This window comes from Macaca mulatta, chromosome 15, assembly GCF_049350105.2.
Source record: "Macaca mulatta isolate MMU2019108-1 chromosome 15, T2T-MMU8v2.0, whole genome shotgun sequence".
Taxonomy (NCBI): Eukaryota; Metazoa; Chordata; class Mammalia; order Primates; family Cercopithecidae; genus Macaca; species Macaca mulatta.
In genome coordinates, this window is record NC_133420.1 from 127,352,945 (window position 1) to 127,641,302 (window position 288,358).

Genomic DNA, 288,358 nt, shown 5'->3' on the forward strand with positions numbered 1-288,358 from the left:
TCATCGTGTTAGCCAGGATGGTCTCGATCTCCTGACCTTGTGATCCTCCCGCCTCGGCCTCCCATAGTGCTGGGATTACAGGCACGAGCCACCACGCCTGGCCACCACAAATGATAATTTTTACAAATCAAAGCCATGCAAGTCCCACAGAGACATATTAGAACATGTTTTCTTAGATTTGTAAGCCACAGGATCACAATTATGTGGCATCTGAGGGAGAGTCCGGTAGGTTACTAACTAAGGGGTGCTCTCTGTTGCCACAGAATAGGTAGAAAAGGAAGGGGTAAGGAAAGCCAGGGTGGCGAGCCTGAGAAGGAAATTGGCTGGGAAGACTCTGCGCCTTCCAGCCGTGCTCAAATGCTAGCGATAAATACACACAGACAACATACAGTCAAGTACACACATACAGAGTCTCACACACCTTACACACCATTCATGCTCTTGGACGTCTAGAGCACTCATTTCACTGTCAGGTTGCCTTTTCTTTGGACGTCATTTTTCCTTGTGTGGATGTTGCCCATTCCCCTAAGTAGCACAGCAGAGGCTGGCAGTGGCTCATGCCTATAATCCTAGCACTTTGGGAAGCTGAGGCGGGAGGATCACTTGAGCCTGGGAAGTTGAAGATGCAGTCAGCTGTGATTGCATCACTGTACTCTTGCCTGGGCAATGGAGTGAAGCCCTGTCTCCAAAAACAACAAACACACAAAAAACCCAAAAAACAAAATAACAGAAAAGAAGTACAGCAGATATGGAGCAGAAGTGCGAATGTTCTTCTAAATAGTCACTCTGGGGGCATCCTCTCCTCTCTTCTCCTCCTGTTTTGTTTTTCTTATACTTTTTCTTGCAGTCCAACATCCTTAGCAGTGCAAAATGAGTCAGAGGTTCCTCAAACCTTTGAGTGCTCAGCATCATGTAATCATCACTTTCTTTTTTTTTTTTTTTTTTTTTTTTTGAGACGGAGTCTCACTCTGTCGCCCAGGCTGGAGTGCAGTGGCGCGATCTCGGCTCACTGCAAGCTCCGCCTCCCGGGTTCCCGCCATTCTCCTGCCTCAGCCTCCCGAGTAGCTGGGACTACCGGCGCCTGCCACCACGCCCAGCTAGTTTTTCGTATTTTTTTTAGTAGAGACGGGGTTTCACTGTATTAGCCAGGATAGTCTCGATCTCCTGACCTCGTGATCCGCCTGTCTCAGCCTCCCAAAGTGCTGGGATTACAGGCTTGAGCCACCGCGCCCGGCTAATTTTTTTTTTTATATTTTTAGTAGAGACGGGGTTTCACTGTGGTCTCGATCTCCTGACCTTGTGATCCGCCCGCCTCGGCCTCCCAAAGTGCTGGGATTACAGGCTTGAGCCACCGCGCCCGGCCGTAATCATCACTTTCAAGTAGCATTCGGAGATGTCTTTAAGAGGCAACAGCTATTGTTAGTTGTTTAAGAAACTCCATCACTGCCTTCGATCGGAAACTTTCTCCTCGCCATTATGGGCGTCAGTGCAGGCACTCTTACATTTCACTGGGTCTTGGGGTTAGTCATATTGTAGAGAGACACAGAGATGTGAGAAATAAATTGAAAAAAGGTCTGTAGCAACAGATTTTACACCATAAAAGAGTAAATTATTAGGTGTTAGGAAAAATATAAAGGTTGCAAACAGTGTGTTTTATATACTGTTGCCAAGAATAAAAATACGCCAAATATGGGGGGAAAAGGTGTTGGTTAATCAGACTTCTGGCTGGCCCCCACCCTGCAGCTCTTAGCACTGCTGGGCTGTTTTATAGGGCAGTAACCCAGTCACCAAAGCAAAGAGGATTCGAATGGGGCCTTGGAAGATAATGCCAGCTCGGGGACTAACTACTGCCTTGTTAAACAGTGAGATGGGGTTCTTGTACATTTTTGGGTATGGCAGTTAAAATATATTTTTAAAAATAAGTTTTTAGAAACCAAGAATTCCCCAAATTCAAGAAGTAACTGATAAAGTAGTTGCGATCTCCCCATAGAACCAGATTGTGCAACAAAAAAGGAAAAGGAACGATGTTAAATGGGAAACAGAATCGGGTGACCCTTCCCGATGGCTTCCTGGAAACTCCTTTCCAGCCGCCCACCAGACAATGCAACCAAATGGTCCCTGTATTTGTTTTTTTTTTTTTTCTGAGACGGAGTCTCGCTGTGTCTCCCAGGCTGGAGTGCAGTGGCCGGATCTCAGCTCACTGCAAGCTCCGCCTCCCGGGTTCCCGCCATTCTCCTGCCTCAGCCTCCCGAGTAGCTGGGATTACAGGCGCCGCCACCACGCCTGGCTAATTTTTTTTGTATTTTTAGTAGAGACGGGGTTTCACCGTGTTAGCCAGGATGGTCTCGATCTCCTGACCTCGTGATCCGCCCGTCTCAGCCTCCCAAAGTGCTGGGATCACAGGCTTGAGCCACCGCCCCCGGCCTCCTGTATTTGTTTTTTAGGGCTGCCATAACAAAGTGTGGCAAGCTGGGTGGCTCACAACAATGAAAATCTATCATTTGACAGTTCTGGAGGCCACAAGTGTGAAATCAAGATGTCAGCAGTGCCGTGCTGTCTGTGGTGTCTCTCGGGGAGAACTTTTCTTTGTCTCTCCCAGTTTCTGGCGGTTTCCAGCAATCTGTGGCTTCCTTGGCTTGTCGCCGCATCATTCCAGTCTCGGTCATCACGTGGACTCCTCACCGTGTGTCTGCCTGTGTTTACATTTTCTTCTTCTCATAAGGGCAGCAGTGATTAGATTAGGCCTGCCAGGGTATCTTCTTCCCTTGATGACATCTGCAGACTCTGCTTCCAAATAAGGCCTCGTTCATGGGTACTGGGGTTAGGACTTCAACACCTCATTTCTAGTCTCCTATATCACCATGAATAAAGCTGTGCTAGAAAGCTATGTCCTTGTTACTTATAAAAAATGGTATTGATAATAGCTACCTACTCAAAACTACTCAGAGTAAGATCAGTTTCCAGCATGACAGTATGAGGAGCCCCCTGACCCACCCCTCCAGGGAAACTGGTAAAAACAGCCATTTAAGGCTTCTGGAAAGAGTCCCAAGGGAAAACAGCAAAGGAAGAAACCCGTATTCAAGAAAATGTACTGATTTGGTAGGAGAGGTGAATCTGTGGGATTCGAACCTAGACCACTTCTTTCCTCCCCGCTCCCGGCTCAGCAGGTGGCGAGTCTACGGCCAAAACACAGGTCTCCTTCCTCCCAGCACAGACGGCCTCTTTCCAGGGAGGAGTAGGGTGGCAGCCTTCTTCATCCTGCCCCCAGCTCCCTGCTGCTGAGGCTGTCTCAGATGAAGGCAGTTGAGAGGTGGCGGATGCCGCCCCTACCCCCTACTCATGGAGGGAGGCTGTACCTTGGGTGTGACGTGCTGAGAAGACTGTGGCCCTGGTCACTTTTGCCCTGGCTCCTGAGGTGGTGTTTCCATGCCAGAAGGCTCAAGTTAAGAAGACCACTGGCTACCCCCAACTCCTCCACCAAGCACCCGGCCCCTAGACGGGGGCAGGGGGAGGGGCGGGAGGGGGTGTCACTCAGAGAAAAGCTCACCATTGTTTCCACTCCCAGCCCCGGAGCTCTGGTTCAGATTTTTTGTTGTGAGGTAGGGGAGAAGCAGCAGTTCAGAAAAAAAGATAATTCTTAATCTCTTCCCAAAGGAACTGACGTCGTGTTTAACGGAGCTTGGAGAAAATGAAGCCTAAGGACACTCTCAAAGCACAGTGGAGGTTGCGGTGAAGGGACGTTGGGAGAAGCTAGTTTGCAGGAGAGAGCCCAGAATAAACCACTGGGAAGGAACCCTTCTGGGGTCAGAACAAATATCAAACACTGACCTCAGAAACTATTCTTTCAAAGGAGCCACAATTTAATGGGATTAGTTTGTGGAACACTTTATGCCCCAGGATATTGTTGAAAACAATAGAGCAATCGGCCACCAATTAAGGGAGCTTAACAGCTGGATGTGGTTAGGGAAGTGCCAGAGAGCCCTAGCAAAACCACCGCCATCCCAGTGCGACTGTGGGCACATCCAAAACTGAGCCTCTTTAGGGTACAATATGAGAGGCTTAACACTCTGGGAGGGAAAATACACACCTGACCCTTGGACAACACAGGTTTGAACTGCGTGAGTCGTCCTACACATGAATGTTCTTCCACCACTGCCAACCTTGAGGCAAGACTGACCCCTATTCTTCCCCCTCCTCTGCAGCACACTCCACGTGCAGACGATAGGGATAAAGATCTTTATGATGATCTACTTCCACCTAATGAATAGTAAATGTGTTTGTCATTCCTTAGGATTTTCTTAATAATATGCTCTTCTCTTTAACTTATTTTATTGTAAGAGTACAGTATATAATACATATAACAGACAACATACATGTTAATTGACTAGCTATGTTATCAGTAAGGCTTCTTCTGGTCAACAGTAGGCTATTAGTAAAGTTTTAGGGCATCAAAAGTGATACACAATTTTTTTTACTGCATAGGCAGTCAATGCCCATAATCCCTACTTTGTTCAAGTGTCAACTTTACTTCACAGTTTACTTGTGCTTGGTGGAGGAGTCGGGGGTGGCCAGTGATCTTCTTAACTTGAGCCTTCTGGCATGCAAACACCACTTCAAGAGCCAGGGCAAAAGTGACCAGGGCCACAGTAAAGTAAACTGTGAAAATAAACCAGCCAGTCACTAAAAAAAAAATCAATAAGCAAATAACAATAACAAGTCCCGAAGGAGGGGAGACCGATACCCAGAGTCGGTAGAATACATTATCTAAAATGTCCAGTTCCTCACAAAAAATTACAAGGCAGGCAAACAAGAAAGTATAATATGATCCATACACCTGAAAAAAAGCAGAGAAAGAAACTACCATTAAGAACGATAAGACACGGCTGAGTGTGCCTGTAATCTCAGCACTTTGGGGGGTTGAGGTGGGAGGATTGCTTGAGCCCAGGAGATTAAGGCTAGGCATCTGTCACACCACTGTGCTCCAGCCTGAGTGACAAAGTGAGACCTGTAAAAACAAACAAACAAACAAACAAACAAACAGAAAACCTCAAAAAACCTGTTATAAGCATGTTCACAGAGCTAAAAAAAAAAAGGGATGATGACCATGTTGCATCAAATAGAGAATATTGATAGATAGATAGAGTAATCAAATGGAAATTCTGAAATTGAAAAGTGCAATAATTGAAATGAAATATTCACTAAAGGGGCTCAAAAGTAGGTTTGAACTGGCAGAAGAAAGAATATGTGAACTTGAAGATAGATCAGTAGAGATTATGCAAGCTGAAGAACAGAGAGAAAACAGAATAATGAGAAGTGAAGAGCACTTCAGAAAATGTGAGACACCATTAAGTGCACCAACATACATGTAATGGAAGTATCAGAAGGAAAGGAGAGAAAGGAGCAGAAAAATCTTGAAGAGTAAGTGGGAGGATCACTTGAGCTCAGGAGTTTGAGACCAGTCTGGGCAACCTAATGAGACCTTGTCTCTGTAAAAAAAAAAAAATTAGCTGGGCATGGTGATGTGCACCTGTAGTCCCAGCTACTCAGGAGGCTGAGGCGGAAGGTTTTCTTCGGCCCGGGAGATCTGCACTACAGTAAGCTATGGTTGTGCCACTGCACTCCAGCCTGGGTGAAAGAGTGACACCCTGTCTCAATTTTTTTTTTTTTTTTCTGAAGAACTAGTGTTTGGAAGTTCCCCAAATTTATTGATAGATATTGGTCTGTAGTTTTCTTTTCTTGTAATGTCTTTTTCTGCTTTTGGTACTAGGATAATGCTAGCGTCATCAAATGAGTTAGAAAGTATTCCCTCTTCATCTATCTTCTGAAAGAGCTTATAAGGGAATTGGTATAATTTCTTCCTGAAGTGTTGGTGGAATTCACCAATGAACCCATCTGGGCCTGGTGTTTTCTGTTGTGGAAGGTTATTAATTATTTATTCAATTTCTTTAATAAATATAAGCCTATTCAGATTATCTATTTCTTCTTGTGTGAGTTTTGCTAGATTGCGTCCTTCAAAATATTGGTCTATTTCATCTAAGTTATCAAATTTGTGGGCATAGAATTGTTCATAGTATTCCCAAGTTTATTGAAAGACAATAGCCTACACATCCAGGAAGCTCAACAAACTTCAAGTAGGATAAATAAATACAAAGAGATACTAAACAGACACGTCATAATACAAATGCTGAATTAAAGATACAGAGAAAATCTTGAAAGGAGCAAGATAAAAATGACTCTTAAAAAAAACCTATAAGCCAAGAATTCTACATCCAGCAAAGCTTTCTTTTAAAAATGAAGGCAAAATACAGATTTCCCTAGATAAACAAAATGTGAGAGAATTCGCTACTAGCAGACCTACCTTACAAAAAATAGTAAAAGAAATTTTTCAGGCTGAGAAAAAATGTAATCTGAATTCACATGCAACAAACAAATACCACAGGTAACTATATAATTATAAAAGATAGTTTAAATGCAAATTTTTCTCCCTTCTCTTAACTGATTTTAAAAGTTAGTATAATATAATATGTATATATTTTGGGGTCTATATGTATAAATATGTAGGATATACATAATATATTTGCCAGTAATGCATAAAAGAGGTGGGAGAAAGCAAAGCTCTATTGAACTGAGAAAGTGAAGATAGATGGTAAAATAATAATTATAAAAATGTATTGTTGAGTTTGTAACATTAATAGATCTAATATGTACAATAATGATTCTGCAACAAAGATGGGGGAAAAGGGACTATAGCTATGTAAGCATAATATTTCTACATATCTTTGGAATTAAGCTACTAATAATATAAATCAGAAGTTGATTCTGATAAGATGCATAGGGTAATCTCAGAGCAACCATTAAAAACTAAAAGAATATAGTGAAAAAAATCAGTAAAGAAGATAAAATGCTACATTCAAAGATATTCACTTAATACAAAAGAACAGAAAAAGGAGAATAGAGGAACAAAAAAGATATGAGACATATAGAACATAAAAAGCAAAATGTCAGACATAAATTTAATTATATCAATAATAACATTAAAATGTGAATGAACAATCCAATCAAAATACAGGAATTGTCAGACTAGAATAAAAAAGACATGATCCAACTATATGCTGTCTCCAGGAGACACACATTAGATTCAAAGATACAAACAGACTGAACATAAAAGCAAGGAAAAAAGATGTATCATGCAAACAACCACTACATAAAAGCTAGAGTGGCTATACTGATATCAGATATCAGACAAAATAGACTCTAAAACAAAAACTGTTATTAGAGATAAAGAAGGATATTTTATAATTATAAAAAGTCAACTAATCAGGAAGCTATAACAATTATGAACATAAACCACTTAATAATGTACTAAAATTCATGAAGGAGAAACAGAAAGAAATGAAGGGAGAAATAGCCAGTTTGACAATATTAATTGTAGACTTTAATATCCCAATTTCAGTAAGGGATAGAACAACTAGACAAATGATCAACAAAGAAATAAAGGACCTAAACAACATTATAGACGAATGATACCTAACAGACATCTGTAGAACACTCCGTCCAACAACGACAGAATCTGCATTCTTCTCAAGTGCACATGGCACGGTTTCCATGATAGCCCATGTGCTAGGCCATAAAACAAACGAGTAAATTTAGAAGACAGAAATAATACAAAAGTGTGTTCTGTGACTGCAATGAAATGAAAGTAGAAATCAAAGTGGAGAGGCGAAAGAATTTGTGAAACTCGTAGATAAGTGGAAATTAAACAACACGCTCCCAAATAACCAGCAGGTCAAAGAAGAAGCCAAAAGGGAAATCTGAAAAGAGTCTGGGATGAATGAAAATGAAGACACAATATACTGTAACTTTCAGTATTCAGCGAAAGCAGTGCTTAGAGGGAACTTTATAGCTGTAATGCCTATATTAAGAAAGAAGGCCAAGCACAGTGGCTCACACCTGTAATCTCAGCACTTTGGGAGGCTGAGGAGGGAGGATTGCTTGAGCCAAGGTTGAGGCTACAGTGAGCTATGATCGTGCCACTGCACTCCAGTCTGGGTGACACAGTGAGACCCTGTATCCAAAAAAGAAAAGAAAAGGAAAGACAAAGCAAGGCTGGGTGCAGTGGTGTATGCCTCATGCCTATAATTTCATCACTTTGGGAAGCCAAGGTAGGAGGATCGCCTGACACTGGGATTTCAAGATCAGCCTGGGCAGCATAGTGAGACCTTGTTTTTACTAAATAAATAAATAATTTAATGTAAAGAAAAAAGAAGAAATATTTTAAACCAATAACCTAAACTTCCATCTTATGACCTTAGAGAAAGAAGAGCTAAACCTAAAAGAAGCAGAAAAAGAAAATAATAAAGATTAGAGGCTGGTCCGATGTTAGTGGGTTATCAGAACTTATTAACATTAGTGTCACTGAAGCTGGTATATAATCCCCCACTGCTAAATCTGACTGGCTTTACAATTTTGTAGATTAATGGCTGCCTAGAGGTGGGGACTGGGAGTGCTGGAGGTCATGGTTAAAGAGTTCTTTTTGAGGTGATTACGATGTTCTGAAATTGACTGTGATGATATCTGCATCTGTTTACAGATACACATATCTGTGAATATACTTAAGTCCCCTGAATTGTACACTTGAAATGAGTGAATTGTGCCATATGTGGGCATTGGAGGGCATCCATAGTTTGGATGTCCCCTCCAAATCTCATGCTGAAATGTGATCTCCAACGTTGCAGGTGGGGCCTGGTGGGAGGTGACTGGCTCATGGGGTGGACCCCTTACAAATGGCTTAGTGGCATCCCCTTCTTGATGAGTGAGTTCTCACTTAGTTCACCTGAGATCTGGTTGGCTGAAAGAGTCTGGGTCCCCTCGTTCTCTCTCTCTCTCTTTTTTTTTTTTTTGAGATGAAGTCTCGCTCTGTAGCCCAGGCTGGAGTGTAGTGGCACGATCTTGGCTCACCGCAACCTCCACCTCCTGGGTTTAAGTGATTTTCTTGCCTCAACCTCCAGAGCAGCTGGGATTACAGGTGTGCACCACTGCACCTGGCTAATTTTTTATATTTTTAGTAGAGACGAGACAGGGTTTCACCATGTTGGCCAGGCTGGTCTTGAACTCCCGACCTCAGGTAATCCGCCCGCCTCGGCCTCCCAAAGTGCTAGGATTACAGGCGTGAGTCACCATGCCTGGCCTCCTCCTTCTCCTTCTGTCTTGCTCCCACTTCTGCCTGCTTCCCCTTGGCCTTCCGTCGTGATTGGAAGCTTCCTGAACCCCTCACCAGAAGCAGATGCTGGTGCCATGCTTCTTGTACAGCCTGAAGAACCATGAGCCAAACAAACCTCTTATAAGTTTCCCAGCCTCAGGTATTCCTTTACAGCAACACAAGAATGGAACTATATCTTCACTGATGTACTATATCTTACCTATATTTCAATTAAACTGTTAGAAAAGCCAACGACAAACTACCCAGAGAGAAAACACAGCTCCGCGCCAGGACTCCAGCCGTTTAAGGCACCTTCTCACAATAGGGCTGTTACTGGAAAGGGGTCCTGATCCGGATCCCAAGAGAGGGTTCTTGGATCTCTCGCAAGAAAGAATTTGGGGCGAGTCCATAGGGTAAAGTGAAAGCAAGTTTATTAAGAAAGTAAAGGAATAAAAGAGTGGCTACTCCATAGGCAGAGCAGCCCCGAGGGTTGCTGGTTGCCCATTTTTATGGTTATTTCTTGATTATATGCTAAACAAGGGGTGGATTATTCATGCCTCCCCTTTTTAGACGGTACAGGGTAACTTCTGGATGTTGCCATGGCATTTGTAAATTGTTATGGCGCTGCTGGGAGTGTAGCAGCGAGGACTACCAGAGTCACTCTCATCACCATCTTGATTTTGGTGGGGTTTGGCCGACTTCTTTAACCCAGAGCACACTCTTGAAACTGCTTCTGCCTTCTAAAGCAGTAACTTCCCAACCCAATTCATTACAAACTTGTGAGACCACCTTGGAGAATCCTATAACTAAAAAGCCATGTTCTGCAAAAGGACAGTCCTGAGTTGTGCCTAATTTCATGTGGGATTTTGTTGTTTTCATGACACCAGTGCAATAAAAGGGCCCATCTCTTAATAATATAAAGATCAGTGATGGCAATGTTCATAGCAGGGTTTCATGCTAGATGGCAATGAAATCCTCAGCACATCTGCAACTCCCTGCTTTTCTGTCCCTGGAATCTCCAGTGTTTATTTTATATGAAGGAGGAATCAACACGGAACTTCTTGAACCCGTTATGTGGCTGAAATTGGGCCTTCTCTTCTATTAGGTAGTGTGTGTCTATATCACGTTCTTGTTCCTATGCCAGAAAAGCTTGACATGTCTTATTTTCATGGCATTACCTTGCTGTTTGAACTCGGAAGTTCTTTGCCCGGAAACTCAAGTGTAAGGAAATAGCAGGAAAATGTTCCAGCTTTTGGTGGTGAAGACTTCAGGTGAAAGAAATGGAGAAAAGCAAGGTGGAAGAGTACAGACCGTGGGTCCTAGGAAGGAAGCCCTTTTCTGTTTTCAGCAGAAATGCTGCTGTGCCATGTGGTGAAAGAGGAGGCCTCCGTGAGGCCCAGGGCGTGACACCTGGCAGGGAGCCCTGGTTCTTTTCTTCTCTCAAAACTCCCAACTTTTACAAATTAGCGTCTGGGCTTACAAGGCCATGGCCTTTGAGTTTCAAGAGTCTATTCAGAACTGAAAATGCAAGAATTTGATTTTTTGGTCTCTGTCTTTGGGTCTGTTCACCCAGCCATGAGTGACCAAGGGGAGGGAGGGCCACACAGCAGCTTCTGTGTGAGGATATAAAATTCTCTATCTCAGAAAGTTGTACCAGCATCCTGGGCTATGAATACTGGGCAGTTACAGACATGTGAAAATTCTAATGGTGGTCACATTTTCCGACCCAGAAATGACACTGTTCTCTTCCTTACGGTGTGAGCACACTGAAAAGTCCAATTTACAGTTTGTCACTGTATTAGTCCATTCTCAAGCTGCTAGAAAGAACTGCCCAAGACTGAGCAATTTATAAAGGAAAGAGGTTCAATTGACTCTCAGTTCTGCAGGGCTGGGGAAGCCTCAGGAAACTTACAATCATGATGGAAGGGGAAACAAACACGTCTTTCTTCACATGGTGGCAGGAAGGAGAAGTGCTGAGCACCGGGGGAAATATCCCTTATACAATCATCTGATCTCGTGAGAACTCACTCATTACCATGAGAACAGCAGCATGGCGGTAACTGCCCGTGTGATTCAGTTGCTTCCACCTGGTCCCACCCTTGACACGTGGGGATTATTATAATTCAAGGTGAGATTTGGGTGGGGAGACAGCCAAACCATACTGGGGGAGCCAAACCATACCAATCACATATCAACTTCTGAGGAAGAACGGGAGGAAGAGGAGGCATATGATGATGATGAGACTTTTTTTTTTGTCCCATTTGGAGATATAACAAGTGTGTCTAGTGAAGAAGAAGAGGAGGAGGAGGGGGAGATGGAAGCAGGGAAAGAAGGAGGAGGAGGAGAGAGATGATGGTCACTGGTGTGGGGGGAGGTGCCATGTCCCTTGCGAGGAATGACACCAGGGCCTTGCTGACGGCAGGGAACGTGGGACTCTGGCCCTGAACACTTCCCTGGAGGAGCTGGGCATTTGTGCTACGTGGAGGGTGAGGTTGGGTGGCTTCAATCCCAGGGAGACGCAACCTCAGCCTGCATTTATACAATCACACTTCTCGGGCTTCTCAGAGGAGCCACCTCTACTCGCCAACATCCTCATGCCCTAAAAGGCTCAGCTAGACCTTTCCAGGGTCCAGGTGAACACCCAGCAGTGATGGCAGGACTGGCAGCGTGGGTCAGGGGGTGCAACAGTGAGCAGTGCCTCCTGCACCCCCCCATTTGGAAATGTGAGGGGACACGTTCAGTCATCACAGTGTGGGCTACAGCTGAGAAGCGTCCCATGAATCAGTGCTGAGGGCAGACGGTCGTAGTGCGCACGTGCACAAGCTCCTTCCTACGCAGAATGCCATTTGGAAAACTTCCTCTGTGGAAAGAAATGGGGAGAGCGTGGATGGAGCTCGCGGCGTATGGACGTCATGCACCCCAGCTTCCCAGTGTTCCCGGTTGTGGGATGAAACCAGCAGTGCCCGACTCACAAGCAGAAGGCAGAGGTCAAAAGGGGCTGCAAATGGTCTCACACTTTCAAAGGTGGTGAGCACTCACTTTGAATCCTGAGTTAAATGGATGTCCTGCAATTCGGTAAAATGACCAAGTGACTTCTGCAGGGGGACACGAGGGGGTGATGAGTGTGCTCCCCCTGCCTCCGGACCCAGGCTGCCTCCCCTTCTTGTGAGCGTGGCTGAGGTGAGTGACTTTTAATTCCTCTGTGCCTCAGTTTCCTCTCCCGTGTGTTATGAAAGTATTTCCTCCTACAAGGTGAGACTCCCTAGGAAGTTACTGCTTTCCTATTGCACCCCCCAGAAATGGAGCTCACCACTTTATTACCACTCAGGAAGCTGGTACAGCCTAGAGATAAGAGTGTGTGTTGGGGGGAGGGGAGCGGGGCCTTCGTTTTCTCATCTATGAAAGGAGATGGCTAATAGCCCTTCTCTCACAAGTGAGCTGGGAACCAGTGAGCTGAGACATGAAAAGTGGCTCCAAGATATTACCTGACGCTCTGGGGCCTCGAGGAAATCCAAAGCCACAGGCTGTAGCAGGCAGCAGAGATTTCATTCTAGATTTCTTGGAGACAAGAGAATGTGGTTAAGTCATATGCCACAAGACAGTCTCCTCATTAGCCGTGTCTGTCCCTCTCCTCAACATTTCCCTTAAGCTGCCCTCCGTGGGAACCTCCCCTCCACCATGTTTGCCTGTCTTGAATATTACTGTTACTATTATGGAGATTTTACCTTGGGATAATAGTGGAAAGTCTTAGCAACAGCATTTTAACAGGAGGCAGGGCTTGTTTAAAAGCAATCTAGCAGCACTTTATTATTATTATTATTATTATTATTTTCACTCTGCAACCTCCATCTCCTGGGTTCAAGCGATTCTCCTGCCTCAGCCTCCCGAGTAGCTGGGACTACAGGCACCGCCACCAGTTTTGTATTTTTAGTAGAGACGTGGTGCTGCCGTGTTGGCCCAGTTGGCCTCCATCTCCTGAGCTCAAGTGATCCGCCTGCCTCAGCCTCCCAAAGTGCTGGGATTACGGGCATGAGCCACCGTGCCTGGCCAGGCCGCACTTAGGAACACACGAAGCCTGCCTGCAGCAATTCTGGCTACCTGCTCACGGGCCGTGGGGGTTATGTCCCCCTCAACTGTGTGCTTCATTGCAGCACAGTCCGGAGGAGGGGGGACTGCCATGTGAGAGGTGCCTGAGGCAGAGCAGTCTGAGGTACTTTTATTGTGCCAATAAAAGACACATTTGATGCTGTAGTGATTCCTCTCACCCGAAACCCTTAGAGGGCAGGCCACCTTCCTCCTGATGGATTCATTCCCAGCTGTTCTAATGCTCCTCCCTCTCTCTTCTGTCCAGAACTTTCAATTACCCTGCACAAGTACAGTGAACCCTTCTAGGAGACAGGAGTTTCCAAATGCTAGCCCCAGAGCCTCTGCACTGGAGGCAAAGTTTTCATGGTCCTTGGCAAAACATTAAAAAGCTCAGCATTACTGATCATTAGAGAAATGCAAATCAAAACCACAACGAGATACCATCTAACAACAGTCAGAATGGCTATGATTAAAAAGTCAAAAAATAACAGAAGAAGGCAAGGTTGTGGAGAAAAAGGAACACTTATACTCTGTTGTTGGGGTGTAAATTAGTTCAGCCATTGTGGAAGACAGTGTGGTGATTACTCAAACACCCAGAGACAGAAATACCATTCGACCCAGCAATCCCATTACTGAAGGAATATAAATCATTCTATTATAAAGATACACGCATGTATCGTGTTCTTTGAGCACTAGTCACAATAGAAAAGACATGGAATCAACCGAATGCCCATCAATGATAGAGTAGATAAAGAAAACGTGGTACCTATAGACCCTGGAATACTATGCAGCCATAAAAAAGAATGAGATCATGTCCTTTGCAGGAACTCAGATGGAGCTGGAGGCCATTATTCTTAGCAAACTAACACAGGAACTGAAAACCAAATACTGCACGTTCTCACTTGTAAGTGGGAGCTAAATGATGAGAACACATGGACACATAGAGGAGAACAACACACACTAGGCCTTTTCAAAGGGTGGAGGGTGAGAGGAGGGAGAGGATCAGGAGAAATAACTAATAGGTACTAGGCTTAATACCTGAGTGATGAAAGAATCTGTACAACAAACCCCCAAGACACATGTTTATCTATGTAACAAACCTGTACCCCTGAACTTAAAGTAAAAGTTAAAAATAAAATAAAATAAAAATAAAGGCAATGATGTGCATTTTCCCCACCAAGCCAAATGTACTCAACTGAAAAAATTGTCATTGATTCTGAGATTGTTTTTCTTTTTTTGTGTTAAAATATCATTCTAACATGATTTGGTGTGAAAATGATAGGGCCCACAGATGCTGGGTTTCTTTCTTTCTTTTTTTTTTTCCTTAATGTGTTTACTTGGAAAAATTACAAGCTGGTCACCTAATATAGGTCCCCCAGTTCTTTTATTTTAAAATTTTGATTGGCCTGTGAAATTTCACAGCCTGGAAATCACTGCTGAATGTTCTATGGCTTACTTTCCCAAGGCCTGAGGCATGCCTTCAGGAAACAATGACAAACACACACTAGAAGCTTTATCCAAGAGCCTGATGAAGAAGAACATGGGCTGAGTGTCTCTGACTTAGGAATGCGCCTCTCCAGAGCTTCGGCAAGGGCATCTGTAGCTGGCGCCAGCAAGAGCGACAGAGCTCCATGGGCAGCCACCCCACCAAAGCTTGGGGGGCGCCTGCTGTGTCCTGCTGCTCTGGGGCAGTCTTTCCCCGAATCCTTAGTTAAAACTAACAGAAGGTAACCTTAGAATGGCCACTAGGGGTGATTCGAGCCACACTTTGTTCAACAGGTATAGTGCCCATTGATGAGGGCTTGGTGGGAGGGCTCAAGGCACCTATGGTAATTTATAGAGTTGTTTCTGAGGAAAAATGCATTCTGAGTACGAGGTTGCTAAATTAAAATTAAAGTCTTGACGTGTCTCATACATTCTTGGATGGGCTGGAACCCATCCAAGAGGTTCAGCTGAATCCAGTAACAACAATTGCACTTCCATAGTGGGTCTTGTGCATTACAGTCCTGGTGATCCCCATGGAAGAGGATTGAAAGAGCTGGGTTCTAGAACTTCCAGGTCCTTTGTGTAGCCACCAGCCTCATGTGGCCATCAAGCACTTGAAATGTGGCTGGTCCAAGTGGTGATGGGCACTAAGTGTAAAATACACACTGGCTTTCAAATACATACAAAAAAAGAAAAAAAGAATGTAAAATATTGATTACATTTTGAAATATTTAGGGTATATTGTGTTTATAAATATGTATTAATTTCACTTATTTTTACTTTTAAGATGTGGCTAGAAAATGTTAAGTTAAATATGTGACTTACATTTGTGGCTTGCATTGTTTCTACTGGACAGCACTCCGTTAGACCACATATAGGAAAACTATAGCCCCCAGGTGAAATCTAGCTGATCTGGGCATATTGTAAATAAAGTTTTATCAGAACACAGCACACCAGTTTGTTTACATTTTGTCTCTGGCTGCTTTTGAACTACAAGAGCAGAGCTGAGGAGTTGTCACAGAGACTGTATGGCCCACAAAGCCTAAAATATCCACCATCTGACTTTTTATTGAAAAAGTTTGTCCACATTTGGTCTAGACTATCAAGGTTCAAATCCTGGTTTCCCACCAAAGCAAGGGCCTTTCTCTGTATGTGCCTCCACTCCTCATATGTTAAATGGGGATAATGATAAAGCAGACCTTCTCCCAGGGGTTCTCGTGAGGAATGAATGAAAGAGTACATATCAGCCATGGAGTAAATGTTCATGAAATGCATCATCATCATCATATCATCATCATCATCATCATCATTATCTCATCATCAAATCTCATTGTCATCATCATATCATCATCGTCATCATTGTCATCATCTCATCATCAAATCTCATCATATCATCATCATCATCATCATCTCGTCATCAAATCTCATTGTCATCATATCATCATCGTCATCGTTGTCATCATCTCATCATCAAATCTCATATCATCTTCATCATCATCATCTTATCATCTCATCATCATCATCGTCATAATCATCGTCATCATCATCATTGTCATCATCATCATTACCATCATCACTGATTCAGAGTATATGACTGGGCTCAGAGAGATATCTGTGGTCTCTGGCCACAGTCACGTGGTTAGTAGGCAAAGAAAGTGAGGTTTCAAATTCTTGTGTTCTATCTCATATTTTGTTATTTCATCCTAAAGCCCTTTTAAAACAAAACCAAACAAAACAAAATGCCTTGAAAGAAAAAGACTGTCCAATGCTGGAAGAGTGATGCATGTCTGGCATGCCACCTCTCTGCCTTCCCAGATGTGGCCTCAGCATCATTCTCAACAAACTTCTCCAGGCGGTACACACAACTGGACTTGGCACTTGAGTTGAAACTTCTTTGTTATTTCTGGTCCAAAGAAATGGACTTCAAGGTCAGTTGGATAAATAAATTCCAATGTAAATAGCTCTTAGCATATAAAATGTAAATATTAATATATTATGCTTTGGGGTCCCAAAGAGTTATGGAGATTTCTTTGTAGGTATTAAAAAATTCTTGGGCACATTATATGAATAGCAATACTTAGCATTTGTAGTCCTTTGTAATTAATAAAATGTATTCAGTTATATAATTCTCCTTGAGTCCTACAATATTCATAGAAGATTAACTGAGCAGATACCGTTATTCCATTTTCACAGATGGGAAAATGGAAGGCCAGAGAATTGATGACTGTTTGCCATTAGGAGGCTGTGGTCTGTGGCTCCAGAGTTCTTGTATCAATGATCATGTTCCTTCAGAGCCAGAGCCCGCAGATGAAATCTTTAGAGGTTTACTGGTATGAATTTCTGAAGCAAGCTGAGTATTTATGTACAAATTCAGCTGTAGGAGTCTTTGGTCTCAAAAATGTTTACTTTCTTTCATTTTTCTTCACATATGTAGCCTTCTGACCTGTCTTTTTTTCTTCCCAAACCTTGATAAAGATAAGGTGTTAGCTACTGCTGCCAGACAAACCGCTCAAAAACTTAGTGGCATGAAGCAACAGCAGCCATTTGTGATCTCTTACCATTCGTGATCTCTTACTATTTGTGATCACCTCTTACCATTTTGCAGGTTGGCAGGGCTCTGCTGGGTGTTTCTTCTGCTCCAGATGGTGTCAGTTAGGGTTGTCTTCTGGAGGCCTGACCACTGGTAGTGTCCAGGATGGCTCACCTACATGGTTGACAACTGGGCTGGCTGTTGGCTGGGAGCTCAACTGGAATTGTAGAATGAAGAGCTCCAGTTCTTTCCAGGTAGCCTAAGTGGCTCAGCCTTCTCACAGTGTGATGGCTGGGCTCTAAGAAGTTGTGTTCCAAGTAGGTGGGAGTAGAGACTGTGGTTCTTAAGGTCCAGTTTCAGAAGTTATCCAGCATCACTGCTACATTCTGTTGGTCAAAGCAAATTTCAGGCCAGCCCTGATTCAAGAGGAGGTGGAACTGACTTCACCTCTCAATGGGAGAAGTGACAAAGAATTTGCAGCTGTTTTCAATTCACAACATATGGATGCAGAGCAATATGTCTCTGGTATAAGAAAACAACAGAGCAAATACAATCATAAACAGCAACTGATACTCAGCCTTTGGTATCAGAGAGCCAGAGGAAGGGGAGGGCCTGCCCAGGCATTTGTTGCCAGGCGGGAATGGAAGCCCACCATCTCCAGACGACCTTCCAGTTTCCAAAAGCAGGCTGAAGTATAAATTTCCATGTGAAATCTGCTTTTCCCAGTGTAAGCCCAACCTTTAAAATCATATTGCATGGGACAAACTGACCCGTGAGCTTCTAGATTTCAACACCCGCTTCACACTATTCCTGGGATGGCTCATCTTTTATGTGAAACACCTGTTGGCAAGATAGTCATGGGCAACTCATTCATCAGAGAACGGCACTGCTTCACGGTTGGTAAGAGAGGGAGGAAAGAAGAACAAGTTAATTATCGTGGGGCTGGGGAGTTGCCAGGGGAAAAGGCATTTCTGTCATTTATTTACTAGTATTTACTCATAGAGCAATAAATCAAAGTCACTGGTCCGCCAGGAGCAGCGGGAGTGGCGGCAGCTGTGCCAGTCAGAACGCTCTTTCTTAGGTGATGTGCACCTGGGGAGGGCAGCCTTCCAATGATCTCATGCGGTTCTTATCAGATTCCAGAGAAGAGAAGACAAAAGGAGGGGAGGACAGCCACGGTTGCCTGAGAGATACACGGCTATCTGGAACCGGATGGAAGGAACAGGGCGGGTGAGGGAAGCCTCTGCAGGAGGAGCCCCCAGAGTCAGCCCACCTGAGGGCTGATCCATCCACCTGGGCAGGAGGCTGTTCCACCCCTGCCCAGCCCAACTCCCAAGGCCAAGGCCTTTTCTCACCATGGGAACAAAACAGCATTCAGTTCAGCAATGGTAAAAAAAAAACCAAAAATCCTTCCTGTGGTATAATGAAGAGATACGTGGCAGAGCTCCAGAAACAGACCTTGGCTGTGGTGGGTGATGGAGCGAGCGTGTTGAAGTCTGCACCTCGGCCACACACACACCCAGCGATTCCCCTAGTGTGAGGCCCCGGGGGACTGCTGCCTTCTGATGGGAGCCTCAAGGGGTCAAAAGCTGTCCTGGGAACCACACCCCTCCAAGGCTCTGCTCAGGACACTCCGGGGGGTCATTAGGAGCCGGGGTCTCCCCTTGCCTGCCATGCCCCCTTCCTCAGAGTATCTGTGTGTGCCTGCGCCGGGGACAGGTGTTGAGTTTGCTTGTTCCTTCATTCAGCAAATGCTTCTTGAGCGCCTTAAGAAACCAGGGCTCTCCCAGGCTGGGGGCACACAGCGCTGCCTTGGAGATGTGCTTGGGCTCTCCTCCCAGGACTTTAGACCTCACGGCTGAGGCAGACGGGCGGTAGGTCAGGGAGACACCCAGCTCCTCTGTGACTGCTGGGGAGGTGACGGACAGGGCTTTCCATCTCAGTGTCCTCAAATTTCCAAATGCCAAAAAGAGTTAAATTTTAGGAACACATTTTTTTCTCATCTCCGCTCCCAGGTAAAAGAGGCAGCCCAGGAGACACAGTTTCGGTAATGAAAATGGTATTTTCCAAATAATTTTGATGGTTCATGAGGACTGCTGGTTAGGGTATTGGAAATTAGGACTCCATAGCACATTCCATGTGGGGTAAAATACACATGGGATGAACATTAGAAACATGGAAATACGAAGGCGTGGGAATTGTAACTCTGGGGATAGAATGCTTATTTCTGAGATGTGTGTAGCGGTAAAAAGGAGGATATTCATTGCTGGATGGGAAGATGCATTTATTTTGCATATGAGCATTAGTAGAAGTAATTAACAACTAATAATAGCTAACATTTTCGAGTTCTTACTCTGTGTCAGACAGTATCTTTTTTTTGAACCGGAGTCTTGCTCTGTTGCCCAGGCTGGAGTGCAGTGGTGCGATCTCAGCTCACTGCAACCTCCGCCTCACGGGTTCAAGTGATTCTCCCGCCTCAGCCTCCCCAGTAACTGGGATTACAGGCACCCGCCACCATGCCTGGCTAATTTTTTGTATTTTTAGTAGAGACAGGGTTTCACTGTGTTAGCCAGGATGGTTTTGATCTCCTGACCTCGTGATCTGCCTAACTTTGCACATATTATCTCACTTAATTTCTTCCAATAATCATCTGAAATGGGCACCCTTATAGATCCCACAGGTGACACTTGCAGGCAAAGCCTCCCGGTTCCAAAGTGTCGGAAGCTGCCTCTGGGACGATTGCTTCCTGTGCACTCTAGGTTGAATGTGTGGGAACAGATGCTAAGTGACAGCTCCTCATGATGAAAAGCCTTGATGCAGAAAAGCCTCCTGTGAGCCCCATGTTACCACTTGTTGATTGGGTGGCCCTGACGAGTCGCTTCCTGGCTCTGCTGCCCAGGTTCCCTTCACTGGTTCACTCTGCCTCCCTCCTGCTTGGATGAAAGCCACGGGCCAGTGGCACGTACTGAGCACTTCTAGGGGAGACAAAGATGCGTGCAGTAAGGCTGTCTGCGGCCCTGAAAGCGTGCCTCGAGGGAGGACACAGAGCAGGGAGCACAGGACTGCAGCTCTGTGTGACAGCAGATGACAGCCGAGCATGCACAGGGACGCACCAGCGACCAGGAGTGAGCTGCATCTGGAGGGAGGATCATGACCCCAGACGGGCGCGGCTGGACGCGGAGGGGCAGGTGTGGCTGGACGCGGAGGGGCAGGCGCGGCTGGACGCGGAGGGGCAGGTGCGGCTGGACGCGGAGGGGCAGGTGCGGCCGCATGCCAGTGAGAGTGTGGTCACTCCCAGCACAAGTCCCGAGGCCGGAGGCCTTGAATGTGAGGTGAGGACTGTGGCCTGAGTGGCTGTCAGTGATGAGCTGGTGGCAACAGGATGGGACGTACAGGAGCCATGCTATCCGCCTTCCCATGTGTAATTAAGGTTAACTCCGGTGGCACAGGAGGGGCGGCAGCCATGGAAAGGGGTGGGAGGAATGGAAAGGGCGGAAAGTGGAGGCAGGTGCCCCTCTGAGTTTGTTTCCAACTGGCCTCATCTAAATCCACCTCTAGGTGGGTTTGTATTTTTAGTAGAGACGGGGTTTCACTCTGTTAGCCAGGCTGGTCTTGAACTCCTGATCTCGTGATCCGCCCACCTCGGCCTCCCAAAGTGCTGGGATACAGGCGTGAACCACTGCGCCCAGCCGTGGCCACATCTTTTAATGTATATCGCATAACACAATCATTTTCCTGCATCTTTGTCTGGGTTCTCTCTACCCTACCCCATTAACCTATATCAATGCAATTTAAATTACCCTCTCCAGTCCATTCCATTTTAGCACAATAAAAGCTAAAGGAACTTAATGGCCAGCAATTGAGGGGTCTGGTGAAATTTTCATCTGGAAAAAGATGTAGAAGATAAAGCTTTTGATCAGCTTTGAGAGCATTCTTGCCTGCAGGCTGACCACAGTGGTCTGGACTTCCTCTGTGTTTATGGAGGGAGCGCTCCTGTCCTGGTCTTCCACCGCAAAGCCACAGTCACATCCGCAAGGCCTCCACTTTTAGTGCCTGCAACTGAAGGGCTCAAAACGTTACATTTGTTCCCCGTAGCCCTCCCCTCATTTTAGTTTAGTATTTTTTTTTTACATTCCCATCCCCATAGGGAAAACCTTGGCTATTTTTGCCTAGATAAATGGTTCATCATCTATTGCAGTTGACTTCCTTTTATGATCAATTAGTTTGAGGTTGTCAGTGCTGCTTCAAAGCTGCTATGTATCTTTCACACCCCTCTACCCTGTAATTTATAAGCACTATGGGTTTCAAAAAAAGAAGAAAAAGAGAGAGAGGGAGAAAAAAAGAAACCCTACAGTACTTTTATTAGCTGCTGAAATGCATTAGGGCGCATACACTTTGAACTGCACAGGGGAAGATAACCGTGCCTGTAATTGGAATAACTCGCATCCGTCCCCTCTCGGCTCCCTTTAATAACCTCTGCATTGTTTTATCCTCAGGATTTATTGATGACCCGCAATGGCCCTCCCCTGGGCCCCCGCCCACTGGGGTGTTTGCGGGGGAAAGGGCAATGCACGTGGCCCTCTCCCTGACCTGCGCCTCTCCATAAATCAGAGCCTGCCTTCGCCGTGATGGGGAGCCAGATGGCAGCTGTTGTTGGAGGAGCTCAACAGGAATCCGGGCCTGTGATCTTTCCTGTTGCTAACAGGCCTGATTTTTTATGGCTGTCAGCATGCTTGGAACGGCCAAGGCAGGCACGAAGGGAGGCCGGGAGGGCAGGGCCCGGTGGCCCTGGATCTGCGCTTTCTTCTCCCAAGGGGGCCAGCCACAAAGGTCTCTCCCTCTTCCTCCCTAACTGGGGGACTTGGCCTTATATGCTGTTTCTGAAGACGTTTCCTAGGGTGTGCGAGTGACGAAGCTAAATGTAACCAAACACCTTCTAGAAAGGAAAATGGCGGCCAGCTTCCCTTTGCCGGTGGTTCATGGACCCTTAGCGTCGTGGTCCTGTCTGAAAGGTGACAGCTGCCCCTTTCCACTGGGGTGATGTCTAAAACAGTCTGGTCCTAAATACCTTTGATGCTGAAGTGAAAACCATTTCTTAAAACTACTCGGTGAGTCAGTCGGGCGCGGTGGCTCACGCCTGTAATCCCAGCACTTTGGGAGGCTGAGGTGGGTGGATCACGAAGTCAGGAGATCAAGACCATCCTGGCCAACATGGTGAAACCCCGTTTCTGCTAAAGTACAAAAAATTAGCCGGGCGTGGTGGCGCGTGCCTGTAGTCCCAGCTACTAGGGAGGCTGAGGCAGGGGAATCGCTTGAACTCGGGAGGCGGAGATTGCAGTGAGCAGAGATTTCATCACTGCACACCAGCCTGGGTGACAGAGCAAGACTGTCTCAAAAAACAGACACACACAAACTACTTGGTGGGTCCAATGTTTGGGTGTTTTGCTTTTTCAGAGTATGGGCAGAAACTGCAAGGAAGATGAGAAGGTAGGACGTAGGGGAAAAGGATGAAAGGCAAAGAGCTTTCCAGACACAGAGAGAAACCCCAACCAGTTCTGAGGTGCCTGCCTGGGGGTATTCGCTGCAGAGATCAGTTCTACAGGTGCAGCAGTGCCACGATGGGTGCATGGGCCTGGGTACCAGTGGGCGCAACAAGATGATGGGCAGTCCCTGTGTGGTCCGCAGTGTGCCTCCAACAGGCTCGGCCTCCAGCAACAGAGCCAGCCACAGGGCAGGGCTGTGTGGCCAGCACCGTACAGCCTGCAGAAGTCTGGAGGAGACAGGCGTAGAATCCCAGAAGCAGCCCAGCGCTTTTATAGGGCAGAGAGCGAGTCTATTCATGACAGCTTGAAGCCAGTCTCAGACTCTAGGGATGCTAAGCTTACACGGAAAGTAGACATACCCAAGATACCACATCCAGAATATTCCAGGGGACAATCCAGGTTCTTAGAGACATTAGGTGCTGGCTGGAAAAAAGTCATCCAGATGTTTCCCAGGAAGGGTGGATGCACACTTCTCTGCAGTCCAGTCGACAGGAGCAATGGGAGCAGAGGTTGCAGTGATGTGAATGTGGCTGGAAGGGGCCACAAGCCAAGGAGTGCAGCAACCTCTAGAGCTGGGAAACAAGGATATGGGTTCTCCCCGGAGCCTCCAAGATGCGTGCAGTCCTGCAGGCACCTTGATGCTAGCCCACCACGGCCCATGTTGGACTCCTAACTTCCAGATCTATAAGAAATAACTTTGTGTTGCTTTAAGCCTCTAAGTTTTTGGTACCTGTTACAGCAGTCGGCCTCTGTATTTGCGGGCTCTGCCTCCACTCATTCAACTAACCATGGGTAGGAAATATATAAAAGAAAACAATAAAAAATAACAGTACAACAATAAAAATAATAGAAATTAAAAAGAATACAGTACAGGAACTATTTACCTAGTGTTTACATTGTCTTCGGTATTGTAAGTCATCTGGAGATGATTTAAAGCATTGGGAGGATGTGTGTGGGTTATGTGCAAACACAACCCCAGTTTACATCAGCAACCTGCACACCCTTGGAGGTCCTGGCACTGATCTCCCACAGATTCCAAGGGACATAACATCTTCACGCAATGGCTTTTCCCTGTGTTAATTTCACTTTTTAAAAAAAACATTTTTCCCCTCATACAAACTCTCAGTCTCACTGTGACTGAACATCGCCAATGATGTTCTGAATAACTCAGATGAAAAGTGAAGGATTGAGGTGGAATGCGTTGTTTGAGAACAGATCTAACAGCCAGAACAAGTAAGTCTTGCATAGGAGAGCCAAGTTGGGAGCCAGCGAGGAAGGATAAGGGGCAGGGACTCAAAGCAGGTGATCCACTTTCCCTTTGGGGGTAATTTCACTGGCATGGGGTGCTTTGTACAGGGCCTTCCGGCCATCTCTGTCTTATAGGTCTGGACCAGTGTTTGAGAGAGAAATGACTGAATTTTCTTTTTCTAACTGATAAATCCAATTTAAGGAAGCAAATAAGCACACACAAGTACAGGCATGCAAAAGCCCCACATATGATTTGATCCCTGCTGATGTCATTTCACACCTGAAGTGTTGAGGTTGGCTTTCACACAAGCTGTTGCACAGGAACGCAGCCGCTGACAGTGGGTTAAACATGGGTGTGGGGTCCGAGAACTGGGGTGAATCAATGGCCTCTCTTCTTATTAGCTAGGTGACCTTGAGTAGTTCATGACTCTCTCAATCTCCATTTCCACGATGTGGTCCCACCTTGCAGCATTGCTGAAAATATTAAATGCCACTGATGCCCGCTGTGCCCTTATCACAGTGCTGGGCACATAGGCACTCAGGCACACAGGCATGCTGCACGACTGTGAGTTTATGTTAATAATTATTTGTTATGTTAATAACATTATGATGATTATTATTGCATTTTATTATTATATAATATATTTGATTATTATATTGTTATATTATAACATAATAATATTATGTTAATAACATTTGGCAGAACTAAATGCACGGTTTAATTATTCTTTTAACTCAGGTCATAATCTAACCCACAGATGATGAAGGTGGTAATGATAAAAACAGCCAGCATTTATTAATCACGTGTCATGTGCCTGCCAGACACTCTTTCAAACCCTTTACATATGGAGTAATGAAAGCCGAGGGTGTTTGAGTAGCTTGCCGGGTCACCTTGCTAGGCAGTGGCAGCACTTGGATTCGATCCCAAGTGGTCTGAACCCAGAGCCTGACTGGCCTCTTGGTCATGCCACCATTCCAGGGAGACCTGTCCCGTGGCCTGACTAGGCACAGAAGGGCCAGCAGATCCACTTCTGCTTCTGATTTCCTCATGATCAGTGAGGTGCCCCGGACATTCTCCTTGGGATTAAATGACACTGACTAATATCTTGGAGATGCCAGCCAAGAAAAGTCTTGGCTTTCGATGGAATCTGGGAGGAGAGGTGGAGGAGGCAAGTTGATTCTTTAGCCGGGTGAGTTCTGGGCATTTCTCCAGCATCGTGGTTGGGGCAATCCCTGCGACTTCTAGTGATTGCTTAGAACGATTCACCTTGGCACTGCCTTCCGGACACAGGGTGGGTACCAGGGTGCTCACCTTTACTGAGTAAGTCATGGCCGTGATTGGAACAGGAACTACCGTGCTTTCCAGGATGTGGGAAAATGCGGACGCCGAGCTCAGAGCAAGCCACCTTAAGGAAGAGGGTGACAATTTGGGGAGCTGACATTTGAAAAAGTACAGGACAAGTAGGAATTAGGGAAAATAGGTAATACCGAATATCCTGGACATCAGAGAACAAAGTTATCACGAACACCCAGGAAAGACTAAATCCTGGAAGAGGTTAAAAATCCACTTCCAAAAACTAGAAAGAGAAGTGAACACCATGATTAAAACTCCAGATCTGTGAGGAGACCGGAAGCGGGAAGACTCAAGGATGAAGTGGGTAGCTGGGCTCCGTAAGCTCACATCGCCTTCCCCGCTTAGGTTCTCTGATTCCCTCAGCACTTCACATCACATAAGCTGTTGGGATTTCCCTTGCTCCATATAGCAGCTGCTCCATTTGACCCGAAGGAAAAATATTTCAGAACAGTTTCCAAACCAACTGCATCCTGCCTGCCCCCCAGTCCTATTGTTTGAGGAATTCTTTCATTTCTCTTATTCAACCAACTCCTCTCTGCCTCTTTTTCTCTTATCTCCCTTCCTTTTCCTACTCCCTCCTTCCTCCTCTCCTTCTTCTTCCTCTTCCTCCCTCTTCCCACTTTCCTTCTACATTCTCTGCTTAAACTTCTGACTACTAGAATAATTTAATTTCCAATAGGATAGAAAGAAAATGACCTGGCTTAGGAGATTTCCATGCCGTCTGATATCACCTTCACACTGCATAGTTGGCAGTGCCCAGGGAACTGAAGTAAAGACATGAGTCTTCTGTTGAACGAAAGGATAAATAAAAAAAATTTTTTTGGCTGTCATACTTTCAGTTTAAAGCTCGCAGTTTTATTTTCATAAAATAAAAAAAGTGAATTGCTTATGCATTGCAGGGTGATTAGGCTGTCCTTGAGGTTTGAGAAAAACAGAGTATAATTTAGTTCAAGCTCATGTTTTGATTCCATAGTGGGAAGGCTGCAGATTTCCACTGCACAATAATAACATTTCAGCCGTGGCTTCTGAACCTGGGGGCGCTGTTGCTATAAATATTATTTCCATTGGATTATGTTGTGTTGAGGCCTGGATTATGTTAATATTTTAAAAGTCTTATCTCAGCGCTTACATGTTTTACATACCAGGAAGAGTGTAATGGGGAAGCCAAGGTTATGTAGACTAAATGAACTGCATTAAAATGAGCTGTGCTTTCTCCCTGGCTGGTTACAGTGTAGATTGGGAGAGTCAGCAACTCTTGTCTCAGAAGCAACCACACAGAGTCAGCAGGAGCCTGCGGGAAAGGGAGAAAACGTAAGCAGACAATGGAAACTCAGGAGGAGCAGAACTCACAGAGGCCGAGGACAGAGCGAAATAAATGAGTGGCAGAAGAAATAGGGCAAAGTTGATTTTCTACCCTCTTAATCCCTTCTTACATAGCCCAAATATCCTATTCAGTACTTCATTCATTCATTCATGCCACCCCCATCCTATTGTCAGGAGAGATTTAGAGACAATGGAACCTCAAAAACAAAAGCAACAGCGTGAATGAAATGAATGTGGGGAACATGCAGAATGCAACCGAAGGCATGAAGCCAATAGGAAGCTGGACAGTGGGATGTCGGTGGAGGGTTTTTTTTTCAGTTTGACGCAATCAAATTTCCTGTTTTGTGAACTTTGGTTCTTGTTGGCCTAAATGCATTTTTGATGCTTGCTAAAAAAAATAGGATAAATCCAACCACTTTGTTTATTTTCATATTCCTCGTTTCAATGGTAATAATGGTGGGATTAGGGAATGTAGAGAGAGGCAGCTCTGCAGGTGTGACGATGAAGAGAGTTCACGGGGGATGGAAATCCGATGGGAAATGCAACAGAAGATGGATCCGGGAAAGCGGAAAAGGAGAAGAGGAAGCACCAGAGACAGCCATGGGGTGCCGTGTTGGGGAGGACCCCTGACCTGGGCTTCCCCAGCGTCCTGGGTGATGGGCAGCAGAAGCTTCCAGACTCCACCAGAGGCTCTGTGTAGCTTCTGTCGCCTCAAGAGCCTATCAGTTTCTCCCTAAGTTCCCAACACGTAGTAGATGTTCCATAAATGCTTGTTAGACTCAGCTAAACTAAACCACTCAGGTCTAAAAGCGATGAGTAGAAGACCCGCAAGGACAAAAACCATACATTGTGTGAAATAGATAATAAAAAGTAATCGTAAGAGACAAATCGTAAAGGACGAAAAGAAGGGTGCTTTCAGATGGTGCATGGGTCTTTCCTTCCAGAGTGGAGAAAGCACATGCGTCCTGGGCTTCCACGGCACCGTGTCCTATCTCCACAGTTCACAGAAACCTGGGTTGTAAGTAAAGCTGCCGGGTCATCCTCCTTCCGACTGGACTTGGAACTTTGAGCAGATGGCGAGTGTGTCTGTTTCGCTCACTGCTGTACAGTGAGTCTAGCGCGAGGCCTGGCTGATCTTAGTTGCTCCATATATGTTATGTTGAACGAATGAGAAAACGAGGCTGATTTAGAAGGGGCTCGTGAAGAAATAGGGGGAATTAAAAAAAACTCCTAAGGGTGGCAAAAGATGTTGAGACAGTTTGAATGAAGGAATTTAACTTGAAAAAAAAATTTTTTTAAAGCTCTGTAGTAAAAAAAGGAAAGAACGTTATCAATAATAACAAAAATTAATAAAGACGTGTGTATAATCTCCTGGCATTTTCATTGCTTTATCTGTAAAATGGACTTAATAGTATCAACCTAAGAGGTTTTTTTGGTGAGGATTAAATGAGACTATGTGTAAAATGTTCAGCATTTGTTGGCCTTTACAATTAATTAACATTGTTAAGTTGAAAATGATAAAAGCCAGTTTGAATTTATGGAAAAAGAAAAAAAAAGCAGGGGGTTCCTTTACCTACAGTGTAGACAAGCCAAGAGGAGGGCAGGGTGGGTGTGGGAGCTGGGAGGGCCTACCGGTCCCCTGGGTGTGTTGGCTTCATCCTAGCCATCCACAAACCTGCCACCGTGGTCCCAGCCGCTCCAGACCCGCGTCTCGACAGCTTCACAGGTAGAGAGGAACGGACGTCTCTTAATTCAGCAGACCCCGAGGTCTTTGAGGAGCCTCATCTGAAATGCGTGCTCACCTCTCTGCTCCGCGCTGCGGCCGGAGACGGGATGCACCATGGCTACTTTTAGCTGGGTCACATGCCCACCTTTCAAACAGAGAGGCGTTGAGGAAATCCCTGTAGACCAGGCAGTTGCCCCAATTTGTGTCTAGGATCTTCAATCCGTGAAAGCTATGAATGGTGTTAGCGAGAGTAAAATGCAGCGGAAAAGGCAACGGGAAGGAAATGTGTAGCTTTTCCTCACGACTTCCACTCTGTACCCAGTTAGTAAGCAGGAGCCCGCCACTGGCTTTGCATCTTGACCGCCTGTCTCTGCTAAAACTTCAAAAATTAGCCGGGTGCAGTGGCACACGCCTATAATCCCAGCTACTTGGGAGGCTGAGGCAGGAGAATCGCTTGAACCCGGGAGGCAGAGGTTGCAGTGAGCCAAGATCGAGCCATTGCACTCTAGCCTGGGTGACAGAGCGACTCCCTCTCAACAACAACAACAACAACAGCAACAACAACAACAACAATTCCACAGAGGCAGGCATCACAGCTTCTATTTCCCCTTGTGTACCTCACATTAGACAGAGTGCCATGTTCCCGTGTTTACTGAGTGCTTTTTAATAACAAATAGATAAACAGATCAGTAACATCATCCAACATCAACCAGTTTGCAAAAATGAAACCATCGTGTCAAACTGGTTTCTGTGAAAGTAACTCACTGAAAATAGCGGAAAGTTTTGCCTCAGAAAATACATCTCTTGACCTAGTTTAAAGTCCTATTTGGATGCCACGGATGTTCAGCTCTACCAGTGTCGAAGCTTCCTGAGGACACAGGAGACTTGGCCTCAGAGAAGGTTCCAATTAAATGACTTCTTTATTGTTTTAAAGTAAGCTATTCTAATATTTCTCAGCGAAAGATTAATTTATCCCCTTGTATGTCAACCCTGAGCTCTTTTTGCTATTCCTAAGCAAAATCTAGTCTGAAAAGGCAGCATAAAGATCCAAAGAATGCACTGACAAAGGATCTCACCCGCAAGACCGCAGTAACACAGTCCCTGGAACAGCTCCGCTCGAGGCCACCCCGGTGGAGTGAGCGGATTCATGCGGTCCTGAAACGGCTCCTGAATACAAGGTGAGCTTTGAATCATATTTTAAAGAAAATCGGGGCCAGTCACAGTGACTCACGACTGTAATCCTAGCACTTTGGGAGGCCGAGGCAGGTGAATCACAAGGTCAAGAGATCGAGACCATCCTGGCCAACATGGTGAAACCCAATCTCTACTAAAAGATCAAGATCAGCCTGGCCAACATAGTGAAACCCTGTCTCTACTAAAAATACAAAAAAATTAGGCAGGCGTGGTGGTGGGTGCCTGTAGTCCCAGCTACTCTGGAGGCTGAGGTGGGAGGATTGCTTGAACCCAGGAGGCAGAGGTTGCAGCGAGCCGAGATCGTGCCACTGCACTCCAGCCTCAGCCTCAGCAACAGCGCGAGACTTCATCTCACAAAAAAAAAAAAAAAAAAAAAAAAAAAAAGTTAGAGCCACGCATTGAAGTCAAGAATAGGGCAGGAAACTGGAAAAAGAAATTATCTACTCACAAGCATGACTTTTAAAGCAAGACAGCTCTCTTCTTCTCTGCCTTTGGAACAATACATTCTTCTGAGATTAATGAAGGAAAGGGAGGGAACCTGTGAGATCGGATGGGGAATGGCTGGGAAGTTGCTCCAGTGATCTGCCTCCTCTCTTTGGGCTGTGCCCAGAAGCAGGATTGGCATGAGAGGTCGGCACCCAGAGAGGGGCTTGGGAAGCCAGGGCCAGAGGAGCCGAGGTGTGAACACTTGGAGGATGCGGACAAGCTGTGGAAACTTGAGATCTCTCAGAGTAGCAGAGACAATTCCAGGGGTGGCTGGAGAGAGATAGGGGGGTAACTGGAAGAGGCCACCAAACATGTGTGAGGCACTTTGAAAGCAGCATCCAAGGGTCAGTCTGGATTTACCAAGGTGATTAGAGTGAAAAAGCAGTGAGAGGGGAGGGAGGGAGAAAAACAGCAGGAGACTGAGGGAAGGAGAGAGGAGGGAGGGTACGGCTTGGTCAGGACAGCCTAGGTAATGCTTTAGTAACAAATAAATCCTGCACCTCTGTGGTTAAACAGCCTAGGTTTGCTTTTTGCTCCCTTGCACGTCAGCCTCCCAGTCACTCAGAGGCCCAGCTGAGGGCGTGCCATCTTGAGATATGTTATCACCATTGAAAAAGCAGGACAAGAACTGGCAGTTCTGGTTTTCAAACACGCACTGGTCCTCAAAACTTCCTCCAGGAAATGGTGCACATCTTTCCCACTCACATTTCATTACAAGAACAAATCACATGTGCAACGATTTCAAAGGGATGGAGAAGGTCAAGCCTATCATGTTCTGGAAGATACGGGACCAGACACTTTGTGAACAGCCCCACGGCTGACACAGGGAGGAATGGCGACTGCACAGTCCCGGGACAGCTGCTGTGACGACCTGGTGCCTGCAGAGAGCTCGCCCTGAAAAGGATGCTCTGCCATCATGACCTTGGGACAGTTTCTGACCCTCTCGTCTCAATAAGATGTATTTCATATTTCAAATTCTCAAGCTTAACACCCTACAGTTTTCAACGTAAAATTAATCTTCATCTGCGCAAATGTTAAAATCTGTGCCTAAAGAAACGGTAATCAGTGAAGGAGGCCTGGGGTGAGTCATCTCTGCTGAATGAAGGGCTGTGTGACAATAGAACATTCTTCGGGAGGTGGAGGCGTCAGATTGAGAGGCTGCCACAGTTTAGTGAAGACTTGCCACGGGGACCCCCAAAGAGAGGCACCGTTGCATTGCGTTCTGTGGGAGCTGGTCCACAGTCAGGGCGCGGCAGAGCCGCGGGGGCCAGCAGCCCCCAGCGTGGGCAGAGAGAGTGCCCGGGGAGTGGGCTGGGGGCTGATCAGATGTGTGCCTCTCTCGGGCTCTGTGTTTTGGTGGTAAAAGGCAATTGGGACAGTGATCTGTCCCCTGCCTGATAATCAGCACCAAAATCAAGGAAGTCACACGTCCTTCAGGGATTAAAACATGAGATTGAAACACAGTGGTGTGGAGCGGTCATATGCAGTGGGTGCTTGAAGGAGACAGGGTGACCCTCAAGCCACCAAGACCTGTATGTCCCTTAGTCATCTATCAAAAGCTTATTGGGCACCTTCTATGGACCGAGGATGTTGTGGACACTTGAGGCGTAGTGATGGGCAAGATAGACATGCTGGATGCTCTGATGTGCCCCCAGATAAAGGACACTGCTGGGGATGTTGCTGGCAGGGAGTCCCCAGCTGTCAGCCCTTTTTGGGGACTGCCTGAGCTACAGGGAGCTGCTTCCCTCAAGATCACAGCTCCAACGAGGAGCACAAAGCCCAGCGGTGTGTGTGCTGACCTGGGACAAGGCCGCAGGGCTAGCCCACCCTCAGAATTCGCTGCGGGACTGGCTGATGTTTCTGATGAACTGGCTGTGGTGTGTTTTCCTCCTGCCCAGTCCTATTCCCTTCCCTTCTCTTCCCTTCCCAAGATGGGGGTTCCTGAGAGTACACCCTGGTCACTCTCCATCCTTGTCTCTGACAGTCTGCTTCTCTGGGAGTCCAACCTGTCCCAGACACAGCCTGTCCTCACGGAGTCTACACACTAACGAGGAAGGCAAGTACCAAACAAGTAAACAAACAAGCAAATGTCAGATGGCGATACGTGTTATGAGGAAAATAAAACGGTGTAACAGGGTGGTTACAGAAAAGGCAATGCTGGGTGTAGCCGTCTGGGAGGGTTTGGTGGAGACATGATATTGAGCAGAAACCCGATTAATGGAAATCTAGAGGACAGCATCCCAGACAGAGAGAAGGACAAACATAAGGGCCCTAGGACCGACAGGTCTGATACCTGTGAGAAAGGAAGAGAAGTGCCTTATGGCTAGGGTGATGTGCACAAGGGGCAGTCACCATGGGCTCAGTGAGGTAGGTGGGGGCAGGCCACTTTGGATTTTACTTAAGGGCAAGGGGAGAAAGGGGGATCCTAGTCCATACAGGGGCTTTCTGTGATTTAGAAAAAGGAATTCCTTTCTTAAGTAAAAAAATAATAATAATAATTCCATGAATGACTAGTTCAGTGCATGACTTGAGTAGCCATTCACAATGTCCCTGTGCGGGATAGTGGGAACTGCGAAAGGCTGAGCCCTCAGCAGAGAATGTAAGCAGGAGAGGAGAGGGGAGTGAGGAGATGGAAGAGTGTCAGCTCTGGGGTTCAGTCAGCAGTGTCCGGCCTAGTTTGCCCAAACAATCATTCCATAATCCAAACTGCTGTTTAAATCGATGGCCAGACACACGCATCCTATTAGGAATTAGGCAAAGCTGCTTCTGGGAGGAGGCACTCCTTGACTCAGCCTGGCTTTCTCAGCCTGCTCACTGGTCGCCCCTCAGCATGGGGTACACATGCCTCAAGAGTGTGCCTGTGCCTCCCACAGACCCCCCAACCTGTACATGCCCCAAGTTGTCTAGCACAGCTGGGAGGCCTGTGTTTCTTTGGATGGTTAGCTCCATATCTCTAAATAATAAGCTCCATGTCTTATATCAGGTAGAAATTACATTCAGCTGCCAGCACAGAGAGCCAGCAAAAGTTGCCTAAACAAGATAAAGATTTGTTTCTCTCTCACGTAAGAGAATCCGTAGGTAAGGAGCAGAAAGATGGAAGGAAATCGGATCCAAATGATTATGGATCTGCCGTAGCAACCCTGAAGTCCCCACGTCTGGCAAGAAAGAGGCAGGAGAAAGGAAAAGGGGGGTGTCCCAAGTGTTTTTTGACTTTTTAAGGAGCATGTTCATAAGTCTCACCAACAACTTCGGTGCAGACTTTATTGGCCCTAACTTAGTTACCTGTGTCCTTGCCATCTCTCTCCTGATACAGGTGTATCACTATTGTCATTAAATTAAGAATGAAAATTTCTATATATATGTATTTTTTAGATGGAGTCTCACTCTGTCATGATCTCAGCTCACTGCAACCTCCAACTCCCAGTTCAAGCGATTCTCCTGCCTAAGCCTCCAGAGCAGCTGGGATTACAGGCACCTGCCACTGCGTGTAGCTAATTTTTTGTATTTTTAGTAGAGAGAGGGTTTCACCATGTTGGCCAGGCTGGTCTTGAACTCCTGACCTCGTGATTCACCCACCTTGGCCTCTCAAAGTGCTGGGACAGGCGTGAGCCACCGTGCCTGGTTCTCAAAATTTCTATTTTTATGACTATGTGGGTATTGTTTGCTCTAGTTCCATGAAATGAATCATTTCTTATAAAGTTTTTTGTTTTTCCTAGAGTTGTGAATAGGCTTTGTTTTTGTACTGTCTGCCTCATCACAGCGTCAGCCTCCCTGCCCTCCTGTCTCTGCAGTCCCCGTCATATCAGGTATTCTCTCTTTCTTCCTCACAAAGGCCTCCTCCTCTGTGGCCGAGAGCAGGGTCCGCAGCACAGCCGTTATTCCTGGACTTGCTGTTACCACTCATGTAGGCACTATTTCCTGGTTTCCATGTCTTTTTCCTTCATTTACTGGGACTTCTTTTTGCTGGAACTTTCCTGCTTGATTACTCCTAGACTAACAACCCAAGAGGTGCTGGTCCAGGCCCCAGACATACGGAGAAGAATGAAGCATCATCCCTGCCCTGAAGGGTTTCACAGCCTGCTGGTGGGGAAGACGTGTGGAAAGATACATAATAACAGGTAAGTGCGCTTACCTGCTCTGTGAGCAGGACAATGACATCTATTCGTGGGATCAGGCAAGGCTTCAGAGCAAAGGTGACGCCAGGTTTCGCAAGAAGACTGAGTGTTTGCTCACTGGAGATGTGGAGGAAGGCAATTCCAGGCAGAGGTCACCGCATAGGCAAATACACGAAGGCATGACAGAGACAGCTAGCAGAACGGTGAGCTCAGTGACGCTGAAGCATAGAATACGTTGCGTAGGTCAGGGCTCAAGCATAAAGAACCAAGCATGTTTCCAAAGTTGCACACAACCCATTTATAAACTGCTGAGCATGTCTTATTTGCAAGTTGTGAGTGACCTAAGCAGGTCTGTAAAAGTGGACGGGGCATTTAAAAACCCGAACATTTCTGCCCAGAAAATCAGGTCTCTTCAATTCTGATTGCCAGCCTTTCAGTCCCAATTCAGACAGAGGAAGCAGAAGGGTTTCCATCAGACCTACACAGCACTCAAGGACAAATTGCTTGAGTTTTCTCAAGAGATAAAGACTTTTTATTACAATGTAACAAAGCATAATTGGTTTAGTTGATCTAGTATGCAAAATCTTGGGTGTTCTTGTGCTATGAAATGTTACGATTCAAAATAATTCAGGCTCTCTCTAGCACTGCAAACCTCCCCTGCCTGCAAGTGCTAAAATGTTTCTTACTAGACTCACACTTCGCTTTTCCTTCAAAACACAGAGCTTGCCCAAGTCACCGAGGGTAAAGACCTCCCTACCCCTTTCCCACCTTTTTGGATTATTGGTTTTTTTCTATATTTGTCACATTTCTAAGTGCTTCAAAGGGGGCTGGGGCAGACATAACCTCACCTCATAGACTCCTCTGGCTCCACATCACAAGTCTCCTGGGTATTTTTACATTATTATTGGTTGAAACATTTTAAAAATATCTTTCCTCTATAAATGTGTGTGTGTGTACAGCTTCCCTGTCTCCCTGAAATGCCCATTTATAGGTAGGAAGTAGCCAGTTGCCCAACTGTTTTATGAGAGGCTCACACCTCAGAAAAACTACGTCGCACCCCTTCCTAGGAGAACCCAGTAAAGGTTCTTTGTCCTCGCTGTCTTTTCAAATCGTTGTTGCCGTTATAGATCAAGGTGTTCCAGTGATTTTGTCAGGATAGCTCTTTAGAAAAGAAGAATCAGGGAGGAAAAGAGCCAGTTAAACGGGTTGAAGGAACTGTGGGAAGGTGTGTACGTGAGTGGGGAGGGGGGAGGGGGCCTCACACGAATAATATTTGAAATTTACCTCTAAACTTGAAACCTGGTTGACAAATGTTGTTACAGAAATTCAAAAGTATTGGGTTTCATTTGTTTGTTTCTAGCGGATATCACAGGAGCACCGGTCAGATGCTGGGTGTTTGCCGGACAAGCGAGCCAGAGGAACACGAAGGCCCTGCCATCAAGGAGCGTGCCAGACCTTGGGGCCCCTAGACCAGGAGTCCTTCAGAGGGGCCTGCCACGCTCCTCACGTTTCAAAATGATTTTCCACCCTGAACATTACACTGTCTGTCAAGTTCAAAGAGCCTTCGTGTTTTGTTTGAAACAGGGTCTCGCTGTGTCACCCAGGCTGGAGCGCAGTGGCACGACCTCGGCTCATTGCAGCCTTGACCTCCTGGCGTCAAGGGATCCTCCCACCTCAGCCCCCCGAGTATCTGGGACTACAGATATGTCCCACCACACCTGGCTAATTTTTGTATTTTTTGTAGAGATGGGGATCTGCCATGTTGCCCAGCCAGGTTGGTCTTGCACACCTGAGCTCAAGCAATCCTCCTGCCTCAGCCTCCCAAAGTGTTGTGATTACAGGTGTGAGCCACTGTGTCTGGCTGCAGAAGATTTTCTTTAATTCAGCCCATCTCACTACGGTTTTCTTTCTATAAAAACCCCAGCATTCCCACTAAGGATGCTTGTTGCTTCTGGAAAGGAGTATTAAAGTATCAGTCTTCCTTTCCAAAGTTCAAACCCAAGCCAATGTCCTTCTGGAATCATTTCTAGATGTGTGTGTATGTGTGTACAGACATATATATGTATATAAGTATTTACATATTATGTGTATATATTAAAATGTATATATTTACTCACATACATGCATGTATACATATATAGTACAAGCATATGCATATCTATGTATATGTATTTACATTTCTGTTTGTGCCTCATTTTTTCTTCATACTAGAAAAATGTAATATTGACAAAATCAAAAATAAATTGGTTTGTGGTTCTAGATGCCACAGCAGTGACCGCAGGCATTTAGGCATTTCGTAATGTTCACTGGTCATCTCTCTAGGCCTGCCACTGTTTGGAAGTGAGTAATATTATACAGCTCCAGTTACAAAGCCATGCACTTGACTGAATCCTCATGTGGCAGAGAGAAGCCCTCTGCCAGGGGGAGAAACCCAGTCCCGTGATCAAACCCCTACTGGGCTGATCAGTTATTGGCAAGTCCCCCTGCATGCTAGCTGGGGTGCTGTGGGGTGTCCTCCGGGACAAGTTCTCAACTGCAGCGGCACCTTGGAGTCGTGGAGAGCTTCCAAACATCCTCCTGTTGGGGTCCTTCCTTTATGGGGTCCCCTCTGATGGGAGTGGGTGGGGCCTGGCTCAGGGATTTTGAAATGTGACTCCTGTGTTGAGCCCAAACTGGGAACCCCGGCAGCAGGGTCATTGGTATTTGAGGACACAAAGCAAGAAGGCAGCCTGTCTTCTCTTTTCCCAGAGGTGGAAGGCGGTGGGGAGGAGCAGGAGGGCGTGCGCGGTACCCCTGGAGGCCACCTGCCTGGGCTTGCTCGGGGCCAGCAGCCTCGGAGGCTGTGTGGAGGCCGCGGCCGCACATCTGGCCCTAAGCACTGCACAGACTGTGGAAATCCTGTAAGATAAGCTCCCAGGAATGAAAAGAAGGCGGTCTACACTTTCTGGGTCCCAGCGCCAAAGCAGGAGGTCCCAAAACCGCAGGGTGGGGGCGGGATCATTTGCGGACACCAAAAGCCAAAGGCCAAGAGGACTCTGTTTTAGCAGATTAATTTATAAGAAAAATATCAGAAGCAAAGGCACACATGGGAATATTGTTATTGGAAAGAACATTTTGCAAAGGAATTTTTATAAATGGAAACTGCTTCAAGTTCAAGCCATATTTTAAAACACAACCACATGGGTGGCAGGAAAGAGGGTACCAGCTGTGTTCAAATATTTTCCTAAAGGGATGGACACCCAGCCCCCCTCAGCTGTCCCCAAAGGGCGCAGGAGGTCTGTGGATCCTGCTTACTTTGGGGGCCCCGGACTTGGCCCCTGGAGGCCTTAGTGACCCGATGAGGATAGTAAAACATGGTAGCTGTTCCGGGAACGCCTTCTCCAGAGATAAAGACTGTTCTTCACCAAAGATGATTCCAGGAAAGTTAATTTTGGAAATGGAGAGGAGAAAAGTATGTATGAATCGCACCTGAGTGCAGATTTAAGTCCATGGTATTTGCCCAAAGAATCCCTCAGGAAATCTTTCCCTTCCTTTGACCTACAGCAGAATAAAGGAGATTAATTTTGGGTGGATGGTTGGTGGCAGAACTCGAGGGAATTTCGGAAAACTGAAGAAAATAACTACTTGAATAGACCAGAAGTGAAGGTTTGCTGTGGTGTGCAGCCCAAAATCTAGTTCAGGCCATCTCCTGTGACATTTTTAAAAATTGCTGTGTTTGACACAACCTTAGGCCTGAGAAAACTTTACTTTCCTAGAAAAGCACATTTACGTGGAAACCCGGCATACTCCCCGGCACTCAGCTGCAGGAAGTCGGCCTTGGTTCCCCATGGCATCTGCAGAGCAGTGGCTGGCATGGGGCAGCCTTTTATACATCTGTGCATAAAAGAGGGGAACGCCTCTCCTGTGAACACCAGGGGAGCAGTTCTGAGGTAGACAAAAGACCCTTAATACACATTTTCCCCCAAATTAATCATCTCGGTTCCAGGAAAAAAAACAGACTTTTTTGGACTTCTATATATTGCATCATAGCATATCAATGTAATCAGTAGAATCAACACCGTTCCTCTTATTACTAACGATTAACACATCGTGGGCACACACGATGGACTCAGGCGTTGCTGGAGAAGATTTGATTCACATATTATTTTAAGTCTGTTTTCTATTGCTTGTAGTAGAATACCTGAAACTGGGTAATTTATAAAGAAAAGGAATTTATTTCTGACATTCCTGGAGGCTGCGAAGTCCAAGTGCATCTGGTGAGGGCGCGCTTGCTGGCGGGGGCTCTGCAGGGTCCCAGGGTGGTACAAGGCATCCCATGACGAGGGGGCTGAGTTCACCCGCTCAGGTCTCTCTTCCTCTTCTTATAAAGCCACCTGTTTCCCTCCCTAATAATCCACCAGTCCATTGACCCAGTAATCCATTCATCCATGAATGAATTAACCCATTCAGGAGGGCAGAGTGCTTATGACCCAGTCACCTCTCAATGCTGCCACACTGGGGATTCAATTTCAAAAGGAGTTTGGGAGGGGACAGATATCAAGACCGTAACACATATATGAACGCATTGTTATCCTCCAAACTGTGTAAGAACTCCTATGCCCATTTCAGAGATGGGGAAATGGAGGCACAGAGGATTTAGTAACGACACTCAGCTAATGAGTGGTGAAATGGAGACCCCAGCACAGGCAGCCTGACCCTGGGCTTTGTCCCTCTAGCCACTCCTGCCTGTCCACTCCGAGGCTGTTGAGTGGATGCCCATGGATTTGCCTGCTCACGCCTTCCCTCCGGATGCCCTGCCATGCTCCACCAACATGGTTCCATGACAGCTTCGATAGTATCACCTGGCCCTGCCCCTGCCCCTGCCCCTGGCCATGGTTCACTGCTCTACAGACAAGCCCTGAACCCATTGTTAATGAATTCTTTCCCCAATATATTTCAACTTGAAACTACACAGGAGACAGGGTCTATTTCTCGCCGATAGTTGTAAAATCTGGAGCTGTTGGGAACTGTATTTGCCGCCACAGGGAGGAACGCACTCGATAGTTGTAAAATCTGGAGCTGTTGGGAACTGTATTTGCCACACAGGGAGGAACGCACTCGATAGTTGTAAAATCTGGAGCTGTTGGGAACTGTATTTGCCACACAGGGAGGAACGCACTCGATAGTTGTAAAATCTGGAGCTGTTGGGAACTGTATTTGCCGCCACAGGGAGGAACGCACTTGATAGTTGTAAAATCTGGAGCTGTTGGGAACTGTATTTGCCACCACAGGGAGGAATGCGCTCCACAGCCAGAGAGAAGGAAGCCAGAGCTCCAGAGAAACAGGAAGCAGAGGCGAGGAGAGTCCTGGGGCATGGAGCCTCTGCTTCCTGCAGTGCACAAGGCTGCCGCCTTCCTGCCACTGGGATCCACAATCACGGTAGTTTCTCCTTTTGGCTGAAGCTAGTTTGAATGGGGTTTCCGTCACTTGCAACCTAGATAGTTCTAACTAGTTAGAGGCAGAAACTCCATTCTGAGCCCCAAACCAAAGATGTCAGAGTCCTTTTGTCCTTTTCTTTTTCCTGCAAAGAAGGCCTTTGTCCAGAGAGCGATGCTGGCCTCTCCTGCAGGGTCTTCCCCATAAAGCCAGGAGTAGTCAGGAGGACTTCACGCCTGCGTTGCTACTCCAACCACTTCCAAAGATGGCTACATCAATTTAGCCCATGATTCCTTGTGATGTGACTTTGCCACGACTTCCATCAGGAAGTGGAATCTGTTTCCCCTCCTCTTAAATTTGGGCATGACATGTGACTTGCTTTGACCAACAGGCTGCATCAGAAGTGGGGTTATGTGATCTCCAAGGCTCGATCTCCAAGGTCCAAGTTGACCTTGGACCTTTCAGCCCAGCTGACCCTCCAGCTGAATGCAGCCATGTCAGTGAGCCCAGGTGAACCAGTGGAGAAACCAACCTTCGGAATCAAGAGTGATAACTGATTGTCGTCATCGTAAGTCTCTAGGTGTTAAGGTGGTTTCTCTCATAGCAGTAGACAAGTGATACACCTGTAGTCACTCCGGCCTGGGAGAACGGGCATGTCAGTTGCACAACATGACTCTAACTGGCTAAAGCCCTGGGTGTCATGAGTGCTGGTGCAGCAAAGCTCCTTGCTGGAAGGAGGGTTCTGGGTGAGCTCTGGGTTTTTGCACAGTGAGCCCAGAACCACACGGCTCTGCATTCACTCTTCCCGGCCCACTAGTGCTCTTGCTTGTGGTGAAACAGATCCAGGTTTAATTATTAGAAGTAGCCAAAAACACAGGCTATGTTATACTCCCAAATCTGGAGTTTCTTGCATACAGCCAGGTGTTTAGAATTGTCACAGACTTTATACCTTTTTTCCCGGTTACACCAGTTAGTCCAAGGAAGGCCTTTCTAATACTTTGCTGTTCCTCCCCCTAGTTATTGTTGGGGAGTCACGGGAGTTCAGAGCTGCAAGGCAGTAAGACACAATAGAGTAAAACTCGTTTTACAAGAGAGAGGGAGTGTCTTGGATGACTTGAGACTCGGAGTTGGTGGGATGTGGAGTTGGGTGTTGGTTCCCAGGGGGGCCTCTGTGTGCTCTGGGCAGACAAAACCATCTTAATTGTGACTAAGTTCTCAGGGTCACATAAACTGGAGTCCAGTTGTCTGTCCTGAATTTCCTAGGACTCCACTGAAAAGAACTTAAGCCACAAGTGAGATTCAAAAATGTCCGAAGGACTTGGGACCCTCTGGGAAATGGGAGTGCAAAGCATCCCCTGAGTAGGAACCTTCCCCAGGTGAGGGAGGCCCTCAGCACACTGAGGGGGTGGGACACAGGTGTGCCATGAGAAGGGAGTGGCACATCCAGGCTCAGGTATCTCCTTTACAGCTCCCTGAAGACATCAAGCCTTCCTCACCAGAGAGCGTCACTCCCATGGGGGCTGGGAGACAGAACGGGATGAAATACAGCATCTGGGCTCCAAGCACAGGGCCATGGGAAGGGGTGTGTTCCCGGCCATGGGGAGATAGGCAGGGATGGCAGGTAGAGACGGAACCGGCTCTCCTGGGGGTCAGGGGAGTCAGGGGCTGAGGGCAGGTGGCTGAGGCATGGAGGTCACTGTGAGTGGGACCTGCATGGAGAAACTGGGCCGTGACACTGAACCGCCTGTGTAGAGCTTGAGCAGTGGGGCCCTGACGTCAGTGTAGACTAGTGGGGGAAACACAGAGAGGTGGGTGGGCGGATGAGGAGGCCATGCAGAGCAGAGGGATTATGGGATTATTTACTTATATATGTGCACACACACAGATGTGTATACTGTATTCACACACACACACACACAGTCACACACACACTCAGGACTCCAGGAGACACAGTAAGAGCGGGCTGATGCGCCACCTCAGGGTGGGTGGGGATTCCAATCGCATTGTTCCAATGACTCTGCTTGGGACCTGCGAACTGAAAGGCCACAGGAGATATTTGGAGAACTCAGATGAAGACACGAGGACTCAGAGAGGTGAAGTGACTTATCAACAAGAGGTTTCCAGGCCATAGGAGGTCGAGGCTGCAGCCGGCTGTGATGACACCATTGCACGCCAGCCTGGGTGACAAAGCAAGACCCTGTCTCAAAAAAGAAAGAAAGAGTCCAGGCGCGGTGGCTCAAGCCTGTAATCCCAGCACTTTGGGAGGCCGAGATGGGTGGATCACGAGGTCAGGAGATCGAGACCATCCTGGCTAACACAGTGAAACCCCATCTCTACTAAAAATACAAAAAATTAGCCGGGCGTGGTGGCAGGCGCCTGTAGTCCCAGCTACTCGGGAGGCTGAGGCAGGAGAATGGCGTGAACCCGGGAGGTGGAGCTTGCAGCGAGCCGAGATAGTGCCACTGCACTCCAGCCTGGGCGACAGAGCAAGACTCTGCCTCAAAAAAAAAAAAAAAGAAAGAAAGAAAGAAAGAAGGAAAGAAAGAAGGAAAGAAAGAAAGAAAGAGAGAAAGAAAGAAAGAGAAAGAGAAAGAAAGAGAAAGAGAGAGAAAGAAAGAAAGAAAGAAAAGAAAGAAGGAAAGAAAGAAAGAAAGAAAGAAAGAAAGAAAGAAAGAAAGAAAGAAAGAAAGAAAGAAAAAAGAAAGAAAGAGGCTTGCAGGCCAAAGTGGCCACTGCCTGTTTTGTAGGGAAAGTTACAGTGGGAGGCAGCCGCACCGTTGGTCATAACAGCATTGTCAGGAGAAGGGTAGCACCTGGCTCCATTGTGACCTTTGTTCCTGAGGTAGAGTGTTCCTTGCCCCTTCTACCAGGAGCACAGAATAAGGGTGAGGGTGAAGCCCAGTGATGGTTTTGAGTAGATGTCATCAAAATAAGGGAGACTTGGAGCAAAGGGTTTTAGAGACTGTGTACCTTATGGCACCCAGGGCCGAGGACTTCACGAGGGCAGCCTTAGGCTCCCACACTGAAACAATGGCTTGGCATGGAGTCAGTACAAAAGCACGGCCTCTGTGGGTTCCCTAAACAAGCATGTTTTAAGTTAACTCATTTCCAGTAATAACGTGCAACAACTTCAACTTTTGCTGATGCAAGCGTTTCTGGCGGAGAGAACGGGACATGACATAATGAACATGAGAAACTTACGAAAAGCTTCTGGAGAAGATGTGATCCTATCTTTGGCAACACTGATTGGATCCAGAGCTTTGTAAAACCAAAAGCACCGAAATCTCTCTACCTCCATCCATCACAAATATGCAAGGCAGGGGAGCAAGAAAGATTTAAAGAGAGGAGAGGAGGAGGGAAAACAATGAAACAAACCAAATGGCTTCATAATCTTGCAGCAGCTGCTTCAGAATCTCTAGGAGTTGACAGTCCCCAGGAATCCAGTGACCAGTCTCCCAAGCGCATCCTGGAAGGCAGGGATGGCCCAGGAGCACATGGAGGCGGAAATGCTGAGCTAGGCAATTGCATCTGCACCCAGGAGGCTAGTGGCCACGCTGCAGCTACACACAGGGCTCCGTCTGCTTCCCTGAGGCTGCCACAGAATGAGATGTGGCTGGCTGTGCTGATTTGCAAAGCCAACGCAGCTATGCTGTTCCTTCACTAGCCACCAGCAGCCTCACAGGGACTGGGGTCCAGTCTCCCTCCCTCTCTTCCTTCCTTTCTTCTTCATCCTCCAAGAAAGCAAATGATGAGTCACAGGAAAGGACTCTGTAACTTCAGAGAGAGCATTTCAGTGGGCATCAGCCCGTCTGAGAGAAGTGTGGGTGCGAATAAGGAACTTCCAAACTTTTCTTTTAAACCAACCAATGCCACTTTTCAAATGAAATATTCATCCAGGCAAAGTGGAAACATTGTGGTTGAGGGACCAGGAGGGGGAGCAAGGAGCCTACTCGGGTGGCTGTGACAAAGCACCACAAACAACAGAAGTTCTCTGTCTCCCAGTCTGGAGGCGAGAGCCACAGGATCCAGCATCATCAGGGCTGTTCCTCGTGAGGCCATGAGGGAAGATCTCTCCCCTTGACTTGTAGATGGCCGTCTTCTCCCTTCACACGGCCTTCCTTGTAAGCATATCTCTGTGTCCACCTTTCCCCTTTTCATAAGGACACTGGTCACGCTGGACGAGGGCCCACTCTAGTGACCTCACCTTCACTTGATGACCTCTGTAAAGCCTCTATCCCCAAAGATGGTCACATTCCGAGTTCCTCAGGGTGAGGACTTCATATGAGGAGCACAATTCAACCCACAACAGAGCCTTTCCTGCTCGGATCCATCCCCTCTGAGGGGGGCTTGTAGGACAACACCATGGAAATGTTCCTGAGCTGTGAAACGGCCAACAGAAAGTCGGCAGAGAGGCTGGAAAGGATGAGAAACACAGAGATACAGCCACAGGTTGATGCCCAGGGAAGAAGCACCTTTAAAAGGCACCACATCCTTAGGGGCAAGGGCAGGGCCTGGGCTGGGGACTGACTGCGGCAGTTTGTTTGTTGGGGGAATAAGTGAGACTAAAGGTACCATCTTCAAGCAAGAGTAATCAAACAGTGTGTCCCTACCACAAAGATAAACTTATAAATCAGCGAAATAGCATTGAGAGGTCAGAAACACACCCTGTGTTCTCTCTCTTAGATAGACAGACAGACAGACAGACAGATAGATAGATAGATGACAGATACATAGATGATATAGATAGATACACAGATAGATAGATAGATAGATAGATAGATAGATAGATGACAGATACATAGATGATAGGTATAGATAGATAGACAGATAGATAGATAGAGAGATGACAGATACATAGATGATATAGATAGATAGATAGATAGATAGACAGATAGATAGAGAGATGACAGATACATAGATGATATAGATAGATAGATAGATAGATAGATAGATAGATAGAGAGATGACAGATACATAGATAATACAGATAGATGCTAGAAAGATGACAGATACATAGACGATATAGATAGATAGATAGATAGATAGATAGATAGATAGATAGATGCTAGAAAGATGACAGATACAGGCGGGGCGCAGTGGCTCACGCCTGTAATCCCAGCACTTTGGGAGGCTGAGGCAGGTAGATCACGAGGTCAGGAGACTGAGACCATCCTGGCTAACACGGTGAAACCCCGTCTCTACTAAAAACACAAAAAAATCAGCCAGGTGTGATGGCACATGCCTGTAATCCCAGCTACTCGGGAGGCTGAGGCAGGAGAATCACTTGAACCTGGGAGGCAGAGGTTGCAGTGAGCTAAGATCCCGCCATAGAACTCCAACCTGGGTGACAGAGCAAGACCCCATCTCAAAAAAAAAAAAAAAAAAAAAAGAAAGATGACAGATACATAGATTTTATATATATATATATATATATATATATATATATATATAGAGAGAGAGAGAGAGAGAGAGAGAGAGAATAGAGAGAGTGATCTAGCAAATGCTGCAAAATGCTAACAATGGGTGAACCCGGGTGAAGGTCATATCGGTGTTCTTTGTATTAAAACTATTCCTGCACCTTTTCTGTAATTTCTGTACATTTGAGCTTTTTTAAAAAAAGAAGCATGCGGTCTAATATTACTTATCAGCCTGGGTACGAGGCTGACCTCACCCACAAATCCAGACCTGGGGACTCAGGCTGGGGAGCTGGCGTGTGTCCTCACTCAACAGGGCACTATTCAAGCAGCTTCTGTGTCCTCACTCAAGAAGGGCCAGTGTGTCATTTAATATTGAGACCTCAGCGCTAGAGAAAACAGCCTGTGGGTGGAGCCTTTTGTTTTTAAGTTTTCATCTGTTTTTCTCTTTGGAACAGCCTTGATTGAATACCATACAATTCACATATTTAAAGTGCACAATTCAATGGTTTTTAATACATGCACAGAGTTGTGCACTCCTCACCGCAATCAACTTCAGAACACTCACCACCCTAAAAAGAAATGCTGTACCCTCTAGCTCTCACCCCTCGCATCCCACTCTGCGCCCAGCTCTGGCAGCCACTGATTTCCTGTCTGCTCTGTAGATTTGCCGGCCTCATCTACACGTTTGGTGGAAATCACATTGTATACGGTCTTTTGTGTCTGGCTTCTTTCACTTAGCACAGTTTGCTTGCGGTCACCCGTTGTAGCACACACCAGCACTTCATTCTTATACACACGAGCCAAAGGTGGCTTCTGAGTGGTGGCTCCTAGGTTATTTATCTCTTCACTGAAGGCTGAGACCTCTAAGCTCAAAACCCCACTGGCATCAAACTCAGAAATGTACATATCCAGTTGTTTTGAGAATTGCAGAAACAAGCAGACTTTTAGCCACTTAGGGCCTGCCTGTTTTGCATTCCTCAGGAGACCTCACTCACTACCTGCTGGACACTGATAAGATTGAGCCTCGTGGTTGTAAGAACAGTCCCAAGGTGCTACTACCTTCCAAGGCTCTCGGACCCAGAGACTCCCCGCCATGCTGCCAAGCAGCAGCTCCTAGGCACAGAAGCCTCCTTTTTGGCTCCCTTCCCATTTCCCTTGCCTCTTCCCCTTCTGGAAGGTGCATCCCCCTACGCCCCCGCCATAAGCCGCTTGAAAGTCTCATGCAGCAAGGGAGTTCCCTACTCATGCAATGGTGTCCCCTACTCATGCAATGGTGTCCCAGCACCGCAAGGTGAAGCTTGCGTGTGTCACTACCTCTCACGGTCACCACTTTTTCCTTGATGAGCCCCCAAATCTCTCAAGCCCTCTACAATTCCTTTTTACTTCTGAATAGCATTCCATTGCATGGATATACCCTATTTGTGTATCCATTCATCCACTGATGGACATTTAGTTATGTGCACCTTTTGGCTATTATGGACAATGCTACTCTGAACATTTGTGCTATTTTTGATGGAACACCTGTTTTCATTTCTCTGGGGTATAGACATAATGGTAGAATTGCTGGTCATATGGCAACTCTGTTTAATCCTTTCAGGAGCTGCCAGCCTGTTTTCCAAACTGGCTTCACCATTTGCATTCCCATCAGCAAAGTGTATGAGGGCTCCGAAGATTCCGCCTCCTGGCTAACACTTGCTATTGTCTGACTTTTCTATTCTAGCCATCCTAGTGTGTGTGAGGTGGTTTCGATTTCACTTCTCTGATGACTAATGATGTGAAGCATCTTTTCATGTGCCATTTGTATACACCTTCCTTGGAGAATTATCTATTCAGACTTTGTGCTCATTTTTCAATTGAGTTACTTGGCTTTTTATCATGGAGTTGCAACAATTTTTTATATATTCTCAATGCAAGTCCCTTATTGGATATATGATTTGCAAATATTTTTCCCTTTCTTTGGGTTATTTTTTTTACTTTGTTGATGGTGTCTTTTGAAGCACAAAAAAGTTCTAATTTCAATTTATCTATTGTTTTCATTTGTTGCTTATGCTTTTACTGTTATATCTAAGATACAGACTGTATCTTCATTGCCAAATCCAAGGTCATGAAGATTTACTCCTAGGTTTTCCACTAAGATTTTTATGGTTTTAGATCTTACATTTAGGTCTTCGATCCATTTTGAGTTAATTTTTTGTATATGGTGTTTGTTCTTTTGTGTGTGGCTATCCACTTGTCTCAGCACCATTTGTTGAAAGACAATTCTTTCCCTGTCAACTAGCAACCTTGTCCACAATCAATTAAACATACACATACAGGTATGTTTCCAGACTCTATTCTACTTTGTTGATTTAAGAGTTTATCCTCGGCCGGGCGTGGTGGCTCAAGCCTGTAATCCCAGCACTTTGGGAGGCCGAGACGGGCGGATCACGAGGTCAGGAGATCGAGACCATCCTGGCTAACACGGTGAAATCCCGTCTCTACTAAAAAATACAAAAAACTAGCCGGGCGAGGTGGCGGGTGCCTGTAGTCCCAGCTACTCGGGAGGCTGAGGCAGGAGAATGGTCTAAACCCGGGAGGCGGAGCTTGCAGTGAGCTGAGATCCGGCCACTGCACCCCAGCCTGGGCGACAGAGCAAGACTCTGTCTCAAAAAAAAAAAAAAAAAAAAAAAAAAAAAGAGTTTATCCTCATGGCAGAACCACAGTGTGTTAGTCCATTCTTTGTTGCCATAAAGGAATACCTGAGGCTGAGTAATTTATAAAGAAAAGAGGTTTATTTGGCTCATGGTTCTGCAGGCTGTATAGGAAGCATAGCACTGGCAACTACTTCTGGTGAGGCCTCAGGAAGCTTCCAATCATGGTGGAAGGCTAAGGGGAGCCGGTGCATCACATGGCAAGAGAGGGAGCAAGAGAGAAAGAGAAGAGCTGCCAGGCTCTTTTAAACAACCAGATCTCTTGTGAAGTCACAAAGTGAGTGAGGACAGCCCCAAGCCATTCATGAGGGATCCACCTCCACGATCTCCCACTAGGCCCCACCTCCAGCCCTAGAGGGCACATTTCAGCATGAGATTTGCAGGGCACAAAACACCCAAACCATTTCACATGCTGTCTTCCATATTGTTGCTCAGGGGTGGAGCCTTTCACGTGACTCATTCCCCCTGCTGATGAGCTCCCAGTTAGGGCCCAGCCAGGTCCTGCCCCTGCCCCTGTGAGGGTGGGGCCTTCTAAAGGTGCAGCTGCTCTGGGTGTTAGCACCTGACTATGTCTCTGGCCACATCCTGTGTTTGTTCTCCCTTCCCACCCTTCTCTTGGTCTTCACAGCTCAGGAGGATCTCTGTCAGCCCATGGGCATGGCTTCTGAACACCTGGAGCAGTGTGAGTTTTGGTGTGAGGCAGGGATCACCCTCACAGCCTGTGGGAGGCAGGGGCTTCCACCACACTTCCTGATCCCCACCAACACAGGCCTTTGGGGCTGGCTGTACTTGTTCCGCTCTGGTGCAAGAATATCAAAGTTGAAAGACAGAGAAGGTATTCCAATGAGATAAGTTATACCTGAAAGAAAAAAAGTATGGTCCAATCCCTCGTAACACTTAGACCACTAGCTGTCAAATATCCCCAGCCTTCCATCCTTTCAAAGGGAGGTCAGAAAAAGATGCTGAGAAGCAAATCCATTTGTCCTAGGGAGGATCATGGCTTTAAGAGCCTTCCTCAATCTGAAACATTTCTTCAAAGAGAATGTTTACAAACTCACTAGAGAACACAATGGAATCTAAAACTGGAAGGACATCTGAAAAGGGGAGAAGATTGTTATCTTCAGGAGAGAAGTACCATGGAAAATAGACTTCCCAAAAGAGTGCTTTTCATACTAGTGAGGGACAGGCAGAGAGCTTGGATTGTATGTTGGAATTGTATACATTTCCACTTAAACTTCGTGATATGGTTTGGCTCTGCACCCCCACCCAAACCTCATCTTGAATTGTACTTCCATAATTCCCACGTGTTGTGGGAGGGATCCAGTGGGAGATGATTGAATAATGGGGGAGGTTTCCCCCATATTGTTCTCGTGGTAGTGAATACATCTCACAAAATCTGATGGTTTTATCAGGGGGTTCCGCTTTTGTGTCTTCCTCATTCTCTCTTTGCCTGCTGTTGTCCATGTAAGACATGACCTGCTCCTCCTTGCCTTCCGCCATGATTGTGAGGCTTCCCCAGCCATGTGGAACTGTAAGTCCAACTAAACCTCTTTCTTTTGTAAATTGCCCAGTCTTAGGTGTATCTTCATCAGCACTTTGAAAATGGACTAATACACTTGGAAATGGCTAAATTACCTTTTTAAATTGGTGCTCAATTTTCCCTGCTGTTAATACTTTAAAGTTCTCCCAAGAAGTTAAGGCTGGGTGAACATTTAAACCTTCTAGGAGAACCTGCTAAAGGGTCGTCCACGTGCAGGGAGTCCTTGTGTGCTGCTTCCATCACCCCCAAACCCACTCTCCACCTGCCAGCCCCTCCTGCCTGTGTGGCTGCATGGACTGCACTCTACAACTCCTGGGCCCTCTGGCTTCTGGGTGAGTTTGGCCAGAGGTCAGGGGGAGCCCCAGCAGGAGTTCAAGGGGAGAGAGGAAAGTGAGACTTCTCATTGCTCTGCATCCCCCGACTCTGTAAACTCACCTCTGGAGGGGGCGTCCTCCTCACAACTTTCTCCTTCCATGTTTCGGTTCTTATAACCTCTCCCTCCCCTAACCCACTGGATCTGGTGCCAGCCACAGCTCAGCTGCTATGGCCTGGGGTTCCTACAGGGCTCCACTGCACCTGCCCACACCTGATATGTAGTCCGTTTATAGAGAAACTCTCCTCTATGATGCTAATTTGAGTGTGCCTTCTGCTTCCTGTTGGGACCCTGTCTGATAAGGCTGGAGAGTTTAGAAATCCTTTGATAGGAGAATGTGCCTTCCCTCAATTTACCAGCAGCTTGAGGGCTTGAAGCCAGCAGAAGCTTTGCTACTTCTCACAAAGTGTCTGCAGAGTTAGGGATAAGGGCACATGAAAGAGGGTAAAGGGTCAGGCATCGAGGATCTGGGTGCTCATGGAGAACCATCATCAGGGGAAGAGCACAGTGGGTAGATATGTAAGTTTTGGTTCCGAGATGCCTGCATTCAAATATGGTGCATCACTTACTGTGGCACACAGACTCAAAGATGGCCTCCAGCTATCTTGGCCTCCTGGTGTTTTGTCTGTGTTCAGTCTCTCCACTTTTGAGTGTGCAAGGGATTAGAGATCACTTGTAACCAATAGAATATGGCAAAAATGATGAGATGTCCCTTTTGTGGTGATGTTCCCTAAGTCTGTAACTTCTGTGCCAGCAGGCTCCCACTTTTGAGTGTGCAAGGGATTAGAGATCACTTGTAACCAATAGAATATGGCAAAAATGATGAGATGTCCCTTTTGTGGTGATGTTCCCTAAGTCTGTAACTTCTGTGCCAGCAGGCTCCCTCTCCAGCTGGCTTTGAGCATGCAAGCTACCATGTGTAAGCAGCCATACAGAAAGGCTGAGGAAGCAAGGAACTCTGGCTGCCTCTGGCCAATATCAGCAAGCAACTGAGGTGCTGGCTCCAACGGTGCTCAAGAACAGCCACTTGCCAAGAGCCACCGGGCTTGGCACTGGATCCTTCCCCAGTCAAGCCACCAGATGAAACCCCAGCCCTGGGTGACACCTGGACTGCAGCCTCATGAGAAGCCTTGAGCCCGATCACTCAGTTCAGCTGTGCACAATTCCTGACCCACAAAATCTGGAGAACACTAGATGTACTTTGCTTTAAACTGCTGGTAATTCATGAGGCAACAATAGATACTAATAAACTTACTATCTGTGTAACCTCGAGCAAGTCACTAAATCAATTCTTGCCTCAGTTTCCTCATTTATCAAATAGGAATTAAGATAATAATCATACAAATCTACTTTACAGAGCTAAGGTGAGGATGTCATGAGTTGAGATATGCTTAAAGCAGTGCCTGCCACAGAGGTGGTTTGTCACACATAAATGTGGGCTAAGATTTTTGCAGCATCAACAGACTCTGTGGCCCCTTCAAGGATACACCACTGGGTTAGTCTGTTTTGCACTGTTATAAAGAAATACCCGAGACTGGGTAATTTATAAAGAAACGAGGTGTATTTGGCTCCTGTTTCTGCAGGTTGTACAGCATGGCACCCAACTTTGCTTGGCTCCTGGTGAGACCTTAGGAAGCTTTTGCTCGTGGCGGGAGGTGAAGGGGGAGCTGGCTCATCACACGGTAAGAGAGGGAGCAAGAGAGGGAAGCCAAGCTCTTTAAAGCAATCAGATCTTACAGTAACTAACAGAGAGCTCACTCCTTATTATGAGGACAGCACCCAGGCTTTCAATGAGGGATCTGCCCCCATGACCCAAACACCTCCCACCACACCCCACCTCCAACACTGGGGGTCACATTTCAACATGAGATTTGGAGGGACAAACCTCCAAACCATGTCAACCACCTTCCCTGCTTCAGAAGATTTGGTTGGCCCCTCTTCCCCTGTTCGTCCCCCTGGGGTGCCCCAACGGTCCCCCTATCTGTGTATTCGGTAAGTCTGGCAGGGAATGCGAGGACTTCGCAGGGCAGAAGGCACATTGCTGGGAAGCGCCGTGGCCCCCTCTGTCACCCACCGTACGGGTGCTCTCTCAGCCCCTGAGAAAATCAGCTGGAAACCTCGCTTGGCTGATGTGCGGGGAGTCCAGGCGCAGAGCACAAATCTGGAAGCCTGCTGGTTGGCGTTTATCACAAGGCATCCCTGCCGGGCTGGCAGAGCATCAGCAGCTCCATGAGGCAGCTGGAGAAAACCAGCTTCCTGCTCTGCAGACCCCAAAACACAGCGTGCAGCTCCCGAAGCGTCATTCCACTGCTCTGCAGACCCCAAAACACAGCGTGCAGCTCCCAAAGCGCCATTCCACTGCTCTGCCAGACCTCAGATCCCTCTGTACTCCTGGGGTTTGGTAAACTTCAGATGTCAAAGATCCTTTCCTGTCCATCTTCTTTACTCATACCTTCTCCTACAGAAACTCCAAACTTCCCCATCCATCTTTTCACCAGAGTGAGGCCAGGGCCTCTGAATGTCTTCCTCTCATTTCCTGTACCCACCCACCTTCCTTTTTCCTCACAGCCGCTCACAACCCAGACAATTTCTACTCTCTCATCTGGCAAGAAAATTCACTTCTACCTCCTGATCCCACCTTGATTTGGTGGACACGGCTGTTTTCCGTTATCCCCAAAAGTCATATGTCTTTTTTTACCCATGGGTGTATGCCAGAGAGAGACCGCTGCTCAGGCCACTCAAATCCTCTTCCAATGTGAGTTGTCCCGCAGGCTGTGCAGAGGAAACAGACCGAAAGAGGAAGAGGACCTGAATGAGCTGCCTGCTAGTTGTAACCCTAGGAATAAGATCCAGGTGCCCTGACCCAAACTGGAGACTGCTGGACAACAGAACCGGCCCGTTGCCTGCGTGCAGTCAGTCACGCGGGAGTGATGGTTACTTTTCCGCACTGCCGACAGGATCAGCTCCCAGTGAGCTGCACCTGATGAAGTAAGGGGCAACCTCCTATTGACCTTCGCTACAGAGCCTTGGCTGTAGGAGATACCCAGGAGATATGGGTATGGGTTGACTTGAATTCATCATTGATTTCAAAGCAGAGGGCCGAGGAGCTGGAAGAAGTCAGAGCTAGTTTGCAGACACAGAAAGCCTCACTTTCTGGTGGATTCTTTCTGGGAAGTGCCTTTCACAATGGCTGTTTTACCTCTTAATGCCCTGGCAGCTTCCACAGGGCCTTACTGCACATGTTCTGAGTACCAGGAAAAATGATTTATTTCACTACCAACCATGGCTTTTAATATGTGAGCATGTGGCTCTGCTGCTGCTTTTCAATCTCCCTCCACTAGTGCTGAGCTACGGCCCTGGGGAGGAAACCAGAAAGGCAGAGTGCGTTTGCCTGATTTGTCCAAGGGTGTATTTTAGTATTGACAGCAGAATTCCCTCCCCTCCCCTTTCCTCCCTCCCTTCCTCCCTCCTTCTTTCCTTCCCTCCTTCCCTCCTTCTTCTTCTCTCCCTCTTTCTTCTTTCCCTTGGGAGACATTGCAGTCATGTGGTGGGTGGGCGGACAAGTGGGTGGATAGTCAGATGGAAGAGGGAGTTTCCTTCTTGGGATTCTCATAATTGGTGTGTGATTGACATTCCATTCATCTGGAGGACGGTGATATTAATCGGAAACAGCTTGAGCTAAAACCGCCTCTAGTGTCACAAACATGCTGAACTCAGGCAGGGTCTCCTGTCTCCCTTCTACTGATCAACTCCTTCTCTGTTTTAAACAACACTCCCTCCAAGTGTCCTTTGCCTCGGGTAACCAGCACATGCAGTTTTTCTCATTTAAACTAAAAAAAAAAAAAAACAACCCTAAACCGTACAGTGGAATGTGCAGTGAAATTCCAGGCGCCTCTCCGCACGGGAAACTTTTAATTGTTGTACACTGGCAGAAAAAGTTCACTCCTAAACCAGCAAAGATGATGTGCTCCCTACTTACATAAAAGAAGTTTTTCTATACCCACAACTCCGGCCCTTGCTGATTTCACCTGCTTCATATTAGAGATCACTGCAAACCAGCACAAGGCCATTCCAGTGCACTCCTGATTGTGGCTGTATTGTATTCCATGGCATGGCTCTATTTAATTTGTTCAGCCAGTTTTCTACTAATGATCTCAGTCAGTTAGGGCTGCACTAACAAATACCACAGACTGGGTGGCTTGAAAAACAGAAATGTATTTCTCACTGCTCGGAGCCTGGGAAGTCGGAGATTAAGGCACCAGGAGACCTGGTGTCTGGGGACGATCCTCTCCTGTTTTGCAGACAGATGCCTTTTTGCTGGTGGAGAAAGAGAATCTCTCCTCTCTCTTCGCATAAGGGTGACAGGTAAGGCCAGCTGGACTTCTGGGTCCAGTGGGGACTTAGAGAACTTTCCTGTCTTATGAGAGGATTGTAAAATGCACCAATCAGCTCTCTGTAAAACGCACCAATCAGCAGAATTCTAAAAGTAGCCAATCACAGGGAGGATTGAAAAAAGGACACTCTGATAGGACAGAAAGGGAACATGGGCGGGGACAATAAGGGAATAAAAGCTGGCCACCCCCCAGCGAGCCTCGGCAACCTGCTGGGGTTCTCACCCAGGCTGTGAAATCTTTGTCATTTTGATCTTCCTAAAAAACGTTGCTATGGCTCATTGTTTGGGTCCGTGCTATCTTTAAGAGCTGTAACACTCACCGAGAAGTTCCAGCGGCCGGACCAGGAATCCACGGGCAGGAACCAACTCTGGACACAAGGGCATTATTAACCCTGTCACCCCGCTATTCCCCTCCTAGGGGTTCGCCTCCAAACACCATCACAGTGGTGGGTAGGGCTTCAATATATGAGTTTGGGGGACACAGATACTCTGTCTACAGCATGTCGCTGGGGTGCTTTGCAGTTTCTCACGGAGCCTGATTCACACGGGAGCTGCAGGGGTGAAGAGTTCTCCCCGGAATGTGGGGCCCGGCCGTCCCTGGCAGAAGTCTGCCCTGATGTCACCCTGGTTCCGGAGTCCACAGCCAGGGGCTGAGCCCACAGACCCCTGGAGATGTCCCGGCTGGCAGAGAGGCCGCGCCCGTGGGGAGAGAACAGGGCCCAGGGTTTGAATGCAAAGGAGCCAGATAAGGTGCTTGGGTCGCTGGGTTCCCAAGTGGGGATAACATCAGACAGGATCCTCCGGAGTGTGGGGAGAATCCGCTTCTGAAAGCCTGAAGACACAGGCTCTAGTCCTGCCTCTATGGACGAGTGAAAAATGCCGGGCTCCGGTGACACACTCCCTGCGCTCCAGCTCTGTGTCTCGGGCCACACCTGTCATGCCTTTGCTCCTCCCCAGCAGCCGCACCCCGGGGAGGGAAGCGCCTGTGCTGAGCCCTGCCATGGCCCAGCAGCGTTCACACTGAGGTGCTTCTCTGAGAAATCCTAGCTTGAGATTCTCTCCCTCTCACACCCTCTCTCCTTCCCTCCAGCCACACCTTCCAATGGTTTCTGCGTTCTTCCTTCAGAATCGAAGGGAGGTCAGCACCTCCTGACTGAGCACACCGCCCTGTGCAGCACCCTGCTTTTCCCTTTGCCTGCAGGCTTCCAAGCTAGGGGCGACGGCAGTTGTCTAAGATTCCAAGGTCCACGGTCTCCCCTTGGGCCACAGGGCCAAGAAGTCCGCTTCCAGTGGCCTCCGAGGACGGCCCATGGGGGACCATGGGGGCTGGACGCAGCAGCGCAATCACAAGACTCCCCTTCTGACCTGAAGGGTGGCCTGCTGGAGGGATGATGGGCCGGGAGTCAGGCGTGTTCTGTGTGCCTTGGCTGCCTCCTGCCATCCCGCGACTCTGTGATGAGCCTGGGGTCCACGTGGACGCAGCTCTCAGTGGGAGGCATCATGCTGCCCAGGTTAGGGTCGCAGGAGGCTTGAAGCGGGGAGCTTAGAGAACTCTGTGGAATTAGCTGGGGAGACCCAACCAGGAGGTCGTATGGGGGGAGAGGGGTAGGGAATGTCAGGTGGTCCCCACCACCCACCTCACCAGTCCCCGGGGCTATGGGTGTCCCCAGGCCTCCAGCCTGAGGTTGTCTGCAAACTGCTCCAAAGTTTGAGTCGCAGTAACAACGGTCCCCATTCACTGAGGCGTCCCCAAGGCCAGGCACTATCTAAGTCAGGCCCTTTTCTAAACCCCTCAGTGAGATGTCAATGCACATATTTTATAGACGGGCAAACAGGAGCTGGGCTGGAAACTGCTCCGGGAGCACAGAGCAGCCCGGGAGCCCGCCCCAGAGGAAGCCTGGGTAGCAGCCTGGGGTGGCAGGAGGGGGTCCTGGCCGGGTGGGGCGGTCGCCTTAGCAAAGCCCTTCAGGCCCTGTCCTCCTTGAATGGGGCTATTTGTCAGTGAACCCACAATATCGGAGCAGACTGAACTTCCTGGCAAACTTCTTGGCAGGCTTTCCCTAATGGAATCTCCAGAGAGAAGAAGTCCCCTGTCCTCCTGGCGTCACTCGTAACCTCCGGCCTGCTCCGCTCCAGGTTGTGCCCAGGGCTCCCTGCCCAGGGAGCTTGTTTGTTCTGGCAGACAGGGAGCCCATTCAGGCCCTCGGTGGCACCCGGTGAGTCTGGCCCGGAGGCCTGGCTGGGCTCCGGCTGGCTCAGGGGGACCTGGCGGGGCCTCCAGAAGCCTCCTTTGGCTCGGGTGAGGCGGGGGCGCTGACTTGACTCTGGCCCACGAGAACGACTGGCTTTACAGCTCCGTCTTGCTCCACAAACCAGAAAGCCACTTCCAGCTGGTGGCATGAAGTCTGGTGGGCGGGTGTCTGGTGCCATCCTGTCCGGGCAGGGAGGGGTCCAGCCTGTGGTCTGTCGCAGGCCGATTTTACAGGCCGCCAGTCACCCGGAGCGGGAGCCCTGGCCATGTCCACAGGGATAATATTTGTTGTACCTGCTCCCGACCTGGGACGCCCGCAGCTTCCCAGCTTAGCATTTTAATGACGCTGCCATCAGAGCGCTTTCTTTTTCTACGAGGAGGGGGTGCCTAGACGTTTATTTTTCAAAGGGTGGAAAACACTAGGTTAAGCTTAAACCACATCTGATTATGAAGAGGCTGTGAGTGATTCCACAGCCAGCCGCCACCCAGACTGCCCTGGGTGAGGGCGGCAGAGGGGGCTCTGGCCCGGAGCTCCCCCAGGTCCTCAGTTCCAGCTCTGAGGCAGCGAGAGGAGGGGGGACAGCAGGCCCACCTGCGGGAACACGGGCAGCTTCGCCGCGCGCCTGACTTCTTGCCTTGTTGGCTGCGCGGTTCACCAATAGCTGAAGGCTGGGATGTTTAAATATTAAAAATGCTTAGCTAAATAAGCTGGCCTGTTTGGTTTTGCTGATAGTCACAGTCTACCCACAGAGCCCTTTCAAACTGCATCAGTGTTTTGGAAAGTGGATAAGGGACTCATTCAGTGACGCTCAGGTTTACCCTGAGCCAGGAATGAAGCATGTATTTCATGAAATAAGGACTAGCCTGAGACCACACACAGAGGCGGCTGAACTCCAGCGGCCTCCCTCTCCTCCTTCCCCTCTCCCCCGCAGCCCCCTCCTCCCTCTCTTCCTCCCCTTCCCCCTTTCTCTCTCTCTCTCCCTCGCGCTGACAAACCGGCCATGACTGACACCAGGAAACCCGTAATCGGCGTCAGAGGGGGGTTTCCAGGGCTTAGGGGGCCCTTTGTGAGCCTGGAGCTGATGAAAAAATGGATTACGACAGTGTGTGCAGCCCATACTAAAGACAGCTCACAAAACAGCCAGGGCCACCTCAACACGGCTGCTCAGAGAAGAAAACGTTGCAGCCAAATGGAATTGTTGAAATCACCTTTGTGTGGGAGAAAAAGCAAAAAAACAAAAAACAAAAAAAACAAAACAAAAAAAAACAGCTCACACATTTTCCCCAACAATAAGGCTGGTTTTGTCACAACTTGCCCCTAGTTCAGCGGGTCCGGCAGGTACCCCCACCAACCGGCCCCGTGTCCCCAGCACAGCCTGAGGAGCCTGGTCGGCCTGGCTGCATGGAGCAGTTGCTTATGTCAAATCCGTCACTGTGGGACACGGGGGAAACCGGAGGTGATTAGGAGGAGGGTTCTTCGAGGACACACTGGGGCCGTGTCACTTGCCCTCTCCTCGCCATCGCCCTCCCTGACCACAGACTTCAAGCCCAGCGAACTGCCTCTGACCGTTTGAAGTTTGGGACATGTGAGGCTTTCTTCTTTTCCTTCTGAACTTTTATTTCAAAGTAGGCTCCCGTCTCTTCAGGGAGAATGAGGCACTTAAATTCAAGAACTATTTATGGTGCTTCCTAGGTACAATGAACCAGGGTAAATTTGGGGCGGGGGGAGGGTGAGGACGGGGACTGGGCAGGGTGATGGGGGCACAGCCTAGCCCCTGCAGCCCCCAGGGCCTATTGAAATGCTGTAGGGCGCTCCTTATTAAATGGACATTACCCCAAATCTGCAGCCCACGCCGCCATCGGCATTGCATCTGGCTGGCAAAGCTGGCAACGCGGTGTCCTGGCTCCTGTTTTCCTTGCCATCCTGTGGGGTTGGGATTGGAGTCCCTTCCGAAGGCCCCAGGGTGCTTCAAGGAGAGTGACCGGAGCGGCTTGGTGTCTTCTTTCTTCTTACACGCGTGCTGTTTGAAATAAGATGTTTTTGCCAAGGACAAGTAAAAAGTGGGGCGCACTCCGGGGCTCTGGTTTGGTTTGAAATGAAGAACGCACCCAGCTCCAGGGTGTCTCAACCGGGCACACAGATCTCTGACCTCAAGCAGGGCCGCCGATCAGGAGGAAGAGTTCTTTCCGGGGGGTTTCCCGAAGCCCCCTCAGAGTCTGTGACCGCCCCGGCTTCTCCAGCCCACAGCAGGAACCACAAAGAAGGAACAAGGGACGACGCAAACGGTTTCCCTCCACCCATCCCCTTTTTGGGCTGAGAGGCCGCCTGCTGCCTCTGCCGCTGGCACCACCACCCACCCTCAGCTCAGTCCTCTTCCAACCCCAGAGCTGCTCCTTAATCCTCCTTGAGGTAAAAACAAACCGTTTTTCTTTTGCTCTCACCCCGAGAAACTGACACAGATGACTTCTGTGACCAGCAAGCAGCTAATTCTGCAGCACGGTGGGGTGTCCTTTAACTCAATTCAATTCCAACACTATCTACCTAGAGACAGCGGCGGATCCCACAGGTCGAGGACTCGCTCCCACAAAGCTGCCCTCATTTCTGAGGAGGATCGTAAGCCCCCGCTTGTCTACTCTGTCTTTCTGACCAGCCACCTATAAATCGAGGTTCCCACCACGTCCTCCATGGGTTTGATTATTTTGCTAGAGAAGATGACAGAACTCAGGAAGACACCTAAATTTACCATTCCTGATAAACATATTACTAGGATACAAATGGAGAGACGCATAGGACAAGGTATGGGGAAGAGGTGTGGAGCTGCCATGCCCTCCCCTGGTGCAGCCATCCTCCAGGAACCCCTGCGTGTTCAGCTGTCCAGAGGCTCTCCAAACGCTGTCCTTTTGGATTTTTATGGAAGCTTCATTCTGTAGACAGGATTGATTAAACCATTGGCCATTGGTGGTCAGCTTAACCTTCAGCCCCTCTACCCTCCCTCGAATCCTGCTTTGGTCTTTCACCAGCTCCATCCTGAAGCTACCTAGGGGCTGCCACCCATCAGGCCGTTCATTAGCACAGAAAAGACAGCACTTCGGAGAGTCTAAGGATGTTGGGAGTTGTGTGCCAGGGAACCTGGCTGAAGATCATGTATATATTTTATCATAGCAAAGTCCACCTCAAGTCTTCGAACACAGATTCCCTTCAGTTGAAAGGACAAACAACTCAGACGCTGCCATATCAGTGGGACCCAATCCAGTCCATCAGATTGTACGAGTGTCTGCCAGGGCAAGGCCACTCACGTCTGCTGGTTTCCAGTCCGTCTCGTCAGGTTCCGAAAGCGAGTGGTCTCGGCACACACATGGCTTCGCCCTTTCAGGCATCTGGGATCACTGAGCTAAGAGACAGTACAGTATCTTGCTCTGAGCCTCTTTCAAGGTGTTCGTGTAATATTGGATTTCCCTCGATCTATAAGTCATTGATTCATTTCTTTACTCCCAGCTACTATTCCTTCTCTCTCCATTTATACCCAAACTTTTCCACCTTTGCAATGGACATTAGGATCGGCCATTGTGCTAGTGTAGATTGCAGATAGCAATACCAGTACCTCCTCCTCAGTCCTCTTTCACCCAGATAGAATAAGGTGACATAAGTACTACAGAACTACCCACGTGTAGCCCCTAGCCGCCCCATCAGTCTCACTTGCCAGCTGTGTTCAGGGCCTTCCCGCCAGGGAGCCTATCCCGGAGCCATCGGCAGTCTCTGTCTGTCTTGCGGGCAGACAGAACACTCCTTACTGGCATTTTGTGCCTGAGAGGGTGCAAGAGGAACGTGTCTAAACTCAGCCCATCTCTGCACTGCTGTAGTTCCCATAGCCACTCATTTCACGGACCCAGGTGGCCACCCTAAGTAAGAATGGCAAACGGATATCTGCCAATTCCAGGCACCTTTCCAACCTGGAAGGGAAATTTTCTGATGGGCATTCGATGTGTTACTTTCATGCACCCTTCAGATTTCCACAGGGCCGGGCCTCATACGGGCATCCCTTTAACAGGCCAGGTTCCCATGGCCCCTCTGCCTGACCCTGTGGCCAGGCCATTGGCCACTGCCCAGGAGTCAGTGAAGAGCAGACACAGAGGCTTTGCCACGCCCAGTCACTGCTAGGAAAGCAGCGTGCAGGTCGGCCACCGAGCTGATTTGCTTCTGGCTTCCTTGGTCAGAGTGGCAGCTTCCAGACAGAATGTTGTCCCCTTGCCTGGAACTGCCGTCCACAAACCAAGCAGTGCTTTGCTGGTCAGTTGAGAGCTGGTTATAGGGCATGGTCCAGCTGTCAGTAGGATGCAGTTGCTCCCACAGCTCCTTACTCTAGTTCCAGAGTTAGGCTTAGGGGAAAAGAGGCTCCTTGCTTGGGGTGTCTCCTTGCATTCGTTCCCCAGGTAGCAGAATCCAGTAGAAACCTTTTCCATTTCATTATGGAACGTTCCTGGGCACTATTCCCATTAGAGTGTTTCTCCAACATCACCCAAGACATCGTGGGTATTTTTCGGGTTTCAAGACCATTTTATGTCCTTCTGTCATAGAGGTAGCTTCAATCACTGTCCAATAGCAAGGCAGTAATACCCCTCAAGTCGAAATTCTCTGGTCCAAAGTCTCAGCAGTTGTCGGTGGGAGGCACTCACCGGCTTTCGCCATAAGCTCCAGTTGTCATCCGGAGAGGACTTCGAAATAGGCCATCTGTCCCTCCCAGCACTCCAGCTTCTACTCCTCACTGTGTGGGTTCAGGCAGTCTTACTGTTCCCACAAGCATGTCCAATTCATATTGCTCGAGGGGTCGATTTGCCTGCCTTCCATTTTACAGTACAAGGCAGGGAGAACGTTCCCCAGGCAGATACAAAGTCCATCCCCACAATACAATCAGATGAAAGAGACGCAACCACTTCCCATGAAGCCTGTTCAGATACACCACCTCTCCCCTGCAGGTTGACCTGAATTCCATCCACCCTGACTTCCTCAACTGTAGCCTCCACTCAGACTTTATCAACATGTACTGGTTTTACAATCCTGGGTAGGAAAAGCGTTCCCCAACCAGATACAATATCCATTCCTATGAAACATTCAGGTAAAGGAGGCAGAACTTCTTTGTTTAGAGATGGAGTCTCACTCTGTCGCCCAGGCTGGGGTGCAGTGGTACCATCTCAGCACACTGCTACCTCCGTCTCCCGGGTTCAGGTGATTCTCCTGCCTCAGCCTCCTGAGTAGCTGGGATTACAGGTGTGTGCCACCACGCCCGGATGATTTTTGTATTTTTAGTAGAGACTGGGTTTCACTATGTTGGTCAGGAGGCTGGTCTTGAACTCCTGACCTCGTGATCCGCCCGCCTCGCCCTCCCAAAAGTGCTGGGATTACAGGCATGAGCCACCGCGCCCGGCCAGAACCTCTTTAAATAAAACCTGTTTAAACATTCCCACTGCCGTAACCCTACCGGCCCTGACATGCGTATATTCTGTCAGTCTGTGGATTTCAGTACCTGTGGATTTCAGTACCATAGTGTGTGGAGTTCTCATTTCAAGGGGATCCAGGAATTTCGCTTCACCACTCCCTGGCCATTTTACCCACTTGTGCAGCTAAGTGGGTCCCTAGCAGGGAGTTGAGTCAAGGGACCCTTGCTTAGTTCTGTCAATCTTTATCTTGATGAATTTGCAGAATTGTCCAGACAATTTCAGAACAGATTTCTCACGGTCATCTTTGCCTTCTGACTTCTTAAATTTCTCCAAACTGGGGGAAATAACAGCAAACTTCAATTTGCTAAACAAGTGGTCTTAATTGAACAAAAACTGACATTGGTTGAATAACAAAAGACTTTTCGGAATTTTTTGATCGTCAAAAAAAATCTACCCTCCTTCAATATTTGTAGATGTTCAGCAATATCCACTTCGTCTCTGCTAGTATTTTCCATTTTTCCTCTCTAGAAACTTCTGGAATCTGCTAGTACTCTCTATAGTATGAGTCTAAAAGAACACAGCATTGGCCAGGCACCATGGCTCACACCTGTAATCCCAGCACTTTGGGAGGCCGAGGCAGGTGGATCATGAGGTCAGGAGTTCGAGACCAGCCTGGCCAATATGGTGAAGCCCCATCTCTACTAAAAATAAAAAAATTAGCTGGGTGTGGTGGCACATGCCTATAGTCCCAGCTGCTCAGGAGGCTGAGGCATGAGAATTGCCTGAACTCGGGAGGCAGAGGTTGCAGTGAGCTGAGATTGCACCACTACACTCCAGCCTGGGCAATAGAGCAAGACTCTGTCTCAAAACAAAAAGAAAGAAAAAGAAAAAAAAGAACACAGCATGTAGAACCACATTGAAATTCATCCATGGCCACAGGTGTTTGGACGATGAGGACAGGAAAAGAGAGGCCTGTTCTGGTCTCTCTGTCTGTAGGCATTTGCTTCCTGACCGCTGTGATGGCGTGGCGGCTGGGGCTCAGCCTGCGTCTCACCTACCTTCTGGCTTATCTCCCTGATACTCAGGGGCTGGGATGCTCAGCAACTTCACCAAACATTCTTGTACTTGAGCTTTTGCGTGTGAGTTGGAGTTAGCCACTCAGTTGTATCTGTCACAGATTTAGAAGGTGAGAGCGGAGTGGTGTCAGTGTCTGCAGTTTTTTGGCAAGTTCATGGACATCTGTCTAGAAGGCACGGGGGCCTCTGTTTAGCTGGGTCATGTGATTTCTGGAGCCTGCAGCAGCCGCGACTGTTTCTGGATTACAGAAGAGATTGCTGCGTCTTGGTGGCTTGCTTCTACTGAATGGGTTTGGGAATCATCCCTGAAAGCTCAACCTCAAGTTGGTTTTTTTAGCCCTCCCATCAATTCTATCAGTCATTTTGCCTAATTAAGCCCAACTCATGTAAACTACCAGGAGTGAATTCTGTTCTCTGCAACTGAGCCCGCACTGACCCAGCTATTCTATTAGGTCTATTTTGAATGTCTGCTATGAGTTCGCATCATACTAGACAAGAAGGGGCCATCAAAGAAGCACAACAATCACTTGCAATGTGCCACACTAAAGTGAATTCCATCCTCTCCATAGGCATATGAGCTAAGTACTATTATTACTCCTATCATGCAGAAGAGGAAACTGAGTCACAAGTGGATTAAATGACTTGCCTGAGGTCTCACTCAAACAGAAAGAGGCAAAGCCACGCTCGTCCCTACCCCGTGTGGCTCCAGGTCCTACAGTCTTTACTGTCACCCTTGGCGACCCTCCCAATTGGCCTAATAGCTCGATTATTTTGCACAGAATTAGTCCAAACACCATACAGTTCACAGTTATGAAGTGATATCGAATGCTCTGATTATGAAACTACTATTTGTTCAGCTCAGTTAGAGGGTTTATAAATCACATCTGAGAAACTTCCAGAGCTCTGACAGTCTCAAACAAGGGTCATCAGAGACCTCACTCTGATTAGGTTTCTCCTCACGGAACATTCCCCAGCACCGCCCCTCATGAGAATGGTCCTCATAAGCAGCCCATTTGCTCTTAGGAATGGGTTTCCCATGTTCTGCACCTGAAGCCTGGAATCGCAACCAAATAGTTGCTATTGCAAAGCTATTTTCAGTGTGCTTCTGCCCAGGGACAGGAATGTGCGTCTTACACCCTGACCAGTTTTTGCTTTCTTTGCAGAGGAGATTAGCGGTGGAGGCGGGGGCCATGGCTTTTCCCCTCAGTCCTCCATGGAGACCATTTATCACTATTTGAAGAGTTGTATGTTTCTGTGGTTGCTCGGTCCTCAGTTTGGAGTTGCAACAGACACTCAGACGTCTGCAAAATTCTATTTATTTTCCACATGGAATGCAATTCAACACTGATGGCTTCCATAGAGCTAAGTCACAGCCCTATTAGTAATAGAATCCTTGGAGCCCACCGGCACCTGCAGCCTTGCCATCGCGGGCATCGAGAGCTCAGGTCTGTGATGTCATTTCCGTGTCTGAGCTCCTGCCCCGGACCCATGTCCTGCTCCATCCGGTACAGAAGGAAGCCATGCTAACTTGACAGAACTATAAAGCGCCAAAACCGTGCAAAAGAATGCGGCCCAGCCCGGGGCGCAGCGCTCATCGGCTACACGTGAGATCCTTTCCCTGAGCGAGGCCTCTAAAAACAAGGTCAGTGGGAAAGCCGACGCTACCTTAGCCAGGGAGGGGCCGACGGCGCCGTGACAAACTCGCCAGCGGTTACCTCAGACAATGTAAATACAAACCTGGGGCTCATGTTTATTTAAAGTTATTGGCATCGGGCTCGCTCCTGGTAGACAAAGATGATCTTGTTTACGGCGGCATCCAGATGATGGACAAGACTCTGTATAATATAAATCCAGCTCTGCAGAGGGGGCCATTAGCATAAACGACTTCCCTCAAGCCAAACAAACCCTGCCAAGGCTCAAGCTGGAATTCATTTATTATACAGCTTCAAGTCGACTTGTCTCAACATTAAACAACTGCAGAATCAAAGGGGTAAAACTGATGGCCCAGGGCACGCCTTGCGTCTCCTTTCACTTCCAGCGTGGTTTGCAGAAGGCGTTTCTTGCTGGCTTTGTCATGCAGTAGTGTTCATTCTCTGCAGATGCCGTGGCTCCGGTCACCTCCCCATGAGGTGTGGCCGTGGCCCATGCACACGGACACGAGAGCCATGGGGGGCAGGGACCACCCAGGTGTCACCATTGTCTTTGTGAAAGCCCTTGGCCTTGTGGGTAGGTCTGGACTTAGGAACCTTAGTGGGGTTAAATACATAGGGACAGATCCCAGGATTTCCGGGGAGATACACAGAGCTCCAAGGGCACCTGCGCCTGGCCGTGAGCTCTACCACCTCAGATTCAGACTTGCCTGGAATCGGAGGCCAGGCCTTCATGAGAATTGGTTCACGAGGAACCGAAGGCCTCCCGGGAAAACTCACCCAAGGGCAGAGAGGATCTAGCCGACAAGCCAGGCCCAGAGAGGGCAGTGACTCCAGGTCACGTCTCATGACCACAGCAGCAGACACTTCCACTGGAAGAGTCGTGCCCAGGGAGGACGTGACGCCCAGAAAAAGGGCATGAGGACACGAGCAGGAAGAGCGCAGAGGCTGGCGGCCATTGCAGCTAGGAGGCCCCCAGGGAATAAAGAGCTATTGTTGGGGGGCTGAGGGAGGGCAGGACTGTGTTTCTTGGAGACACAGTTTCTCTGAGGGCTTTACTGCCTTTGCTGCCTGTTTCTCCTCTGGATAAGGTCTTTTTTTTATTTTTTATTTTTTAATTAGAGATGGGTCTTGCTATATTGCCCAGGCTGGTCTTGAACTCCTGGCCTCAGATGATCCTCCTGCCTCGGCCTCCCAAAGTGCTGGGATTACAGGTGTGAGCCACCATGCCCAGCCTGGACCACATCTTTTTCTGGTGTCCCTGGCGTCCTGCAGATAGTAGATTCAACACTGTGGAGTGACTCAGCACCAGTCCTGCTGCTTGCCTGTCCACTGTGGCCTGCTCTCTCTTGGCCACACCATCCTCTGTGCAGCCCTGGGGACAGAGACTCTTCTCACTCCCTGTCGTCTGCAGCCAGAAGGGGTGGAGCTGGCCTTCGGAGTCTTCTCTTGGGTGTTTACAGGCAGCTATGCCTCCTCTTTTTGGGAAAACCTCCCTGCAGGGTCAAGCCACCCCGAGAGGCCCCCTTTACCAGCTGTAATCTCTAGTCCCCACCACTCCCCCGTAGGTTAAGGCCTTAGGAACTGGAAGGTGGGTCTTTCTCCCCAAGCCAAGTCCCACTGCTACCCTGGCTACCCTGGCTGGCTTCACTGTCCAGGGGTCATGACTCTACTGTCCCTCTCCCTCCCTAAACTCTGCCACACCTTGAGCTGCATCCACCCAGAAACGTTCTCTCAAACAGGAAACTCCACTCTCTTCTCTACGCCTCAGTCCACATCTTTACTTCCATGGGGACCTCTGGTGCTGTGATTCCTCCATTTCCTCTGGCCCCACTTCAATCTTTTCTTCTCAAGCCACTAATCGCTCCACCACACGGCCCCATGTACCTCTGCCAGGGCTCACCTGCCCAACCTTCATTGGGACCCGCCCCATGCTCCACCTTCTTTGCCCTCACACTTAGGCAGTGCAGGAGTTATCCAGTGCTGCTAACGAATCACCCCAAAGCCCTAACAGCTTAAGCCGACAAGCACATCATCTCACACCACATCTGTGGGCTCCGCTGGGAAGTTGTGGCTTGGGGTCTCTCGTGAAGTTGCAGTGAAGATATCAGGCAGGACTGTGATCATCTGTGTGTTGGGGCTGGGGGAACTGCCTCCAAGGTGGTTCATCTCCACGACTGTGGGCAGGAGGTCTCTGTCCCTTCCCATGTGGGCTCTCCATATGGCTGCTTGAGCTTCCTTATGACATGGCTGCTGGCTTCCTCCAGAACAAGTTTGAGAAGGAGGTTTATGATCTGGAATCAGAAGTCACACATTGTTACTGCTGCTACATTTTGTTCATTTAAAGCAAATCGTGAAGTCCAGCCCCCATTCAGTGTGAGGGGAATTAGACTCCACCTTTTGAAAAGAGGAAGATCAAGGAATCTGTGGACACGTTTCAAAACCACCACAGTTCACTTCATTCTTCTCCCACATGACAGCAGTCACCCTTCTTTCCTGCCCCCTTGACTGTAGCCAGAGCTGCCTTGTGAAGCCTTCACTCGAGCAAGCTCGCCGTCCACACCTCTGCTTCTGCCCCGGGCAGGGTAGCTAAGTCTTGATGGAGGCCAACCCCAGATGGCCACGTGGCTGTGCGGATTCGTGCTTTCTGGCCCCACTGGGCTCCTTCTGCTTCTGGCCTTCTTCGGGCCCAGGTGGCACCCACTGCTGTTCCCGGTGGCACATCCACAGCCTGCTTCTCTCCCAGTGCCCAGACACCACTCTCTGCCCTGCTCAGTGGCAATGTGCTTCCTCACACACGACCCTGCAGTGTAGACGGTCCTCCCGCATGCACGACCCTGCAGTGTAGACGGTCCTCCCGCACCCATGACCCTGCAGTGTAGACGGTCCTCCCACACCCACGACCCTGCAGTGCAGACGGTCTTCCCGCACATGCGACCCCGCAGTGTAGACGGTCCTCCCGCACCCACGACCCCGTAGTGCAGACGGTCTTCCTGCACATGCGATCCTGTAGTGTAGACGGTCCTCCCACACGCACGACCCTGTAGTGTAGACTGTCTCCCGCACACACGACCCTGTAGTGCAGACGGTCTTCCCGCACATGCGACCCCGCAGTGTAGATGGTCCTCCCACACGCACGACCCTGTAGTGTAGACTGTATCCCGCACACACGACCCCGTAGTGCAGACGGTCTTCCCGCACATGCGACCCCGCAGTGTAGACGGTCCTCCCACACGCACGACCCTGTAGTGTAGACTGTCTCCCGCACACACGACCCCGTAGTGCAGACGGTCTTCCCGCACATGCGACCCCGCAGTGTAGACGGTCCTCCCACACGCACGACCCTGTAGTGTAGACTGTCTCCCGCACACACGACCCCGTAGTGCAGACGGTCTTCCCGCACATGCGACCCCGCAGTGTAGACGGTCCTCCCACACGCACGACCCTGTAGTGTAGACTGTCTCCTGCACACACGACCCCGTAGTGCAGACGGTCTTCCCGCACATGCGACCCCGCAGTGTAGACGGTCCTCCCACACGCACGACCCTGTAGTGTAGACTGTCTCCCGCACACACGACCCTGTAGTGCAGACGGTCTTCCCGCACATGCGACCCTGCAGTGTAGACGGTCCTCCCACACGCACGACCCTGTAGTGTAGACTGTCTTCCTGCACACACGACCCCGCAGTGTAGACCGTCCTCCCGCATGCACGACCCTGCAGTGTAGACGGTCCTCCCACACACACGACCCTGTAGTGTAGACTGTCTTCCCGCACGCACGACCCCGTAGTGCAGACGGTCTTCCCGCACATGCGACCCCGCAGTGTAGACGGTCCTCCCGCACCCACGACCCCGTAGTGCAGACGGTCTTCCCGCACATGCGACCCCGCAGTGTAGACGGTCCTCCCACACCCACGACCCTGTAGTGTAGACTGTCTTCCCGCACGCATGACCCTGTAGTGTAGACAGTCCTCCCGCGCGTGCGACCCCGCAGTGTAGACGGTCCTCCCACACGCACGACCCTGTAGTGTAGACTGTCTCCTGCACACACGACCCTGTAGTGTAGACTGTCTTCCCGCACGCATGACCCTGTAGTGTAGACAGTCCTCCCGCGCGTGCGACCCCGCAGTGTAGACGGTCCTCCCACACGCACGACCCTGTAGTGTAGACGGTCCTCCCACACACACGACCCTGTAGTGTAGACTGTCTCCCGCACCCACGACCCCGTAGTGCAGACGGTCTTCCCGCACATGCGACCCTGCAGTGTAGACGGTCCTCCCACACCCACGACCCTGTAGTGTAGACTGTCTTCCCGCACGCATGACCCTGTAGTGTAGACAGTCCTCCCGCGCGTGCGACCCCGCAGTGTAGACGGTCCTCCCACACGCACGACCCTGTAGTGTAGACGGTCCTCCCACACACACGACCCTGTAGTGTAGACTGTCTTCCCGCACGCATGACCCTGTAGTGTAGACAGTCCTCCCGCGCGTGCGACCCTGCAGTGTAGACGGTCCTCCCACACGCACGACCCTGTAGTGTAGACGGTCCTCCCACACACACGACCCTGTAGTGTAGACTGTCTTCCCGCACGCATGACCCTGTAGTGTAGACGGTCCTCCCGCGCGTGCGACCCTGCAGTGTAGACGGTCCTCCCACACGCACGACCCTGTAGTGTAGACGGTCCTCCCACACACACGACCCTGTAGTGTAGACTGTCTCCCGCACACACGACCCTGTAGTGTAGATGGTCTTCCCGCACACCTTGGGGAAGACGGGCTTCTCTCCTTTTATTCGGGCTTGATCCTCCCACATCCTTCCAGCAGTCGTCACTGATCGCTCCCAGTCTTTCACCTTTCCACTGGCTCTGCCTTCCTGCCTCCCCTGCCTGATACAAACAAATTCAACTTTGCTCCAGGTATTTTTTTTTTTAAAGATAAAACAAAATAATAATCCATCATTGGCCCAACATCCCTCTTCCACACCAGAACCTCACACCCACCCTTCAGGGACTGCCCTGTCTCCTGGGAGCTTCTAGAAAGAGTGGTCTGCACTCTTCCCCCCTTCCCACCACCACCCACCTACCCACGCATGCCAGCCTAGCCTCCACCTTCCTGGCTTCTATGATACCAGCTGCTCTGCCCTCATTCCAGCCGTCAAGGGCCACCACATGGACAAATCCATAGATACTAGATTACCTGTGCTTTGTGGCCCCTGTGTCACCCTGGACACCTGTTGATATCTCTTTCCTTGTGGTACTTTCTCTCTCTCCATCTCTTCCCATCTCCTCTGGCTCCTCCTTCTCCCCGCCACCTCATTCCTCTGCTTCTTTCTAGAATGTTATGATCTATCTGTGGGATCTCACCAAACTCATCCTTTATCCTTGCCCCAGCGTTCCTCACCAGCTCTTCTGGCCCAGTCCTCGTTCAGGTGCTCAGAAGCTATTGCCCGACTGCCCTGGCCCTGCTCCCACCTGGACATCACTTGAACTTCCACCTTGACGTGGGCCTGGCTCCGTGCCCTCCCCGACCGTGTTTCCTGCTTTGGTGGATGGCATCTCTCTCCACCTGGTGACTCAGGCCGGAACCTGGGGGCCTTCTGTCTTCCCCCAAATATGACCAATCAGTTAATTTATCTTGGAAAATAAAACAAGACAGTAATGTCAAAAATAGGCAGAGGCTGTACGGGGCATTCACTGTCGCCTCCATCACCCTCTTCCCTGCTGACTCAGGCAAGGCCCCCGGCCTCTTTGGACCACTGTTTCCTCGTATGTTGGCTGGAGATCATACCAAAGGTACCTCCTGGGGCTGCTGTGTTGATCACACGGTCAATGCGTGCAGGTGACAATAGCAGCTCCGGCTGCTCTTCCTCTCCACCTACAGGGATGGGCACTGCCAGGCCAGGCTACCTCAGGGCTGGCCAGCTCCGGAAGTGTTTGATGTCGGTCTGCAGTGAGGTAAGTGTAGAAGGTGAGAGTAAGCATTTTAAACTACTACAGAAATTTGACAGGGTAACTTCATACCTTTTGAGTCTAATAACTAAAAAAAAAATGGGGCTTCACCTCATACCCATTAGGATGGCTACTGGGAAAAAGACATCAACTAATCCGCATATTGGCAAGGATGTGAGAAATTGGAACCCTTGTGCACTGTCAGTGGAAATGTAAAATGGTGCAGCCTCCGTGGAGAACAGTATAGTGATTCGAGAAATGAAAACTAGAGTTACCACGTGATCCAGCAATTCCACTTCTGGGTATGTGGCCAAGGCATGGCAAGCAGGTGCTTGAAGAGATATTGACACCCAAATTCAGAGCAGCACGAACACTCATGATGTGGACAACCCAAGTGTCCATCGTGGATGAATGGAGAAATAAAATGTGGAATATTATGCAGCCTTAAAAAGGAAGGAATTTCCAAAACATGCTACAACATGGATGAATCTTGAGGACATTATGCTAAGTGTAACAAGCCAGACACAAAGGGACAAACACTGTGTACTTCCAATTATGTTCGATACTTAGAGTTGTCAGATTCATAGGGACAGAAAGTAGAAGGGTGGTTGCCGGGGGCTGGGGGCGGGAAGTGGGAGGCTGCTGTTAAATGGGTAGTTTCGGTTTTGCCAAAAAGGAAAGCGTTCTGGAGACTAGCAGTGCGGCAGTGTGAGTGCATATAACTGGAATGTGCACTTAAATAAGTTTGGGATGATAAATGTATGTTATCTTACCCCCATTAAAACAAAAATTTTTTTTTAAAAAATGGGACTTGTATTTTGTATGTCTTTTAAAGTTGTATTTGTCTGGTAATTTATTTTCCAAAAGCTTCAGTCTGAGAAGGATCAGAAACAAAAGGAGTCCTTCACTGCACATCACAGATGCTTCCAGACTCACTGCCCTGGCTCAGCTTCTCCTGGGTTCCTCACTGGTTTGCTCTTCCACTCTTCCACCTCCTCAACCCATCTCCTAACCTCTGGCCACAGTGATCTTTCTAGAGCAAGCTTAACCTGTTGCCTATCTTGTCCAGTGTTCCTACATCCAGGAAGAACGAGGAAACTGAGGTATGCAGACAAGTGAAGGGTGAAGATGATGCAAAGGAGTTTATTGAGTGTTAGAACAGCTCAGAGGAGACCCACAGTGGATAGCTCCCCTCTGAAGGCAGGCAGGTCATTCTGTCGAGTGTTCAGCTCTCAGCAGAGAGGAGTCCCTGGAGAGGGCAGCTCCTCTTTGCCCAGCAGGTTGCCCCACCCTCTCTGCAGATCTCTGAAGCTATCAGTGGAGAGGGTAGCTCCTCTCTTTGACTGACCATCCCAACTTCTCTCTGCCATCTTCTGTCTCTGGCCATCGTTTACCCTGGCTGAGCACCAGGCTTTTATGGCCCTCAGAGGGGAGGAAGTGCCTGCTAATTGGTCCATGAGCAGCCAGGGGCAGGCTCAGAAGAGGCACCATGAATCTCCATTCTGGTCATCAGGACTAGTGGCCCAGCCCCTAGCCTTCAGGCCCTCCCTGGCCTGAAGGAGGGGTCTTACTGGGACCCACCCCCTTCTGCCCAGGAATCTGTCCGCCTCCTGCTGCAATTCATGGCCCTGGGCTCAGCACCAATCCTGCTTGGAGATCTGAGCAGGTGTTGGGAGAGGAGAGAGGACAGGCAGTGGGATCAGACACCCCTGAGCCTGCAGGGATGGGGGCGTGGTGGGGGAGATGGGGGAGTCCTTCCCAGGCCCCCAAGGGTGCAGGCTACAGAGATGCCCAGGTCCTGTGCCTGGGAGGGCAGTGGCAACTGTACCCAGGGAGCTCTCCCCTCACCATCTCAGAAGGGGCAGGGCTCCCACTTGTCCCTGGCTCCTGCCTGCTCCATGGTGCGAGTGGCCCAGGTCTGCAGCAATGGGTCACATGGTTGCAGCTTCATGCAGGAGGGCAGATCCTGCCTGCTCCTGGCTCCTTCCAAGAGCACAGAGAGGCTCGGGTCCACAGCCACAGTTTGGGTGGTTGTAGCCCCATGTAGGAGGGTGGGGCCCCTGTCCACAGCTGCAGCTTGGGCAGCTGCAGTGGTACCTGGGAAACTCCCACCCAAACTCAGAAGGGGCAGGGCTCCCACCAGCTTCATGGAGTGTGCAGCCCCAGCTGCTGCTTGTGGGGAGCCAGCTGCAGCCCGAAGCCTCTACATCTCACTCGCTACCCTTTTGCTCATAATGCTCTTGCTTGTTTGTCAAAGACCACCTCCCCCAGGAAGCCTTCCCTGAATGTCTAAGCATCACTATCACAGATCATCCCACACCAGCTTCCTTTGCAGATTTAAGAAGCTGTAAAAGCAAGAGTTCTGGCACTTTGATGGGCACTGAGAGGGAAGCTTTAGGCAAGTGGGCCCCCTGGCTCTTCTCACGGGAGGCCTGGAGGGCCCTCCAGTCACTTGCAATGTGTTTGTGTCTTCCGCCTACACTTACAGCTTTCTCCAACATCCACGTTTGCAAACCAGAGCAATACAGGTGTCCTTCAAAGCCTGCACAGGTGCCGGTGGCATCAGACAAGAGGGTCCACGGTGAACACTATGGCGAACGTCAGCCGGACCCCCTCCTGTCCTACCCTGAGTGCGTGCAGCACTGAGATGGGAACACAGAACGCTTGCCTTCGTGCCTGAGAAGATGAATGTACCTTCTTTCAGCCTGGGAGAATGGCAGCATCTTCCCAGGCCAGGCTTCTGATGGGTTTCCCAGCGACCGGAGAGCAGCGGGGCTCAGAGCTGGCAGCCACCCGGAGCACCTTGGCTGCTCACTCACATAAATCCTGGTGTAGACAATGAGCCCTTCATTTGCAGGTGATGTCCCTGCACCAGGCCGGTGATGGTCCTCCTGGCCTCCTGAGCCCCGGTTTGCTTTCCTCCATTCTGCAGTGAAATCTCCTCCGCCTGTGACCAGGCTCAGTCCAGATCCTGCACTGGGCGTCTGGATTTGAATCGAGTGCGGAATCCCCCAAATAAGTTGTTTCTCAAAAAGCTGCCAGAGGACAACTGCAAACAGCAAGGAGCATCTATCTCCTTTTATTTCACGGATAGAAACGAAGGGATAGTGTTCTTCCAAGACGTAGCTCTTCCTTCCTGGCCACCCAGATCCCAGCCTCCTGGGGGCGATGACTTTGGGTTTTACTTTTTGTTTTGTAAACAGCAAAAAACCTTCATTATACGTAGACCTATTGCAGAACTTAAGAATCATTTATGGCCAGACATGGTGGTTCCCGCCTGTAATTCCAGTACTTTGGGAGGCCAAGGCAGGCGGATCACCTGATGTCAGGAGTCCGAGACCAGCCTGGCCAACATGGTGAAAACCCATCTCTACTGAAAATGCAAAAAATTAGCTGGGCGTGGTGGCGTGTGCCTGTCATCTCAACTACTGGGAGGCTGAAGCATGAGAATCTCTTGAACCTGAGAGGCGGAGGTTGCAGTGAGCCGAGACCACACCAGTGCACTCCAGCCTGGGCAATAAGTATAAAACTCCATCTCAAAACAAACAAACAAACAAACAAAAGAATCATTTATGGTTTCCTGTAATCCTCTCAGGTATAATATGTCAGATTCAAACTGGAAACAATGACTGGGCCTAAATCCTAATGGAAAGTTTCTTGTGGTTCATATTTTTGACTGGTGACTGGCAGGTTTACACAAATAAATGAATATTATAATTCGGTAGATAAGCAACTACATTACATTTATAGGATTTAAGCACTTTCCATGAAAGCTTTGCTCCAAGGAGATGCCTCTGGTACAGGCTGCTAATTCACCAACACACGAGCCTGGAGGCCTGGGTTTGACATTAAACGAGTCTGGGCCGTGCCTCTGTGGGGGTTCCTGCTTCAGTGGGGAAATAGAAAATGCTTGGTAAGTAGAAAGAGTCATTGTTGACATTTTTAAGCCAGCTGGGAGCCTTGAGAATTTGAAATTTGACCTACATACAAGGGAATGGACCTTTCACAGAGTATGAAGTGCTAGGTAGGGTTTGTAGAGGACAATGGCATGTCGGAGATGGCCAGCGTTGCATCTGGGCCCACATAATCCCTCCCCAGCTTTGCCGGCTCCAGGCTCCTGGTGAGGTGCCAACTGGTTCTCAGTTGCCGCAGGTGTGAGGGGTGGCTTCAAGTTTTTGTGGCTCTGGAGTGTGACATTCCTGGTAGATGAAAGGGCTCCTGGAGGACACCCACCAAAGCGGAGGCTGCGTCTGAATGAACACCCAAGAAGCAGGTGCGCCAGGGAGGTGTGCGGTGGGAGGCAAACTCTGGATCAAGGCAAAGGTAAATGAGTCAGCGGCGGCCCTCCAGCCAGCTCATGCCGGGTTCCTAGGAGATGCTCCTTGAGGCTCTGTCACTGACATAGACGGTGAGGCTTAAGGAGGCTGCGGAAGAGGATGCGGAGGAAGGCGCTGAGGGTGGTTTCCATTGGTAGAGCTGATTCTGCCTGGCCCAGTGGCAGTTGCCCCACATGAATGGAGCTGCTCTTTCCTGGGGGTTTCCAGTGGAAGGCATGGGAGTGGCTTTTCAGATCTGGAGTCCCTGGCCTTTCCCTGATGAAGGGAGGTGTGTGGGGTGCTGGCCTTGGGGCTCAGGGTAAATGTGGAAGGTTCCAGTGCGGAAGGTGAAGCGGCCGGGCCAGGGATACCCAGCCACAACCTGGAAGCTTTGAGGAAGGGAGATGTGGAAGCACTTTCCGTTCCCTGCCTGATGGGCTTAGAGACTGACCCATGCCATGCCAGTGACTCATGACATGCCACCCACAGGTTGAGGGCTTGTGATTTAAATTGTTCTACTTTTCTTGTCTGCAATGTTGTCCAAAGTCAGAGGGATCTAAATTTTTTAAAGAAGGGGTGGGAATGTCTGTGTGCTGTTCACACGGATGCAAGACGGTCACTCAGGATGTGCCCAGCAAGCAGGAGGGCTTCCCAGACCAGGCCTGTGGTGGTAGGGTCAAGTCTGCAGGGCCTAGGGTCAAGCTTGAGTTCCTGCTAAGCTGAACTAGGCAGCGGGTCCCCAGGGATGGTGGGAAGTGATGAGGGCTCAGGGATCTGCCCACTTACTCTTTATTTGCAAACAGTATGTAAACACACATGCGAGCTGTCACTGCCCTCAGGGCGCTGGCACGCTGCCACCCCAGCGCCTGGATCCTGGTGCTTGGGCGCCTCGACTTTATAGCATTTGGAAAGCAACTTGATTGGAGCAGGCTGTGGACTCTGCTGATGCCGGGAAATGATTTTCTCTTGGATGGAAGCCCTACTTTGCTTGTTGGGAAAGGGACAGGGTTTGTTCTGGCTGAGCACCAGTGGCAGACACATCATGTTGGTTACTTTGGATGCCTGGAGGCCCCGAGCACAGACCTCTGGGTGCCCTTGGCATACGAGGAACAATTCGGACTGTGGCTCAAGCGTCACCTCCTTCGGGAGACCTTCCCTGACCACTGTTCCTTAAAAAACAACCCCCCCCCGCCGGCTGGGCGCGGTGGCTCAAGCCTGTAATCCCAGCACTTTGGGAGGTCAAGGCGGGCGGATCACGAGGTCAGGAGATCGAGACCATCCTGGGTAACATGGTGAAACCCCGTCTCTACTAAAAATACAAGAAAATTAGCCGGGCGTGGTGGCGGCGCCTGTAGTCCCAGGTACTCGGGAGGCTGAGGCAGGAGAATGGTGTGAACCCGGGAGGTGGAGCTTGCAGTGAGCCGAGATCGCGCCACTCACTCCAGCCTGGGCGACAGAGCGAGACTCCGTCTCAGAAAAAACAAAAAACAAAACAAAACCCAAGCCCAAAGAAACAAAACAAAACAACCCACCCTGGTCCATTGTATTCGCACCACTTCACTCTATTTGGAAATCTTTTCGCTGAATCTCTCTCTCCATCAGACAGCGGCTCCTAGAGCACAGCGCCTTGTTTGCATGGACGCGGCTCCAGCCCAACCCCGAAAACAGTGCACGACACACAGCAGGTGCTTTGGAAACTGTGACATGAATGCAGGCTTTAAAATGTGTCCGGGACTTGTTATTTAATCAGGTATGGCAGACGCGGGGACACCGAGATGACTGTCCTGAAGGAAGATGCTTTTATACTCGCAGATCCCTGGAAGCAGGGGCGCGGCCAGCACCAGGGCCTGTCCGGACGCACCAGGGAGGGCGGCAAGGGCTTCACTGCGGTTTGGTTTCCCGGAAGGAATGAAGGCTCAGAGGGTTGAGGATCGGATGGCTTGAATGCATGAGGTGTGCCCTGGGCTGTCCTGTGGGCCCGAGCTGCCCCGGTTTGCCCGGAGTTTGTTCCTTCCTGGGGGGTCTGTGGTCTCGCTAGAGCTGCGGACCTTCGCGGTGTGTTACGGCTTTTTTTTTTTTTTTTTTTTTTTTTTTTTAGGCGGAGTCTCGCTCTGTCGCCCAGGCTGGAGTGCGGGGGCGCCATCTCTGCTCACTGCAAGCTCCGCCTTCCGGGTTCACGCCATTCTCTTGCCTCAGCCTCCCGAGTAGCTGGGACCACAGGCGCCGCCACCTCGCCCAGATAATTTTTTTTTTGTATTTTTTTCAGTAGAGACGGGGTGTCACCGTGTTAGCCAGGATAGTCCCAATCGCCTGACATCATCCGCGCGCTTCGGCCTCCCAAAGTGCTGGGATTACAGGAGTGAAAGAATGACAGCTCTTAAAGATGGCACGGCCCAAAGCCTGAGCAACACCACGATTTACTGTGAAGAGCCAAAGAACACAGCTCGTGCAGCACAGAGAGGAACCCGAATGGCTCCGCTGCCGGCTGAGTGGAGGGGCCAGCTTTTATCCCCTTATTTGCCCCGCCCATATCCTGCTGATTGGTCCATTTTACAGAGTGCTGATTGGTCCATATTGGAGGGTGCTGATTGGTGCATTTTACAAACTTTTAGCTAGCTACAGAGCGCTGATTGGTGTGTTTTTACAGAGCAGTGATTGGCACATTTTACAAACCTCTAGCTACCCATGGAGTGCTGACTGGTGCGTTTTACAATCCTCTTGTAAGACAGAAAATTTCTCCAAGTCCGCACGGGACCCAGGAAGTCCAGCTGGCTTTACCTCTCACTGGGATTGGGGCAGAGGAAGGCTGCCTTCTGGAAGTGTAAAAGACAAATAGAGGAGGTGGCTGGTGTCTGGGCTCTGGACTGGTCAGCTTGCAAAGCAATGGCACGCCCAACAGCCAGTCGTTTGCTCTCCGGAGGACTCAGCTAACTCTGGAAGGGGCAGTTCCTTCCTAAGTCCACAAGGCCCCAAGGATGAAGCAGCATAAAATCAGTAGAAAAAAACAAAACTAAAAAACCCATGATCAATACAGAATGACTCTTTGACATGTGCGGCAATGTAAAGATCGTGCGTGCAGATGTATAGATAAATGTGAGAACCAAGCAGACGTGAAGTAAGCTAAGACGACTTGGTGTATCATTCGATTTCTGTTGGTCCTGAAATCAACACGTTTCCTTTGGGTGGTTTTGCAAAAGGAATCCCTCAGTGGGGAAACAATCTCTTCTGACACCCACCTCCGAAACTTTTTGTTGGAGTACAACATACATTCAGAAAATCACATCTATCCTAAGGTTATAGCTCATGACTGTTCACAAACTGGACACATCCAGGAAACCAGCACGCAGACCAGAGTGGTAAGGGCAGCTGGAAGCCTTCTTGTATTCCCTCTTTTTCATCTGTATAACTGTATCCTAACTTCTTATCTTAACTAACTTGTCCTAACTGTACCATCCGTTTTTTTTTTTTTTGTTGTTGTTTTTTTTTTTTTTGAGATGGAGTCTTGCTCTTTCACCCAGGCGGGAGTGCAGTGGCGCGATCTCAGCTCACTGCAACCTCTGCCTCCTGGGTTCAAGCAATTCTCCTGTCTCAGCCTCCCAAGTGGCTGGGATTACAGTCGCGTGCCACCATGCCCAGCTAATTGTTTGTATTTTTAGTAGAGACGGGGTTTCACCATGTTAGCCAGGATGGTCTCAATCTCCTGACCTCGTGATCCACCCACCTGGGCCTCCCAAAGTGCTGGGATTACAGGCGTGAACCACTGCGCCCGGCCCCCCATCCTAACTTCTAACAACATAGGTTAGTTTTGCTGGCTTTTCCCTTCTTATAAATGAATTCAAATTGGGTCTAGCTCATTGTGTTTTCACAAACTGTATTTGTGAAATTCACCCATATCATTGCCTAAGGTTGAAGATAGTTTATTCCTGTTGCTGTGCAGTATGTGTGAATACATCACACAATGTATATGACCTATACTCACCCATTCCAATGCTAAGGTGAATGTGGGAAATTTCTAGTTTGGAATGGTAATTCCTTCACTGACTTTTTGTCTGCCGGTCTGTGTCAGTCTTTTAGTTGCAAGAAAGAGAACTTGCTTTGGACAACCTGACTCAGAAAGGTGGGTTTACCGGAACCATTCTGCACAGCTCATAGAATAGAAGGAAAAGGGGAACAGCCAGGCTTTGGAAGGAAGAGGATCAGGGATGCCCTTACTAGGGGATCCTGGTGGCAAGAACTCAAGGACCACCTTTCTGAGACGGAATGGCAAGTGGCTCGACTTGCCTAGAGCAGGGTTCCTACCTCTGTTGCGTGGGACCCTAGTGGTCCCCAGGAATTTTAGAGAGTGCCATGGAGGAGAACAAGACCTGTGGCTCAGTCAGTTGGAAAACTGGTTTAAAAAGGTTACGCCTCTCAGGACCTTTCACAGGAGAGGGCACAGTCTAACCTCGAGGAAGGGATATTCCTGAACTTGACTTTTCTCATGGGGCATCTACTGACATCTCAAGGGCACTCGTGCTCCAAGAAGCACAGCTTGGGAAAATGCTAAGCCAAAGCCCAGTGAACAGAGGGGAGAGGTGGAAAATACGTTTTGGCCTGCATTTTTAATGCACAGATAGGGATTTTTTTTTTTTTTTTTCCTAGAAAATAGGAAACTCTGAAAGCAGATACTCAGTGTGACCCTTGAGGCAGAGCCGTCTGGCAAGTGAGAGTGTTACAGTTTGCAGGGTGCCTTCGGGTCCATTGTCGCATCCGTTCCCAGGGGCGGGTGGTACGGGTGGGAGAGCCCAGATGACGGAACTGACCGCCGATGCCACGCGCTCCTAGAAAGCGTAAGATCCAGGGCACAGTTAGAGTCAGACCTAGGCTCTCGCGGAGAACTGCATCGCGCTCCCAGCTCTGCCGCCTCGGTGCGGGGACCGGGCTCTGCATGAGGACTGGGAAAGTGAGTCCGGGCCTGGACGGCGCCCTGGGAGCCAGCCTGGAGGAGAACGGCTTGGAGGGTCCTGGCAAGGCCGCGCGGATGGAGAGGAAGCCGCGAGGGATGCTGAGAAAGGGCGGCGGGGGCCTCGGAGGGAAGCTGGGGAAACGCCGCGGGGGCAGCCGAGGCCGCCGGCGCCCCGGGAGAAGGTGCAAGTGGAGCGGCGCTGGGGGCGCGGGCGGGCGCTGGGCCGCGGTGGGGCCGGCCTGGGGGTGCGCCCTGGGCTCCTTCTGGACCCGCCCGGCCGCGCAGGGGCTGCGGCCTCCACGCGGGCGCCCTCGGTTCCGCCTCAGCTCCCAGCCGGGCCGCCTTCCCCCAGGGCACGCGCAGCCTCCCGCGCCGGGTCTTGCCCCCTCGCCGTCCCTGCCCTCTCCTTTCCCGCCGCCCACGGGGCCTGGGCCCTCCCCGCCCGCTCCTCCTGCGTCCACTTTGGCGTTCCCGGTTCCGCAGGCGGCCTGTCCTGCCGGCCCCTCCGCCCCTCCGTCTCCCACCTGCTTTGTGGGGAACTAGAGCACACACCACACACCGGCGGCGGGAGGGGGGCGCGGGAGGTGGGTGTTGGGGGCGGGGCTGTGGTGTGGTGTGTAGTGTGGGGTGTGTGTGTGGGGTGTGTGTGTGGTGTGTTTGTGTGTAATGTAGTGTGTGTGGGGTGTGTAGTGTGGCATGTGTGGGGGTGGTGTGGGGTATGTGTGTGGTGTGTGTAGTGTGGTGTGTGTAGTGTGGTTTGTGTTTGTGTGTTTGTGTGCATGTGGTGTGTTCGGTGCATGTGGTGTGTTTGTGTGGTGTGTGTGCGTGTGGTGTGTTCGGTGCGTGTGGTGTATTTGGTATAGCGTGTGTTGTTTGTGTGGTGTTTGTGTGTGTGGTGTGGTGTGTTTGTAGGGTGTGTGGGCTGTGTGGTGTGTGTGTGGGGTGAGTGTGCCGTTTGTGTGTAGTGTGGTGTGTGTGGTGTGCTGTGTGGTGTTTGTGTGTGTGGTGTGTACAGTGTGGTGTGGTGTGTATAGTGTGGTGTGTGTGGTGTGTATAGTGTGTGTGTGGTGTGGTGTGTGCGGTGTGTTTGTAGGGTGTGTGGGCTGTGTGTGGTGTGTGTGTGCTGTGGTGTGTGTGGGGTGTGTGTGTGCTATTTGTGTGTGTGGTGTGTACAGTGTGGTGTGGTGTGTATAGTGTGGTGTGTGTGGTGTACTGTGTGGTGTTTGTGTATGTGGTGTGTACAGTGTGGTGTGGTGTGTATAGTGTGGTGTGTGTGTGGTGTGGTGTGTGCGGTGTGTTTGTAGGGTGTGTGTGCTGTGGTGTGTGTGTGGGGTGTGTGTGGTGTGTGCGCGGTGTGTTTGCGTGGTGTGGTGCATACAGTGTGGTGTGGTGTGTATAGTGTGGTGTGTGTGGTGTGTATAGTGTGGTGTGTTTGTGTGTGGTATGTGTGCGGTGTGTTTGTAGGGTGTGTGGGCTGTGTGGTGTGTGTGGGCTGTGGTGTGTGGTGTGTTTGTGTGTGGTGTGTTTGTGTGTGTAGTGTGTACAGTGTGGTGTGGTGTGTGTGGTGTGTACAGTGTGGTGTGGTGTGTATAGTGTGGTGTGTGTGGTGTGTATAGTGTGGTGTGTGTGGTGTGGTGTGGTGTGTGCGGTGTGTTTGTAGGGTGTGTGTGCTGTGGTGTGTGTGTGGGGTGTGTGTGGTGTGTGCGCGGTGTGTTTGCGTGGTGTGGTGCATACAGTGTGGTGTGGTGTGTATAGTGTGGTGTGTGTGGTGTGTATAGTGTGGTGTGTTTGTGTGTGGTATGTGTGCGGTGTGTTTGTAGGGTGTGTGGGCTGTGTGGTGTGTGTGGGCTGTGGTGTGTGGTGTGTTTGTGTGTGGTGTGTTTGTGTGTGTAGTGTGTACAGTGTGGTGTGGTGTGTGTGGTGTGTACAGTGTGGTGTGTGTGGTGCGGTGTGCATGCAGTGGGGCGTGTGCAGAAACTACAAGCCCCTCTCCCAGTGGGGTGTGGAGCAGATGCCGCGGAGGCCACCTGGCCCGTGGGCGTTGGCACTGGGGACGCGCTGGCCCAGAGACCCCGTGCTCTCCCGCGTTTCTCCCCGCCCCGCCCCACACTGAGGGCGCTCCGGCCCCACACTGAGTTCCGAATCCACCTGCTGGGCTCCTCGCCCTGGCTGCCAGGCCCTGAGCCTTCTGCGGGCAGCGAGCTCCCGCCAGGTTCTGCCAACAGCGGCCCCGGAGGGCGGCGTGGCGGCCGCAGGTCCCAGGACGGGAGCCTGTTCCGGTCAGCAGAGCCCCAGCAGCCCCCGGGACTCCCCGCGGTGGCCGGTCGTGTCCAGTTTTCCAGTTTGCTTCCTGCGCTCCCCGGACCTGCCTGCCCGCGTGCCGCCCAGGGCCGGCTGATGCATCTCAGGGATTTGAGTCCAGCTCTCCGGGAGGCCCCAGGGCCAGGCGAGTGCAGAGGTCGGTTCCACTCCCCAGGACCCCCTCTCCAGCTTCCAGGACCTTGGTTCTCAGAACCCCTCATGACTTCTCTTTGCCCTTTAGAGACCTTCACTGCTTCTATCAGTCACCATATCTGAATCCTGGCTTGGGCTTGCCGCTCCATCCTCCAGTATCGACCAACAACAGGAGATTCTATCTGAGGGTGGAGGTGTGTTTCCCTGACTAGACTCTAAATACAAATCCTCCACCTCTCCATCTGTCTCTCCAGTCATCTCAGAGGCATGGTCTTAACAACACTGTGCACAGTGCCTTGCAAGTTGAGGAGTAGATCCAAATGATCAGTTCTAAAATTCATTCTTATTGAAGATGACTGGTGGAAATATCAATGCAAACAAAATGAAAAAGTTCAACAATGATTAATGCTGCTTTTCAACAGAAGAATCAAATCATCTTGACAAAATTTCAATTGGCAGAATTTGCCTTGGGGAACTTTATGCAGGGGAATCTGTGGGTCTGATGTGTGATGGGCTTTGGATGTGTTGTGTAGCTCAGTGTCCCTTCCTGCTACACCTAGTCATCTCCAGAAACTCAGACCACCCATCTACTAAAGGTGGGTGGATGAGCAAGGGGGGCCTCGGTGGCATTCTGGATCACACCGAACCTGAGCTCTACTGCCTGACCCACTTGGTGTCGCTGTTAACAGAAACTCACTGCCATCCGGCCTCAGGCCTGCCTCCTTCCTGTAGAACTTGACACTGGAAGCACCAGGTGAGCTGGACCTGCTGCTGCTACTGCACTCCCATGATGCAGCCTGAGAATGAAGCCCACCAGAGTGAGAGGAGAGCAGACCTGAGTGGTGAGCTGGAGACACAGGGTGTGGGTGGTGTCCCTTGAGCTTCGACACCATGCCACACCTGAAACCAGCCTGATATCCATGATTTTGCTTTTTGCTTAAGCCAGTCTGTGTCATTTTCAACAAAAGAGTTCTACTAGATATGACAGATTTCTCTAGAACACCTAAGAAGTGAAAGACCCGAAGCTATTGCAATGGTTCAGGAACTAGGACACTGGTAGGAAACTGGAAAGAAGGCATCAGAGTTAAGGAAATATTTATGAGGTCAACTCGAAGTCTCGGTTACTGAGTGAATACAGTGGCTGAGAGGAATGGAAGCATCCAACCAAATAAAAAAAGATGGTGCTGAGATTTGGGTTACCAGGTCAATGACGGATGCAATGCCATTAACTAAGTTAGGAGTCTCAAATACAGAAGGATGAGTGCAGAGTTGAGGATGAAAAATTCTGCTTTGGACACAATGAGTGTGAGGTGCCCAAGGATAACCCAACGGGATGCAGTCACACCAAAGCAACAGGGTGTGCACCTGAAACTCAGAAGGGTGATCGGGCTGTGGTGAAGATTCGTGATCACCCATAAACGAATTCATTAAAAGCATGAGAGTGGAGGGGCCCCTAGAATATGGTGGGTGTATGAGACTAACCCTAGATTGGGGATAGCTCCCTGGGAAATCCAAGGGACAAGGTGAGGAGCAGGAGCCCACCAAGGAAACCAGAAGAGGTCCAAGGACAGCAAGGAGCACAGCCTTCAAGTCTGGGAGCCAACTATCCAAGAAGGGAGTGGTTTGCCGTGGATGCCATGGGCCACCGCGTCCCATCTAGGAAAGCAAGTTGAGTTCTCTCTTGAATACATTGGGATTGATTACCCAGACTTCAAAGAATCTGTCCCCGACATCCCTTCATTCACTCTGCTCTTTACCTTCTCCTCTTCCCTGGTCACCAGCACCTCTGCTAAAGGGTGGAGAAAGGAACTTCTGATCAGTTACAGAAAAGCTTTGGGGTTACGTGGCGCAAGCTGCTCTGCCTCTGTTTGTGAAGAAATTAGACTATGGCCAGCCATGGGAGTGGGATCATTTTGGTTTCTGGAGCAATAATTAGTAGCAACTTTTAGAGGTGATCATTTCGGTTCACTTCTGGGAAGCAATTCGTGTTTAAGAAAAATAGATGCAAAGTTACTAAGTACACCTGATATTTAAACAATCTCCAGCAGATAAATGCTGATACTGACACTCTTACTAGAAAAGGAGAAATATCCATCTTGAGGAAGAGAAACGACTTTTGTTGAGTTATGCTCCCGGGTCCCTTTTCACTGGAGGGATATCTCAGCTTGCTGAGCCCCTGGTTACTGCACTCCTCGGTTCCAGAACCCAGCAATTCCTATCATCACGATTGTTTCAAGTCTCATCCAAGCCCTGTATATTTCAGGTCATCCTTAATTTCTTGTTCTGTACCCAGAGGAGATGAGGAAAACCTTTAAGTCTCTATGTGAGGCAAATACATCCTCCTCACTGCCCCAGCCCCATGTGATTGATGAGGCAACTAAGGAAGAGAAGTAGGTGCTTCTGGGATGGGAGGAGCGCAGTGCTGAGGAACTCCGGGCTCCATTTGGAAATAGCACTGATTTCTTAGTATATTCTTTTTGGTGTTAATATAGAAAATATAAAAAACACAGTTAAAAGAATGAAGCATGTCTACACACATGTGGCCAGAAAGCCTGACCAGAAGCTGGTAGCAGTGAGGGATGACTGTGCTTGCCCCTGGGTTGAACAGTGGAAGAAGAGTTAGGGGAGAAACTGCTCTTTGAGACCCTTTCAATTTCATGTTATGGATTTATAGAGATAGATGAATTAAACATTATATAAAAAAGGAATAAAACCACTGGTAGGATCTGTATTCCAGGAAGAAAAAAGCAAAAGCATATTACATAATAGGTCAATCAATGCACAGAAATAAACAAAAGAATTTAACTAGAGCCGATGCTAATCATAAATCCCTTCCCTGTCCCAGAGTCCTGTTGTCTCTGGGGTCTTGGTCCATCTTATCTAGGCCGTGGAGTGCTGGGGTGGGATGCTGCTAATTCCTAGGCAGGAAGCAAGGGCCAGTTACCCTTGTGGTGTCATTTCTGGGTCCTGGAAAGGAGACCACTGCTGACCCCTGACTCACCAACCGCTAATTACTGATGGAAATCCCACCGGCCTCCCTGGACAAAGGCAGCCTAGACCTGTACTCATTCACATGCAAAGGAAGTGGCCAGAAGAGCCTGCTGTTGGCAGGGGTGAGGGATGGGAGAGCACGCTAAGTGGCCTGTCTGTGGAGGAGGGAGAGGGTGGAGCAGCACAAGCCGGCCTGAGGTCAGGAGCCTGCGGTGTCTCCAGGAAAGCAGAGGCGGCTGTGGGGGGCGCCGGGGCTGAAGAGCCAAGTGTAGAGGCGGCTTCCTCTTGTCCATCTCCAGAAACTCAGACCACCCATCCCCTAAAGGCAGGTGGATGAGCGAGGGGGCCTCGGAGGCATTCCAGATCACACTGAACCTGAGCCCCACGGCCTGACCCACTCAGCATCGCTGTTAACAGACGCTCGCTGCTGTCTGGCCCGGACCCCGCTGGCGCTGCGGGTCCTTCCACCCCAGTTAGGAAGGGTCATGGTTCCCGCGGAAACCCCTGCCAGGGTGAATAAACTCGGCGTGGGGCTGACTGGCTTTGGATTACTCCGTTGCTTACAAGCCGAGTTCCCGTCCGTGCCTCAGTTTCTCCCTCTGTAAAACAATACGATTACCGGCCCAGAAGCATTGTTGGACATTAAACGAGAAAATCCACTGGAAGTGTTTAACAAATGACGCACAGTAAGGGCTTCACACCTGCTAGCCGATGTCCCCTGCAGCCTTTATTCTTCCCCACCCAGTCCCCCTTGGCCTGCTATGTGGAGACACAGGCGGCTTGCCCCCGCCGCGGTCCCGGTGTGCGTTAACGGGCTCCCGGGGAAGCGGTGTGGAAAATGGATGAGGGAGGGAGGAGGCCAGAGCCTCGGAAGCCAGGGAGAGGTCTGCAGGCATCCAGATGGGAGCTGGAGGGGCGGGACAGGGCCCTTGGCAGGGGGATCCAGGACATATTTTGGAGAAGTTCTCTCTAGGACTTGGTAACAGGTTGAGAGCGGCCACTTGGCCGGGGGCTCCGGCTTCGGAGGCGGGAGGGAGGTGGAGGAAGGGGAGAATGCTGCAGGGCCGACCTGCGGGGTGGGAGTGGGGGGTGGCTGGGGGCGAGAGGCCGGGGGCTCGGGGCCGCAGGGGTTCGGCCTGGAGGAGCGTCGTGGGCGCGCCGGGGCCGCGATTCCCACTGGGCGGGTCGGCTCCGCAGCCGCTGCGCTCGGAACCCCCCAGGCGCCCCGCAGTACCCGGCGTCCTTCCTGCCTCCTCCGAGCCCCTGTCCTCCGTCCGAGCCCCAGTCCCGCCGACCCTGCCGGCGCCTCCGCCCTCCCGCCCTCGGCCTTCCACGACCTCGGCGCGACGCGCGCGGGACCCAGTGGAGGCTGCTTTCCCGCAGGCCGCCGTCCAGGGCGGGGAAGGGAGCGGACCCTCCCGGCTGCAGGTGCCTGGGCCCCCGGCGGCCTCGCCCCACACCGCCAGCCCACTGGCCTCGCCTTCGCGCGGGGGCACAGGAGGCACTCGGCCCATCGTCCCCGCTAACCGAGTTCCCCTCCACCCCGCCCGTCGCCAGCCCGGGTGCCCTTCCCGCCCGTCGCTACCCGAGAATGCGCCCCGTGGCCCGCAGGCCGCGGGGTCTGGAGGATGGAGGGGTGGACCCCGCAGAGGGTCGCGCCGCCCTCCCTCCCCTCCCCTCCCCGCGGGAGCAGCCCCCGGGACCGCCCCTCGCTCCTGCCGGGGTGGGGGGGACTGAGCTTCCCCGAGGTGTGCGGCTCCGGAGAGCTCGTGCCCTCCAGCTGGACCTCGCTGCCCGTTTCCAGCCGGCCAAGCCATCAGCTAGTTCGTTCGCTTTCTCTTTCCCGCACAGGGAAAAGCAGCCCGAGTCGGAGGAGCGGACGGCTCCGGGGGTCCCGGCGCGCGTTGTGGGCCCCGCCGCGGGGGCTTCGGGAACGCGCGGACCCAGGCGAGGCCGCCTCTGCCCGGACGCAGCCCGACACTTGCCCGCGGGGCTCCCCGGGACGCCTGAGTAACGGGCGCGAGGGGGAAAGCCGAACGGCTCCTGTGCCCGCAGGCGGTGCCCCCGGGGTGGGTTCGCCGCGGCTGCGCTGCCAGCCCCCGACACGCAGGACTTTCGGTCCCACAGCCCGACGGGCCCGGCGCGCCGCCCTCCGCCCGCTCCCGCTCCCCGTCCCCGGCCCGCGCGTCCTGGACGGCGGGTGAACTGTCGGACGCGCTCCCCGCCTGGCCAAGCCGCACCAGGAACCTGCGCACCCAATGGCCCACGCGCCTGCTGCTCCGGGGTTTTCACGGCCGCGGGAGACTGGAGGGGGCTGTTCTGCCTTCCCCTTCGTTTAGGCCCGGCCACTCCCCATCCCCACAGTTTGGAAGTGGCCTTTTCTGAGGACTCCAGCGCCAAGCGTGTGTCTCCTTTTGAGCTGCGGAAGCCATTGGGGGGGCATTCCATCATCCGCGGCTGCCTTCCTCCGTGGGTCTTGTCCCTCGGCGCCCACCTAGGGGACCTTCTAAGCTTCCTGAGACCTGCTTGTCCACCCCAACACGTCCCAGCATTTGGCGGTGCCCTAAGGGGTCTTTGAGGGCATTTTAGGAGGTGAGCGGCGCCCCTACCTGGGCTCCCCAGCGCCAGTTGGGTTTGCCCTTTGCTGGCATGTCAGTGAATTAACTGCTGTCCTTGGGATGACCTGCCTGATGATTTTGCCTCTGGAACATCCTGGCTGTGCATTTCAGAACTCCTCCCATCTTATCTTATCCACCTGCCGAAGGCCTGTCCCCCTGATACGGTTTGGCTCTGTGTCCCCACCCAAATCTCACCTTGAATTTTAATAATCCCCACGTGCCACGGGCGGGACAAGGTAGAGGTAACTGAATCATGGAGGTGGTTTCCCCGAACGCTGGTCTCGCGACAGTGAGTTTTCACGAGATTTTTTTTTTTGACGGAGTGTCTGTCACTCAGGCTGGAGTGCAGTGGCGCGATCTCGGCTCACTGCAACCTCTGCCTCAGCCTCCCGAGTAGCTGGGACTACAGGCGCGCGCCATCACATCCGGCTAATTTTTTTTGGTATTTTTAGTAAAGACGGGGTTTCACCATGTTGGTTAGGCTGGTCTCGAACTCCTGACCTCGTGATCTGCCTGCCTCGGCCTCCCAAAGTGCTGGGATTACAGGCGTGAGGCGATCTGGTGGTTTTATAAGGGCTTCCCCCACCCCCTTCCTCTCTCTCCTGCCACCCTGTGAGGAAGGTGCCCTTCTTCCCCCTTCAGGCGAACTGCCTCCCTGATTGTAAGCTTCCTGAGGCCGCCCCAGCTATGCGGAACTGTGAGCCAATTAAACTGCTTTATAAATTAATCCTGGTATTTCTCGGGTATTTCTTCATAGCAGCGTGAGAACGGACTGAAACACCCACCATGTGGAGTAGGGGAAGCTGAGGGGGCTAGGAGGTCCCAGCAGGGTGAAGGTGTGATGGCGTCTTGGGGCAGTGGGAGTGCTGCCTGAGGGAATGGTGGGCAGGTCATTGAGGCTCCATGGTGAGCAGGAAGCTGAGAGAGGGAGGTGTCAATTCCGGAGTCAGGCGTGATGTGGAAGGAACCTGGGGCTTTGCCAGGCATAGGTGAAGGAAGGTCACTTAGGTACCGGCAGTGGGAAGAGAGGGCAGTGAGTGGTGGACGGAGAGGAAGAGAAAGCTGAACACTGGAGCACAATGAGGGTGCTGGGAGGCAAGCAGAGGGGGCTGGGGGATTCTCATATGGTGCATTCTGGCATTTATATTTTGAAAAATAATTGTTTTGTTCCTATTAATGCTTTTATAATAGTTTTAGGAAAGAAGAAAAAATATGAATGAGCTATTACGAGGCTTCTTTTGAAGTTTCTTTCAGTTCAGAAACATGTCCCACTTTACAAAAAAATTAAGAAAATCCGAAAGTATGGAGGTCGATAATTGGTATTTTAATCTGACAAGACAACTCACTGGGGTTTCCTTAGAGATGTGTTAGGAATTCAGAGCTGCATGCATTTCCCCGCCAGATCAACTGAAACAATATAAAGTGAGTTTTAGTTATTTCTTTCAATGAGACTGCGAGGCCTATTTAGCTAACAAAAAAGGTATCTGTAGAAAGAAGCATTCTTGATTCTTATCTACAAAACAGAGCAGTAAAAAACCAAGAATATCAGATGAGTATTATCTCTGTCCATGACAGGTATCATATTGGTATGATTAAGATTGGTCTTAATGGAAACTTAGGCAATAAATATAACCATCATAGTTTCACCTGCAGCAAAGCAAACAAAATACATTAAGTATAATAGAAAAACAATGCAGGCAAAGGCAGGCAGACTGCTTGAGCCCGGAAGTTCGAGACCAGCCTGGGCAATGTGGCGAAACCCTGTCTCTACAAAAAAAATGCAAAAATTAGCCGGGCAGGGTGGTGCATGTCTGTGATCCCAGCTACTTGGGAGGCTGAGGTAGGAGGATCCCTTGAGCCCGGGAGGTCCAGGCTGCAGTGAGCTATGATTGCGCCACTGCACGCCAGCCTAGGTGACAAAGTGAGACCCTGTCTTACAAAAAAAGAAAATGCTATGTGTGAATTTTCTTCCCAATCTTTTAATAAGGAAAATGTTTTTTCAAAATAATGGCTTATATGTAGTGTCAATGTAAAAACCATATTAATTTCAAATTTATAAGTAAAATATAGTCAGCGATCTCACATATGTCAAAATTTGGCATATAACACATTTTGGAGAGGTGTTGCTTTTGGTTATACTTTTTTTCTATTTTTAAAATTGTGGTAAAATACATATAAAATTTAGCATTTTAATGACTTTTAAGTGTATACTTCAGTGTCATTAAATTCACATTGCTGTGCAACCATCACGACCATCCATCTTCAGGCCACTTTTCATCCAGTAAAACACAAACTCTATACCCATTAATAACTCCCTTCTCCCCTCCCCCCAGTGTCTGGCAACCACCGTTCTACTTTGTCTCTAAGAATCTGACTCATCTAGGTACTTCATGTAAGTGGAATCATACAGTATTTGTCCTTCTGTGTCTGGTTTATTTCTCTTTGCACACCATCCTCAAGATTCATCGATGTTGTAGCATGTGTCTGAATTTCCTTTCAAGGCTGAATAATATTCCCGTGTGTGTATAACATTTTGCTTATTCATTGATAGGCACTTGGAATGCTTTCTTCATGTTTTAGCTATTGTGAATAATGCCACTGTGAACACAGATGTTCAGATATGTGTGGGCATTTTGATACGAATGTAACAACACAAAGCACACGGTGTGCTCCATCATGAGCTCAGCTGTATGTGGACATGGAGGGCGCTGGAAGTCGTGGTGGGGCAACTGAAGCGCCTCTCTGGAAATACTGCGTCCCGTGAGACAGAAGGTCAGGCAGATGAGTCCTGCCCAGGGGCAAACCTCAGACAATCACTGGCACATCAGAATTCCTGTGAAAGCGCAAAAACAAAAAGGGTGCCTGTGCTGAGCCCCAGACCCCTTGATTTAGAGTCTCTTGACGAGGACCCTGGACACTTGCATGCTTACAAGCCCCTCCGGAGGTGCTGCCTTGCTACCTTGGGGCTGGGAACCACACAGCCTGGGCCTCGGGAAGGAAGGGCCAATCTGTCTTTCCTCCTAGGGGCAGAGAGTAACTACCAGAGGCACCGTTTTCCTAGCGAAACCCTGCAAGACCCTACGAGGCAAAACAGCCCTCCTGGGGGGGCCTTTAGCCAGGGAAAAGTGAGATGTTCTTCCCGCCTGCAACAAACACCAAGTGGAGCCAGCCGTACACGCCACAGTGTACAGGGGTACCACCCACAGCAAGGTGGCTTATGAACCATCCCAGTCAGGCTTCCCAGAAGCAGTGGGCAGAAGGAAGATGGTTTGCAGTCTCTGGTGGAGGTGAAACCAGAAACAAGTCTGCATTGAGCCCAGACAGTGATGGGCACTCTTGCCCTCTGAAGGTGCGGGCCTGTCACTGGGGCTGGCAGGTTCAGCAACATCCTTGGTGAGGCCTGGATCCTAGACCCACTGTTAGCTGGATTTGTGACATAAAAATCCTCCACGTGCCAAAAACACAAAAAACAAAAAACCGTTAAGGCGGGCAGTGATCCCCATTCCTTTGGATTTTATAGACCAGTAAGTGTCAAATAAAACTTCTGGGACCGACGTGACTGCCAACTTTTAGTCTTGGCAGGGACAATGAAAAAGACTAAAAGCTATGATCTATCATCATTTCATAAAAGAGGGTTATTTTGATATCATAAAGGAAGGATAACTTCAGAATTTAAAAAGTTTACACACTGAATTTTAATTAGAAAATAAGCATGTATTTCCTGTGGCGTTCTCAATTTCTGTGGACGAATGAAAAGTTCATCATCATCTCTGCAAACTTAGGCTTCTTTGCCTTGAATACTTAGGGGCAGCTGCACCATTTGCAGATGTTGTTTATTTCCCTGAAGGGGTGTCTTCAGGGCTTTAAGGGACCACTGCTCTAAAGAAGAGCACACTTGGCCGATCAGTCCCTTGAGAAGACTTTGGTTTTTGATTTTTTGTTCACTTCTGAGCAATGACTCCACATCCTGGGTACACGGAAGCCCTCTCTCCTCAACTCGGTAGCAGTGCTCTCTAGCACAGCCAGTTCCCGGCCCAGGCCGTTTTCTGGATGGGTGTGTCCTCCTCTTGCAGCCCTGTGAACTGACTGAAGGACAGCTGCAGCGGAGCATCTGAACCTGCAGCGGAGGCAGTGCAGGTCCTGCCTACAGCGTGCACACAAGATACCCGGGGCTTTCCACCATGATTTTTCACCGACATGATTTCCTTTCATTCACCTGTAGCTCTGCCTTACCTGTACACAAGATACCCGGGGCTTTCCACCATGATTTTTCACCGACATGATTTCCTTTCATTCACCTGTAGCTCTGCCTTACCTGTACACAAGATACCCGGGGCTTTCCACCATGATTTTTCACCGACATGATTTCCTTTCATTCACCTGTAGCTCTGCCTTACCTGTACAGCTCAAGCCCCTAGCACAGAACGCAGGGGCCGAGGAAAGGCTTCTAAATACATATGAATTCAACAACGAGCGCATTCATTTTGTTGTAAACCATATAAATTACACTCAAAATGTAATAGTTTCTAACAAAATAAAAAGTTGACTCATTTCTTCATACTTAACTTCAAAAATACTATACAAACCTTTATTTACATTGATTAAATCACAACAGGTACATAAAAAGTTGAGGCACTGGTGTCTGTGGCTAATGTTAGTAATCACAGCTCACATAGCAAAGTAACATTAACCTTTTAACTTTGAGCTGTTGCAAAATTACCATTTTAATATCATATATACCATATATTCAGTACTAGTTATGACTTTTTTCTAAAGTAATAATAGAACATGATACCCAGGGAAAAAGAAAATACTTAATAACTTTCCCAAGTGCTAGTAAAAAAGAAACACATTGGTGTACACCTGATTTGAGGGGCGGACATGATTCAGACTATGAGCCATCAGGAGAGCAAAGCAAAGCTTTTTTAAACTGGAAGGACACTCATGCTGTTTTGGTTCAGACCCTTCATCTTTCATACTGGGAAACAATGCTCACAGGGCAAGTGTCACATCATTATGTAATACAGTAAGAAAGATGTCCCAGTTCTCCTACTAACAAACCTAGAATCTTTTCTAATTCATAACAGAGGTTTATACTACAAATACAATCATATTCTTGAAAGATCAAATCAAATATCAAGAAAAACAGATCCATGATAATACTTCAGACTTTAAAAAATCCTAAAGCAATAATTTAATAAAAATGTATGTCAACAACTGTGTTCAAGATAATAGAATCAGTGTGGAATCCAGTGCCGTAAACAGTGATGGCAGCAGTTCACTGGTGCAGTAATTCATTTATATACTTCTGTAGTACTCTGTGTATTGGTTGTGTTTTCATCTGTACTACTTGAATTAAATTTCTTCCATAAAAATTTCTCATTTGATTTCCAAAGAGGAGTTGCTGGCTCTTCTCTCCTTTTGGAGGGCGCTGCTAGAGGTGCTTTTTCACACAGAGTCTCTATTACTGCCAAGTCTGTGAGTTTGTTAAGACTCTCATCGTTCTGCTCATTCAAAATGTCCCAGAAATCTTTTGGTCTCTGTTTTGCTTTTTCCACGGGCCCTGAAAGAACTTGCTTTGGCAGTTGTGTGGGACTGTTCCCATGACTTCTAAAAAGGTCGTCAAGAATAGAGGTATCACCAAGTAAGCTTATCACAGAAGAATTTTCCAGCACTGGATTTTCTATCTTTTTGTTTTCCAATTTCAGAAGGGGTTCTTTTCTTGAAATGCCCATTCTTGTGAGGTCCTGTTTGTCTTTCATGGTATTTTCTAACCTTCTCTCATGTGTTTCAGACTCACTGTTCTGAGAACGGGATGTCACAGTATCTTTCGATGCTTGGCTATTTTTCCCACTGTCAGTCTTTTGAGTAGAACTAACAGGTGATTTCTTAGTTTCTGCATCATTAGAATACACCTCTTCTCTACAGGAACTATGATTTTGAAACTTAATTGATTTTCTTTTATATGTTTTTAGGCTGCAAACTTGAGAAATTTTGTTGGTAGAATCTTTAAACGACAAGGTTTCAGAATCTGACAGCCTTGCTTTTATAAGAGAGTCTCTTTTTTCAGATTTCTTCCTGGTGCACTCTCCTTTCTCAAAGGAAGAAGTGTTGAATTCTGATGCAGAATCCATAAAAAGTTCTTTTACCTCTGGATATTGAGAAGCATAAAAGTCTCTTAGCATTTTCTGTCGTTCTTCTGATGTGGCACTGGTTATATGTTCAGCAAATTCGTTTACAGAAGACGAGTTAAAATAAGAGGCCATTTCTTCAAATTGTTTTCTAAAGATTAAATGAACAAAACTAGTGGTTATTTTCATTACATTTTATTTTGAAATAACTCATCACCAGTAACAGGAAATGTAGAGGCCAAGGAAGGTAATCTTGTTCCTTTAGCATGTCTGCTGAATTCCATAATGAAAATGCATTTTATCCTAGTAGAATGAGGCCTCTTCCCTGATGCTACTGAGAAAAGTATTTTAGCTCACAAAATCATCACTTTGTAAGTTATTTTGATTTATGCTATTGTATTAGGTATTTCTGGGGAATTATGGAGGCCCAGCATGCTACTCCTCCAGTGAGCCAGTGATTTATGACTGACATGAGGATCATGATTTACAGAATCTGTACTTGAAAATCCATATTGTATTCAAGTCCCATGAAATAAAGTTGTCAAAGAAGAATTTTAATGAAAAGAGCAAATTCTGAAAAATTAAGACAGACATTTGTTTTTTTCCCTTCCCTCTCCTTTTCCCCTTCTTCTACAAATACAATATTGAAATCGCATAAGACTTTTTGATGAGCCCAAAGGGAAGTTCTAAACTGATACCCAGATTATTTTTCCCCAGCTGGTATGGACACCTAAGCTAAGAAGTGAGATGCTATTAGAAGTGTGTTGTATTCTTAGTATAAGATACTAATAAAAGCGGTGGTATACATGTATGAGGAAACGGGCCTTCAAGAACCTTGGTAAGATAGAGGCAGAAAGACTTAGGGACCTGGGCATTGAGCCCTGCTCCTTTCCCTAAACGAGGGTGCTATGGACTGAACTGTGCCCCTCCCCCAAATCCTGCTGAAGCCCCCTAACCCAGGACGTAACAGTATTTGGAGTTAGCGCCTTTAGGAGGTAATTAAGGTTAAATGAGGTCATAAGGGTGGGACCCTGATCCAACAGGATTAGTGTCCTTAGAAGAGATGACAGAGAACCCGCACAGTTTCTTTCTCTTCGCCTCTTCCTCTCTGCCACGTGAGGACACAGGGAGATGGTGGCCACCGGCCAGCCAGGAAGAGGGCCCTCACCAGAAACTGAATCAGCTAACTTCTTATTGTTGGCCATCCAGCCTCCAGAACTGTGGAAATGAATTTCTGCTGTTTGAGCCACCCAGTCTATAGTATTTTGTTATTACAATCCAAGCAGACTAAGACAGTGGGTATTGCTTTGCTGATGAAGAGTTTGGGCCAAGAGATAGAACAGCTCAATGTTTATAAATACTCCTTTGAACAAAAGTCATAGAGAGTGAGTGGAGCAGCCCATGATTAAAAGTCCTAAAGTTTTAGAAATTATATTTTATACCATAGTTCCTTAAAACATTCCTTTATTCACTCAACAAATATTTATAGAGTCTGTTATGTGCTAAGCACTATAGCAGGAACTATATAACAGCAAATAAGACTCCGGTTTCTATCTTCAAGGAGTTTACAGTTTACTTGGGGTAGACAAATGCATGAAAATCAAACTAGACTAGAGTGATAAACCCATAATGTAAATTTACCATGAGGTAAATATGGGGCGCTACTGGCATTCATAGAAAGGGAACCTAGGTCAGTGACTGGTGGTAGGCAAGGTGGGTAGAAAAGGCATCTCCTCCTGATAAGTCGGTCAGGTAATGATGAGTGAGAAGTCTCCTGGGGGAGAGAGCGCATGTACAGTCTCAGGTCCAAGATGACCTGGTTCAAAGAGTGGCAGGAGAAACTGCAAGGAAGAGGCTAAAAATCATAGGGGGTCTGTAGGCCAAGTTCAGAAGTTTGAATTTTATCTTATGCACAACAGAATCCTTAGCATAAAAAAAATTACTTTTAATGTATGTAAGTAGGAGCTTCAATGCCACTTTTATTTTTGCCACGCAGACCAGGTTATATAGTTTGTGTTTCCTTTGCTGTTAGTGGTAGACCATAAAGCACACTCACAACTTTCGTTTGTGGCTTCAGATGGGCCCATGGCTTCTAGTCCTCACTACACTATCTTGTTAACTTCCCCAAATCCAGATACTATCCACGCTTTATCAACAGCCACTTTCATCTCCAACAGAATATTTAATAACACATATACATGACTCCAAATTTCTGTCCTGGAAATTGCCAATGTTCTTGTTGGAAAGTAACAAGCATATTCTTAAGAGGTGCCAGTTTTCACTTCACATGAAATAATGAGATATTATTCTGTTTATTAATCATCTTCAAATCCATTTTCATGGCCCTTCTAATAAATATTTGTGCTTGTAAAGATTCAGTGATTGGCCAGGTTACAAGCATGCCTTTTGTTTATCTAAGGCTTGGTGGTGTCAGCAACTGCCAAAGTAACTTCACCTCTGCTGTGCTGGAACCGCGGCCTCAGCGGCGACACTGCGAGCTCTGGGAGGAGAGCTGCTTCTAACCTCGTTTTCTCTGAGTAGTCTGCAAGTACACTAAGCCACGTGGTTGCTGCTTACAGGATAAGCTATAATTCAGTACTTCTTTTTTTTTTTTTTGAGACGGAGTCTGGCTCTGTTGCCCAGGCTGGAGTGCAGTGGCCAGATCTCAGCTCACTGCAAGCTCCGCCTCCCGGGTTTACGCCATTCTCCTGCCTCAGCCTCCCAAGTAGCTGGAACTACAGGCGCCCCCACCACGCCCGGCTAGTTTTTCGTATTTTTTAGTAGAGACGGGGTTTCACCGTGTTAGTCAGGATGGTCTCGATCTCCTGACCTCGTGATCCACCTGTCTCGGCCTCCCAAAGTGCTGGGATTATACAGGCTTGAGCCACCGCACCTGGCCAGGATAAGCTATAATTATCATTCATTTTAGTTTTGCCTTCTAACTGGCTTTCCTAACTCTGGGCCTTCAGAATTTTCTCTAAGAACGTAAGGAACTGTAGGGTACAACCAGGTGGCATAAGCCAGCCACTTTGTGAAGAAAAATTAGTTAACTAGAGTAGACTTCCATAACCCATTTAGTGAAAGGGGGAAAAAAGAAACCAAAGATATGTCTCTTTCAGCAAGTGTATCAAAAGCAGTTATGTATCACGGATACAATTCAAAATTCTCCCTTCCTGGAGGAAGGGAGGTGGAACACAGCTGAATTCATCTTCTGTCTGCCTACGCTTCCGGAAGGAGAGGTAGGACTGAACACTTCATTCAGATGATCATGTGACTGCAGTGGAGGAAGGTGCAGTCTTGATTCTATTGACTAGGACAGTTAATGGAAAATAGGGTGGTAAAATGTACATGGTTGGACGGTTTTAATTCTACATCCCTAATTGGTAACCAAAGCCAATAAGGCACGTAGTGACTGAAACACTTGAACGTGCCACTAGAACTCAACGAAGCTGATGAGTCTGTCATTGCTCTGCCCACAGCTCCGGATGCGTATGCAGCGTGCCGTACGGCATCGTGTCCATTCCAAAAGCAAACTCCCCACACAGCAGGTGCTGTATCAGTCACTTTCACAATGCTGATGACAATGTTTGATCTGGTGCTGGAGCTGAAGGATTTCATCAGGCCGGACAGATCAATTGCTGGAGAGAAAGGCAAAATAAAAATAGCACCATGGTGCATGCCTGACTGGAAAACCATGGGTAATTTACCACCAAGTGCAAGGTTGTGAAGGCTGCCTTCTTGCTCATCTATCATGCTGTGTGCAAGCCCAGCTGTAACCCGATGCAGCAGATAAGCAAAAGACTCAGTGCCCTCCTCTCAGCCGTCAAGCCAGGAGGCACCACAACCTCCGTCGAACTCAACCCAGCAGTGACTTCAACAAAGCCACAGCATGACTAGCTAGCACGGGCCCTGACATCAAGCTGACACGATCACTCTTTCAACCTGGTGCCAATCCTAACCTTGGGGTCACTGACTGAGCCTTCATAAGTCAGTGTAAGCTCATCGCAACCTTTTCTGAAATGACCTCATATGTCACAATGTGAAGTTTCACTGAGGAAGGATTCAATCGTGCCTCACTGCTCCCTGGTGCAGGTTGTGACATAATGAAATTCATGAGCATTGAAGGACGACTCACTGAGAAACATGAGGAAGAACTCTTTCTATTTCCTAGTCTTCCTTCTGACTCAGAGGGCACAAAGAATTAGCACCTGCAAAGTTCCCTGCTCTCTGTAAGGTTGCAAATGCATGGAAAAGAAAGCTAGATACTTCCTTCAGAGACTGCCAGTCAACAAAGGAGTTCCCTCCAAACTTATTCATCATGATGTTGAAGAGGCAGTTTCCAAACCACTTCTTAAGAAGGCACTGATGAGCAAAGAAGATGAAGGAGGACTATAAGCAGCATACAATATATCTAGGGAAGAGATTCAAGTTGCAGCTACGTTGAAGCCCGGAACAGAACAAACCGTGTCCTAACATGGCTCTTGGAGGCAATCGAGAACAGAGAACGCATGCAAACTTGGGGGGAAAAAGGTATATGGTCAGCCTCCTGGCAAAATATTTGCCCAAAGTGAAAAGGCACACTCCGCAAAAATCCTGGTTGCGGGTCCGTCTGTGGGAGGCACGCTGTGTGGCAGTGTGGGGGGTGTTCACCTTTCCGTGCAACCACAGACAGCTGAGAGCCATACTCCAACAAGCCACGCTAGCACTCCAAAGAGCTAGGGGACAAGCTCTTCCCCGGGCAGCTGAGGAACTGGCTGCCTGGGAGTCGCCAAACCCCTGCAGGAAGTATTTTGAACTCACAGAGCCAGAGACATTTCCCACTGCCCCCAGAAGCCAGCAGGGCCAGCCCGACCACGCCCCCCATGCCTGTTCACTGCCGTCATCCATCACCACTGGCCTCTCATCTCCTCCTACTGTACATCTTGATCTAATCCAATCCCTCACCCTTCCAAGCCATCCCTCGGTGCCCCCGGAACCAACAGTCCCCCGAGTCTTCTACTTCTATGCTGAATGGTCCTGTGCTCTGATGATACTGCCTCTTCCCATGCAGCCCTTGCAAGGCAAGGATCTTGCATCTCATGGCTCTCCAACCTCAGGGTTAGTGCTTCTAGACACTGCTGCTTCCAGACCATTCTTTTCTTAGAAAACTCCTTCCCCTCTTTAACATTTATGCCATCCAGCTAAACTGTTCTCTCCTTAATCTTAAGTGACCCCTTCGTTGCTTCCTGCTAGCAGCTAAACTCTCAAGATTCTGGATTAATCTTGCTTCCCACCCCATCTCTTGCCATCATTCTTGGTAACATCAATATCCATGTGGATGTCCCGCCCAATCAATACCTGGCCCACCACTTTCTTTAGCTCACCTCCAAACTCATCTCAACTCCATGTTAGCCCCCTACTCCCAAGTTTATAAATTGCCATTGTCATTACCATCAACAGCTCAACCTCCAGTCCCTGACTCAGTCATCTCAGGCTCCCGCTCAGCTGCTTGATGATCGCCCACAACAGCAATGCCGGGGGATATGCTGGTAACTCAAGTCCTCAAATTCACGGACTCTTGTGCTTTTGCACGATCCATCAGCCTCCCTTGTCCAGCTTAGGTTTAACTTTATAATCACTCCTTTACAAACATTCTATAGCTTCCTTGCTTCTCTCTCCCTTCATTCTAACCCCTGGGCAGACCCAGCCATCTCTCTACTTGTGTCTGCAACAGAGCAACTGAAGCTTGCTGAATAAAATATGCAAACTGGACAGATGATTTTCCTGAAATTATTCTCAAATGGGAACTTAACGCCATCCAGAAATTCTAGTCCCATTAAGCCTACTTTCCTACTTTATAAATGATTTGTTTCCTAACTTCTCTCTCCCTAAATCTTTCTCTTTCTGAACTTAGGGCTTCAGTTCTCAATTCACTGAGAAAATGTCACATCTGTGCCTGTGTTTGTCCCTTCTCTTTCAATGCCTCTCAAAGGCCAGACCATGGCCTGTGGTTTGGGTACCGCCCTCCACTGCTTCCAGGCCCTCCCTCTTTCTGTTTTCACCTCTCTGACATGATCTCCTTTTTTCCTACAAGTCTTTTCCCTCAACACACAACGGGTTCTGCTATCTCAACTCTAAGACCCGCAATGCCCTCTGGCTGCTGCTACTTTTTACATTCAAACTTATAGCTCTGGCCACCTCCCACCAGCAGGCACCTGCCCACTGCTTCCATCCAAACTTACAGCACCTGCCACCTCCCGCCAGGGCCTGTGCACTGCTTCCCAGGCTGCTCCTGCCAAGGTGCCTGCTGAGTGCTCTGCTACTACCTCCAGTGGGCAGTTTCCCACGTCATCTGCTTCTGGTTCTCAGCAGTATTTGATAAAGTTAAGAACTCCTTCCCTTTAAGACCCTCTCACTACTCCTGGACTTCAGGACCTGACACTGTGCCTCTTACACCTCCCTCCAGGAGGAGCTGCTGCCTCCAGTCTGTGTCCTGGGGCTTCTCTCCTCCTCTCTGTGCTCTGTTCCTAGGCTGCAAACATAGTCTCACAGTTCTGAAGACCATTTATAAACTCTATGCTGATGACTCCCAAATTTAAATCATTAATTGAATCCCCAAACCAGAAGTAGCTCATACATACACTGCCTATTGAACCTTTCCACAGAATGTCACATTTCATATGAGCAAAAGGGAACTCTTGATTTTTTTCCTCTCTGAACTTGTTTCTCTCTGGTTTTCCCCATTCAGTACCTCCACTCTGTTGCTCAAGACAGAAAGAAGTAATCTTCTTCTCTCTCTTTCCCGAACCAGTCCATCACCAAATTGAATTCATCCACTTGGCTCTATCCTCATGGCAACCACTCTGGTGCAAACCCCCATCACTGAGTTCCTTCTCATCTACCCTTGTTCATTCTGCCCTCCTCCACAGGGAAGCTGGAACTGTCTTTCAAAAAGATACATCAGATCGTGCCATTCTTCAACAGTTTTCCACTGCACTTGGAACAAAATCCAAAGTCTTTCTGTAGCCTCCAAGGGTTGGCACGCTCCAGCCCCGCCTGCGTCTCTACCCTCCATCTCATGCTACTCTCTGCTTGGTTTATTCTGCACTAAGGTCACCAGTCTTCTCTCAGCTCCTTGACCACACCAAACCTGTTCCCTCCTTGGAGATGCTCCTACTTTGGTTCTTTGCATGGTTATCCTTCAGCTCTTAACACAAATGCTACCTGTGTAGACAGTCTTCCCTGACTTCCCAAAAGAAAGGTGGTTCCACATCCCCTCCCCATTCTATTATTCTCTTTCTCTTTTTTCTTATAACACACCATTTTATAATTATTTGTAGGTTTACTTTTTAAAACTTTATGGTTTGATGCCAACCTCATTCCTCTGTAGTGCAGGCTCTACATCTGTCCTTTTTTCACACTGTATATTCAAGACTCAGCACAACGCCTGGGCATATATTAGGTGCTCAAAATATATTCATTGACTGAATGAATAAAATGTACTTAAGTATTTCATTTCTTTGTATAACATGATTTCCCTTTTTATGGTAATCAATTCAGGGATTAGCCTTCTAACAACATCTAAAACATTTGCAATTTATTTTTGAAATTCAGATTTTTCTGAAATATTCAGATGTCAGTTATGGTTATAATCCAAATATTTGTATATTTTACTACCAAGCTACATTTCTCTTCAGAATTATTCTCCAAGTCTAGTGTTGTCAGAGACGATGTACCTGCGGATTCCTTTTGGTGTTTCTCCAATTATGAAGGTGGTCTGGTTTGTACGGTAGACTTTTTTCTTCTTTTGGCTCACAGGGTGTGAAATGTAAAGAGGAAGTGAAATGCTGCCTTCGCTCGGTTGCTGGCCTTTCTTTGTGTGTGGCAATGTATTTGCATTCACCTTTTCTTTATATGTCTGAAAAAAAGAAAGGAAACAAAAGCTATGTCTGAAAACATAGTCACTGTTGGTCAAATAACGAGAATGTCACACTCTTTATAATGAAGTAAATCACATTCCCCAACTGACATCAACGTCAGAAGATGTTAACCTAGGTCTTTAAGAAAATGACACAGGAAAAAATTATTTTATACCTTTAAGATATAAAAGTATTGGCAATAACATGTTATTTCCGTTGTCAAGACTCGGGCATACTGATACATATGTTGATATCTACTATACCAAAGGATAAAAATTAATGATTATATACACTATGGCATAAACATGGGATATCTAAAATTTTCTAATTTAATAATTGCAAAATTATTAAGCAGTCTTTCAGTTGTCTAATTTCATATAATGCATAAATGTAAAAAATAGCAATCTTTATGTAATAAATAAATAAGAAACCATAAATCTTACATTTATTTCAACCTCTGCTGGGTTGCAAGAATATTTAGTGATTTTGAGATGCTAACTACAGTTGGCTGAATTATAGATGGAATCATAATCGTTTTACAGAGACCATGAATTGCCTGTCTAACAAATTTTACTGACAGTGAGTCAAGAAAAATAAACTTTATATATAGTCCCAGTTTTCCCGACAAGATGATACAGTATGAATAGGTAGAGAGTCCTCATCCTATTCCAAAAAGAGAAATACTAAATACAATTTAACAGTAACAACAACAAAATTACACTGGAGCTCAAAAGTAAGCAAGCAGAATGTCTAGGTGCCCCGAACAAGGAAGTCCCACAGTGGTGAGCAGGAGCTGAAGCTCAGCAGCCCTAGTAGGGTCGGTCCTTAAGTTATAGTCTACAGCACTCATGTGGAGAGCGGAGATGGAAACGCGGTTTAACTCCCTGCACTAAACAACAAAGAAACACAAAACAGGAATGAGGAGTCAAATTTGCAAATTAAAGCCAGGAAAGCCAAACCTGGGACACAGGCTAGGAGCAGACCACTTTCTTACTCTAGATAGAAAGAATCACTGGTGACGAACAGGAATGCCCAGCCAGTGCCACGTGTGGAATGTGATTTTGTACCACCTGGTGGTATGGGAACTCTAAGCTCAAAATCAACATAATTTGTCCAGAACTAGTGAAAACCACAGATCTCAATCAGGGGTGAATAAAAAATATACCATGGGAAGACTGCCATAAGCCAGAGAATGCTTTTGATTCCAATGAAAACAGGAGGAGTTCAGACAAAAATTATCAAGAACATATAAAACCTACCATCATGAAGTTGAGCATATGTAACAAATATAAGAACTGAAATCTGAGGAATTACCTATAATAAAGCAATCTGAAAAGATATTCATTTATGAATAAATAAACACATGACAGAATCTCACTCTGTCACCCAGGCTGGAGTGCAGTGCCATGATCACAGCTCACTGCAGTTGATAAATTGGAAGGATAAAATTACTCAGAATGAAGTGCAGAGACTAAAAAAAATAGGGAAGTTAAGAGACGGAAGACATAGCAAAGTTTCTAAGATGCCAGGAGAGAATGGAGAAAATGGAAGAGATAATGCCAGAGACCTGTAAAAGAAAGGAATCCTCAAACTGAAAAAGGAGAAAGAATCCCTAGTAGGAAAAATGAAAATAAATCTGTATTTTGTTATATCACAGATAAAGGGCATACCTTAAAAACTACCAGAGAAAGAGGATAAGACATCCTACAAAGAAATGCCAAATTACTCCAGGCACGGTGGCTCACACTTGTAATCCCAGTACTTTGGGAGGCTGAGGCGGACAGATTGCTTTAAGCCCAGGATTTCAAGGCCAGCCTGGGCAATGTGGCAAAACCTTTTCTCTACAAAAAAAATACAAAAACTAGCTTGCTGTGGTGGCATGCCCCTGTAGTCCCAGCTACTCTGGAGACTGAGGTGGCAGGATGGCTTGAGCCCAGGAGGCAGAAGTTGCAGTGAGCCAAGTTCGTGCCACTGCATTCCAGCCTGGGTGACAGAGCCAGACCATGTCTCAGGAAAACAACCAACCAACCAACCAACAAAAGCCAAACTAACATCAGGCTTCTCATTAACATCACAATCCTATCCACCAAAAGAAAATGGGGTATCTTCAACATGCAGAGAAAAAAAAAAAAACCTGTCAACCTAGAATTCTATACCCAGTTAAACTATCATGTAAGAACTTTTCAGACATACAAAGACTACTAGAATTCATTAGATTCTTGCTATTGATATACTTTTTTTTTTTTTTTTTTTTTTTGAGATAGGGTCTTATTCTTTTGTGCAGGCTGGAGTGCAGTGGTGTAACCATAGCTCACTGCAGTCTCAAACTCCTGGGCTCAAGTGATCCTCCCACCTCAGCCTCCCGAGTAGTGGGGACTGCAGGCATGAGTCCACAGGCCGAGCTAATTTTTGTATCATTTTATAGACACAGGGTCTTGCTATGTTGCCCAGATTGGCATGGGTAACATAGCAAGACCCTGGGTTCAAAAGCAATCCTTCTGCCTCAACCTCCCAAAAGTGTTGGGATTATAGAGTGAGCCACTGTGCCTGGTCTTTTTTTTTCTTTTTAATAGAAGTTCAATGGGATTTAAGCAGTGATACATTCAATGAATGTGGGCAAGGAATGGCTTTTAATTCCACAAATATTTACTAAGCACCTATTACATTCCTGCCAACATGCTATGCATTTGAGATACAAAGATATTTATATATACAAAGATTATTCCCCCTACCCTTAAGGGATTTAAAAGTAACAAGCCATTTAAAAAATACGATATGTTTATCTTTTTTCTTTTTTGTATAAGACATTTTCCTCTATAACTTATATTCCGGTTCATTTCATTGAAACTGACAAAAACAAGTATATGTTCTTTAGTAACGAACCATTTCTAAGGAAAATTGACATCTTCAAAAGCTACTTGGTTCAGATGGACAAACACAAAATGCCAGGTGGTCAGGCTGAACCAGGGCTTTATATCAGTAATGTTAAAAATACTTTCCTTAAAAATATATTTTAAAAAATTGTAACTGGGCCAGGTGCAGTGGCTCATGCCTGTAATCCTAGCACTTTGGGAGGCCAAGGCGGGCGGATCATGAGGTCAGGAGATCGAGACCATCCTGGCCAACATGGTGAAACCCCATCTCTACCAAAAATACAAAAATTGGCTGGGAGTGGTGGTGAGTGCCTGTAATCCCAGCTACTCGGGAGGCTGAGGCAGGAGAATAACTTGAGCCAGGGAGTCGGAGGTTGCAGTGAGCCAAGATCACGTCACTGCACTCCAGCCTGGCAACAGAGTGAGACACCGTCTCAAAAAAAAAAAAAAAAAATTGTATCTTAAAACATTAATGGAAAGAAAAATGTTGTTAAAGTTTGAAAGATATTTGATGCATTTATTTTCCATCACAAAACAAAATGAACACTAAAAGTTCCTAATACAAAGACTCATCATCCTAGCATACCCCCAAGAAATAATCATTCATTACTATGAGATGAGATGATATTGCTTACATGAAGGTAAAGGGAGTAAGCAGAAAGAGAAGGAACTGGGCCAACCAAGAAAATTCCATTCTCATATTTTGCAACTTCTGAAGCCATAGAGAAATCATGCCAAGGGAATGGCAATTGTCAATTATTTACTTGTTTACTCTGGGTCTTTATGACCCTGGTAGCATTGCAAAGCTCACATGTATACAGATACAGTTTTCTTAAATCAGTTTCATAACTTCTTTAGGAAAATTCAGCTTTTGCAACCATAGTTATTAGACATGTGGATCTTTAATTTTTTGCCAAACATTCCACATTTTAAAATCTGATTCTTTTAGGCAATAATAAATTTCTTTTTTTTTGGAGATGGAGTTTCACTCTGTCTCCTGATCTCAGCTCACTGTAAGCTCCGCCTCCTGGGTTCACGCCATTCTCCTGCCTCAGCCTCCTGAGTAGCTGGGACTACAGGCGCCCGCCACGACGCCCAGCTAATTTTTTTGTATTTTTAGTAGAGACCGGGTTTCACCATGTTAGCCAGGATGGTCTCAATCTCCTGACCTTGTGATCTGCCTGCCTCAGCCTCCCAAAGTGCTGGGATTACAGGTGTGAGCCACCGTGCCTGGCCAGGAAAATCATTCTTATTTAACATGGGCTCAACAGCTATCTTTTATTTTTAAAAATCTAGTTTCATATTTTCATTTTAGCAGGAAACTTTTAACATTTTACTGAAACAAGGCTGTGAAACAAAAGAGTTACATTAAAAATAGATTTTAGGAATCAATGTGCCATTTAGGCTTATTCTGAATGAAAGCTCTAAAGGTTACATGTATAAACTATGTATGGGTTGGGGGCAGTGTACTGGATTAGTTTCCTATTGCTGCCGTAACAGTATCACAACATTAGTGGCTTAAAACAATATAAATTCATTATCTTATACTTCTGTAGGTCAGAAGCTTGACATGGGTCTCACTAAGCTAAAGTCGAGATGTTGGCAGGGCTGCATCCCTTTTTGAAGGCTCTGGGATAATGAATTTCTTTGCTTTTCCAGCTCCTGGTGGCTGCCCACAATCCTTGTCTTGTGGTCCCCTTCAAAAGCTAGCAACCCTTCCTCTCTGTTCTTCAGAGTCACATCACCCTCTCGCCACAGCCGGGAAAGGTGCTCTGCTTTTAATAACTAACGTGATTAGATTGGGCCCATCCAGATAATCCAGGATCAAAGCGGGTTAATTAACATCCTTAACTGCATACATCCAACTGACCCATCTCAAGGTCAGCTGACTCAACCTAAATTGCATCTACAACCTTAATTCCTTTTCCTGTTTGCTGGGTAATGTAATGTATTCATAGGTTCCAGAAATGAGTCAACAGACATCTTTGAGGGGGCCATTAATTGTTTTTCACTGGCAGGGAGAGTGGGGGTCTTAACCTGGGTCCACTGACCCTCCAAATGTTCAGCAGATGGGTTTCAGGGACTTCAGAAAGCGTTATCGATGAATCCCCTGAAGCTGTATTTACACATTTGAGCATGAACACATTTTTTCAAAAAAAGAGCCCATGGCTTTAATCATGTTCTTAAAGGTGTATGTGGCCAGAAAGAGTTGAAAAACCGCTGTTTTAAGCAGCAGTGCCATTGGTATAGTTTTCAAATATTCTTGTTTTTTGAAAAACCATATCTACTTTATAAACATTTTAGTGCTCGTTAGAAAAGTTTGTTTCATTAAAATAGTAGTCAATCTTTCACAATAAATGGTACAAGATAAATAATGCTGCAGTGCAGTTGCTATTGTAGTGACAATTATAACTTACTATAGTAGATTTGGTTCTGGACCACCACCACAAATTTTTTGGTTTCTTAGTACATATAAAAATTATGGTTACACTATATTGTAGTCTATTAGGTGTGCATACATTATGCCACTGCTTTATCAACTAAGTTTATGTAACATTCTAAATTCTTTGTTGCTATTGCAACAATGCTCACAGCATCTTCACTAGGATAGAGTCCATTTTAAGAAACCACTTTCTTTGCTCATCCGTAAGAAGCAATTCCTTACCTATTAAAGTTTTATCACGAGATTGCAGCAGTTCAGTTCCATCTTCAGGCTCCCATTTCTAATTCTTGTTCTCTTGCTGTTTCCACCACATCTGCAGTTAGTTCCCCCACTAAAGTCTTGAATCTCTCAAAGTCATCCATGAGAGGTGGAATCAACTTCTTCCAAACTTCTGTTAATGTAGATATTCTGACACGCTCCCATGAATCAAAGATGTTTTAAATGGCATCTAAAATGGTGACTCCTTTCCAGAAGCTTAACAACTGACTATGCCCAGGTCCACCAGAGAAATCATTATTGATGCCATTTATAGTCTTACGAAACTTATTTTCTTTCTTTTCAAATTTAATTTTTAGAGATGGGGTCTCACCAAGTGGACCAGGCTGGTCTTGAACTCCTGGTTTCAAGTGATTCTCCCAGGTCAGCCTCCTGAGTAGCTAGAACTACAGGCATGTGCCACTGTGCCTGGCTCTGTATTTCTTAAATAAGAAAGCCAAAATTACTCCTTGATCCATGGTGTTAGCAGGCATGAAAACAACATTCATTTCCTTGTACATCTCCACCTATCTCTTGGGTGACTAGATGCACTGTCAATGAGCAGCAATATTTTGAAAAGAATCTTCTTTTCTGAGTAGCACGTCTCAATAGTGGGCATGAAATATTCAGTAAGCCATGCTGTAAATAGACAGGCTGTCATCCAGGCTTTGTTGGTCCATTTATAGAGCACAAGTGGAATAGATTTGGCATAATCCTTATGGACCCTAGGATTTTCCAAATGGTAAATTATCACTGGCTTCTACGTAAAGTCCCCAGCTGCACTAGTCCCTAACAAGAGAGTCAGCCTGTCCTTTGAAGCCAGGCACTGACTTCTCCTCTCTAGCTATGAAAATCCTAGATGACATCTTCCAACAGAAGGCTGTTTTGTCTGCATTGAAAAATCTATTGTTTAGTGTGGCCACCTTCATCAGCGATCCTGGCTACGTCTTCTGGATAACGCGCTGCAGCTCCCACGTCGGCACTCGCTGCTTCACCTTCGCAATTTTATGCCATGGAGACAGCTTCTTAGCTTAAATGTCATGAACTAACTTCTGTTGGCTTCAAATGTTTTCTTCTACGGCTTTCACACCTTCCTCAGCTTTCACAGAACTGAAGTGCGTTAGAGCCTTGCTCTGGATCCGGCTGTGGCTTAAGGGAATATTATGGCTGGTGTGAGCTTTGACCCAGACCACTACAGCTTTCTCCACGTCAGGCATAAGGCTGTTTCACTTTCTTACCGTCTGTGACCGTCTGTGTGTTCACTGAAGTAGCACTTTTAATCTCCTTCCAGAACTTTCCTTTGCATTCACAACCTGGCTGTTAGGCACAGGTGCCCAGTTTTCAGCCTATTCTGGCTTTGAGATGCCTTTTCTAACGAAGCTTCATCATTTCTAGCTTTTGATGTGAGAGATGTAAGGCTCTTCCTTTAAAGTTGAACAATGAAAGGCCATTGCAGGATTATTAATTGGCCTAACTTCAATACTGTTGCATTTCAGGGAAGGGGGAGGTCTAAGGAGAGGGAGAGAGGGAAAATGGCTGGCTGGTGGAGCAGTCGGAGCACACACATTTATTAAGTTTGCCATCTTGAATGGGTGCAGCTGGTGCCCAAGACAATTACAACAGGAACATCGAAGATCATGCATGTGATCTGTGGATCACCGTAACACATATAATAATAAGGAAAATCTTCAAAATATTGTGAGAATTACCAAAGTGTGACTCAGAGACACACAGTGAACACATGCTGTTGGAAAAATGATGCCAACAGCCTTGTGTGAAGCAGGGTTGTCACAAAACTTTGTAAAAAAGGCATTATCTACAAAGTGCAATCAAACGAAGTACACTAAAACAAGGAATGCCTATAGATTAGGATTATAATAAACAAGAAGGCACTTTTGTAGGGAAAAGTTTCTTCTTCAGAGTAGCCAGAATGAGTCCACCCTGGATCTACTAACTATCCATCATCCTCTATAACTGACTTCTTACGATCACTGGCTTCTTACGGTCAAGTTTTAGGGTTATACTGGTTAACAGCAGAAAAGTTCCTCATCTTCACTTAGACCGACAGTATGAAACATCCAAATGAACTTTGATAATACTCTTTTTCTTCTGAACCAAAAGTGTATTCTGTGTATTTCAAGGCATTAGATCTGAACCAAGTTGCATTATTTTCATTGAAATGATATTTATTGAAAGGCTCAACTAAAAAAGTTTAGATTTTTGATATGAAAGGGTAAGTAAAACAAAATCAACTCTTAACAACTTTGCAGACAGCTATCTGTGATGTCAGTATACTTAAAAACATAAGGAAGATTCCTCCCTACCTCACGGGCACATGATTAAATCAGCAGTTTTCTATTTACTCAGCTACATATGGAATAAATCTTTATATAGTAGAAGACTGTACTAGACTTGTTCAGAGAATGTTTAAGAAAAAAGAAACCCTCTATTAATATTCTCCCAGTAAAAAGTAATTTTGGAGGTAAGTTATTAAAGAACGGTAGAGGGCACCTAGGTAGGAATAGCAAAGGAGTGAAAAAAAGTTGATAGGGAGGAATCGTTCCCATACCCATACACTGTAACAAACGACGCAAAAAAGTTACAATCCAGGAGAGTGAGTTTCAAATGCAATCAAGAACAGCCTCTAGTTCCCACTTCCGCAGGAGAAGTATTCAGTAATCTCTGCATCTTTCTAAATCTCTGGGTGAATTCCTGGAGACACAGCTATAGCTGACAATCTGCAGAGAGAATCTGATTCATTCTCCCCTGCTCATCTGTATACTCCAAGTTGCAGAGAAAGCTTGGGAGGATGGTGCACAGGGAAGCGGAACAGCCTGACCGCTGTCCACAGGAGGCTACGTGGAAGCAGTGAAATCTTTTATTAAGCAAGTGTGGAACGGATCTATCTACTGGGCTGGCTTCTCCAGAATATACCTCATGGAGCAAACAGAACACAGAGCAGTGCATGCTGAACAGCTACACCAACTCTTCCATAACCAGACAACTAGGCTTGATGAGTCAATGAGAAAACTGGAAACAAGGAGGAGATCTTCAAAGCCACTGGAAGGTTCTGATGGCTCTGACCCACTGAGAAGCTAGAGTGGAAGGCTTAATTAAAAACTCTGATTCTAAGGCCAAAAAGGATCTGCCCATCCCAGGACAGCTCTTTGTACACCTTGTTCCTGAGCTTCACAAGACACTCTAAGGTCATCACACAAGGGCACACCGTGTGGCCACAAGCCCTCATATCCACCTGATCATGCCAACTCTGCCACAAAGCGACAAAACAACAAAAAATGTCAGGATTTTTGCTTAAGTATGAAAATACTCAAAATCACTCAAGGTTTGTGCCTGGAGATAGAAAACATTACTGTAAACGCAGTTTTCCAATACTCAAAAAGAACCTAAGGCAACTATGAGCTATCCCTGAATTGTCTTAACCATCTGCAGAAAAGCCATTTGGTCAGAGGACCCACCACAAAAGAAGAGTCAAATTTTCTGCCTATGTTTAAAAATGATGTTCAAATCTCAAAAAAACAACAGCATTTGCATTCAAATCCAAAACCTTTTCTGGGGAGAGAGGGAGATGGAAGTTTTTAGCCATGGGTCTGCTCTCCTCCTGGAAGGAGTAATACTTATTATATAATCCAGCTAAACTCTTTTTCAATAGTGCTTTGCTTTCTGAGTCAGCCACAAAGGGACAACTTTATACTGGCTGTCCTGGGCTGTTATTTTTATTTTTATTTTTAATTTTTTTTTTTAAAGAATAATGGAAGTATCTCTTCAAATAAGCACTTATCAAATTAAATCTGATAGAAGCTGCTTGTGGAAATTCAGCATCACTCACAGGGGTGACTCACTGTCCAGGAAACCCATCTATCTAAAACGATGCGAAGTGGCAGCATTGAGGGGAGCAGGTGAATGCCATGTGCTACAGACAGACACACAGGGACTCCGTCTCCCTGGGGGCTGCTGATCTGATGGCTCTGCGGGAAACGGCCAAGCGAGACCATAGCAATTACCTTCACCAAAGCTTGCAGATGTGCAGTGGAAAATTTCGCTGATACCCTCAGTCCTCCATGGGAGTGCAGCCCAGGAGTAAATTCCCATTAATTCCTCCTACAGACAAAGGCTAGAGAGGGATCGAAGCCTTTCCAGAGAGCCGTCTGAGCACTGGGCTCAGCACCATGGCCCTGGCATCCAGGCCCTACTTTGCCACTTACTCTTTCCATTTGGGGAGATTCTGTACCTTTCTGAGGATCATCTTGGGGATAATGAAAGATCTGGAGAATGGGATCTAGGAGATGGGAGATTTGGATCTGGGACTCCTACCAGTCTCTTTCGTATTTAAAATTCACAATTCTACTAGTCTTTGTAGGATCTCCACTAAGTACTAATGGATAGGTCCATCACATCTTGTGGCCTTGACCTCAATTTCAAATCTCTCTAGGTACTAAGTTTTATTTGTATTATCATATTTTATATAAAGACTACCTGAAGACCTCATATGAAATAATACTTGTTATATGTGACCTCATATGAAACAATACCTGTTATATTTTGTATCGCTGGCAACAAAGATCGCAGAAGAATGGTGCTGGTGAAAAAAAGTTAACCAAAGAAAGCCTTTCCTGGCAGGCACTCACTGCTGCCTGTGTTTTCCAGTGGCTAGCTGAGGCTCCTCACGTCCCTCCGCCCAGGCCTCCAGCTGGGCCACTTAGGCTGATTTGATTAGAAAGCCACCAAATGGCTCTCCAGTGTCTGGGGAAGAAGATTTCAAGCACGTACCACAAATGACACTGAGACATTACAACTAGTTGTGAGATTTGATGTAATTATTTATTATTAATAATAAAGTGCTAAAATATGTTAAAGATTCCGCTTTTTTAGTATTAGAGTTAATTCCCTATAATCACATCATCTTTACTCTCTTCTATTCTGATATGCTTTCTTTGGTTATGATTAGAGAAAGTAACATTTTCACACACAGAAAGGCCAAATGGAAGCATATCCTGCAGAAGTGAATTTAATGATAAGGCAACTGTTTTCATATGGGTCTAAGACAGTAGTTCTGAAGCTTTTTGGTCTTAAAACCCCTTTATACTTTAAAATTGAGAATCTCAAAGAGTTTTTGTCTGTGTGGGTTACATCTACTGAAAATTTAAAGTCTTTATTAACTAATTAAAATAAAAGCCCATTACATGTTAACATAAGGAACTTTTTAAGACAAAAGTAACTGTACTTTCCAAAGCAAAAAACCAAAAAGTTAGTGAGAAGCGTGGCTATGTTTTACATCTTTACAAATGTCTTTAATATTTGGCTTAATAAAAGACAGCTGAATTCTCCTGTTTCTACATTCAATCTGTTGTGACACGTTGTTTTGGATGAAGCTTATGAAGAAAATTGGTCTCATACAGACGTGCAGTTAGAAAAGGGAAAAATATTTTAATAGTCTTTTCAGATAATTATGGATTTTCTTTTTTGACACGATACCAAAACTCAAGGTTAATTTCATTAAAAATCTGAAACCTTTCAGTAAAATGTTTACATTGTTAAAATTCATTGGTGTATCTTGAACTTTGGTAAATCTTTTCCCTATGTGTGATTTTTAATATCATTCACTGGTCATTCAGAAAATACTGATTAATAGAGTTATGCAGATCTTCAAAACATGGACATATTTAATTGTACCACGTTAGAAAATCACTTTTGTTATTATCAGAAAAAACAAGTATTGGGAAGATGTCAATGCTATGGTAGTAGACACAAGCTTTGCAGTATTTTAACTTTCACTTGAAAGCTTGAATTTTATCACTGGCAACAAGTACTGCCCATTATTTTCCTTGAAGTGACATGGTCAATAAGTTCATTTTTTTGAGGAAGTGCCAAATACCCACGTCTGAATAACCCGTCTGTCAGTCATTCTTCCAAATGGTGTTCCATAAAAAAGCAGCCAGTTCAATGTGCAACTCAAACAATCATTCAAGTGCTTTATGCATACTTCCCATTTCATCATACAGAATACAAAAAAGATGGGCTTGTAAAGGGTTGAGATTTGCTAAAATTAATTTTGCTGCTTCTTCGAAGATATTCATAACAGAAAGTAGTTTTCTTTTCCTACAACAATGTGGTGGTAAAAAATCCATTAACTACTAGTGATACAGAAGGACTGGGCTCCCATCTAAACTCCACCCTTAAGCCCAGCCTGGATCTGTGGCCCTACATGGAAACAGCTGACCCCGTTTTTCTATCCAAACGTTGCCTTTTTGGCTTGCCCCTGCCCCTATCCTGAGCCCATAAAAGACTTAGCTGGCAGAGCAACACTAGCAGCTGAGCGGCAAGCAGGGAAGCAACTGGGCATCGGAGACTACGGACAGATGCAGCTAACTTCAGCCGGTGCAGCTTGGAGCTTGGAGAGGGGCCTGGTCGGAGATAGCCAGGCTTCAGGAGAAAGATCACCTTCCCATCCCCTTTCCAGCCTCCCTCTCTGCTGAGAGCCGCTCAGTGCTCAACAAAGTCTTCCGCAGGCATCACCTTTCAAACAGTTCATATGACCTGATTCTTCCTGGACACCAGTCAAGAACCCAAGTGCCAAGAGGGCAGGGGCTGCCACCCTGACCCTCCACTGAGCTGGGTGGCACTTAGCTGTCCCCAGATGGCAGAGCTTAAAGACCGCTGGTTCTTTAATATGCTTGGATGCTGCTGCAGGGCCTGCACAGAGCCTGCTCCCACCAGAGAGGAGCGACTCGTAGGTTGCAGCGTTTGTTCGCTCCTATTCCCATACCTGCTTGCTCACCTGTACACTCCCTCCTACAAGGAGTGGCCAGCGGCGGGCTGAGTGAAATGAGCCACTCCAGTTCCCGCCCGTGAAGGGGGTCAAGGGAGCTATCTTGTCTCACTACTACAATTAAGGGCCACTGCCTGTTCATACTAATCTGCCAGCAGGCTCCCCAACATTGCTTTTGAATCATTAGTACAAATGTCAACAAGTGAAAAGGTGGACCCCCCTGGGTCTTGGGGCTATCTTAGGGTCCACGGACCACACTTTGACAACTGTCAGTCTCTAATAAACTGGAAAGTCTTCATTCAACACATACTTGATACCTCCATGTTGGCAAGTTTGATCATGATAATCATGAGTAGGTCTGGGCTTCACCCAGCTTTATATCAACACACATGAAATGGTCCCCCACCTGTTCAGTGAAAATAGAATAGTCTTTGTCTAGAATAATCATTACATCAACCTGCTCCAGCCTGGCTCCTGGCCTTCTTCACTGTGGAATGATTAGGTATTTGGCATATCTTGAAAATTAACCTGTCAGAGTATAAAGCCCAACATCTCAGTCTGTTCAGATCAGTTTAACATTTATTGATTATTGCCCTAAATGAAAGGCTCTTCATGACTTTTTCTTAACCCCCTATGTACCTTACTGCTCTCTGTGGTCCAATGTAAGTCTGCCTGGTCAGTCCAGTCTTCTCACTAGCTGCCAAACACATCATCACATTTCTGGCTCCAGATTTCCTCAGAACCTAGTTCCTTGCCCAACACTGTCCTACCTATGCTCGAAGGTACAGCTTCACAAGACTTCCCTTGCATACTCTTTTCTTGCATTATTGCTTTGATTTCTCATTTGGCAGCTTTATTATAAAATGGAATGTACCTTGATTTAAGATTTTATGTCATCTCATACAACATACCAAACCAAATAATGCTGCACATAGGCCAAAGATCCTCATTTCACCCATCAGAGAAATACAATGAAATCTAGGGGATCTCTTTGAATAGGTAGGGCCCCCTGTACTGTTTGAAATTATTTTGATTGTTTAGGTCTTATCTATTTAACTAGATCACACTCCTGTAATCCAGAGAGCAACCATGTATTTTTATTGTACTAAGTCCTGAGTCATGCCCTATAGGCTCTCAATAAATGCTTGCTGGATGACTATAAACTTACACAAATATGACTGTGATATTGTGAAACAGACATTTGGTCTCTGTCCCGGTTTCCTGGCATACAGCTGCTAAAATCCTTGAAATACAGTGATGTGCTTTTCTATGCTAATGAGTTGGCTGGTGGCTGGCAGCCCCCTAGGGAGCTTCAGGATGGGGCTGGTCACCTGAAAGATCAAGGCAGGGTCAGAGGGTTGGGACTGTCAGCCCCACCCCCAACCTCCAGAGAAGGAACAGGGGCTGACGGTTAAGCTGATCACCAGTGGCTTAACCATCATAACCATTACATAGGTACGACTGATTGAATCAACCATACCTATGTAACGAAGCCTCCATAAAAACCCCAAAGTACTGGATTTTGAGAACATCTGGATAGCTGAGAAGGTGGACATTCTCAGAGGGCGGAGAACTCAGGACTGAGTGTGGAAGCTCTGCACCTCTTCCCATACCTCACCCTACGCAGCTCTTCATCTCTATCCTAATAAAATGGTAACCCTAAGTATTTCCTTGAGTTCTGTGAGCTGCTCTGGCAAATTAAACAAGCCCCGGGAGCGGACTGTGGGAACCCTGATTTATAGCTGCTTGGTTAGAAGCACAGGTAAAACAAACTGGGTCTTTTGAGTGACAAGCTGCGGGCAGTCTGTGGGACTGAGTGTTCAACCTGTTGGATCTGATACTGTATCCAGGCAGATAGTACTGGAACGGAATCGGAGGATACCCAGCTGGCATCTGCTACAGAATTGACTGCTCGCTGGTGTAAGGGAGAATCCCCCACAGAGCTGGTCACAGAAATCTTGTGTGTTGATTGTTGTGAGGTGAGAACAGAGGAGCAACAGGGTTATTTTTCCCCCAACTCAACGACAAAGAAAACTTAATTTCTGGAGGACGTTTGCCAAACAAGTTTTCTAAACAAGATAAAAAGTCCTTGCTGTTAAGGCATTCAATTATTTCACCTGCAACAAAATAGCCTTACATAGCAAATGAAATAGTGGGATATGGTTTTCCAATCCACTTTGAAGCAGGTAATGCTAGTCATGAGACTTGTTTATAGATTAACTGAAATTTGACTGATACTAAGTAATGTGGCTAACCAGATGGCTGACATCTCTAAAATAAAACACCAACTTACCATCTTGCTGTAAAAACTGTGAGAGCAGATCCTAGTTATATTAAAGGTGTATTATCTTCATCAGATAATTTGCAAAATATCACTAATTCCAGTTCAGACATATTTGTCTTATCTAATGCCAACTCACCACAAAAGAGTTATGCTCATACTAACAAATTAGAATAATTATTCACATTTTCATTTATAGAACCTCTTTGAGAAGGAAAATGTCTCCAGGGCACATCAAAGACCTTTGCGGCAGCCCCTCCCATCACAGGCCCTGAGGCCCAGGAAGAAAAAAATGGTTTCATAGAAAAATGGTAGAGGCTTGGTATCCTGTGTCCTAGCCTCTCTAGCCACAGCTAAAAGGGGCCAAGGTACAGCTTGTGCCATGGCTTCAGAGGGTGCAAGTCCCAAGCCTTGGCAGCTTCCATGTGGTGTTGAGCCTACGGGTGCAAAGAAGAATGGAGGTTTGGGAACCTCCACCTAGATTTTAGAGGATGGATGGAAACCCTTGGATGTCCAGGCAGACATTTGCTGCAGGGGTGGGGCTCTCATGGAGAACCTCTGCTAGGGCAGTGCAGAAGGGAAATGTGGGGTTGGAGCCCCCACACAGAGTTCCCAATAGGGCACTGCCTAGTGGAGGTGTGAGAAGAGGGCCACCATCCTCCAGGCCCCAGAATGGTAGATCCACTGACAGCATCCATTGTGCACCTGGAAAAGCCACAGCCACTCAATGCCAGCCCATGGAAGCAGTCATGAGAGAGGCTGTACCCTGCAAAACCACAGGGGCAGAGCTGCTCAAGACGATGGGAACCCACCTCTTGTATCAGTGTGACCTGGATGTTGAGACATGGAGTCCTGGGAGATCATTTTGGAGCTTTAAGATTTGACTGCCCCACTGGATTCTGGACTTGCATGGGGCCTTTAGCACCTTCGTTTTGGCCAACTTTCTCCCATTTGGAATGCGTGTATTTATCCAATTCCTGACCATCCATTGTATCTAGAAACTAACTAACTTGCTTTTCATTTTACAGGCTCATAGGCAGAAAGGACTTGCCTTGTCTCCAATGAGTCTTTGGACTGTGGACATCTGAGTTAATGCTGGAATGAGTTAAGACTTTGGAGGACTGTTGGGAAGGCATGATTGGTTTTCAAATGTGAGAACATGGGATTTGGGAGGGGCCAGAGGCAGAATGATAGGGTTTGGCTGTGTCCCCACCCAAATCTCATCTTGAATTGTAGCTCCCATAATTCTCCTGTGTTGTGGGAAGGACCCAGTGGGAGATAATAGAATCATAGGGGTGGTTTCTCTCATACTGTTCTCATGGTAGTGAGTAAGTCTCACGAGATGTGATGGTTTAATAAGGGGTTGTCCCTTCCTCTTGGCTCTCATTTTTCTTTTTGCCTGCTGCCATGTAAGGCATGACTTTCACCTTCCACCGTGATTGTGAGGCCTCCCAGCCATGTGAAACTGTGAGTCCATTAAATCTTTTTCTTTATAAATTACCCAGTCTCTGGTATGTCTTTATCAGCAATGTGAAAATGGACTAATACACCCGACAAAAGGAGAGAGATAAGGCTGGGCATGGTGGCTTATGCCTGTAATCCCAGCACTTTGGGAGGCCGAGGTGGGTGGATCACCTGAGTCGGGAGTTTGAGACCAGTCTCAGCAATATGGCAAAACCCCTTCTCTACTAAAAATACAAAAATCAGCCAGTTGTGCTGATATGTGCCTGTAGTCCCAGCTACTCAGGAGGCTGAGGCAGGAGAATCACTAGAATTTGGGAGGCAGAGGTTGCAGTGAGCAGAGATTGCATCACTGCACACCGGCCTGGGTGACAGCAAGACTCTTGTCTCAAAATAAATAAATAAATAAATACAATAGGAGAGAGAGATATATGAAGACAATTACACTTCCCTATCCTCAGAATAGATTTGTTTGAGGAAATGAGTTCTTGAGTTGCAATAGTCATCTGGCAACATGAGGCAAAAGACCTAAGGACTGAAAGTTAATTTACTAAAGATAGCGGGGCAGAAAATGAAAGAGCCTGAATCCCTGTGGTGTCATGGGGCTGTCACACTGGAAAACGCCTCCTTCCAGACCTGCTGTTATTTGAATTAGTTTAGTGACACTATAGTGTCATGGGGCTGTCACACCTGAAAATGCCTCCTTCCAGACCTGCTGTTATTTGAATTAGTTTAGTGACTTACTATATAGCCCAATGTTTGATGGTTATTCTATTTCCTGCACTCAAAAGCATCTTGTACATATTCATCTAGTATTGCATAATACAATGAGATAACTGCTATAGCAGATAAACACACACAAGTAAAGAGAAGAATGAGGAAAAATTTATATTGCTTTGGAGAAGAGTTGGGGGAGAGCTGTCACAGGTGATACAAGGGGTAGGAGTTCAATCAGCAGACACAAGTGACAAAGAATTTTAAACAAGGAACCAGAGAAGCAAATAGCAGGTTATTGTAGAGACTTATTTACACATCACCCCATTGGTAAGCAATAATCATAATTACAATAATAAAAAATTACATTTTTTGAATAATTTCAATGCCTTTCTTGCAAGGTGTTGAATGTGTTTTGCACACATCAGCTCATCAGTTACATTAGTCCATGAATCCTGGTATCATCATTGTGCGGAAAGATGCTACAGCTTCTTGTAGCCTCCAGCTAGCAGGGGAATAGGTCTCTATGTTTATAGTTTAAAAACTAGATTCTCCTTCCTCTAAGTAGCAGGTATTTTCTATTCAAATGACATATTATCTTCCGAATCAGAAAGCTATCTACAACCAATCCTACTTCTAGGTGTAGAAACACAAAAGCCTTTTTCATGTCAATACCAGTCACATAATTTCATACACACACACACACACACACACACACACACATTTTAAAATCTTGATTTCTACTAAAATTATTTGAAAGGGTAACTTTCTGATACAAATGCCATAAAATTAATGTCTAGCTACAAAAAGAGAAACGATTAAGACCATGAACTATCCCACCCAGTAAGAGTTACATGCTGAAACCGTAAACCTTGCTTACTGGACTACTTTGTAAACCAGCCATTTGTGAACAATTACTTTAAATCATCATGCCATTCATTATCCTGAAAAACAGGATAATGGAATGCTCTATCTCCCCAAAGTCTGCTCACTGTAAACAGTCCATCTCTCCTAGCTGACTCCAAAAGCTGTATAAACATACTGCAATCAAACCCACCGTAGCTCACAGAAATCCTTTCTTTAAGTAATCTACAGAATGCCAATCTAATACAAATACAAGAAAGAGAAGTTCTTACTAACACAATATTTTGTATTTACAGTATTCTGAACAGTGCTTAAACCTGCACTGGTTATATAAAAGACACTTCCCCACGCTACCTCCCGCCCCGGGCTGACAGCACGCTTAGTTCTCTCATTTACACCACACTGCAATAACATAAAGAGGGGCTTACTATTAATCCAGGTTTTACTACAAAGCGACCCGTTATTTCTCTGTCAAACACTCACAAGAGTGCCAAGTGTCTGTCATCCAATTCAAGGGATTAAGTCTTCTTTTATAGTCTGATACTTGTACCAATTTATAAAAATACAGATATAGTTTCTTAGAGTTGGTCACAGTCGATATTTTGGCTTGGATTCAGGCAGCAGAGGTTGACTATGACAGCTGGCAGGAAACTGAGGGGAGAATACATCCTCCCCCTTCAGTCACCACATCTCAGTTGCCATAGTGATTAATCCTTAATTGAAGGCTGTCTTTGTACATTTCTTTTCAGAAAATTTTATGCAAACTTAAGTTGAAAACGTGCAGTTGACTGAGAAAAGGGGGCATCACATCACAAACAGGTACAGTTCAGCTCCGCGACATACTTCCATACAGCAAAATAACAGACGAACTCTAGAGTACATTCTACTCCTTTTTAAGATCCATGGTGGAATTTGAAGAGTAGATTCACAGTTTTTGTCATTTTGGTTATTAATAATTACTGTACATCAAATAATTACTATACATGAAAAACTCTGAAAGACCATAGGATCTTATCTAGCATTACGGTGTTTATTACTTCTCTTTTAGAAGTTTTCATTTTAGTATATTCCCTTGCAATCTAGTTAAAGGTTCTGATTCAGACTCTACGGTACTCTTTTGAAGTTGGAATACTGGTATACTGTGGCAACTGTTACTTGTGTACTGATTTCATAAAACAAATAGGATATATTTTCTTACTGAGACAACATGTCTGCAACTGGCTACAGACACACATGCATGCACACACAATCTTTTCAAACACAAGTAAAGTTCTTTAATAAAACTTTGATGACAGACATGAAGCACTCAGAGGAATTACCAGTCACCGAAAAGATTCTAGACTGAGCCCCAGATGAAAGATACTGTACTATCGCTGGGAGGTCTGAGCTTTTTGGAGACTTCAGGATCAAGAAGTTTGCAGGTATTTTCTAACACTATGATTGAGTCTCTTTTGTTCTTGCTTCATTTCCCTTTCCCTTTGTTTATTCTCTTTTCTTCTCGTAGCTTTTTTTTTCAAAACTGTAAATTCACTATTGCCACCCACTGCCACACCAGCTGCAAAACCTCTGAGTAACGTACGTCTCTCTAGCCAAAGATGATGAGTGTGTTTCAATGATTTCCTCATTAAAGGTGTTGAAGTAATAATGACGCGATATGATGAAATCAGTGATTGGGAACTTTTCTTCTCAGAAATTCTGTGAGACAGCTTTGAAATGTTAGAATGAAATTTTGCTGTATCAATTACTGACTGAAGTCAGCCACTGAAATGAGTGTTTCTGTAGACTGTGCTTGGGCTGCTAGCAAGGGCGCCATGGGAATGGACCTCCCATTAAGTGGCTTTAAAACTTCACCACAATGTAGTCATTAAACAACTAATTTCTTTATCTTCTCTGAAAAGGTTTACTAAGTTGGTGTATGTGTGATGAGGGAGATAGACAGCCTCCAAGGGTATATTATAACACCCAGGGAGTAGGTATTCCAATTCGTTTCCTAGCAAGAGATGCCCCTCCCTCTGAAAATCACTGTAAAGAGACAAGGTTTCTAACGAGATTGTGTTGTCCGCCTCAAAAATATTTGGACTGTAAGAGCTCACAGGCAAACTGTGTTTCCAGCATTTTATTTTTATAACTTTGCTTAAGAAGCAGGTTGCTTCTTAGGTCAATTGTTGGAGAAATTATATGCTTGTAAATTTCTTCTCTAATAAATATTTAGATAAGCTAATGACCAGTATCCAGTTATTTCATTAACATCCACTACAGCGGTTTGCCAAATTATCTGACATTTCACATTAAAATTTGTTTGTATGTAGAAGAAGGTTTTAAAAAAGGGCACAGTTAAAAAAAAATCCTAATAAAAAATTAGCTATCTGTTTAAAAGATTCTGACATACTCTTTATCCTAACAAAGCAAGTTTCTGGAAAACCCAACATAATTCGGCCTGCCTTTTTCAGACGGCACATACAAGGCAATCAAACTGTAGAAATGCTGTTTAAAGTGTTGGTTGAGAGATGGTACATTCCTGGATCAAATGAGAAGACGAGTATAAAAAGCAGCATATTTGGGTCATGAAAGAATGCTTTCACAAGTTGTAGTTTGGCATTGGGCCTATGGACTACATTGAAAAAGGCTAGAAAGGATAGCCTTTCAAAGTCCGTTATTAGATTTATTCTAGGGCTATTATAAGACAACTGGCTGTTTACTATATCGTTCTGTGGTCCCCAAAAAACCCCAAGTGACAAATTTCCTTCAAAGTGAGTGCTAGGAAAAGCTTTGCTTCTCCTAGAACCACTGCTTTTTTGTTTTTTGTTTTTTTTCTTCCTTAAGGACAAACATTTCACTCAGCCTTTCTCAGCAGGGTGTTGTGGCATTTTGGGCAGAACAATTCTTTGCATGTGGGAGTGTCTCCCCATTGCCCCCTCAACCCAGTCCTCTGTCCAGGAGAGCCATTTGGAATCCCTGGCTTCCAGACATTAATGCCAGTCAGACACTCAGTCATTGTGACCACCCAAACTGCCCACACACATTTCCACATGCACTAGTTGAGGTATCACTAAATAGACAGCTTACCTCCTTTGTTTTTTCTACCAGAAAACTCAATCAAATTAGCAATATCTTTTTTAACTTTATACAATATCTGGGTAGAACATGTTATGTCCTATGCATTTGTATTCTAACTTTCTCCCCATCTTAAACTTCCAGTTTAATTTATATTTTCTCTGGTCCTGAATTTCATTTTGTACTCTGGTTTTATTGTTAAGCTAATTTGATTCCTTTGTCAAACCAGTGAGGTACAAATAAATTAATTCCCTTGATAGTTCAGAGGAATTCTACCCCCACCTTCATTCTTAAAAGTAAAATAGCACTAGGTTGAAGCAAAATATTGGTATTATATACAGTACGCATTCTGAACTCCTGCCCATAAAGTGACAGTAAAATTACTCCTGAGGCACTTAGCTCTTAGAAAATAATAAGCCAAACAGAAGAAAATATTTTGTAAAAACCTTTGAAGAAAGTGACTATGTATAAACAAAAATATCACAACAGCAATTTGAAGTGGGAAGAGCCCATAGGAAGTATTTATGACTTTTAACAGTATAAAAATCCTTTTGCTAAAAATATAAATTCTATATGAAACGAGTTATCTGTGTGTGTCTTCATTTTAGGTGAAAAATTGCGGAGCAATCTAATCACATACTTTCCTTTTTCCATATGAGCAGAAATGGTTTTGGTTCTGATTGAACTACATGATTCCCTCACATTCCTTTTCATTTTGGGGGTACTGGCCAATTTTTATTGAGGAAAACTATTAAGCAACTCAACATTACTAGGTATTTGGGTGTAAATTTGTTGTTTAATCTAAAGCATCTTCAATGACTACAGCTCCCAAATGTTTTGATTTTTACACTTATTTGTATGTCCCTTACAGTTTTTGTAGCTATTTTTGAGGGAATACTTAGAGAAAATACTATTGAGTAACTTCTGTGAAAAATGAGGTAACTAAAGATGATACTATCCTATATCTTTCTTACCTTAGAACTGCAAACAGCTATGTTAGCAGGCAGCTGGGAAAACTGCTTCAACTCAAATACATCATGTGCTGCCCATCGGCTCATGTGATTTTCAGCTTTGCTCGATCCAATCACATTCTGATTTGAGTGAATATAAGCCACTTCCTGAACGCCATCTAGGAGGTAATTGATATTTTTTAAGTGATGTATCAGTATACAGCAGTATGGTTCCACAAAAACACATTCTTATTTTTAATACTCAAGAGAAACATCAACACCACAATACTCTTTAGGAAAAATATTGAAAAGAGAGAGAGTTCAAATATGTTAGTATAGGTTACCTTGGAAATGCCTTTTCCTTCTCATCAATGTGAGATGAGAACTACTGATAGTAGGTAACAATCTTTAAACTTGAAATGGAGGTTTTGGCCAAGAGAAAAGTCATGGTTGAGGAAGGTCCTCTCTATGAATTTTATTGTTAATTAAAAAAAAAAGTTGTTCACTAATTTAAAGAATGAAACCAACCTTCTCTGTTCCCTTAAACATGTACTTGATTACACTGATGGAATGGGAGCATGGGGTTTATGACTAGGGAGTTTCGTTTGATTGGCTTTGCTCAGTTTTATTGTTTGTATTTTGTCTTTTTTGTACATATGCCCAGAGAATGTCAAGATGAGAGCTTTTTAGGAAATGAAAAAAATTAACTCATGGCTTTTATCTGAAAGAGGTTTAAAAAATAGCTACGATTTTTATTGCTTTGCTTCTAGGCACCTATAATTCATTTTTGAATTGTGATCATAAAAGAGAAGGCCAGAACCAAGGCCTATAAATGCTCCCTCCAACAGCTCTGGCAATGAACCTCAGGTATGACCTTCAACACTTGTGCTGTTTCAGTACTGAACCTCTCCAACCAGAAATTGCCAATCATGCAAACATAAAACGTTGTTAAATAATATGATGAGACAGTAACTAGCGTAACATTCTCCTTAAACTTCAAAATACCAGGTACTATATATGGCACATAATTTCAAAACCTTCACAGCAGAAAATTTACTCAGATGTTTCTTAATTTTGATGACACATGTTATCCATTGTTCAAAATAGCATTAGTTCTAAACTAACTACTGACACCTTTTGCACAGTAAAAAACAAACAAACAAACAAAAAACTGAGCTGATTATTTAAAAAACAGTTTATGCAATAATTCCTCAAACCTAAAATCTAACTGTAGCACACAAACCAAAGGATAATTCAGTACTTATTTACAATGATACCAAAATATATATAATAATGAACTCTTAAATGAGAATGCTAATAGCCACAAAGAAGGCCTGATTTGTACATAAATCAAATACAACAATTAAGATTTCTATAGCAAAATATCCTTGCTTGTATCTCAGCTTCTTTCACATAATTTTTGGGGGAATAAGTCAGACATTTGTGAAGGCAACGCCTTAAAATCACCATACTGGCCGGGCGCGGTGGCTCAAGCCTGTAATCCCAGCACTTTGGGAGGCCGAGACGGGCGGATCACGAGGTCAGGAGATCGAGACCATCCTGGCTAACACGGTGAAACCCCGTCTCTACTAAAAAAAAAAATACAAAAAACTAGCCAGGCGCGGTGGCGGGCGCCTGTAGTCCCAACTACTCGGGAGGCTGAGGCAGGAGAATGGCGGGAATCCGGGAGGCGGAGCTTGCAGTGAGCTGAGATCCGGCCACTGCACTCCAGCCTGGGCGGCAGAGCGAGACTCCGTCTCAAAAAAAAAAAAATCACCATACAGATTCTGGGCAGAGGGTGGTAACAAGAGAAGCAGGAGAATCTCTGAATCTGTACACAGAAACAGACAGCAACCAGACAGCAAAACCAAAAGCCCACGGACATTTACATCAAAATTAGGTAACAAGATACCCTCATGACACCTAAAGTACAAGCAGGTGGGAAAAATCTCCACTAGCTATGAACTTTGCACGGTTTCAGTATCTGTGTGAAAGGAGGAGGAAGCAACAGGGCGCCCGACAGACCTAAAAACAGGAGACCCCAGAACTGCCAACAGGTATTCACCGGAAAGCACAAGGGGCCAGCTGGGGAACAGCAGCTGAATCTGGAAGGTTTCCTGCTCTCCAATGCTGAGAGGGTGCAGGGGGGACACAGTAAGAAGGCCTGGAGGGGCTAAAGCAGGCCAACTGCTAGAACTCCCAAAAGTGACCCACTAGGGCCCCCACCCAGGTCAGGGCCCAACAAAGAGGAAAAACTGCTGGGGGAGAATCAAAATAAGTAGGATAGGAAGAACAAGGATGAGGGAAAGAAAAGATCTAGTGTAAAGCAAGGGAGAGCCAGAGGAAGGTCCAACACAGTGCAGCACTCTACATGGAAATAACATATGGGTCTCTGTGAAGTGAGAAAAGATTTTCTAAGCTCTGCTTCATTTGTAAAATTTAGAGTAAGTAATTTCATATAAAAATGACCAAGGGAAAAGCAGCACGGTCAAATCTCATAAAAATTACTGTGAGAAAAAAGAGAACAAGCAGAATAATATCCCTCCAATGAAAACGTGCTAGAAAGATGTGCTCACAAAACAGAAAAAGACATGAATCAACAACGTAAATCAGAATTAGAGGAACCCAGCAATGAGTGATAAGAACTTAGGAAAGACTTAAATTTTTTTTTTTTAATTTCAAAAATGAAGACTAAACTAGAAGGAACATAAGTGGGAATAAACACAACAGATAAGCCTTAAGAGAAACAAACAACATTTTAAAAAAGCAAAACGAAATGAACAGATCAAAAAGATGAGAGAATGTGACAAAAACTGAAGATAGGCAAAGAAGACTGAACATCTGAATAATAGGAGTCCCTAAAGAAGAAAGCCAAAGCAAAGGAATAGAAAAAGTAACCAAAAACACTAGTACAAGCAAGTCTTTCCCAAAATAAAATTTAAGTGAAAACAACACTGTGTATATGAGAATATGGACCCAGGATAACCAACATCAAAACACAATCTAGTAAAATTATTGGACAATAATGAAAAGAAAAAAAATCCCCTGGGCACCTACGGAGAAGGAAAAAAAAAGAACACATAATACCACACTTTATGCCAAAAGAAAACAAAGCTACATATTTAAGACGCTCAAGAAAAGACAATGTGAGCCAAGTATTTTACATCCAGCAAAACTGACTTTCAGGTATAAGGGCACAAAACTGTTATTGCAAGAATCTCAGGGAATATTATTCTCACGAACACTTCTTGAGGAATTACCAGACAGTCAGATTCAGACAACCAGAATGACGTAAGGAGCACTGACATTAAGGACTGATGGGGAGCATGAAATGTGTAGTTACCTGTGGACCAAGTGAAGTCTAAGAGAAGGGTAGTATATAATGCAATGTCTATATCTTTGACAAGAAAGACATAGTATATTCATTTTAAAAATGGAAGAAAAGGGAGAGTAGAGGCAAAAACAGATAAACCCTAAATGTTGTCAGTAATCAAACTGTGGTAGTACTGCTATTTTATTCTTTGTGTAATACGGGATAAAGCAAATGAGCAACAATGGGGCATTAAAAGTAAATCATTCCCTATATGCTTGAGAACCAGAATTATCAATATTGTAGAACTGGTATTCAAACATAATAAAGAGGCCAAATGAGAGCTCTATCGCTCAAATTAAGTATCAATACAAAAAAGTGTAAATATAAACTCGAGGTATTTTATCATCATCACAAATATGTGTACATAAATACATATATAAAAATATATCACAAATATATGTATACATACACATATCTTTTATATATATATATATATATAGAGAGAGAGAGAGAGAGAGAGAGAGAGAGAGATATACAATCTGGCCACTGAAAAGGCCCAGAAATAATAACCAAGTCCACAGTAGCAATGATCATTACTAGCACCATACTGTGGTCTGGAAACACACTTTCTCTCTAACAGAAAACCAAGACTTCTTGGAATAATGACTGATTGTAGGTCTGGGACAGAAAATGGATGAGATGATCCTGGAACATCTTGTTAAGACTAGACAACAAAGAGGCTTCCAAAATGACTAGCAGCATGCCAAAAGGCTTCAGGAACCAAAATATTCATTTCAGAGTCTCCCTTCTATCCACAGATAGGACAATGGAGCCTTAATAATATTATTAATTGCAATGAATTGAGACCCATTAAATGTGTTTGAATCAATTACTAAGAAAAGAATGGGTCATTCTTATGGCATATAGACATATTTAGTTTTTACTATACTATAAACTGGTAAATAAAGCAAGCAATTAGCATTTTTCCTGTCTCTCATATATGGATGGGCCACTGGGTAAGCAATAGTAGATGAGGGGAAGTAGTGAAGTACCTCTTTACAAAAGCATTCTAAATAATTAAACGAAAATGAAAGGAGATAAACAGAAAATATTTTGCTACTCTGAATGAATGAATAAATAAGTATAGGTATTAAGCATCAATGGCTGCTAGGATCATAAAGAGAGAATAAACATTTTGTGCCTACTATAGTCTTGTTAAACACTAACTTTTATCTTGCCAAACGAACTGAACCTGAGTCTGATCCAGTCTCAGGAACCAACTGCTCTTTTGCAGGCAATATAGAAGACAGAAGAACATGTTTAACTGCATGGAGAGGATGCAATTAGCGAAATACAAACTGAGGGAAACTCTGTAAGACATGGTCCAGGTACTTCCATAGTTACATTGTAAGGCAATGAAAGGGATGAGGATTCCTGTAGATTAAAAAAGACTGCCTAACATTTTTAAAAAATGTATGAGACTGGACCATAATACCTAGTGATATGGTTTGGCTGTGTCTCCACTCAAATCTCATCTTGAATTGTAGCTCCCACAATCCCCATGTGTCATGGGAGGGACCTGGTGGGAGGTAACTGAATCATGGGGACAGGTCTTTCCCATGCTGTTCTCGTGACAGTAAGTCTCATGAGATCTGATGGTTTTATAAAGAGGAGTTCCCCTGTACAAGCTCTCTCTCTCTCTTTTCCTGCCACCAACCATTGTAAGACATGACTTGCTCCTCCTTGTCTTCCGCCATGATTGTGAGGCCTCCCTAGCCATGTGGAACTATGAATCCATTAAACCCCCTTTTCTTCTCAGTCTCAAGTATGTCTTTATCAGCAGTGTGAAAACAGATTAATTCACCTAGAGATGCACATTTGGTGATAAAACCATATAAATGTAAATAAGTAATTATTATAGAAGCTAGAATAATTGGTATTTATGGGGGCAGAGGAGTTATGATTTAGAGGGGCACATGGAGGGGGTCCTGGGGTAGATGGCAACATTATCTTGACCTACATGTGGTCTCCCATTTATCCTGCTACCCAACCCTTCCTTATTTGTGCCTCAATGCAGCATCTTGATTTCAGGGCTATTTTACAAGTTAATTCAAAGTATCTCACAGACTACTTGATAAAACAAATATACTTTTTAAAGTTTTCAGAATGTCTTTAGTTACCTAAAAATTTATCCATTGATTCATATGACTGCTCTTGATTGACAGCTTTCTCATTTGAACATTTCATTGGTTTTCTTGGCATGACAGTGCTACTTTTCTTATTATGGCTAGGCAATTTTGAAGAAAAACTGGTTCTGTCTTTTACAGTTCTTGTTCTATGGCTCTGTTTAGAGAAACTGAAGTGGCTGACGGATAAACTCTCATCTGAGGATGAATAATCATCAATAAACTGAGAGTTATGATCCTCATTTGTTGCATATACTTGGTTTGTTTTGTTCACTGTTTTGGGAGAATTGTGAAGTTCTTTTTTGGTTTCCTTTATTCTCTTAAACCTCAATGAACTCTTCCTTACTCTTGACTTGGAAGAAATTTCAATGTCATCAGATTCATCACTGATATCGCTGGTGCCTTTTCTTTTCACAATACATTTCAGGGTTGTGTTCTCAGGACTTAACTTTTCTGAAATTATTCCATTTCTTTGGTCATCAGTCTTTCGACCATTATCATTATTCCTTGTTTTTACAGAGTGTTCTGTTTCAGAATCCTCAGAACCCTCCAAGGGTGGCTTAAACCTTATACTATTGTCGGGGAATCTCTCAGTTGTATGTTGTGTAGGACAGATGACATCACTATCTTCTGATTCTGTGTCATTCTGTAAAATGCAATGTTTATCTGTATTTTTAAATTTTTTCTCATCAGACTTAGAAGAAATACTCTGTTCTAAAGTCTTCTCACTTTTATAAAAAATATGCTTTTCTTTTGGATTTAGGATGTTACCTAATTTCTGATATTTTGAAGTACAAAGAGAGTCCTGATTTTTCTCACAACCAGCATCTTTGGCTTCTGTTGAAAGGCATGTGGGCTGCTCATCAGAACTTTCATCATCAGAGGCAGTATTTCCATCACTGTCCTCAACTGCTTTATATTTTGTTTCAAACAATTTTGAGAAACCACACTGGAGTAAGGTAAGCTGTCCTGGAGAGCTGGAAGCTTTATTTGAATCGGGTGCTCTGTTTTTGGCAGTCTTTACTCCTGCGGCTCCCACTGGCTCTTCATCACTGAAGTCGCTGCAGGGATCACACACTTCCTTTGCCAGTGGCTCTGCAGCTTGTTCTGGACCTCTGCATTCCTGACAGTCAGGCTCTCCAGGCTACAGAAGAAACAATGACAAAAACATCAGAAAACCTCAAGATATAATATGGAATCAAGTGAAAAGGAATCAACTTTGGGCAGGTAATTTAGGTACAAGTGTATCACTTACTGTTTTCTAAAAGTACAACATTTAATAAACATTTAGTAAAGGGTTTAATATCATAGTCTAGTAGTCTTTTCTCTTTCCATGTTGAATATTGTTCCAAAATAAAACAGTTTAAACTCGAATACCATATCATCAAAGTATTTTGAAAAAAAACACAAAGTGGAGTGTTTGGCTTCTAAGATGCAAGGACACGTAATTCTGGCCTCGAAAGTGAAAAGCATACAACTTACTGCTTAAGAATTACTGGAGTTTACTGTCATCTAGCAGATACTTCTAATCATGCTTTAAGAATAAGACAGATTACAGGAGTTAACAAGGTAAAGAATTCACGACTGGAAAATTGTTCTAATTGATTAAAAAGGCCAATAGGCTCTTGATCACCAGAAATAAAGAATTTTGAAGTAAAATTTGCTACAAATTTAAATTCAATATGTAACTTTTTCACATTAGTCAGAGTTAAATATACCCTAGTTTTCTAAAACTGAGCCTCTAATAGTAAAATATTGCGGGAAAGTATTATCTGCTAATACTTTTGCCAATATTTGATATTCATATATTTCTTTAAATTTATAAAAATTTCATCCCCAATTTAAAGTCATTGGACTGGTATAAACTGACAGTTAAGACTCTAAAAACAAACAAGAAAAAACCAGAAACAATAACAAAAAACCTTCCACACATGCTTTTTACCTTTAAGATGGCCTTAGGATGAAATAAAGATTTGGTGGTACATGAGATGGCAAACTACTAAAAAGATCACAAAATTAAGGAATCAAATAAAATATCTGCTTTCAGTTAGAGAATAACTTTAATATTTGGCTTCAATAATTTTAATACACATTGGTGGTGATTTTTCCATTTAACTTACCATTTAGTCAAAAATTATTTATTTGGGATGGGTTTAGTTATCTAGATGGTACTGGATTTACAGTTTGGGGTAGTTAAAATTCAGTTTAGCTGTAAATGGCTGAATTGCTCCTGAATTTGTTATATGAATGTTAAATCAGCCTTAATTATTAATTTTACCCATAGTCCTCTGACTTTGTGTCCTTGACTCTTAATTTTTTTTTTTACAGGCTATAAAATGAAGGAAAAAGGAAAAGAAACAAAATTGTCACAGTGCATGTTTTCTAGGTGTTGTAGGCTACAAGCTGAAACATTACATACCATTTCCAGTTTGTGTGCTGGAGGTCCCTCTTTCAACCACGTTGTGGCTGTCATGATCCCTGCTTCCACTTGGCCTTCTCTCTATAATGTCAGTAAGAAAGAATGCAGATAGCCATGCAACACAGGGGGTAGCCACAACCAGATAAGCAATAGCAAGGCATGCTGTTCTTGAAGTTAAGAAAGAAACATTGCATGCAGCTTGCTTTAGCATTCTTAAAGTTATTTTTCAACTTGCTAATTAAGAAACTCATATATAAACATTTATAAAACATTTAAAAAATACTCTTAATTCTTGTCTTAAAGTTTACTTTTACAGACACAGAAAACTAACACTTTCCAGCCAACTTCATTAAAAGTACTAGTGGGGAGAGGGAGAGTGAAGAAATGTTATATATTTACCCAGTATGATATCCGTAACAACCATTCCCATATAATAATTATGGTAAGGACATGTTAACATTTCAAACACCACAATGTTGAATATTGGGAACTTGATATTCTAGCCTATATTGTTACTATATTTATTGTTCATATTCATTTGAAAATATCCCTTAGGTATAGGAGGCATCAAAACAAAAAGGTCCATCCTACTATGAAATGAAAAACAATATTCCAGTTATATAACAGGCTTGCTACATCTTTGGGAAAGTATTTGGACTTTAAAGCTTCTGGTGTATCATTTAGCAGAAGTTCTAATGGCCTAGATTCTAGAATATTAAATTCTCCTCAAAAGGAAATCAATTCACTTTTTAAGGCTGTATGTGTTGCTAGAGCAAGAAGAAATAATACTATCATCACTACAGTTACAAATGCCCAACTGAAGAATACACAGACATACTAATGGCATGGTTCCAGCCACTTGGTATCCAGGGCAATGAGTGAGACTCTCCCCTATGGAACTCTAGGGAATGACAAATGGTTTCTGAATTGCTGCAAGTCCTTTACTCTCCATGCCTGGAGGCTATTACAGCAATGGGATGGGAAGCCTCACTCCCAGGCTACCATTTATCTCTGTAACAGAAGCTAAATGGCTACAACAGGTGAAAGTGGCAGTACTAGAAATCTTAAAGCTGCTGAAACTCCCTTATTATAGATAAATGGCCGTTCCAGTCTTAAGCTGCTCAGGCCAAACACCTTGGAGCCATCCTTAACTTCTCTCTTTTTCTCATACCTTGTATCTGACCCATCAGCGAATCCTGTCAATGCCAGCTGGATAATATATACACCATCAAGCCACTTCTCACGCCACCCGCCACCATCACCCTGGCTCAAGCCAACATCATCTCTCAGCTGGATTACTGTAGTATCCTCCTAACTGGCTTCTTGCTTATGTCCTTGTACTTCTATAGTCTAGTTTTCAATAGTAAGTCAAGCTAATATAAATCAGACTATGTCATCTTTCTGTTCAGAACCCTCTAACTGCTTTTTGTCTCATTCAAGTAAAAGTCAAAGTTCCTGCATGGTCTGGCTCTCTGTCATCTCTCTGGCTCCATCTCTTGCTCTCTTGCTTACCCCACTCTAACCAGTCTGGCCTCCCTGACATTGTGAGATCACATGGGGCATGTTCCTCCTTCAGGACCTCTGCATTTGTTTCCCCTGTCTAAAACACACCTTCCTGCCTCACCTCTTTGAATACTCAAATGCAGCCCTCAGAGCGAGGACTTCCTTGGCTACCCCATCTAAAACTGCAATGCCCCTTCCCTGACAGTCTCCATTTCCCTTCCCCGTTCTATTTTCTATCCTTAGAATCTACCTATCATAATACATTCTGTATTTTACTTATTTATTCTGTTTCTCATTTGTCTTCCCATATAGAATGTAGACTTCTGGTAGACAGCATCATTTTGTCTATTTTGTTCTTTTATGTATGTACCAGCTCTATGAACAGTACCTGACATTTCGCAGATGCTCAACAAATATTTGTAAAATGAACTCTCAATGTCTATCTTTGAAGAGAAACCATAATATAGATAATGGAAAGTCAATGCAAAACAGAATGAAACTGCCCAGAAATCATAAGATTGTAAGTGTAAAGATTCAAATTTTTACTTCTTAAAACATTTTAAAACAGAGTTTATACAACCTTTAAAAATTAAAAATGTCTCACATGAAGTGAAATACTTCTTTTACTTTATGATATGTGCTCCCATTATATGGGGCTAATAATAATATTTAGAAGCACCTTTGGACCAAAGCAGCATGAATCTAACCAACCCTGAATAAGTTTACATTCTAAATGATGACAAATGAGTAATTTTAATTCAAAATTTAACTTAATAATCAAGTGCCAATGATATGCCTAGCCAGACAAATGTAGGACATGGATGGCCTTGTCACCCCTTATTAATATCAATTAGAAAATAGGTTAATATCCTTAGTATTCTGGTATATTAAATAACTTAAAGATATTTTTAAAAAAGAAAATGTAAGACATGGATGGTCCTGTCATCAATAAACACTTCTGAAGGTGAAACAAGACATTCTTAGAATAACCAGTGAACAAGAGACTTTTTTTTTGAGTCGGAGTCTTGCGCTGTTACCCAGGTTGGAGTGCAGCGGCACAATGAACAAGAGAGCTTTTTCTACTTAATAACCTGTCATCCTGATACGTCTCACATAACACTTGTTTAACAAAGAAATAGGTGGTTATTCTGATAAACACAGATAACTATGTCATAATATATGACAGAAAACAGGATAAATAATGTAATGCTAATACTATAATGACTTTAACGTGAATATAAGCATGTCAAGTAGTACTCTGAGATGGAGGTAGCAGCTGGGTTTGGGAGCTGGAGGGCAAACAAAGTTATTGACATGAAAAGAGAAACTGGAAAGAACAAATTCATAAAAGAAACAGCGTATTTAAAAAGCAAGGGGAAAAGAACCCAAAAAGCAGGACTCAAATGGGTCACTGAATTCAGAATCAAATGTAATTACTATAAAATAGAAACTCAGCAGTCTACATCAGAAGTTGTACAATAGTAATAATACTTATAGGATTCAAATAATATATACTTTCCTCCCCCCGGCCATCCATGGTGTACTGCTGAACTTGTTCAGCGTGCGATTCCTGACATTACGTGGTTATTATGTAAACGTTCTCTTCCATCCGGAGAAGATGGTTCAAGTTCCTCAAGGACAAGAACCAACTGCTCCTTGGACTGTCTTTATGGTACTTACTGAATAAATTAAGTACATTAAGATTTTACTACAAAGTCATGGAAATCACGAGAAATAGCCTGAAGTTCTCTAAGACTCAGTTTCCTCATCTATCCCATGAGGAGGTTGAAAAAGATAATATTCCAGGATTTTATGATACCTATAGGAATATCAATTAGAAAATAGTTAATACCTTTAGTATTCTGCTATATAAAAGAACTTAAAGGAGTTTTTTAAAAAAGGATATAAAATATTTGTTTGAAGAATAAGAAACATCTGTATGTTGAGGATGAACACAACAGGGAGAGTTTAAAACACTGGTGTGGAATTTTTATTGGGAACAGAAAACAAAAAATCTCCGTGAGACATGAGAGGACATCTCAGGGAGTATTTGGTAACTTTCAATCAAAACACGTTTTTGTTTTTGTTTATGTAGGAAAACCTCTTTTCTTAGTTCCTGACTTCAGCAGCTGTTTCCAAACAATAAGCTTCTCTCTGCCTATCTTAAAACGGCCTTGGAGTTCACACCGCCCTGTGTATCCGTTCACGTGTGTGCGTTCTGTGTAACTGTGCACGGGAAAACCTTAGTTTAGAGGTATATTCTCTCTGCCTATCTTAAAACGGCCTTGGAGTTCACACCGCCCTGTGTATCCGTTCACGTGTGTGCGTTCTGTGTAACTGTGCACGGGAAAACCTTAGTTTAGAGGTATATTCCCTCTGCCTATCTTAAAACGGCCTTGGAGTTCACACCGCCCTGTGTATCCGTTCACGTGTGTGCGTTCTGTGTAACTGTGCACGGGAAAACCTTAGTTTAGAGGTATATTCTCTCTGCCTATCTTAAAACGGCCTTGGAGTTCACACCGCCCTGTGTATCCGTTCACGTGTGTGCGTTCTGTGTAACTGTGCACGGGAAAACCTTAGTTTAGAGGTATATTCTCTCTGCCTATCTTAAAACGGCCTTGGAGTTCACACCGCCCTGTGTATCCGTTCACGTGTGTGCGTTCTGTGTAACTGTGCACGGGAAAACCTTAGTTTAGAGGTATATTCCCTCTGCCTATCTTAAAACGGCCTTGGAGTTCACACCGCCCTGTGTATCCGTTCACGTGTGTGCGTTCTGTGTAACTGTGCACGGGAAAACCTTAGTTTAGAGGTATATTCCCTCTGCCTATCTTAAAACGGCCTTGGAGTTCACACCGCCCTGTGTATCCGTTCACGTGTGTGCGTTCTGTGTAACTGTGCACGGGAAAACCTTAAAACGGCCTTGGAGTTCACACCGCCCTGTGTATCCGTTCACGTGTGTGCGTTCTGTGTAACTGTGCACGGGAAAACCTTAGTTTAGAGGTATATTCCCTCTGCCTATCTTAAAACGGCCTTGGAGTTCACACCGCCCTGTGTATCCGTTCACGTGTGTGCGTTCTGTGTAACTGTGCACGGGAAAACCTTAGTTTAGAGGTATATTCCCTCTGCCTATCTTAAAACGGCCTTGGAGTTCACACCGCCCTGTGTATCCGTTCACGTGTGTGCGTTCTGTGTAACTGTGCACGGGAAAACCTTAAAACGGCCTTGGAGTTCACACCGCCCTGTGTATCCGTTCACGTGTGTGCGTTCTGTGTAACTGTGCACGGGAAAACCTTAAAACGGCCTTGGAGTTCACACTGCCCTGTGTATCCGTTCACGTGTGTGCGTTCTGTGTAACTGTGCACGGGAAAACCTTAGTTTAGAGGTATATTCCCTCTGCCTATCTTGAAACGGCCTTGGAGTTCACACCGCCCTGTGTATCCGTTCACGTGTGTGCGTTCTGTGTAACTGTGCACGGGAAAACCTTAGTTTAGAGGTATATTCCCTCTGCCTATCTTGAAACGGCCTTGGAGTTCACACCGCCCTGTGTATCCGTTCACGTGTGTGCGTTCTGTGTAACTGTGCACGGGAAAACCTTAGTTTAGAGGTATATTCCCTCTGCCTATCTTGAAATGGCCTTGGAGTTCACACCGCCCTGTGTATCCGTTCACGTGTGTGCGTTCTGTGTAACTGTGCACGGGAAAACCTTAGTTTAGAGGTATATTCCCTCTGCCTATCTTAAAACGGCCTTGGAGTTCACACCGCCCTGTGTACCCGTTCACGTGTGTGCGTTCTGTGTAACTGTGCACGGGAAAACCTTAGTTTAGAGGTATATTCCCTCTGCCTATCTTGAAACGGCCTTGGAGTTCACACCGCCCTGTGTATCCGTTCACGTGTGTGCGTTCTGTGTAACTGTGCACGGGAAAACCTTAGTTTAGAGGTATATTCCCTCTGCCTATCTTGAAACGGCCTTGGAGTTCACACCGCCCTGTGTATCCGTTCACGTGTGTGCGTTCTGTGTAACTGTGCACGGGAAAACCTTAGTTTAGAGGTATATTCCCTCTGCCTATCTTAAAACGGCCTTGGAGTTCACACCGCCCTGTGTATCCGTTCACATGTGTGCGTTCTGTGTAATTGTGCACGGGAAAACCTTAGTTTAGAGGTATATTCCCTCTGCCTATCTTAAAACGGCCTTGGAGTTCACACCGCCCTGTGTATCCGTTCACGTGTGTGCGTTCTGTGTAACTGTGCACGGGAAAACCTTAAAACGGCCTTGGAGTTCACACCGCCCTGTGTATCCGTTCACGTGTGTGCGTTCTGTGTAACTGTGCACGGGAAAACCTTAAAACGGCCTTGGAGTTCACACCGCCCTGTGTATCCGTTCACGTGTGTGCGTTCTGTGTAATTGTGCACGGGAAAACCTTAGTTTAGAGGTATATTCCCTCTGCCTATCTTGAAACGGCCTTGGAGTTCACACCGCCCTGTGTATCCGTTCACGTGTGTGCGTTCTGTGTAATTGTGCACGGGAAAACCTTAGTTTAGAGGTATATTCCCTCTGCCTATCTTGAAACGGCCTTGGAGTTCACACCGCCCTGTGTATCCGTTCACGTGTGTGCGTTCTGTGTAATTGTGCACGGGAAAACCTTAGTTTAGAGGTATATTCTCTCTGCCTATCTTAAAACGGCCTTGGAGTTCACACTGCCCTGTGTATCCGTTCACGTGTGTGCATTCTGTGTAATTGTGCACGGGAAAACCTTAGTTTAGAGGTATAATAATTCATCTCTTATTCTCTACAAGTAAAAATTCCAAGGCATTTTTGATAAAGAAAACCAAAAGTTTCTCTGAAAAGGCAACAGCAATTGTATTTCAAATTTCCTGAGGAAGAAAAACTGTATTTAAGATATTATTGAGAAGGTTAGAGAAGATGATCACACCTCCAGAATGTCCCTTGTAAGACAAGACCCTTGGGACCTCAGTTTGAAGAGGTTATGGATCCCAAAAAGCTCTCCTTGATGCTCTTTAGATCCTTGAACTGCTTCAAAATATCGTTTGGCATTTTCACTTCCAACCACCACGCAGTGAAGTTGCTAAAACAGAAAAAACACAAGATATTTTGAAGTGTTTGCTCCAACAATATGTCAGAATTTCCTGGCATTCCCTGTATATACACAGCTTTAGTTGGAGCAGGCAGAATCTCCTGAGGGAGGAAATTTTGTTTTAATTTCCCTGGCAGATGTTGCCATTATGGTGAAATAATAATAATCTGGCCAGTATTATTGAAACAGAGATCTTGTATTTCCTATTTTATCTGTTTTCTAACAACTGAGTCAAGATTACATCTCTATAGAATATAGAACCTGACATAAATGTTTAATAATAAAAGCATACATTTGAATTCACTTTTCTCCATTTAAAACTCTTATTATAACAGGAACTACTAAACTGGCAGAAGTAATTACTATATCACTAAAGTTAAATTACAATCTAAAGTAATGATATGATAACCACCTTGGTGTCAAACTAATTGTGGCTTGACTACATTGTCTACTAACAGCAAAAGCCCTATCACTGTTTTAAGAAACACTGCATCTTTGACATAATTTTGAATACAGAAAGAACACTGACATGGAACATTTAAAAACACCACTTCAGTATCAACATTAATATGCACTCTCTAATTGCTGGATATTTTACTAAATGTAATATAAATATATAAAATTAAAATACAATCTGATTAACCCCAGGAGTATTTTAAAATTTCTTGAAAGAAAAAAAGAATGCACAGAATGTAAAATAACTAGAGTCCATTGATGGAGAAATTAGTAAAAAAAGATGCTTAAGGGCCGGGTGCAATGGCTCAAGCCAGTAATCCCAGCACTTTGGAAGGTGGAGGTGGAGGCAGGCAGAACACTTGATTTCAGGAGTTAGAGCCCAACCTGGCCAACTTGGTGAAACCCCTTCTCTACTAAAATACAAAAACTAGCTGGGCATGGTGGTAGGCATCTGTAATCCCAGCTACTCGGGAGGCTGAAGCAGGAGAATCGCTTGAACCTGGTGGAGTCCGCAGTGACCCAAGGTGGCCATTGTACTCCAGTTTGGGTGACAAAGACTCCGTCTCAAAAAAAAAAAAAAAAGAGAAATGCTTAACTATTGAGATTATCATCAGAGTTCATTTGCACTGTAATAAGTGATTCTAGGCAACTAAAATTTTTGTTTATAACAGCTGCCATTTATTGAATATTTATTACACGTGTAGCATTTTATTTCCATACTCTTACTTAATCCTTACAACTTTATGTCATCTCAATTTTAGAAATAAAATAACTAAAATTTCTCTATTTTAAAAATAAAGTAACTTAAGTTTAGAGAAATTAAGTGACTTGCTCACAGCTGCCAGCTAAGTGTCATTCCTAGAATTTGTACCTTGGTTTGGCTGAATCTAAAATTTATACTATTAACTAATTTCTCACTTTCAAGACACCTCTCTTAAAACAAAACCCTCGGGACCTTCACTTAAAGAAGTTATGGATCAATATACCAACTTGATCAGTTTGACACCAAATGTCCAGAAACATGGGCTGTAATCTTGGGAGCACAAAATTACAATAACAATTGATGCAAGTGACAGCCCAGGGACCTACCGATTTTCCCCTTGTTACTGAACTACCTTAAACACCGATAATGTCAGACTGTAGGACCTGTAACTATAATCACCAAGGTAATTTGTAAGCCTCAATTTGAGTCTTTATAAGCTTCCTAGCAAAGTTTTATCACAAAATTTATAAAAAGCACATTAGTTTGCACTAAAGTGGCTCCAGTAAAAGTGGAAACCAGGTGCTTCCATCTGTAGGCTAACTATAAAAAAAAATCATGTTAAAATTCAAAAGGGTAGGGGAAAAATTAGTAATTAGAAAATGTAGCTTAGTTTCTAGCTTATGAAAAATCCATACAAGGGAGAAAATGCTTGGATCTCATCATAACAACAGACAAAGAAGTAAAAAGAAAAGAACATTTATGATGTTAAGAAGTTCATGGCCATTCTTCCAACTTCAAGGCCAGCAGTGTGGCATCTTCGTATTTTTCTCTCTGACTCTTTGCTTCCTTACCATGGGTTATTAGGCAGTAGGGTCAGAGAAAGCAGAGATGAAGATGTGCACATCTGACCCTTATAAAAAAAACCCTTGTGATTACACTGGCCCATCTGGATAACCCAGGTGGTTTGGGGGATTATGATGTAAGCAATCTTTGGGAGACTATTATTCAGCCTACCACAGTAAAGAAGTGCAAAAAGAAGGATGGGAGCAAGTCGAAATGACACACAAGCCACCCTAATGGGTGCCCACTGGCCAAATATAAGACAGTGTCAACATTAAATAGTGATATTCAATGTGTTGTAATCTGTTACTAAAATGGGAAGCCATGAGACCACACAAATTAAACAGAAGGGAAAGCTCTTTTTTTAATGGTAGAGTTCCAAAGAACAACCAAGAAGGATAATGGAAAAAGAAAGTCACCACCTGACAACCATTACAGTGGTAGCTGATTCAGGCGGGAATCACAAATGAACACTAAGGGTTATGGGTGCAGGTTTGATGAGAAACTGGCAGTCTCAGAGGATCTCCTCATAAATTACACATCAATTACAAAGAAAAAAATAGTAACTTTGCAGTGGAGAAACTCAGCAGACACAAACTTGACCTGTGATCAAGGTTAGTAGGGCAAGTCACCCTCATGTGCCTTCTGACTGATGCAACGAGAAGAGCACAGTATCGTGTCTGTGGTATTCCTGCCAATACTGCTTGGCCTCAGTCTGGACATGAGGAAATATCAAATGGGCCTAGACTGAAGGACATCCTACACAAAGGCCTTATTCTTCAAAATTGTCAAGGTCTTGAAAGACAAAGCCTGGGTAATATTCTAGGTTGAAAAAAACTGAAGAGACACCAGTAAATGGAGCCATGATCCTTGATGAAATCCTGGACCAGGAAGGAAAAAGGAGACACTGCTGGGAGAGCTGGGGAAATTGAATGGGTCCTGTGGATTATAGCATGATGTTTTATCAATGTTAATTTCTTGATGTGAATAACTGCATTTTGGAGAGGAATGTGGGGAGTGAGGAAAGCGAGTTGTAGAACTGTATATACAACTGAGTGTTTAGAATGCATAAAACTGTTTTTTATGTATATTTAAGTAGGAGTGGGGAATACATACTAGAAATACACGTATACATTATTTGGGGAAATACATACTGGAAAATTTAGAGTGTTGCTTCTTTGGGGAAATACATGCTGATGAGAAGTCTAACTCTCTCTCAAATGACTCAGAAAAAGAATAAAGACAATAGCTAAGACAAAGAGAAAGCAGGTGTGTAAAATGTCAGCAAATAGGGAACTTGAGTGAAGCTAATTGGGGGTTCTTTCTGCTATTCTTGCAATTCTTCTGCAAACACTTCTAAATAACATTTACACACACACACACACACACACACACACACACACACACACACACACACACACGAGATGACTTTCTGAATGCCAAACTTTAGATTGCTTAAATGCTCCAAACCTGAAGGAGCACAGCTGCTGTATAAGTGATGTTTATATTTTTAAAATGTATAAAATATCTGATTGCATCATCACAACAGATGCAACAAAAGATATCAAAATAAAAGTCCCTCATGAACAATACAGGTCACTCCTTATTAGTCTAACCAGTGCTGTAATGTTTAGGTGCATCCTCCTAGATATCTTTCAATGAAGTTAAAGCTATTTATACATACAGATGCTCCTTAATTGATGATGGGACTATAACTAGATAAACCCATTGTAAGTTGAACACACCATTAGGTCTAAAGTAGGTTTTGGACTCACGATAGGCTTATCTGGATGTGGCCCCATCGTAAGTAGACGAACATACTTCATACATAAATAGGTATCATTTTAGCACCATCATAAAACTGAAAAAACATTAAGTTGAACCATGTCATAAAACAGTCTGTCACACAGCAACAGCTTTATTTGTAAACACATTGAAACACTGTAGATATTGTTCTATATATTGCTTTTTTGATTCACTTAAAAGTGTCTTCAGACATCTTGCCACATCAGTACATTTGATCTGACTACAATTTTTTTAAATTTTGCTGTCACGAAGTAATATAGGTATCAGAATTTATTCTGTTACTGTCGGACATTTAGGTTGTTTCCTTTGTTTTTTAAACAAATGAGAGCAATGCTAAGTAAAAACCCTTATCACCCTTCACTGTGCATATGTGAGAGGATTTCTGTCAGTTAGGTATGGAGCCTCGACAATACCTACACCAGCTGTACTCTCAACAATAGTGTATGAGCATCTCTCAAACGCCCCAACCAAAAATGAACAGCACCAATCTCCCCAACCCCACAAAAAACACCTCGATATGCATTTTTTTAAAAAAGCTTTCACAGAATATACAATGCAAATGGTCTCATTTTCTATCTCTAGATTATGAGTGTGGTTAGAAAGATCTTTTCACATATGTGTTAACCACTTGCATTTTTTTCTTCAGTGAAATGCCTATTATTCTTTTTATTGGTTTGTAGGTCACACAGTTTGGCTGTGTCCCCACCCAAATCTCATCTTGAACTGCAGCTCCCATAATTCCCATGTGTTGTGGGAGGGACCCAGTGGGAGATAACTGAATCATGTGGGCGGCTTCCCCCCTACTGTTCTCGTGGTAGTAAGTCTCATGAGATCTGATGGTTTTATAAGGGGAAACCTCCTTCGTTTGATTCTCATTCTCTTTGCCTGCCTCCATGTAAGATGTGCCTTTTGCCTTCTGCCATGATTGTGAGGTCTCCCCAGCCATGCAGAACTGTGAGTCCATTAAACCTCTTCTTCTTTATAACCCAATCTCTGGTATGTCTTTATCAGCAGCATGAAAACAGATGAATACAGTGGGAGTTCTTTATATTTTGCAGCTGCTGCTCTTTTATTACATGTATGGCAAACATTTGCTCCTAGACTCTCTTTGAATTTGGTTTGCAGTTCCTTTGTCATACAGAAGTTTCATACAAAAATATAGTCAAATTTACTTGGTATTTGCCTTAGAGGCTATACTAGTTTCCCAATTCTGCTGTAACAAAGTACTACAAATTGGATGTCTTAAAACAATAGAAATTTATTTTCTCATAGTTGTGGAGGCTAAATCTGAAATCAAGGTGTCCACAGAGCCATGCTCTGTCTGCAGATTCTAGGGAATGATCCTTCCTTGCCTCTTTCTAGCTTCTGGTAGCTTCTGGCAGTTGCTGGTAATCCATAGCATTCTTTGGCTTGTGGTGGCATCACTCCAATCTCTGCCTCCATTGTCACATGGTGTTCTTCCTCTGTGGCTGTCTGTATACAAATTTCCCCCTTCTTATAAGGTATCAGTCAATGGATGACAGCCCATTCTCATCCAGTGTGACCTCATCTTAACCTCATCTGTAAAGACCCTACTTACAAATAAGATCACATTCACAGGTACCAGGGCTTAGGACTTCAACCTATCTTTTGAGAGGAAAGGACGCAATTGACTCAAAACAGATGCTTGGTAAAAGATTTTCATATTTATGTTCATGAGAGATATTCATCTGTTATTTTCTCTTCTTGCAATGTCTTTGTCAAGTCTGGTATCAGGATTCTTCCGTCTTTGTGAAATAAGTTGGAAGTGTTCCCTCTTCCTCTGTTTTCAAAAACAATATTAAGTGTTTGACAGAATTTACCACTGAAGTCATCCGGGCTGGAATCTATCTTTGTGGGAGAGTTCTGAATTAACAATTTAGTTTCAACCAGTCTGGGCAACATAGTGAAACTGTCTCTACAAAAAATAAAAATAAAAAATTAACTTGGTGTGTTGGCACACACCTATAGTGCCAGCTACTCGTGATGCTGAGGTGGGAGGATCATTTGAGCCTCTCACAGTTTTGGGAGCCAGAAATCTGCAATCGGTATCACTGAACTGAAATCAAGGTGTTGACAGGACCATACTCCTTCTGGAGGCTCTAGGAAAGAATCTATTTCTTGCCTCTTCCAGCTTGCGGTGGCTACCAGCATTCCTTAGCTTCTGGCACACCACTCCGATCAATGCCTCTGTGGTTACATTGTCTTCTCCTCTTCTGTGTCAAACTGTCCTCCAGCTCTTTCTTATAAGGACACTTGTGGTTAATCCAAGATAATCCCCGAATCTCAAGACCCATAATTTAATCACACATGCAAAGATTCCTTTTCCATATAAAGTACCATTTACAATTTCCAGGGATTAGAAATTGATATTTTTGAGGGCCAGTATTCAGCCCACTATACTGCCTTTTTCAAAGTGTTTACTTTCCTAAACTGTTGGGTAATTATTTCTGGCTGGGATATTCATCTGCTTTTAAATACTTCACACGCTTATCTCTGTCTACTGCAGTGCTTATCTGAAAAATAGTGGAGGGTGCAAGTAATTAGGCTTCTGGGCAACAGGAGGGACTTTCTCCAAATATTTGGAGCTCTGTCTTGCTTCTTTGCTTCCAGTACTTCTACTTACTGTTCTCACTTGAGAGTAGACACCTCTGCTGGCTGTAATTTGGTCCAAACGGGATAAGATTATAAGGGATAAACTGTCTTGTTACACCATCAGTGATACCCCAAGGCTTCCTTCTTTTTTAGTAGCTGCTGACTCTAAGCTTGGAATATCCAGAGGCTGCACCTACCTTTTCAGTAGTTTTCTTCTAAGTTTAGGTTGGCTTCTTCCTTCAATCAGATCCCAACTTCCTTGTCTTTTAGGACTCCTTACAATTTTGGGGCCACCAAGAAAACTCTTCTTGCTTTCTAACATTTTTACAGGTTTTTTCTTTTTTTTAAAGAACATAATTTTTTTTTTTTTTTGTCCCCGCAAAAGATTGAAGGCCAACCTGGGAGGCTAGAAGGTATGCTCCATTGGTTTAAATTCCAAACTATCTTTAAACCATATTTAGTGCCTTTTCCTTACATGATTGCCATTTTCTCTTTATTTGTGTCATATAAAGTTCTTAAATTACCTCATCTTCTGAAGCCTCTTTTATTATATACTACTGTGTAATGTATATTTTATAACAAGACATTTCATTTCATTAAATGAGTCAGATGAATAGGTAAAAAAGAAATGTATACAGTAATGGACCGAAAAAAATTACTACATAATTGAGGAAAGACTCTTACTTGAGAGAAGTCTAAGACAGTACTCAAAAGAACAGCTCCTAAGATGAGTAACTTCCCACTTTTTCCCAAGGTTGGTTAAATAGGTTAGAAAAAAATAATTTTCAAGTAGTTGTGCTATACCAAAAAAAAAAAAAAAAGATCAACTGTTTATTATAGAGCTAAAAGCTTTAAGAAAAACAGAAACTGCTGTGTACGACTCTATTTTTAGAATGAAGAAAATAGCATAAATTTAAGATTGGATCACCACTCTTAGGTTAACTACCAACACATGTGGCAGATGTTTGCTCTTAAATAGATGCCAACTGAACATATAGGAAGCAATTCAAATGCAATATTTACGATTACACTTGAACCTTATTCCAGATTGTCTCAAGTATCCAGTTGTAAACTAAATAAATATTGTTTGTTTAGAGGCATAAATGAAGTAGTAATTGATAAGCCAAGCATATTTAAGAGTTAATGCAATTTTAGACAAATACTAAAAGTACCAGGAAAGTAGTTAGCACACTTAAGTTCTGTTCCTATAATTTCATTTACTGGCACATCTCTGGGGTCCTAGTTTCATCATGTACAGTATGTACCTCTAAGGCAGTGCTCCCTAATCTTCATGTGATGGCACCTATAGAGAATGGTAACATATGAATATCTACCTGGTGTAAAAAGAAGAGGTTAGTCAAGGCTGGCAGCTAGCTGATATGGTTTTGCTGTGTCCCCACCCTAATTTTATCTTGAATTACAGTTCCCATAATCCCCACGTGCTGTGAGAGGGATCTGGTGGGTAAGTGAATCATGGGGCAGTTATACCCATGCTGCTGCTTCCATTACAATGAGCTCTCAAGAGATCCGAAAGTTTTATAAGTGGCTTTTCTCTCTTTGCTCAGAACTTCTCCTTCCTGTCATCATGTGAAGAAGGGCACATCTGCTTCCCCTTCCACCATGATGGTAAGTTTCCTGAGGCCTCCCCCACCATGTGGAACTGTGAGTCAATTAAACCTCTTTCCTTTATAAACTACCCAGTCTTGGGCAGTTCTTTATGGCAGCATGAGAATGAACTAACACACAGGCTTAGGTACTCTTGCTGTCCAGAAAGCTGTGGGACCAACATCTCAGTGCACCTGTAGCCCATTTGTGGTAAACCATTATATCTTGGCCTGTAGTTTGGGGAGCTGTGACCTTGCTACTCAAACTGTGGGCTGCTGATTAGTTTTACTAGGACTCTTGGGAGCCAGTTAAATATTCCACATCATGAGCTCTACCTCAGACCTACTAAATCAGAATCAGTATTTTGACAAGATCCCTAGGTAATTTGCATGTACACTAAAGTTTAAGAGGCAATACTCTAGAAAACTTTCAGCTCAAAAATTCAATGAACCCCAAAATTAATCTGTTTCATAGAAGTGTATTCAAGGGTATTTTTTATGACCTTATTAAATTCTACATGATACAGTAAAATTTAAAACTTTCATATTACACAAGTTTTTCCTAATTTTTAAAAACATAAATGTTGACCTCTGAAACAGAAGGGAAACATATTTACCTGCTTGTATACCTGTCGTAAATACATGATTTCCTCCACAGTTCCCAAGGATATCAGCCTAAGCACTTTGACGTCTCTACACTGTCCAATCCTGTATGCTCTGTAAAAAGATTAAAAATACAAACAAAAATCAAGTGAAACAACTTTGGGTTCAAGAGGTAGCTCGGGAACATAAAAATGGAAAATTATTAAAATTTTAATTAATTTAAAAATAAACATTTTATGTTTATGCTATGTTATTTAGTAATAATTAAAAAATTCAAATTCATATAAAAAGATGTTATTAAGGAGAAAAGCATTATAGAAAACCTACGAATATCAACTTCATTTCTGTTATAAACATCACCTTCCACTGTTTAAAAACTTTTCCTAAATTTAGGTTTTTCTTTTATAGCAGCTTTAAGCTTACAGATTATTCCCCAAAGCTTTCATTTATATAAAAATCCCCAAAATGCCAACTAATCCATAGAGCCAGAAAGTAGACTAGTGGTTGCTTGCGGATAAGGGGATGGGGAAGAATGGGAGGGATGGGTCACAAAGGGGCAGAAGGAAAATTCTGGGTGATGGGTATGTTCATTATGTTAATTGTGGTGATGGTCTCACAGGTACATAAGTCAAAACTTATCAATTGTATACTTTAAGTATGTACAGTTTATTGCATGTCAATTATACTTTATTAAAACTATTAAAAAGTAAAAAAACCCCACAACTTAGCAAAAAGTAGTTAATCAACTGGAAAGTCTATGGAAGTGCTGGTTTACAGTCCTCATCTGTAGAGATTTCAATTCAGTAGATCTGACTGAATCACTCAGTTGACTGGCATCCAAGGTGTTTCCATACAGCCCATGGATGGTTTTAATTAGTGCTAATTAAAATTCTAAACTGATTCATCACAGTGGTTTAGCTGTGGGTCTATTCCCCACAGCTTCTCTCATATGGAGGCTTTATACGATGCTCTGTATGAGCACCCAATGCCTGTTACAGTTGCTGAGGGGAACCGGGGCAAGGCCATACTGCCTATATGCTTGAAAACGTTACAATTCGGGGGAAATTTATCTTTGAACTTGTAAGGTCGGCCATATGTTATATTTGATGTTCTCTCTGCCTCCTTTACCCACCCCTCCTCACAAAGGACTTTTACTAGAGGACATCTCTGGATCGTGCAAATCTTACATCTCCAGCAGGAAATGGTGGCTCCTGCGACGCAGCACCGCCAGGGGTAAGGTACTGCATTCTCACTTCCATTCTGTAACCTGGAGGCAGAGGAGAGGGGCTCAGCATCCCTTTCTCTCCTACAATGTACAATGCGTTTGGGTTCTAAAGAAAATCAGAAATGGATCTAAGAAAATGTTCTTCGGATGTATGCTTAAGCCAGTTGTTTGGTGAATGGGAGAGATTCCATTAGGATGCATATCCTTCAATCTTTACAGACAAAAATTTTAGACACGTGTTACTGTGTGCCTAAGCTTCATCATTTCTTGATCCATAAAGCAAGGATTTGTAAGTGATGACTCTCTCACCATGTGGAGACAAGTGCTGAGGAACTGTTATACAATAGGTAGGTCATTAGCTGTGGAGACAAGTGCTGAGGAACTGTTATACAATAGGTAGGTCATTAGCTTTATTTCTGTTCTTAGTTCCTGCTGTCAGAGTCAGTGGAAGGAGAGGGAGAGGAAAAGGAATGCTAGTTATTCAGTTTTATTGTGAACTAACTTTCAGTGAATACCAAAGCACAGTACACTGTGCTTTGAAGAATACTGGGATAATTAATATGTCTCGATGACCTAAAGAAAAAGTACAAAATACAACAAATGTCATAAGACCAAAAAAAGGGGCATAGGGAGGTTTTTCTGTGGTTTTCACTTTGACCAATTTCCTTGACAGCTGTCTGTGGAGAGAGGTTGATAAAAAGTGCTGGCTTTGCAGTAAGACCGTATGGATTCAGATCCTGACCCTGCGACTTACTGGTTGTGACCCTGAGCAAGTTACCTAAAGTGCACTGTGCCTTAGCTTTCTCCTAAGTAAAATGGGTATAACAGTGCCCATCACAAAGGATATTCTGAGTATTAAATGAGATAATCCATGGAAAGCACCAAGAATGACAGTTCCTACCTTACCATAAACACTCAGTAAGTGTAGCCATTATTCCTTTGTCCTTATTTTTCCAAATGTATTTGAATAAAATTGTACACAAAGTATTATTATAAATAAATATTGTTATTGGTTAGATGGCCTTTCTGCTTCTTAAGCGTTTCTATGTATTTGCCTTTTTCCCTCAGATTAGACTTTTCAAAAGTGTCTCTATTTTACTCTTTTCAATGAATTAGTTAATATTTATATTATGTTCGTTTTTATCTTAATAATGTAATAACGCATATAATTCTATTGTCTTTACTTTGTTCCTTTTCTAGTTTTCTAAATTATTCTTTTACTTTCCGTCTTTCTTAATAAATGAATTTAAAAATTGAAATTAGCATCAGAATTTAAATATTGATCCACAGTAATTTCACTGTTATTTCTAAACAGCAAGTTTTTCTCTCTTGATTTCCTCTTATGGTGGCAAAATATACATAATAAAACTCATTTTAAGCAATTTTAAGTGTACAGTTAAGTGGCATTAGGTATATCCACACTGTAATGCAACTATAACACCTATATAGCTACAGACACTTTCCAAACTGAAACTCTGTACTCATTCAACAGTAACTCCCCATTCCCCAGTCCCCCAGCTACTAGCAACTACCATTCTCTTTTCTGTCTCTGTGAATTTGATGACTAGGTACAACATGAAATCATACAATCTTTGTCCTTTTCTAGCAAAAACAGGTATCCATTCTTTGTAGCTGATATTAGAGGAAAAGCAATTCAATCATGATACCACTGAGGATGATGTTAGCTCTGGGTTTTTCACAAATGACCTTACGTTGAAGTAGTTTCCCTTTTTTTTTAAAAATTGAGATGGAGACACTCTGTCGCCCAGGCTGGAGTGCAGTGTTGCAATCTCAGCTCACTGCAACCTCCATTTTCCAGGCTTAAGTGATTCTCGTGCCTTGGCCACCCAGGCAAGCAGCTGGGACTACAGGAGCACACCACCATGCCTGGCTAATTTTTATATTTTTTTGTAGAGATGGGGTTTCATCATGTTGGTCAGGCGGCCCTTGAACTCCTGACCTCAAGAGGCGCAAGCCACCGTGCCCGGCTTGTTTCCTTTTATTTTTAATGTGTTGTTTTTGTCATCTTTAAAATGATGTTGAATTTTGTCAAATATTTTTCCACATCAATGAAATGATTGTGTGTCTTTATTCCTTTATTCATTACTGTGGCGTATTACACTGATTTTTGAAGGATGTTGAACTATTTTTGAATTCCAGGAATAAATCCTGCTTTGTGTATCATCCTTTCAATATGCTGCTGAACTCAGTTTGCTAGCATTTTACGGAGTATTTTTGCATTAACATTCATAAGGATTATTGGTCTGTAGTTTTCTTTCTTGCAGTCTTTGATTTTGGTATTGGAGTAATGCTGGCTTTAGAGAATTAATTGGAACGTGTTTCTTCCTCTTCAGTTTTTTGGAAGTGTTTGAGAAGCACTGGTGCAAATTCTTCTTTTTTTTTTTGAAACGGAGTCTCACTCTGTTGCCAGGCTGGAGTGCAACAGCTCAATCTTGGCTCACTGCAACCTCCGACTCCCTGGTTCAAGTTATTCTCCTGCCTCAGTCTCCCGAGTAGCTGTGATTACAGGCATGTGCCACCATGCCCAGCTACTTTTTGTATTTTTAGTAGAGACGGGGTTTCACCGTGTTGGCCAGGATGGTCTCGAACTCCTGAACTCGTGATCTGCCCACCTCAGCCTCCTAAAATGCTGGGATTACAGGCATGAGCCACCGTGCCCGGTTGGATTGGTGCAGATTCTTTAAATGCTTGGTAGAATTCACCAGTAAAGTCTTAAGGTCCTGAGCTTTACTTTGTTCCGAGGTTTCTGATTACTGATTCAATTTCCTTAAATAGTTATACGTATATTCAGGTTTTCTACGTCTTCATGACATTCTTCCTAGATGTATATTTCTAGCAATTCATCCATTTCATGTAGACTATTCAATCTGTTGGTATGCAAATGTTCACAGTACTCTCTTATACTCCTTTTTATTTCTGTAAAATCAGTAGCAATGTCCCCTCTTTTTTTTGATGTTAATTATTTGAGTCTTCTTTCTTTTCTCTTAGTCAATCTAGCTAAATATTTATCCACCATTTTCTTGATCTTTTCAAAGAACCAACTCTTGGTTTCACTGACTGCCTCTGTTGTTTTTCTGTTCTTTGTTTTACTTACCTCTGTTCTAATATTTGTTGTTTCCTCTGGTTAGCTCTGGGGGGGTTTTCCTTTTCCTAGTTCCTTAAGGTGAAAAGTTAATTGTTGATTTAGACCTTTCTTCTTTTCTAATGTAAGCATTTACAGCTATAAATTTCCCTCTTAGCGTTACTTTTGCTGCGTCCTGTAAGTTTTGGTGTGTGTTTTCATTTACTTCAAGCTATTTTCTAACGTCCCTTGTGAATTATTCTTCAACCCTTTCGTTAAGCATGTATTGTTTAACTTCCACATATTTGTGAATTTTTCAATTTTTCTTCTGCTGTTGATTTCTAGTTTCACTGTATTGTCATTGGAAAAAAATGAATGATTTCAATCTTTTAAAATGTATTTAAAAGCTTGTTTTGGGGCCTAACACATGATTTATCCTGGAGTGTTCATTGTGTACTTGAGAAAAATATGTATTGTGCTGTTGTTGGAAGGAAAATTCTATATATCTCTGTTAAGTGTTGTTCAAATCCTCTCATTACTTACTGATCTTCTGTCTGAATGTTTTACCCATTATGAAAGTCGGCTATTGAAGTCGCCCACTATTATTGCAGAGCTGTTTTTCCCTTCAATTCTGTCAATGTTTGCTTCATACACTTTGGGGCTCTATTGTTTGTTGAATTTATGTATATAATTTTTAAACCTCCTTGGTGAATCCACTTTTTACCATCAGATAATGCCTTTCTTCTCTTCTAACAGTTGTTGACTTGAAGTCTATTCTGTCTAATATTAACACAACCACCCCTGCTCTCTTTTGGTTACTATTTGCATGAAATATCCTTTTCCATGCTTTTATTTTCAACCTGTGTAATTCTTGGATCTAAAGTGAGTCTCTTACGGATAAGATATAGTTGGACACTGTTTTTTAAATCTGTTCTGCCAATCTACATCTTTTAATTAGGGAATTTGATCCATTTACATTTGAAATAATTAAGAATAGGGAAGAACTCACTTTTGCCACTTTATTTATTTTCTGTATGTCCTATTAACTATTTTGCCCCTAAATTCCTCCATTATTGCCTTCCTTTGTGTTTAATTGATGTTTTTAGTGGCATATTTTTATTCCTTTCTCATTTCCTTTTACATATACTTTAGATGCTTTTGTTGTGGTTACTGTAAGGATTATACATAATATCCTAAGTTATAACAACCTTAAATCAATTCATCTTACATTGATATCAATGTACTTATCGACATAGATTTATAATTATTTTATGTATGTATCTTTTAAATCCTGTAGAAAATGAAAAAGCAGAATTATAAGCCAAAATTACGATATGAGTATTTATATTTGTCCATGTACTTACCTTAACCGGAGATCTTTATCTTTTTGTATGACTTTGAGTTACTGTCTAGTGTCCTTTCATTTCATCTTGAAGGTCTCCCTTTAGGATTTTTTTTCTTTTTTTTTTTTGAGACTGAATTCCGCTCTGTCGCCCAGGCTGGAGTGGGGTGCAGTGGCACAATCTCAGCTCACTGCAAGTTCCGCCTCCTAGGTTCAAGCAATTCTTTGCCTCAGCCTCCCAAGTAGCTGGGATTACAGGCACCTGCCACCATGCCTGGCTAATTTTTGTATTTTTAGTAGAGACAGGGTTTCAACATCTTGACCAGGCTGGTCTTGAACTCCTGACCTCATGATCCACCCATCTCGGCCTCCCAAAGTGCTGGGATTACAGGCGTGAGCCACCACACCAGGGCTAGGATTTCTTACAGGGCTGGTCTACTGATAATGAACTCCCTCAAGTTTTCGTCTGTCTGCAAATATCTCAACCCTCATTTGTGAAGGGCAGTTTTGCCCACTATAAAATTCTCGGTAAACACTTTTTCTTTGTTGCTCAGTTGACAGTTTTTTTGTTTTGTTTTGTTTTCCCAACACATTAAATATATCATCCCACTGCCTTCTGGATTGCAAAGTTTCTGCTGACAAATCCACTGATAATCTTAACGGAAATTCCTTGTACATGACATGTTGCTTTTCTCTTGCTGCTTTCAAGATGCCGTCTTTGTGGACAGTTGATTATAATGTGCAACAGTGTCGATCTCACTGGGTTTATACTATCTAGACTCGGTTCATCTTCTTGTATTTGTATATCCCTATTTTCCCTCAAATTTGGAGAGCTTTTCATTATTTCTTAATCTACCCTTTTGTCCTTTCCCCTTTCTTCTGAGCCTCCATAATGTACATATTGGTCCATTTGATAGTGTCCCATATGTTCACTTTCTCTTTTTGTTTTGCTTCTCAAATTAAATAATTTCAAATAACCTATCTTCAGGTTTGCAGATTCTTTCTCCCTATTTGGTCTGCTGTGGAACCCCTCTAGTGAATTTTTCAATTCCAAAATTGAATTTCATGTCCAGAATTTGTTTGGTTCTCTCTCTTTTTTTAAATTTCTATCTCTTTGTTGATATTCTCATCTTGCTGATATATCCTTTTCCTCACTAGTTCTTTCTCTGTGTTTTACTTTCACTCTTGAAGTATTTAAGACACTTGTTGTAAAGTCTTTGTCTAGTGGCTCCAATGAGTGTTTTGCTTCAGGGACAGTTAGTTTCTGGAGATTTATTTTGTTACTCTGAATAAGCCGTATTTTCTTCCTTTCCTTTCCCTTCCTTTCCGTTTTTTTTTTTTTTTTTTTTTTATGTCTTGTGGTCTTTTCATGAAAACTACCATTTGGAAAGACAGCCAACTCCCCCAGTCTTTGCAAATTGGTATGGAAGACCTTCACTAATTAGCAGGGTGTGTCTTAAGCCTTGGGGACAGCATAGGGTAAAGGCTAAAAGTCTTCTTAGGACATTTCTGGGTATACATCCTGCCTGGGTATGGTGCTATCTCGGCTCACTGCAGCCCCTACCTCCCGGGTTCAAACGATTCTCAGCCTCCTGAGTAGCTGGGACCACAGGCACACACCACCACACCTGACTAATTTTAGTAGAGATGGGGTTTGACCGTGTTGGCCAGGCTGGTCTTGATCTCCTGACCTCAAGTTATCCACCCGCCCTGGCCTCCCAAAATGTTGGGATTACAGGAATAAGCCACTGTGCCCGATGTCATTAAAGTTTTATCATGAGATTGCAACAATTTAGTCACATCATCAGGCTTTGTTTCTAATTCTAGTTCTCTATTTCCACCACATCTGGAATTACTTCCTCTACTAAAAGTCGAACTCCTCAAAGTCATCCATGAGGGTTGGAATCAATTTCTTCCAAACTCCTGTTTGATATTTTGACCTCTTCTCATGAATCACAAATATTCTTAAATGGTATATAGAATAGTGAATCCTTTCCAGAAGGTTTTCAATAGACTTTGACCAGATCCATCAGAGGAATCACTATATATGACCGCTATAGCCTTACAAATTGTATTTCTTAATAAGAGTTGAAAGTCAAAAGCACAACTTGATTCATGGGCTGCAGAATGGATGTTGTGTTATTGTATAAACAACATTACTCTCCTTGTATATCTCCATCAGAACACTTGGGTGACTAGGGGCATTGTCAATAACCAGTAATATTTGGAAAGAAATCATTTTTTTTCTGAGCAGTAGGTCTCAACAGTGGGATTAAAATATTCAGTAAACCATCCTGTAAAGAGATACGCTGTTATCCAGGCTTTGCTGTTCCATTTATAAAGCCCAGGCAGAGTAGAGTTAGCATAACTTTTAAAGCCCCTAAGATTTTCAGAATGATAAATGAGCACTGGCTTCGATTTAAAGTCACCAGCTGCATTAGTCTCTAACAAGAGAGTCAGCCTGTCTTTTGAAGCCAGGTATTGACTTCTCCTCTTTAGTGACTACAGTCCTCAATGACATCTTCTTCAAATATAAGATTGTTTTGTTCTCATTGAAAGTCTGTTTAACGTAGGTGCCTTAATTTGCTGCAGTTTTTCTACATCAGCACTTGCTGCTTCACCTTGCACTTTTTTGTTATAGAGGTGGCTGCTTTCCTTAAACATCATGAACCAATCCCTGCAGCTTCAAACTTTTCTTCTGCTACTTCCTTGCGTCTCTCAGCCTTCAAAGAACTGAGGTGTTTTAGAGCCTTGCTCTGGATTAGGTTGTGGTTTAATGGAATGCTGTGGTTCGTTTGATCTTTGATCCAGACCACTATAACTTTCTTTGTATCAGCAATGAGGCTGTTTGGTGCTCTTGTCATTCATGTATTCACTGGAGTAGCACTTTTAATTTCCTTCAAGAACTTTTTCTTTGCATTCACAACTTGGCCAACTGTTAGGTACAAGAAGCCTAGCTTTTGGTCCATCTTGGCTTTTAGCATGTCCTCCTCACTAAACTTAATCATTTTTAGCTTTTGATGTAAAGTGACAGACATGCAACTCTTCCTTTCACTTGACCACTTAAAGGCCATTGCAGAGTTATTAATTGGCCTAATTTAAATACTGTGTCTTAGGGAAGAGGGAGGCCTAAGGGAGGGGATGAGACAGAGGAATGGCCAGTAAGCGGAGCAGTCAGAACACACACAACATCTACCAATTAAGTTCATCGTCTTATGGGGGCATGGTTCATGGTACTCCAAAACAAATACAGTAGCAACTTCAAAGATCAGTAATCACAGATCACCATCACAGATGTGATAATGAAAAACTTACATTCTCACAGAGATACAAGTGGCATAGAGACACAAGTGAGCATATGCCATTGGAAAAATGGTGCTGGAAGACTTGCTTGACTCAGGATCTCTACAAACCTTCCATTTGTAAATAAGGCAATTATCTGCGAAGCCCAATAAAGTGAAGCGCAGTAAAATGAGATGTGTCTGTATACAGTTATTAAATTATGGTAGATAGCTTTTATTTAAGTAATTTATACACTTATTTAGCCTAGTGGATTTATTATTATTTATTATTCTTTTTGAGATGGAGTCTCACTCTGTCGCCCAGGCTGGAGTGCAGTGGCGCGATCTCGGGTCACTGCAAGCTCCGCCTCCCGGATTCACGCCATTCTCCTGCCTCAGCCTCCCGAGTAGCTGGGACTGCAGGCGCCCGCCACCACGCCCGGCTAATTTTTTGTATTTTTAGTAGAGATGGGGTTTCACCGTGTTAGCCAGGATTGTTACCATCTCCCTGCTTTGAATTTTTAATCTTATTTTCAACTTTCTGTGTCTTTTATATTTACATACATGTTTCATAATAAGCATAAACCTGAGTCTAATTTTTTCTTTCTGCCAGCTCCACTTTCTTCCTTCTTTCTAAAAAGAGTCTCAACATATTAATATTTATGTTTGGATTTACTTCTGACACTTCATTGGTCATGCTTTCTGAGTTTCCCCCATCTTCCCAACACAACGATGTATTTCCTATCAGGTACTAAAATAATTACATTTTCTTGGTAATCTTGTTTCTTGTGCAAGCTTTACACCTAATATTCAGTGTTTTTCAAAGTGGAGTTGAGAACCAATTGTATCATAATCACCTTGGGTGGTTTTTAAAATTAATTGTGGCAAAAAACACATCACATGATTTACCATTTTAGCTATTTTTAAGAATACAGTTCAACGGTATTAAATTTGGTTTTCTAGCCATCGCCACTATCCATTGCTACAACTTTTTTATTATCCTAAACTGAAATTCCATACCCATTACACAATACTTCCCCATTCCTCCCTATTCTTATCCCCTAATAAGCACTGTTCCACTTTCTATCTCTATGGATTTGACTATTCCAGGTATTTCGCAAAAGTAGAATCATACAATATTTGTCCTTTCAGAGCTGGCTTATTTCATGTAGCATAACATCTTCAAGGTTTGTCTATGTTGTAGCAATGATCAGAATTTCATTTCTTTTTAAGGCTGAATAGTATTCCATTTTATGTGTATATCATATTTTGTTTATCCATTCATCCATCGATGGACACCTGAGTTGCTTCCACGTTTTAGCTATTGTGAATATAGGTGCTATGAACATGAGTGTACAAATATCTCTTCAAGTCTCTGCTTTCAATTCCTTTTGGTATATACCCAGAGTGGAAGTGTAATTGCTGGATCCTGTGGTAATTTTATGTTTAATTTTCTGAGGAACCACCATGCTGTTTTCCACAGCAGCTGTGCCACTTGATATTTCCATTCACAATGCACAAGGGTTCTAATTTCTCCATATCCTCAACTAGGACTTGTTGTTTTCTGTTGTTGCTTTTATTTTTACAATAGTCATCCCAAAGTGTGTGAAGTTGTATCTCATTATAGTTCTGATATGCATTTCCCTAATGATTAGTGATGCTGAGCATCTTTTCATGTGCTTAATGGCCACTTACATATCTTGTATACCTTTTTTGGAGAAATGTCCTATTCATTGTTAGATTGAGTTGTGTTTTTTGTTGTTGTTGAGTTTTAGGAGTTCTTTTTATATTCTAGATATTAACACTTTATCAGATATGTGATTTGCAGATATTTTCTCCCATTCGGTAGACTGCTTTCTTTCTCTGTTGATAAGTGTCCTTTGATCCACAACCTGGGTGTTTTTTAAAATATAGGATGTTGACTCCCATTCTACATCTACATAATCAGAATGCCTGCAGGATGGAGTCTGAGTATTTGTGTTTTTGAAAATTGTACCAGATAATTATTGTAACTCACTCTTTTAGTTGTTGCCCCTAAATTTTTTGCTAGCATTTAAAAACATTTTTTGGCATACAATTTGAGAACTGACCAGGGTATCCTGGTCCTTTCCTGAGGACAATTCTAAGACAATTTTACCCCTCCTCTACCTGTATTCTGACATTTTATCAAACTTATATAACATTTAGTTCTTGATTGTTACTAATTTTTTCATACCATCCCTTCATATTTTGGGGAATTCCTTTTTTTTTTTTTTTTTTTTTTTTTTTGAGACGGAGTCTCGCTGTCGCCCAGGCTGGAGTGCAGTGGCTGGATCTCGGCTCACTGCAAGCTCGGCCTCCCGGGTTTATGCCATTCTCCTGCCTCAGCCTCCTGAGTAGCTGGGACTACAGGCGCCCGCCACCTTGCCTGGCTAGTTTTTTTGTATTTTTTTAGTAGAGACGGGGTTTCACTGTGTTAGCCAGGATGGTCTTGATCTCCTGACCTCGTGATCCGCCCGTCTCGGCCTCCCAAAGCGCTGGGATTACAGGCTTGAGCCACTGTGCCCGGCCATTTTGGGGAATTCTTTCTTTATAACTGCATGAAGCCTCTCAGACACGCTCCCAGTGATTTTTCAGACTTAAACTTTTAGCCACAAATTGTAAATACAAGTCAAAATAATTTTCTTTCACATATAGCCATATAAATTTTTTCATTTTGACAACTCTGTTGTCATCTAGAATCCTATAATGCTGATGAAATGTATGTTCTTCAAAGTCTGATCTGCTAAATTGAGTCTGATTCTCATTTCTTTGTTGATAATGTGTCTTTTCCTTTTTGTTGCAGTTTTTATAAATCATCCTCTCCCTGTTTCTCACTCTGGAACCTTTTAGCTCTTCTATCTTTGAAACTTAGAAATATTACTAACATGTATGTTTTCTCTCTCTCTGTCATTATTTCTACTTCATACTAAATGCCCCTTCAAAATTAATAACATTTTTCTCCAATCATGTCATCAATTATCTCCCCTGCCTCCAGCCTCTCTGTTCATTATTTCTGGAATAGACAGATGATGATTCCTGGGATTTTTCCTCAATTTCTTTTTACTCATATTTCACACTATTTGTTACTTGACTTTATGTTTAAAAATATTCATTCCTTTTATCTTCCATATCAATTGCTAACTTTAGCCCTCTCCATTTTTTTCAGACCTTCTACTGAGTTACTTTATTTTGGCAAGAGTTTTAACTTCTAAGAACTAATTTGGTTTTTTATGTACTTTTTCCCTTGGCATCCTATTCTTATTTTATTCCCTTCAATGTCTGTTTTCACTTTTGTCCTTTGCTTTCTTGCTAGGCTAGCTTTATTAAAATGTTTCATAATTCTTCATTTCCCATTCATAATTAAAATGATGACTAGGTGAATCACTGGAAAGCCGGTCTGTGTCTCCACACAGGTAACACGTGTATTTCCCCTTTTCATGTCCTGGGGAGATCTGGAAGTACTACAGGCTTCGCTCTGGCTTTATGATCTGGTTCCAACACCCATTCTAGGAAGCTTTCTACAGTCAGATTCCCCATTTATTTATAAAATGTGTAAAATTATTCTTTCAGCTTTAATCAAAGAGTACCTGTTACAGCCAAACTCTCTGTAAAGTAGGGTGTGGGAGGGGAATTTGTATTAGAGTCAGGACATTATCAATTTCCCAGAAGATGCACTCTGTCTACTCCCACATACTGTAGTTGCAACCCCATGCTTAAAATTTCTGTACTCTTTCCTGCAGACTTTGTAGTATTTCTCTGCTGATATCCTGATCACAGATTCTACTTGCTTTTTATCTTCCAGGAGTTTCTCAAAACTTTGGATCTACTAGTATAGAACTATCCTATTTTCCTGCAGTATTAGGAATTTATTCTTTCTTTTTAAGTCACTTCTGTCATATTAACAGGATTCTGAGATGGATGAAAAATAAATGGCTATTTTTGGACTGTTACTTGGCTTGAGAAGGTCAGGATTATCTTAAATGTACGTTTTTACAAGTTTCCCCCTTTCTTCTAATCATAGTCATAGTATAAGCAATCTTAAAAGTTCAAGAGTATTTTTAGATTAAAAGTGTTTGCAGATCACTTTAAATTTTGTATTATACCTGTCAATGGCTTGAAGATCATTGGCTGGATTCCAAGTAGGATCAAATAATACAACAACATTGGCACCGACAAAATTGAGGCCTAGTCCACCAGCCCTGGAGGAAAGAGAAAAAAAAAAAGCACATTAGAACAGCAAAAAGTAATTGTGCTATAACTCAACTGTGCCAGGTTTCTATAGCCAAACAGTACAATATTTCATTAATTTCATCAAAGTAAGGTGGTGATTAAAATACAAATATGCCACAAATAAAATATTTAAGGCACATTTCTACCACTCTAGAAAATCCCTTAAAAACTGGCCATTAGAGCCCATGTAAATAGGTTATGCTGGTTTTTACTTTTTTTTGATACTCAAATACTGTTTCTGCAAGATTTTCCTAACATAATTTTTAAAAACTGTTAGTACATTCTAGCTAAATAAAGTAATATATACATTTAAAAACTCAATTCAGGAATAGATGCACATCTTCTTCTTCCACTAAGTGCAGCTAAAACTCTGGATATTACACAGAAAATAAACAAAATTCTGAAAGGTACAGAGAAGATAGGCAGGCTAGGGACTACAAGGCCTAAGGAACGGCATGACAGTGAACGCTTAGCTTTCCTTTTTGCTTAAGATACCACAGGCTGGGTTCTTAACATATCCCAAGCTGTTGGAAATGCCAAAAGTCACAGACTAAAAAAAAGAAAAGAAAATCCCAAGAAGAGCCTTTTCCCTTTAGCCAAAGAACCAGGAAAGGTATAGCCTTGAAAGGCAGAAAAATGTGAGACAATAACCGCTCTACTCCTGCCAAACACCAAGGAACAGTCTGTGGCGCCGTCCCTACCTCAGTCACCAAAGGACAGTCTACGGCGCCGTTCCTACCTCAGTCACCAAAGGACAGTCTGCGGCGCCGTCCCTACCTCAGTCACCAAAGGACAGTCTGCGGCGCCGTCCCTACCTCAGTCACCAAAGGACAGTCTGCGGCGCCGTCCCTACCTCAGTCACCAAAGGACAGTCTGCGGCGCCGTCCCTACCTCAGTCACCAAAGGACAGTCTGCGGCGCCGTCCCTACCTCAGTCACCAAAGGACAGTCTGCGGCGCCGTCCCTACCTCAGTCACCAAAGGACAGTCTGCGGCGCCGTCCCTACCTCAGTCACCAAAGGACAGTCTGCGGCGCCGTCCCTACCTCAGTCACCAAAGGACAGTCTGTGGTGCCGTCCCTACCTCAGTCACCAAAGGACAGTCTGTGGCACCGTCCCTGCCGTCCCTACCTCAGTCACCAAAGAACAGTCTGCGGCGCCGTCCCTACCTCAGTCACCAAACGACAGTCTGCGGCGCCGTCCCTACCTCAGTCACCAAACGACAGTCTGTGGCGCCGTCCCTACCTCAGTCACTAAAGGATGAATGAGGATGCTCGACTTCCACTCTTGCCTGGCTGTAATGAGACACTACCACTGATTCCTGCTAGGGTGGTGTCACGGAAGCATGAGTGAGGAGCCAGAGCTTTCATTTTCTGCCCAATGAGAACAGGGTCTCCCTTCATGGTGTCAGGGGATGCCAGGTGGGAGCAGTAGTAAAGCACTTCCCTCTCAGGCTATCAGCAGAGACCAAATACGGAACCTAGCTTTCCACCCCTACTTGGCTGCCATGGTGTCAGAGGAGGTATACTAAAATGGAAGATTTAAATCAGATGCAGAGTCTCATAACACAATACTCAAAATGTCCAAGACACAACGATACAATAAAAAGAATCACTTATACCAAGAACCAGGAAAATTACAGCTTGAATAAGACTGAGATGAATCAGATGTTAGAATTACCTGACAAGAATTTTAACAGAGTCATCAAAAAAAAGTTTCAACAATTACAAACATGCTTGAAGCAAAAAATTGAGTCTCAGCAAAAAAAAAAAAAAAAAAAAAAGGATATAAAGAGCAAAATACAAATTTTGGAATGGAAAAATAGCTGAAATACAAAACTTGCCAAATGGGCTCAATAGTACAGTGGAAAAGACAAAAGACAGAATCAAGAACCAGTATCATTTACGAAATGTGAATAACAGAGAGAAACATCAGAAACCATGGAGATCAGAAGAAAGTGGCGTATCTTTCAAGTGCTGAAAGAAAGGAGCTGTCAACCCAGAATTCTATACTCGGTGAAAATATCCTTCAGAACGGGAAGGGAGATATGACATTCTCAGACTAAGGAAAACTAAGAGCACCTGTTACCAGCAGACTTAACCTCAAAGACTGGGGGCGAGAAAGTTCATACGGAAGAGAAAAAAAGATAGCAGAAGGCGGCTTGGAACTACAGAAAGGAAAGAGGAAGATCAGACTAGGTTAAAATAGGGGTGACTATAAATACTATTTTATTTCTCATGAGTTTCATAAATCACTTTCATGGTTAAAGGAAAACTGCAACACAATCTGATATGCTGCTTAATGTATGTAGAGGAAATATCTAAGACAATGATATCTTAAAAGTGGAGTAGGAAAAGAAGCTTAAATGTAAGTAAAATTTCTGTATGTCATTCAAACTAGTAAACCTGTTTATCAGTAGGCTGTGAGAAGTTACTATGTACAATGTAATACCCAGAGCAACTACCAGGAAGCTACACAAAACAATATACTAAAAAACACAGACAAAACAAATACATAAACAAATACAGAATCCTAAGAAAATGTCTAAATAAGAGAAACAGTGGAACTAGAAATAGGAGATAAAAAGATAAAAGTTAAATAAAAAATATAAATAATTACCCTCAATATAATGGCCTAAATATACCATTTAAAATCATAAGATTGGCAAGGTAGATTGAAAAAACAATATGCTCGCCACAAAAAAAAACAAAAAAAAAAACAAAAAAAAAAAACACTTTAAATATGATGACATAGCTAGGTTGAGAGTGAAAGGATGATAAAAGATAAACCAGGCAATTATTAAAGAAAAAAGCAAAACTGGCTATATTAATATTAGTCCAAGTATATGTCAGAGCAAAGAAAGTTACTAGTGAAAACAGGGACAATGCATGAGGACAAAAAGATCAATCTGCCAAAACACCAAACAGCACCAAAACAGCAGAGCTGAAAAATACACGAAGTCAAATTAATCAAGCTGAAAAGAGAAACAGACAAATGCACAAATGTGGGATGTTGAGGATTATTCAACTGGTAGAACTCCTAGAGAGAAAATTGGCAAGAATATGAGAGAACAAAATGGCCCACGAACACGATCTAAGTGACAGATACAGAAAACTCCACCTAGAACAGCACAATACACACACTTTTTTTTCCTGGTTCCTATAGAACATTCACCAAGATAGACCAAATCCTGGGCCATAAAACAAACCTCAACAAACTTAAAAGAACTGCAATTACACGGCTATATACTGAGTATAACGGTATTATACTGAGTATGTTCTCTAACAGTAATGGAATCAAACTAGCAACACATTTCAGGAGGATGACAAAAAAAAAATTCCAAACACTTAGAAATTGAACAACATACATCTAAACAGCTCATGAGTCAAACAAAATCTGAAATCCCAAAAAATTGTGAAAAAAAATACAAGGAGAAATAAATAATAATGTAACACAAATGAAAACACAACATTTGAAAATATGTAGGAAGCAGCTAAGCAGGGCTTAGGAAAATTTATAACACTAAACGCTTATATTAGAAAAAAGCTAAAGGTCTCAAACCAATCATCTGAAGTCCTCCCTCTAAGAAATCAGAAAAAGCAGCAAAAAAAAAAGCAAGCAGAGGAAAGCAAATAATAAAAAAGCACAATCAATAAAGTTGAACACAGAAAAATAATAGAGAAAAATCAATGAAAAAAAGCTGATTTGTTGCTAAACTAGCAATGACAAAGATAAAAGAAAATACACAAATTACCAATAGTAGGAACGAAGTAAGGGGTATCACTACAGATCCTACTGCTATTAAAAGGATAAATGAATGCTATAAAAAATTTTATGGTCATAAATTCAACAAGCTAGAAAAAAAACAATTCCTCAAAAACCACAAACCACTGAACTCAACTAAATGAAACAGACAACCTGAATAGTCCTATAACCATTAAAGAAACTGAGTATGTATTTAGAAAAACTCTTAGGGAAAAAAAATAACCCCTCCAGGCCCAGATGATTCCACTGAAGAATTTTACCATTTACAGAAGCATTAACACCAGCTTTATACAATAAGCACATGAAGAGATGTTTAATATCATTAGATATTAGGTAAATGCAAATCCAAACCACAATAACATGTCTCTACATGTCCATCAGAATGGCTAAAATTAAAAAAATAGTGATAGCAAACGTTAGTGAAAAAGGAGAGGAACTTGATCACCACACACTGCCGCTGGGAATGTAAAACCATACAGCCACTTTGGAAACAGTTTAGCAATTTCTTATAAAACAAAATATGCAACTACCACATAATGCAGCAGTTGCACTATTTAGCATTTATCCCAGAGGAACGAAAACTAACGTTCAAACAAAAATCTGTACACAAATGTTAATAGCTTTATCTGTAATAGCTGAAAACTGGAAACTACCCAGATGCCCTTCAACAGGTGAATGTTTAAGCAAACTGGTATCCACATCATGAATACTAAGAGCAATAAAAAGAAAAGAACCATTGATACATACAACAACTGGATGAATTTACAGGGAAGTATGCTGAGTGAAAAAAGCCAACCCCAAAAGGTTACATACTTTATGACTCCCTTTACATAACGTTCTTATGTTATTCTAAATTATAGAAATGGAGAACAGATTAGTGATTTCTAGAGCTCAGGGAGAAAGGGGAGAGAGGAAAGTAGATGTGGCTATAAAAGGACAGCATGAGGGATTCTTGTGATGGAAATGTTATGCTCTTCACTGTATCAATGTCAGTATCCTGGTTGTGATAATGTACTACAGTTTTACAAGATATTACATTGGGGGAACTGGGTAAAGAGGGCCTGGGATCCCTCTGTAATTTTTCTTATAAGTACCGTGCGCTAACCGATTGCGCCTCTGGAGCCACTGTATTTTTTCTTAAAACTACTTGTGAATCTAGATATATCTCAGAATAAAAAGTTTAATTTAAAAATATGGCTAACAATAACATCCAGATAGCCTTAACACAGAATGGATTCTTAAGTACAGATTATTTCTACACCACATGTTGATCACAATGCAGGCAGTCAGGGTGCTACTGCATATACTTCAGGCTTGTCATAGTGAATACAGAGAGCCAAGAGTTACACTGCAACAGGATGCCACACGTTCTCTCTCCAAAAGGAAGAGAACAAGATGAAATAACATCAATGCTCATTTTATAATGAGCTACATCTAATACTTCCCTGGGCCCAGAGTTCTTTTTCTCCATATATTTTCTCTTTGGGCTGGTGATACCACCCATATACTCACTCATCAAAGCCAAAGCCATGCTAAGTATCACTACAGACGTTTTCTTCTCCATCATTACTTCCCTTTCCCACTAAAAGCTAACCAGTATCAAGTCCTGTCACATTTAGCTCAGAAATGTTTTTCTCTTGAGTCCCTTCTCCACTGTTGTCACCACTGCCCTTTTTAGAGCTATTAGATTGCACTTGCATGTATTACTTCATTGGCCTTCTAATTGTCCTCCCTTACTTCAGACCTTACATCCATGCCCATTCTCACATTACATAAAAATTATTTTAAGCACAGAATATACAGAACTAAGTGTATCACTCAACTGGAAAACTTTACTTTTGCAGTATAGTCCCCCAAATCCTTAACTTAATCCTTACAAGTTAATAAGTATGAAAGCATTGTAGTTCAAATTACAGGGTTTGCTTAGAAAGCTGTTTGTAGTTTAAAACCCATTAATTCCTATTCATCAGAGACCAACAGGCCTCAGTGACCAGGCCTACCATCTCTGCAGCTGGTATCACACCAGTCATTCTTGATACCTATCCCACAAATGACCAAAACACTTCAGGTTACCTTCATACAATTTTCTCTGCTCTTATTTACCTGGCTAACTTCTCCTTGTCCTTCAAGTGTCACTAACAAAGCCTGAACTAAATCTCTCTCCTCTGTGCCTCCTCCTACCCTGCATTCGCCATACTGTATTGAACTATCCTTTTACATGTTTCTGAACAACTCCTCCTGCACCCCTCTACTTTCTGAGTTATAAACTTTGAGAGACCTGTCACAGAGTGGATACTTACACTCTCTTTGTTAAACTGAGCTTCGTTAAAATAACCCATGAGTTCTCCTATGGAGTCATACACCCAAGCTATTGCCTTCACAAATGCTAAGCACTAACCACGTAAGTTCTCTAGTCATTTTGGTACCTATGCTATTCTCTCTGCCTAAAATGCCCTTTGCCAAAACCTGCTTTTCCTTTTCTTTTTAATAAAATATCTCCAAAGAACAGTTAAAATATCACCATCCTTCCATGGGACTTTCTGATCTATTGGTTTCTTAAATGCCTACGATCTTCACACCTGACTCCGGTATCTGTTTCTTAAATGCCTACGGTCTTCACACCTGACTCCGGTATGTTTCTTAAATGCCTACGGTCTTCACACCTGACTCCGGTATCTGTTTCTTAAATGCCTACGGTCTTCACAACTGACTCCACTATCTGTTTCTTAAATGCCTATGGTCTTCACACCTGACTCCGGTATCTGTTTCTTAAATGCCTACGGTCTTCACACCTGACTCCGGTATCTGTTTCTTAAATGCCTATGGTCTTCACACCTGACTCCGGTATCTGTTTCTTAAATGCCTACGGTCTTCACACCTGACTCCGGTATCTGTTTCTTAAATGCCTACGGTCTTCACACCTGACTCCACTATCTGTTTCTTAAATGCCTATGGTCTTCACACCTGACTCCGGTATCTGTTTCTTAAATGCCTACGGTCTTCACACCTGACTCCGGTATCTGTTTCTTAAATGCCTACGGTCTTCACACCTGACTCCACTATCTGTTTCTTAAATGCCTATGGTCTTCACACCTGACTCCGGTATCTGTTTCTTAAATGCCTACAGTCTTCACACCTGACTCTGTAGAGCATGCGCCGCCCGACACTGCTCTTCAAAGGCAGAAATTCTTATCTTTTTCTTGCTGCACATTAAGGGTCCATGACGATATCAATAGTTGAACAAAAAGGTGTGAGACTGAGACAAAATAAAGCAGTAAAGGCAGATTTTAATAACCGGCATATAATATGATTCTCATTATTTATTTGAAAAGAGTGGTTTAGAATCTCTTTCTCTTGGGGTGCATAACAAAAGAAATGTCCTCATTTTTCTGGGAGAGTTGACAGTGTTTTGGAATAATGTTACGAGAGACAGAAAATGATGTTTCTCCAGATCCTCTCAAAGCTCATGATTTCTGGTGTTAGACTACCTAGAGGCACTTAATATCATCTGGAAAATTTTACTTTTGCAGTACAGTACCCCAAAACCTTAGCTTAATCTTTATAAGTTAAAAAGTATGAAGAAAGCATTGTAGTTCAAATGATACGGTTTGCTTAGAAACCTGTTTGTAGTCGACTAGTGTATGATTCTGAAAGTCAAAACCAAGAATGAAGGTGTGCCTAGTATTCATGCTACAGAGTCTTTCTGCCACTTCAATGGAAGCCAAAAGTTTTGTCTTCATGTAACTTGACCTGTGGTTAAGGTAACCGTGAAGATAAGTCACTAAAGATATATTTTTTGGCAGTTTTTATTATTAGTATAAAAGTTACATACTGGTTTTGCTAGATTCATTTTTCTATCAGCATACTACTCATTTCTCTTGGGATAAAATTTCTAAAGGAAACTTCTGGCAAAACTGAATGTATATAATGTGTATATACTGAGTTGAAGATTCCAGCTGCCGATATAATTTTAAATAACAACAATTGTGATCTTTCTGTGTTTTAAACTATCTGATCTACATATCCTATATTTAATACTCTGTAAGACAACAATGATAAATTTTTACATTTTTACAGAGAGAAGGCAAAACCAAAATCCAAGAACACAAAGATTTTCTTTCTCTTCCTCAAGTGTTCTTCTAAGCCCAGCTGTCTTTCAGGCTTTTCTGTGAGGCTTCACATCGTCATTTTCCCTCATTAGCTGCCCACACTGTATCACAAACAACTCACACTTAGATAATGCTTTACACTGGATGCTAATCATCCAGGGAAAGAAAAATGATGATAATCTTTTCTCCTACAATTTCTATCAAAAATGCAAATAAATTAACCTTTATTGAGCATCTACTATATATCAGGAACGATGCAAGGTATTTTCATATCTGCTAGTTCTTTTGTTCTCAAGACTTCTTTTTTTGTTGGATATGGAGTCTTGCTCTGTCTTGCCCAGGCTGGAGTGCAGTGGCGCCATCTCAGCTTACTGTGGCCTCCACGTCCTGGGTTCAAACAATTCTCCTGTCTCAGCCTCCTGAGTAGCTGGGACTACAGGCACGAGCCACTGCACCTGGCTAATTTTGTATTTTTAGTAGAGACAGGGTTTCACCATGTTGGCCAGGCAGGTCTTGAACTCCTGACCTCAGGTGATCCACCCATTTTGGCTTCCCAAAGTGCTGGGATTACAGGTGTGATCCACCGCACCTGGCCTGTTCTAAAGACTTCTATAAGCAAAATATCTTGATTTTTCAGGCGAGGAAATTGACAACCAGAAAAATTAATTTGTTCAAGGTCTCCTAAGTAGCAAGTGTCTCGATTCAAACCTAAATGTCCTGATTTGAAGTTCAGTGCTCAGTAGAAACTGAATTCTCTCCTTTGGAAAACGGCTTATTAGACACACCATGAAGACGTCACAGAGACCTGAACTCTAAGAAAAGAGTGAGGTGGGATAGGGAGAAAGTATCAGAAAGGATTAAAAAAAATGGGTAAGTTAGGGGATTGGGTGGAATGTAGACACCAAAAAAGCAGAAAAGAAGTTAAAGGTTTATATGTCAAATAAATATAATCAACTATTCCAGCTACCTTCTTGATGGCAAGGTCAGGCATAACCATGTATGATGCCATCTCAGATGCCACATAGGAGCCACAGGTAAGATCTCTACTAGTTGAGGCAGCAATCTTCCAAGATATTCTGAAGCTGTAACTTCAGTCCTTGCTGAAGAAGCAAAGCTCCCGTTAAAGAAGAAAAAAGCCCCAGACTCTTTTCTCCGTTTGATGATAACACAACTCACAAGCCTCAGCTTTAAAACTTGTCACTCTGTTCTTACACGGTTAACAGCAAAACGTTACTTGTTAAGCAAAAAAAAATTGAATATTACTCTTTTCAAACTGAGGACTGGTATTTGAGTCACCTAATGAGTATGCAGGCTGTTTATTTCTTAGGTCTGCCACATGCTCTTCTTGTTTCAAGTAAGTGTATCAGAAAATACACCTTAACTACATCTTAATGTTCTACAAACATGTCTTTGACGAAATAAGTTTTATTATTAAGTATTATAAAAGGTCAAACGAAGTATCCATTTGAACAATGCTTCTAAGAAAACCTAAATAAATATAAAGAGATACCATGTTTATGGATAGGGCGGCTTCATATCTTAAAACCTCTAATCTTCTTCAAACTTATTAATAAATCCATTGATTCTCCAAAACCAAAAAAACAAACCCCAGGAAAAATGCCAGATGATCATTCTTTAAATAGACTGAATCAAATGACTACAAAAAGCTAGAATTTAACACATTGATGTTTTAAACAAAAGGTAACTCCAAAAACAAAAGAGGTCAGAAAGCAAGAAAAACTTTAGATTAAAAATGTGATGGCTGGGCTTGGTGGCTCACACCTGTAATCTCAGTACTTTGGGAGGGCGAGGCAGGTAGATCTCAAGGTCAGGAGTTCAAGACCAGCCTGGACAATATGGTGAAATCCTGTCTCTATTAAAAACACAAAAATTAGCTGGGTGTGGTGGCACGGGCCTGTAGTCCCAGCTGCTCGAGAGGCTGGGGCAGGAGAATTGCTTGAAATCCAGGAGGCGAAGGTTGCAGTGAGCCGAGATCGCACCACCGCGCTACAGCCTGGGCCACAGAGCGAGATTCCGTTTAAAAAAAAAAAGTGATCATTTCAAACAAAATAAGATCAAAAACTGACATTTCTCAGAACACAGAGCAAAAAGACAAAATCTGACAGAAAAGTTCAGAGATTGAAAGAACCAATATAGTTTGAAAGCTTGAAAGTCTGACAACCTGGCATGCAAGAGGAAGGGAGCAGAGAAAAAGGAAGGAAAAAAGTTATTGTTAAAGCAATATAAAATAGCATTTTCCAGAGTTGAAAAAAAAAAAAAACATAAGCCTTCAGAATACAAGCCTACCGTACCCGGCATAAAAAATGAACGAAGATCCACACTAAGACTCAAATATCACCATGAAATTTTAGAATACCGTAGGTGAAGAAAAACTCTTATGAGTTCCCAAAAAGGAATGAAAATCAGATTGGCACTGCACATCCATTTAGCCATACCATCTATCAGAAAACAACGCTGCAAGCCCTTCGAAGATCTAAGAGGAAATGATTTTTGATTCAGAATTATATAGTCCAACAAAGTATCAAGTGACAGAGCAATAAAATACATTTTCTACATTTGCAGATGCATAAAATTTAATTCCTCTATATTTTGGCATAAAAAGTTACCGGAGGGTATTTCCTAGGAAAACAAAGGGGCAAGTCAAGAATAAAAACAGCATGGAACCCAGGAAAAAGATCCACTGCAGAAGAGCAGTGAAAGAAAGCTTCAACATGACAGTTCTTTATCAGGCCTAGAAAACAACTGGGACAGACTGAAACCAAGGAATAAAGGTTTCAGGAGGCAGGTTCAGGATACAGAGGACTCGACAGAAGAGAATGTGTGAATGAGAATTAGTAACATTGAGGATTATTACAAAGGGCAAAAACAGACTGAGAGGGGGGAAAAGACTGAAAAAGTCATGATTGAAATTTGAAGTGAACTGAACAGTGCAAACATAAAACATGGATGAAGTCTTAGGAAAGAGAAGTCATATGAGGTTGATGTTAAGACTAATCTTGAATTGACCAACAGGTCATGAACATTCAGATAAGTTATCTTACAGCACTACTTGCCCCTGCATCAAAGACGCTTAGTTTATTAAAACATAGTAATGTAAACGCTGTTTTTTGCCTCCACATTTTAGAGCCAACCTATGGACAATAACTGTTTACTGGTACAGGACTTACTGAAAACATTAATACCCTTGACGATGGAAAAGTTAAAACAGTTAACAGATAATACGTACAGGTGACAAAAGTAGAAGGGTGGGTGGGTGTGTGCTAGTGCTAATACCACACATTACAAAGACTTAGAAGGCATGTAGAAAGTTAACAAGCCGAACATCAAAACTTGAATCATTTTCCAGTAAAATATGGCAGCAAACCAAGAAAGAAGACACAGAATCCAGAAAAAAAGATCTAAGAGGAAATTCAATGGATCTAATGCAGAAGTGCAAAGATTGAAAGTTACAAAAGTAGTTTATAGACAAATAATAATTTTAAAATAGCAAACGCTGTGAGAAAAAAGGGGGACAGAGCAGTGAAAGTAGCCTAATACTCTTGCTTAAGAGAAGTTCCAAGTTATATAAAGTTGATAAACTAAAACATAATGAAGACTTTGTACTCTGGCAAGATAATGGCTAAGCTAATGTGAAAACACTTCTGTTACAACAGATATTAAATATAAACCCTTGCGAAATGATAGAAACAGAACAAAAACTGAGCTTATGTGTCTTTTGCAAAACACAGCTGAAGAATGTATTTGTTATATTATGCAAGGTTCCTTATGTAATGACTTATGCAATAAATTATTCAAATTGTCACAGAAAAATAGGAATCCAAAACTTTTTCCCTTGTCTTGTCAGGATGCCCAGCAGAAGCCAAAGCAAAACCACACAAGTGGAAAACTCCTACAACCGGTCTCCAAAGGATTTCCAGAAGAAAAAATCCCACTGAAGATAAGCTCAAAAGAAAAAAGTGACCAAACATGAAGAAGCCATTACCCATAAGCAAGAGCCAGAGGAAACAACAAATAGAAGGATCAGCTCCCCAAGTACAGGAGTTAATAGATAGAACAAAAATGCCATCCAAAAAGACGTTTTTTAAAGTATGATTACAATAAAAAATTCAATGGAGAGGTTAAATAGCAATTTCTGACAGAGGTGAAGGGATAATTAGAAGCTTTATGGAGGATCTCAGCAAATGAGCTGGAAGTGAGCAGAAGAGGGATGAGAGACGACTGCTTGTCATTATACAGTCTATTATTGGAACCATTGTTTAGTGCATCTATCAATTAGAAACACTTTAAAGTTAGAATGCGTATGTGTTTTACGAAATTTAATTGAACACAGTAATCTATGTCATTTGTGCTCTGTATGTAAGGACGCGTGCAAAAAATTACCTCTTGCATTCATTTACAGGAAAATGGGAATTCAAAGCTTTTCCCCATTTGCCTTAGTGGTGGGAATTCAAGAAGAATTAAAGTGCTCAACAATGTTAGCTCATTCATAAACATATTTTATTCTTCAAGTTAATTTCTATTTTGATTTAATTTTTACTTTGCGCATTTTACATGTTTATTTTTAAAGTCCATTGAAATTCTGAAAGACAGTGGCAGTGAATCTATAAAATTCTTATTACACAGGATGTCAAAAGTTACTGATCTGTTCCTTCCTAAAATGGGATTAATCTTACTTAGGTGTTTATGTTGATTTAAATCTTTTCAGAAGTGTGTACAGTCTCTAAAAGATCTTAAAGGGATATTCATACCTAGGGGTTAGAACCAATTTACCTTTCATAAAATCTCTAACTGCAGAGCTGCTCCAGTTGAGATGAGGTAGAGGCAGGGGAGGGAAACGCGAGCCCCTAGCCCCAGCGGGCTCTCAAGGGCTCCCTGACACGGTGGGAAAACTGCTGCTACAGTGAGTCTCAGTTATCCAGTTAATAAGAAGTCTGATTATTCTCACCAGGAGACTTGGGTCAAAACATTACCATAGAAAATTCATAGGAGGAAATATCAATTTTTAAATTTTTACCTTTATAAACCCACACTTCTCAGGGGAATTCAATGTTGATAAAGGAAATGAGAGAAAAGCTTAGCTAAAACTTAAGATATTGAAATTTCAGTCATAATAGTATTTTTGCTGCTGCTAAATAAGCATAGCCATTAAAAATTAATCTAGTAATAGTTTTAAAAATTACCCTAAATCTCAAAAGTAATTGGATAAAAATCAAGTTATTGAATTTAATTTTCTTACATTGTAGAGACAAGGCAAATGTTAACATCTTGTGTACTGTTGAACTCTTTTACAATCTTGAGTCTTTCCTCTGATTTTGTACTTCCATCAAGTCGTCGGTAATCAAGCCCAGACGCCATACAGTACTGCTGTAGCACATCAAGCAACTAAACGACAGGTATGAAGATGGGCAAACATGAATCTTGGTTAAGTAAGTTTCAGACCATTACAAAGTTGAGACTTGTTAAGTATTAATTATTGGTGTTCATAATTTCTTTCTTACAATTCCAAGAGCAATAAATATTTTTCTCACTTCTGACCCATATATTTATTCCCGTTATCCGGCAACATTACGGCTTTAACATTCAGAACTTGTTTTAAAAATCAATCTTTTCATTTTTTTTTTTTATACTTTAAGTTCTAGGGTACATGTGAATCTTTTCATGTTTAAGAAACAAACAATATTACTGGTCAAATCATTTACGTAAATATATGTGTGCTATTTTCTAAGTTCTAAAATATCTGAAATGTCTTAAAGAACATTGTAATTATTAAGAACATCAACAGAAAATAAAAATCTATCTTTGAGTTTGATATTTGGCAACCCTAAAACAATTGAAATTTTAGTGTCTGTTTAAAAACTTCAAGTTGCTTGCCTCACTATTTCCTACTGTGTAGATAAGAGAAAATGTGGCTATAAGGTGTCATGTAGGCACGTGCTTTATTCTTTATGCCTCAAAAGTTAGGGCTGGCCAATCAAGGATATACTTTAGATGAAACTCACTTTGGTGGAAAAAGAAAAGAGAAGAACTTTATCTCTGTTTTTCCTGCAATGATTTAAAAGCTGCTGAAGGACCTGAAAACGAACCACAGAAAATCAGTGAACCAGTTCCAACTAAAAGTACACTTTATACATACAAACATCACTTGAGCATTTCTTTAAAATTATTTTCATATAATACTAACCTCAATCATCTTTTCTAATTCCTTTCATTTTTTCCAAGTTAGAGAAATAAAGTATTAGCTATTACATCAAATGTTATTCATCATCATATTGTCAATAAGGAGGTAAAGTTCCCAAAGACTTTTATTTCATCTCATCTGGTTTTAATAAAAAGGAAGCATTTTAGATTATGGGATGCATTTAAATGGATTAATTTAATTTCCAAAATACACTTTCTTTATACCTACAATATGTTAAGAAACTAAATTAGAGAGCAGCATTCCTTTTAGGAAGTATTTAAATTGTCCCTAGATGGATGTAATGAAATGTGTTCAATTACATCTAGGTTCTAAAAGTCTTGATATTTATTTTCTTAGAATAATCAGTCAGATATACACCTCTTCTCATTTTCTCCCCTTTGTTTCTCTATTTACAGTAAGCTCTGACTTCCAGATTTGATTTTGACCTCAAAATGCCAGTAATCTGCCCCCACACACAGTGCTTTTAAGGAGGAAGCAAACAGTCCAAAGCCTTGTATATAACAGTCACACTGTTATTTTTATTTCCACATCTGGCAATGACAACTCCAGAACAATGTGCAAAAGCAATCCACAGAGGGGAAAAAGAAATTTTCTATACAAAGTCGAAAATTTTTCTGAAAGATGAAACAAACACTAAAACAATTTATTTAATGATAAACATTTAAGCTTTTAAATTAAAAAAAAAATACTCAATATAATTAATCAAGAGAAGCTATTGTGCTAACTTTGACCTCTACCTCCCCCCAGACCCTCAAAAAAAGCTATGGAGTTAAAAAAAAAATCTACTCAGATAACCAATCAAATGGTAAATAAAAATGTTATAGATCAGGTAAACATTACTTTAATATTTGGAGAACATATGAAGTTTTATTTGCATTTAGTTTATTTTTTAATAAAACAACTGATTCTATATGAAGTATGTAATTTGAGTTTCACATAATATTAACTTTTTAAATTGGTAGATAATATTTTTTCTGCTTTACAGAACTGAGCAGAAAATGCACAAAGCTCCTCTTTCCCTACTCCCAACCTCCTCCACACCTTCTCTTATTAATATCTGTATTAATAATATTAGAAAATACAACATCAAGTATTATTAGTATTGGTGTGGTATATTTAAACAACTGATGAGTGAATATTGATACATTATTATTAGCTAAAGTCTACATTTACATTAGGGTTTATTCATTGGGTTACATAGTTCTATGGGTTTTGACAAATATATACTGAGATGTATCTGCCATTACAGTATCGTACAGAATTGTTTCATGGCCCTAAAAATTCCCTGTGCTTCACCTACTCATCCTTTCCTCCCCCAGAACCCATGGCAACCACTGATCTTTTTACTGTCTCCATAATTTTGCCTTTTCATAGTACTATATAGTTGGAACTATACAGTATGTAGCCTATCAGACTGGTTTCTTTCACTCAGCAATACGCATTTAAGGTTCTTCCATGTCTTTTGGTAGCTTGATGGCTCATTTTTTTATTGCTAAATAGTACTCCACAGTATGGCTGTCACAGCTTTTTAAATCCATTGACCTGCTGAAGGACATCTTAGTTGCTTCCAAGCTTTGACAATTATGAATAAACTCATGTGAGGTTCTTGTCTGGATATAAGTTTTTAACTCATTAAAACTCAATGAATTCACTTGAACTCATTTGGGTAAACACCAAGGGGCATAACTGCTGGATTGTATGGTAAGAGTATTTAAGGTAAAATTTTTTAGTTAAGAGCTTTGTGAGAAACCACTGAACTGTCTTCCAAAGTGACTGTATCGTTTTTCCATTCCCACCAGCAGCAGATGGGAGCTCTTGTTACTCCACATCCTCACCAGCATTTGGGCGTGACAACGTTCTGGATTTTGGCCGTTCTATTAGGTATCTAGTGGTATCTCATTGCTGTTTTAATGTGCAATTATTTAATGACATACCTTGTTGAGCCTCTTTTCATATGCTTATTTGCCATCTCTGTTATCTTCTCTGGGGAAGTACCTGTTCAGATCCTTTGTTCATTTTTAAACTGGATTGTTTGCTTTCCTATTGCTGAGCTTTAAGAGTTATTTGTATATTTGTAAACCACTCCTTTATTGTTCTGCTAAATATTTTCTCCCAGTCTGTGGTTTTTCATTCTCCTTAAGATATTAACATTTTAAATCAAGAATATATTGTATAGAAATCCATTCTTATTGTTTGGGGTGGTATCATAACTATTGCAACTTTAAGTGTTTTCAAATATTTTAAAGTAAAAACAAGTCATAGGAAAAGTAAATGTTTTTAGACTTGAGGTCTTAATTAGGCTAGTTTAAAGAGACTAACTAAATGAACGACTATAAATTAAGATCCCAGAAATTTCCACAATGACAATGTAATCAATAGATGTTGGAGTCTTAACAATATAAACCCAATGTTTTATCACTCAGCTGTCCTCCACAGAACAAGACAATCCACCTATAAAGGAATCATATATTTGTGGGTGTTAACAGCAAAGAATCTTGGATCTTAACTTTCCTCAACTTGGTCAGTCAGGCCTAGAAAGATGAACATGACCCTTGTGTGACTTCAGCAGCACCAAGCTGCATTCCTAGTCTTTATTCCCACCCTCCACAGTAAGTGGCTCTGCAGCATTTCTCAAGAGAAAGAAAAGTGAAGATTTTCATCAGGTGAATGACTGCAACTTGTGGCTAACCCCTGGAATGATAGCTGAGGTCAAAACTCTGACACTCAAGAGAAACAGCTGGGGTCATGAGTGTAGCTTTGAGGCTATGAAGATTATAGCAGGCATTCTGTTCAGAGTCCTTGCACCTGCAGGCTGACCTATGACAAGCCAAGCCAAACAAAGATCTTCTATCACCTGAAATCAAAAAGTACATGCAACTCAAATCTTGGAGTTCTTAAACCAATAGGGAATGATTCTATGATCAGCCTGTAAGTTTTACATTACCAAATCAATATATGAGCAGATGATGCTGTTAGTCAAATGATTTAACACAGTACTAAAAATATATCCCTAGCTTATTACTATCCATCTGTTTGGTGGATGCTCTCTCACAAAGCAAGTAAATTACCCGCATCATTCACATGTAAAAATACTACCAAGTCTCCAGCAACAATTTATGCTTGCCTTTTCCCTCCTAAAAATTAAAATAAAATTAAATCTAATCATTATCTTAGACACTATTATTCCTAGGGAGATTAACTTTAAAAGTATATTTTACAAGTATATATTTAACGAATATATAAAAAATATAAAATGCAGAGTTATAAAACTTTAATTTCCAGACTGGTAATTTTTTAGTGAAGAGTCACAGGGAATAAAATTTAAATGAGTAGCAATAATGGCTAATGCAGTTTTCAGAGGAGGCCATAATTTCTGGAAATATCCTATTGGCTTAAACTGTGGGACAGTAAGTGCTCAGTTCTAAACCAGACTTTTTATATATTTTAATTTAAAAATAATTAAAGTCAAAGAGATGGATGACAAAAATTGACTTGCTACCTTAGGAAATATCATTAGATTTGAATTATTTGTTGTGATAATAAATCACATGATATCCTCATTAAGAAAAACATTCATTTTTTAAAAAGTTTTTAATGCAACAGTCTTTATGTACATATGTATATTCCTACCTTCTATTTTATTTCATTGATTTTAGAGGTCCCAAGCAAACTAAACCATGATGAACTTATCTCGATTAATTGCTAAAAGTATTTTTACAATTAAAAAAACCAAAAACTACTTTGAATTACTTCCTTTCTATTCCTTTTATGTCAAAAGAAAGAATTTACCTTTTAAAAATTATAACAAAGTTGAGTTTTGTTCTGTAAAAATCTGTGAATCTACAAATAAAGATTATTGATGGTTATTAAGGGGTTAAACAAACTAACTCTGTTGTTGCAAGGAAGCAGGAAGCTGTCAGCATTTCATGCTGCTGCCACAGGCAATGCCCAAGGCCTGGGTCAAGGTTGGAGAACTTAGCCTTACTTCTCCCATCCCTCCCTCAGTAACACATTACCAAGAGCAACACAGCTACAGGAAATTTTACTGTGTATGACAAATGACTATTTGCAACTTTACAATCTAGGTTTGCAAATAAAAACAACATGCGGAAAATTCTAGACATACAGACCTTGCCCATCTTGAACTCTTCGAGAAATTCCTTTCTCTAATTCCAAGCTAATGCCTGTCCTCACCCCCGTTTTGCATTAGGTTTTATATTTCTGGCAGGTTATTTCCTTAAACATTTGAAGGCAAGCTATTATATACGTGATAACAGCACACGCATTTTAAGAGGGCATAAGTCCAATATATCAATAAGGAAAATCTGAAGTATATTTGAAGCAACTACTACAAAGGACCTACCGAGTACACGTATCTGCATTCGGGGTTCACAGTTACCTAGTAAATGCTGATATAACTGCACCACTTGTCGATAGCCACTATCTCTTCTTGAATGACTGAGCACCTGTTTCGATTAGTTGGTGTCTGTCATACCACTGAGTAAATATTTTGCGTACCATGTCTGTATGCAACCTGAAAGAAGAGCACTTACCTTCATTTTTCCACTGTATTTAGGGTCAGAAAGTGTTTCAAAGGCTGCATCTTTGCTTTTCTGCACAAAATCTGGGAATCTGGAAAATACCTGATCACATATCTTTTTGATAAGTGTTTCCTTGAAGGGAAAAGGCAGAAGAAAAGATATTTCCACTTAACACATTCAAACCTGTATGAATTGAAATAATTTATGAAAAAAAATTCTTCTTAGAAAGAATATACTACTTTGAAGATTTTTGCTTCCCTAAGTCAGACTAAGAATTCAAAAACTCTTAAAGTAATATGTTAAGCACACATGGCGTTAAATTCTTAATGATGTGGTTATTAACTTGATCATTACTTTTCAAAGATTTTTTAAGATTTCCAAAACAAGGTGCTAAATACTCCCAAAAAGAGTGAAGAGTACTATCAAAGAACAATATCAAATTCTTATGAGATTTCAAAATTACATTTAAATGGCATCAATTATAACATAGAAAAAAATATAAAATCATTACAAAAACATCTTTTCATTTGTGTGCTCTAGAATAAAAGGAAACAACCACAGTAAATGATTGAGTTTAAACCTAAACTTTGAAATTACCAACTTTTGCCAGTTCAGTAAACAGCCCTAATATTTAATATACAAATTACTATAAATCCTCATTTTACCCAGTAGATTAAATACCATTACAGACATTATTAGAGGAATAGAACTAACTCATCAAATATGTTATTTAGTAATTATACCAAAGAATGTTTTGAAAAATAAAGACACGAACATTATTAAAGGCATAAAAAATAGTTCTTATTTTAAATTAAGCTTAAATTTGTTCACTTTGATTAAAAACTTAAGTGCACATACTCCTTGATATCGACACTTAAAAATGAGCAAATGAGTTTCCTCCTAAATTTCATCCAAAAAAACATTATTTAATAACTATTTTAAAACTTTACGAAATATTTACAACAACAGCATCACAAAGAAATGTAAAATGCCAACCAAACCTGTTGTTTGGAAGTACTAGCAGCTTGCAGTAGCGCGACATGGTTAGCTACCTTCTGAAGGACTGTAAGGTAACTGAGATACAAGGTTTTCACTGTTTCACCATGAGAATTGGTCTGTAACCAGAAAAATATAGAAAATAAAAAGGACCAACATAGCTATGCACCTGCTTACATCATAACATATATCACATACAACAATATTTATTATCTGGTTACTTCGGCACAATGAATTTCAAGAAAATGATGGTCAACTACTGCACAAAATATCCACAAATCACTAATGTGGACTCATACTTTTGGTAAATCATAATACAATGATATTTTTCGTAAAGGGAGAACATCCTTATTACAGAAAGTATCCTCATGACACACAGTGATGGAAATGCTGCCATTAGGAGGTGCCTGGTAATGAAATCTACAGTGCAGTGGCAGTGCTATGTGGACCCCGTCTCGTTTACGCTCCAACGCTCCTAGGAAACTGGGCTGTTACAAAAAAGGGAAGTAGTTGAAAACAGCAAAATATTAAACGAGACCAAATAAATATCAAACTAGATAAATATTCACTTAGGGTTCCTCTTTGTACACAGATATGTGACAGATAATTTAGTAAAACAGAGGTGAAACATGAGCAGGAAATATAGACAGAAGGTTAAAAAAAGTACAAATAAATTTTGTTTCTTAAAAAAAAAACACTTTCTTTGATATACAGTTTCTATTAAATTGACACCACATCTAACATCAGAATAGTATTTTAAGCCTGCTATATAATAGTATGTTCGTTTACTATTAGTGGATGAGAAACTTCTCGAAAATGAAATGCAATTTCAAAACGAAAGGATACTTCCCAAAAAAAGCTAAAATGGAGGATATCAAAATTAAGCTTACTTTCTGAAATTTACTTTTTGAAAATATATTTGAATATTGTATTTTATATGTGATTGCTATTTGATATTGTAAAATATTTTTGAAAACTATTTTTTTAAGATACAGCTTTAAAGAACTATCTGAGGAAAAGGTATTTTATTATCTGCTACTTTCTTTTACACTAGAACAGAGTACTATGTAATCAAAAGCATGATTATAAAGATATATTGAAATGCTTGCCTTATAACAACAATTTCTCCTTTTTCGGCCACTCCTACAGGTACAAGGCTCAGAAGATTGAAGTATCAAAGTCACATCCTCTGTTTCTAACACTGTTTGATAGACAGCTTTCTGGAAATCTGTCAAAGAACAATACACCATCTGCCAAGATAAAATACAAGGTGGTTATTAGTATTTTGTTTATAGCAATAATAAAAATCATAATCTACATCTATTTCACAGATTATAACAGTGAAAACTGGCCAGTGCAGAGGCTCACGCCTGCAATCCCAACACTTTGGGAAGCTGAGGAGGGTGGATCATAAGGTCAAGAGATAGAGACCATCCTGGCCAACATAGTGAAACCCCATCTCTACTAAAAGTACAAAAATTAGCTGGGCGTGGTGCCACACGCCTATAATCCCAGCTACTTGGGAGGCTGAGGCAGGAGAATCGCTTGAACCCAGGAGGCAGAGGTTGCAGTGAGCTGAGATCACGCCACCGCACTCCAGCCTGGGCGACACAGCAAGACTCTGTCTCAAAAAAAAAAAAAAAAAAAAAAAAAGTGAAAATTGCTATAAACTAACTTTTTCCCTCTACATCATTATGATGATTTCTCTTATATTCTTTGCTCTCCACCCCACCCTGGATAATATAAAGTATAATTTCATTTTCAAACAAACCTCATAGAATTACTTTAATTAAAAGAAATCATAATGTGAACAAATGATGTTCCTTACACAGTTGACTCTTGCACATGGATGTTGCTAGGGTGCTAACTCCCCACACAGTCAAAAGTCCATGTATAACTTCTGACTCCCCAAAAACATAACTACTGATAGCCTACTGTTGACCGGAAGCCTTAACAACAGCATAAATAGTTGAAAAACACTACTTTGTATTATCTGATACATGTTATATATGTTATATTCTTACAATAAAACTAGAAAAAAAGAAAATGTTATAAAGAAAATGTTACTAAGTAAATCATAAAAAAGCGAAAATGTCTTCACTGTTCATTAAGTGGAAGCAGGTCATCATAAAGGGCTTCATGTTGAGCAGGCTGAGGAGAACAAGGAAGAGGAGAGGCTGGTCTTGTTTTCTCATGGGTGGCAGAAATGAAGAGGTGAAGGAAGTGAAAAGGAAGTCAAGGGAGGCAGGAGAGGCAGGTACACTCAGTGTAACATTACAGAAACATGTTGTAATTTCTGTCTGACATTTTTGCTTTTCATTGCTCTAAAAAATGTTTCTATACGGTGCCAATCCTTCTTCCACCATTTGCTTTAGTTTCAGTGCCCATATCACAGAAGGGTCCATGTCATAAAAGAAGTCAAAAGCAGTCTCAAATAATCAGAACCCCTCTGCCAGATTATTTAGTGTCAGTGTTTCCTGGCACTGCTTTTTCTACGTCTTCTTCCTCATCATCTGGCACTGGTTTGAAAGCACGTATTTGCATCAAGTCATCTTCAATTCCTCTGGTGTGGTATCCTGAATTTCTTTCAATTAGCTCTTGAATTTCTCCAAGATCCGTCGCTTGAAATGCTTCACCTTTTTTGCCTCTCGTGATTTATTTGATTGGCTCTGTCGTAAATCCTGTCAGGTCATGCACAACATCTGGACACGGTTTTCTCCAGCAGGAATTTACTATTCCAGGAATGACGGCTTTCACGGCTTTTTCTATAAGAACGATGGTATCTTCAAATGGTGTAATCGTTCCAGACACTCATGATGTTCTATCAGGGTTCTCCTCCATAGCACTGACAATCCTTTCCATAGAGGACCAGGTGTAATGAGCCTTGAAGGTCCTTACGACCCTCTCATCTAGAGGCTGAATTAGACATGTTGTGTTTGGGGGGCAAGGGGACCACCTTGACGCCTTCGGCATGCGGTTCTGGGTGGCCACAAGGATTATCCAGTATCGACAGAACTTTAAAAGGTAGTCCTTTGCTGGCAAGGCACTTCCTGACTTCAGGGACAAAGCATTTTTTATATTTGTATAATATAAATATATAAATATTTGCAAATATTTATATGCTTATATCACTACAACAGATTATTGGTAATAAATAGGCAAAGGTGCATACAAGCAAATACAGTAATGTCTATATAAAAAATGCTAGTTTTTTTTTTCGAAATGCCCTGTTTGTTCTGTAAACAGGCTCAGAAATATAGACACAGGCCAGTCGTTGTGGCTCACACCTGTAACCCAAGCACTTTGGGAGGCAGGCAGATCACGAGGTCAGGAGTTCAAGACCAGCCTGATCAATACAGTGAAACCCTGTCTCTACTACAAATACAAAAATTAACCGGGCATGGTGGTGCACACCTGTAGTCCCAGCTCCTCGGGTGGCTGAGGCAAAATAATCGCTTGAACCCAGGGAAGTGGAGCTTGCAGTGAGCCAATATCATGCCATTGCACTCCAGCCTGGGTGACAAAGTGAGACTCTGTCATAAAAAAAAAAAAAAAAAAAGGACACAATTTGTAGGTTGAGAAATCTCTATGTAGTTGTTACTTCACAACTATACTTCACAAAAGCAGGAATGACAATGGCTTCTGAGCATATTAACCTACCATTTTTCTGTTTTTAAAAAACACAATGAGAATGGCTTATTTCTCTAACTAATGGTCACATTTTTCTGCCCTAGTCTTTAAGAACAAGTGGAGCCCTCACTTGAGCCACCACCTCTTTGGCTCTTAGGCCTCAACAATCCCAAGAGTAGACACGAAGGCAGTCCTAAGCCCCCCGACTTGTAAAACTCAGGCCGTCCTTTTCCACACGATTCTCAGAGTAGCTGTGACTTCCATTCATCATTTTGTCTTTGGCAAGTAGGTATGTTTTAACTTTACTTCCAAAACCTATTTCATGAGCCAACAGACCTGCGGGACCCGCATAGATGGTAGCTATGAGGCCCTTCTCGATTCTTGTTCCTTCAGTATCTCTCTCAAGGCAGCAGACTCAAATAAACTGCACTCAGATTATGTCCTGTTAGAAATATCATGTCATTTGGTCCCTCTTTTTTGTATCTTCAAGACTGACATCAGGACAAATAACAACATCATGGCTACACTGTAGTGGGTTTTTCCAGCCAGACCTGCATGGTGACCTTAATCTCAGCTTGTCTCATCATGTCTACAGGGCTGACAGTCTCCATTTCCTCTGCTCCTTTAGCCAGGATGACCAGAACTCTTTTGGAAGCTATTTTTATCTTTTATTTTTTAAAGACTCAAACCAGACTGAAGAAGGATGCATGGCAGCACACATCCGGCCTGCCCCCTCCCAATGCTAGATTTAAAAAAAATGTTTATGTAAAATATTTAGTACACCTTGACCCCAACCTTAAATACAAAAGTACACATAAGAAAAAAGAGAATATAGAAGATGGTGGTCAATGATGGAAGCACGAAGGTATCTTGAGCTATTTATCATTATTAAATACAGTACCAATTACTTAATATTTCTTATGTGTCATGCATTTCAGAGCAACCACGTGAGGCGGGCGCTATTATCATCACTACCATTTAACAGAGGAAGAAACCCAGATTCCAGGGCCTCACAAATTGCTCCAAGTCACAAAACTCTAAGCAGAGAAGCTCCAAGTCACAAATACTCTAATCAAATAGTATTTGATTTCAGAGTCCAAGCTCTAAATCTCTATGCATAATTCTCTTCTTGTACTTTTGTATTGTTCCTACTAGATGGATAGCTAAATCACATATACGAAGTTGCATAAAACATTTTTAAAAGTGAGAGTTCATGAAGTATCTCAATTTAACAACAATATTTGCTTTAGATAAACATCAAAAGTCAGATGTATCTATTTCCCCAACTAGAATATCAATATCATATTTTCCTTTCAAATCTATTTTTTTAAAGAAACAAGAGGATATACTAAAATTAGAGGGCATTTCATAGGACTGCCCTTATTTAGGACAACATTAATTAGGTTTAGTTCCATAGTAATTTATAGAACCTTTACTTCATTGCCCAAGCTAGAAGAAACACAAGATTAAGAACTATAAAAGAAGACTACTACATTTTTAAACAATCCTTTTGAAGTCCACTCCTCATATTTTCTTAAAAATTTAACAATGTAGTTTTCCTACAAATTCTAAAAGTTAGGTTAGTTGTGTAACTGCAAATAGCATTCTACAAGAAACAAACCTATGTATTTTTTACAAAGTTCTTAACCACTTTGGTTCTACAGCTATAATTAAGGCACCAAAGAATACACTGTGTGGTGGACAGTACACAGTGCAGGAAGGACAAAGTGTGAACAGAAAACACATTGGAGAGAGAAGCTCTTCCTTCTTTACTGGGGAAAAACTGCATCAAAAGTTTTGATGAGGCCAGACATGGTGGCTCCCTCCTGTAATCCCAGGACTTTGGGAGACTGAGGTAAGTGGATCACCTGAGGTCAGGAGGTCGAAACCAGCCTAGACAACATGGTGAAACCCTGTCTCTACTAAAAATACAAAACAATTAGCCAGGCGTGGTGGTGCACGTCTGTAATCCCAGTTACTCAGGAGGCTGAGGCTGGAGAATTGCTTGAACTTGGGAGGGGGAGGTTGCAGTGAGCCGAGATCGTGCCACTGCTCTCCAGCCTGGGTGATAGAGCCAGACTCTGTAGCAAAAAAGCAAAAAAAGTTTTGATGAGAAATGAGCTTAATGTATACTAATAATAAACCTGTTAACTAACAGGTTAATAAAGTCAGTAAGGAAAACAACGGAGCTCAATCAATGGTTTCTGAAATTCTGCGCCTAACAATTTTTTTCCATACAGAATAAAAGGCAAAAAACTGTATTTACAAAATACCACAGGAGACAGACTTTTTCTTAAAAAGTAAAAAAAAATATGACCACAAATTAATAATATACACAAATATACACAAATGCGGTTCTTACCCGGTCTTCCTTCTTAGGCAACTGATCCTTGATAAGAGCCTTGGTGCGCCTGAGAAACCAGCCGGACATCCTTCTGGCAAGTCTCTGCATGGCCTTTCGGCCAGTGGCCAGTTCTCTCTTTGTGGCCGTGTGTCTCTGACCATGTTCTACTGGGTCAGAAAACTGCTTCTTGAAGCAGGTCCTGGTCCCTAAAAGGCCTGGCACAGCCCTTTATAAAGACAATAAGAAAAATGTAAGGGCTTTATTATCTAAAAAGAAAACACTAACTTCTTGCATCTAAGAGATATACCACATTACTTGATTATCAATGGTAACAAAAACAAAAGCCAAGAAAACAGAATGTTCTTTCTTTACAATAGTTTCAGGTTATGACTATGAGGATGAAACTGGCAGTTAACATGTATATTTACTTCAGGGACCAAGAGTAATATATATATAAAGATAGGTTTTCATGGGACTCTCTACTCTGTATAACACATCAGGGATCAAACACATCTAAAAACAGAAAAACGACTGTTTTGTTTGGAAACTAATGATTAGCAAACAAGATAGTATTCAGCTGAAGAACTATGAAACAATTTTTTACAAAGTGTTTTCCCTCACCAGTCCATAACACACCACAGTTCCTTCATGTTGTTCTGAAGAATGGTTCCAGTGAGACCAATGCGGACATTACATTTCAAAGCTTTCATAACTTCTGTTATTCTAGCTTTTGGATTCTTGATTCTATGAGCTTCATCCACAATGACAGCTGACCATTCCAAACTATAAAGTAAGAAAAAAGAAGGGTGAGGCCGAGAAAACTTCCTTTCTTAGTCCACAGCATTTTTAGAGAGTAGCTTTCTCTATCAAAGTTTTGGAATTATTTTTTCCTTTTTACTCTTTGATGACTCCATTGGATTCTTACCCACTTAGTTAAATGGTCACAGCCTTGGGCAGTCCACAAAAATAAAATGCAGAAAAGGTACAGACATTCTTTAATGATGGTAAAAAGAAAAATTTCATTTAAACATCACTGAAGTAACAATAAAGGAATTTTTTAAAGTTGCAAACCAGAAAAACAAGTAAAACTTGCAATGTTTTATTGTAATTTTTTTCTGAATGAAAAATATCAATATAAACTCATGATTTTAAAAAGCTGTATTGCATAGCCCTGTCCACTAAGAAAGGTTAGAAGTGATTGTTACCCCAGTAGCAATGAGCACCCATAGTGGTCTCTTCACTAAAAGGAACGAGAGTCTTGCGGAAAAATGGAGACAGCTGATTTCAGGCATACGTTGGGGGACGCACTGAACAGCCGAAAAGCACAGATGTATCCAAAGACAAACGCGAATATATCCAAAGAACAGAGACGCCAGCCTAATTGGAATATTTGAGCATTGTTAAGAATATTGACTACAATTGAAAATAAAATATTGAATAAACAAAAATCCAGGAGTTCTATGAAAAAATGAATTTAGACACTTCACAACACACACGAAAATTAACTAAAAACAGATCACAGACCTAAATATGAACTAAAACTTTTTAAAAAATGGGAAAAAAAAATTGTGACTCTGGATTAGGCACATACGTCTTAGATATGACACAAAACTTATAGTGAATTAAAAATAGAGTGGTAAGTTGGACTTCATCAAAGTTAAAAACTTTTGCTCTTCCAATGACACCATTAAGAAAATAAAAAGACATGCTACAGACTCGGCAAAAATATTTGCAAATCATAATCTGATAAAGGACTTGTATACAGAATATATAAAGAATTATTACAACTCGGCCAGGCACAGTGGCTCATGCCTGTAATCCCAGCACTTTGGGAGGCCGAGGCAGGTGGATTATGAGGTCAGAAGATCGAGACCATCCTGGCCAACATGGTGAAACCCCATCTCTACTAAAAATACAAAAATTAGCTGGGTGTGGTGGCATGTGCCTGTAATCCCAGCTACTCGGAAGGCTGAGGCAGGAGAATCGCATGAACTAGGGAGTCAGAGGTTGTAGTGAGCCGAGATTGCGCCACTGCACTCCAGCCTGGTGACACAGCAAGACTGTCTCAAAAAAAAAAAAAAAAATTACTATAACTCAAGAAAATTTTAAACAACCCAATTAAAACACGAGCAAAAGATTCTAACAGACACCAAATGTCTATTTGAAGATATACAGATGGCAAATAAGCACATTAAAAAATTCTCAACATCGTTAGTTATTAGAGAACTGCAAATTAAAACATGAAATATCACAATGCACCCACTAGAACGGCTATGATAAAAATGATTAACAGTATCAGGTGTTGCTAAGGATGTGGAGAAACTAGAATCCTCATACACTGCTTTTGGGAAAGCACAGCGACTGTTCTAAAACAGTTGGCAGTTTACTAAAAAGGTAAACATATACTTAGCATAAGAACTCACAATTCCATTCCTAGGTACCTACCCAAGAAAAATGAAAACTTAGGCAAAGACTTGTATGTGAATGTTCACAGCAGCAAATCTGTATAGCCATAAACTGGAAACAGTTAAATGTCCATCAACTGGTGAATGGACAAAACACAGGATAGCCATATAATAGTACCATTCAGCAACAAAAAGGAACAACTACTGAAATGTATCACAATACGTGGTACATTTGTTAAGTGAAAGAAGCCAGACACCAAAGACTTTATATTGAATGGCTCCATTTATATGAAATGTCCAGTTAAGGCAAAACCTATAGAAAGAGAAAGCAGATGAGTAGCTGCCAGAGACTGGAGATGCAAGCAGGGACTGACCATAGACAAATAACTTTCTGAGGTGATAGAAATGTTCAAAAACTAGATCGTGGTCATAGCACAACTGTTAAAATTTACTAAACATCATTCTAACTTACAAGAGTACATTTTATGTCAAGTATACTTCAATAATCCACCCAATCTGGGTCCACAGCAGAAGGAAGGTAAGAAGGAAGGAGGGAGGGAGGGAAGGAGGGAGGGAGGGAGGGAGGGAAGGAAGGAAGAAAAGAAGGGAGGAAGGGAGGAAGGGAGGCAGGCAGGGAGGCAGGAAGGAAGGAGAAAGAAAGAAAGAAAGAAAGAAAGAAAGAAAGAAAGAAAGAAAGAAAGAAAGAAAGAAAGAAAGAAAGAAAGAAAGAAAGAAAGAAAGAGAGAAAGAAAGAGAAAAAAGAAACAAAGAAAAAGAAAAGAGAAAAGAAAGAGGAAGGAAGGAAGGAAGGAAGGAAGGAGAGAAAGAAGGAAGGAAAGGACAGAAAGCGAGTGAAGGGGGTGAGAAACTTTGCCACCAGTACAGATGACCATTATGCTAACTTCTTACTCCAAAAACTGGTCATTAAGGCAAAAGAATCAAACATTCATCTTGCTTTTTTAAAGTCAAAATTGTGGTTAATTCCTGATTAATAGAGAAAGCTTTCCTTTACAGGAGAATACCATTAATGTGTAGAAAAGAAATAATAAAATTAGAAAAGTATTATTTTGCCAAACCTAATAAAGTACCTGATTCAGACAAGAATAATTTGTGTGTGCTGATACTAAGTAAAAGGATTGAGGGATACCAGAATATTTAAATGGTGGCAAAGTATCACTCCACAGATTATTTGATCATTATAAAGCAAGAAACGTATCTTGACAATGGAGAGATCTGATGATGGTAACCTCCTAAACCTGTGCGACAGACTTGGCATCACTGACAGTCAAACAACTTGGCATTAATACTTTCTGAAGTGATGCAATATGAAGTTCACACAGCATCATTTATGAAGCATTCTTGCCAAAAATGTTTAATCTGAATCTATTTAAGCCTTTGGGCCAAAACCACGTTATTAAGATACAGATGACAGATAAATATATGTTGAGAAAGTAATCAGACAAATCTAATATGTGAGATATCCTAAAACAACTGGCCTGGTCCCCTCAAAAAGCCATATAATTAAAAAATACAAATTGGAAAAATGATAGAGATTAGAAGAATAAATAGACTTAACCAAACTTTTCATTTGAACCTTTATTGAATCCTGCTTTATAAGCATTAGATATTAAAGATGTTTTGAGAATGACTGAGGAAATTTTAATTGCTATTAATATTCTCGTGTGTGTCGATGATAATGTGGTATGACAGCAAGTATTACTAGTTTTAGGAAATCCATCCTAAAATACTTCAGGATAAGGATGTCATGTTTTATGCAACTTGCTGAAATGACTCATTACCACCACCATACACAAAGACACAGACATAGACACACACACATTTACATAAACTTATATTTTGCCAACATTTGAATACACACACACACACACACACCTGCTGAATCTAGATAGTGAGAATATGGATGGATGTTCGTGTACTGTTATTTTAACTTTTCTATAGCTTTCATCATTTTCTTAATATAAAGCTGAAAAAAGCTAGAAGCCTCAAGAACAAAGAAAGGAGAAAATAGCAAAAATTCTAGAAGCTGAAAAGAACATGGACAAGATGGCTTACAAAAGCAGAGACTACAGTGTCCTATGCCAATAGTGGAAAAAGCCAAGAAGCAATCTAGTATTATTTACACATTCTTGAAAAGTTAAGAACTGGTGGCCCCAGATGCCTCTGGAAACTGGAGTCATGTAAATGCTCAGCAGTCTGTTTAAGAACCCTCCCGCTGCACAAAGTAGATGGGCCAGGCCATCCGAAAGCAGGCAAGAGAAGGGCAAAAATCCTAATTTTCCTTAAGAAGAAATCAACAGATGATGCTGAAAACTAAAGGAAAATGGAAAAGCTGCAGCATAAACATGTTCTTCAGCACGAAGGAAGTAAAGACGATGAAGATCAGTAAGAGCTGAGGTAAAGGTAACTGGGGGACAGTGAACTGCAGGTTTCCCTAGAAGTCTTTTATCATATTTGGCTCTTTAAATCATATACATACTTAACTCTAATAAAAACTGAAATGAAGTAAAAAAAAATATAACAGCAATAAGAAAAATACTATAGCTCACTCATGTTACATAGCACGTTCATCCCCTCCATGGAGTATCCGTGATAAAAGGACAGAACACTGTCCTCACAAAAACAACTTAACATTTGCTCAGGTAAAATATTAATTATTTTAAATATTTGCCAAACACAAAATAGAGACATTTGAACAAACAAATACAACTAAATAACTATAAAATCATAAACATTTCTCTAATCTTATAAATATATGATTTATAGTTACATAATTCTACTTCAGAATTCTTATTTAATATTTATAACAATATTTATAATAATCAGAAAAAACAGTCACCTAACAATCATTTATTTGGCAACTCTTATGTGCTAAAAGTACTGAGATACAGAATTTAAAGATAAAAATCTGGCCGGGCGCGGTGGCTCAAGCCTGTAATCCCAGCACTTTGGGAGGCCGAGACGGGCGGATCACGAGGTCAGGAGATGGAGACCATCCTGGTGAAACCTAACATGGTGAAACCCTGTTTCTACTAAAAAATACAAAAAAAAAACTAGCCGGGCGCGGTGGCGGGCGCCTGTAATCCCAGCTACTCAGGAGGCTGAGGCAGGAGAATGGCCTAAACCCGGGAGGCGGAGCTTGCAGTGAGCTGAGATCCGGCCACTGCACTCCAGCCTGGGTGACAGAGCGAGACTCTGTCTCAAAAAAAAAAAAAAAAAAAAAAAAAAAAAAAAAAGATAAAAATCTACACCAAAGAGCTTACAGTCTAAGGGGACAGACAGGTAAGAAATAATTAAAATATGACTGATGCTATGATAGATGAATTTATTACATTTATCAAATTGCAAAACATCTTTTGGGGTGGTACAGTATATTGGTTAAAAACCTAAGGTCTGGCCAGGCATGGTGGCTCCCACCTATAATCCCAGCACTTTGGGAGGCCGAGGTGGGAGGATTGCTTGAGTCCAAAAGTTTGAGATCAACCTGGGCAACACAGGGAGACTCTGTCTCTACAAAAAATAAAAACATTTTCCAGGCATGGTGGCGCATGCCTGTAGTCCTAGTTACTTGGAAGGCTGAGGTGGGAGACTGAGGCTACAGTGAGCGGTGATAGCACTACTGCACTCCAGCCTGGGCAACAGAGCAAGACTCTGTCTCAAAAACAAAACCAAACCAAACCCGAGGTCTGGCGTTAGATGGTCAAGGTTCGATCCTCATGTCTGCCACTGACTTAGTTGTCAAGGCCAAGAAAAATTATTTAACCTCTCCATGCGTCAGATTAGTCTTCTATAAGGATCCATGAAACAGTAACAGGCTAATTTATTAGCTTACAAGTTTGATTTATAAAATTAAATCCCAGACCTGACAAAAATGGTAGCTCTAAGTTCAACTTTACCAATAATTATACTCAAAGTGAATGGTCTAAATACCCAAATAAAAGGCAAAGATTATCCGAATGGATGAAAAAGCAAGACTGAACTATAAGAGACTCACCCCAAATATTAAGAACAGATGTACTGCAATAAAAACATGAAAAGCTATTTACATGCAGTAAGCATAAGACTCAGCATAAGACAGCAGCATTATTCATACAGTCAAAATCTGGAAACAATTCAAATGTCAATCAACTGGAGAATGGACAAAATATGGGATAGCTATATGACAGTATCATCGGCAATAAAAAGGAACATACTACTGAAATGTATCACAATATGGCTATGCTCATATCAGATAAAACATCAAGATAAGAGATATTATTAGAAATAGTTATTTTTTAAAGATAAAAGGATCAATTCATCACAAAAAAATCCATAAATGCATGTGCACCTCATAAAAGAGCTTCAAAATACTAAATTAAACGGTGACAGAAGTGAAAGGAGAAATAAACATATCTACAATTATAATTGAAGATTTCAACTCTCCTCTCTCAGATACTGTAAGCCAACCAAAAAGGAAATCAGCAAAGACAGAAAACACTTGAACAACATCTTAACCAATCTAGTGTTATTGATATTTATAAACACTACACCTAATAACTGTAGAACGAACATTGTTTTCCAAGTGCACATGGATCAGAAAAATGCAAATTACACTAGAAGATACTACTACGCACCTACTAAAATAACTAAAAGGAAAAGACTGACAATACCAAATGTTGCTGAGAATATGAAACAACTGAGCTCTCACACATTGCTAGCTGGAGTAAAACCACTGTGGAAAATGGTTTGGCAGTTTCTTCTAAAGCTAAACCTACAGTAAACCACATAATACAGAAATTCTACTCCAAGAGAAATGAAAACATATGTCCAAAAAAACCTTACACACAAATATCCCTTGAAGTTTTATCTATAATAATCCAAAACTGGGAAAACCCAAAAACCCATCCTCAAACGGATGGGCAACAAAATGTGCATATTGATAAAATGGAATACAATGCAACATGAAGAAAGAACAGTCACTGCCACACTCCACAACGCCAACGAATCTCAAAAAACATGCTGACCAAAAGACGCCACACACAGAAAAGGGAGCTTTCTGTGCAATACCACTGAGAGGCTCCGTAACAGCTTCACCTCATCTACAGTGGCAGAAATTAAAACCAGTAGTTGCCCTAGGTGAGGGGTGAGGAAAAGCCACTGTAAAGAGGTAAGAGAAAAGTTCTGGGATGATAAAAATAGTTTTTACCTTGTTTGGGATAGTGGTTGCACTCCTTTGTCGAAACTAGGAGTCAGTATACTACTACCCATGGCCAAATCCGGCCCGCGGGCACTTCTGTATGCTTAGCAAGCTAAGAGTAGTTTTTACATTTTAAACGGTCATAAAAATAAAAAAGAAGAATATGCAGCTGAGACTACATGTGGCCCAAAAGCCTAAAATATTTACTATCTGGCCCTTTACAGAAAAAGTTTACCAATCCCTGGTCAAGATTCATCAAACTGTATACCTGAAATGGCATAATTATTCTACACAAATTAACTCTCATTAAAGTTGATTTTAATACAACTCTCCAGCTGGGCTCGAGGGGCTAGTTTTCACAAAGACTGATTTAATTCATCCTCTGTCATTTTCCACATGAGCCGATTTACCCAAAGCCACAGAGCTAATTAGTAATTTTTTTACTCTTTATTTTGTGCTTATAAAATTTGAAACAAGTATCAACTGTTCTTTTTATCCTGTGCTAAATCATTTTAATGCTGATGTGGAAGTATCACCTTAAAAAAATTACCTAGTTTTCTAAACTTCAGTTGACTTTGGGGGAATATCATTAACTCCTTCGTTAGCAGTAGTTCAAATTGAGTATAACTATAATGTCTAAACATTTTAAAGACTTATTAGATAACTGTTTCTAATGCCACGCTTTCATCTTCACCTAAAAGGTAAAAATTGTAAGCCTGTAGAGGGAAATCTAGGCTCCAAGCAGATGGAAATCAATGATTTTAGCAAGGCCCAGCCCGTTGCCGGAACAACGATGAAGAGTCCAGACCTCACTACCATGGTCCTGAGACCAGACTACTATAAAAGCCTTGCATTGGTTTGCTAGGGCTACCAAAATAAAATACTACACACTAGATGGCTTAAAGCAACCAAAATTTATTTCCTCGCAATCCTGGAAGCTCGAATTTCAAGAGCAAGGTGTCAGCAAATTTGGTTTCTCCTGAGGCCTCTCCCCTTGGCTTGCAGATGACTGCCTTCTTGCTGGGTCCTCACAAGTCCCTTCCTCTGTGGCATGTGTGTATCCTTGGTGTCTCTTTCTCTTCCTATAAGGATACTAGTCATACTGGACCCAGGCCCCACCCAATCAGCCTCGGTTTTAACCACCTCTTTAAAACTTAAAGTGACCTGTCTCTAAACACAGTTACGTTCTGAGGTGCTGGGGTTGAGCCCTGAACATTTAAACTGTGGAAAGCGGTTGAGAAGAAGTGACACAATTCACCATAACAAGCCTCTTAATTGGTCTTTCTCCATTCAGCTTGGCTCTCCTCTATCTGCACACACAGCAACTAAGGTATTCACAAAGTGCAAATCTGATCATTTTTATCCTATTGGTAATCTGCTGACAACACTGTAGGGGGCGCTCTATTGCTCTCAGGATAAAGACCAAAATCCTCAAAGTACCTTCCAATACTCTCTATAATCTATTCCCTGCTTATCTCACTGGTGTTACCTTTTGGCCACTTCTCTCTTTCTCTCTTCTCTCTTGTGTGTGTTTGTGTGTGTGCGTATTTTTTGCCACTTTATATTCACAACAGACTCCCATAATTGAAATAATTCATGAAAATCACTGACCTAGTTCAGAGACAGGGTCTGCATAAAAGGCTGTACAAGAGATTTAGGACAAGTCTTATCATTCTTTAACAATCATTGTTTGAAGAAGTATCCTGTAATCAATGTCAGAAATAGAGTAAGAAATTCTAGGAAACCTGATGCAGGTTTTTCCTTCTCAGAGAATAAGTTATTATGAATTAATATTTCAACAATTCTAAAATGAAATTAAATCAAGCATAGGAATAATCATTACTTCTTTTTAAAAAATCACAGTATAGGCTAGGCATGGTGGCTCACACCTGTATCCTAGCACTTCGGGAGGCTGAGGTGGGTGGATTGCCTGAGCTCAGGAGTTTCAGACCAGCCTGGGCAATGTGGCGAAACTCCGTCTCTACTAAAAACACAAAAGCAAGACTCTGTCTCAAAAAAAAAAAAAAAAAAAAAATCTTAATGTAAAGGGATGTAAGCAGAATATTAATACAATCATTCCTATTATTCCCATTACCTGTTAAGTTCATCCAGGCATAAGCGCAGTGTTTCATAAGTTGTTAGAGCAATTTCACATTTCCTCTGCTTTACACGAATTAGTTCATTATCTTTTCTGTTTCCATGTAAAATAGTGACTCTGAAATATCCCCAGGTGTCCAATTCATCCTTCCAGTTGTAGAGGACAGAAAGAGGAGCAACTATTAAGAATATCTAAAAGAAGAATAAAAAAATGTTGTTTTTTAAAAACTGAAAAATAATCCCAAAGTGAAATCAAGAATATCAATAGTCCTCTTCCTTCATTTTGACATCTAGTTAGTAACAATAAATACAACTGAGTGATTAGCTATATCTGGACATTGAAGATTCTCAAAAAGTACTTTGCTGTTTAATTAGCTTTTTTCAGGACATAATAGACACCTAACCTTGCTCAAAGAAACACGTGTTTTTTATTTCCCCCTACCAAAAAGGCATTTAGAAATAAGAGAGAAGTAACTTTCCAAAAGAGAGAAAAGAATAAAATCTGGATCCCAATAATAGCTTCAAAGGCCAAGTGGGTAATGTACACACACCAGCAGGCCACGTGTTCATCTTGAAATATATGGTCTCCTTGAGCTCTCCTTCCTTTTGCATTTTCCTAGTCCACTTCCTCTTCCCCTCTCTCAGATACTCTCAGAGAACTGGAAAATTCACTGGAAAATTGAAGCAATCAGAAGAAAACGTCCTGGATGAACTTGTCTCAGTATCGTATCAATAACCTATCTATATTCATTTCCATATATTTTGCCCTCCCACCTGTTGCCATGGATATGCTGTTCATGTTCTTCTCCAAAAACAACCCCTGAATGTACACAGGGGCTCCCATTCCTTCTTGCCAACCTAAAGTCAATGCTGCAGAAAGTGCCCCCAATCTCCCCTACCTGATTAACTTTTCTATTTTAATGAACCATATCACCTATGGACAAGCATGTTCGAATATTTCCCAGAGTTAAAAAAATTCAAAAAACGAAAATTTAAAAAAACCTCTTTTCCTTAGCCCAACATCTGTCTCTAGCTATTACCTCACTACTCTACTCTCCCTAGAGCAAAGATCCTCAAGACTTATCAATATTTAACTCTCCTCCTGTTCTCTCTTGAAACTCAGGTAAATAGGACTTCTGCCCTAATAATGCCTACCAATCAATCCCTCTGAGGATCACCAACATCTCTCTGGTTATTCCTCACATTCATGTACCTTTCCTGTACTAACCCAGAATCCTCTGTCATCAACCATTTCAACTTTTTAATGTTTTTATTTCTCCCTGTTACCACTATTCCTATCCTGTTATGTTTAAAAGGGTTACCAGTACGATTCTTTTCTAAAGTTTTATACTTGATCTACTTGACAGAGATGAACCAATTAAACATACAGAAAAAATTCAGTTTAACAAATACTCAAAGTTCTAAAAAAAAAAGTCTCGTATTTATTGCTACAATCTTAACTCTCTCAAAAATACCCAACATAATTTATACCCTACTGTGTGCATAGCTGATCATTTTTTCCTTCAGTATACAAAGGTTATTTAATATACAGAAATTTCAGTTTAGAATCCACTGTAGTCAGGGGCCCTTCCAAGTCCTTTGTATAAAAACAGCATAAGTTTTGATAGAATATCAACTTTTGGCATTAAATAAATTGATTAACTATGTTGGGTATTTTTGAGAGAGTTAAGATTGGAGAGATAAATACAAAAACTTTTTTTTTTAGAACTTCGAGTTTTCTAGCAAAGATTCCAATTTTACGTTCTGTAATTTTTCTGTAAAGGTGTAATTTATTTTTCATTTTGACATCACACTTATTCCCAGGTAGAACTTTTGTTTCAAGTCTACTGTCACTGTCCTCTGAACAAACATTATTATTCCTAACTTAGCATCAACATGTACGGTTTCATGTATTAATTCATTCATCAATTGAACACTTTCTATTTTCTAAGTACTACATGAAGTACTAAAGTTTGGCATTATGCCAAAACTTGATATTCTATCAAAACAGAAAGTTACAAACCAGATCAATAAATATCAACTCTTGCAATTAAAAAAGAGAAGTAAATAAGAATTATAAGAATGGAAATGACAAGCAAAGTTAACTATAAATTCAACACAGTATCAACTAATATATATCAATAGGTTTTGAGGAGAAATTGGGAGAAAATTTATTTTTCATAAGTTGAGAAAACTTGAGGAGAAACTACCAAATAATAACATATTATAAAGCTAAAATAACTAAAACTGTGTAGCACTGGAAGAGAAATGAACAAATAATTAGGACAGAATAATATGTCTAGAAATAGAAATGAGTTTAATTTTACACAAAAGTGGCCCTTCAAATCACTGTGGAAAAGTGGACTTATTCAACAAATGGCATTAAGATAACTGGCTAACCACCTGAGAAAAATAAAATTGGATTACTAGACACCTACAGCAAAATAACTTCTAGCTGAAACAAAGATATAAAGGTATAAAATGAAATCACACATATTATAAAGAAACCATGAGTGAATGTACTTACAATTTTAGAGTACAAAAGGTTTTTCTAGGCAAACATAAAACCCAGAAACTATAAAGACCAATACCTGTAACTACCTAAACATTTGTAAAAAAAAATCACTACACAATTCAAAGCTGACTCTACATGACGAAGAAATATTTTCAAAACATATTATGAGCAAAAAATTAGATTCCAGGATATATCGTTAAGGACTATTAATCAAAGACTATGATTAAAAACAAGAATTAGATTTAAAAATAGCTTTTAAGCATCTGAAATGCTACAGCTTCACTCATAAAGAAATGTAAATCAAAGCAAGATAAAAATTTTAAATCTCTCAGACAGTCATAAATTTATGTTTACTAATACCTAGTGCAAATAAAAAGGTGGAAACAGACATTCTTACACACCACTGGTGGGGATAAGGGGTAATTTAACTCCAGTTATCAAAAAGTAATCCCCTAAATCCAGCTCCACTATCCAATTCCAGCACTAAGAATTTATCCTACAGTTATTGTTGCACAAGTTTTCAAGATATATGCATAAGGATGCTCACGGGAGCATCATGTGCAACATAATCCTCTTGGTACATATGAAGAACTAAAAAAATAGTGTATAGTAAATAAAATAATTATAAAATATTTTTGTTAAATTGTCATTGAAATTGTTTCTGATGCTCGTATTATGATTGCTACAAAAATCCTCCTCTTTTGCATTAATTATGAATTTTACTTAGAATCTCTAAAGCTTCATCATGCAAGAAAATATTTTATAATAAATTTACTATGATTCATAAAAACTGAATTTCAATCAAAACTTAGCCTACATCTAAAGAGCCATTCCAAAAATCAATGTTTAAAATGTACAGCTTGTGTCTTTTCCTTTAAGAATTTATTCTTGGCAGAAAACATTCACGCATTCTTAGATGATTTATTCACACTTGAAAAGTTTTTAAATGTGTATGAGATGGATCGTATCACACACACATACCTTAGACCCACCACTCCTTAATTTGTAACACTCAGTTCATTAAAGGGCTTTCTTCAACAAGCTTCACCATTAATTTTTCAGAATCCAATTGTAATTCTGGCATTAGCATAACAAATACAAAAGAATTGATTTCTTCTCCACTTCATAAACTGTCTTTTTAAAACGTACATTGTTTTAAATGAACCAATACAAATTTATCTTTCAAAACTTTCAAAGTTACAATTTTTGTTTGTATTGACTTCTGGGAAATACTGTAGAATGTCACTGGTGATTCCATTAAAAACTCTAAATTCCAGTTCAAATGACTAACTCAACACATGTTTGTGTTGATGCCAATGAAACAAAAGAACAAACCTAATAAATCCATAATAGTGGTAGAATGCCTGGAAGGGCAGCATCAGCAGGTCAGAACAGTGCAGGAGCAGATGAGAACTGGCACACCTGAAGAACTGAGCAACCCACCCTACACCTCTGAAAGCAAAACCTCCCCCTGCCCTCCCCCACTAAAAACTTTACTTTTCCTAGAAGGAACCTAAAAAACAACGATAAGCAAAACAAAACTCAACAAAACAGCTAAGGCAGTTGGAAAGACTGAGTCAAGAAAAAAAATGGCCAAGTAATTTTAAGAAGGAAAAGTTACACCAGTCATCAAAGAAACTGATACTAGCATCGGTATGCAACTTTCCCTGCATAAAGCACTGTATATATTTTTCTAAAGCAAAATTTATTTGGAAGAATTCTACAGTGACTGTTAGGGCTCGTGGAAATTTCCGAATTTCATCAATTAAAAAAGTCCTTAATACTTCCAAACAATTTAAAAAAATTCTTTCCAAGGAAAAAAGTCAGGTTGACATTGAACTCTCATCTGCAACACGGAGTGACAGAAGATAATAAAATGAGTTTTGTCATTATAAAAGAAAATTTTGAACTTAAAATTCTATAGGCAGATAAGCCTATGGATAATCAAGTGTGAGAGCAATATACAAACACATAAAATTTACCAAAGAATTTTTTTCTTTTTCTGAGACAGAGTCCCACTCTGTCACCCAAGCGGGAGTGCAGTGGCACAATCATGGCTCACTGCAGCCTCAACCTCCTGAGCTCAAGTGATCCTCCTACCTCAGCCCCCGAGTAGCTGGGACTACAGGCACAAACCACCACACCTGGCCTCTGAAGAATTAACGGAAGACATTAGGCAAAAGTTGGTATGAACACAAAGAGAAATAAACTGAAAGTCATAACAAGAAAATTTAACATATTTCTTTCCAGATCCAAATGCTCAGACAAAAAGAAAATAACACTATTAAACATTTTAACAATGCAATTAACAAACATGATTAAATAGAAATATATAAAACCATGTGACCATGATTACAAAGAATGCACAATATAAGCAACATTTTAAAACAACAGAGACTACACCATGCACAACATCAAAGCATAAAAACTGATCCATGGATGTAATCACAAATAAAAAAATATCAAGGCTGTTACCTGATGCAACAAAATAGAAATTGTCAAAAAGGGTTCAGCCCTCCTACCATCCTGTGCCCTAACAATAGCTATTCACTTCGAAATTTTAAAACTTCTCTTTTAAATAGTACTTGGGTAAAAGAGAATAAAAATTGGGGCCACAGATAATTTAGAAAAGACTAATGAAAAGACTACATGTTAAAAACTACAGAACACAGCCAAAGGAGTACTGAAAGGAACTTCTTTCTGAGACACGGTCTTCTCCGTTGCCCAGGCTGCAGTGCAGTGGCATGGTCAAGGCTCACTGCAGCCTAGAACTCCTGGGCTCATGAGATTCTCTCACCTCAGCCTCCCCAGTAGCTGAGACCACAGGCACACAGTACCACAACTGGCTGTTTCATTTTTTTTTATTTTCTGTAAAGACAGGGTCTCCTTATGGTGCTCAGGCTGGTCTCAAACTCCTGGGCAATCCTCCCGCGTCAGCCTCCCAAAGTGCTGGGATTACAGGTGTGAGTAACCAAGCCTGGCCCAAAGGAACACTTATAGCTTTAAGGTAATTTATTAGAATACAAAAAGACTGAAAATAAATAAAGAAATCAACTGAAGAAGGTAAATAGCGATGTACATTATAGCAAGGAATTTACAGTTGTTCCTCCATATCTGTGGGTTTCTTAACAGTGGATTCAACTAACTACAAACTGAAATACTAAAAAATTCCATCTGCACTAAACATGTACACAGACCTTGTCATTATTTTCTAAACAAAACAATATAAAAGCTCTTTATGTAGACTTTACATTGCACTAAGTAAACTGCAGATGATTTAAAGTATATGGGAGGATAATAGGTTATACGTAAATACACTATTTTATATCAAGGACTTGAGAATCCACACATTTTGGTACCCAAAAGAGGTCCTGGAACCAATCCCACATAGATACCAAGAGACAACTGTATATATATGTGTGTGTGTGTGTGTGTGTGTGTGTGTGTGTGAGAGATATGATACACCACATATGCATACATACACACACACATACATATATATATAAAGAGAAAGAAAAAGAAAGGTAGGAGAGGAATTTGAGTCAACTGAGGTAACTATTACAAGCATATTTTACCACATTATCAAATGAGTATCTTTGTTAACTTTATTTTCTTTCATTCTTGTTCTTTTTTTGTTTTTTTTTGAGACAGGGGTCTCACTTTATTGCCCTGGCTGGAGTGCAGTGATGCAAACATGGCTTACCGCAGCCTCAACCTCCCCAGGCTCAGGTGATCCTCCCACTTCAGCCTCTGAAGTACCTGGGACTACTGGCACACACCACCACACCTAGCTAATTTTCTGTATTTTTAGTAGGAAAGATGTTTTGACATGTTGCCCAAGCTGGTCTTTAACTCCTGGGCTCAAGCAATTCGCCTTCCTTGGCCTCCCAAAGTACTGGGATTACAGGCATGAACCACTGTGCCTGGCCCATTCTTGTTCTATAATATTTTAAATATTTTTAAGTATTTTAATATATTTAAAATATTACTTTTCCCTCTTTTGCTCTCTCTCCTGTCTGCTGTCACAGTGGCATAAAAGAGATATATAAAGGCTCTGTAGTGACATTGAGAACCAGGGAACAACTGAATTCAGAGCTAAAAACAGTACTTGAGCTATTGAATACTTAAAATACATTAAGTACCATTATTATCTTCAGGATCACATTGAATCTGATACTCAGGATGCATTTATGCTACTGAAAAACTAAAAGAATTTAAAATGACAACAATTATAATATCTGGAGCCAGTAGTTCTGAAAAGTTTGTGTTGAAATGGTCTTTATGATAGACAAGAGTAAACTTGGACTTCTCAGCAATCTTGTATTTAAGACTTGTATGAAAGAGTCTGTTTTAAAACTTACGGTAAGTAGTTCATTACCAAATATGACAAAAGATTTCATAAAATCACTTCATTTTTATTCTTATCTGGTTTCCTGGAGGCTGAGGGTGGTATTTTTTAAAAGACATGTAAGTATAATATACTTTTTTATATTTCATTGCTTATTAGAAATCTTTTTGGTAAGAATCATATATAACGTATTTATAAGCACACATTTAGGAAGGAGAAAACTGAAGGATGGATATGAAGAGCATTCACAGACATAGGGGCAGAGACAAGTAAGCACAGACCTAGTCTTTCTGATTCCAACTTTCCTGTATTGGTAGAACCTACTTCATGTTTTTTGGATGCAATTAGTCAGCTAGACAACTTGAAATAAGTTCATGGAGCACTTTTGTTACCAATATCTGTAACTATCACCTTTACATTCTCACATAAATAAAAAACATAAATAAATGAAAGTTTCAATTAACTTTACATATACATTCATAGAAGTTTAACAAATCAACCTAAGTAAATTATGTAAATCCAGCCAAGCAACAGATTAAAACCCCACAGCAAACCCAAGCTGAAATTCCGTTTTGCCATTATGATAGTCAATCAAATTTAACTCGGGAATAAAACTGGCAATCTTTCAAAAACTAGGACTATAAAACAAATATTTTAATAACATCTTTAAGTTCTCAGGTTGTAGAATTCACGCTAATCACTTTAATGTGCGGCGTTTAACTATCTCTATGCGCTCTGCAATGCAGCACACGAGTCGGAAACGTCTGGATTTTACCTTTTTTGCTGCAGAAGAAGGGGGCTCCTTTCTCATGCCTCTCAGCAAAAACTCTGGCCTGTTGTTTTCAATGTCCTCACGAGTTCCCTTTTTATGCAAAACTGCAGCCAGAAATGAAATAACCTGCAGAAAAAAGACTTTTTCAATCACTGTGTATAATGTGTCATGACGTACAAAATTTCACTGCTTACATGACTGTTCGATTAGTGACAAAGTATGTACAAAGAGATTTGTTGGGGGGAAAAATAGAACATGAAATATGAGTACAGATTTTCTTCTAATAACAAACAGTATTTTTCACACTTGTAAACAAACAAACAAAAATCTCACATTACCCTCTTTTCACGATAACTTCTACCTACCCAATGAATTCTTTCTTAATTCCACCACTTGAGACACTACCTTCTTATTTGTTTCTAACCATGGAAACTCTCTCTTCATATCCTCTATTAGAATCAACTGTATACATTCTTGTTTCCATGTAGAAAATAAACTCCTTACGGGGGATAATATTTGGCCCATAAATTTGTACATTTCTATTTATCTAATAAACATATGTGAAAAGGCAAAATGTTATTTTAAGATAGACTAATTCATTAATATATACAACATTTTGAATAACAGCTCATCTCCAAAAATCAAGTGAGAAAAACAGACAGATAGAAAAAAGGAATCATAACCTCATATAATAAAGAGCAAGAAATACTGAATTGATTAGACTTTGAATCAAATGTTGGCTCTGATTGCTTGGCTGCTCTACGAACTTGGACAAGGTAGTTAACCTCTCTGAATAATATTTGTAAAAATGGCAAAAAATAATTTTGGCAGGGTTGTTTTAAAGATTGAGAAGAAAGGTATATGAGATATCCATATGGAAGAAAATAACTGATCATTACCTTACAAAAATAAATTATATAAGAAGAAAAACTATATAAAACAAAAAACTATGTGAGAATCAGAAAAATTATAGAAAAAAGTATACTTAACAAGGGTGTGGATACCTAGTCTGAATCCCAAACGATAGAAGAAAATAAGTGATACAGGAGAAGTGTCTGAAGAAATAAAAGCTGAAAACTTAACTGATTTTTTAAGAAATCAAGCCACAGATTCAAAATCTTCTTCTAAGAACCAAAACCAAAACAAAATGAAAACCAAAAACCAACTAACAAAAAACCACAAGCAGGTGCTTCACTGAAACAACTTGAGACAGAAAAATGTTTGTTAAAAGCAGCCAGAAAAAACAACAACAGATCACCTACAAAAAAGCAACAACCGGTCTGGCCACAGTGGCTCACACATGTAATCCCAGCACTTTGGGAGGCCAAGGCGGGCGGATCATTTGAGCCCAGGAATTTGAGACCAGCCTGGACAACATGACAAAACCCCATCTCTGCAAAAATTACAAAAATTAGCTGGGCACAGGGTGGCTCGTGCTTATATCACTAGCTACTTGGAAAGCTGAAGTAGGAGGATTGCTCGAGCCCAGGAGAATGAGGCTGCAGTGAGCCGTCACGGCACCACTGTACTCCAGCCTGGGCCACACAGCAAGACCCTGTCTCAAAAAAAAAAAAAAAAACCCAAAAACAAACAAACAAACAAATAGATAAGTAGCTGACCTTGCAGGAAAAGAATGGAAGGTACTACAGAATATTTTCAAAGTGATAATAAAAGCAACCTATATTTTTATACCTACAGATGATATTCAAGAATGAAGGGTAAAGATTTTCAGACAACCAAAAAGTGAGCCAATTCGTCACCAAAAGAGCCACACTAAAGAAACTATCTAAAGAATGTTTTCAGGTACAAAGAAAATGACTCTAGATAGAAGACTGGTGACACAGGGAAAAATTAAGAGCAACAAAATGGTAAATATATACAAAATATATATGTATATTGATTGACATTATGAAACAATAAAAAAGTTTTGTTGAAATCAACAGATTAAAAGCTATGACAACAAATGTATATTAGTCGGAAGGAGCACAAGTGTAGTTATAATATTCTGAGGTCACTATGCTGTAGGGAGGAAATTAAAGTACTAATTTATGTTAGATTATGATAAATCAATGGTATCTATTGTCATCTCTAGGGTAACCATTAATAGAATAAAAGAATGTGTACCTAATAAAAGGGGATAATAAAGTTATAGGAAACAATCTGTCCAAAAGGACACACAAAAAAGTGGGAAAAATGTGACATGGAATAAATAAAAAGCAAACAGTAAAATACTAAGTTTAAATCCAAATATATTAGAAAGCACATTATATGGAAATGGACTAAACAGTCTAAACAAAAGATAAAGATTGTCCAAATAAAATATATTTCTTTGCCATTTACAAGAAAAACTTCTAAAAAAAAAAAAGGGATAAAGTTCTAATTAGAAAATAAAAATGACAGACCATGTAAACAAAAATCAAAGAAAACTGATACAGCTATATTCATATCAGACAAAGATGCTGAGGCAAAAAACCATTATGAAATGAAAGAGGCACACTTTAACTTAATATTGATAATAAAATTAGTTCACTTGGAAATTTTAAGAAGTCTAAATTTATCAATAAAGAAAAATTTACTGAAATAAAAGTAGACAAATCCATAAGCACAATGGTAGATTTTAAAATAACTCAGCAAGAACAAACAAAATAATCAGTAAAGATATAGAAGACTTTAAAACGACTGTCAGCCTTGACCTAGTGAACATTTGCTAGAACACTGCACACTACTGCAAAGCAGTTTCAGTTCAAGTACCCACGAAATAGTTACCAAAGTTGACATATGGGGCCCGGTGCAGTGGCTCACACCTGTAATCCCAGCACTTTGGGAGGCCGAGGAGGGCGTATCACCTGAGGTCAGGAGTTCGAAACCAGCCTGGCTAACATGGTGAAACCCCATTTCTACTAAAAATACAAAAAAATAGCTGGGCATGGTGGCGCGTGCCTGTAATCCCAGCTACTCGGAAGGCTGAGGCAGAAGAATCACTTGAACCCAGGCAGAGGTTGCAGTGAGCCAAGATCGTGCCATTGCACTCCAGTTTGGGCAACAAGAGTGAAACTCTGTCTCAACAAAAAAAAAGGTTGACGTATGCCAGGCCACTGAAGTCTCAATACATTTCAATAGACAGAAACCATACAGAATATGTTTTTTGATCACAATACAAGAAACTAGAAATAACAAAAATATAAGCAGAAAATCTCCAAATGTTTGGACAGTAAGGAACAGAGTTCAAAGAACTCACAATATAAATTATAAAATATTTGAATTAAATAATGAGTAACAATACGTGTTGAATTTGTAGAATACGGCTAAAGCTGTACCTTAGGGATTTAAATGAATACTACAGACAGTCCCCAACTTATGATAGCTCAACTTGCAATTTTTCAATTTACAATGGTGTAAAAGTAATACGCATTCAGTAGAACTGTAAATCAAGTACCCATACAATCATTGTTTTTCACTTTTAGTAAAATATTCAATAAACGATATGAGATTCAATACTTCGGTATGAAATAGGCATTGTGTTAGATGATTTCGCCCAACTACATGCTAATGTTAAGTGTTCTGAGCATATTTAAGGTAGGACAGGCTAAGCTATAGCATATATTTATGGGGATATAACCCCACTGTAAGTCAAGGAGCATCTGTATTAGGAAAGAAGAGAGACTATTAATCAGTTATCAAAGAATCTATCTCAAAAACTTAAGAAAATAACAGAAAATTTAACACAGAAAGCAGAGATTACTAAAAAATACAATTAAAATGATCAACAATGCCAAATGATCATCCTTTGAAAGAATTTTTTAAATAAACTCCTGGCAAAATTGATAAAGATAATAGAGAAGAAAAAAGGCAAACAAAAAATATGTATAATCCATAATAATGCTTTGCCAATAAATGTAAACATTTAGAGGAAATGTAGAAATAGAACTTATCAAAAACCGACACAAGAAAAGGAAATCTACATACTCATAAAACCATGAAATAAACCTGAATATGTAATTATAAACCTTCTACAAAGAAAAGTTTAGGGCCAGATAGTTTCGCCAACAAATTCTACCTAATGCTTAAGAAAAATGTAATGCTAATCTATAACAGACCCTTTCAGGGTTTAGAAAAAGGGGAAAATATTCTCACCTCGTTTTGTGAGTTTGGCATAACTTTGATAAGAAAATCTGACAAGAACATTATAATACAGGAAATTTACAAGCCAGTTTCTCTTACTCATATAGAAGCCGAACTCTTAAACAAAATGTTAGGACACAGAACACAGAAATTTAAAAAAGGAAATAATATATACCAAAACCAAACTGGCTATATTCTGCAAATGTAAGTTTGGTTTAACCTTTGAAATTTAGGTATTAGGTAGTTATCAGCTAGGTATCTTAGGCATTACACGTAGCATTCCTAACTTAGATTCCTTAAAATGAGAATAGAATGACCTATTACAAGAAACATATTTTACTAGAAGCAGTACATTATTAGGCACACTGCAAAAAGTTGAGAATGTACATTTTATCACTAGAGGAACCACTAAAAATAAAAAGCAAAGAACTATAGATAAAAAGTCAACAGAAAAATTAAAATCAAATTCTAAAAAATATCGTATCAACCCAAAGGCAGGCAAGAAAGAAGAACAGAAAACAGGTTGTTCAAACTGTTCAAATCAGACTGTTTCCGAATGAACAGAAAGCAAATGTTATATCCAAATCCAAACATAAGAATGACATTAAATGTAAATGAACTAAATATTCCAATTAAATATCAGAGATTGTCAGAATGAATAAAAGAGCTGTCTACAAGGGACATTTCATAGTAAAAAAAAAAAAAAAGTCAATTCATAAGGAAGATATAACAACCATAAAGGTTTGTGACCCTATAACAGAGCTTCGAAATATATGAAGGTAAAACTGGCAGATTAAAAGAAATAGACAAATCTGGCTGGGTACAGTGGTTCACACGTGGAATCCCAGCACTCTGGGAGGCCTAGGTGGGTGGATCACTTGAGGTCAGGAGTTCAAGCCCAGCCTGGCCAACATGGTGAAACCCTGCTTCTACTAAAAAATACAAAAATTAGCCAGGTGTGGTGGCACATGCCTATAATCCCAGCTACCTGGGAGGCTGAGGCATGAGAATCACTTGAAGAGGAGGCAGGGGTTGCTGTGAGCCGAGGTCACCATGGTGCTCCAGCCTGGGCGACGGAGCAAGACCTTATTTCAAAAGAAAAAAAAAAAAACATTTATACACTTCACCCAGAAATTTGACTTGTAGGAATCTATCTTATACAGAAATACTCTTAGGATTCTATCCTACAGATATTCACCATTTGCCATTTCCTAAAATAGGCAACAACCCCAAAATCCTTCTCCATAGGTCCCTAGAGGAATGGTGAAGTTACAACATATCACCTATAGTATGTGGTAATTTATTAATTAATGAATGAGGACAATCTTTATGTACCAACATAAAAAGATCTCCAAGACCCATGTTTAAGTGAAAAAAAGCAAGGAGCAGAATAACATATGGAAATAATAGTCCTACTTTTAAAATTTATTTACACATACATTAAAATTATAACTTGTTCAACCAAATAAAAGACTGGACTTCATAAAACTTAACTTTTGTGCATCAAAGTAAAATAACAAGAAAATAAAAAGACAACTACAGAATGGGAGAAAATATTTGCAAATCACATATCTGATGAGGGATTAGTATCTAAAATATATAAAGAATTCTTACAACTCAACAATAAAGAAGACAATGAAATTAAAAAACAGGCAAAAGACTGAAATACATATTTCTTTCTCTAAAGATATACAAAGGGCCAAAAAAGCACATGAAAAGATGTTCAACATCACTGGCCATTACAGAAATGCAAATCAAAACTGTAATGAAATACCACTTCACACATAGTAGGATGGCTATAACGAAGAAAACCAAAAAATAACAAGTGCTGGCAATGATGCGGAGGCATAGGAAACCTGGACAATTGTTGGTAGGAATGTAAAATGTTTTAGCCATTGTGGAAAACAGTATTGCAGTTCCTCGACAAAAAAAAAGAAACACTGAATTACCATAAAACCCAGTAATTCCAATTCTAGGAATACATACAAGAGAAATGTTTGTACACAAATGTTTACAGAAGCATTATTCATAATAACTAAAAGTGGGAACAACCCAGAAACTAGAAAGAGGTGGGAGTTGTACAACATTCTGAATGCATTAAATGCACTCAATTAATCATTTTAAATAACGAATTAATGTTGTGTGGATTTAACTTCAATTTAAAAATTACAGCTTGCATTTTTATATGAATGCATTTGCATATTATGGTGTAATCAGAATTATTTTTATTCTTGAAAAAAATTACAAAGTATGTATGTAAAGCGTCAAGTCAGTAAATATCAATGATTCAATAAACAAGAGCTTTTTGTTTTTTTGGAGACGGAGTTTCACTCTCGTTGCCTAGGCTGGAGAGCACCGCAGCCTCCACCTCCCAGGTGCAAGTGATTCTCCTGCCTCAGCCTCCTGAGTTAGCTGGGATTACAAGCTTATGCTACCATGCCCGGCTAATTTTGTATTTTTAGTAGAGACAGGGTTTCTCCATGTTGGTCAGGCTGGTCTTGAACTCCCAACCTCTGGTGATCCACCCACCTCAGCCCCCAAAGTGCTGGGATTACAGACAAACAGTAGCTATTTTTAATCCCAGCACTTTGGGAGGCAGAGGCGGGCAAGCTCAGGAGTTCAAGGCCAGCCTGAGCAGCATGGTGAAATCCCACCTCCACAAAAAATACAAAAATTACCCAGGCCTGGTAGTGCGCATCTGTAGTTCCAGCTACTCGGGAGACTGAGGTGGGAGGATCACTTGAGCCCAGGAGGTCAAGGCTGCAGTGAGCCAAGATTGCACCACTGCACTCCAGCCTGGGCAAAAGAGCGAGACATTGTCAGAAAAAACAAAAACACATTACCTATTTTTCTGGCATCATTCCTTAAGGTAAGAAGGCTTTGTTCCTTGCATATGATCTTGTATATAATACACAAAGTAGCTTTTGCAAATTATGTTGTCTAAAATATTATTAAAAAATGACAAATAGGATGGTTAAAACTTGTCCTAAGTTTTAAAATATTCTAGCAAAATTTGCATTTCAATTTGCAGGACTTTTCCCAAAGACTTTGGTGTCTGACCAACTAGCTTCATACTAGCTATGTGACACTGGGCAATTTACATAACCTTTCTATAAATGTCAATATTTTCACCAATTAAATAGAGGCAAGAATACTTAATTAACACGAAAGTTTAATGGAGAATGTTTATCACAGAGCCTGGCAAATATAGATAATCTAAGTTATAACCATAGAACCATACTGTTACCCAATTCAACTTAAAATTCACTAACGCATTCAATAAAAATATATTTATTACCTACTAAATGCCAAGATGCTGGAATAGTCTAGATGAAAGGCTATTTCCAGATGCTGGAACAGTCTAGATGAAAGAGTATTTCTATCATTCAGTAGTACGAAGTCAAGCTGATTTGGGGTGGCAGGGAAGAGGTAGTTAGATGTGCTGAAGGAGCATGGTTGAGAAAAAAGGAGAAAATAATCAGCTACTGAAGAATCCAGTGAGAGATTAATGTGAGCAAACTGACTGATGTAGAACATAAATTAAAAGAAAGAGAAAGGATACTCCACAAATGACTGAGTTTAGGCATTGGACTATCTATTGTTAACACCACTTAAGTAAAAGATCTTTGATGCATGTTCACAATTTTCATTTTATAAATATTTTTAAATTTATGTTTTCTATTAAAAATAATCTAAGATTAGAACTTACTGAATTCCTTGATGGTGTAAATAAGCATAACATTTTGGGTTCTGACTACCTTTTGGAATATAATTTAACACTGCTCACAGAAAATTTATAATCAGAAGTATAGGTAATTGGCATATTGACCGGAAGGGGGCATGAAAAAACTTTTTAGGGTAATGGAATCGTCCTGTATTTTGATTAGCATATTAGTTACACAGACAGACACACTTGTCAAAGCTCATTAAGCAGTACACCTGGGATCTGTGCATTTTACTGTTTAATTAAGTGCACCTTAATTAAAGAATTGAAGATACACATATGTATACACACACACAGACCATATTGATAGATACACTCTTTTTAATTTTAGGTAACTGGTCCTCAAAGGCTACTGAAAAGGCAAAAGAGATACCTACTAGATACCGTAACAATTTAAATGAGGTAATATAAGATCTAATCCACTGATTTGCTCATAACTCACCTACGGATTGTTTCATTATAGGAAAATTATATTCCTAATTGTACAAATTCATAATTCAATTTGTTCATCTATCCAAGGTAATATACAATCTTAATTCTAACTTCATTTGTCAAATTCTCTAAAACAAAGACATGTGAAACGTATCTTGTATTTAAGAATCTCAGATCTTTGTAAGATGTTTCATAGGTGGTGGCTAAATTTATAAACTTTAATTATAGATTAGCTTTACTTAATTCACTAAATCCACTAATGATTTTTTAAAATCTTTGTATCTCATTTAAATCATCTACCCTACCTCTTAACACTACTCATCCACCCACTCCCAAAAAACTTAAGCTGAAATAATAAACTTTAGTTGAGAATACAAACTAACTGGAGAAGCTAGCTAAAACCACTAACAAACTCTTAGCTATATATTAATTATATTAATTAAAATATACTAATAGGTATCATGGTAATGCTAGCAGTAATGTGTCAATATACAAAAGACAGTTAAGGAAGGATATGAAGAACAGCACAGGTGTATTTTATGGACCAGGACTATAAATGGCACTCATCACTTGTACCCTTATTTCTGTTGGCGGAACCCAGTCACAAGCTCCACTGACATGCAAGGAGACTTGGGAAATGCAGTCTCTGTCAGCTAGCCCAAACTCTAAGAAGGCAAAGGAAATATGTATTTTGGGTGGAGATCTAGCCATCTTATCACACTATAGTGGTCCAGCAGAGGTCTATCAAAATATTAATTCACAGAAGACTAACGACAAATTTACAATGAAGGTTTTGCAACTTATCTGCAAAGAAAAAGCCAGAAGATGTTTTATTGTGGGAATAGTTCTAAAATTGCTTATAGATGAAAAGAACAAAAACAAATATTTAAATCAGTCACCTCTAAAATAGTGAAAGGCCAAAAATTGCATTTCAGAAATGAAATACCACTCTGGGAAAGCTTTCTGTTTTTACATGCATTCCTTTCTAAATTCTGCTGGCCAACAGTTTTACAAGTCATCTTTACTCACAGTCAGCTCACGACATACAGAGTAAATCTGAGGTTGGGGAAAGGGCAACAAACCTTCCCTTAGGCCAGAACAGAAGAAGGCATAGCAAAAATTGTCTATTTCTTATAGGACAAAAAGAAAAAAAAAAGTCTACTACCTTATTTGTCAACTCCCTGGGAGATAAAAAGGTACAGAGAGAGTGGTTCAGAACCACACTTCAAAAGTATGATTTTTGCTTGCTTTGAAAAACAAAACAAAACAAAACACAAAGTGCTGTTTTGAAATGGGGTCTCTCTCACTTATCTTTACAAAGCTCTCTCCTAAAATCAGAACTACATGCCAAAACAAGGAACACAATTTTATCTTTGAAATACTGGTACATTTTTGTTTCTGCTTAAAATGGCTCAGGGATCTGGAGGCTAATTAGACTTCCACATTGGATATTACAGCATTTTCTCAATGAATGAAAATATAGACAATATTATTCTTCTCTTTACTACTATATTCCTGAGTGAATAACTTGACTTGAGATCCCAAGAACCTTCCTATTTTAGTGTAGTTTTGAAACTACTGAAGATCTTATTATCCAAAAATGGTACTAAAAATAACCTAAGAAAGCTTTAATTATCAGCAATCCCATTTCTCTCAAGAGTGAGGTTTACATCTTTTTAATACGACAGCCTTCAGTAATGACATTTTCAACAATGTAATATCTAATAATATAGAAACAAAAATTCAAAGAATGTGTTCACGCTTTGCAAAATTCTATCTCTGCTACTCAAAAGGTACTATTATCTTCTTTGCATAGCAGATGAGAAAATAAATATGGTAAGACATATTACTGCATCTGCTTAATAGTAGTCCTTAAGACTTTGGTGTCTGTAAAAAGTAATTACCACATTATGATTAAAAACTAAATTATTTTGATTCAATGAATTTGAACTCTTCTCTTTTGTGATACACCTTTCAAATAGTATATTAGAGCTACGCCTTCAGCAAAAAATAAAAATCATTAAAACTCAATTCAAAACTCATAGTTTGGTGGGTTTCCAAAAGCAAAGTGTGAAAACACCAGCCTCCTGTGGAGTCTTCCTTGACACCCCCAGGCAGGCTTGTTTCTCCCTCCAACCCACTTACCAGACTGGATCATGGTTCTTGGCCTCATTTCCTTTTGTGGACTCTGTAAGGCAGGTGTATTAGTCAGGGTTCTCCAGAGGGAGAGAACTAATGGCATAGAGATACACGGGGAGTTTATTAAGTGTTATCTCACACGATCACAAAGTACCACAACAGCCCGTCTGCAGGTTGAAAAGCAAGGACAGTCAGTCCGAGTTCCAAAACGGAAGAACTTGAGTCCAAGGGCAGGAAGCATCCAGCACGGGAGAAAGATGGAGGCTGGGAGGCTAGGCCAGTCTCTCTTTCCACATTTTTCTGCCTGCCTACTTTCTAGCCACGCTGGCAGCTGGTAAGATTGTGCCCACCAGATTAAGGGTGGGTCTGTCTTTCCAGCCCACTGACTCAAATATTCATTTCTTTTGGCTCACCCTCACAGACACACCCAAGATCAATACTTCGGATCCTTCAATCCAATCAAGTTGACACTCAGTATTAACCATCGCAGTAGGTATCATATGCATTTATATTAGGCTCTTCAGTGCCAATCACAGCACCTGGCCCAGACTGACTACTTATTAAATGTCAACCAATTGAACGAATGGTTAAAAATTGAATAAAAGGCTTTTAATTAACTGTATTATTAAGCCAAAAGATGAAGGCAGTAAATGATAGAAGGGGAAAAAATAAAGAGTTCCAGAACAGAAATGAAAATGGTCACTTCTGTGCCTGACCCTAGATAGGGAAGTTATTCCTGTGCCTGTTTTATGTACTAAGTTAAAAAGCTGAACAAAATTGTCTCTAACATCATTTCCATTTCTAAAAGTATTTTTTTAAACAATGAAATGGTCATAATCCTATGTATAAATATTCATACAGAGGCCAGGCACAGTACTTCCTGCCTGTAATCCCAGCACTTTGAGAGGTCAAGGCAGGCGGACCACTTGAGCTCAGGAGTTCAAGACCAGCCTGGGCAACATGGCAAAACCCCATCTCTACCAAAAATACAAAAAATTAGACGAGCGTGGTGGTATGTGACTATGGCCCCAGCTACTTGGGAGGCTGAGGTGGGAGGATCGCTTGAGCCCCAGAGGCGGAGGTTGCAGTGAGCTGAGATCTCGCTACTGCACTCCACCCTGAATGACAGAGTGAGACCCCCACTTCAAAAAAACAGAAAAAGAAAAAAAGATTCACATAGACTAAACATCCCTTAACCAATGTTTACTGAACTCACCAGATAATCAAAGTTTTCTCTCCCCTCTGAAAAACATACCGTCTGAGCAAAGGCTCTCAAACTTGAGTGGGCCTTGGAATTAACTGAAGCATTTGTTAAAACACAGATTGCCATCCTCTCCTACTACCCAAGAGTTCACAATTCAATATGTCTGCAGTGAGACCCCAGAATTTACAGTCCTAACAAGCTCCCAGGTGACACTAATGCTGCTGACCCAAAGACCCACTTTAGAGAACCACTATTCCACGGTACGCACCCGCTCACCTCTTTTCCTATCACCGAGCTGTCTGATTAACAAAGATCAGGTTCCCAAACCTGTATACTCCAGTTGAAATTGTTTACTGTACTTACACTAGCTAATTATCACGTAAATGTACAAAAGGGATTCACTTTCAAGTTACCTGTTGAATTCGATGTGAAAATTCTGTGGAATATTGGGAGACAGTCATAAAAATCTTGGATTTTGTATTCAAAGTTCCTCCCAAGTATCTTTAATTTTTCAGTCCCACTAAAAGTAAAAATAGTAGGTGATGAACTGCATGGTGTTAAACACACCAAGGGCACAATGGACACGAGGAGATCTGGGAGTGATAGACATGTTCATCTTCTTGGTTGCGATGATCTTTTCTTGGATGCGTGTATGTGGGATAAAATATATTAATGTCTGCTACTTTAAAATGCAACAAAAGTTGGATGGATATTACAAAACCATGTATAATGAAATATTAACAGAATCTAAGTGGTGAGAATATGGCATTTCACTGTACCATTCTTTTAACTCTTCTGTATTTTAGAAAACTGTTAGAAGATATTCAGGAAAAATTAAGTTTATAACCTTTGACCAAAAAAAACTGCTTATAAGATAGTAGTTATTATGTGACTCCATTTTTTGCTTATGTATGTTTGTGTGTGTGTTTACAGAAGTATATGTATGTATATGGGCATATCATTATGTATGTTGCATATTCATCTGTGCCCTCTTCACCAGATCTGTCCTTCCAATTCACTTAAAAATACTCAAGTCTTTCCTACCCCCAAACAATACAAAACAAATAAAAAAGAGACCCCCACAAATTCTCATCCCTCTCTTCAGCTACTACTAGGTCACTTTCATTCCCTTTCAAAGCCATTTATTAAAGAGATAAATACACGTTCTGTGTCCATGTCTTCACCTACTCCGTTATGGTTTGTGTCTGAAAGCTCCAGCAAAATGGCTCTTGTTCAGCATACCAATGATTTCTACGTCACTAGAACAAATGGACATTTTTCAATTCTCATCCCCTGTAGAATGCAAAATATTAAATTCACCTACTTTTAAATTTGAAATGAGGGAAGGAAACTTTATTTGGTATGTAAAACAAGCTTAAAAAAAAGACTTCAATTTCATATCATGGCCAAATTAGAATATGAAAAGGGGGAAACTTAAGGGATGAAATCAAGAAAAAGGAAAAAAAAGAAGAAAAGAAGATAAAACTATAGCTCAAAGAGTAAATGTCAATGGCCTATTTTCATTACCAATTTTTACTACATTTTGAAATCTTAGCACAGTAATCATTCACATTTGTTCAACTGGCTTAGTCATATCTATAGAAGGTTTATCTATCTATAAAAGCTCTATCTTAAATGGGTCTTTCAAACCACCTATCTATGTAGAAATTATTCCCTGAGTTATAACAACAATAACCAGAGAACTAGGTCCCTAAGCATCAGACAAATCCGGCTGAGTATCAAAATTAGTACAGAAACCACTTCCTAATCTTCAGATGGGCTCCCTAAAGACTTGCACAGCACACCGACAGCATGTACTACAGCATCTCCAAGTCCTTCAATGATTACAGTGTGTCGTGACACAAAATTCTGCAGTAAAATCAGCTCCTTTAAATACACTCCTATGAACTGCAAAATAAATTTCTTTTTAACGTGGGCCTCAGAGATGAAAGACAGCCTTCAAATTTGAGACTAAAATGTGCACAAGAATTTGAATTCGAATTGTATTTAAGTTGCAGGATGGTGGTTCCGAAACAGATCACTTTTTGTATGTAGTACCCTCATTTTTTTTTTTTTTTTTTTTTGAGACAGAGTCTTGCTCTTTTGCCAGGCTGGAGTGCAGTGGCACAATCTTGGCTCACTACAACCTCTGCCTCCCAGGTTCAAGTGATTCTCCTGCCTTGGCCTCCCAGGTAGCTGGGATTACAGGCGTGCGCCACCACACTGGCTAATTTTTTTATTTTTAGTAGAGATGGGGTTTCACCATGTTGGCCAGGATGGTCTCAATCTCTTGACCTTGTGATCCGCCGGCCTCAGCCTCCCACAGTGCTGGGATTATAGGCGTGAGCCACCAAACCCAGTCTCATGTTTCTTATTTTGAAGTTGAACATGCATTGGCTAATCAAAGAATTGTGGTAACAAACATTCTACCACAGGCAAAAACAGTAAAAGTGTACGTGAAAATAGTTACAGCAGGGCTTTAATTAATTAATTAATTTTCCTCTAGTACTCATCTGTAACCTTGGTCACAGATGCTGTTACTGAAATACCACGGGTTCGGTCTAAGACCTGCTACTCACCATACAGACAGCCAATCACTGAGACAACACATATTGCCAACAAAAAACCCTTTAATCAGGCTCTGTAGCCAAGGATCAGTCTCAAATCCACATCCCTGACCAAAATTAGGAGTTTTTACAGCAGGGAACAAACGTAACAATGTATGGGAAAACAGGAACTTGGGAGGGCTAAGGAAGTAATCTGATGAATGAGAGGCCTGGTGTCTCACTGTCTGGACTCTATGTGGTGAGTTTCAGTTCTTTGATACTGTTTGAGAGGCCTGGGGGTCCTTTCCTGAAGAAGGAACTCAGATGAAACAAATATAAGTTTAAAGCTTTAGGACCAGAAGGGTCAATTTCTATGTTTATCCAAAAACAAACAAACAAACAAAAAAACAAAACTGTCTGTGGGACTGTTGGGTCAGTTTCAATAGCAGTTTCTTGAAGGTTCCTTTCTTTATTCTTGCTGTCTATCCTCCACCTACAGGCCGGCGTGCTAAATGATTGTGGAATAAATGAAAAGCAAATTCATTTATTCCACAAACAATCATTTAGGACATCCAATGTGCAGGTCTAAACTATCCCAGACTTGAAGGAACATAGAGTAGGGTTAATGGTAATACGATTATTGAAAGACTTTATTTTAGCCTAGCTTTTCACACCAGACCTTTACACACAGTAGCATTATTTGGCTATTTTTTTTCTTTTATTTTTCCTTATTCCATCATTGGTGTCTGAAATTTGGCTATTTATAAAGGTTAAATTTAGTTTTTCACTTACCTTTGAGTTCCAATAACTAATGGACGTAATATGAAGAAGAAAATAGGTTAAACTCAATAAGAAAGGAAGCAGCATAACTTAATCACAAACTAGGCACACACTCCTGAAAATCTGAAGTGATTGTTTAGTATAAAATCTAGATTCAGGCCAGGCGCAGTGGCTCACACCTGTAATCCCAGCACTTTGGGAGGCCAAGGCAGGTGGATCACGAGGTCAGGAGATCAAGACCATCCTGACTAACACAGTGAAACCCCGCCTCTACTAAAAATACAAAAAATTAGCCGGGCGTGGTGGCGGGCACCTGTAGTCCCAGCTACTGGGGAGGCTGAGGCAGGAGAATGGTGTGAACCCAGGAGGCGGAGCTTACAGTGAGCCCAGATCACGCCACTGCACTCCAGTCTGGGCGATAGGTCAAGACTCCGTATCCAAAAAAAAAATATAGATTCAAAACTCTGTTCTTTTTGGATCACAAACCTCTTTGAAAATCTAACGAAAGCTAAAGACCCTGTAGTAGGCAGCTTCTGACAGGACTTCCAATAATACCCACCTCTTTGTATTCCCAGTTCTGTTTAATCTCCTTCCCTTGAGTTCTGGCTGGACCTAGCAACTTGCTTCTAATGAAGAGAATACGACAAAAGTGAGAGATGTGTCTTCCGTTATTACATCACCAAAGACCATGACTTCTGTCTTACTAGTGCTATCTCTTGCCCTCCAACTTGCTCTCCTTTTTTGAAGCTACCTTGTGTGAGATGCTCCATGAAGAGACCCATGTGGCAAGGAAGCAAAGGAGGCCTCCAGCCAATAGCTCACAAGAAACTGAGGCCAAGAACCCAACAAGGAACTGAATCCTGCCAACAAACAGGTGGGCTAGGAAGTGAATCTTCCCCAGTCAACTTGAGATGACTGCAGCCCTGTGACAGGCAAAGCTGGAGGACCAGGCTAGGCAGCAGCTGGATTCCCGACCCACAGAAACTGTGAGACAATACGTGAATACTGTTTTAAGCTGTTAAATGTTAGCATAATTTGTTATACAGAAACAGATAACTACAACAAATCGCCTCTTTAGGAATGTATGTGTGTGTACAAATTCTAGTATACATTTTAGGGAATTTGGAAGTCTCTCTAAAGTTCGCAAACACAACCCCTAGTGACCCAGGGATTCCAGATTAAGAAACTTCTAACATGATAAACTTCAAACAATACGCACAAAAGGCCTATAGGAACAATTTAGCCATGCATAGCAAACATTAGAATGTTTTCCTTCCATAAAGTATTAAGAAAGTTAAATGACTTCCAATATACTGATATCTTAGTACCTGTATTATCAAAGGTGAAATCAAACCAAGTGGTACCAAAACATTATTTTTGAATACAATATTTCATAGGTACTGAAGAATGGTAAAATAACTGAGACACTGTCCTCAACTTTGAGGACTTCACTATCTAGTTGGTGAGACAAACACAAACATACACACGCACACACAAAATAGCTACCATAACAGCAGTAAAAATAGAGATTTACAGATAGTATCCGCTCATGTACACAGTAAAGTGACTTTACTGAATTTTAATTATAACATAATTAAAATAAATACCTGTACTGTTTTTCCAAGTCCCATGTCATCACCAAGAATGCACCCTCTTCCATGGATGTAATGTCCATAAAGAAACTGGGCTCCTTCTCTTTGGTAGTCTCTCAAATACCTATTGACGGTATAAGGAATAGAGTCTCCATCGTCAGATAATTTAAAAGCAACAGAAGATGATGGAAATTTTCGGTTTGGGAAATAAGGTTTTTCCAAATCTTCATCATCAAATATAAGATTCCTAGGGCAATCTTTAACAAATTTTACTTCTTGAAGCTGTTTAAGAGGTATTTTCCTTTCTTGAAAATCTGAATATAAGACAACTGCAAATGACTTGCCATTTTCATCCACTGTGACAGATTTTATGCTTGCTTCACGAAGTTTTCCATTATCTGGAGAAGGGGCAAGACATCTTTCTCCTGGATGCCATATGTCTGCAATAATAAAGAAAATAAAGTTTCCAAAGCTAGCTTATAAAGTAACACCTCATTTATCCACAGCTATGAGAAAAAATACATACCTCACATAAATGCCTTTTCCAAAAAACTGGAACAAGATAAATTATAACATGTATAGATATTTTTCTAAAATATATTTTCAGATATTCTCCTATAATAAACAGAATAAAGGGTACATACTTTATTTCCAGTGGCTCCTATCCTGGCTGTGTGTCATCATCTTCCCTGGAGTTTAAAAATGTACATTCTTAGACACCACCTCTGGTGATTCTTACTCAGTAGATAGGGGTCATGGGTATCTGGTTTTATTGTTTTGTTTGGTTGTTATTGTTGAATTCAAAAGATAATTCTGACGCACAGCCAGGGTTGAGAACCACCAACTAAAATATTCTTGCTGACTCATGAACATATATATACATATATTTCATGATATGGTAGAGTAATCGTGAATAGGACTTGGTAATGAGTAAACTAAAATCCTCTGGGCAGCAATGCTTTGTGGTTCATCTGTCTGCTTTTTTATAGTTATTCCATTGCCTTTCTCTAGAAACAGCTGTTTCTTTTCACTGCAATACTGCTGCTTCTAAACCTTTACTTTAACCACTGCTTGTATACAGCTAACCACAGGAACCTCCAATTCAACTACAGTGATGTCACAGCTTTTTCTCTTCTGGGTTTTGAATAATTATTTGAAGAGATGAATTCTAAGATCTCTTTTTGCTAAGAGTATTACCTCTCTCTCTATGAACTTATTCTGAGATTAACTGTACAGCTATCTATTTTATTTTCTCAGAAAATATACCACTATGAATGAGGAGGAGGTCTATAGAGTATACTACCGATACAATTAAAAAGTATCAAAAAAAAACTAAGTAAAAATAATTTTCCAAATGGAATCTTATGGCAAGAATCCAAAAATAATTCTATGGCCACAAATATAAGAATACTAGGAATTATTTTTCTTAAACATTTCTCACTGAGATCAGATAACCACTGGCAGTTTCCTAGGGTCTTCCTGATGACCTCGAGTTAGATTTTTGTAACACTCAAGATTACAACATGACATGTTTATACTATCTAAAGCAAGAATAGTTCATTATGTTCCTCATCCATCAGCTGTTCTTCAAAAGTAAAGCCACTAACTTTGATGAGGTTATTTTACCATAACAATAATGAGTACACAGGGAAAAACGTTCTCTCCCACTCTAATCTCTGGACCCAAACTGTTGACAACTGTTACACCATTCTAAAAGAGTGTTTTAATGTCAAACTAAAGCCTTGATCCACTGTACAAGTAAAACAACATATAGGTCAATGGGCCCTATTTTCATAACAGTACTATTTGCACCTTAAAACCTAAAGCAACCCTTATACAATTATTAACCCATTACTTACTTTTCCCATTATGTGTTTGCCTCCCCTATCATTTTTTAAGACTCATTTTATTATCGATTATTCAACACACGTGATTTAAGCACAAATTATTCACCAAATATTATACCACATAATGGGTATAAAATGAAGAAAACTAATGTCAAAAATGATGGTGACTAATAGTTTTCCTGCATCTCATTAATTGGCATCATCATCTAACCAACTTTTCAAAGTAGAAAACCATTAGTTAGCCCTTAAACCTCATTTAATATTACTCCTTACATCCAGTCTGTCAGAATGGCCTGGTTTTACTTCAAAAATGAATGACTCTCCTCCATGCCACCATCTCACTAAAGCAAAGGCTGGCAAACATTTTCTGTAGAGTCAGTCATTAGCTATTCGTTACTTTAGATTTTGTAGGCCATACATTCTCTTGCCCTTGTAATGCAAAAGCAACCAGACAATACATAAACAAATGGGCAGAGCTGTATTCCAATAAAACTTTATTTACAAAAAGAAATGTCAGACCAGTCTTAGCTCACAGACAGTAGTTTGCTGACCTCTGTCTTAAAGCATGCCACCATCAACTCTCCCTAAATTAAGCCTAACCAGGCTCTCTGCTCCCAGTCCACCTATTTAGAGTAATACCCCATTATTCTATATCTCATCATTTTATTGCCTCTGTAGCACTTACCATAACATTTAATTATCATGTCCACTTGTTTTTGTCTTTTTCTTCCACTAGAGAGTAATTTCCTTCCCAAGAAAAAGTTTGTACTGTTATAAATTTTATCCCCAGGACCAACACAGAGTCACACAGCAGACATTCAATGAACATGTGAATTTATTACACATTCTTTTTCTTTTTTTTTTTTTAGACAAGAGTCTCTCTGTCGCCCAGTCCGGAGTGTCATGGCACAATCATAGTTCACTGTAAACTCCAACTCCTGAGCTCAGCCATCCTCCCGCCTCAGCCTCCTGATTAGCTGGGACTACAGGTGTGCACCAACATGCCTGGCTAAAATTTTTATTTTTAGTACAGACAGGGTCTCGTTTACTTTGCAGGCTGGACTTAAAACTATCCTCCAGCCTCAGCTTCCCCAAAGTACTGGGATTACAGGTGTGAGCCACTGCGCCTGGCCTATTACAAATTATCGATCTCATAGATCCTTGGTATCTTGCGAGAGAGAAAACTAAAAAGTACATAAACATATACATAACTGTAAAAAGTGCATTGGAAGAAAAATGCTATGAGAAGGGAGTATTGAGAAATGTAATTTAAAAGGGAAAGGGGTCTAAGAACTGTATTTCAGATAAGTGTACAGCAAGCGCAAAAAAAAAACAAAACCTTAAGGGAATCACACAACTTATTGGAGTATTTTTGGTTTCTGAGTTTGGGTAATTTCTAGAATGAAAAAAATTCAGCTAAGTTTGAGTTAGAAATGGAATCTCTCAATATCCAAACTACAGAACAACTGCTTAAATTGTGAGGATTTCCTGTTGGATTTAACAGGGTTAAGTCTCCTATAATTTAATGAGTCGAAATCATTTGTTTTGGTTTAAACTAATTATCAATTCAATTCATTCTGGTGATGGGGTCTCTCTCTCCCTCTTTCACTCCAATGGCCTCCTCGCTATTCCTCAAGCATGTTCCTACCTCGGGGCCCTGGAGCTTTCTGCTCCTTCCACCAATAAATACCAGAGTGACTAGATCTATCAGAAGGAATGAACGTCCCAGTCACCATAATCTCCACTTGGCAGCTTCATCTATTTATTTTTAGCTGCCAGTCTCCTATAGGTATTTATATGTGTGGCCCCTGAATTACAGCATCATCAATTCCTAGACCTCAGAATTCAGGCTTGTAACTTGCCCTCTCTGAGCTTTAGCTCTGAATTCATCTAGTTAATGAGATTGATATCTTCCTCAAAAGAAAGCAAGTAGTTAAACAATCAGCATATTGGTGGGCTCAGGAAAATCACTCAATACCCGGTAGCTTTTGTTATACAGCACAATTATTAATGAAAGCTATTCATTTGGGTGCCAGAAGGCATCCCAGATGACTTGTGGTAGATTATCACACCTTCTTTAAACCTCCTATTTAAGGCAGAATATAATGCCCTGACTCAATAGGCAATAAACCTCCACTGAACTAAATATCTCAACCTTCATTTACCTACTTACAACAAACGTCTGCCATTCACTAACAACTGGGCATACAACGATAAAGAATGAAAATGACGTTTACTGAGTGCTTAATATGGGCCAGACGCGGGGTCACATAAATGCTTTGCGTATTGTCCACGTCATTTAAAAATCACAAGAACCTAGTAATGAACCCAGTTTTACAAATGAGGAACCTGCCCAAAGTTGCTCAGCAAGTAACTGTCAGAGGCAGCACTAGATCCCAGGGGCTGACCCCCGAGTCCAGGTTCTCAACACTGAATCGGAGATTTGGTCCCAGGCCTGCAGGGGGTTCACAATCTGCAGCTGTCACTGAAGACGATCTACAGGGCAAACCCCAACCCGAAGGGCACCGGCGAGAACTGGTCCAACGCGACGCAGCAGACAGGCCTCTGGGTAAGGGGCGAGCGCGGAGCTGGTACCTTTGCCCGCGGTTTCCGCGCAGGGCTGTGGCGCCGAGGGATCCATCCGGCCAGGGGGAGGGGCCGAGCCCGGCTGCACGTAACACCCGGAAGGCGGAGGACAGCGAGGTGGCTGGCCGGTGGGCCAATGGCGGCCAACGCCACTTCCGGTCGCCCTCCGAGCATCGCTCTCCGGCAACCCGAAGCCACGGGAAGGAGGAGGGGAATCCCAGCTAAGGCAGCGACTAAGGGAACCCGAGGAGAACGGGAGGGCGACGTCCGGAGCGGCGGCAGAGCCACGGGACGCTGTGTGAGGCTGGCAAGGCGGTGTTCACCTAGTTCTTTCGGGCTCCGCCGCCGCCGGTGGAGAACACGAGGCCAGCATTGCGACCCCCAAATCTCCTCCTCAGGATCTGACCTCAGTCTCCTAACCCCGCAACTTCCATCCCGGCCTTGGAAAATCCCGCGAGAACGGGCTGCCGAATTGTCACTGGGATCCTGCGAGAACGAAATCTTCCTTTCCGTGGGCGGAGCCATCTTCCCGATGTCTCGCCCCTAGGAGGCCTGTAGCAGGAAGGGCCGCGGGAGTTGCGAGTGTCGCGAGGTTTGAGGTCGCTGGGTGGGCCGGGCGCTGAGCGACGCTGGTCATAACTGGGGGGCTTGGGAAGGCAGTGGCTGTGAAGGGCCACTGAGGCGGTGGAGGCCTGGCAGAGGGCGTCCCGGCGGTCGCGGCTCTTGGCTTCTCGGTGGAGCTTGGTTCGTCCGTGGTGGTGCCGCACCCCAGGAACTTCCAGGAGCCAGTCCCTCCTTGGAGAGCTCCCCGGGACACCCACAGGTGCCAAGTGAAACTAGCGCGTTTTCTTGGATCCTACACTTTGTAGTGAATCATAAATACTTTAAATACAAAGCCAACAACATTTGCTGGGAATAAACGTAAAAATACTGTTAAAGTGTAAAGTTTTCCTTCGTCCCTCTGACGTTTCTGGCGGGTCGCTGAACGCGGGAGACTCAGCCGTCTGCTCTGAGCCCGGAGCATCTGAGGCAGCCGCGCCCACCCGCGAGGTGCAGGAGGTACACGGCCCCTGACGCTCCCAGGCAGCGCAGACAGAGGGATCCGTAAGTGGCTTCCGCGCTTGTTACCATTTGCATACTCTAAGGTATTTCATGGATTGAGTGAAATACCTGACGGGGCCTGTATCCGTTCCCTATTGCCGCAATAACCAGTGACCACAAACTTTGTAGCTTGAAACAGCACAAATATATCATCTTGCATTTATTGTCTCGCGGTTCTGTAGGTCAGAAGTACTACTGGGTGTAACCTTAGCTGCACTCCTTTCTGGAGACTCCACAGGACCATCCTTAGCTTGCCTTCGCCAGCTTCTGTCAACATTCGTTGCCTTTGGCCCCTTCCTGCATCTTCAAAGCCAGTGACGTGCCATCTCCGACCCTTCCATCCTCAAGTCTACCGCTGATGGCAGCTGGAAAAGATTCTGAGGGCTCACCTGAGCAATCCAGGATCATCTTCCCATTTCCAGGCCTCTGCCCTTGATCACATCAGCGGAATCCTTTTGCCATGTAAGCTAATATATTCACGAATTCCAGAGATTAGGAAATAAACATCTTTGGGGGATCATTATTCTGCCTACAGTAGTGTCTTAAGAAAACAATATGGCTGTTTGCTCTGCAAATAGATCTCAATTCTTTGGCAGATACTAAAAACCAGTAGTATGTGTTCATAAAATGCTTCATTTAAAATATAACTTGTTTGCTTACCACCAGGTAGTAACTTTAAGCCTAAGTGAAACATCTAACTCAGCCATCTCTGTGTGAGATGTTGGCCAGGTCACTTCTCTGTGTTTTATTGTCCTCACCGATCACTGTAACAGTGAGACTAATAATAGTAAACTACCTAAAAAGGGTAATTGTAAAAAATAAGATGAGTAAAACTCCTAAAACAGTGACTGGTCATAGTAAGGAATATATGTGTTGTTATTACTGTTATTATCAATGGAATGCATCCACTCGAAAGTTGCATTCTACATAGACATTATGTCAGTTTAATATTTTGGCTAATAGGCCGGGCGCGGTGGCTCATGCCTGTAATCCCAGCACTCTGGGAGGCCGAGGTGAGCAGATCACGAGGTCAAGAGATGGAGACCATCCTGGCCAACATGGTGAAACCCCGTCTCTACTAAAAATACAAGAATTAGCTGGGCATGTGATGGCACATGCCTGTAGTCCCAGCTACTTGGGAGGCTGAGGCAGCAGAATCGCTTGAACCTGGGAGGCGGAGGTTGCAGTGAGCCAAGTTTGCATCACTGCACTCCAATCTGGCGACACAGCAAAAAACACTACTGATTATAATTGTAATTCTTGATTCTAACATACACCTTGATATTGGAAATCTTAAAATCTAGAAAAATCTGCTTCTTGTTACTGATGGATTGTATCTCTTTTCACATTGTCTCTAAAATCAAAATGCAAATTGACATTTTAATCAAGCTTATTTTTTTCCCCTACAACTACCAGGGAAGAAGTTTGATTTTTTTTCCCTCTCTGAAATGACTAGTTGTGTAATTTTGTCTTATTTTTCCAGAGGTCCATTGAGTTAAGATGTAGCTCTTGACAGAGCTGACCTCTAATTAGAAGGGATAAGCAAATTCAGAAATAAATTTTGGTTTAAATGGAAGGTATCATCTGGTTGAAGGAATACCCTTGTGACTAACAAAAGAGGAGGATACCTCATTTTCTGAGTGTTTATTATTTAACCTCACTGCTGTACTTACAATGTATACTGAAGCAGAAATAATCATGACATGAAAATATGTCCTAGTGAACTAGTTGCTTCATAAAACTAGATATCCTCAAATATTCCTTCCCCCACCTAACAGTAGCTTTTGTCTCTGCATTGACATCCTTGTGTAGGTGCTGATATTGTGACATCTACCACTGTCAGTCCAGTCACTTCAAAGTTAAATTGAATATCTTGTAAAATATTACGGAATTCCTGTAGTTAATATGTGTGATGTTAGATAAATCACATAAATGAACTGAATCACATACAAAACTTTTGGCAAAGGAGGATCTAGCAAAAATTAAGCCAATTATAACTACAGAAGAGAAAAAAATAACACAGATGGTGATAACACAGCCATTTCAAAAGAGGCTCATGGAAGGAAGGTTAAACCCACCAGTAATTTGCCAAAAAATAGTCTCTCTTTATCTTCATACTACAAGAGTCAAATACATATCTGTATGTGATTGACAGATCTCCAGAATTGTGAGTTAATGTAGCAAAAAGGCTCCAGGAAAAATAGATGTGAAACTCTTAAGACAACACGAGAAATTAAGTCTTTGAGTTTCAGTTAGATGATTTTAGGTTGCAGCATTTCTCCATTCATACATTGTTCCAGCCAATGGAAAAAAAAAGAAGAAGGAAGCAAAGATGAGTGAAGGCAAGAGAAAGAAGATAAAATAGATCTGTCCTTCCTTGCCACAAATAACCTAAATCTTAAAGTTTAAAACTCAACGTTGCACAACAATGTGAACATACTTAACACTATTCAACCATACACTTAAAAATGGTTAAGAAGGTACATTTTATATAATGTGTTCTTTCTTACCACAATTATAAAGCAAAACACAGCAAAAAAGCTCCAGCCAAAGAAAGAAGAATTTGAGGCTTGAACGAGGTATAGTGAAAGATATATAGAGTAAGTGTTAGAATATTCAGCAACACCATTTTTACTTCATAGACTCAATAGACTCAAATAATAGAACATTTAATACCTCATGTCAGATAAGTATAAAAATCCTGCAACAAAACACCAAGAACTACTGGTTGAAATATGTTTATAAAAACTCTAAAGATGTAAAAGCCAATGCTTATACACTGTTGATGGGAATGTAAATTAGTACAACCTCTATGGAAAACAGTATGGAGATTTCTCAAAGAACTAAAAATAGAATTACCATTTGATGCAGGAATCCCACTACTGAGTATCTATCCAAAGGAAAGTAAATCATTATATTGAAAAGACACCCACACTTGTATGTTATCACAGTGAAGTTCACAATAACAACATCATGGAATCGATCTAAGTGTCTATCAAGAGACGACTGGATAAAGAAAATGTAGTATATAAACACCATGGAATATAATGCGGCCATAAAAAAAAAGAATTAAACCATGTCTTTTGCAGCCACATGGATGGAGCTGGGTGCCATTATTCTAAGCGAAATGACTCAGAAACAGAAAATCAAATACCACGTGTTCTCACTTAAAAATGGGAACTAACTAATAGGTACATATGGACATGCAGAAGGAAATAATAGACACAGAGGACTCCAAAAGTGGGTAGGATGGGAGAGAGGTGAGGGTTGAAAAATTATCTATTGGGAACAGTGTTCACTTTTTGAGTGATGGGTACAGTGGAAGCGCAAACCTTACCATTATGCAATATATCCATGTAACAAACCTGTATTGTACCCTCTGAATCTATAAACATTTAAAAAATAAAAAATAAATCTCAAAATACATAGCTGAGCTTTCAAGAAGTATGTGAAATACTCATAGACCAAAAATAAGGAAGGAACTGAAAACTAGTTTATTAAGATGGCACTTATACCACTCCTTTCCTGGACACATTTGTCTGGCTCAGTTACAAAAAGGTCTGGATTTTAACAGGCTTCTGGGAGCAGAAGACATAGTCTTAAGCTCCCACAACGTCCCACCTTGAAACGGAGCCTCTCATTTGAAATCAGAAAGCTTGCAAGGTGAGCTAGAAGAAAAAAGTCTGGACAGCAGAAAAGGAGGAGGATGAAGAAGGATTTGTCTGTCTTGGCATGGGACTTTTGAAGGGGTATTGTTAATTCCATCTGAAATGTTGAAACCACAGCTATGCCCTCAAATTTAGGATTTGAATGTATACAATCTGCATTACCTAGGAAACCCCAAGCCAAGATAGTAGCGTAATGTAGTGCCCGGTTAATTGCATCTAGGTTGCTAGAAAGAAGCACACACATCCTTTCTAGAGGGAAACGTTAAAACAAGGACTCCTCGGAATTTCTGGAGATAAAGTCTCATCTAACAATTCACAACCCTAAAGCTGCAAAACATACACAGAAACAAGCCATCATGAACAAGGGCCAGGAGAGAAAACAAACAACAGAAATAGAGCCCTAGAAATTTTAGCTAATCGAAGTAATCGATAGAAAGGGGTTTATAAAGTGTGGTTAAAATACATGTTGATATTTTTAAAAACTGAACTGAAAACTTAGGAAACAAGGCATTGTTAAAACAGATTTTTTAAAAAGAACCAGAACTTCTTAAAATAAAATTGATTATTGAGATGGAAAACTCAATGGTAACTTAAAGAGCAAATTCAACATACCCTACTAGAGAATTTGTGAACTGAAAGATCTAAATAAACAATCCAAAATGCAGGACAAAAAGGCCAAGTAGAAAACATAAGAGAAAAGTCTAAAGAAATGGAGACTAGGAGGCAAAAAATGAAAGAGTTGGGGTAGCTCAAAATATTAATATTATACAAAACAAGCTTTAATGCAAAAAGCTTTAGGGACAAATAAATTAACTACATAAATGATAAATGGCTTTTTTTTCTTTTTGGATATGGAGTCTTGCTCTGTTGCCCAGGCTGGAGTGCAGTGGTGCAGTCTCAGCTTACTGCACCCTCCCCTGCCTCAGCCTCCCGAGTAGCTGGTACTACAGGCGCACGCTGCCACGCCCAGCTAATTTTTTTGTATTTTTAGTAGAGATGGGGTTTCACCATTTTGCCCAGGCTGGTCTCAAACTCCTAAGCTTAGGCAATCCACCCGCCTTGGCCTCCCAAAGTGCTAGGATTATAGGCATGAGCCACCATGCCCAACCTCTTTTTTTTTTTTTTTTAAACCAAGGAGGTAAAAATGTTCTCCACCTAGAAATCAGTATTGAAGAATATTTTTAAGGATGATATATTCTGAAATGTAAAAACACATTTCTAAATAACTTACGAGCCAGAGAAAAAATCATGATTGCCAAGACCAGCTCGGCTGGGGAGACCCTAACCCAGCAGCACTAGAGAAATTAAAGACACACACACAGAAATATAGAGGTGTGAAGTGGGAAATCGGGTCTCACAGCCTGCAGAGCTGAGAACCTCGAACAGAGATTTACCCACGTGTTTATTAACAGCAAGCCAGTCATTAGCTTGCTGTAGATATTATAACTAAGATAACTTAGTTTCTGTAGATATTAAATTAACTGAAAGTATCCCTTATGGGAAATAAAGGGATGGGCCGAATTAAAGGAATAGGTTGGGCTAGTTAACTGCAGCAGGAGCATGTCCTTCAGGCACAGATTGCTCATGCTATTGTTTGTGGCTTAAGAACGCCTTTAAGCAGCTTTCTGCCCTGGGCAGGCCAGGTGTTCCTTGCCCTCATTCCAGTAAACCCACAACCTTCAGTGTGGGCGTTATGGCCATCATGAACATGTCACAGTGCTGCAGAGATTTTGTTTATGGCCAGTTATGGGGCCAGTTTATAGCCAGATTTTGGGGGGCCTGTTCCCAACAATGATGAAGACTAGAAAGTAAATATGCAACAGACCCCAAAAATGGAATGTGTTTAGACAGACGGTTTCAGCTGGTCCTAAGATGACAAAGCCCACATTTTCTTATAAGGTAATATTCCATGTAAGATTACCAAAGGAAGTCATTAACACAGATTTTACTATCCTAATTCCTCGCCTACATGTAGAATATAAAAGGATTGGCAATGGGAGATTAGAGGAAGAGAAGATGTTTTTGACACAGCTATTGCAGTGGCATGTCTCTCCTCCAGATAAACAAAAGGGGCTTCAGAGGGATCACCTGGAAATTTTGGTATGCATTCCCTAGAATTTGTGGGATATGGTGAACTATTTGACTCAAACTTTAGATATCTGAAGGGGAGGTACTATGGATGGCTAACTGCTCTGAAATGTAATAGGAAAGATTCACACTTTTGGGGCCACTTCACTCCCAGAGTTTACTGTTAGGAAAGGATGCACATTTCCTCTGGTGTAAATGTAGGTCATAGGTAAGTGAAAGCCAGCGGAACTATCAAGATGACCCCAGGAGGAGATCTGAACAGCCGGATGTCTAACGGAAAGTAGTGACTTTGAAGAACACAGAAAAGCACCCAAGAGAGAAAGACACCCAAGGAGAACCTCTGCAATCTCACGGCAGTGCTGGTTAAATAAGACCTTTCCTGTTCCCTTTTTTTTTTTTTAGACAGAGTCTGCTCTGTCACCCAGGCTGGAGTGCAGTGGTGCCATCTCTGCTCACTGCAACCTCCACCTTCCAGGTTCGAGCAGTTCTCCTGCTTCAGCTTACGAGCGTCTGGGACCACAGGCGAGCGCCACCACATCTGGCTAAGTTTTGTATTTTTAGTGGAGACGGGGTTTCACCATGTTGGCCAGGCTGGTCTCAAACTCCTGACCTCAAGTAATCCGCCCGCCTTGGCCTCCCAAAGTGCTGGGATTACAGGAGTGAGCCACCTCGCCTGGCCCTCGTTCCTTATTTTTATCTCTTTTTCCAAATCAACCCTAAAGAAGTTGGAAGCAGCTTAGAAAGTAGGAGAGGAAGGTGAGGCATAAATCATATAAAAGAAGCAATCACCCCCACATTTTCCCCTGCCAACCACTTGCCTGTACCAAGTGTGAGCTCTGAAAGGAGAAGTCTTTAGGGTTGAACAAGTGTTGAAGTCTTAATTTTTTTTTCATTACGTGGACTTTACCAAACTAACTTTTTGTTTGTCTCTTTTTAGTGGCTAGAAGTGACCCCAGGATTTTTTTTATTATCAAGAGAGACTAGAAGAATCATGAGACTTTTCCTAGTCGCCTTTCAAGAATATGAAGAAAAAAATGGTTCTCAAAGTGGGTTTGAATGAGTATTGTTCAAATAAATGAACTTATATTCATATTTCATCCCCAGAGTCCTGCTGTTTCAACATCCATTAGAACTGAGTAATAATACTACATATCAAAGTTTGTGGGACATTGCTAAAGTGTAAAAAATGCTTATATTGAAAAAGAAGAAAAGCTGAAAATTAATTGTCTGTGCTTCCAACTTTAAAAAAGGACAACAAACTAATCCTAAAGAAACTAGAATAAAAGGAAAAAATAAAAAACAGAAGTTAAAGAGTAATTAAAAAAACACAATAGAGATGATCAACAAAGCCAAAAGTTGATTCTTTGAAAAAGATTAATGAAGTAGGCAAACCACTGGTGAAATGAATCAAGAAAAGTAGAGAAAAAACTCAAACATTAGGAATGAAAAATAGGGCAATGTTAAAGAGAATTCAAATATTAGAAAAATATGGGAGTATAATAAAAATGATTTCATGCCAAAGTGTTTAAATGTACACTGCCTTAAAAATATATATTAAAAAGGGGCCAGACACTGTGGCTCACACCTGTAATCCCAGCACTTTGGGAGGCTGAGGTGGACGGATCACAAGGTCAAGAGATCAAGACCATCCTGGCTAACACGGTGAAACCCTGTCTCTACTAAAAATACAAAACATTAGCTGGGCATGGTGGCACGTGCCTGTAGTCTCAGCTACTCAGGAGGCTGAGGCAGGAGAATCGCTTGAACCCGCAAGGAAGAGGTTGCAGTGAGCCAAGATGGTGCCACTGGACTCCAGCCTGGGTGACAGAGCGAGACTCCGCCAAAAAAAAAAAAAAAAAAAAAAAACTAAAAGGAAAAGAAGCACTGAAGAAATCTATAACCATTGGAGAAGCTTGAGTCAGTAGTTGATAATGTCCCTCTGAGAAAAGACCAGACATAAGTGACTTACAGGAAAGTTCTGCCAAATGTCAAAGAGAATAGATAAATATCACATAAACTCTTCCGGAGAATACAAGAAAAGGAACACTCCCCCCAACTTATTTTATAAACTTGGTTAAATCTTGATAGCAAAATTTAATAAGGACACCATGACACATGAAATCATAAGCAAATTTTACTTACAGTTATACACAAAAATTCTAAACAAAATACTGGACAACTGAATCTAATTTTGAATAATACTAGCAAGAATAATAATAATAATAATAATGCATCATGACCAAGTTGGGTTTATCTCAGGAATGCAAATATAGTTTAAAAGTGGAAAATCTAGTAGTGACGTTTACCACTCTAAGAAATAAAGAAGAAAAATTATGTCATCTCAATGAACCAAAAAATTTTCTAAAATCCAACCAAATATTGGCAAAAAAGCAATAAAGGGCTGGACGTGGTGGCTCACGCCTGTAATCCCAGCACTTTGGGAGGCCGAGGCGGGCGGATCACGAGGTTAGGAGACCAAGACCATCCTGGCTAATACGGTGAAACCCCATCTCTACTAAAAATACAAAAAATTAGCCGGACGTGGTGGCGGGCGCCTGTAGTCCCAGCTACTCGGGAGGCTGAGGCAGGAGAATGGCGTGAACCCGGGAGGCGGAGCTTGCAGTGAGCTGAGATCGCGCCACTGCACTCCAGCCTGGGTGACAGCGAGATTGCGTCTCAAAAAAATAAATAAATAAATAAAAAGCAATAAAGGAAAATTCCTTAACTTATTAAGTTAAGGAATAAAGACACTCTTTATTAAAGAATATCTATTCGAAACCTGCAACAAGCATGATAGTTAACGATGAAATGTTAGATGAAATGTTAGAAATGATGAAATGTTAATGACAATAGATTAAAACCATAAACACAATGATGTCTGTTATCACTACTTCTACTCATCATTGATCTTAACCATTTCAATAATAAAAGATACTATATGTAAATTATAGATATTGAGAAGGAAGACTCAAAACCGCTACTATTCACAAACAATATTATTATTCACACAAAAAGCAAGAGAATATGCAAATAAATCTTTAGAATAAGAGAATTCAACATAGTTTGAGGATACAAGTGCAATTTATAAAAATCAACTATTTCTGTAGCTACACAAGTTAGAAAGGTATAATTTTTTAAATGTATTTTTACAGTAGCAACCAATAATATGTAAGAATAGCTAATAATTATCTAAAAATGTGTGCAAGTTGCTTATAGAGACAATAATAAAACCATATTGTAAACTTACATGGAAGGAGAGATATACCATATTCATGGTATAAAAAAATAATAAAGATGTCAGTTTTTCCAAAGTCATTCATAGTGCAATTCCTTGCCAAATTACTGGCAGGTTTTTTTCCCCTGGACTTTGACACGAGGATTGTAAAATTTATATGCAAGTGTGAAGTGCCAAGAATGATCAAGGCAATTTTGATAAAACATCAAAAAGGAAAAGAGGAAAAAATGGTGATGGAACTTTTTTTTCACAGAGGAGGGAAATAGGGTTGAACTTCTTATCCTATACACAAAGTTAAATTCAAAGTAAATTAAAAGCAAAATGTAAAATGCAAAACTTTTAGAAAACTTTAAAATTAGAAAAAATGTAAAAACCAATCCAACAAGTTATTTTTACACATTCAAATTTTCCAGTCATCCCCGCACAGCTGTCAAGTATCAAATGAGTGGTAAAGTACTAGAATGATAAAAGAAGTGGTATAGTTATGCCACTTGTAGGACTACTTATAAAGCAGCTGCCTTCCTAGACATGCTTTTATCCTAACTCTTTAAATGAATAGGATTGTATTATATTGTTTACATGTCAAAATTTGCATGTCAATGATGCATATATGGTTATGTTCAGAGCATTCCTTTTGGCATTCTTTTGTTTTTTAATGTCAGATTTTAATTTAATGACAAATGCAAAAAATATAAACATGAAACATTTATGAGATTTGTGTTATATGTGATTAACTTATTATAAAAATAATCAGCATAAAACACTAGCATGTCCGTATAAGAACATGCTACTCATCTTTGTTAGCTTTAAATAAACAAAGGTAGGATGTTTAAAATGTAAACGTAAATCAATAGATTAACATTGCTTTAATAAATACAACAAATGCAGACTTAATTACAATAAAATTTAAAATGCTAAAACTAATTCTTGAAAGTTAAATTACGAATTGAATAAGATTTCACATAAAATATTGACAAATAATACTTGGACTTAATCCTTATTATCCTTCCCTCATACATATCCAAAAGTGGTGTAGCATAGAGAGCTGGCTGATACAAGTTCCACAGAAAGACTTTTTCCCATCTAGAAAAATACAAAAATGTATTTTTCCAACGAATAAGCTCCAAAAATCAATTACATATTCATAATAGAATCTTACCTCCTCCACCCCGTAAAGATTCTAAAGTAATATGAATTATATTTGAAGGACATCAAGATAATCCTCCCCCAAAATGTAGATTTATAATATTGTGTAAATCTGCATGGAAGCATTACATATTTGAATCATATGTAAAATCATAGGGTGAAAAATTTTTTCTATTCTTACCATGGACTTCCCTAGTGGTCTTCAGATTACATGACCTATAGGATCCATTTCAAGTCTAAAATTCTATGTGATTTCTGCTGAAGATCACTTTTCTCTCTGTTATTTTAGAATGCATCACCTCATCTTTGGCAACTTTCCTTGAATTGAATTCTGATTGCTTAAATTCTTCAAGCAAGGCAGACTTTTTCCAAAGAGAAGCTATATAGACATGGTTTAAATTTTTTAAGTTCAAATTTTATCTATATACTTTGTAAAGATTATTACCAAAGTTTTACTTTTCAAAAATGTTCCCAAAGTAATTGACAGCTTAGGTACCACGAAACAAGGGTAAAGAGAATTCTATGGCCATTACAAGATATGCAGACTTGAATAGTTGATTCTGAATGCAAATATAATATTATACTTCATTTATAAGGATCATTTTTATCACATTGCCCTAAATTAGAATGCAATGGCATGATCTGGGAATTGACAGTGTTTGGTTAAAAAGAAATTAACTTGAGGAATTAAGGGAAACATAAAAAGCATGTAAAAGGTAAGTGAGTTTATTTTTAAACTGGATACTATTTTTTTTTTTAATATAAAGCAACTCTTTCAGGGGAACTGCTCCCTCCAATTTATGCATAGATGATTTGACAGACTGGTTGAAATATCCCACACCACTTTTGCACAGTGGAAATGCAAAACCCAAAGAATTCATATTTTCAAGATTGTTAACACCTTCTCAAATTTCTATAATTCATTCAATTTCTGTAGAAAAACATGAACTTTATTTTTCTTACTATTAATTATTTATATAGCTCAGTTTCACAAATAGGTTCTCAATATCTAAACGCCTGCAATAATTTCACTGTTGAAACCATTTTCTTAAATTTTTTATACATTTCCTAGTGTTGTCACAATAAGGCCTCGTATGACTGTGAATTGTCCTTGGGCTTTTTATATTCACAACCAGAAGAGGATCTCTTTTCTTTTTCTATCAACCTTTTTAATACTTTTTTTTTTTTTTTTTTTGAGATGGAGTCTTGCTCTGTCTGAAGTGCAATTGCACGGGCGCGATCTTGGCTCATTGCAGCTTCCACCTCCTGGGTTCAAGCGATTCTCCTGCCTCAGCCTCCCGAGTAGCTGGGACTACAGGTGCCCGCCAGCACGCCTAGCTAATTTTTTGTTATTTTTAGTAGAGACGGGGTTTCACCGTGTTAGCCAGGATGGTCTCGATCTCTGACCTCTTGATCCACCCGCGTCGGCCTCCCAAAGTGCTGGGATTACAGGCGTGAGCCACCACACTGGCCCTATTACTTTTCTTAAAGAAAGATTATGTCAGTTCCTAAGTCTGTGGCACCCTGAAAATTTACATGCCTGTTAAAGGTGGACATTTGTACTGTATTTTTAGATGATAGTTAAGAAAAGTAGATGATGGGGGGAGTTCACACATGGTTGAATATCATTAGAAAATAATAAATCCACTAAGCAAAATAAGCCTAAGACCATAACAAAGATGAATTAAATGAAGAAAGTCCCCATTCTGTCTTCTACTTTTGTTTGTGTTTTAACTTAGCATTCATTGATAAAAGAGGATATTCCTGAAGGAAAAAAGTTAAAATTACCACTCTTTTCTGCTTTTAAGTATTTTACTTATTATATAGTGGTACGTATCACTAGTCTAAAGGAGTAAAGTACAAATTTGTTGTCTATATTATTCCTTCAAAAACGTGGTTTTTCCAAGTTGGTCACAGTTTAGTAGGGAAGAAAAGGTTGTAAATCAAGTACAAGTACAGAGTGATACTATACTGTATAAATACATACTGACGTGTTTTTGACCAAGACTAGTATCTTTCAGATTTCAGATATGAGTGTATAAGCCAATGGTAATTTGCATGGTTCTTTTCCTAACTATGTATTTTTAAAGATTTATTATAACCTGTAGACCATCTACTGAAACTAACTCAGTTTAGTGTTAAATTCTATTAAATGTCTTATTTGCTGTAAAAAATCCCTAGTTATTGAGACAAATTACAAAAGAAATAATATATTTTAGAAAATCTTAGAAAAGTTGCCAGTCACTTGGGTGACTATTCAGTTATTCATTCATTCAACAAATATTTATTTAGTACATCTACCATATACTAAGAACACTGCTAGGCACTGAAGATATAGCTATGAAACAGAAAAACATAGTTCCTACCCTCATAAAACCCAAAGTCAAATCAATGCATCCAAAAATTTTGGCTAAAACATGGAGAGTACACAAATTCTTACGTAGTTAAATAATACAGCTATTATTGGAATCATTTTCATACTTAGACACATTATATAGTAAAATTTAAGAATATCAAAGGCAAATTTCTAAAAGCTTTCAGAAAGAAACAGATCACTTACAAATGAACAGGTAACATATTCATATTAGACACTTCAAAAACTTCTGCAAAAAGACAACTGAGTTGGTCGGGTGCAGTGGCTCATGCCTGTAATCCCACCACTTTGGGAGGATGAGGTGGGTGGATCACGAATTCAGGAATTCGAGACCAGCCTGGCCAACATGGTGAAAGCCCACCTCTACCAAATTTACAAAAATTAGCTGGGCATGGTTGCATGCACCTGTAATTCCAGCACTTTGGGAGGCCGAGGTGGGCAGATCACGAAGTCAGGAGTTAGAGACCAGCCTGGCCAGCATGGTGAAAGCCCACCTCTACTAAATATACAAAAATTAGCTCAGCATGGTGGCACGTGCCTGTAATCCCAGCACTTTGGGAGGTTGAGGTGGGCAGATCACGAAGTCAGGAGTTCAAGACCAGTGGTAAAAGCCCACCTCGACTAAATATGCAAAAATTAGCCGGGCATGGTGGCATGTGCCTGTAATCCCAGCTACTCCGGAGGCTGAGGCAGGAGAATCGTTTGACCCTGGGAGGCGGAAGTTGCAGTGAGCTGAGATTGTGCCACTGCACTCCAGCCTGGGTGACAGAGCGAGACTCTGTCTCACAAAACAAAACAAAACACTGAGTTACAGTTTTTTGGGGGTTTTTTTTGAGATGGAGTCTTGCTCTGTCACCAGGCTAGAGTGCAGTGGTGCAATCGGTTCACTGCAATCTCCACCTCCCAGGGTCAAGCTATTCTCCTGCCTCAGCCTCCCAAGTAGCTGGGACTACAGGTGTGCACCACCAATCACAGCTAATTTTTGTGTTTTTTGTAGAAATGGGGTTTCACCATGTTGGCCAGGATGGTCTTGATCTCTTGACCTCGTGATCCGCCTGCCTTGGCCTCCCAAAGTGCTGGGATTACAGGCGTTAGCTACCATGCCCAGCCTGAGTTATACTTTTTTAGTATTGCAGAAGAAAATCTTTGAAGCTAGAATCTTGCACTCATCTAGATTGGCATTTAAATATGAAAAGTGCAATTGAAATAATCTCAGCCATATAAAACCTCAGAAAGGTTGCAACAAAAAGACCCTCTTGAAAATCTTGGCTACAATAATAGTAGGAGACTTTAATACCATACTCTCAATGGTGAGTATTACAAGTAGAGAGAAAATTAATAAATAAATAAATAACACAAGCAACACTGTAGACAATTAGACTAACAGACATATAGAGAATACTATGCCCAACAACAGCAGAATACATATATTTTCTCAACTGCACAGGGAACATTCTCCAGGGTAGACCATGTGTTAGGTCACAAAACAAGCCTGAACAAATTTAAAAATATTGAAATCATACTGTGTATCTTTCCCAATCAAAATGGAATGAAACTAGAAATCAACAGCAGAAGAAAAAAAATTCACAAGTATGTGAAAAGTAAACAACAAACTCTTAAACAACTAAAGGGTCAAATAATAAATCACAAGGGAAATTAGAAAATATCTTGAGACAAATGAAAATAAAAACAACATACTAAAACTTACAGGATGCAGTGAATGTAGTGTGAAGAAGGAAAGTTATAACTGTAAATGCTTATATTAAAAAAGAAGAAAGGTCTCAAATCAGTGCTCTAACTTTCTACCTTATGGAACTAGAAAAACAAGTACAAACTAAACCCAAGCCTAGCAAAGAGGGGGAAAAAAACAAAACAAAGATTAAAATAGAGATGGAGAATAGAAAAATAATATAGAAATCAACAAAACTGAGAGTTGGTTATTTTAAAAGTTCAAGAAATTTGACAAACTTTTAGCTAGATTGGCTAAGAAAAGAGAGATGACTCAAGTGATTGAAATAAAAATAAAAAATGCTGATTTTATAGAAATAAAAAGAATTATGACAGTATCATGAATAATTGTACACCAACAAATTAGATAACCTAGATGAAACTGACAAATTCCTAGAAACACACAACCTAACAAAACTAAATTATAAAGAAATATAAAAATCTGAGTAGACCTTTTTAATGAGTAAGGCAATTGAATTAATAATCAAAAACCTTCTAACAAAGAAAAGCCTTGGAGCAGGTGTCTTTACTGGTGAATTCTACCAAACATTCAAAGAAAGATTAATGCCAATCCTTCTCAAACTCTTCCAAAAAAAAATGAAGAAGAGTGAGCTGTTCTTATCTAAGTCTGTAAGTCCAGCATTACGTGATATCAAAGCCAGAGAAACATGCTACCAGAAAAGAAAACTAAATATCGCTTAAGATTATTGAGGCAAAATACTCAACAAAATACTAGCAAGCCCAATTCAACAGTATATTAAAAGGATTACACACCATGACCAGGTGAGATTTATTACTGGAATACAAGGATGGTTCAATACACAAAAATCAATCAGTGTAATGCACCACATTAACAAGTAAAGGAAATAAAAACACACAATCATCTCAACTGATACAGAGAAAGCATTTGACATAGTTCAATACCCTGTCATGATTTAAAAACAAACAAACAAACAAACAAGGACTGGAAGGAAATTACCACAACGTAATAAAAGCCATGTATGAACAACACACAGCTCAAACATCATACTCAATGGTGAAAGACTGAAAGCTTTTCCAATAAGATCAGGAATAAGGCAAGGATGCTGTTTTGCCACTTCTATTTAACATAGTACTAGAATTTGTAGTCAGTGCAGTTAGGTAAGAAAGAAAAATTAAAGGCATCGCAATTGGAAAAGAAGGAGTAACATTGTCTCTGTTCACAGATGATATCATTTTACATGTAGGAAACCCTAGAGATTCTACACAAACAAATCTGTTAGAGCTAATAAACTAATTTGGGAAAGCTGCAAAATCACAAAATTGACATGCAAAAATCATTGCTTTTCTATACATTAGCAATGAATAATCCAAAAAGGAAATTAAGAAAATATTTCAACTTACAATAGCATCTCCTTCAGCCACAAACAATAACAACAAAAACCACTTAGGAATTAATACAACTAAGGAGGTGAAAGAAAGACTTGTACACTAAAAACTACAAAATATTGCTGAAAAATATTAAAGAAGACACAAATAAATGGCAAACAAAACCTGTGTTCATGAATTGGAAGACTTGATATTGTTAAGATGTCACTGCTACCCAAAGCATTCTACAGATTCAGTGCAATCCCTGTTGATATTCCAATGCTTTTTTGTAGAAATAAAAAATCCATTCTAAAATTTATACAGAATCTCAAGAGACTGCACATAGCCAACTCAATCTTGTAAGATAACAAAGTTGAAAGTCATACACTTTCTTATTTCAAAGCTACAGTAATCAAAATAGTGTGATACTGAAAGACAGAAAGACAGACATAGAGCAATGTTGTTGCTATTGTGAATAATAGCAACATTATCGCAATAGCCAAAAGTGGAAGCAACTCAACTATCCATTGATAGATGAATGCAGAAACAAAATATGGTATATACATCCAATGAAATATTATTCAGCCTTTAAAAAGAATGAAATTCTGATACATACTACAACATGGATGAAACTTTAAGACATTATGTTAAGTGAAATAAGCCCCAGTCAAAAAGGACAACTTAGAGATAACTTGCTAGATGAATAAATTAGAATATAAAACTCAAAGCAGCAGAAATCATTTTTGTTTATTTGGAAGAACACAAGATGAACTACAAAGAGGAAGAAGAAGCCACATAGTAAAAGGAAGTATAAAATGAAAAAATAAATCCTGATATAGCAGTAATTATAGTAAATGGCACTCATATTGGATTATAAAACAAAGTGCTAAGTGTGAGAATAAGACATTCTTACACTTTACAACAAAAAGACATAGGTAGAAATTAAAAGCACTAAAAACATATACAAAAGAAATATAAACAATAAAAAAGGCCAGAGTACCAATCTTGATCTTAAATCTATCAAAAGACTTCAGGCCAAAATTATCTTCTAAAGGCAAAGAGCAGTATTATACATAGATATTATAACAGGTCAGGAAGGTAAAACAAATCAGGAAGTTCAGCAAAGTTGCTGTATACAAGATCAGTTTTAAAAAGTCAATAACATTTCTCTGCAGCAGTAAAGACCATCTAGAAAACATAATTAGGAAATAAGCTGCTATACACAGCAATAAAAACAACTATAACAAGTCAGTAAACTTTTGAAAGAATGTGAAAGACCTCCATGGTTAAAGTTTTAAAAACCTATTACAAGACGTGAAGTTCTAAATAAATGGAGAAATAGTTTATCTTTACAGATAAGATCATCTAACATTCTAAAAGCATCCACGCCCCCAACCGACAAATGATGCATCAGTCTACAGCATGCCAATTGAAATTGTAGCCAGATGTTTTTAAGGACTTTACCTATTTTAAAATGTATATAGAAGAATGAAGATCCACAAATAGTTAAATCAGTTTTGAAAAATAAGACTAAAGGGCAGGAATTTGTTCTACCACACTCAAGATTAAAACAAAGCTATAATAATTTTTTAAAAAACACAAACAATAGTATGGTACTGGTGTAAAAACGTAAATGAAGAAATGGAACAGAACGGAGATCTCAGATGGAAGTCTTAGATACCATAAACATGATACCACAAATCCCTGGGGAAAGAAAAAACCTGTTTATGATAATGGGAAAGTAAGTTTACCATATTGAGGAAAAACAGATTTATATCTCATACTGTATACATATATATATGCATATAGAGGGGTGTGTGTTTATATGTGTGTGAAAATATATATGTATATATGTGTATACATACTAAACATCTAAATATGAATGGCAAAACTATAAAGCTACAGAAGAAACTATAGGCTAACTTTATGACCCTGGTATGGGAAAGAACTCTTAAGCAAGGTACCAAAAGCAGAAACAAAACGTAAGGAATTGTTAATTTGACTTCATCAGAATTGTTCAATGAAGGACCCCACAGCCAAACTGAAACCAATGTGCTAAGTAGTATTTAAACTGATAAGAACAGATACCACACTTGATCTTAGCCAAAAGGCGGAGAAGCGATGTGCTAACTGGTATTTAGGATGTACAAGAAAGCATATGCAAATCATTCAATAATAAAGAGGAAAACTAATTGAAAAATAGACAAAGAATATATATAGGCAATTCGCAGAAGTGGAAACCTAAATGGCTAAAGGATGTATGAAGAATGCTCAAATGTATTGAAAATCAGATAAGAGTGATTTAAACAAATTCAAAAACTGCAACTAGATATCCATGAGATAAACAAGCATTAGAAAATCAGATAAGGCCAAGTATTTGCAAGGATGTGGGAAAACAATAACCTATGTGAACTACTAGTGAGAGCAGACTGGTTCAGCTCGTCAAATTCAGTACTTAGTCAATTTCAACATGCATACACCTTATTAACCAGCCAACCCTTACCTGGGTATATATATTGTAAAGAAGTTTTCACACATAGGAGTCATGTATTATGTAGTCACTGAAGTGCTGTTTGTGGTGTTTCCAGTGATGAGGGGAAATCTTGGTGTTCGCTCCTGGAGGAAGGGGTGAGTGAAATGTGCAGACTGCATAATACTGAGTATTTTTTGGCAGCTTGAAGTAACAAACCAAGTGTCAACAGAGCAATATGAATAGATCTTTAAAACAGCGCTTTGAGAGGCCGAGGCGGGTGGATCACCTGAGGTCAGGAGTTTGAGACCAGCCTGGCCAACATGGTGAAACTCCATCTCTACTAAAAATACGAAAATTAGCTAGGCGTGGTGGTGGGTGCCTATAATCCCAGCTACTCGGGAGGTTGAGGCAGGAAAATCGCTTGAACCCGGGAGGCGGAGGTTGCAGTGAGCCAAGATCGCGACATTGCACTCCAGCCTGGGCGACAAGAGCAAAACCCTGTCTCAATAAAACAAAACAAAACAAAACAAAACAAACAAACAAACAAAAACCCACGGCGCTGAGTAAAAAAATAAGAAGTAGAACAAGGTCTAATAAGATACAGTGGACTATATTATTATATTTTGCAAGAGTGTGTATACACGTATGTTAGACTTCAAACTCGTTAGAGCGTTTGCCTCTGGAAAGAGGGGGGAATGGGAGAGGGAATGGTAACAGAGAATGAGATGAAAAAGGAATCAATATCTAAATTAAGTATTTTGCTTCAACTGTAATGATTGGGTGATACGAACTGAGGAATATGATTAGTTCAACTCTCTGGCACTGAGGTCAGTTGAAAACATTGATAAGATATAATATCTGTATTTGATGAATGTGCAGTGTAAATGAGGAAGATGACACAAGATTTACTTTATAGTAAAAACATGCTGAGTAATATAAGTCAAGTAAATGTAAGTGTGATCAGAGATTAGTGTAATCAGAAAGAAGGCATTCTGGAAGAAAGAAGCTTTTAGCTGGCATTGAAGAACAGTTATATTTAGATGTGTCAGTTAGATAAAATATTATTCTACACAAAGTAAACTTTGAGAAAAGTCAGAAAATGGAAAAAGTTCCTGTCAAGTGTGAAAAACCAGTGATTAAGTTTTGCTGGAGTATTTGCTGCCTGAAGGGGATTAGTGAGAGAAAAGGTTCCTGGAAGATTTTAAAGGTGAGGCCAGAGAGTCTAATTCTTCCAAGGCAGTAGAGATCCACTGAAGACTTTATAGCGGGAGAGTGACGTCCCAAGGACACAGGGGTCATTGCTGATGCTCCCAAAGTACCTGCTGATCTGAGCTGCCAGGGCCATTCAATTAGTAGCAATGACTTAAGGACCTCATCTAGAGTTCTCACGTTTCCTTGTACTTCCATTTGACTGAAGAACAAAGGACTTAGAAAATTGGAGTCCTAAGAAACAGTGAAAATAAGTCTGGGAAAATCCCTGGAGCCTAAAATTAAGCTCTGCGTGTTCTTGGTTTCTTGTTGCTCTCCGGCAACTTCGTTAAATTTCTGTTCCTCTTTCCACTCCAACATATTGCAGCCCTTTGATGCCTTTAGATTTGCAAGTTCAACACCTTTTTCGGACTTTTTTGGTATGAAGACCCAGTTTTGAGCTAGGCTGACATTGGACAAGCCGGAAGGCCAGCAGCTACTGCATCAGGTCAGTGCAGGGAAGTAGATATTAAAGACCTGAGCCAGAGCCTTGGGTGCCAGGGCTGGGAAGAAGGTTGGTCTGGCAATCTCAGAATGGCATGGTATTGATAGGTGAGAGCAAACACTCATGATCACGGGGTCTAGCTTGAAGTAGCCAGGTTGTCGTGACCTTCAGACTTAGTCTCATTGTTTTTTAAACTTAGTTCGAAAATTTAGAAAGCAACAGAATGAAAAAAGTTCCACTTAGTTATCTTGCCTTCCCTTGTCACTCAGGTGAGAGTGTGAATGCAACTGGACTATCTTTTTCTCCTTGCCCAGTTCCTACACGCAAAACATTCCTTTACCAGGAACAGCCCTTACGTCTTTGATGTCAGTTGTTTAATTCTCTGGAAACTGACCTTTCTTTCCCCGTATCCTTCTTGCCTAACTTGTAGATTTCCTGGAGTTTGTCTCTCCCTGCAGCTGAAATTCTGGCAGCCAATAGGGGACTCAGCCTCACTCCAGTCCCCAGAATCAAACCAGGTATTAATAGGAGGGATTAAGTTGCTGTGACTCAACACTTAGGTACTCTGGCAGCAAAGATGCTTGATGTTGTCCAGCCCTGATCTTGGGCCCCAGTTTTAACAACAGGCTTCTATCTTGCTCCTAATCTGCTCTTTACACAGCTGCAAAAGCCCCTGCCTTGGCAACATTCCTGGTGGTAACAAGATCCCTCTGGGGAATGGCTCAGCCTTGGTCTTCCACTCCTCCTCCCCCCATCGCTTCTGCTGCCCCTCATATACTGAAGCCTTGCCCTTGAACACTGTCTTCATGATAGTTACACATTGTACTCTGTATGGTGATTGGGCCACAGACAATTAGTAAGGACATGAACTATGTTCATCATTCCTCGGGGGAAGAGGGAGGGCGGGGGGTCCATTAAAAGGGTGTCATTCATTGCTGATGTCCCAGAAACTGCAAACTGCCAATTTGAGTTTAGGAAACACCTATTATTCTACCTTGATTGTATCTAAAAATGGGGTGAGAAGAAAGGGGTTTAGTGAACTCCACCCTCAGGATAAATGCAGAGGGCAACACCTCAGCGAAGTGTAGTGGTCTGCAAGGTATATTTCGGACATCTGCCATTCCCTGTCCTAGGAATGTACCTCCACCCTGCCCTTGGAACAGGAAAGCAGTCCTTGAATTCAAGCCAAATTGATATTAGGAGCTCCACACATGATCTCATCAGGGACACTACAGTCTGTACTCTCTTTCTTTGCTGCCTTTCAGGGAACACACACCAGACCTAGAACACCGATGACTGACTGTTCAGGAAAGGTATGGAAGAGTGGGCACAAGGTGGGACCCTGACTATTTGCTGGAGTCACCACCAGCTGGGACCCAGTTCTGCTGACTGTTGTAGTCCTGTTGTAACAAGTGCTTTCATGTTTGCTACAATAAATAAGTATCAATGTGTTTAACCAGTAATGATAACCGCTTTGCTTTTTGGCAAATCCTAAAGAGATAAAACTAATTCATACAACTGAGCGGGGAGAGAAAAAGTCACACACACAAGTCTCATCCTCCTAGATCCATTTACCGTCTTAAAAGGGACAAGGAACAGATAACCTGATAATTGTGGAAGGATTCTATAACCTTACTCACTTCTACCAGATTGGCTATTATCCTATTGGCTTCATTATCCTATTTCTTTTCAGAGATCTGGAATCAGATCCTTAAATTTTTTAGGTTTCTGCGCTTATCTACAGATGTAGAAGAAATTGCAAAATGAGGGAGATTATGCAGTGATATGAAACAAAATCTGAAGGGATAGAAAGGATGGTTGAGTTGCTGGAGAGGAACGAAAGCTGAGTTCCTGGGGCCTGCTTTGAAGATGAAAGGAAGGCACCAGGAGATAAACTGGCCCAGAGATAGGTCTTGCGGGGCTTTGCAGTTAAAAAACCTGCAGATGGTTTTTGGATGGGATCAAATATCAGAAAGGCAGATAAGCCACAAACCCAAATTAGGTTCCAGTTAAGTTATTTTCTCAGATACAATACTCAATACAATCCTTGACATTTTGTTTCACATGCAAGCTTTTTCCTATCATTCTTTCAATAAACATTTACTAAATGTCTATTCTGCAGCAGGCACAGCTGCAGGTAAATTAGCCAGAAATCAATTGATTGAAAACCAGTCCTCTATAAGTCAACTTAGCAAAGCATCAAATTGCCTAAAAACAATTTGCTAAATTTACCCAATTTATCACAAGTATATTTTTAAGGACTATTCTTCTTGAATATTATTCTTAAATGTAGTATTCATGGGAATATTTTTAGGACTATTCAAGTTGTAGCAAGTGAGGACGTAGGTGGTCTAGTGTTTTTCAGACATTTTTCCTAGTCTAGTTTATTTTTTACTAAGTATCGGTTAAGGGTTTGTCTCTAGGTTTGTTGTATTTGCTGTTCCTTCAGTCTGGACTGCCCTTCCCCAGATATTTTCATGTTTACTTTCCAAATTGCCTGTCATTTTGTCAGACATGTCACTGGATCCAGCTAAAAGGTGAATTTTGAAAACACTAAAAGGTTTCCCTAAAGCAAATATTGTACAGAAATAGTCAAATCAGTCACAAATAAAAATTCAGCTTTCATTTTATCTTAAGAAAAATGTAAAGGACCAACTTAGCAATGGTAATTTGTAATTAGTTTAATTTACAATCACTCTGAAACCCTCAAACATCACTTTTTCAGATATTTATAGCTTGGATTAATTAAAAATTTCACGCTTGTCTAGAGACTATTCTACTTCATGTTACTCACTGCACACTCTAGAATTAGCGTACAGATTTCCCTAATACTTAGTTGATACACTAAAGAATTCAGTTATTTTTATAAATTGCATGAATTTCTAGGTTTTTCTAAAATACCTTATTACCCTAGAAGTAGATAACCAGCTGTTTAAAGTTTCAGACTTTAACTGCCTTTCAGTACAAAAGAATATATTTAATTAAAAATCTCCAAAGAGATAATCCTAAGGAAAAAAAGACAGCATATTGGCAGGAAAAGAGTAATTTTGAGTGTAGTACACCACATTCTAAATGAAAAATTTTGGATGACTTACAAGAATCCAGAGAGATTGAATCTGAATGGTGTGATTCAGCTGGTAAATATGTGCTATGCATTTACTTAGAAGTCATAAAGTACAGGAGAGAGGTCTCACTTAGAGGCACTTATATTTTATAAAATCAGAAAGACTTTAGTTTGTTGAATAAGGTCAAGTCTTATTTACATGCAAGGATATAAAAGCCAATATAAGTGGCTATAACTAGGATCAAATATTTAAGATGCAACTAAAGGACTCAACTTTTATGAGAAATACACAGGAGATGAACCAGCTATAGGACACTATGAAGAAATAAACATATTTGAGACATGATACAAAACAACGGTCCTGGATGCTTTAAAGATTCAATGCCAAAGAAAAGAAGATGTGTTGGGGCATGAGGGTGCTACTGAGAACACTGTTGCATTAAAAGAGATTAAAAGAAATACAGAAACAAAATGCGATATATAAATCTGGATTTAAAACAAAACCCAGCCATTCAACACATTGCTTAAATATATATCTGAGGAACAAATGAGAAAATTTGTACATGATCTGGGTATAAGATAGTATTGTAATAATTGCTAATTTTCTTGGATGTGTTAATAGTATTGTGATCATGTAGTGGAATGCCCTATTTTTAGGAGATGACCCTGAAATATTTAGGGGAGAATATCATGAAGTCTGCTGCTTATTTTGAAATAGGTTAAGCAAACAACATACACACACAAGTGCACACATCCACTTATCTGGCAAAATGTTAACAATTGTTGAATCTAAATGGTAGGTGTCTAAGTGACATGAGTGTTCATTGTATTTTTCTTCTGAATTTTCTATATGTTAGAAAATGTTCATAATTAAACACTGGAAAAAATAAAAATTATTAAAGTTTTTGTAGTAAAAGACAGGTCCTTTTAGAATTTTGAAAAAAGGATCTTAAGGAATTATCTTCATTAAAGATACAGAGCTAAACTTAACAATAAGACAACACTCTTCATAAAGAATGCCATTCGCCTATACCCAAATAAAATGCCAGGCAAATAATGGTAATTATTCTTAAGACATAGGCAATTGGCCTTACAATACTGATTATCTGTGTTTCTAACTATCCTGCATCCTCTCAGAGTAAATAAGGATGTTAATAGCTTACAGCACTATACCTCTGTAGGCTCATAGAGGTCAGTATATTATAAATTATTGTCAATGTTATAGGCATCCAACCTTTACACAGATGTCAGAAAGGAGGCAGATGAAATTCTGACTTAGTATAAAATCTAACAATCTTTGTAAGCAGAATGGTTAAATAAATATTTTTCCGTTTAGCTAACATAGCACATGAATCAGTTGAATTTACCTGAGTAAGTGTGGAGCTCACTGAGATTGTGTCTTGGCATCGCTGGGATATTGCAGTAAGTGCAAAATGCTTCCCAAAGGACACTGCTTTTTCACAGCCCAGGCTGGAGAAACCAACTTAGTAGCAAATTGGTCTACCTGTTAAACAAGAAAATGAAACATGGAACGGAGGAAATGTCTGTCAGTTATAGACCAGCGCTCCTATAACAGCCAACCCCGGCTCAAGGTCCTAGATGATCCCAGTGGGCTTCAAAACCCACAGTGGGTGATGTGCAGAGGCCTCAGTTCAGTTAGGACGAGAAGACCTGGCATGCATGGCAGTGTAACAGGAAGGAGTTTAGCTTTCTATTTACCTTCAACTGAATCCACCTTGCATGCAAAAGCCCACTTTTCAGTCAGCTGCATTCAGAGATCTGATGCTGGATAACAGCTTCTTAGAAGGAATGTTCTTATTTTTTTGAAAATCTGAAACACAAGAAAAGTATTATTCTTGGGCACCAAATAAAGACCTGGTAAATATCCTTATTGCCACAGAAAGTCATCATCTTCTGACATTATGAGAGGTAGAACTTGGAGGCAGCATACACTCTGCAATAGTACATCAACATTCTGATCTCTTTGCCAGAAAGTTTCCCGTTATAGACTCGGCTAATTGTTATACTCTAGGTGAAGACCACCTGGAGGGAAATGTCTACACAGCAACTCATTTCTTCTACTAGAAGATGTCAAAAGTAGAAGCTGGTTAGTCATAGCGAGATTGCTGTCACCAGTGAACATGTCAACTGAGTCATACAGGGAATATCTAAAATGGACTTTTCAGAAATTGAAAACGTTGCTTCTCTTGATTAGTAGTGCAGGAAGGGGAGAATAGCTATTCCTTGATTAATGGGCAAACACACCCTTTCCCAGAGACTCAGACAGTTGGAGAAACTCATGAATGAGTAAGTCAGAGAGGAAAAAAAACAGTGCTGATATAAACAAGAACCGTTTATTTTCTCCTTGTTTCCATGAAGAATGCCTTTTTGTTTGCAGATCCTCATTACTGTGGCAACCCAGAGAATAGAGGAAATTATGCCAATAACTAAAGCAAAACCTGAAGATTTCTTAAAAGTACCTAATTATGGTTTTAAAAAATTCTCCATCTCAATTTGCTGGAAGTTGAGACCCAGGTCTTTTGCAAGACTGTGAGGTGAAAGAAATTTCTAACAGCCTTCCCTGGACCAAACCATCCTCTCCGATTTCTGTCCCTTCCTGTCTTTTCACTTCTGGTGGTGCCTCCTTGGTATACATTCAGGCTCATGATTCTCGGATTCTCCACCAGAACATACCTCTTCCCCCAAGGGCGTGCTAAATAGCTTGATACTCTGGCCAGTAAACAATTTGAAACCCTCCATGTGTATTTCATGGCAAAGTGGCTTATGGACAATTGGAATTTCAGTTTAAAAAATAAAGCATATTTTTCAAGTGAATTCTGTTTTGTGATGTGGCTGTTGATTTCATTTTAAATCAGAGGTGGGAACCAGGCTGAAAGCAAGCCGAGGGAAAGACTGTGCCGTGCAGCAAAGTGCACAAAACTTCAGTGCATACGGCTTGGTGAATTTTTGGATACGAATCCACCTGTGTAACCACCATCTGGAACAAAATGATGAACATTTAAAGCACCCCAGAAGATTCTATCATGCTTCCCCCTAACCCTAACCTCCTTCCGCCTAAAGGTAATCATGATCCTGATTTCTATCAACAGGGATTCATTTCACCTGTTCTTAAACTTTATGTGACTGGAACAACACAATATGTACTCTCTCGTGTCTTTTATGTGTGTGAGATACACTCATGTTGTTACATGCAGCTGTGGTTTGTTCTTTTTCATTGCTATGGAGTATTCCATTATATGCAAATGCTTCCATTTCCATTCTGTTGCTTTGGTTGTTACAAAATATGTCATTTCATGGACATGTGCGCTTTAAAAAAATAGACTTTATAAGCCAGGCACCTGTAATTCTAATACTTTGGGAGGCCGAGGCAGGCAGAACTCGAGGTCAGGAGATTGAGACCATCCTGGCTAACCCGGTGAAACCCCGTCTCTACTAAAAATACAAAAAATTAGTTGGGCGTGGTAGTGGGCACCTGTAGTCCCAGTTACTTGGGGGGCTGAGGCAGGAGAATGGCGTGAACCTGGAATGCAGAGGTTGCAGTGAGCCAAGATTGCACCACTGTACTCTAGCCTGGGCAACAGAGCAAGACTCTGTTTAAAAAAAAAAAAATAGACTTTATAGAGCAGTTATAGGTTCACAGCAAAATTAATCAGAAAGTACAGAGTTTCTATCAACTCCCTGGCTCCACAAACATACAGCCTCAGCCGCTATCAACATCTCCCTACAGAGTGCTACATTTGTTACGATCAATAAACCTTTATTGACACATTGTTTTCACGCAAAATGACCCCTTTCATTATGAAATACCCCTCCAAAATCCCTAACAACTCCCGTGCTCTGAACTCTTCTCTTTCTGAAGTTAATATCATTATTCCTGCTTTCTTTCTATTAGTGTTGGCACAGTATATCTTTCTCCATCCATTTACTTCTAATATATGTGTCTTTATATTTAACATGGGTTTCTTGTAGAGAATGTATAGCTGGGTCTTGTTTTTTGATGTACCCTGACAAGCTGTCTTCTAGTTGATATGTTTAACCATTGACATTTAAAGTAATTATTGATATAGTTGGATTAATATCTACCATATTTATTACAGTTTTCTATCAACTGCCTTTGTTTTTGGTTTTTATTTTTGAATTCCATTCTTTTTCTGCCTTTGGAAGTCATAATTGATAATTTTAGATTATTCCATTTTCTCTCCTTTCTTAAGATACTTTTTTTGTTGCTTTTTTAAGTAGTTGCCTTAGAGTTTGCAATATACATTTACAACTAATCTAAGTCACCTTTCAAATAACGCTATATCCCTTCATAGGTAGTGCAAGTACTTTACGACAAAAAAAATCTTATTCTTCCCTCCTGTCCCTTGTATCATTGTTGTCATTCATTTCACTTGTCCATAAGCACACACACACACGTTGTATTCATTTACGTATACACAAGCACGCATAATCAAATGCATTGTTGCTGCTATTATTTTGAAGAAACTGTTCTCTGTTAGATCAATAAGAATAAGAAAAATCAATGTTTAAAAGTTTCCTTCACTTATTCCTTCTCCAATACTCTTCTTTATACAGATCCCAGTTTCTGACCTGTAGCGTAGTCCCTCTCTCTGAAGAACCTCCCGTAATATTTCTTGCGAGGCAAGTCTGTTGGCAGTAAATTCACTCAATTTTTGTTTGTCTGAGAAAGTCTGTCTTTCTTCTTCACTCGTGAAGAACAGTTTTGCAGAGTAGAGAGCTCTGTGTTGGTGGCTATTTTCTCTCAACACATCAGATATTTCACTCTACTCTCTTCCTGCTCGCATAGTTTCTGAGGAGATTATGACATAATTCTTATCCTTGTTCCTCTGTGGATAAGGTGTTTTTCTCCTCTGGCCTCTTTCACATTTTTTTCTTTATCTTTCATTTTCTGCAGTTTGAATACGATCTATCTAAGGTGTGGTTTTTTGGCATTAATCCTGCTCAGTGTCCTCTGAGTTTTCTGGATCTCTGCCTTGATATCTGACATTAATTTAGGGAAATTCTCAGTCATTATTGCCGCCACTATTTCTTCTGTTCCTTTCTCTCTTTCTTATTTCCATTATGCTAATGTTACACAGAGTTCTTAGATATTCTGGAGTTTTGTTTGTTTTTTGTTTTTGTCCTTTTCCTATGACTTCTCAATTTTGGAAGTTTCTACTGACAAATCCTCAAGATGAGAAATTCTTTTGTCATCTATCCAGGATGATGGGCTCATGAGTCATGAGTCCATCAAAAGTATTCATTTCTGTTGCAGTGTTTCTGATTTGTAGTATTTTTATTCTTTCCTAGAACTCCTATCTTTCTGCTTACATTACACATCGATTCTTGCGTGTTACTGAGTTTTTTCACTGGATCCCTTAGCGTATTTATCACAGTTGTTTTGAATTTCCAGTCTGATAATTCTAACATTCCTGCCATACCTGAATTGATTTGGATGCTTATTCTGTCTCTTCAAAGTGTAATTCTTGCCTTTTAGTATGCCTTGTAATTTTCTGTTGAAAGCCAGACCCACCAAAACTCCTGGATTCTCATGTGCATAGACCCTTAGGAGCCCAGCCAGGTCTCTTGACAGGTCTGAGTGTGGCCAGGTCTCATGGTGAGTACCGTCCCGTCACCAGTGGAGGCTCTGCTATGCTTAAGTGTATCACAGGCACAATTAGAGAATTTCAAGTTTTAATTCTATGGAGTTTTATTGAACAGAAAATATCAGAGATAGGAATTGAATACTTTTTGTCATGGCTACAATTTTTTTTTCTAAAAGCCAGTGAGAATTTGCAGTTCACAAAGACCCCCAAACCAAAATTTAATATTGAGTGACTGTCATCAACTCCTGACATGGAGGGCTGGTTATTATGAAGCCACAGCTTGATAAAGGCCTTTTGATAATAGAAACTGTCTTCTACCTTTGTTACGGGAAAAGGGTCCTGATCCAGACCCCAAGAGAGAGCTCTTGGATTTTGTGCAAGAAAGAATTCCAGACGAATCCATAGAGTAAAGTGAAACAAGTTTATTAAGAAAGCAAAGGGATACAAGAATGACTACTCCTTAGGTTGCCCATTTTTATGGTTATTCCTTGATGATATGCTAAACAAGGGGTGGATTATTCATGCTTCCCCTCTTTTAGACCATATAGGGTAACTTTCTGACGTCGCCATGCATTTTATAAAGCGCCATGGAGCTGGAGCTGGTGGTGTGATGGGATCTTTGGGGTGTTGCTTTTCTGTCTGGAAACCTCCATGCCGGCGGGGCCTTTGCCCGAGTTCTTGTCCTGGATCCAGGAAGAGTGAGGTGTGCAGACAAGTGGAAGATGAACAATATGAAGAGATTTACTGAGTGTTGCAACAGCTCAGAGGAAACCCACAGTGGGTAGCTCCTGGCTGTATGCAGGTCATCTAGTGGAGTGTTCAGCTCTCAGCAGAGAGAAGGCCCTGGAGAGGGCGGCTGCTCTGCACAGACAAGTGGTTTGGACGTTGCTGCAGGTCTCCGAAGCTCTCAGCAGGGAGGACAGCTCCTCTCTGCCAGCAGGTTGTCTTGTCAGCAGAGAAGGTAGTTCCTCTCTGCAACTGGTCACCTGGGGGCCTCTCCATCCCCTGTTCTGCTCTGGCTGAGCTGGGGGCTTTTATGGCCTTCAGAGGGGAGGAAGTGCATGCTAATTAGTTGGTGGGTGGCCACAGGCAGCCTGGAAGAGGCGCCCTGAGTCCCCGCTCTGGTCCTTGGGACTGGCAGCCAGGCTCCCAGCATACAGGCCCTCCCTGGCCGGAAGGAGGGGACTTACGGGGGACCACCCACTTCCGCCCAGGAATCTGTCTGCCTCCCGCTGCCATTCATGGTCCTGGGCCTCGGCCTCAATCCCCCTCTGAGATCAGAGCAGGCACTGGAAGAGGAAAGAGGCCAGGCACTGGTAGCAGGGATGGGGGTGGGGAGTGGGGGTGGAGGGGCATGTGGTGGGGGGAGTGTGGGCCTTCCCAGGTCCCCCGAGGATGCAGGCTGCAGAGGTGCCCAGGTCCTGCCCCTAGGAGGGCTGCTGCAGCTGCATCCAGCTTCTTTATTGCAACCTGTTTTATCAGCAAGGTCTTTATGACCTGTGTCTTGTGTCGACCTCCTAATCTTACCCTGTGACTTAGAATGCTTTAACCTCCTTGGAATGCAGCCCAGTAGGTCTCAGCCTCGTTTTACACAGCTCCTATTCAAGATGGAGTTGCTCTGGTTCAAACGCCTCTGACATCTTTGTGCTGATAAAAATACATATCTTTGGCCGGGCGCAGTGGCTCACGCCTGTAATCCCAGCACTTTGGGAGGCCGGGGCGCGTGGATCACGATGTCAGGAGATCGAGACCAGCCTGGCCAACGTGGTGAAACCCCGTCTCTACTAAAAATACAAAAATTAGCTGGCGTGGTGGTGTGCGCCTGTAGTCCCAGCTACTCGGGAGACTAAAGCAGGAGAATCCCTTGAACCAGGGAGGTGGAGGTTGCAGTGAGCCGAGATCGTGCCACTGCACTCCAGCCTGGTGACAAAGCAAGACTCCGTCTCAAAAACAAACAAAAAAATTAAAAATTTAGTTTCAAATGCTTAATAATTAGTGGATCTTCTATCTTTAATAAAGCTGGAACAAAACCTACAAAAATCAATCATTATGCATCTTTGAACTATAGAAAATTAGTTTTTGAATGTTGAAATCGAATCTTAAGAGTTTCAGCTGGTCTTTTTCAGCATTTCAATAAATTCTAGCACAGGTTTCCCAAAGTGAGCTCTAAAATAGAGGTTCTCAAACAATAACTCAAACCTGGGGATCTTGTCAAAATGTGTATTTTAATTCATTAGGTCTGGGGTAGGGCCTGAGATTCTGCATTTTAACAAGCTCTAAGGAAACGCTGATGATGCTGATCCACCATCACAGACTGAGTAGCAAAGCGATGAGCCCCCGTTATTAGGAAAATACAGCCGGGAATAGCTAGGTGTGTGTTGCAACAGGAAAAGCAATATCTGTGTCAAATGACACTAGTTCAATTTTAAGTCCTGCCACTTGCTAGCTGTGCAGTCTTGAACACATTCAGGCGATGATTCTGAGGTTCGGTTTTCTTGTCTGTTAAATGTGTGCATTACCCACCTCACTAGCTCAAAATATAGTGGAGTTTCTTCTTCTTCTTTTTTTTTTTTTTTTTGAGACAAAGTCTTGCTCTGTTGCCCAGGCTGGAGTGCAACGGCACGATCTCGGCTCACCACAACCTCTGCCTCCCGGGTTCAAGCAATTCTCCTGTCTCAGCCTCCCGAGTAGCTGGGATAACAGGCATGCGCCACCACGCCCGGCTAATTTTGTATTTTTAGTAGAGATGAGGTTTCTCCATGTTGATCAGGCTGGTCTCGAACTCCTGATCTCAGGTGATCCACCCGCCTCGGCCTCCCAAAGTGCTGGGATTACAGGCGTGAGCCACCGCACCCGGCTCTAGTGGAGTTTCTTCTAACTTAAAAGTTAGATTCTAAGTAAATGTATAAGGCAGAAATAGATGTATGTGTATGGTGTATGTATATGTACATGCTTGGAAGTACCTTTAAATCTTCTGTTAAGTATATGATTTTAACAAATCCAACGCAGGTAGGTAGAAACTTTGCATTATTATCTAGACAGTAATCTGTTCCTGGACGGTTGGCATCGTGGTTTGTTGGAACATTTTGCAGTCCTGGTGAGGTTCAAATTCCCTTCCATCACCACGAAGGGGTGGAGAGGACAGTAATTGTTCCAATCCCTGAAGGATTGCACTCCGATTCTCAAAGACATTGAGCAATTTCAAATTAACTTTCAAATCTGTTTGTGTAAACTGTATCCCTTTTCAGAAAGAACAATCTACCACATTCACATATAAACAGAAACTTAAATTACAACAGATCTTTCCCTTTTCGAAAAGGTTCTTGAATTCATTGACAGACCTTTGGCTAAACTGATGAATTAATTTGTTCAGGCCAGATTTCATAAGTCCTCTAATAATTCTTCCCTTTACACATATTGACTTGATTTTTCAGATCCACAGCATGTGGTTTAAATGTTTGAACCATTACTGCTTTAATCAACTAACATTTATTTCAAGGTTGGATGATGACTGACCATTGAAAGATATAGCTGACTAATAAATAAGTCCAGTTTGTCAGTTAAGTAAACCTGAGTATCTAAATAATAAGTAGAAATCAGTCTGTGTCACTGAATTTTGGAACGTTTGGCAGCTTTAACATAACTCTTTCTCTCCCAGGACTATGTGGAAGATCAATCTCTGGGTATTGCTACAAAGCTCGGGCATGCATGTAGATGCCATGCTTAGATGTAGCTAATTGAGCTTGGCTATACACACACCAGCTTTTAACTATACAAGTAGATCTGTTTATGGTGTGTTAGACTCTGTTTAAAATTAATACATGAAAGCTTAGTACCAATTTAGCGTGGTTCAAATCAGGTTTTAATACAAAATTGAGCTGAGCTTTTCAATTTTATTTTTGTTAACTCACAGCACTAAACTTGAGGTGAACCTTGCTTACCATAAATAAGTTTAAACTCAAGTTTGGTAAAAAAAAAAAAAAATGTTCAAAGACTATATATAAAGCTTTTTAAGAGTATCTGTTAGAAAACTTTATTTCTTGAGTCCAATGAGCTGAATATCATCGGTGTTCTTTGGTGGTTAATTATCACAGGGCCATGAGAGAAACTCAGGGGATCACTTACTGGTTATACCAAGAATGGATTAAGTTGGTTATTTTCCTTTCTGATATGAGTCATATCAAAAAGTCATGTCAAAGTCTAGGATTCCCATTAGAATACTGAGGTGAGAGTCATCATAATTTCAAGATAAAATGCCTTCTGTGCATTGGGAAAGCCATTTGATTATGACCCTCTCAATCTTAGACTGGCTAAGCATAAGATAAAGGATAAAACACACCCAAAACAGCATCAGAATTACCTGGATGCTAGTTAAAACACAGACTGAGACAAGGGTGCCAAAATCATTCAATGGAGAAAGGTCAGTCTTTTCAACAAATGGTGGTGAGAAAACTAGATATCCATATGCAAAAGAATGAAGTTGGACTTTTAACCTCATATCATATATAAAAATTAACTCAAAATGTAAGAGCATAAACTGTAAAACTCTTAGAGGAAGACATGGGGGAAATCTTCATGACATCGGACTTGACAATAATTCCTTGGATATGACACCAGAAGCACAGGCAACAAAAGAAAACATAGAGAAGTTGAACTTAATCAAAATTAAAAATTTTGCCTATCAAAAGTCACTATAGGCTGGGTGTGGTGGCTCATACCTGTAATACGAGCACTTTGGGAGGCTGAGGCAGGAAGATCACCTGAGGTCAGGAGTTTGAGACCAGCCTGGCCAACATGGCAGAACCCTGTCTCTACTAAAAATACAAAAAATTAGCCAGGCGTGATGGCAGGCACCTGTAATCCCAGCTACTTAGGAGGCTGAGGCAGGAGAATCACTTAAACCCAGGAGGCGGAGGTTGCAGTAAGCTGAGATCGGGCCATTGCACTCCTGCCTGGGCGATAGAGCGAGACTGTCTCAAAAAAAAAAAAAAAAAAAAAAAAGTCACTATAAAGACAGTGAAAAAAATAACTCACGAAATGGGAAAAAATTTGCAGATCATCTATCTGATAAGAGATTAATTCCAAAACATATGAAGAACTCCTACAACTCAACAGAAAAAGACAAACAATCCAATTCAAAAATGGGATAACTTGGCTGGGTACGGTGGCTCACCCCTGTAATCCCAGTGCTTTGGGAAGCGGAGGTGAGTGGATCACTTGAGCTCAGGGGTTTGAGACGAGCCTGGCCAATATAGTGAAACCCCAGCTCTACTAAAAATACAAAATTAACCAGGTATGGTGGCTCGTGCCTGTAGTCTCAGATACTCTGGAGGCTGAGGCAGAAGAATTGCTTGAACCCGGGAGGTGGAGGTTGCAGTGAGCCAAGATTGCACCATCGTACTCCAGCCTGGGTGACAGAGCCAGAGCGAGACTCCATCTCAAAAAAAAAAAAAAAAAAAAAGACAACTTTAACAGATATTTCTTCAAAGAATATATACAAATGACAAGAAGCTCAATATCATTAGCAAAGTGCAAATCAAAGCCATAATAGGCTGTAACTTCACATCCATTAGGATGGCTGCTATCAAAAAAGTAGAAAACAGCAAATGTTGGCAAGGATGTGGACACATTGGAACACTTGTGTCACGCTGGCAGGAATGGGAAATGGTGCTGCTGCCGTGGAAAGCAGATTGACAGCTCCTCAAACAGCTAACAGAGAATTATCCTGTGATCCATCAATCCTCATTCTCAGTTTATACTGAAAAGAATTGAAAGCAGGGACTCAAGGAGATATTGGTACAATGTTTACAACAGCATAATTCATGATAGTCAAAACGTTGAAACAACTCCAATGGCCATCAACAGATCAACAGCTAAACAAAATATGGTATATACATACAATGGAATATTATCCAGCCTCAAAAAAGAGTGAAATTTAGTACATGCTTCAGTCTAGATGAGCCTGAAAAACATACTAAGTGAAAAAAAAACAACAGATACAAAAAGACAAATATTTTATGATTCCACTTATCTGAGATACCTAGAACAGATGAAAATTCACAAAGACAAAAAGTAGAATAGAGGTTACCAGGGACTAGGGATGGGGTTGGGGGAGTGGGAAGCTATTGCTTATTGGGTATAGAGTTTCTGTTTGGGATGATAAAAAACGTTCTGGAAATGAGTAGCAGTGATGGTTGCACAATATCATGAATATATGTAAAACTACTAAATTGTATACTTACAAGTGGTTCAAAGGGTAAATTTTATATTATGTATATTTTGCCACAATGGACACACACACAGAGAGAAAGAGAGAAAGAAAGACAGAGAGAGAGAGAGAGAGAGAGAGAGAGAGAGAGAGAGAGAGAGAGATTGCTGGGTCCTATTCCCAGAGTTTCTGACTCTGTAGGTCTGGGCTGGAGTCAGATAATTTACATTTCTTTTTTTTTTTTCTTTTCTTTTTTTCAGAGTCTTGCTGTGCTGCCAGGCTGGAGTGCAGTGGCACAATCTTGGCTCAGTGCAACCTCCACCTCCCGGGTTCAAACGATTCTCCTGCCTCAGCCTCCTGAGTAGCTGGGACTACAGCCGCCCACCACCAAGCCCAGCTGATTTTTGTATTTTTAGTAGAGGCGGGATTTCACCATGTTGGCCAGGATGGTCCTGATCTCTTTACCTCGGCCTCCCAAAATGCTGGGATTACAGGCGTGAGCCACCGCACCCAGTCCGAGAATTTACATTTCTAACAAGTTCCCAGGTAATGCTTATGCTGCTGGCAGAGAAACCACACTTGAAGAAACCTCTCCTTTAGAAAATAGTTCTTGTCTCCCAAGAGGAGAAGGAATGCAAAAGACGATTTTAAAGAAAGCTTCCAAATTGTGGCCAACTCTGATAGAAGGTCATTGACACTTGAAACTCAGCGCTGAAGAGGATGCTGTAGTCATGCCCAGGCTCAATGGGAAAGAGCTCCAGGACGAGAGCGGCTGACATACCACGGGACGGGGGAGGAACTGACAACACAGATCCACATATTTATCATCCACAAGGTTGGCTGGTCTTAATCTTGTGCTTGTCATATCCATTTTTAATACAATCACATTCGTACACTTGACTTTAATTTACATCACAGAGTTATATGTCTTTGATGCAAGACTTCAGCAAAATGGCCCAGCCGGGGTGTTAGGGTTTTCTACCCATGGAAGAGGAGAGGATTGGAATGAAGAGAGGAAGGCACAAGGGAGAAAGCTGACATATGGAGTCAAGTTGGAGAACATAGTGGGAAATAGAAAAGTGTGTGCAAAGATTTCTTGTGAATTCCTAAGTACTCAATTAAAAGCAGACCAAAACTTGAGAATTGGGTTGAAGGCTAAGGACTATGAGGGGAAAGGGTGGACAATGCATTTGCAGGCACCAGCTCCATCACTGGCTCAGAGTCTCCTAGGCATGGCTCTTCTCAGCAAGCTGTGCTGGAAGCCTGGATTACATCTGGAATTCAAGAACTCTCCCTGTTTCAAATACAGCCGAGAGAACACAGGTGGTCCACAGGCTGCATTTTTGCCACCCACAACTTTGGACCACATTTAGAGGAGCCAGTGAAAGAATCAGTCTGCTGAGTCAGAATAAAAGTCAACACTTTAAAAGCTCTTATCCAAATAGGCACTCATACATGTTGCCATATGAAACATGCAATCTGTCCCATTAGTAATAAACTCTTCAGACACAAAAAGCATTTGTGTCACAAATTCTGTACAAGTTATAAATAGAGGGAAAAGCATCTGGGAATTTGAAGTCAAGAGTCCTATGTTTTGATGCTAACTCAAGTGCAGATGAAAAACATAGGTGCTCACCTCTCAGTTCAGTTCAGTTTAACAGTATTTCTCAAGGATCTCTCTGTGAGGCACTTGGATGCATGGTCTGTAAATAGGACCAAGTCCCTTTCTTGAAAGTGCTTAAAAATCTAATGACGGGGGGAAGATAAATACACAAATCAATAAATTCAAGACAGAGTACTGAAGATGTTAGGAGAGTAATACAAGTAAAACATTGACCAAGTTAAAAAGGACAAAACAAAACAGCAAGTAAGGTGTTAACTCCTCCATATTCCATTAGAATACTCTTAGCATGCCCAGTTCCTGATACAAAAGTAGGCATTTGATAAATGGTTCTTTGAATGAATTAAATGAGTATTATCTCTTCCCAGACCTAAACAGCCCACCAATGACCTAGCTTACAATTTATGCACTGTTAATTTGCCTAATTAGACCCAATATCTACTTCTGTGCCACAAAATCATATGATTACAGCATTAATAGTCATGAAATTCTTTATAGACCTGGGCTTCTCCAATTGAGGACATTACAATCTACATTACAATCTACAATCTAAATAAAGAATAACTTGAAGAGGGATTTAAATAGAGGAGGGTATTGAGAAAGTCATAAATATAGTAAAAGAGTTAAAATCTGCACGTGGGGTTCATAGCGTTAAAGGAAATGATTTACCTCTGAAACTCATGTTTGTTTCTACCAGATGAGCAGGAAGAGATTCTGAAGAGGAAAAGATGATGAGAAGTAGGAATAACAAGCTTGGGCAAAATGGCAAGACCTCCGTCTCTTTAAAAAAACAAAATGGCTGGGTGTGGTGCGCACACCTGTAGTCCCAGCTACTCAGGAGTCTGAGGCTGTGGTGAGGTATGCTCATGCCACTGCACTCCAGCCTGGGTGACAGAATGAGACCTTGTCTCAAAAAAAAAAAAAAAAAAAAAAAGAGAAAAATTATGTATGAATCAATCAGCCAAGTTTCTCTTAGCATCCAATTCATATCACGTATCATACTTGGCACACTGACTCATTTTTGTAGTTCAAGACAGAATGTTCCTGCTAATTGAAATTCTTTCATTTTGCACACTGGAGGGCCATTCCTGCAGATTAGGCTTCACGAGCTTGGCAAAATGGAGCCCATGTTGCAAAGGAAAAGCAAAAGGAGTTGAGCTGCTTAGAATTTCTTGGCAGTGGAAAATATTTTCAAAAACAAGCATCTTCTAGGCAGTGTTCTCAAAAGTTACGAGGTTCTACATATATTTTAGCAACATGCTTTTAAGGAAAAGCCCGAGACTGATGATTTCTGTTCTACTGAAGAATACAATATATAGCTATGGCTCTTAATCTTACTGTGCAAAATTAATCTCACATAAAGCAGACATGAGAACAGGGCCAGTGAAACTGATGCAGCAAATAGTGAATAGGAGGAAATCAAGCCGTTTGATAGAACATTGTGATATAATGTTGCAATACAGGATTTCATTATCTACTTCACAGTCTTTAAAATAATAAAATTATAATTCCTTTCACTCTTCTGTATAAAGTATCTGTATTTAATGCATGACTATTTGACAAATAAGTAAATGCCTAAGTAATTAACATGCTAATATCACAGTTTACTGTATAATTTATCAGGCAACAGTAGGCGTTCCTTTAGCCACTGACCAGGTGTTTATACCTAAGAAAACTGCATTACTTTCTCTGAGCTTTCATTTCTGTCTTAGTTTGTGTTTCCTTTGTGGCACACCCTGAAATAAGGACTTTATTTACGAAGCATGCTGGAGGCAGTTTGTCCTAACTGGGGAGAGCTGACAGTGCTGTCCTTTCCAGGTTCAGGGATGTCCCATTGAGAGCTTGAAACAGGCCATGGTGAGAGCATAGACACCATGGAGACCAGCAGCTGCTTCCCGCAGGGGCTGTTTCTGTCCCACTTGTTGTTTTCCTCTGTATTTTGAGCACTGGTTTACTAGCATGCTGCTGGTACAGGCAACTCAGCAGAGGAGTGGAGGAGTAAGACAAGGAAGGGAAAGCCTCCAGTTAGGGGACATTTTAAAGCCTGCTAACCCTAAAATTAAAGCTAGAGATTGCTTCTGTGAAGAAACTCTGAGAAGTGTTATAGGACGCATTGCGAATTTCACCTGCCTGAGGATAGAGGGAGCTGGGGTATTTATACACCAACTGCAATCTCTTATTGTAAAGACTGCTGGGGTGCAACCCTTGATTCCCCTGGCACCTCTGCCTCCAGTGAGTGGGAGGAGTGGCCTTGCCCCTCCTAAGCAAAGAGATGCAGCTCCCATCAGCCATCAAGTGACAGGCCAGCACTGAAGTGATAGAACCCGGAGTATGGGTGGGGCACCAACAGCATCTGCTACAATTGCTTTGCCCGTATATTTTTAAAAGTCAACCATCTCACATTAGCTTAATGGGAATATCCTAATGTAAAAAATAGATACAATTGTATTTTTTTATAGAAAGTGAGAAAGACAAGAGAAAGATAAGAGAAAGACAAGATGTTTAGTGTATCATCATCATCATAAAAATGACAATGATTGGCAATAACCCATTGATCTAGAAAACAAGAGGAAAAAAACGTTAACAATCGCTAACAGAAAGCCTAGTTAATGTTGTTCATGAATAGGAAGTCAGCACTGGGGACTAGCAGTTTGTGAGGCCATGGATTACACATTTTGGGGCATAGGTAAAGACTCCCACTTAAAAATGACCTCCTCCTCTGGACCATTCTGACCCCTAACATTTGCCACTTTGGTTCCTTCACTGAATGTGGCACATAAAAGGCCCTTGGTGATGATGAAAGAGGTCACTTTGAAATAATACACGAACCCGCAAGCTTTACCGAGAGCCTCGCCATGATGGTTTTGTCAGAATGCTAGGTGCTAAGGAAATGAACAACAACAGGAGGTTTTTACAGTGGGAGAAGATTGGAAACTATTCACAGCATGGAATCTTGGGTGAGGATGACTGACAGAAATAGAGGCCAATGACTTAGCCAGGGCCAGATGATGTGACCTTATAAACCGGACAGAATTTAATTCAGATTTTATCTTCTTAGATGTGACATGATCTGACTTACACCTTAAAAGGATCACTTTGGCTCCTGCAAAGAAAATATAAAGGGCTCAGGAGTGGAGCTGGGAGACCAGTGGGAGTATTGCAGGAATCCAGGCAAGGGCTCTCAGGGTGGAGACAGTGAGACAGGATAGGGTTCAGACCCTGCTGTGAAAGTAGCTAGGTGGGATTTGCTGAGGGGTAGAATATGGGTTGTGAAAGGAGAAGAGAAATTAAAGATGATGCTGAGGGTTTTGGCAAAGACACTGGGTGAAGGTGCTAAACCTGCTGAAATGGAAAGACTGGGATTTGGGGGAGGATAGGGTGAGGGAGGCAGGAAACTAGTTCTGTTTTAAACATGGGAATTAGGCCTAGTGATAGAGACATCCAGTAGCAGCGAGGAGTGCCCACGTTTTCCTCAAAAAGCTCAAGAGTTTTTCGTCTGTTCTGGTGTCTCAGAGTCCAGTACTTCAGAATATGCAAGAGATCACTTTGCCTAGAATTTGCAGGAGAAGTTTTTTTTTTTTTTTTGAGATGGAGTCTTGCTCTTGTTGCCCAGGCTGGAGTGCAATGGTGTGATCTCGGCTCAGTGCAACCTCCGCCTCCTAGGTTCAAGAGATTCTCTTGCCTCAGCCTCCAGAGTAGCTGGGATGACAGGCACCTGCCACCATACCCCGCTAATTTTTGTATTTTTAGTAGAGATGGGGGTTTCACTATGTTGGCCAGGCTGGTCTCGAACTCCTGACCTCAAGTGATCCATCTGCTTCAGCCTCCCAAAGTGCTGGGATTACAGGTGTGAGCCACTGCACTGAGCCAGGACTTTTTTTTTTTTTGAAACAGAGTCTCTCTCTATTGCCCACACTGGACTGCAGGGTCATGATCTTGGATCACTGCAACCTCTGCCTCCTGGGTCCAAGGTATTTTCATGCCTCAGCTTCCCAAGTAGCTAGCATTACAGGCATGCACCACCATGCCTGGCTAATTTTTGTATTTTTAGTAGAGATGGGTTTCACCACATTGGTCAGGCTGGTCTCGAGCTCCTGACCTCAAGTGATCCCCCCACCTCGGCCTCCTAAAGAGTTGGGATTGTAGGTGTGAGCTGCCGTGCCCAGCCCAAGACAAGTATTTTAATTGCTCACTCTTATAGACTAAATTCTGTCCTCCCCGAAATTCTTATGTTGAAGTCCTAACCCCAGTACTTCAGAATGTGACTGTATTTGGAGATACAGTCTTTAAAAAGGTAGTTATGTTAAAATGAGGTCATTAAAGCTCTAATCCAATCTGACTGGTGACCCTATTAGAAGCAGATATGAGGACACAGGCACACAGGGGGAAGATTATGTAAAGACACAGGGAGAAGACACTGTCTACAAGCCAAGGAGGGAGGCCTCAGGAGGCACCTGCCCTGCTGACACCTGGAGTTCAGGCTTCCAACCTCCAGAACTGTGAGGAAACAGATTTCTCTAATTGAAGCCACCGAATCTGTGGTGCTTTGCTACAGCAGCTGTAGCAAACTAATACACTCACTTTGGCCATTAAAAATTTGAATTCCTAAAAACTGTATTTTTTACTATATGGTATCTGTTTTCAAGCAAAATAATAGTCTGTTGGAATTGAACTCTCTACTTCTACAGAAAAAACAAACAAACAAACAAAGGTGACCTGTTCATTGGAATTATTTGCATTTTCCATCTGAATGCTAAAGCCTCTGTACTAACAATAATTCTGCTTTTTCCATTGAGTGCTTTTTCTAATAACACTTATCCAACAAATTGATTGTTTCTTATGATAACTACTGGATTAAATTATTAAAAACCATGACATTGACATGTAGCATCATTACATAGATTTAAGCTTAATGGAAATGAAAGCTAGGACACTCTCCTATTTTATACCATAGAAGCTTGGAATCTGATTTTTATTATTCTGATCCACACTGCTTCTACGAGTGGTATAACCAACCTCATAGGCTCTGACGGAATATTTGTATTCTGGAATTTTCTGAGATCATACAGGTTAGCCGACAGCATGAGATGAATAAATATGAAAGCATGTTTCAAAAACCTTCTCAGTAAGAAAAAGCCAAGTGTAGAAAAGATCTGCAGAAAAGCCGTTGTCTTTAGATGAAGGCTGTTCGAGCCTCATACAACATAGTAGATGAAGAGACCTGCACCTTGTTGAGAAGAATTCTTACCTGGAGTAGGGACGCTGGTTCATGCATGACCGAGGGAGATGGAGAGTAGGTCTTCGGACAATATGATGGGTGACATGTGATTCTGTTCTGAAGCAGCCATTCCTGTTCTTTCATTATGGTGGATCGTTATTTAAGATCCAGGACCATAGCAGGAGGGAGACAGCTCTGGAGGCATAAGGATCTTCACTTCGTGCCATTTTCTAAGTCATCACTAGTAATCATTTACCTTGTACTGAGGGCAGGTAGAGGAAAGAGCTACCAGACTCCAGCAATGAAACACTTAGAATATCACACTGGATCCTTCTCCTGCACCACTGTGTCCCCAAACCTTTATTCATTGGCAGGCTATGTGGCTGTCTCCCTCTAAGATTTCATTTATTTCTATTTTTTAAGACCAGTTTATTTTCAAAAGTAAATACATTTCTGTTTGTTTTGGGAGTTTTCATTAAGAGGCCGCCTTTTTTACTTTGCCAGACTATTTGTTCCAATCGTGTCTATTAAATCAAGAGACAGGGTTGCTAGGCTTGGGGTAGTCACAGCTTGCTTTAACTGTCTATTAACTGTCCATTAATCTGCCTAGCAAGGAAGCTACTCCCTTGAAATAACTGAACCGAGGCTCATGAATTCTCTGCCCCACCAAATAAGTTTTATAAACTTGGTGATGCCTCATTTTATTTCAGTTTCATTAACCTTTATATTTATTCTACACAGGATTAGTGAGACTTAAGAACTTCAATGTTAAGGGTATTTCAAGTAGGAATTATTTTTCAGCCCATTATATGGGCTCATTATAAATAATCCCCAAATCTGATCTCTTGATGAGAGATGACAGTGAAAGTCTCTTTGCACTTCTCTGCCAATGACCAACATTACTTTGTGATTATATGTGAATTTGGGCAAGTATTTTCTTCTCCGAGTCCTCCTCTTCTGATTCCTAAGAACGCCTAGTTTTTCCACGTTGATTACTTATTGGTAGAACCTTAGCAGAACCATTGCCTGCATCGGCAATTTAAAAGACTGTTTGCCCAGAGTGTTCGCCCCCGACATGTTTCAGGATGATGGGCCTGCAGTTTTGGTGTCTTAACTCCAAGAAGATGCAGAAATGAAAATAGTTACTACATTTCAAATTGTTATTTAAAGATACGTTACACAGGATTTTATAAAAATCAGCTTGGTACCCTGCAGTTGCTAGATGGGCAGGAGGTAAGATTAAAGTTTTTCCTTTGAAATCTGTTATCATTTCAAGCTTTTGTCTTTTCGGTTTACTGGAGGAGTGAGGTAAGAAAAGTGGATGTCTCCAGAGTGATAAGAAAACTGTAAACATTTTTCTTTATTGGAGTATAGCCAGCAGTTTTATTTTCCTAGAAATTCTAAGGCCTGAGGAATCAAAATCGATTTGGCTGGAAAACTCTGGTGGGTATGTGGGTTTTACCCAAAATGTAAAGGATGTGGATTCTGCCTTTGATGTGTCCTCACTCTCCTCCTCCCTTCAAATGTGGACAATAATGACATCAGCAACTGGTCACAAAATACTTCCACCGAGACAGGCTCTATCAGTTACCCTGACCAAGAATCCACCATCCAAGATGGGAGCTAGCATTCTATCAGAAAGGCCGCACTCAGGCATTCCTTAACCAACAGCTGGGGCTGCTTGAATTAGCATACTGAAAGTCACAAAGTGCGTTTTTATTGGAGAAAGAAGTGGCTTGTTGACTGTCATGATACATTCTCTAAATGGTGAATGGAAGATTTTCAAGAGGCATGGGTTAGCTAAAAGTTATTTTGTTTATTTTTAAATACTTCCCTTTCCTTGAATGTAAAGGATGGAAGAATCTCTTCTGGTTCACTGTTTTCTCAGTGCCCGTCATATCGGTTTTGGTCAGTAATACCAAATGTTTGAACAGGTGAATGACTGAATGGTTTGCAAGCCCGTTTCTGTGAGGAAGCTGGATGGCCCTCCATCCAGGAAAAAAGAAAAGTAACTCAAGTTGTTTAAATTTCCTGACAAAATATCAACCTGACAATCCGCACGCAACACCTAACGCATAGGAATCTTTCCACCCAGGCACACACGCTGCTCACTCTCCGGCAACTTGGCGTTGAGTGGAACAAGAACTGGCAGCTCAGCGGCCCTCGCCTAAACCTGCTCAAGATCATTTCTGTTTACAGAAACATATTCTATGAGACACGCTAAGTTTGTTCTTAAGGTTTTCAAACCCCTACCTCTATACTAAGTTAGAACTTTAAAAACTCTTTACAAGACAACATAATCTTGCAGAGATTCGTGTGTCATTCCTCCGCCGTATTTGGCATTGCTCAGGCAGAGTGAGAGAGTATACACTTTCTAAGAATAACCCACGTAAATATGTTTCGGTTTTTTTTTTCTGTTGTTATTAAAGAGATTATCTGCAATGTTGCTCGAATACCCTTTGCATCTGGATCTTTTTGACAAAATGTACATTGAGGTGCAGTTCCAGGAAAGCGTCTCTCTTCCAGTGAATTAGAGCTCTTCTCATGTCAAACGAGGAAGGCCATGTATCCTGTTTTCCTTTTTATGTTGGCTGCCAGGAAGCATTCCCCTGCTTTAGCCAAGGCACAGCCACAGACCCATAAAAGCATATAAAGCACATATCTCTACATCTACCTAGCATGGAGTTGATTGCATATTTAGCAATTATTTAGTGAAACTTATCCATTTCAAAATCTAGATAATTTTATTTGAAATTACAAATTTTAACTTGTAACTAGTTACAATGTAAAACCTCAAATGTAAAAATATTTGAGGTTATTGTGTAGAAAACCTCATAAAACATTAATTGGCAAAACAGAGATAACAATTTTTATGTAAGAGTCATATCTGATCTTTCATCAGAATTAATAAGATCAAGCCTAAGATTTGAAAAGTAAAATCTCAATTGAAAGTCCAGCTTATATTTGATTTTTAAATTCATTTAAAATGGATTAACCCCTCTTAATATTATATATAATAACAATGAATGCATCCTTTACCTGGATTAGTTTCTTTTAATGTTGATCAATTTAATATTTAATCATAAATAAATATAATCAACATTCTTTGCTTCTTAGTCACAAAAATTACTACATGCTTTGGCAAATGGAAAATTATTATTATTATCATTTTTTATTATACTTTAAGTTCTGGGATACATGTGCAGAACATGCAGGTTTGTTACCTAAGTATACATGTGCCATGGTGGTTTGCTGCACCCCTCAACCCGTCATCTACGTTAGGTATTTCTCCTAATGCAATCCCTCCCCTGGAAAATTATTACTGTTTTCAGGAATATGTTCATGTCAACCTTTTCTTTCTGCCTTGTACATTCTAATGCCGTGTGTCAACTCCAAGCATAGGCTGGATATACTTGGATCTAGGAAAATAGGGATACCCACCTCCAACCCCAATCATAAAACTCAGTTTAAAAGAAAACCCTTGAGCACCTAAAACATGAGGCAATCATCATTGAAACTTCATGACGAACAAGCGCCTTCAGCCCAGCCCAGTGTCTCTGAGGGTCCAGTTGTTTGGAAGACGCTCAGCTTTGGGGACATTGGATCCTGGGCTATGCGTTGGCCTCCTTGCTTTCCATTCATTCCCCGCTCTCTCCCGCCTTTCCTGTTTCACTGGACGCTGATCTTCGTTAACTTCATTTCCCAAAAGCTCTTTTACCAAATAGTTTCCCTTAGGTTTGGTGAAAGAGGGGAACTGGTTAGAGGCTGGAGGGTAGGAAGAAGGGAGCAACCAGAATATTCCTCCCCCAACCTCTCTGCAGCCCAGCTCCTGGGCTCTGCTGCTGGCCGCGGTTCCCCTCCGCTAAGTCTGGTAACACGACCTCCATCCTGCGTCCTTCCCACCTTTAGGGTGACATCGACTTCCTAGCGTTGCCAGTGTCTTTGTTTTCCTCACTATCTTCTGTCTTCTTTTCCCCTTCAACTCTACCAGTCCCCTTCCTCACTGGCCATTTTATTCTCTCTACTGAATCCTTGTTATCGATAAAACTCCAGAGGGACTCCCTGGCCTGGCTTCTGTTTTCCTGATTGGACTTTGATTTACAGGGTTCCCACCCACAGCCCGAGCTGGGTTCACAGAACTCAGCCAAACCTGGCAGCTTGAGAGAGTGCAGAAGGAACCTATGTTACGAAGACTCAAGGAGCTTCTAAGAAAACTCAGCCTCAGGAAGGACAGAATGGACATTAGGCCAGGGTCCGAGAGGGGGCAGTTTAGCCAGAGTGGCCTAAAACTAGAGCTTTCTCGGAGTGTGTAATCACAGGCAGCAGGAGTAAAGGGAGGGGAGAAAAGGAATTGAGACAAGGAAAGTGGATTCAAATGGAAGGCGGACGTTGCCCAGGTGATTACCCCTTCACAGGGAGACACACACACTGATGCCTTCTGGACAGGAGCCACAGAGCCTTTGGAAGAGTCTATCTACGAAGAAGAAGGAACAGGGGATGGAGACGGGTAAGAATTTATCTGCTGGTTCCTTCCCACCCCCTGGTCTCCTGCCCCTCATTGTTCAAAATGTGCCAGAGAGCCAGTTGTTGGGGCTGGGAGATGAGGAGACAGGAGGGCTGACTGGTGCTCTCCATCCAGTGAGTAGCCCCAGCTGAGGTGGGGCGGAGTGAGGCTGGGAGCTGGGGTCTGCTACAGTGACAAGCCCAAGCCCAGTGTCCGTCTCACTGACTTTTTCCTCCAGCTCAGACCTCATGGGCCGGTGCCTGAGTTGTAATGATCACGTGCTACAATGACAGAGGGTATAACAAAAAATTAAAGCCTTCATGGGCCATTGAGGCCACAGGGTGTCAGCAGCTTTGGCCCCAGTAGTGTGGTCATTTCAAAAGATGGTCCTGACATCATGGCAGGGATGCCTGCTTGGCAGCTCTGCAGCCGCTGAAGATAGTAGCATCAGCTTTAGCAGCAGGGGTGTAAGGGGCCCTGGGTTTTGGCCATAGCAACTTGGGTGGGAGACTATCCCAATGCAGAAGTTTCCACGTGTGTCGGCAGCAATGACTGTGTCTGTGATGGCTTTGGTGGCATAACTGCTGCTCAGGGCATTGGCAGCAGGAGACACAGCTGGTGAGTCTGAGTGGGAGAGCGGGGCCATGGTGACCCAGCGGCCCCAGGGGATGGAGCACTCTGCGTGGGGGACTGGCATCATCAGCATCTTTTACCTTTGGGGGGGTGGTTAGACTTGGTGTAAGAAGATTTTGCTTCTTGTTTTCAAAGCGTGGATCTACTAAGGTGAATCACAGAGCTATCTCTTCAGTCCACCAACCAGATCGGTTCTTTCTATCAGCGGTTAGATTTTTTTTTTTTTTTTTTGAGTTGGAGTCTCACTCTGTCACCAGGCTGGAGTGCAGTGGCACCATCTCGGCTCACTGCAACCTCCGCCTCTCGGGTTCCAGCGATTCTCTCGCCTCAGCCTCCCAAGTTCCTGGGACTACAGGTGCAGGGCACCATGCCCAGCTAATTTTTGTATTTTCAGTAGAGATGTATTTTTAGTAGAGATGTTTTCACCATGTTGGCCAGGATGGTCTCGATCTCTTGACCTCGTGATCTGCCCACCTCGGCCTCCCAAAATGCTGGAATTACAGGCCTGAGCCACCACACCCAGCCCTCTTCTTCTTTATTATTTTTTAAAGACAGGATCTAACTCTGTCACCCAGGCTGGAGTGCAGTGGTGCAATCCCAACTCACTGCAGCCTCAGTCTACTGGGCTCAAGCATCCTGCTGCCTCAGCCTTCCAAGTTGCTGGGGCTAAAGGCATGTCCACCATGCCCAGCTAATCTGTTTTCAGAGATAGGGTCTTGCTATGTTACCCAGGCTAATCTCAAACTCCTGACCTCAAGCATCCTCCCACCTCAACCTCTCAAAGTGCTGGGATTCCAGGTGTGAGTCACTGCACTGATTTAGCCAAAAACCTGATTCTTCTTCAGCAGTGTTTCAAGGTTCCTTTTCCTGAAGCTCCGGTCATCTCGCCTGCATTCTTTAAAGCTCTTAGTGGCTTCACGTCCACAGCTCAGGGAGGCCCAACACTTCAGCCAACAGTTCTGGTGTGTTGGAGCACCCAGCCCCCACTGCCATTGAAACCTTGTTCTCCGTTACTCCCCTTCCATATCCCCCGTCCAGTCAAAGCAAAATGCTTGCTGCTTTCTTTTGCGCCGCACTGCGTCAGCTTTCACACCTCTGCTCATGAAATGCCCTCTGGCTGCATTGCTCTTGCTTCCATCCCTTCACATTCAAACCCATTCCACCGTTCAATACCGACTTCTATTCCTTCACATTCAAACCCATTCCACCCTTCAACACCGACTTCTATTCCTTCACATTCAAACCCATTCCACCCTTCAGTACCGACTTCTATCCCTTCACATTCAAACCCATTCCACCCTTCAGGACCGACTTCTATCCCTTCACATTCAAACCCATTCCGCCCTTCAATACCGACTTCCATCCCTTCACATTCAAACCCATTCCGCCCTTCAACACCGACTTCTATCCCTTCACATTCAAACCCATTCCGCCCTTCAATACCGACTTCTCTCCCTTCACATTCAAACCCATTCCACCCTTCAACACCGACTTCTATCCCTTCACATTCAAACCCATTCCGCCCTTCAACACCGACTTCTCTCCCTTCACATTCAAACCCATTCCGCCCTTCAACACCGACTTCCATCCCTTCACATTCAAACCCATTCCGCCCTTCAACACCGACTTCTATCCCTTCACATTCAAACCCATTCCACCCTTCAACACCGACTTCTATCCCTTCACATTCAAACCCATTCCACCCTTCAACACCGACTTCTATCCCTTTACATTCAAACCCATTCCACCGTTCACTACCGACTTCTCTCCCTTCACATTCAAACCCATTCCGCCCTTCAATACCGACTTCTATCCCTTCACATTCAAACCCATTCCACCCTTCAACACCGACTTCTATTCCTTTACATTCAAACCCATTCCGCCCTTCAACACCGACTTCTCTCCCTTCACATTCAAACCCATTCCACCCTTCAACACCGACTTCCATCCCTTCACATTCAAACCCATTCTGCCCTTCAACACCGACTTCTATCCCTTCACATTCAAACCCATTCCGCCCTTCAACACCGACTCAGTTCCGCTCTGGGGGGCTGGTCAGGGGAACCCTCTACAGGGAGGTTCCTTTGCTTCTGAGACTTCAGTGTCAAGGAATGAGCCGCAAGAAGCTCTCATGCAGGCGTGTTCTAGGCAGAGAGGACAGCAGCGTTTCTAAACCTTCTCACTTTGGCCTTATCAGCATTTTGGACCAGATAATTCTTTCCTTTGGGCCACTGTCCTGTGCACTGCAGGACACTCAGCAGCATCCCGGGGCTCTGACCACCGGATACCAGTAGCAACTCCCATACCCCATCCCTAGTTGTGATGGTCAAAATGTCCCCAGCCTTGGCCAATGTCCTGGGGGCCAAACTGCCCTGCCCTGGTTGCGAACCACTGAGCTAGAGTGAAGGCTCAGAGTCAAGATCAAGCTCGATGTGTCCGAGGAAATACAGTAACGCCAGGAGGTGCTTGTTAACACTTGCTTCCTCTCTATGACAAAATCCTTTTCTATAATAATCACGTAGCAATCCAGAGCCATCATTATTTTTTATTTTTTGTAAGTTATAAAATAGCTAGCAATTTAAAAAGAACACTTTTTTTTTTTTGAAACTAAAAGCTTCTAAGAGCCACATAGAAAACTGAATTGAACTAAGTCAACCTCTGTTTTTCATCTTTGAAAGCATTATGGGATCATTGGATCAGAGGCACACTGTGCCCAAAGACAGCCTGAATGGTCACAAACTGTTACACACTCACTCTCCAAACCAGTGTATGTAGCGGCACCTTCCCCAACTGCTGTGCCTGGGGGATCTCTAAACTAACTTCCATGTAAAATGCAATGTCTATTAAAGGATAAGTAATACAATTGTGCTAATTTTAAGCTTACCTATACATTGTTAAAATTCCACATACATTCAGCAATAGCTTATAACTCAGACCAACACATGCTTTATTTTTCAGGGAAGGAGTATTTTATCCCTGAGGTTGTTTAGAATTGCTGGCTCATGGTGATAATAAAAATCATACCAACTGTGATGGTTTTACCAATCTGTTAATATTCTGCGGTCAGTGCATGCACTTATAGCCTGCACCTAGGGCTGGCCACTCCCATCTCTCTGCCCTGGATGGATCAAAGAAGGCAGGAGATGAGATCTCCAGGAGGCAGGGGCCAGAGCATATGCAACTCCGGAAGCTGCAGTCAAGACTTGGGCTGTCATTTTCCTTCCATTTTAAGTGCCGTGGAAAGTTGGTGGAGGGGAGGAAGCAGGGGAGTAACAGAATCTGAACTGTGTTTTCAAATCAAATCATTCTGGCCAGGGAGGAAGCCAGGACACTGGAAGGGAGATTGATGTGGGAGTCCAGGGGATACCATCCCGCTGGCTGGGACCAAGGCACATGCGTCCGATGGAGCAATGTGGGAACGTGCATAGAGGCCGGATATGTTCTGAAGGTGACACGGGCAGGAGGGGCTGTAAATCTGGAGCCCAGGATAGAGGTCAGGGTTGGGGGTTTCACCTGGGGCTTGTGGCATGCAGCTGTGTTTGAGCACTCAGGCAGCTAGGGAGGGTGTGGCCAAGGGAGGCCGGCAGCCCTGCGATGTTGAGAAGCCAGCATGGTGTCGAGAGGGCAAGAGGCAGCAGGGTCCGACAGGACAGGGTGAGGGGCAGGTGTGCAGGAAGAAGGGAGGGGCCACCGAGACGACCTGACAAGAGGCCAAGAGCAGAGAGGACAGACTGGAGACCTGGCTTTGCATTCTGGAGATGATGGAACAGAACCCCACCTGGGGATGACAAGAGGCGGAGAGGTTGTGACAATAGAAAAACTCTTTGCAGACATCTTGCTTTGAAGAAGAGCAAAGAAATTGGAGGAAGATATGGAATATTGATTTCCCTTTCTTTTAGTAGTTCATGAGCTTCTTTTGAGGAATCTCTGCTCTCCCATGCTCAGCCCATATGGTTTGAGAGCGGCTCAGGCCCTATCTCTGCTGCTGCACGTGACTCAGCTTGGCCACGTGGAGCGTCACATCCCCTGGCCATGTTATTGGTTAAGAAATGGGCTTGTGACTTGTGTTGGTACAATCCTGAACTTCTTTAGGAGCTACAGGGGAGACACTCTGTCTTTTCCCCTGAATCTGAATTTTGGAGGATGTGCATCTGGAGCAGCAAGAAGTTACCACACGAGTCCTTAGAACAAGAAGAAATATTCTGGAAAGCAGAACCGAGAGACTCATCTGCACTCCTGAGTCCCTCCAGGCCTCGACTCACTTACCTCTTGAGTCAGTAAATTTCCTTGTTTAAAAAACTGAAGTGAGTATGAGTTAAGTTTTCTGTTTCTGTTTCCACACAAGAGAAAGTGTCCTAATAATAATAACCTTCTATAATAGCTTCCAAAGGGCACCCAGGCACAATTTCCTTTGCGAAAGGCACGCCAGGTATTGTTTTAGTTTCATAGGGCTGCCGTAACAAAATACCACAAACTGGGTGGCTTAAAATAACACAAATTTCTTCTCTCACAGTTCTAGATGCTACATGTCCAAAATCAAGGGGTCAGCGGAGCTACACTTCCTCTGAAGGGTCTGGGAGAGTCTGTTCCAGGCACCTCTCCAAGCTGTGGTTGGCAGCTCCTTGCTGCAGGTGCATCACTACAATCTCTGCCTCCATCTTCACGTAGCCTTCTCTGCACTTGTCTCCGCGTCCCTTCTCTTCTCATAAGGACAGTCATGTTAGACTAGGGCCCACCCTCGTGACCCGACCTTAACTTCATTAGGTGTGTAGTAGGGTCTCTAAAGAAGGTCCCGTTCACAGATCCTAAGGCTTAGGACTCAGCGTGTCTTTCGGCGGAACACAGTTCAGCCCATAACATCGTTATGATTATTCTCACTCTGCGTATTATTTACACTTTGCATAACATGATCAGAGTCATAGAGTCAATAAATTGTGGAATAGAGACGCAAACCTCACGACTTCAATTTGAAGTTACAAATTCTTAAGTGGTGGTATAAAATATTTCCGCTTCGAATTTTTTTAAAGAGTGTAAATTATTTATAGAGTTTCATGAAATGGTTATTTCTCTTAGACTGTGGAAATAGTACTGCATTCCATGTCTGAGTGTGATAAACCTGGACTGTTATTCATTCTTACCATCGTACTTCTGCTTGAGACCCATCTGTGACCTTCCCCTGCCCCAGCACCATCCAGGGGCCCGAGCCCACTCCTCCGTGTGGGGCCCTTTAGGGGACAGCTCTCTGCAAACACCCCGAGCACACGGATGTGCCTGTGCCTCCCCAGGGAAGCAGGAGTTCCAGCTCAAAGCCCACGGGCCATGGGAGGACATCCTGAACTTGGGGTGGTGACGAAACGTGGCTGGGCTGTGCCACCGGCTTGGATATCTGGTGGATGTTAGTGTAAGCCAGAAAATTTAAATCCATCAAAAAAAAGGAATCAACATTACCTCAATCAGGCAATTTGAATCCTAGAGAGATAGGCAGGCTGAGAAAGCCGACATTTCTACAATGCTGAACCCAAGTAGAGATTATGAACTGGGGCACCATTCTTAGGGCGTTTCTCTCTCCTTTTATTTTTTATTTTTATTATTTATTTATTTATTTATTTATTTATTTATTTATTTTTGAGACAGAGTCTCGCTCTGTCACCAGGCTGGAGTCCAGTGACTGATCTCGGCTCACTGCAACCTCTGCCTTCTGGATTCAAGTGATTCTCCTGCCTCAGCCTCTGGAGTAGCTGGGACTACAGGCATGCGTCACCAGGCCCGGCTAATTTTTGTATTTTGAGTAGAGACGGGGTTTCACCATGTTGGCCAGGCTGGTCTCGATCTCTTGACTTTGTGATCCACCCTCCTCAGCCTCCCAAAGTGCTGGGGTTACAGGTGTGAGCCACCGCGCCCGGCCTTCTCTCTCCTTTTAAGGATTGTACTCTTAGGATTATAAGATACTGCACATCAAAAAATGAACCCCAATATGTGGTCAATTGAGGAACTTAAAAATGTCATGCCAATAATAAAAGCTTGCACACAATAACTGAAGTTAGAAGGAGGTAAATATTGCTAACCTATTGCGGATTTTAAAAGATAACCTAACCCTTTATTATTTTATGTGAGTCTCATGTTCCCGAAAGATACAAGAATTTAGAAAAAGGGCAAGAAAAATGGACAATACACCTAAAAGAACACAATCACCCAGTTCTATGAAATGCATCCCCTTGAGGGGAGCTTGATGTGAAAATTGTGATTTGGAGTGAGAGAGGGTGTGTCTGAACATGTTTTCGTCCTGTGGTCTTTGGTTCTCCTACGATGCAGTGGAAGAAAATGAGGACATTGATAAAATTTTAAGAGGCATAGAGCTCCCACGATAGATGAGCAGTGAAAATGCTTGGTCACTAGCGCAGTTTTCACCAAGACGCTCCCAGTAGGACTCCTGCTTAAGCCTCCAGGCTCGCGCCTCCCTCCATCCCTCCCAGCCTCTGTTTCAAGAATGTCCACTCACTTGTAAACTATATATTTTGCTGCTCTGTGTCTCCAAAACCCAAGCATGATGCCTGGAGCACAGAAGGCACATGGTACATATTTGTGGCATAGGTAACTGAATTAATGAAAACAGCCATTCAATACAGACTGGATCCAATTCATTTTTTTTCTGATTTCTTTGTACCACAGAGGCTAGCACTGCTGTGGTGGCAAGCAATCATAATAGCTAAATATGTAAGGAGCATGGCTTTCTTGATAGTTAGGACATGCCCCGCTTTGCTGACCTAGTCTAAAGGAGAAATCCAGGGCCATGAGGCTCACTCCCTGAGGAGCACCAATGTGGGAGGAACTCAGCATTCGGAACCCCATTGATCCTTACCGGGAGTGGAGAAGCTCACCCACATTCTGCCATGTTTGAACACCTGTGTAGCAGGTGGCAAGACAATCAGCTCACACATCATTTTCCAGATCTTGAGCCCTACCCAAATTATATTTCCATGGGAGAAAATATTGGCCATATTTCCTAGGGGCTTCACGCCTGGAGAATAGGAAAGCTCAGGTCCTTTGCTGCTAGCGGGGACAAGCTCTGACGGGTGCCTTATCCTCTTGAGGTCCCTGCAGGATCTGGCTGACGCCACCCCACAGGCCGCAGCCTGAGATAACCCCCTGGCGTGGCTCTTCTCCCCCTCACCATCCTGCTTCCCTCACTCCTGCCCAGCCTTCCCCGGCACACTTCCTTAGCAAACACCTCCCACTCCGTCCTCACCTCACAGAGTTGTTTCTGGGGAACCTGATCTTGCACACATGCTTACTCTGAGGGACACAAAGCTGTATGAGGTGCAGTAACCACCCCCAAGGAGCTTTCAATCCAGTTGAACTTGGCTTGAATTGCATCTGTGCTTCTCACAGGAGGGTGGGCCTTCAATAGATCTAGACAGAGCCTGATGACACAGGCGTTTGGGAATCTTGAGGACAAACCTGTTTTTATAAAAATCTGCCTGCCTTGTGCATGGCAGCAGGTTTGACTCCAGTCTTGCTTCACTAAATTAAGCAAAAACAAGCATTATCAAATGTTTAGATTTCCTGGAGTCTCTGGCTTCAAGTAGCTTGATGATTCATTTCTGACAAGCTCATAAAACCAACCTCTAGCCACGTCCAGGCCTTACGCTTTGTGGCGGTGGAGTGGGTTTTCCCTGTTGTATTTTTAACCTAAGAACAGAAGCGAGGCCAGCCACACTGATCAAAACAAGTGAACACTTCACTTTCAAGGTGACCACAGTCAGATGGCAGCATGGAAGCCAGCAGAGCCACTTCATCTTCCCCGACAACGGATCGCTGCAGTACCCAAGTCTCTCGTGTGGGTTTCTGCCATAGTCCTCTGCACACACTCACTAAAGGGATTTGCACTTCATGGGTCCAACACAGCAGCATGGCCATGGGTTTGGGCAGGGCCAAAGGCCCTCGAGGCAGAGGGGTTACCAGGACGGTCATGCAGCCTTTGCCGTCTGGATTTGTGAAGACAGCCACAGTTGGAGACAAGGGTTTTCAGAGTTCTAGGTGTTACTTCACCACCCTCCCCTGCTCTGAGCCCACTCTTTCCTCTCCTGTCTTTGTTCTTAGCTCCTATTGTTGCCTCCTTTTAGCTCTTACACATTCTCTCTTCTTCTGGTTCTGCCCCAGATATTCTCCCAAGCTCTGTCCAAAAAATCACCAGTTTACCCCTTGAAATTACTTCTCAAGAATTATTTTCCCCCAAGAAGTTGCAAGCTGCTGCATCCCACCTTGGTGAGCTAAGAGCCTGGAGATCAAGTCCTGGACGAGCGGCCGGACCCCTGGCTGCAGGGCAGCACCCTCATGGCTTCATGCTCAAGCCTTGCTTCAGACACCCTGAGATCAAGAACAAGGCCTTTTACAAAACGCTACAGATAACGGAATTTAGATGATGCAACCATTTTACTTGCAGTACAATGTGTTTTTAGCTGAGGGGGTTTTCAGGGGAAACACATTATTTAGGTTTAGAGGGTATCACGCTTGTCAAAAGCAGTTAAATGGGACATAGAGCCCTCAAAGAAATGTTCAAATGTAATCTGGACATGGTTTGGGTATCTGAATAAATATAAACTTGACCAAGCCTTCTTGTTTGAGAAATACAGCCTAAAACATACTACTCTTGACAAAAATTGAAGTTATTAAAATGTTCTGATTTAACGTTGCTTTCACCAGCTAGTTGTTGCTTTATAAATATCATTTGCCATGTAATTCCAAATGACTTTACAGACTACAGAGCATGGGATTATTGTGTCAGAAGGAGGCTTTCACGATCTCACATAAACCAGAAAGACTTTATTTAAACTTGCATAAGAAGATGTATCGGTTGTTTGGCCCAGGAAGGTCTTATTTGAATGACAGCATTTAAAAGACCACATGACATTTCTAAAAAACTGGACTAGAGTTGATAACAGATGAAGGATTAATTTGTTGTTTTTGTAGTCAGTATAGTCCCAAACCGTGGATCTATTGCTTAGATCCATTTATACCATCAAGTCAGCCCAAGACAAAATTACTACTCTAGTTGTCTGGCATAACCAACTACTCCAAATTTAGTGGCGTAAAACAATAGCCTTTAGAGTAGGCTTACATATTCTGTGGACTGACAATTTGGAAAAGACACAGTAGAGATGGTTTGTCTCTGCTCCGTGGTGTCTGGGGCCTCAGCTGGGAAGACTGGAACAACTGAGGCTGGAGGATCTACTTTCAAGATGGTGTCTTCTCCCACATGCCTAGCTGAGCTGCTCCAAGCTGGGCTCACCGGGACTGTTGACCAGAGCACTTACAAGTATGTGGCCTCTCGGCATGGCTTGGGCTTCTCATAGCACGGCTGACAGGTTCCAAGAGGAAACATTCTAGGAGCAAGTATTTCAAGCACAAGAGTCCCAGGAGGCTAGAAGAGAGACGTGGTGTCACTTTCTCGGACCTAGCAGCGGAAGCTATATAGTCACTTTCCTCATACTCATTGGCTGAAGCAGTTGGAAGCCCATACAGAATGAAGGGGAGAAGTCAATGAGGGGAGAGTAATATGTGACCATTAAAAACAAAACAAAAATCCAACCCCACTATCATGGTTTTGGCAAGATGGAAAAACCAGGAGCTTGGCTTTGAAGCCAAATTCCTCTGTTTCCAAATGAGTGACCTTAGGCAAGTTACTCGACCTCTTCCTTCCTGTACAAATGTCGGTAAGAAGTAACCGGAACGTTGCTGTGAATAGGCACGAATCCATATTAAAGTGTATCTGTGGTTCATAAATGGCTGGCTAGTGATGCTAGTCCGCTAGTCCTACTCTACTACTCTACTCCTTTTTTTTTCTTTTTTTTGAGACGGAGTCTCGCTCTGTCGCCCAGGCTGGAGTACAGTGGCATGATCTCGATCACTGCAAGCTCCGCCTCCCAGGTTCACACCATTCTCCTGCCTCAGCCTCCCAAGTAGCTGGGACTACAGGTGCCCACCACTATGCCAGGCTAATTTTTCGTATTTTTAGTAGAGACAGGGTTTCACCGTGTTAGCCAGGATGGTCTCGATCTCCTGACCTCGTGATCCACCCGCCTCGGCCTCCCAAAGTGCTGGGATTACAGGCGTGAGCCACTGTGCCCAGCCCTTTTTTTCTTCTTTAAAAAAGTATAGTTTTATCAAAATACAATTAGTGCAATAAAGTACATATATATTAAACTGTACAATTTGATACATTTTGATGTATGAATTATACCCATTAAACCATCAGCACAAAGAAGGCAATGAATATATCTAACAACCCCAAAAGTTCCATCCTCCCTTTCCTCGCTCCCCCTTCCACTCCTCATCCCTGGCAACCACGGACTCATCTGCTTCCTGTTATAAGACTGGGCTTGCATCTTCTGAAGTGTTGCGTGAGTGGAGTCACACAACAGTACTCCTGTCTGACTTCCTCTCTTAGCATACATTATTTCAGATTCTCCATGTTGTATGTATTGTTCATCTGTAACTCTTTCTATTGTTGAACATTATTCTGTTGTATTGATGTATCAGGTCATTTTCATCCATTCATTGTTCTTTCCTCTTCCTTTTTGTGTCTTAATCACTTTTGCCTCCTTCTTTGGGGAGGAGCATCCTTGATCTCCCTCCCATAGCGCCACCCAAGTCTGCCCTCACAGCACTGTTCAGAGGGCAGCGTCTCCTGGGTCCCTCCATGGAGCAGGGGCATGCAGTCGCACCCTGCAGAGGCCACCTACGAGGTCACGCCTCAAGCCTGGCCCTTCCTTTCGGCTCAGCTCCGTTAGAATTCCAAACCTCCCCTCTTGTGACACCTGAGGGAGGCACTGACAGACATTCTTTAAGCCCTCAGGAATTTCCTTTTCCTTTAAAGAAAGAGAAATGGAATTCCAAGTAAGGGTCCTGCAGGAGAGGATTTTCCTGCGGGATGTATTTAAGTTCTTTCTGCTTCCCGTCGTCACTGGGCATCACAGCAGCAGAGGTGCGTGCGTTCTGGAAGCTAAAGGGTGCCTGCAGCCCTGGCTTCTCTTTCTGCCCCACGTCTTTTAGCATGAGACCCACATCTACTCCAGCCCAAGAGCAGTTTCACTGATGGCTGGAGCCAAAGAACACACAGAAAGCTCCAAATACTAGGGGTGGTGAGGGCAGCGTTGCATCCAATTATGGTGAGAGAGCGGTGTCCTTCTTTCTCTTTTATTACATTATTTTGAGATAGAGTTTCCCTCTGTCACCCAGACTGGAGTGAAGGCTCTTTGCCTTCTCAGCTCGCTGCAACCCCTGCCTCCCAGGTTCACGTGATTCTCCTGCCTCAGCCTCCCGAGTAGCTGGGATTACAGGTGCGAGATACCACACTTGGCTAATTTTTAGTAGAGATGGGGTTTTGCCACGTTGGCCAGGGTGATCTCGACCTCTTGACCTCAGGTGATCCGCCCGCCTCGGCCTCCCAAAGTGCTGGCATTACAGGCGTGAGTCACTGCACCTGGCATGTCCTTCTTTCTCTCTTGTAGTTGTTGCCATTCTCCAGGCCCCTGCCGGAACCCCTCACTGGTGTCCCTGCTGTGACCCTAATCTCCCCAGGCTCCCCTCCACACAGGAGTCAGAGATCCTGCTAGAAGCATATTGGGCCACCCCCTCCCCACTCAGAACCTGACAATGGCTTCCTGTTGCACTTGGAGGAAAATCGAAGGTCCCCATAATGGCTTACCAAGCCATCGGATCAGCCTTAAGTCCTCAGACAGACCTCATCACCTGCCTTGCTGCCTCTAGAGCTGGCCAGGTGACACGTACGGCCACCCAGGGCCCCAGCCTGGAGCTGGCCAGGTGACACGTACGGTCACCCAGGCCCCAGCTTGGAGCTGGCCAGCTGACACGTACGGCCACCCAGGGCCCCAGCCTGGAGCTGGCCAGGTGACACGTACAGTCACCCAGGCCCCAGCTTGGAGCTGGTCAGGTGACGCATACGGTCACCCAGGGCCCAGCCTGGAGGCCCCACGATCCCCACAATCGGTTCAGTGTTCTACTGTTGCCTTTTTGAAGGTTTAAATAATTTTTGAACATGAGACCCTGCATTTTCATTTTGCACTGGGCCTTGCAAATCATATAGCGGCTCCAGCCACATAGGCCTCCGCTGATATTCAGTCAGGCCAGGCACATCTCAGCTGCTTCAGGGGTCAGGCAGTGGCGGCCCGTTCCCTCTGCCAAGGAAGCTCATTTGAGAGATGTGTACCTGGCTGCTTTTCCCGTTCACTCAGGGCTCAGGTCAACTGTTTCCCCAGCAGCTGGGAGCCACAGATCATGCCTGTAATCCCAGAACTTTGGGAGGCCAAGGCGGGAGGATCCCTTGAGCCCAGGAGTTCAAGACCAGCCTGGGCAACATAACGAGACCCCATCTCTAAAAATATATATATATATTTAAGTAGTGGAGTGTGGTAGCACAGTTCTGTCATCCCAGCTACACGGGACGCTGAAATGGGAGAATCGCTTGAGCCCAGGAGGTCGAGGCTACAGTGAGCCATGACTGGGTCACAGCTCTCCAGCCTGGGAGACAGAGCAAGACCCTGTCTCAGAAAAAAAAACAAAAACATAAAACAAAAACAAACGAACAAAAAACCCAACGTCTCCCCAGAAGAGAAAACTTTCTGGCCACTCTGTCATGGTGTCAATGCCCCTCAGCCCCCGCGGCCACCTCCTCTGTGACGTTCCACCTGTCTCAGCCTGGCTTGATGTTCTATAGTTCCTAATACGAAGCTGGTTCTTGTTTTCCCCATGTAAGGTTGTTGAGGGCAGGGACATTGTCTGATTTGTTCATTTCTTTTTTCCGGGGCCTAACACAGGCACACGGATGTTCCGCAGTATGTTTTTGTTGAGCTAAGTTTTACCTCCCAGCCATACCATGAATGGTGACATCTCACCAGGAACACGTTTTAATCCTATGAATTTGGAGAGAAGTTCACAGGACACATTGAAAGATACATTGTTTTATTTTAATTGTGGTCAATTGGCTTTTCTCAGACTACCATAAAGTCACATTTATCTTAGTCTCTTTGCCTTTTTTTTTTTTTTCCCTCTTTCTCTTTCCCTGGTTTTCTATGGCTCTAGTTCTGTGTTTTAAACACAAGGTATGGAAAAGTTGAGATTTTTTTTTTAAACATCGAAGAGAGAAGCCATGCATGGAGGCTCATGCCTGTTTCTCTCTTCGAAGAAAAGAAAAAGAAAAAAGAAAGAAAGAAAGAAAAAAGGAAAAACAGAGAAACAAGATAAGGCATGGGAGATATCCGAAGAAGCCCCCAGATGGCTCTGAGTGGGACAGGCTCAGCTGCAGAGGGCGGCCGCTGCCTGGTGTCATGACTACAGGTCCCAGGGCCCTGCTCTGACCCACGCAGGACAGGAATGTGAGTGCCCGCGGTGTCTCTGAGGTCATGTAGCCTAAACTCTAAACATTTTATGTTCTTTCGGAGTGGAAACGATGTGTCAGGTTAGCAAAGAAAGAAAGTAAAACAAAACAAAATGGAAAGGAGCCGAGAGGAAAGAAAAGGAGAAAAAGACAGTAGACGGGAGGGAAGTGGAGGAAAAGGGAAGGAAAGGAGGGAAAAGAAACCATAAAAGGCATACCTGGATGATTCTGCCTCCGGGGGAGAAAATTAATTTCTTGAGATTACAAAGCTGTTTTGTTGTAGGTCAGGCTCCCAAATTTAAGTTTTCTGACTTTCTATTTGATATTAAATGTCCTTTAATAGACGAAATGATCATTGACATCTACATGTCCGATTGAGTTAAATATTTATTACCATTCTCCATGTTCAAGTGAATGTTTCTAGCATTACTCATTTCAATGAGCAATTTCTGTCCAGGTCTGTGCCCTTTACACGCGGGCATCAGTGGCTCCACAGCCAAGAGATCAGCAGACGGTGAAGGCCGGGACAGTGGGCTGCACCCAGGCCCTCCAGCAAACTAAGAGGGCCGGCTGGGGGTCCTGGCATACATCTCCCTCCAGTCTCTCTTTTTGCACCTGGATGAACAGAAATGGATTAATAATAATCTTTGGTTCTTGACATACTCTCCCCGTTGGTCCATGCACGCCCCTCTATGGTTTCTATGGAGATTTGTTTGTTTTTTTAAAATAATTATATCAACTCCCACGGACTCACCTGGCAACCCGGAAACCAGAACCCTGACAACGCTGTGCCTCCACCCAAGGGGCCCCCAGCCTGGCCTCTACCTCCCCAGACCCTCAACTGGAGGAGGTCCCTTTCCTGGGTCTGGTGAGGCTTTTTCCCTTTGCTTTTAAACACTTGTCCTTCCTGAAATAGTTGACATTCCTCCCTGTGTTCTCAAAAGGAATGTTGTTGAGTTTGGGTTGCTTTTAGCTGTGTACAGAGGTATCATGCTGGGGGTCACTTTTTGGGACTTGCTCGGAAGGAGGAACTGGCCTCGCACGGGACCAAACCCTTCTGCATCCCTCGGTGGAGACAGAGCCCCCGACCATTCCCCGAATCTGGCCCTGAGCTGACCCAGCGCCGGAGGAGGGCTGCCCTCCACGCCACCCTCCAGAGGGGAGCTGACAGCGCCGGACACTCGGGCCTCTGCCTGCCGGGGTCCGCTTTGGACTCCGCACCTGCGCTCCAGGCCGAGCTTCCAGCCACCCACTTCGCAAAGGCCTCCTGGCTCCCCCACCTGTGCAAACACAGGGCTTCCTGTCACCACGTGGCCCAGCGGCGCGAGGGCCGCGGACGGGGAGCTTCGAGCTTTTAATTTCCTAATGAGAACCACTGTAGACCTGGAAAACAGCTGTTATCCCAGGGGCCACGGCTCAGTGTAATTCAATTGCGTCTTTATTATTTCTGTCTTGTCCTTTGCAATTTCCCACAAACCTGAAACGTGTTTGGCTACTCACTTTCCCTCTCACCGCGATCACCAGACTTAGCACTCAGGGAGATTCTTACAGCATGGAATGGGTTTTACTCCCTGAGTCCCAGGTGGGAGGTAACAGGATATGGACTTACTCATGCGATCGAGGTACAATGTAAGGGCGCTGAGTCTGCAAGGATAGTTAACTCAGTTCCAAACAGCGTCCCTCCCACGTCCTCTGTCCCCGCTGTTATTCACCATTTTCTTTAAAACAAGAGGCTGATGTGTCATAGTAGAAAGAACATGGACTTCCAAGTCAAGACCAAAATATGGGTTCCAGTCCCACTTGTGCATTTACCAGTTGCGTGGCCTTGGACCTTGCCTGCTAGTAGTTTCCTGACCTGTAAGATGGAGCAGGATACCGACTTCCCAGGGCATGATGAAGATGAACGGAGACAAGATGGGAAACACGTGGCTCACACAGCCTGTAGGTCAGGGGTAGCCTCAGCGCAGACCCCCAGCTCCTCACCCTGCCTCGGCAGCAATCCCAACGCTCCTGCTCTCTCTCCATCCTGATCCATCCTACACCATGGTCAAATGACTCATCCCAAAGCAGCGTCTTGTATATATCACATTTCCTTCCCTCCCCAACCAAACCACACCCCTAAACAACAACAGAAACCCTCCGAGGTTTCCCAATGCCTTCAAGATGGCATTGACCAACTTACATCAACGGAAATTTAGAGTCCATTTACCCCCTCACAGGGGCCCTTATTACTCCTATACCTTAATGCGCTTTGCTGCACAAACTCATCGCTCTCTGAGTGTGCCAGATTCATGCCAGGCCCACCTCTTCCCCTGCTCCCCAAGTTCATGCCGCTCCCCTTGCACGGACTCCTTGCCCCTCCGTGGCATTGCATTGCATCTTTGAAATGCTGATAAAGTCCCATCTCCTCCTCTCCCATCCCGTTGGCTATTTAATGTATCCCACCTTGATCTGTTGTTAATCACCTGTGTATGCAGCCAGCAGCGCCTGGCATAGGCTCTGTAGAAGATGTTCAGAAACGTGAAGTAATGACTGCTGGTATAAAAGCACAAGTGTCAAAGGCATTTCCATTTAGAAATTCAACTGGAATTCAACTCATAACAATTTCCTCCCATGCAATTTTGAAGTATCAGTAGCCCGACTGAAATGATCAAGCTTTGAGTTTGTATATTGCTCTGTGTGTGTATGTGTGAGTGTGTGTGTGTGTATGTGTGTGTGTGTTTAGGGAGTTGCATTTAGTGGTTTATCTCCACTTTATTCAGCTCCAAGTGGGAAATAATTATCTTCACTTCTTTCTCCTGCTACTCTCAGCTGATAAGCTCTCATCAGACCACACTGATTGTTCAAGCAATCGAAATACTGGAATTCAGGAAAGATAATTGAAGCGAAGATAAGGCTGACAATTGTTGACCAGTTTCCTCTTTAACTTTTCTCCCAGACTCCCTGCATAGTTTAGTCTTCTGTATTTTGTGTGTCTTTTGGCTAAAGCAGCTTAGCCTGTAATTTCATCCAGAACCTTCCAGTGCCTTCCCAGAGCCACTTGAAGGCATTGGGAAACCTCAGAGAATTTCTGTTGTTGTTTAGGGGTGTTGTTTAGCCTGTAATATAATACACCAAAGAAAGTGGTCTTCTCAGAGCCCACTGGCAGCTGGGGCATGCTCTGACTATGCTGGCAGCGAAGGGTATAGAGGAAGGTGACTCTGTTTAAGCTCTAAACTAGGCTGTTTAGATTCCAGGCATTCTTGATAAGTTATACCTAAACCTGTACTTGGACAAGGATCAAAAGATTGTGCATCAGTGCCATACCCAAGATATTTGAGGATTCTGTCAAATTGAAGATTGACTAGCGTCCATGTGCAATGATGTAGTGAAGAGAATATTGAATTGAAGCAATTAAACAGTAATATCTTGAATTCATGTTTTTGAAAAGGCTGTTAACTCGAGTCCATTTTTCTGCCTACCAGGAAGAGTTTGAAGTTTGAAATCCCAGCATGAAGAA

The 288,358-nt window shown here is 42.5% G+C and overlaps 2 protein-coding genes, 1 long non-coding RNA gene and 2 pseudogenes across 15 annotated transcripts; 1 reads left to right on the top strand and 4 right to left on the bottom strand.

Moving 5' to 3' along the window:
* Positions 1-57,961: 57,961 nt before the first annotated feature.
* LOC144334823 (uncharacterized) lies at positions 57,962-61,052 on the bottom strand. The gene is made up of 2 exons (XR_013405063.1): positions 58,478-61,052; positions 57,962-58,389 (listed from the first exon to the last, which is right to left on the bottom strand). It is a non-coding gene; the product is annotated as an uncharacterized LOC144334823 (long non-coding RNA).
* Positions 61,053-92,363: 31,311 nt separating this feature from the next.
* ERCC6L2 (ERCC excision repair 6 like 2) lies at positions 92,364-224,178 on the bottom strand. Of its 13 annotated transcripts, none has more exons than XM_077966720.1 (20): positions 223,745-224,178; positions 219,318-219,742; positions 218,270-218,336; positions 202,767-202,889; positions 195,127-195,320; positions 186,069-186,215; positions 185,451-185,658; positions 180,568-180,708; positions 179,464-179,577; positions 178,475-178,594; positions 173,722-173,793; positions 172,959-173,104; positions 159,704-159,799; positions 146,664-146,763; positions 137,863-138,015; positions 131,429-131,509; positions 129,004-130,153; positions 123,535-123,689; positions 101,646-101,827; positions 92,364-94,081 (listed from the first exon to the last, which is right to left on the bottom strand). In XM_077966720.1, the coding sequence occupies exons 2-20, from the start codon at positions 219,383-219,385 to the stop codon at positions 93,094-93,096; spliced, it is 4,305 nt and encodes a 1,434-aa protein (XP_077822846.1). In that variant the 5' UTR covers positions 219,386-219,742; positions 223,745-224,178; the 3' UTR covers positions 92,364-93,093. The 13 variants fall into 13 exon arrangements, with proteins under 13 accessions (XP_077822846.1, XP_028691234.2, XP_014973593.2 ...); XM_028835401.2 differs by having other exon boundaries at positions 186,054-186,215; XM_077966725.1 differs by lacking the exon at positions 92,364-94,081 and adding an exon at positions 94,113-97,568 and having other exon boundaries at positions 186,054-186,215.
* Positions 183,282-184,877, bottom strand: LOC144334882 (Parkinson disease protein 7 homolog pseudogene; annotated as a pseudogene).
* On the top strand, positions 223,872-231,689 carry LOC114672865 (putative uncharacterized protein ERCC6L2-AS1). Its single transcript, XM_077966726.1, is given in 4 exon segments — positions 223,872-224,157; positions 224,160-224,839; positions 225,019-225,298; positions 231,530-231,689. Coding segments are annotated over 2 exon segments (420 nt in total). The 3' UTR covers positions 224,294-224,839; positions 225,019-225,298; positions 231,530-231,689.
* Positions 231,690-242,335: 10,646 nt separating this feature from the next.
* On the bottom strand, positions 242,336-242,545 carry LOC114672942 (U2 spliceosomal RNA; annotated as a pseudogene).
* Positions 242,546-288,358: the final 45,813 nt, after the last annotated feature.

Bases quoted from the DNA above. Each gene is read 5' to 3' on its own strand.
- ERCC6L2 (XM_015118106.3), bottom strand. From the start codon at position 223,790: ATGGATCCCTCGGCGCCACAGCCCTGCGCGGAAACCGCGGGCAAAG. The intron at 159,800-172,958 runs GTAAGAAAATTA...TCTTTCCTCCAG, and splicing joins ATTTGCCTTGTCTCTACAAT to GGCTGGTGGACTAGGCCTCA. The intron at 101,828-123,534 runs GTAAGAAAGATA...TCTTTTTTTCAG, and splicing joins TAGCTGTTTGCAGTTCTAAG to ACATATAAAGAAAAGGTGAA.